Source organism: Podarcis raffonei, chromosome 9 (assembly GCF_027172205.1).
Source record: "Podarcis raffonei isolate rPodRaf1 chromosome 9, rPodRaf1.pri, whole genome shotgun sequence".
Lineage (NCBI taxonomy): Eukaryota > Metazoa > Chordata > Lepidosauria > Squamata > Lacertidae > Podarcis > Podarcis raffonei.
This window is the reverse complement of record NC_070610.1, coordinates 21,873,090-22,132,857: the sequence shown is the minus strand read 5'-3', so window position 1 is coordinate 22,132,857 and position 259,768 is coordinate 21,873,090. Positions and strand designations below refer to the sequence as shown.

At 41.9% G+C, this 259,768-nt stretch overlaps 4 protein-coding genes and 1 pseudogene across 16 annotated transcripts; 3 read left to right on the top strand and 2 right to left on the bottom strand.

Annotated features, from left to right (window-relative positions):
- The first annotated feature begins 23,520 nt into the window (after positions 1-23,520).
- MTUS1 (microtubule associated scaffold protein 1) lies at positions 23,521-126,786 on the top strand. 6 transcript variants are annotated; one of them, XM_053404465.1, is made up of 16 exons: positions 23,521-23,617; positions 48,502-50,660; positions 54,352-54,538; positions 64,159-64,344; positions 72,292-72,426; positions 74,694-74,798; positions 76,135-76,185; positions 100,876-101,096; positions 114,566-114,632; positions 117,281-117,495; positions 117,857-117,962; positions 118,209-118,282; positions 120,050-120,145; positions 121,547-121,663; positions 122,926-123,023; positions 124,244-126,786. In XM_053404465.1, exons 2-16 carry the CDS (start codon positions 48,651-48,653, stop codon positions 124,458-124,460), a joined length of 3,885 nt encoding a protein of 1,294 aa, XP_053260440.1. In that variant the 5' UTR covers positions 23,521-23,617; positions 48,502-48,650; the 3' UTR covers positions 124,461-126,786. The 6 variants fall into 6 exon arrangements, with proteins under 6 accessions (XP_053260440.1, XP_053260441.1, XP_053260442.1 ...); XM_053404466.1 differs by lacking the exon at positions 64,159-64,344; XM_053404467.1 differs by lacking the exons at positions 23,521-23,617; positions 48,502-50,660; positions 54,352-54,538; positions 64,159-64,344 and adding an exon at positions 65,162-65,629.
- A 739-nt stretch (positions 126,787-127,525) lies between these two features.
- On the bottom strand, positions 127,526-149,284 carry PDGFRL (platelet derived growth factor receptor like). Of its 2 annotated transcripts, none has more exons than XM_053404482.1 (6): positions 148,983-149,284; positions 145,654-145,933; positions 133,642-133,793; positions 131,576-131,869; positions 130,413-130,552; positions 127,526-128,482 (listed from the first exon to the last, which is right to left on the bottom strand). In XM_053404482.1, the coding sequence occupies exons 1-6, from the start codon at positions 149,038-149,040 to the stop codon at positions 128,294-128,296; spliced, it is 1,113 nt and encodes a 370-aa protein (XP_053260457.1). In that variant the 5' UTR covers positions 149,041-149,284; the 3' UTR covers positions 127,526-128,293. The 2 variants fall into 2 exon arrangements, with proteins under 2 accessions (XP_053260457.1, XP_053260458.1); XM_053404483.1 differs by lacking the exon at positions 148,983-149,284 and adding an exon at positions 148,674-148,783.
- Positions 149,285-151,619: 2,335 nt separating this feature from the next.
- On the bottom strand, positions 151,620-220,978 carry SLC7A2 (solute carrier family 7 member 2). 6 transcript variants are annotated; one of them, XM_053404476.1, is made up of 14 exons: positions 220,872-220,978; positions 219,967-220,018; positions 217,061-217,207; positions 173,114-173,504; positions 170,971-171,126; positions 169,582-169,747; positions 168,536-168,672; positions 166,618-166,840; positions 164,268-164,407; positions 161,923-162,025; positions 160,334-160,536; positions 159,822-159,988; positions 158,992-159,100; positions 151,620-157,895 (listed from the first exon to the last, which is right to left on the bottom strand). In XM_053404476.1, exons 4-14 carry the CDS (start codon positions 173,487-173,489, stop codon positions 157,696-157,698), a joined length of 1,980 nt encoding a protein of 659 aa, XP_053260451.1. In that variant the 5' UTR covers positions 173,490-173,504; positions 217,061-217,207; positions 219,967-220,018; positions 220,872-220,978; the 3' UTR covers positions 151,620-157,695. The 6 variants fall into 6 exon arrangements, with proteins under 6 accessions (XP_053260451.1, XP_053260450.1, XP_053260447.1 ...); XM_053404475.1 differs by lacking the exon at positions 220,872-220,978 and adding an exon at positions 220,763-220,866; XM_053404472.1 differs by lacking the exons at positions 217,061-217,207; positions 219,967-220,018; positions 220,872-220,978 and adding an exon at positions 202,095-202,230.
- Positions 205,673-207,055, top strand: LOC128421539 (claudin-4-like; annotated as a pseudogene).
- A 159-nt stretch (positions 220,979-221,137) lies between the features above and the next one.
- MTMR7 (myotubularin related protein 7) lies at positions 221,138-258,525 on the top strand. Of its 2 annotated transcripts, XM_053404478.1 has the most exons (14): positions 221,138-221,243; positions 230,378-230,500; positions 231,472-231,634; positions 235,876-236,033; positions 236,898-237,026; positions 237,926-238,060; positions 241,285-241,417; positions 244,993-245,102; positions 246,453-246,578; positions 247,080-247,129; positions 247,663-247,863; positions 250,307-250,438; positions 253,238-253,364; positions 255,959-258,525. In XM_053404478.1, exons 1-14 carry the CDS (start codon positions 221,220-221,222, stop codon positions 256,322-256,324), a joined length of 1,977 nt encoding a protein of 658 aa, XP_053260453.1. In that variant the 5' UTR covers positions 221,138-221,219; the 3' UTR covers positions 256,325-258,525. The 2 variants fall into 2 exon arrangements, with proteins under 2 accessions (XP_053260453.1, XP_053260454.1); XM_053404479.1 differs by lacking the exons at positions 221,138-221,243; positions 230,378-230,500 and having other exon boundaries at positions 231,551-231,634; positions 235,917-236,033.
- Positions 258,526-259,768: the final 1,243 nt, after the last annotated feature.

The window sequence follows — 259,768 nt, the reverse complement described above, 5'->3', positions numbered from 1 at the left end:
AACTGTATAGAAACTTATTCATGTATGTGACTACAGTGGCAGGAATGTTACTTGCCCAAAAATGGAACAATGAAGAAGTCCCAGCAAAGGAAGAATGGATACAAAAACTTTTGGAATATGCAGAAATGGCAAAACTTACTGGAAGAATAAGAAACCAAGATAACAAACTTTTTATAAAAGAATGGAAATGGTTTATTGCATATTTACAGATAAATTGTAAACAGATAAAAACATTGGCAGGATTATTGTAATAACCTGCAGCTTCATAAGAGTATATATTTAAAGAAGATGAATAAATAAATAAGCAAATTAAGTTAATTTGGATATGCAGAAGATATTAAAAATAAATTTAAGGAACTGCAGAAAGAGGAGGAAGTAAGTCAAGTTTTGAAATGTCAAAATGATTGTAAAATCAGTGAAATGTATAAACCTGAAAAGTATATATAAATAAAAAAATAATTCTGGGAAATGTAGTTTATACCCCAGAGCTGTAATTTCCCACTACATTTCCAACATTTCTTTGAAGGGTGCTCTAAATGTATGGGGTGTGTGCCAGTACATAACAGAATTATTTGCTAGTTCTCATGACATGGTTGGGGACAAAATTATACTCCCTTCAACCCTTATAGCTGCTCCAATTTTGAGAAACCAAACTGCTGCAAAGATATTGATGGCAAACTTTAGAAAGTGCAGGCTGCTTAGAATGGGGTTGTTTGTATGGTTCTAATACTGGGATTTCCCAATGGGGCTTTTTTTAGTCAGCTGACTGGCGCTGTCAGTGAGCCCCATTTGCAAAGGAACAACTGGGACCTTACCTTAAACACCTAATCGTGCCTTCGTAGGCATGACCTTCCCTGTCCAACACCTGGTGTAACATACGACGTAAAAGGACGTGGTTTGTGGGAAATGGCTGCTCTCCTACTGCAGTAAATGTGTTGTCCATGGCTGGCCCTAGCATTCGGCAAAGTGAGGTGACTGAGGGGTTGCTGAGAGGTGGCGGCAACCTCCTGGCTGTTCCTCCTAAGCCCCTGGCAATTCCGGTCTATTGAGGACAGAGCTGTATCTCTTCCACAGCCTGCACTCCTCACCCCTGAACTAGCCTGGTGCTTCACATGCAGCGGATAATGCTGTCATGTCATAAGTGCGGAAGTCAGATTCAGCTGCCAGCTGAGTTGGAAGGAGGAGAGGCACTGTCTTGTTCATGGCCTCAGGCAGCAGAATGTATTGGGCCAGCCCTGGTTTATCCTATTAACACGCTCACTGTTAATTGCTGTCAGATTTACTCTGCACACAGCCGAAGATAGATTTCATTCATTTATCTCTTTGTTTTTAGTGCAGTAAAAGCACTACAGGAAATACTGGGTCTTTTTTCTTTTTTTTTTTTTTTTTGCTGCACGGCTCACTGTTTGGTTTAAATGGTATCACCTCTCAACACTTCCTATACTTTGTTTACACTGTGATATTGAAAAGCAATCCGGTTCCTGTGCAGCTTTAGCCACTTTCTCTGGTTTGGCTGGAATGATCCCTGGACCCCAATAATGACTTGCTTGCCCAGATGGAAGATTGAGAGGAGTGTAGAAAAAAGTAAAATTTGCATTTGCTGCTCTGCATAGTTTTCCTCTAGCTTAGGGCGGTCCAACACATGGCCTGAGGGCTGCATGCAGGCCTTTAAGCCTTTTTTGGAAGGCCCTCAGCAACATTACACACACACACACACACACACACACACACCCTTGCACAGCCTTCCCAAAGCTGGGTAAGGAGGCTCTGGATGTTGGGATGCAGCTGAGGGTTCTGACTCCCCGAGTCCTCCCTCCTCCTTTCCAAAGTCTAGTTAGCACTTTCCCAGCTTTCGGAAGGAGATGGGAAGGCTCTGGGACCCGGCACCTCGCTTAGCCAACTTTGGGAAGGCAGCCTGAGGGCAGCAAGTGGGGGCGTCAGATTTTGGCCTGGCCCCTCACTCCCCCAAGTGACAAGGCTGCTCCGAACTTCTGGAATGAGGGTGGGAGCTACAGATGCAATGTATTGATGCACTTGAATCCCCACTTTACAAGCAAGCATGCTTATAAAGGATGGAAGCCTACCCTTTGACACTCCTGAGAATATGAGAGTAGCTGAAGCATATTAAATGATAACTTCTCCACATTTAGTGGCTGTAGTCCTCTTTGGGGGGGGGTGCAGCAGCTTCACAATCAGACCAAATTCAGATCTGTCTAATTCAGATCTGAATGTGTTATATCCACCAAGCTCAAGTATATACCACTCTTTGTACACGAGTGCGGGAAGAGAATGTTTTGGTGTTGCTTCCTGGTTTCTTTCCCATTCCTTCTGCAGGGTAAGGTGCTATTTATACTGCACACCATTGTGCTTTAGGAAATAAAAGGCGAGTGGTTTTGTGATTAAGGAGCTGGCGCAGGAAATCTGGATTCCGGACTCTCCAATATAGATTTGCCGTTTGAGGCTTTGTATCTTTACTTCAGTATGAATAAAACGGGACACAATGCTTCTTTTACATGGAATTGATTAAAATTTGGTTTGGGAATGGTTGTAAGAAGCTGTTTCAGATGTTAGCTTATGGTATGCATATGAACATATACAGTGCTCCCCCCCCCAGAAAAATAGGTGCCAGTACTCACCATGAAGTTGTTACAGTAAGTGTCACATTTTTTAACAAGAAGAAAAGAGGTACTGGTACTGCGTACTTTTGAGTACCCCCTGGAAAAATTGAACCTATAAATACTGAACGTTCAAGATTCATCTGAAAATTCTTCTGTTCATGAGTTCTTTCCCCAATGTTACAAACTCCATAGCAAAGGAATTTGTGGCTCCTTCAAATATAAGTTCCTTACAATGTACCACAGAAGAGTGCAGTAGGAAGAATGGATGGAAAACAACGTTGTTGTGATTATATAGCACCCTTCAATAGGTATTTTGGTTTATGACCAACAATAAAACACACATAAAAGTGTAATAAAACTATAACAATCAATATAGTGAAATAAAAGCAGCAATAAAAAAAATACTGAAATCTGGGCAGATGTTTAAAGGTGTGGGGAAAGAAAAAAGGTCTCTGCCTGTCGCTGAAAAGATAGCATCACAAGTGCCAGGTAAGCCTCCCCCATGGGAGAGAATTCCATAGGTGGAGTTTGGTCATCCAAAGGTCCTCTCTCGAGTCATCACCTGCTTCACCTGAGCTGGTGCTGCACCTGAAGACCCATGTAATACACCAGCTGGTTGATATTAAGAAAGACCCAAGCCATATTGAGGTTTAAAGCTGAGCACCAGCACTTTGAATTGGGCAGGCAGCCAGTGCTGCTCTTCAAGAATCAGTGAGATGTGCTCCCTTCACCTGATCCCAGTGTGTTTTGCAATAGCTGATGTTTCCAAACACTTTTCCATCTAACTTGGAGCTTAACAGAGCATGGATAACTGTGACCAGGAGAGTTCACAGCTTGCGTAAAGCTGCTTTAGCTAGTGAAACACACGCACTTGCAGCCAAGGTCACTTAAGTCTCTGGTGGTAAAATTTGGCTCTAGGAGGACCCCAGGCAATGAACCAGATCACAGCAAGAACAGGGGAGATTGCTTGATATTGAGGCAGATCCTCGCACAAGCTCTCCTGGATTTCAGGCAGGAATGCTTCAACAAATGTCAGAGAGTCTGTATCTGAGACCTTTTGCATGCAAAGCATGTGCTACCTTCCTGAGAGCTAGAAATTTGTCTCTCAAGTGTCCATTGCGCTTGCTTTCCCTGGCGGAGAGGGTTCTATGGCTGCTCAGTGATGCTAGTGCTCCAGTGACTTATAATGTGGCCCTCTTTGAGCTGGCAGCAAGAAAGATCAGCAAGAAGAACCGGGACAAAAATGGCAGTAAACTGTAAAGGAGATTCCGAAGTCTGAATAGGAAAATATTGTGCGCTGTGTGGAGTCCCCAATCTGCACACGATCTTGATGGTTCGGGCAGTGGCTCTGCTTTTTATATGCAGTTATATAGTTAGTTAGATGGATGTTTCTTTTCCTGACGGTGTTCGTATGGCTGTATCATGGCCTTTGGCTAGTTTAATAAAGCTTGTTTTGATTTGATTTGAAGTGTCCATTGCTTTATACCATTTTACTACATGAGATACTGCACTTTATGGGCATTTGTCTTTTAAAAAAAAATCAAGTATCTGAAGTACAACCACATGGTTGCGTTCATATAGCACTTTTGCAGTCTTCCAAGTGCTTTGCCTTAGCAATTCTTAAAATACCTGCCTAAAGTAGGTAAGTTTTCTTCCTACTGCCGATGAAATAATGCCACTGAGAATAGTCAGTCACTTGCCTAAGGCCTTGTACTGAGATTCGATTCAGAGGCTTGTCAGCCAGCCACTTTCACATTTTAGGGTATAATCCAAACCCCAACCTGTTGTGATGACAGAGGTGGGGGGCCAAATGGGGCAGAAGTCTCACTCTCACCAGCCCAGAACAGCCCCACTGGACTTTACCTGTGGAGTGACATGACCTCATCCTTCCACCCACAAAATATGCAAGTAGGTAGAACCAGAGGTGTTCTAGGAGGGAAAAGGACTGAATCGAGCTAAGTTTACTGCTGCCATTTGACAGCATGAGACCTGAACGGAGCCCCACTTGCTGTGCAAACTCCAAGCAAGAGCAAGCTTTGGCCTCCCCTCCCACTGATATCCTCCTTGGCTGGCAAGAGTAATGGTTAGTGACAGGGAAGAATCATAAAACTGTAGAGTGGGAAGGGACCAAGAAATTTGATTCAGTTTTCATTTAAAGCCAAATCTATTAAATCTGCTCTTTCTGAAAGGATATTGAGAACCAAAACAGAACTACCCTCCAAAATTTGCACTTATTCAAATTTTGCAATGCAGTTCTCCAATCAAACCATATTTGCAAAAATGCATATGTCAGGGGACAGTGTGCGTATAATTGAATATAACAGTGAACATAACATACAAAGGTGCACTATATTAGCAGAAACTACTTGGGGAAATGTGTACGTTGGTTTTAAAAACTTGCATACACAAATGTGTTTATTGGGAGAGGTTTGCACTAAAATGCTGGTGAATTTTGAGCAGGTTTGTTTGTTGTTGTTGTTTTAATGCAAATCGCAGGTGAAATGTGGAGAGCTGGGTGAGGAAATGAGAAACCCAGAGAACCAAAATTGAGAAATCTTTCCATCCATAGCGACAGGGCAGCGGCAGTGGTTATGCCACTCCATGACGGATTGGTCTGCCAGTCACTACACCAGAGGTGAGCAAACTTTTTCAGCAGGGGGCCGGTCCACTGTTCCTCAGACCTTGTGGGGGGCCAGACTATATTTTTTTTTGGGGGGGGAGAACAAATTCCTATGCCCCGCAAATAACCCAGAGATGCATTTTAAATAAAAGCACACATTCTACTCATGTAAAAACACGCTGATGTCCGGACTGTCCACGGGCCAGATTTAGAAGGCGATTGGGCCTGATCCGGCCCTAAGTTTGCCTACCCATGGACTACACCAACTCTACTCATTTGTTAAGTTATTAAGTGTTCCCCCCCAAAAAAGGTGATACAAGATCTAAATGAAAATGAGATCTAAGTAGACATTCCTTTCCTTGCTATTGCATGCTGCCTGATATTAATTTCCTTCCTCTAAAAATTGAATTCTTGCAGGGTTGCCAAAGAAAGATCAGCTTACACCTTCCAGTGCAGGAAGGGAGACACACAACACCTATAAAGTGCACAAGCGTGAATTTATCACTCAATACCAAGATCACATAACTGAAATGGGGAACAGTCAGAGAAATAACAAAATAGAAGGCCTGTCATTTGTGATTCAACAAAAGGCATTATATCTTAGCACATAGGGCACAAAGCCTGTTTCTAATCTTCGTCTGCAAAAATCCCTTTAAAATTTGGTTATGCAGCCGTTTTAAAAAGATCAAAACAAACAGACAAAAATGGTTAAGCTCCATAAAGAATGAAAGAGTAGTAATGACATGCTAATGGGTGAATTAACTCTAACATTCCATTCCACAAGCCAATTAAATTTGGGCTTTGGCAGATTTGTAGACAGGGTTGTAAACAGGGTGGGGAGGCATGCACTTACACATCTTTCCTTTATACATTCAGAAATATGGAAACATGAGCCAACTTTCCCCCGCATGCTCAGAGAAAGGATGTGTTCAAGAGGAGCACCACTCCATCATCAGTTATGCTTGATTTAAGGAAGACTTACATTTTGGGAAACGGCTTCTCTGCTTCTTCCCAAAAGGTTTGGCCGCTTCTTAAGATATCATTGGCAAAGTTGGCATAAAGGTTCCTGAGGTGGGAGTTTTCATTGACATTGGGACACTGGCCACCATTTTGAATCAAGATTTGGCATGACTTTTTGGTGTGTCAGTTTCAACCTGCACTGATTTCAAACTAGTTACAAGGGTTCCCAAGGTGGTGGCTGCTGTTTTCATCAATGTTGGAATGCTGACCACCATTTTGAACCCAGACGGCAGGTCAAAATGTGACATTGGCATGGCTTTGTCCAATTTTTGGTGTGGCAGTTCCAACCTGTGTCAACTTGAATGCCTTTGAAGATATTGTTGCCCAACTTGGCAGAAGGGTTCTCCACAATGGAGAAACAAGCCACAACATGGCTCAACAAAAATGTGGACACTGGCTTCATTTATATCCCACAATCCAGTGTGGTGTAGTGGTTAAGAGTGGTAGACTCGTAATCTGGTGAACCGGGTTCACGTCTCCGCTCCTCCACATGCAGTTGCTGGGTGATCTTGGGCTAGTCACACTTCTTTGAAGTCTCTCAGCCCCACTCACCTCACAGAGTGTTTGTTGTGGGGGAGGAAGGGAAAGGAGAATGTTAGCTGCTTTGAGTCTCCTTCGGGTAGTGATGAAGCGGGATATCAAATCCAAACTCTTCTTCTCTTCCACTTTGTCCAGGCAAGTCACCTTGGTTTTAATAGGACTATTACACAGTAAATGGGTTGTGGACTGCAGCCATGGTTATACTTACTGGTTTGCTAATTTTGAGGACACAGGCCTTAGTTTCCTTGAGAGCTGAGTGTGTGTCATAGATTCTTTTTTTTCTAGCAGTCTCCTAGATAGGACCTGGCAATCTTACTGGCCACATGTAGCTCATAGCCGGTGGTCAGGGATGATGGATGTCCAACAACCTCTGGAGGGTCACAGATTTCTCATTCCTGGCTTAAATCCACACCACAGATTCCAATGGATTCTAAAGGAGACAAGTGCTAGGAGCAGAATAGGCCAACGCTGAAGCATATTTTGTAGTATACTTAGTCTAATAATTAATCCAGTCCTGTCTCTGCTTCTACTAGCCCACATAAGTCTTAATGTACATTCATGTGGCTCCCTTATTAGTAAGGATTACTAAGGACTTTGATCCTATATTGTTCTGAACCTACTCAATCGAGGAGTGTCCTCAGATTTTTAAAGTGGTTTGGAAGTTTTACTTTTCATATAGTGCTGCTGGCAACAGAGCTCGCTCTGTCTGGGGATCTATTCCAGCTGTCGGTCCGTTACGAACAGCTTTCTCTCTCTGCTGGTCTGAGGTCAACGTTCCAGGTCATTTACTAACCCTCATTTCCTATGTGGTAACAAAATTGTATTCCTATGGCAGCTTCCCACTCATTTGGCCATTTTAACACACCAGGAGTGTAACTGCCCATGTATAAGTGGCATGTGAAAGATGACCAAGCATGACCAAAAGATATCAGTTGCACAACAGGGTGCTTTGCTCATGACCGCTCTTTTTAGAGAAACTATTCCCGTGGAAGCAGACCTAGCCAGTAGATCCAAAACGATGGTAGCCTATAGAAAGAGTTTAGCCTTCTATTACCCAAAGATATGTTTTATTAAAGGGCAATGTCCATAATGCAGGGAATGAACTGACTGGTTGTGGTGATGATGGGTAATAGTCATTTCCTGCTTAGTCTTTAGGAAGAATAAACCAAGGCTATGAAACCTGTAGAATCCACACTTGTCCAGGCTTGCATGCCTGCTATTGGCATCCTTCTTTTTTGTTCTGCTGAGTTCTCTCTCCATCTTTCATGTATATTCTTCTCGGGGCTTTCAGAAGGCCACACACTCTTGACCTGGGGGAATCTGTGCCCTCTATATGTTGCTGAAATACAGCTCCCATACTCTCTAACCATTGAATGGCTGGTCCCCAACAACTTCTGTAAGGCAACCAGTTCTCCAATTCTATTCGAGAATGACTTATGGGGTGGGGTGTGTCACTAGCCACAAATAAGGTTGGATGAATCACTGGAATATTTTATCTTCCTGCTGCATTTTCACTGGGTCAAATGATCTTCAGATTTCATGCTGCCTGTAAGTAAGCTCTGTGCAACCCACAACACAGAAACCGGTCTGGCAAAACTTCTCAAGAAAACTCTATTTCCTTTATTACTGAGACTAGCATGGTGGCAGCTACCAGGGCTCTTCACAATGGGCCTTTCAATTACCAAAGTAGGTAGTGGTAGCAACTAAGTAAGGAAAGGCATTATGACAACAGCTGAGGGTTTTTGCTGTCGTCGTTTTGATCTATATCGAAGTTCACGAAGTGAGCATTCACAAAGTACCTGTGAATTATTTATCAGAGTCTGGACTTTAATCTTTAAAGCAGAAGCTGAATTCAAGAGTGATCTACAGGTATCATTGAAATACTTAGTGGTAGGTTACAGTTGCCAGCTGCCTGACTGTTGCCTCTTTCATTCCACCTACAGTATCTCCTTTCACCTACGAGTATTTGGAACACCAGCCTCCAGAAATGTAAACTGAGACCCAAGAGGAGTCAGTTTCAATAAAGGTTGCTCTGTGCTCTGTTTTTTGCCCGCTCATTTCAATGCAAACCAATCTTCTGCTCTCTGCAAAAGGGAGGCCTTCATCGAGTTTCTTTCATCAATCATTCAAAGCAAAGGCGTTTTAGTTTATGGTGGTGCACCTTTTAAACTGATGTGACAGGTAAATGCTCAACTGCAATGGATCACCAGCTCAGCCTCTAAAATATCCTTTCCTTACAAACCCCACAATTACGGCTGGAAAGGACAAAGCACAGGCAGAACTATCTCTTTTAGCACAAAAGAAGCCGACCACTAATTTGCATTACCTTATCACCATGGTGGTGTGATGAGATAAGATGGCAGTGGTTCAGAGGCTGAATCCTGTTTTGTTAATTTCTCAAGCCAAAACAAAATGGATTTGCAGCAACTATAAGCTGCCAGCTTTCAGCTCTCCTAATTATTTGTGCTTTCTAGGATGCCCCACCCGCTATGGCCAATTTTGTTAAATGGCAGGGCTGAACCTGTCGCCCCAGCTTCTTCTGGGGAGGAAAAAACTTAAACACGTAGCAGAGTTTCCAAAAATAGACCACATACAATTGTACTTCATTCAGCAGAGCTTTACTTGCTACTGAAGGCAAACCAGCATAATGGGCACAAATCCACAACATTCAGGATTGGCACAGTCCATAAAAAATCCAGTTGCAGCACTTACAAAAACTTATAAACTTATAACAATACTAAACCTTAACACTAAGCATACTATGTACAGAATACCACACCAGAAGGGAGAGAGATAGAAAGGGAAAGTAAAACCCAGGCTCCTTAATTGGAAGAGATAAGGGAATCAGATCAAGCCAGCTGTATTCAGCTTCTCTGAAGGTATAACCCAAATAATCATGAAGCTTCTTTCATACAAAGAAGCTTCCAGAAACTTCCAGAACCCTCTTGAATTAAGTAGAATAGGAAAGATCTCTACACATCAGTTCAATACTTTCTGCACTAAGAAATGCAAACTGACAGGACCTTCCCCAGCCAAGCCGCTGAGGAGGCAGAGCCTGGCTGTGAGGTCACCCCTAGAAACAAGTTGTGCGTGACTTACCCTTCCAACTAGCCTCAACTGAGGCAGAAGCTGAGGCATTTCTACTGTTGAGCTCTCATTCTGTGCTCCAAGGCTAGTACGGCAACCAGTTACCTGACTGACAACAGGTTGTGTGGGCCCAAATTATATTTGACAGTCTATTTCCTGCAGTTACTTCCCAGAGGAACTCTCTGCCATGTGTTCCACAATGGAGGCACAGGGACATAATTCTCTTCCCTTTGTCAGAGCAAAGGTAGAATGTGAAAGGAGGAAAAGCCCTGGTGCCAACCAGTTAAGGTTTAAAATCACTCTTTTCAGCTAGGCCTTATCTCCATCCATATCAGGAGATGTGAGGTGAAGAAGACACCAAGCAGCCCTCTGAACAGCAACAACAACCACCTCACAGGGTTACAGGAGAGCATCTTGATGGTGCTAAAATAGCTGCGTTGGCTCTTAGTGCATCTCTGGGCACAATTCAAAATGCTGGTGGTTGCCTTTGAAGCCCTACATGGCTTGAGACTTGGGTACCCAAAAGGCATCACATTTTCCAGGAACAGGAAGCTGGTGGCCCTCCTGAAATTGTTGAATTATAACTCTTTCATCTCTGCCCATTGGCCCTGCTGGCTGGCGCTGTTGGGAATGATTCATGGTACAAGTGTACTTGCTTTTTTTGGGGGGGGGGAATACATTTGTAACCTCTCTCAAATGTCATATTGTCACGATATATTTAGTCGATTCCTCTTGATAGTCCTTATTTTTAGCCTTGATATTTAGTCATTTTAAGTCAACATTTCTATTCCACTGCTGTTTTGTTTAGGAACAGTGTATGTGACACACACAGTCCATTGTGCTCAGTGTAATAAGCCAAATTAAAAACATACGTTACAAATTCGTCTGTGCTGGATTGTATATGGGAACACATGTGAAAGAATGGGGGAGAAGGGGCATTTAAAAAGAAGCTTCAGAAGTTATTTCCAAAAAGAAACAGGAGGCAGAGAAAGGTTACACTTTTTCAAGGAGCTGAAGGTGGTCTAGATCGATGCTCCAGAGGGATCACTGCTTGTAGGCATGTACTGATCCCTCCAGCAAACCAGTTTAGCAGGATTTTGTATTGTTTTAAAACCCTGCAGAACTTGCTAGAGCAGAAGCAATGAGGGATAACTTGTATACTTGTTGTTGTTTAGTCATTTAGTCGTGTCCAACTCTTCGTGACCCCATGGACCAGAGCACGCCAGGCACTCCTGTCTTCCACTGCCTCCCACAGTTTGGTCAAACTCATGCTGGTAGCTTCGAGAACACTGTTCAACCATTTTGTCCTCTGTCGTCCCCTTCTCCTTGTGCCCTCAATCTTTCCCAACTTCAGGGGCTTTTCCAGGGAGCTTCTATTCTCATGAAGTGGCCAAAGTACTGGAGCCTCAGCTTCACGATCTGTCCTTCCAGTGAGCACTCAGGGTTGATTTCCTTAAGAATGGATAGGTTTGAACTTCTTGCAGTCCATGGGACTCTCAAGAGTCTCCTCCAGCACCATAATTCAAAAGCATCAATTATTTGGCGATCAGCCTTCTTTATGGTCCAGTTCTCACTTCCATACGTTGCTACTGGGAAAACCATAGCTTTAACTATACGGTTAAATGACTCCTAGTAAGCTAGCAAAAAAGTATAAAACAAGTACAAATACCTGCTGGAAATGTAAAGGAAAAAGAAGGTACCTTTCATCATATGTGGTGGTCATGCAAGGTAATAAAAGCTTTCTAGGAAATGATATATAATGTATTAAAAAAAGTTTAAAATAACTTTTGTAAAAAAACCCCAGAAGCCTTTTTATTACGTATTGTAGGCACTGATATCCCAAAGGAGCAGGAAAGGCTCTTTATGTATGCAACAACAGCTGCACGGATGTTGCTAGCACAGAGGTGGAAGGAAGACAAGGTCCCGGCCAGAGAGGAATGGCAAACCAAGCTGATGGACTATGTTGAAATGGCAAAACTGACGGGAAAGCTCAGAAATCTACAAGACAACATTTTTAAGAAAGAATGGGGAAAATTTACCATTTATTTAGCGGACCACTGCAAGCAGATGAAAACATTGGCAGGATTTTAATAACACTTGTAATGTAACAGTTAACGTAGACATTATGGACAGATATAAAATGTGGACTACGAAACAATATGCAGTTGAAAACGTTGACAATAAGACCCATGGAGAGGATGGGGGGGAAGTCCAGAGATTCGGAGGAATCTCTAAATGTGGATATTGATTTGGTGGTATTATAACTCTATGCCTGTAAAATCAAATAAAAGTCATCTTTTAAAAACCCACACACATGAAGGAGTTAATACCACAGAATAAGCTGTTCTGCCAGGCTTATCTATGTCTACTGCCCCTCACCTTGGGAGGAACTAGATAATCAAGGCTTTGTTCCACCCCAGTCTGGGGCATATCAGGGGTTGGTTAGGTTGGCCCCACCAAGGGCGTAGGCCCGGGGGGGGGGGAGCACGTGCCAAAATCACACATTTCTATTCTGGCTTGGAGTGGCTTGGAGCCCGCCCACCTGTGCGTCTGGTGCCCAGGCTGCTCCTCCGCTGCTCTGGGTGGTTGGGTGAGGCACACAGACTCCTCTTGGCACCTGGGCAGAGGAATCCAGTCCCTGGCATGGACCATCGCAGCAGCCTTGTCTATCAGCCGGCAGTGCTATTAGAAGTGTGAGCAGACCGCCCAGCGGGGCTCAGAGTGAAAGGTGACAAAAAGCAAACTTTTTGAGTTTTCTGCCCATTAGTCTCTCTCAGCAAACAGCAACAGAGTTTTCTGTGGATTGAGGTTTGCTTTGATTCAGCGTTAAAATGCGAGTTTTCCCAGGGAAAGTGCCGTGACCCCCCCCCAAAAAAAACACCCTGCTTGGACATCAAATTTATTGTAATGTATGATGTTGGTCTTTTGTTTTTGTTTTGCTTTGGTTCTTGTCTGTTTTTTGTAAGTTTTGGTGGTTTTAAATTTGGAGGTTTAAGTACATTATGTTGGTATGGGAAACTGTCGTGTGATGGGCCAATGGCCGTAATAAAGTTCAATACAATACCCTGCTTGGACATGGATCTTTAAAGGGCAGACCTGTGCCTGGAAAGTGCAGTGCAAAAGGAAGTCTGGGTGAACCTTTAGTAAGCAAAATCTTCAGACGTGTGATGAAATTACAAGCTTCAGAACAGACAGCATCCGAGGTTTTTTTCTGGATGACTGCTGTTCTAACAGAAACAGAAGCTGAAAGCAAGTTTGGAGCCACTAGATAAATGCCTGGAGGAATAAACTGTCGGAATCTTGAATTTGCTGAAAGCTATGGGACTGGAAGACACTTTGACAATTTTGGTCTTATTCCAGGATCTGCAAGAGTCACTGTTGTGAGATGGAGGAGGGGCTATCCTAGGTACTGCTGTGCTTTATTTTGTAGCTCTACCTTTCTTTCTTTCTTTCTTTCTTCAACCCCCATTTTACAGCATCCTCCCATCTCTGGCCATGTCTCATCTGTACAGAGGATTTAAGTGCTGAGAGACCTTACAGTCCGATCACACTGGGGGAAAGATACATTGAGTGCAACTGAGGTTGCTTCCAAGTACAGTATGTGTGCTTTGGATCAGAGCATTAGGTTTCTTCTCTCTGTCTGTATCTTCAGATTCTTAGGCTGTGTCACACACCATGAATTTAAAGAACACAGACACACAAAATCCTAGCAGCTGCAATTTACCCATTGTAGAGCTACACTTCCCAGCACCCTTAACAAACTGCAGTTCCCATGATTTTTTTGGGGGGGGGGCAAAACAACTTCCCAAAGGATGCCCACTTCACTTTTTGAAAACTATGAAAAGAAGAAGGATGCTCTTCAACCAAAATGAAGGGCATTGGGATTCACTTAAATATTGAAATTTACCCTGAAACTGATGGGACTTGAATATGCCAAGCTGAAGTTGGATCACATCTCTTTGCATTTTCACTGCAATAAATCTACTTTGCAACGATTCTGAAGAAAGCAGCATGACTTCGAGATGGACATTTTGAATGCATTTGAATGAATATTATAAATCATTAATATTTCATGATATGCAAGCAATGTACTTTCATGTAGCTTAATAGCCAGGGAGGTTTCAGAAAAGAGCTTCTGTTATACTAGAAGTTCGAGGGAGCTACAATTAGTCTAATGGCTAAAGATTTATAGTTTTTGTGGTTGTTGGTCTATTGATTGTAATACTTGCTGCTGTTGTTTTGAATATTAAGGGGTGGGGAATATCCTCTACATTCTCAGTGTCCAATCCATTCTCCAGTTGTCTAGGGCTGAAAGAGTTTTTGTTTCTTGCCATAGCTTGCTATGGGCACCCCCACTATATTAAAGGCCCTGCCTTAACTATAGCTATTAGGAAAAAAGTAAATTTCTTTTACGAAGTGGGATTCGCTGGGGCATTACATACAAAATCTAAAGAGAAAAGTATTATTTAAGACTATGTTCCCAAGTGCATTTAAGATGGTGTGCATCCTACTAAATTCAATGGGGCTTCTATTATTATAATGGTTGTAAGAGTTACCAGTGTGTATGGATTAACATGGAGTAACTGTAACGAAAAAAGTATCTGCCCCAAAGAATGTACAGTCTAAACATACTTAGCTACAGCATATAGAATATTTGTGCCTCTCTCAAGTTTTGATTTATTTTCCCCATGAGTAAAATCATGGGTAATTTGTCTGCACACCTTGAACACTTATTAAGTGTTGTGAAAAGGTAATAATACTTCTAATTGGCTGATATTTTTCCTACTCATTCTCTTCATTCTTTCCAAACCTCATATTTTTACTACTTTCTTTCTCTTGCAGATGTTCCTTTCAGGTCCCCCCCCCCTTTGTTTGGATTGCTTTGCCTGTTTTGAAATCTGTTCTGTTGTATCTCTGTGAACCTTCAAGATATTTCTTAAAAGCTTGCTTCAGCCAGCATTTTTCTAATTGCACCATTTTATTTGTTTCCTCAAAAATCGTCTCCTTTCTTCTTTATATTGTCTTTGCTAATTCCTCACGAAGCTCTTGGGCAGGTTATTGTTCTTTTAGAATTCCAAGTTATCATGCAGCATTACCCAATAAGCATCCTATTCAGAAATATATTCCACTGATGTCAACAGGGCTTGCTTCCAATTAAGTGCAGTTGCAGGTAAAGGTAAACCCCTGACGATTAAGTCCAGTCGCGGATGACTCTGGGGTTGCAGTGCTCATCTCGCTTTACTGGCCGAGGGAGCAGGCGTTTGTCCACAGACAGCTTCCAGGTCATGTGGCCAGCATGACTAAGCTGCTTCAGGCAAACCAGAGCTTGAAAATTATTTTTATGCATGGCAGGTGAGGGCTGGATAGATTAGCCTTGCATATAGTTTCTGGCCCATTTGCTTTCTTAACATAGATCCCCTTTAGACATCATTTTAACTGAACAAATCAGCACTCATGTTGTTACAAGGATGGCTATACACAATCATTCCCTCAATACTATTTGCTCCTGCTAAAGTTTTGGGCCAGTCAAACTTATTTCTTTGCATATTACATAGCTTTAAAAAAATCGGTTTTTATTGTGTTACAAAGCAAACAGATAAACAGGAAATAGTGCATCTATTGTCTCCACTTTCAATTCACATCCCATAGTTTGATGCTAAAATCCCGTAACTTTTCACACTGCAAATGTTAGCAAAAAGGTTTTGTCCTGCTTTCGTTGCACTATAGTTATAGTGCACATGTGCTCCTGCAGACAGAAATAATTGTTAGCATTGGGGAAGCACTGCAGAACAGCCAATAAAGTGGAATTATGTTTACCATAAATCCACCACTAATGCACTATTATTGTGTTACTGACATGTTGCAGAATATGCTCACATGCCCCCCCAAATGTCTGGAGGGGGCCCTACTTTTGTATCTTCGACGCTGTTATGAAAGCTTCTTTGCTTAAAATCATGAAAGGATACTTAGTGCAAGGAAATGGTCTGAAATCCTACCTTCTTTTCACAAGGAAGGCTGCCAGAATGCCCTCCCCTGTAGACAAAGCATTTTATATGCTCTTTCCAGACTTAGGTGAACTTTGGCAACCAACCCATGTGAGATAATATGTTCTTCCACACTTCTCTTTCCCCAAGTAGTAGGGTGTTCAAGGCAGCTTCAGTTGAGCCTCATTCCTTATCTGAGCTTCAGCAGGGCATTCAAAGCATTAGATTCAAAGAACACCCTAGTCACAAAAAGATTATTTTTCACCACTGTAAGTATAAACTTATTCCACAAATAGATCTGTGGGTTAAAGAGAACTAGATTTGGAGGGTGCATTCTTGTTTGTATGATTTATAATTTTATGTTAAGGTTTTTATGGTTATTGTAAGCCACCCAGAAGACCTGGTTATTGGATGGCAGATAAATACTAAAAAGAAATGAATAGCAAATTGGAGTATTGCCTGGAAACCATATGTGGTGAGTTTCTCAGAGGGAGAGCAGCATAAAATTGTAATTAATAAACATGTGCACATTTAGTTAAGATATATATGGCAATGCCAATCTCTAAAACAGAGGTAGATAACCTCTGGCCCTCAACATTATAAAACCAGCAAACAGCTGACAGATTGCACACCACTCATCAGTCCCCTGCAAAAGTCTGCGCAAACAGGTGCATTATCAAAAGGCATCAAAAGGTTTAACACTGCCAGCATCAGTTGTATAATGACAGCAGGGAGGGGTGGAGTTGCACAACTGAGGTGCTACTACAAAGAAGGCCCTATTCCAAATAACCACACAATGAGCTTGCCCAGTGGATGGGATCAAGACAATATACAAGTGCAGACAGCTCTGAGGGGGACTGAAGCCAAATTTGCTTTGAATAAAGAGATTGTGCACTCATTTTTTCCTGTTCTCTGATCTGAAAAGATGCTGTCAGACTGAAAGCTCTAACCCTATTTTGCCAAGGGGGTCTTTCAGGACACATGACTTCAAGTTCCCTTGTCAGTTTTATGTGCTTTAAAGTCTTTTTTTATAGAACAAATATTACTGTCCTTTCCCTATTAATATAAGTAATAGCGGGAAGACAATAAGAATGACTGTGCACTAAAACTGTCAGATGAGATGGCTGGGAGGAAGATTGTGTAAAATGAGATATTTAAGGGGGGAAATTGAATGTGACAAGCTTTCAAGCCCTGAAAAAATCAGGTAATATAAGGCTATCTTTGCGCTAACCAAGACAGAATCCTTACATTAACACATGCCACACAGGAAACCATGTTTCAAACAGTGCAGCCCTAATATTTATAATTATGGTTAATATGGACTTTGCAACCATGAAAACTCCCCATGTCAATAATGCGTAGATTGCTCTTGCTGTAAGACATAGGTGGCTAACTAATGGCCCTTCAGATGTGTTGGAATCCAGAGCTCATCACCCCTGATCAGGGGCCATGCTGACTAGAGCTGATAACAGAGCTCAATGACCTCTGGAGAGTCACAGCTTGGCAAACTTGTAAAGGCAATGATGTTTTATGGAAACAATTTGTATTGCTGCAGGTAGGAGAATGCAAATTCTGAGCTAAAACTGAATTCTTTATCAGGTAGACTAAAAGGGAATGCAGACGGCAAGGATGACTAAAAGTCATTCCGGAAAGTGCCATACACCAAACAGGGGAAAGGGAATAGAAAGATTAGCCAGCAATGCACCCTCAAAATGAATGCTCTACAACATTTTTACAAGATGCGCTTTATAGTTAGATACATAACTGTATTGTATGCAAATTACAACTTCTTCTGTGTTTCCTATTTTGTAGAAGAAATATAGAAACGTATACTGCAGGCTTACGTGTGCTTAAATACTAGCTTAAAGTCAATGAGGCTTTCGTCCAAGTAAAACACTGATCCTAAACACATCTACTGGGAAGCAGGTCTTGTGGCTTCAAATGGAATTTAGATTCAACTCAAGGCCTTCAAGATCTAAGTGTAGATGTGTTTAGAAGAGGTGTTATTTGGGTTCCCGCGTACTACCACTAAATACATTGCAATATGATGAGTAAAACATTTGCATTTCTAAACAAGTTTCCTCCATACCTGCAGCTTCTAATCTCTCCTTCTGCCTGATAAGGATCTTATACAAACTTGAACCCTGAATAATCTTACCCCAGCAGGCATTAGTCAAAAGTTATTGCCTTATCTGCTATGTACTTTTGTACAGTTTGTACTATGATCCAGAAAGTATGTGGTGTGGGTGGCGAATAACAGCATCAATGCAATTGCTTCAGCTCTTTGCAGCACTGTTTTGCCTTGACCCCAATCTCCTTCTACACATAAAGGGCTAAAATAATGATGCCCAAATGATGGCGTTTGTATCTCTAAGGATACTCAAGAACCCATAGATTTGAAAACACTCCTGTAATGGTTGTTTTACTCCCACATTTGCAGCATCTTATCCCCTCCACCTTGTTCTCCTTATGCTTGCCTACCAGTCTTTTTGTCCAGCTCTTTATTGTCTACAACAACAGGAGCGTTAAGCATTTGCAGAAAGAGATGCACACTCTGTATAATATATTGTAGATGCACTGGTTTTACCTACAAAGACAGTGATTTGGGGCTACGATATCTGGAAACTGAGTCAGTACTGCCTACATGAACTTGCAATGGCTCTCCAGGGTTTCAAACCAGGGACATTCCCGGTCTACCTGGAGATTGAACCTGGGAACTTCTGCCCACAAAGCCAGACCCTCCAAGTCTCTATTTTCAGGGACATCCTTGATTTAGAGAAGCTGTCCCGGTTTCTGATTTGATCCCGGAATGTCCCACTTTTCCTTAGGATGTCCCTATTTTCATTGGAGAAATGTTGGAGGGTATGGAGTTATCCAACCCCCGAGCCACCTGAAGGCAATCCTGTATAGGGTTTTTTTATGTTTAATGTTCTATTCAGTGCTTTTTTTCCTTAAAAAATGTTTAGGGTTACTCTTATTTTCCTACTCATATTGAAATACTGCCCCTCATATAACGAGTTAAAGAAAATGTTTCAACTAACATTTGTGAAAAAACCTGAAACTTTCTTGTTAGGGATTATGGGGAAAGACCTGCCAAAGAAATTTAAAAACATTTTAATGTATGTGACAACGGCGGCAAGAGTCTTAATAGCGCAAGGATGGAAGAATGAAGAAACCCTGATGAAAGAACTGTGGCAAGAAAAATTGATGGATTATGCGGAATTGGCAAAACTGACACACAAATTATGTGACAAAGATAAATGTGATTTTAAAGATGAATGGGAACCTTTCATGAAATATTTGAAGAAACAACAATATGAATTGGACTCCTTAGCAGGTTTTGAATAAACATTCACAAAATCTTTATTGGTAATATACAAATAGACAAATTGAGGATCATTACAATTTCATAACATGCAGATAAAAGCATATGTTGAGAAACCAGAGATAGGAGCTGAGAGAAGTCGCGGAGAGGGATTGGGAGGGTGGGCATATGTTCAGGGGGGGGAGGGGGAAACGGGGAAAAAATAATGTGGATGATGTATTTTTGTTAAAATTATTGTGTTGAAATTCTTAATAAAAATATTTTTAAAAAAGAAATACTGCCCCTCAATGAGCACTGGTTCTATTATGTTTTTATATATGTTGGAAGTTGCCCAGAGTGGCTGGGGCCACCCAGTAAGATGTGTGGGGTATAAATAGTAAAATTATCCTTGTGGGACGTCCCTATTTTTGTTGGAGGGTGTGCAAAGCAGATGTTCTACCACGGAGATATGGCCCATACAATCTGTCCACCCACTGCATTTATTCAATGCTGGAGGCTCTGGTGTGCATTCCACCACGCTCAGAAGTGGTTGGGATCTAAGAAACGGCGTTTTCTTTTGCAGCACCCATATTATGGAACTTACTTGCTAGAAAAGGGTGGCTGGCTGCCTCTCTTTTAAGCTTTGTCGCCATGATGGCTTTTTCTACCTCCACTGTTGGAGGCATTGTGCCTCTGAATATCAGTTGCTGGAGATCACAAGCAGGGAGAGTGCTGATGACCTGGTTGAGGGCTTCCCCATAGGCATTTTCCTGGCCACTGTAAGCCCAGGATGCTGTGCTTACAGCAGGGCTCCTGTTAAGTTCAAGTGTTCTGCTAAGCCCTTTTTATTCCACTGAACATTTAATGGCAGTTAATAATTCTTTCTCCCTGTTCTTTAACCTTTTTTAACCTACTTTTGTTACACGATACTGTATTTTTGTTAGTAATGTTTAGATAGTTATTATTTTGTTAATGCTACATTTTGGTGTATTTCAGTCATTTTGTGAGATGCTTTGAACTTATTTATAAAATTAAAGTAAGTGGGTAAAGGTAAAGGTAAAGGAACCCTGACAGTTAAGTCCAGTCATGAACAACTCTGGGGTTGCGGCACTCATTTTGCTTTACTGGCCGAGGGAGCCGACGTTTGTCCGCAGACAGTTTTTCCGGGTCATGTGGCCAGCATGAGTAAGCCGCTTCTGGCAAAACCAGAGCAGCTCACGGAAACGCCGTTCACCTTCCCACCGGAGCAATACCTATTGATCTACTTGCACTTTGATGTGCTTTCAAACTGCTAGATTGGCAGGAGCAGGGACTGAGCAACGGGAGCTCACTCCATCGTGGGGATTCGAACCGCCGACCTTCTGATCGGCAAGCCCTAGGCTCAGTGGTTTAGACCACAGCGCTACCCACAGTAAGTAGGTAGAAATGTCTAAATAAAACCCCCAGTCCACCTTTTGTGTCAGCATTTTTGGGCTATTGGGGGGGCACTTTTTTGTTTCAAAATATATTATGTTTGGCAACTAAAGAAACACGAGAAATTCCTTTTTGCCTTCCAGATTTGGTGGAATGGTCTTCACCAAGTTCAAGTTAGAAATGGAAGCTCAGTTACCACGTTCCTTGGGTGATGATGTCTCTGCCACCCTTCATGTGAACAGCAGTGAACTAGTGCTAAAAGATCTATGTGATGTATTTCCTCTCCTTATGAGTTTGCACACAGGTGATCAAACAGAGCTGACCTTTAAGGCAACAGATGCTATTCTAAATCTTCAGGTGCTAGCTTCACTGAATAGCCTGCATGAGCCACCTAGTTAATTTAATGCCCTGTAAGTACCATTTTCATCAATTGGATCTGAGTTATGCGTTTACTCACCAAACAAGTATGCATTCTCATGATTTGACAGCTTCTCTTATGGTGTTTTTTTGTGTGTGTGTGTACTTTCTCTCCAGAGCAAACCATAATGAAAGTAAACATAGTTTTCTTTCATGCGGCAATAACGTAAGACTGCATTTAGCACAGTCCATTCATCTTTTAAAATACTTGGGTCAAAGAACACAATGCCCTCCTGACGTGCTCAGTTACCAAATCATTTAAAGTAGTGCCAAGTCACCAATGTTCTCTAGTATTAAGTCTTCCATGGAATTTAGATCCCAGACTGATGCACATGGAGGTTACCTTGAGTAGGGGGGAAAACTTTCCTATGTCTATTTAGGTGTCCAGGTCTAACAGAGAACAAATCTCTTGTCCCTATAATAGTTGAGTAGAAGATGGAATTTTGGAAGAAGTGAATGAAATGGAATTTTGTCATGTCTTGGGTGGAGAAAAGTTACATCTGCTCAAATTGCCTCTTTTTTTACAACTATTAAATGTACAAGAGCCCCAATCCCCTTTTGTATCTTGTCAGTCAGCCTCACTGGTAACTTACCATTTAATGCCAATAGCATACTAAGTATAGCACAGCACCAAATACAAGTGGCATGATCCCAGCTTAGAAGATTAAGGCTGACAGCCTGGTCCACATTTTAGGCTGCAGTCCTAACCTTATTTACTTGGAGGCAAGTGCCACTGAGACCTTGGAAGCTATTGCCAAGAAAACATGGGTCGGGCCAGGCTATTCTTCTTCTTCTTCTGAACAATTCTGGGACGTATTCCCAATTTTAAATATTGTAAACTGGTGCTTGGAGATCATCATTTGCAAAAAGAAATCCCATGCATGCCTGCTCAAACGTTCCATGGAATCCTGTAGGGCTTGCTTCCAGGATTGCAGTCTGAATGACTAAGCAATCATGCATGCCCAAGCTCTTTATTGCCAGCAAAGCCCAAAGCAGATTTTGAATCTGTTTCCTTTTAGGAACTCGTGTACAGTTTGACACATTTAAACATTTCTTTTTATTGCACCTTCAAACCACTGTGGTTTTGTGTTTTACCACTTCTTGCTGTCTACTTTCATAATCAGCAGCAATCGGTTTTGTGAAGTTATGACCCCAGATTCTTGTGTGTCAGTAAATGCCAAACCTACTTATGTTCTAAGGGGATGAGTTAGCTGCATCATTGCAATTCCCCTGGGAGAGGCACCAACATTGTTTTCCTGAAGGGGCTCGGTTTAATGCATAAACTATGGAATTTGCTCCCACAAGACGTAGCTACAGGATGGCTGTGTTCTGCCTCCATCTTCTTCTTGGGAATCCCAGGTGTAGAGGGCACTGATGGCTCAGGTCAGGGGTGCCAACCTGAATAAAATATTTAGGGGGCAGGTAAGCCCTCCCCCCGCACAATCTATCACATGCTGTAGTACACGCACACTATTTGAATGGCAAATAGCCATGAATTTGGGGTGCCCTGGCCCCCTTGAAAACTTTCATTGGGGGAGCCAAAGGAACCTTGGGCCCTAGAAGTCGGTTCCTATGGCTCAGGTCTTGCTTGTGGGCTTCTCCCTGTGAGAACCTGAAGCCGGACTAGATGCATACCCTCCGACATTTCTCCGTTGAAAATAGGGACAGTCCCATTCCATAAGGACATTTTACTATTTATTATTAACATTTATTATTTAACATCTGACTGGGTTCCCACAGCCACTTTGGGTAGCTTCCAACATATATAAAATCATAAGAGAACATTAAACATTTTTATAAAAAACCTTCCCTATACAGGATTGCCTTCAGACGGCTCAGGGGGTTGGATAACTCCATACCCTCCAACTTTTCTCCAACGAAAATAGGGGCATCCTAAGGAGAAGCGGACATTCCGGGATCCAAGCGGAAACCGGGAGGGCAATCAGAAAAATCAGTGGCGTCCTTGGAAAATAGGGATACTTGCAGGGTCTGCCTTTGCCCTGCTCTAGCAAAGCTTTTCTTAGCCTTCAAGAGCAGGCAGAAATGCAGCCAGTAAGTCTCTCCCCCCTCCACCTTTCTGGTCATGTAGATGAAGCGATGGGGCATAAGCCTCACCTGGTCAAAGGCTGTCGGCTGTGTTAAAGTCACAGCAACCGAGGTGGGCGGGGGTGGGCTCTGCGGGATGCGACACCCAGGAGGATCGACCCCCAAAGCGACACAGAACAAAGTGTACGGGTTTTGTCCTGCGGCGTTTGCGCTCACGTGTGTCTTACTTGTTCGAGGGAGAAGGAAAGAGTCGCGATCTGGCCCCGCTCCGCTTCTGGGCCAGGTATTGAGGAATGCCGTGACGTCACCGGGGGGGGAGGAAAGGCAGGTGCTGCGGCTCCGTCGAAGAAAGGAGGCGAGGAAGGCGCTCCTCGGCTGGTCCCGGCTGGTGCTGAGCACGCGCACTGGGCGGCGAGCGGACCCAAAAAGGGGTGGGGGGAAGGGAAAAAAAAGAAAAGAAGAGCGCGAGAAACCCAGGAACGAGGAGTGCGCGCCCAGACACACTCGCATACCCAGCAGCTGCCCAAGGCGCGCGAGGCGAAGCGTCCCGCCGCCGCCTCTGCGGAAGGTAATAAAGCGCCACTGCAGGGCTGCTGCGCTTCGGCGGGAAGCTCGGCGAGGTGAGGGGGGCGAGGGGACGGAGGAAACTGAACGCCGCTCGTCCCTTTTGCCCTCAGGCTCCTCAAAGCTGGAAGAGTGGCGCAGCGGGTAACCGAGAGAGAGCGGACTCTGAGGCTGAGGGGAGTCGGTGGGCTTTTGTGGGGCGTGAGGCGCCGCGGGAAAAGGTCGTGAGGGAACTTTGGGGGCGCCGCAACTTCGGGTGGGTGTCCGCCTTTGAAAAGGGCTACGGCTGTGGGGTCTGAGGCGAGATTTATAGATATATGTGTGTGTGTGTGTGTGTGGAAGAGGGTCGCTGTCAAGTTGGCGCGAGGAGCTGTGGAGAGCTTCGCCTCGTCTCCCACTCCCCCCCCCCCCGCTTTCTCCGTGGCCTCCCCCATTCCGGCGGGACGCGCGGCTGGGCCAATGGGGTGCGCGGCCGCGGCGGCGGGGGTCTCCCCATTGGCCGGCGGCCTTGGCCTTCCTGCGAGTTGCTTGGACTCCGAGTTGCTCTTGCCCTTTCCTTCCCCCTGGCGTTTTGCTGCTGTTGGCGCCGGCTCTGGCTGGGCTCCGCCTCGGCCGCATTGGCCCGCCGCGATTCTGCGCCTTCTCTCCGCCCTGCGCCCGGGGGTGGGGGGAGAGAGAGAGACGGCTTCTCTCCTCTCCCTCTCTCCTTTCCCCCCACCCCGCGCCGCCACCCGCCAGCTTTAGCTTGTGCCAGGCACTTAAGGGGAAAGTTGGCAAGGATGTCGCAGCTCAGGCCAAAGGGTTCTCTCTCCTGGCTGATCCCTGTTGCGCCTGCTCTGTGCTGCGAGCCCTTCTGCGAACGGGACCTGGCGCAGGCTGCCGCTGATCAGATGGGGAGAAATCGCATTTGCGGACTCCGAAGAGTTTAGGCAACAGGCGTCCTCGTTTCATCGCTTGAGGGCCGGTGGAGGCGTTGCCGCAGCTGACAGTAGAAAAAGCCCATTAAGTTTTTTCTTCTCTCCGAGTTTTGTGCTTGATCTTACAGAACGTGGAAGGGATGCCTGATGCCCCTAGGTAACTGCTGAGAGGTTTATATTTCACATTTCAGACTGGTTTAAATCTCCAGTCTGAAAAGAAAAGTGTGTTTCTTACATTTGGCACATCTGTAAAACTGATATCTAGTAGAATGTATATCTGGCTTTTTTGGGGGGAAAGTATCATTTGCTTTCTGTTCCGCCTTAACAATATGATACACAGATAGGTAGGCTCAAAGTTGTTTCTATTCGTTTGAAAACGCCCCTGAAGTTGAACTTGATATGGCTTATTTCAAGACCTTATGGATTGTTTCACCTTCCTATCAGTAAAACAGGATTACTGGTTGGTTTGTAGAATGCTTTGAAAGGATGAATGGCACCCATTACTTTGAAACATTCTTTGTGACTCCCAGCAGCCTCAGGCAGCACAAGCCAATGGCCAGGAATGGTGAGAGTTGTCATCCAGCAACATCAAGAATTTGTTATTAAGTAAAACCTCCTCACAGCCTACCAAACAACATAGCAGGATGTTAATCCTAGCAGGCTTAGAATAGCATGCTATTTACGTGTGCACAACAACAACAACAACAACAACATTGAATGTTTGTGTTCTTAATATCATGGGTTCTGCTTTGGTTTATTTGCTTTTCTCTTTTGGTTCAGGAACTTGATTGGAACAGATTTGTGAATGTCTCTTAATGGGGCCCTAGCCATAGAAATTTCCTAAGGAAGGAATAACTGTTAAGGTCCTTTAAGGCACACTGCAGTCAGAAATCTCTTTTCCTCACTCAGCCCCTCCCCTTCCCCCACAGTATTCCTGGCATCAGATTGTTCCTATGCTGCTTCCTCTCTGCTAGGCTAACGTCTAGTGTCAGGTTTTCTCATCATGGGGAGAACCACTCTAGGGCTTGTATTGAATAACCCAGTGAAAACTACCAAGTTTATAGGCTAATCCTTATATGCTGTCTGGAGGGTGACCAACAACAATACCTAACTCTCTACTGTTTCTCTCCCGTGCCCCCGCTCACCTCACTTGCCTAGCAGTAGACTTCTCAAGGTCTGCTGGGGCAACCAGAACTGCTGAACCAAGAGTGAAATTACCATATGTGTGTGTACTCTTAAGGTAACCAGCTGATTCTGCAGTCCAGGTGAAGCCTTTCGTGGGAAAACCTGTGCTGCTCTATTTTAATGCTTCAAACTCTGAAACCATCATTGAAGCAAGAGGTTGGAATGTGCATGCTTTATTGTTACAAGAGAAGCACTCAGATGCTTGTCTCCGTCAGACAGGCCGAACAGTGTCAAGTAGCACTCCGGCTTTTTTTCACATCCAGTAGAAATGTCCTTTCTTTCTCCTGCGCAGACAGTTGCATTCTCAACACTGACCTCTCTTTGATTTGCTTAGCATTCTGCACTGCTGTGACAGTTAGTATGACAGGAATAATAATTGGACTGCAGTTCTAGAAGGACAGCTAGAGGCAGGGGATCCTTTAAACTTCTCCATTGAGGGGGAACAGCAGATGCCCCCCCTTAAGCGATAAGTGTGATGGAGCCTGCGCCTCCCTAGCTTTGCAGCCCCCATCCTGCTCCTGCTGGTGTGCAAGCAGGAGCCGGATCAGGGCTCTCTCAGCTGGGGAGGGGGAGCACCTTAACGGAGCCCTCTCACCGCCGGGGGCTCTTTAAAACTGCTTGGTTGATGTGAGGGTAACAGCACGCTCCTCAGCCAAGCAGTTGAAAGAGGCAGAGGGAGGAACAAGCTGTATCAGCACCTCACTGATGCAACTTGTTTCTCCTTCTGCCAATATGAGGGCAGACGATGGCAGTGTCATTCAGTGGTATATCGCTGGTGAAACCGCTGCCTCCAGCGCCTGGCTGCAGCTTGTTTCGCCCTTGGCGCTGGTAGCAGAGGGATTCAGAAGTCAGCAGTTTTACCAGCAATATACTGCTGAGTGAAACTGTCATCGTGGTCTGCCCCTCATACCGGTCCTGGGCGATATATTGATATATCGCCCAGGCGTCTGAACACTCCCCTCCCAACACCACTCTCTGGACACGGCCCAGGAGGAAGGAGCGGAACCGCTGTAGAACAATGTCCCTTCAGCTCCTAACTCCTCTAGATGGTCCAGAAGGATGTCATGGTCAATGGTGTCAGAGGCCACTGAGAGATCCAGCAGAACTAGGAAACAGTTTTCACCTCTGTCTCTAGCCCACTGGACATCATCGACCAGCGCATCCAAGGCAGTTTCAGTCCTGTGATGAGGCCTGAACCCTGATTGGAAGGGATCCAAATGGTCCACATCCTCCAGACATGCCTGGAATTGTTCAGTAACCGCCTGCTCACTTACCTTGCCCAAGAATGGAAGATTTGAGATTGGACTATAATTGGCCATGATGGCTGAGTCCAAAGATGGTATTTTTAAGAAGTGTGTCTGGGAAGACTCCCTCACAGAGGGAAGTATTCACCACCCCACAAGGCCAATTGCCCAACCCTCCCTGGCTTGCTTTTATGAGCCAGGATGGGCAGTATCACTCGTCTAAGCAGGCTGTCCAAATCCTCAGAGGTAACTGATTGAAATTGATCCCATACAACCTGACTAGTCAGAGTCTGGCACTCTCCCTCCCCAGTCCTGCCCCTACGGTGGGTCTGAGTAATTTTATCTGCAAAAAACTTTGCCAAGTCACCACAGGAGATATTGGGGTCCTCACTGGACCCCGATGGTAAAGGTGGATCCTTTAAACTCTGGACCACCTGGAGGAGTCTCCTGTAACTATTTTCCACAGATGCAATAGAGGCAGTGAAGAAGGTCCTCTTCACCATCAATATCACCACTTGGTAGGCTTGACATTGAGCTCTAACCTGTGTTTGGTCTGATTTAGAGTGGGTTTTCTGCCACTGGTGCTCTAGCTGTCTCAACAGTTGTTTCATCGCCCTTAGCTCCGGTGGAAACCATGGAGCCATCTGGACCCCATGCAATTGGAGAGGGTGCTTCGGAACCAGACAGTCGATAGCCCTGGTTATCTCTGCATTCCAGTGGACCACCAGGGCATCAGCCAAAAGGCCATCAGAGTTAATTTATCAAGCTAAAACTGACACACACAGTTGGTATAAACGTTTGTAATAAAGCTATCTAAAGATCAATAGTCGTCCAACCTGCTTAGACATGAGATGCACCTTTTCAGTTTTTAAAGGTCTTTTTCTCTTATCCTTTCTCGCCCCTATCTATCTTTTCCTTTGAAACTTTTTATTTGGTGCAGGAGAACTCAAACCAAAAACGGTTGGTGCCACCAACTGTGGCTGCAACCCACGAGTTGAATGCCAGTAGTCTGCTAAAATGTTCCCAAGTAATTGCTTTGGAAGGTTAGTAAAGTTTCTTACTTGGAAGAACAAGTTCGTTTTTTAAAATGTCCAATGGTCAGGGATGATGGGATTGGAAGTCCAATGACAATCTGGAGTGCAGCAGGCTCCTCATTCATGCTCAAGTGCTTCAGTGGGAAACATGCAAAAAAGAAGCCATTGCCATTATTTCAATTATTGAAATAATTCAAGAATTATTTTATAGTGTGTAATGTACTTAAATTAAATATATACCCTTTTCATGTCAAAATGGTTGAAGCTGGCATTGCACCGATAATTTTACCCTCAGTGATTGATGGGAAAAGTACAAAGGGGCATGGTGAAGAAGAGCTTGTAATTGGAGGAGGAGTCATTCCCAGTTAATTTTTTGTCCATCTTGTCATTGGCTGCCAGTCCAGGTACTTATTCTCAGAGTAATCTGTTACTGTGGCCTTTAGCTTATTATTCAGAACACCCAGGACAGGTGTTTTCTTGTGGGAAAACTTGGCCAGCAATGAAATGTTTTGTTTTGTTCGTGTTTATTCCGTGAACTAAACATCAAACCTTAGGTGTGTTGTGTTTTCTTCAACATAGTAGGCATCATTTGGGTTGCTTAGTTGCCTCTTTTCTAAAAGTGGATATAATTGGAGAAAATAATTATTGCATTGCAGAAAATAATTACTGCGTTGGACGAAATGTTGGTTAGGTGTAGGAATCCTTGTCTTTCTCAATCCTCCTCCCCCCTACCCTGCCCTCTTTTTATGGTATTTCTCTTCCTCTCAGTCAGGGACCGTAACCTTGACCTGAGAGAAACCTCCATCAAAGCATAACTGGATTAGCCACACAGTTTAAAGCCTGTCTCTCTTTTTTTAATGCAGAGAATTTAGCATGTTGTGACTTGCTAGTTACTATAATGTGTTTTGTGACTACCCAAGTTTCCAAAAAAGATGGGGAACAGTAGAGTGTTTAGTTCGTTTTAAGAGCATGAGTGTCATTTTGAGGCATGCAGAGATCTGCTGGAGTCTTGCATTAACTAAATCTCACAGTCGTGGATGATGTATCAAGACTGGAGTGGGGCTCCCAAGAGCATACTTGTAGGTGTCAAAGTTGTGAAGAAGTCTTGGCGATTTTTTCTTCTAATTTCCAATAGTGTGGTAATACTAGTCTGTGAAACAACAACAACAACAAGCCATAGGAAATGTTGGATGTTTGTTTGATGGATTCCTTTGTAATAAAGGAAGAAAATCAGTGGTATGAACATGGAAGTTTAAATACTGCAATTCAAAACACTCGTGTAATTAAGTATCACGCCTCAACTTGTGATGTGGTTAAGGTCATCTAGCTTTGTAAAGATGCTCAGTAGTTTCAAATGCTTATACTTTTGTTTCTATTTATACAAAACACTGCTGGCAAAAAGAGGGGGACTGGAAAGGGCATTCACGTTGAAATCTGATACCGTTGCACTGTGGTCAAGGAAAGGTGGTGTGTGAATGATTTCTTGAGGTTCACTGAAAAATGAAAGGATTTTTTAAAATGCTTTTTAGTACCAAGCATGCCTCAAGCAATCAATGGCCCACTAAAGAAATGTACAGGACAAACTCGACTGCTTGGAATGAGCTGATGAAATCCCTAAGTGCTTTGCTTCAGTATGCTGGCATATAAAGTGCCACTGGGTTAAACGTTTTCCAGGCATCACTTGTAAAGTTATTGGGGAAAAATCAGGTTACATTATAACAGATGTTTAATAAACCTTCATTGCAGAATGTATGTACCAATGAACAGATTGTGTTAAGGTAGGAAAAAATACGCATCTCTCTCTCTCTCTCTCTCTCTCTCTCTCTCTCTCACACACACACACACACACACACACACACACACTCAGATCTTAATTGTTTTATTTGCTATTTGTATGGGAGACCTATGTTCAAGTTTTAGTCCAACAGAACATTTCCTTTCCTTTCTTGCCTTAGAAAATGAAAGTTAATTGGTGAGCTGTCTGTGAGACTGCAAGCCTAAGCATGTGTGCTTGGAAATGAGCCCCATTGAAAGCACTGGGACTTGGTTCTGACTAAGCAAGTTTCTTCTGCATTTGACATAAAGAAACAACTGAAGTATTTGCATGAGCTATTTGCCTTTTTGATTGAACCTATGAATATGTAAAGTTAGTTGATGATGGTGGATGCATTCCAGGGGTTTGGAAGCTACATATCTACAATGAGTAGGTAAAAAAAACCACCTAAATTTTCTGCTTCAATTGTAGTGTGTGATCTGTTCAACCACAGTAATCAGTTGTAACTGGTTGAGTACAAGGTGTGGGTTTGGGAGATTTTTTTTTTTTAAGCTGAGGTATAGTGGAAAAGCTTTTGACTGTGTTGTGCTTTAATGACTGTGAAGCTTCTGGAATTGGAAATTTAACTGTACTTGTAATAACTTTTTTTAAAAAAACGTCTTTCAACAAATATCTCCAACATATTGTGCAGGGCAGTTCCAAACAGGAATACAGCATTTCAGCTTATTTGCTGCTGAACTTCAGGGTGGTATAGTAGTCACAAGCTGGGCACTTCCCCAATTCTTGGAGACTTCACAGTGAATACGTTTTAACAAGTTGAAACTCATACTGGTGTTTCCATTTGAAACTGAGGCAGCTCCAGAGTACTCTCATTTCCTTGGGTGCACAGGATTAGGTAGAATCACTTTGGTAAAGAAAGCTTGCTTACAACAACTCCATGGATTTATTTCACTTGCATGAAGCTGTTGATTAAGCACAATAACCTTCATTGTGGGTTGAGGCTTTTGCCTGAATGTGTGAACTACACGTCTTGGAAAGTATGATGAAAGATTTGTGTCGTTGGTTCGTTTACTTTAACGCATGCAATTTTCCATGATGAATATGCAGATGTGAACTCTCAGATTTTTACAGAAGAAGCTGATGTCGGTCATAAATTATGGTTAGCAGATTGCATCTTATAGATCAATGCTTGAGGAGAGCACTGTACTAAGAAAACATTCTGACATTGAAGCTGCATAATGGGTTATGCTGTAGGAAGCTGCTTCTCTGTGATGGGATGGAGTTATTGACTGCAAAACGATTGTTTGAAGTTAATGGGATAATGCCACAGAAATGATTACGTATTTACCACTGGTGAAATTTCATGTTGCTAGGGTAATCTTCAAGTCATGTGGGGCAAGGAGAGATGACATGATTGGTGTGGAGGTTAACTTTGGAACTCTAGAATTCCCTTAAGGGCACTTTCTTGAGTGATGGAAAGTGTTCTCCGGGATATGGAATGGTATGGAATGTCAATGAGGGGGGAATGGCTGACTTTTGCTTACTCAATCAATATAGGTTTGCCTTGCATTCTTGCATTGCAGACTGGGGGAATTCAAACATTGATTCGCACATTGCTTTTAAATGTAAGAAGAGCCTGCTGCACCAGCCTAGTGGCTCATCTAGTCCAGCATCTGGTTTTCACACTTGCCAACTTGATGCCTGTGGGAAACCCGCAAGCAGGATTGGGGACAAGAGCATTCTCGCCTCCTGCAGTTTCCAGCAACAGGTATTCAGAAGCATTACTGCTCCAACTGTGGAGGCAGAGCATAGCCATCATAGCTAGCAGTCATCAATGACTGTCTCTAACACGAATTTGTCAAATTCTCCATTAAAGCCATGTGTTCCCATTCATCCTTCATTTAAAGTCCAAGGGCTGAGAGCCAAATTGCATGACAGCTGAGAGGTACGTGTGACTGGGAGATGCAGCCATTTCTATGTACATGCTATATATTTAGGTAAGCATGTTAAATGTGCACAAGGTTCTTGTTATCCTTGTTAAGAACCTTAAGAGTCATGACTTAATATATACAGAAAATAAATTGTATAACGTGGTAACTATACAGTGGTACCTCGGGTTATAGACGCTTCAGTTTACAGAAGCTTCAGATTACAGACTCCACTAACCCAGAAATAGTACCTCATGTTAAGAACTTTGCTTCAGGATGAGAACAGAAATCGTGCTCTGGCGACGCGGCAGCAGCAGGAGGCCCCATTAGCTAAAGTGGTGCCTCAGGTTAAGAACAGTTTCAGGTTACGAACGGACCTGTGGAACGAATTAAGTTCTTAACCTGAGGTAGCAGTGTATCAACACCTCATTGCACTATGGCTTGGACTACACCTGCTAACTTCTTTTTAAAAAATCCGTCTTAGCTAATGGCAGTTGTGGGTTGCTTCCATTCATGTGATAACATAGTAGTGACTGCTATAAGAGAGCACTATGTTTTCCCATTTATTTTCTTGTTGGGGATCACTTTTAATATAAGCAGAGTGTTTGGTACTATTATTCCTGCTTCACCCAGGAATAATTTGCCTCCTAAACCCCACGGTTTGCTAAAGGAAATGAAAATGTTTTCATTTCCCAGTGCTTTTTCAGACGAGACTAGTTACTCAGAATGGTTGTAATTCTCACTTCAAGCATCCAAAGACCTCTCTTCATATCCCAGAAAAGTGCAAATTATGAGAAAGAGGGCTTTCCCTCATTACTTCTTTGGTGGTCAGCAGGAAGCATACCTAGCTGTAAGTAGGATATGTTGGCGATGATCAGTCCCACCATGGAGACATAGCATGAAGACATTGACATACTTTAATGGGGAACAACGTGTTGAAGGTTGCAGGGTCAACCCTTGGCATCTACTACTGAAGGAGTCAGACTATGGAAAGACCCCTGTATGAGATCCTCGGGAAGACTGAACGCCTTTGCAGAAGCGGGATTGTAATTTGATGATGGTGAAGGTATGAATGAGCCCGTCAAATTGCACGCGTGGCTTGCAGTACAGTGCAATTAGAGATGTAGTTCACACTTTCAGCTGACAGTGTTTAGCTGCTGAGAAATCCAGCAATATGTATACCAACCCAGAGGCCCTAACTACACTTTGCATATGCATGCATGTAACAAATGTCCAGTGGCTGCTTTCTCATCAGGTGGGAGATTTGGAGCAGTTAAAAATGACACTTATCCTTTCCCTGCACACTGCTTCTGAACCCAAGCCACTTGCCCCTGCTTAGTTTCCTTTTTTTAAAAAAAACGGTAGCTTACTTACACACTTACCATACTGTATTGAATAATAAACAAATCCACCCTAGAACAAAAACTTTAAACTCGGTGATAAATAGCTTTCTATTAAAAAAAAAAAGGGGCTAGGAGACAGATGCAGACAAAAAAAGCGTATTAGCAGGATTCCATTTGCTTCACACACAGAAGAGCCATTCACCAAGCTCTTTAGTCTTCCCAACTGAAGGAGCTGTGCATGTCCCTAACACATTCCTCTTGTCTCTACTCCTTTACCCTTAATTTCCTGACTGAAACCCCCATCGCATTAGGAGAAGGAACTAAGACCAGAGCCGTAGCAGTGGGGAGGGCTAGCCAGGTTTTTTGCCCCAGGTGAAGCCTCCAGAGGGGTGCCAATGAGGCTCCCAACCCATGTGTGTGTGTGTGTGTGTGTGTGTACACAAATGCATGTGGGGGGCCCAGCGATGTAGCTAGCCGCTTGGGTGCCTAGTGCGGGGTGTGTGTGTCCTGCAGCTGGGGGCGGGGCTAGCCTCTCCGCCACTTGGGGCCTCTCCACTGCCTCCCCCTCAGCTGTAGGGCAGCTGTGGGAGAAGCAGCGTAGGCAGAGGCAAGTCCCATGCTGCCATTTCAGGCAGCGCAGAACCTGCAGGTGCCTAAGTCACTGTGTCACTCCTAAAAAGTTCATTTTGTCACCTTCCCTCAGTGATGACACCTGGGGCGGACTGTACCCCCACACCCCCTCCCTCTGCCACTGGGGGGCCGGGTCATACTGGGTCTTTGACCCGGGTGAAAATAAGCCTAGTTTCGCCCCTAAGACTTCCAGCTTCTGAACTATATAGACCCTCTCCAACCTTGCATTCCAAGCTCAGTGCAAAATAGTTTCGTAAAATTATAAGGGAGGGGGCAACCTGCCCTCCATCCGTGTGCCACAACCTTTTAGCCATGTTTTATTCATGTTCTAAAATGAAAATAGTGAAATTCCTTGCCTGAATTTTTGTGACACTTGTTGAAAAATTGTAAAAGGGGGTAGTTGTTGTTGTTTAGTCGTTTAGTCATGTCCAACTCTTCATGACCCCATGGACCAGAGCATGCCAGGCACTCCTGTCTTCCACTGGTCAAACTCATGGTGGTAGCTAAAAGGGGGTAAGTAATAGCCAAATATAAACTGGATAACTTTTTGTTGATTTTTTTTAAAAAAATGTTTCTCCATGAGCCATATTTTTAGTTCCTGAATTTACAATTTTTCATGCTTGTTGGCTAGTTCCCTTCTTGCTCCAAGATGAATGGTGAAATTATTCTTAATTCATAGGGAAGGTATCCAAATTCTTGTCGTTAGCTATGCCCCAGTTTCACTGTTAATACAGCACTTTCCAGTACTACTGTTTCTCCCTCCTGCCCTCAAATCTTATTCTAATTTAGGTACCATTCTATTTTAGTCAGCTGTTGTGTTGGTGCTCCTGCTCACTTTTGAATGGCTACAAAGTCTCTAAAGTGATGCCAGCTTGCTATCAACAGAGGTGAAGTGTTGGTGCAAGATTCAAGTATTCTTCTCTGAAAAAGAATACTAGCTGCTTTGTGTTAATCCTGTGTGTCAACAGTTCAGTGTTTGTTGGACAGGTTGGGAATGAATAAGGGTGAACAAGCTGAGGCTTGAACTGGACAAGATGGAAGTACAGTGGACGCTTGGGTTGTGAACATAATCCGTGCGGGATGCATGTTTGCAACCTGCAGCGTTCACAACCTCAGCAGCGCGTCTGTGCATGTGCGGGTTGCGATTCGGTGCTTCTGCGCATGCGCAAAGAGTGATTTAGCGCCTCTGTGCATGCACGACTGCCAAAACCCGGAAGTAACCCGTTCTGGTACTTCCTGGTATCGGCGGTCCCGTAACCTGAAAAAATGCAATCTGAAGCGTCTGTAACCCGAGGTACGACTGTACTGTGTGTCAAGAAGACAACTGATGAGGATGGAGTTGCACTTCCTTAAGCTAAGGACCAAGTCCATAGCTTGGGGTCCTTATGAGCTGAACACAGGTGGTGTCTGTTGCTAGGTGTGCCTTGTACCTATCTACACCTGATCTCTCCCTATCTAGAGACATTGGACCTTGTCCTAGTCGTTGCCAGGTACTGTAATGTACTCAGGGGTGTCAATAGGACTTTCTGGGTCCAGACTGTATGTCATTTGGGTCCTATGCCCCACTCACAAACAAGACACAAATATGCATAGTTTTTATTCACTTTTGTGGTTGAGTTGGAGCAGGGTTTCCCCCCTCACTTCTCCCTGGCCAAATGGCTTAGGTGAGGCAACTCCCAGGAAATATGATGCTACTAATGTGAGCTTGTAGCATATGTTGTGTTGTTGCATTGCCCATTTTACTTTCCAACAGATGTATATTTAGAACATTAAAACAAGGGTGTCTCCCAGCAAAGCAGTTTCTACATTGCCTGGAGTAGCTCAGTTGGTAGAGCGCAAGACTCCTGATCTCAGAGTCGTGGGTTTGAGTCCTGCATTGGGCAAAAGGTTCCTGTATTGCACTAGATGACACTCCTGGTCCCTTCCAACTCTACAGTTCTGTGATTGTACTAGCACAAAGCTTTCCGCTTGCTCCTTTCCCTGTGTGCCTCTGCATCCTTCCCAAATGTGTTGTGGAGGGTCAGAGGAACCCCTGAAACAGATTTAGGTGAGTGGGTTAGAGGAGAATGAATGGGAGCTCTGTTGCACAACAAAAAGTCCTTGTGCTAGAGGAACTTCTTTGGATAGTGCTCAATGCTTTTTAAAAATATTCAGTTGTAGGCTTCCTTCATATTTAGAAGGTCTATATGAGGAGGAGAAATAGGAAACTTGGGAAATGTGCAGTGAGTGCATGTCTGCCGAGCATTTTCAGTATTATGAACAGGATCCTTTTAAATATGGCCAGGATCCAAAGTAATATGAAATTAGCTGAGTGAGCCAGAGATGGCTTTAGAATTATTGATGAATAGTAGCCCTCAATTCTTTTGTATGGTGAACAATTTCGAAATCGAGTGGAGTTCAAAAAAGGACAAAACATTACACAGGGCTAGTGCAATCTTATTGTAAACATTTTCCACTCATACATTTGTGTTTGGCATATTATCCTATGAAGTGTAAGTATACCCACTAGGAGTAGAAATTAACATCTGGTAGACTGCATTTCAGTACATGCCTGGTGGGTACAATTTTTTATTTAAAATATTTATAAGTCACTTTTTAGCCTCACAAGATAACTTCCATACTATATTCAAATGCAAAACAACAAATAACCAGAAAATAAAAGTAGTAAAACGATCCATAATAATATTTGCTAGTAGTATTGCAACATAAAGGTAGCTGATGGCATCAACAAGGCTTAGTTGCTAATTTTGGTGCTAGAGGATCAATGCAAATGGAAACTGGTAGCTCTGTGATATCACACTGGCATTTGCTTCATTTTGAATATTGCGAAGCTAACTAAACTAAAACCAGCAACAAGGCACTATTGCAGTCACATCGAGCTAATTTCTTAGGCTAGGTATATTGATGAGAGAACACTTCTGTAGAAGGTCATTCAATAACACTAGTGTAAGTTATATTTAGCACTTGTGTACAGTATAACAGACTCTGGTTAGAGTAAAGCTACTATTAATACTACCCAGTTATTTATGTACAACATGAGGGGACAACCGTTGTAGAGAGAGGAAGCTTGTAACATCACCAGTTCTCTCCCAATACAAATTGCAGGTATGTTTCTCTCCTTCACTCCCAAATCCAGACCTACCCCCCCATTCCAGGCTCCCGATCTGGACCCTTCTCTGCACCAACAATTTGGGAAAGAAAAGGTTTGCACTTGGCCCATGAACAATGACAGAGGTAATTTGGTCCTGATTTAAGAACCACTTAAGGAGTTCCTTTGTCAGCATGATTGTGTAGCTGTGGAACACCCCTATTAAATTGTAATAAACTAAACTGGTTGAGCAGGTTTGCTGCCATCTTCCATCTACAAAGTCGTGCTTCTAAACTTGTTGAAAGCAGTTCTTATCCACACAAATTGCTTTTATGAAGGATTTTTGTAAAAAAAAATATTACAAAATTGTTGCAGTGTGATATGCTCCCTGTTGAGGATTCCAGCTGCTCCTTTGAATTCTTCTCCTCCTCCTCCGATTTCGCAGCAGCTCTGTATCCTATCCCTATCCTTGCTTTTCATAACATGTATTTTGTGGCCATTGAACTTTGTTGGTCCTTATTTTACCTATTTGGGAGTGAGTCCCCCTTTTAGTTTTTTCTAAACTTTTTTCTTTTTCATGTGCAAAGCTTGGGATTCTCTTGAGGCTGCTGGTATTTCCGTCACTACCAATAGTAAAATGAATCCTGATAATTAGCTTTTTTTTTGCTGTAGGATGTTTGGGTAAGGTGTTCATGGGATACATTAGCAAAATATAAGTTTTAGGCCATATCTGTGCTATAAACCTAAATTTGCTGAATAGGCCCAGTACTTCTCCTACCTCACACTCAAGAGTTCTGTGAACCGTAATTAATTGGGAATGGTTAATGGCCTGCCACACACTTCCTGTGGTACCCTACTGCCTTCAGTTGCAGTAGAGAGGATGGTGTTGAGGATACTGTCCATTCACCAGTGATTCAGTTGCAGGTCCAATCAGCTTCTGAAGAAGAAACTGGGAGAGTGGGGAGGGAGAGGGACCATCTTGTCCTCTGCCAAAGGCAGCAAAATGTATTTATTCGCTCGCTCTCTGTGTATGCATGCTGCGAAGCAGTCCTTTGTCCCATTATTATTAATAACGATACAAATACGCAGCACAGAGACTAATGCATAATATTGTACTGTAAACATATTGCAATGTAATTTTGTGCCATTGTTCAGTTGAATGTTTATATTAAATACCCAAGCATCCCTAACCACTTTGAGAGGATAGTTGAAGTGTAGCTTCCTCTTAATATGTCTGTTTTCATTCAATTTGAGATTTGTATATATTGAACAGGTAGCAATTATGTAGAAATCTTTTCTGTTCGATGTGATTACAGGGGTAAGAGTATACTAGAGATAATTCCAAACCTGATGCTGAGATTTGTTGGTAGTTGGCAGGAGTCTTATTTTCTACAGTGAGAAAGCAATGCTGAAATTCTATTACTTTACACTCTTGTTCTTTAAGTTAAGGCATTTTTATAGCGAAGTCCAAGACTCTGTATCAAGAAAGAATTTATTTCAAAGCAAGTGTGTTTAAGGTCACAGCTCTGGTTGGTATGTCTACAAGATTATTATTTTTTAATGTTGCAAAGAGAAATTGGTGTAAAACAGCATTTTCCAATAATGTGTAGTTGTAGCTTAAAACCTTGCCGTTTAAAAAAGGACTGTCAACTCTTGAAAGCATTGCATCCTATCCGTAATAACATGCAAAAATGGGCATACTTCTGAAAGTGCTAGTGTTGTAACTCCCCTTGGATAAAACTTTATTGGTTTCCAAGGTCTGCTCTGTGCCACTAAACTACTGTGCATAGTTCCCTCCTCTCTCTATTCAAAGTTTTTTTTTTTTGCAAATCCCTGTCAGTTGCTAAGCAACATGGAATGCTAATAGCTTATAGCTCCTCCCACAGCCGAATGGCTAACCAGTTGCTCACTTTGACAAGCTGTGCTTTCCTTTTACTGTAAGTAAAGTTGTAGGGCTAGCAGGATATGTATGTGCCAGTGCCCTTCAAAAGCCACGAAAGTCTTGGCAAGAGCAGAGCAGTGCACTGCTAGCAAACAACTAGCTCTTGATGACTGGTTGGCAGCAAGTCCCAGGAAAATCCTTCAGCTGGGAAAAAGTTACTAAACTCTGCCCTGTCACTGTTGAACTGATCTTTGAATGCAGCACTCGCATGACAGGAGTCTTTGTGAAAAGTCTGCATTTTTCCTTTTGTCTTAATGGATGCTAGGAACTGAATCCGCATACCGAAGAACAAACATGGTGAGTGCCTTACTGCATTTATTTTAGTTCACGAGGAAACTGAAGTTTATTCCAAATGCAAAACATTGGTTTTTTTAAGCGCTAAAAGTTGGAATGATTTTCTTGCATCTGGTTCATCTTATGAGAACTTGTTTTGGGCAAGAGAATAAATGCATACTATTTTTTATTTTTTGTGCACACTCGTAAAGTATTTAGTAAGTTTTATGAAAGCCAGGGTAGATTGTGTATTTTTTTAAACAAACAAACAAACAAACAAACAAACAAACAAACAAACAAACTAGCAGGCTATGGACCTTATTGGGGTTTATGACATCAAGGCACTGGGAAAATATTGATAGTGGAACTATTTATTAGAGCCTTCCATTCTTGAGAGCAAAAACATTCTAATGCAATTAAGCAGCTGAATACATGCTTGCAATGAAATAGCTAGACAGAAGTCAAATGGGGAAATAGCAAGTTAGTAAACGGAGTAAAAGATCTCTTTTAAAAAATTGCCAGGTTGGATTGTAGGCATCTTGATCTGTGTTCTGCTTTCTAACCCCAAGTGAAACGATGAGGTTTTACATACCATATTTCAAAATTCTTGTGTGTCAGATGAATGTAAACACTACTGTCACAACTACTACTGGGAATTCAAGTGCTTAACTGTGTCAAGGATGCTTCTTGCTTGCCAAGGCAGAAGAGGGGGAGGGGTTTGTGTGTGTGCCTGTGACTTTTGCTTGACTGGAATGTAGCCTAGTATACAAAGATAAGAGGCACACCTACTGTTCTGCCATTTTTTGGATCTGGCCCCACCCACCCGTAACATGTGCCCCCCCCCGGAAGTTGCCTATGAGGGAATGTGTCCGTTGGACTAAAGAAGGTTCTCCACCCATGCTTCAAACTTCAGTTGAACTAAACTATGGTTTCAATGTGCATGTGTGACATACTAGTGCACCCTGCTGTAGTAATGTTAAATTCTTGAGAATAATCTTTTGGAGAAAATTCTCGATTAAGGAGAATAATAGAGAATTTTCATTTAAAATAGGAGAATATTCATTTTAATCCATTGAAAATGACATAGTTAGTTAATATACATGTTTATTCATGGGTAAACTTGTTCAGATGGCAACCAAAAACTAAATAAAAAAATAGAAACGTCAACTGTTTAAATCAAGGCCATGTTACATGCTGTTACACATAATTATATAGGCATAGGTACTTTAAGTGTATAAAGCATTAAAGCTACTTTCTGTAAAAAAAAAAAAATCACACTGTAGGGCCAAGGGTATAGAATTGGTAAGAATAAGGTTGTACCAAAATAGAAGAAAAGGCTATTGCATATAGTTGAAATACATATGAATTCAAATGTTCATAAAATTAAATGAATAGCATTTTTTTAAAAAATTGTTTTCTGTAGCTCAATGTAACTGCCAATGGTGAATGAAACAATGCCCAGTAATGTACTGTAACTGGATTTTTTTTAAAAAAAACATTATTAATTACTTACACTGGCAATATCACAGCTTGACTTATTATTTACTAGATTTTTAAAATGTGGGTTGTAAAACTGGTTCTTACATTAGAATTTACAGTTTGTGGAGAATATTCTCCGGAGAATTTTCTAGCAGAGAATATTCTCAAGAATACTCTCATTCTCGAGAATTTTCTCTGGAGAATATTCTCACCTCACATCACTACCATGCTGAAATCCTAGGTACAATATTTTGCTGCTCTCCAATTCCTGTGTTGTTAGGAAACAAGACATGGTCTCGTTTAGTTAGCACTTTGTGTGAACCCGCGCTCGTGATTTGTTTCTCTCCACTCTCAATAACGAATATGTGCATCCCAGGGCTTAGTTGCTCTGTAAAGTTGGGATGTGGGTGGCGCTGTGGTCTAAACCACTGAGCCTCTTGGGCTTGCCGATCAGAAAGTCGATGGTTCGAATCCCCGCGATGGGGTGAGCTCCCATTGCTCTGCCCCAGCTGCTGCCAACCTAGCAGTTCAAAAGCATGCCAGTGCAAGTAGATAAATAGCTACCGCAGCATTGGGAAGGTAAATGGCATTTCCGTGCGCTCTGGTATTCCATTGCGCCAGAAGTGGTTTAGTTATGCTGGCCACATGACCCAGAAAGCTGTCTGCGGACAAACGCCGGCTCTCTCAGCCAGTAAAGCGAGATGAGCGCCGCAACCCCAGAGTCATCCGCGACTGGACTTAATGGTCAGGGGTCCCTTTACCTTTACCTAGCATGGCACCCTTGTTAAAGTAAATATAGTATTGGAAGAGAAAAAAGATTAAGCTTTCTATTACAGGGAAATAATCATTATGTAAGTTATACGGCAGTCTCTTTTACTACCTAGGGGCCGTGCTCACCGACTCCCCTGCCGTTCCCTAAGCTCCCTTTTCACCATTCAAACCCCATTTCTGAAATCTTAAATTCTGCAGTCCCCCCTTGCACCCATTTTCACCTTCATCTCCGTATGTACAACTCCCCGCCTCCCTTAGTGCACACAAACAACCCCCATGGCTACTTCCTGCATCTTGCGTCTTCCAGACATTGCCACTTACTAAGCACCCTTTTTGCCTTCTGTCCAGTTATGAAACCACTCCTATTCTTCAGACCCTTCCATGTACCTTCTCCACTGCCAGTCCCATGCCTCCTATTCCCACCTTTTCATCTTCACTTGCTTTTTCTGACCAACTTTTCGATTCTCCCTTGCACGCAGACCACCTCATTTCCATACCTTGTTGTCTCTCATATTCTGTGATCCCCTTTGTGTGCATAACCTGTGGCATCTGTCACTGTATCTTTCAGATGAATAGAATATTAATAGCAAACGCCGGCTCCCTCAGCCTTAAAAGCGAGATGAGCGCCGCAACCCCATAGTCATCTTTGACTGGACTTAAACCGTCCAGAGATCTTTTACCTTTACCTTGCTCTGCAAACTGTCAAATAGTAATGGTGGGACACTCACCTCCCACCCCCCATCTGAATGAGATGAAATCAGAAACCCTGCTATTGGATTCTTCTTCTCCTTTTTGGGGTTTTGTTTCAGATGATAGCTACTCAAGTTACCTAGAAGTCCATGTGGTGAAAGCATGCCTCTCTGTGTGACTTCAGAGATCTCCTGGGTGCATTGTCAGTTGGTTTCTTTGAGGAACAAAGGGTTTGAGATTCAGATTATACATTGAACCCATTGTAGTCAACTGTTTCAACAAGTGTGCCACAAATTAACTTCCAAGTATGTGTGAATTGCACTATATCCAAACACACCCACATTGCAATCTACTCCTATGCATATTTTACTTTCTAATTTCTGATACACCCGGGAGCTCCTGATTCAGATCCTCAAAGTAATGTGACAGGGAAAGTGTCAAATTCAAGCCAGGACTTGGATTTGCTGCTGTTTGCAGACACTTCTTTACCTGTCCAGTGTCTGACATCATATGATGGCAGGTGGGTGTGGCTTGGCCAAAACTGCCTTATGGGCCAAATTGGGAAGCCTTGCAGCCTTATTACACCTGTGGGTCATAGGCTCCTAGTACATGGGCTTGATGTAATCTGGTTTTCCCAAGAGTGACCCATATATCAATTCCTAAAATGCTGTGTGCTTTTTAAAAACAAGTATTTGTTCTTGCACTCCCAAGAAAGGTGTCTCTGCCACTATCTCTGTGGCTTTGAAGCCCAAATCTCTTCAGATATATGGGGTTTCTCGTGAGTAGGAAAGTAGCACTCCAAGGCTGCCATTCCTCACTAGCTAGACATAACCTGTTTATTCCAATTCTTTCTCCTTGCAAATTTATAGTACAGACCCAAGCAGTGTATGTGTGTGGGTGAGAGGATATTGAGTATACAACATGTGCAAGCCACTTCCTGCATTCTGATTTTTAAGTATTTTATTAAGGAATCCAATTAAGGGGGAGAAATGGTGGACAGCTTATATTTCAATGCAATATTGCTTTGTGTCTAATCCTTACACTTTATAGGTTCTGATTGCCCAGGGGTTCAGTTCTGGCAGGGAATAGGCAGAACTGTTCTCTAAATATGTTTAAAAGCTTTATTATAAATATAGAGGGTGATGATGATGATGATGATAATGATGATAATGTATATGCCGCCCATATGACTGGGTTGCCCCAGCCACGCTGGGCAGCTTCCAACAAATTAAAACACAGCAAGACATCAAACATTAAAAGACTTTGCTATGCAGGGCTGCCTTCAGATGTCTTCTAAGAGTCCAATAGTTGTTTGTTTCCTTGACATCTGACAGGAGGGGATAGTTGTCAGGCAAATGAAAAGAAACATAATGGAACATTGTTTAGTAGGCTTATACATGATTACTACTTTCAAATGCTTTAATATTGCTGCCTGTTTTCAAATGAGGTAGTATTGTATTCTGGATAATTGTAAGCTGCTTCCTGCATGACAGTGGCAGTGAAGATGTAGTACAGGTGGCATGTACAGCTTGATATCTCTGAAGTTTTACAGGCCTCAACATACTGCTTCTGATAGTTATATTAAGCCAGAACTTAAAAATGTAACCTACTGTAATGTGAATGCCTGTCTGTCTGTGTCTTTTTGTGAGAGCGCTTAAAATTAGCATCTTGCTGTGTGGCCTAGATGGGTTCAGATTGTGTGCAATCTAAATTAAAATGCACCCTGCTTGATATTTTAAAGAAGAAAACGTTCCTCTCTCGTTCTGGCCTTCCCAAATAATTGGTGTGCATCTGCTTAAAGTGATAGTGTTAATATGAATCAGGTTTTGTTTTTTTAAAAGTATTCTTGTGCCTTAATACAACTATTGATCTAAGAACCCCAAACCCTAAATCTAAAACATGCTGTGTCTCTCAGACAGCACCTACGCAATCTATTTGCAACTGGAATGCAGACAGTGAAGTGTCCTGTGCTTCCAGCACAGTTATCCAATTTGCATGCTTCTCTAGCCTAGATATCTGGAGAAAAGTGCCCTCTTAACTAGAAATCCATTGTGGTTTGCAAGTGCTGAGTGTGGCAGGAAGTAATTGGATAGGGCAATGTTAACCCTTGGTTGCTGTGTCTAGAGATACCTATTACATTTCTGCTCGATAGGTAAAAGTAAGTTTGCTTCAAGATCCTGTTTTCTAAAGGTAAACAAAACAACTCCTAAGGTAATTCTACTCAGTTCATAATGGGATAACTGATTAGCAACTGTCTAGGATAAAACTAATGGAATAAATGCTGCAAAAATAGAACATGATCTGTACTTCGTCTGTTACAGCACTGCAACTCAAGAGATGCTACTTTCCTCAGATTTTTTTTTCATCTCCTTTATTGTTTTATTCTAATGACAATTTTTTTCGGCTTTGGTGACTACTGACGATGAAGTGAATGCATCAAAACAGTACAACCATCTAGCCTAAGCTTAGTGCGATAAAATGTTGCTATGTGCCTGCATAGAGGACTTAAAATTTGTGGAATATTAAAAAACTTGGAACATCTGAAGAAGTGTGCATGCATACGAAAGCTTATACCAAGAACACACTTAGTTGGTCTCTAAGGTGCTACTGGACAATTTATATATATATATATATATATATATATATATATATATATATATATCGACTGCGTCAGACCAACACGGCTACCTACCTGAATTTGGAACATCCTGGTAACGCATGTTGTGCTCTTGTAAATGCACACTGTCTCCTTGATTTATCAAAAAATATATATTGGCAAGATTTTGTCAAAGGAACACAAGGATCATTATGATTATAATCTTCCTTTTAGCATGTGGACAATAGTGAGATGCCAGTCGCTCTGGAAGGTTTTTATAATGTACATTTGATAACGTTTGTAGGTGTGCTAAGTTGAATGTGTTTGGCTTCAGTTTTTGGCCCAGGGAGAACAAATGTCATGTTTCAGACATTTCCAGCCTAGAAGGAAAAATGTAAAAGCCGGAGGAGAAAATACAGCCTCCCCCCCCCCCAGCACAGTAGAAACTTGAGTGCTGTTAGAAGCTCATATCTCTCTTTATTAAAAAATAAATTTGGGGCTGTATGATTGCAATGAAGCCCTGAAGGGAGTTCTCATGAGTTTCCTGGGGTCTAGTGGACTCTCGGCACTATTGTGCAAAAAGTTTACAGATTGGATGGATTTGTGTTTTATTAGATAAACATTAAATAGTTTCTGGCTGACTCACGGAGGCATTTGTGACTTTAGTGCAGCTTCTAAGTTATTGAATGTTTTTGCAGTTTCTCTCTCTAAAATGTAAAAAATACTACTGCCGCCAACATAAACCGAGACCTCTTGCACTGCTGGGGTATTGTCGTTCTTTTAATGCTCAATAGCTAGATGTGGCGTGTTCAGAATGGTTGTGTAACTTCATTCCAGGAAGCCATTTACAACTCTTATAAAACTGGGTGTTTTCTTGGGATTCCTGACTCAACACTGCTCCCATACAGATTTTTTAGGCATTGCTGTGGTATGCAAACCTCTTTATTTCTGTGTGTACTACACAGGCTCTAAAATATTTAGATTAATCCCATGTGTGTGTTCTCTGTTGTATATTGTTACAACGCTTGGATTCTTACCATTAAAAGATAAAGAATTGTGTATGAATTGTGAGGGTGATGCAGTATGTGTCAAATCTTAATAGGCCTTAATAGGCCTGACTGTGTTGTTTACCAGGATTTCTCTCTTAATGAAACATTCAAGCAATTCTCGGTGTGTTTCTCATCATAGCTGCATAGTTCTAGGCGGCCAGGGATCGCAGCCTATCCAGTCATAGCCAAGCCCCTGATCACCCAGAATTTCAGGATTAAACATATTTCTTACTGTGGTCACTGGCTTTGTTGTGTGAAGATAGAAAATGGTGCTCTGCAAATGAGCCACTGCCCTCCTGAGGCACAGGAGAACCTTTGCAGTGTGTCTTGTACAGAGATGGAAGAGCTTCTCATGCAATTTTCATTTACAGCCCGCTGAGTTGTCTTTAGACAACATTATCAATATCAACCTCTCCTCATCAGACTTTTGTAACATTCCAGTGATCTGTGCTATGTCTGATCGAGGTGTTTAATCGCCTGTGTGTCATCTGTTGGCTAAATGGAAGGGTTGCAGTAAAATAAACTTCGAACTCTTCAGGTGTTTCATTTTAAGTTACTGAAACACCCTAGCATACTGTAACATTTACATTGCCTCTGCCCTCTGCTTTCTTCCATGGGCATTGCAGAGTGATGCTTGCTAAGCATCAGGTATCAATAATGAGGGCCCACAAAAACAAACTGTTGTTGGGAGGTACTCCCAGCTTTTGAATTTCATTCTTCAAAAATTTCATAATCCTGAGCCAGAGTGTCTCCCAGAGGCAATAAAAGACTTTGGGCAGGTATATTATAGTTAAGGATGACTAAGCATACCATCAAGCCGTCCTGATTTTATTTGAATGTTTTGTTTTGCCTGCTGTAAGCCTTCAGGGAAAGGTGGATTAGAAGTTCAAATAAACAGAGTAAGCAAGTGGTAACGTTGCCGCCGTGCAAGGGTATTATTTCCAATAGTGTCTCAGGAAACGTTTGCCATAAGAGTGCCTTGGGCAAGTCAACAATGTATAGTAGATGTTAGGGATGGTACACTAGATGGACCTAAAGTCAACAGGGTGTAATGCAGTGTAAGCTTCATAAATAATACTAAGCAGTAAGTGTGAATTTGTGGGTAGTGCCATATACTCCCATCCCAAATAGGCTGCAGATTCAGGTCATCATCAGTCGCATCTGTGGCTTTTCTCCATCCAGTGATGTTTAGCATCATGAAGTTATAGTCCAGCTACCTCAGGGTTGCCACAGGTTCCACATCCCTAATATAATGGGAAAATAAAGGTAATTAGAAAGATGAATTAATTTCTGAACTTTTTGCGTGTACCTAAGCCTTTGGTTTTTTGGGGTGCGTGTATGTTGTACTGTATTAAGACTGACCTGAAGCATAATGGGACGATAAATGGAGACAGAAATGTTAGGTAAAAGTGTCTCGGATATTCACGATGAATGGATAATGATGGATTGTTTTGTTTTTTGCCTGCTTGCTCTGATTACTGCGCACAATACTAAGAGTCCCTAATGAGTGAAATTGTAAAAAGAACCTAGCTTTGCTTGGAATGGCTTAATGAGTGAGGGGATAGATGCTCTAGCATCTTTGGAACTCCTGTCAAATAGGGCTCTGACATCAAAGGGTGCTGGAGGAACTCCCTCTCCAGCATTTTGGATCTTGAGAACCACGAATGGAAGAAAGTTAGCAGAAGGAGAATCCCCCTTCCTCTCACCCTATACCTCTTGAAAAAAGGTCTCGGGGGGGGGGCCAAGGGAGCCTCTGAAGACTGTGGGATGAGGGTGGTGCTTGGGTGGGAGAAAAATTGGCTAAAATTGGAGCAGCTTTCAACTTTGACATGGATATGGCCCAAACTGGAGGCTATGTACTGATCCATTGAGTAAATGGAACTTGGAATTTATGATTAGAAGAAGAGCCTAGCAGGTATTAGAAAACTTACATTAGTTTCAAGTGGAATTAACTAGGTTGAGAGCAGTGCCTATAGTTTTATACTCTGTTCTCATTTGCATCAGTTCTAATTTGTACTTATACATTTGGCTTCTAATGCTGTTTTGGAAAGTGAAACCAATTCAGCTGATGAAGCTTTCTTCGAGTATTTGGTTTCAGGCTGCCAGTGAGAGACACATCAGGTATTGTGTAGACTGATGCATTGAGGACAAAACACATACCTGACTGCCTGTTTTATATGCATTTTAACAAATAAATAAAGAAAAGGTTGGAAACCAAACTGCTGGAGATATCAAAGCAATATTGTAGAGATGTAGAAGAAATGTGTAGGCCTAGCTCTCAAAAGCAAATGTTACGGGATACAGTGGTGGGATCCACACCATACCTTTAAAACACATTCCTTCACATCCTGGGAAGTGAAGTTTGTTAAGGGTGCTGGGAATTGTACCTCTGTGTGGGATAAACTACAGTTCCCAGGATTCTTTGTGGAAAGCAATGGGCTTTAAGTGTGTGGTGCAGATGTAGCCAAATGTGTAGTATTATTTGTCAATACATGCTGTTGAGAAAAGTGCTTTAAATTTTTTAGTAATCCCCACATAGGCTGTCACCCTCCAAGTGTGTGTTAATGATACGTTGTAGGGTTTTAACTATTTGGCATGAAGTTCTGGGTCTTTAGACCTCAAGCCTAAAACATGCTTGAACTTTTCGTATCAGCTGCATTTTATTTTGTTCTAATTTTGGTCTGGTACTAGGGCTGTTAAACGTTAGTTCTCTCCCTCCCCCCCCTTTCTCTTTTAAAAATGGGCCCTAGCACTTGTTTATTCCCCTTTCCCCAAAAGGCAGCTGTAGAGGCCCTGATCCAGCTTAGGACTTCATGGAAGGGAAGTTAACCATTTCCTATACATTCTCAAACAACCCAACACCCCAAGCTGCTATTTCCCTAAAGGGAAAAAGGAGGGGGGGAAGCAAGGAGTGTTCTCTAATTTTTCCATGTGTTCCATTTCAGGTCAGAATTGGGAATATACTTGAAAAGCCCTACAGTTCCAGAAAATGGACACAAAACTGAGAGAAGCTTTTTAAAAAGTGATGGAAAACGCCTTAAATCCTGAGCATTCTGCAGATTAGGATGAGGACAAGCTAGAAACACAGTCAAAAATGAACATTGAAAGCATAGAGAAACAGGGCTTGCAGCCTCCTATAATCATCAGGGATGAAAATGGCAATAAATATGTGTGTAACGCTACTTCGTCAACCTCTCTGAATGGCGGCACTGTTAGCCACTGCCGCCAAGAGCTGGGACATGAAGACTATATTGAATTTAAGGATACAAGTGAGGCAGATATTTATTCAAATCCTCAGAGCACTGAAGCAAAAGATCTGCATAAGACTGCCAGTGACTATATCTGCATGGGGACTTCAGATCTGGAGGCCATGCACATCCCTTGTGCAAAGGAACAGTTTTACATGCATGCCTTCAATCAGAATTTCCAGGAGCCAGAGAACCCTCTCCAAGAGGGCCTTCCAATAAAGAGTATCCAGAATTGCAGTACGGAGGAATCTGTGCCTTATTGCCAGGCAGACTTAATGCATCCAGTGCCCCTCGCTGCTGTGGAACTAAACACAACTACTGAAATCCAAGATGAATTAGATCATGCCCAAATGCAACAGGAAGGTGCTAGTTCAAGTGACTCTTTCATTACCATTATAAACCTGGGGGATACTGTGGGAAGCAAGTGTTATGAGGTGGGATGTGCCCCTCAGATGCCTGCATATTCTGGGGACACTTGTGAAACTGTTGCTTACACACACAATGCTGGTTCCCCTAAGCTAGATGCCTTTGGCAACCCAAATATGATAAGCATCATACAGCTAGATAGCAGCGTGTTACCTACTGCTCTTTCACTGACAGAAGATAAGGCCACCAATTATATAGATTTAGTATCGCAGAACAGTGAACAGCAGGGAAAGCAGGATGCTGAATGTGGTAATTCATGCTGTGGGAGCTCACCAGAAATGGAACCATTTAATCTGTTCAATGATGAGCACAAGAAATATATGCATAGCACACCTGAGCGTGGTGAAGCTGAACCTGGAGTTGATGGCACCATCAATGGCATGTGCCCTCTAGTAATTGAGAGCTTTGATGAGCATTCAGAACAGGAGTCTGACAAAGACAGGGAGATCTTGACCAAAGCACAAAATATTTCTAAAGAAGATCAGGTTTTGCTCGAAGGACACGATGATAAAATGTCTGAGACGCTACACTGTGATATACCGAAGTTAGAAAGGGCTGATCTGGCTGAGCCTAGTTGCCATGAGACTTTTGTGGTTTTTAGTGCCTCAGCTGATGAACACAACTTGGCTTCTCCACCTCCTGAAGCAGGGTCGACAAATACAACTTTTGCTGTGTTTGCTACCCCCGATGAAGTTGGTGATGGAATTTCTGAAGGTGGGAAGAATGGCCACTTGGCGAAAGGACACCCCAGGAGGACATCATTGAAAAGTAATGCTGAACGAGTTGCAGTTAAATCGCCAAACAGGTCTCCCTTTGCAGCTACCATAACCAAAGCTAGGAAAGCAGAGATAGTGAGCTTTCCAAAACCAAACTTTAAAAATGTCAAGCCAAAAGTAATGTCCAGGCCTGTGTCTCAGCCAAGAGAAAGCAGTGCATCAAAAGCAGCTCAAAGATCTCCTCAGCTGTCTACAGCCTCTTCATCCTCCCCGTCGTCTTCCCCAAGGCAACCATCCTCTTCAGCTGCGGCACTGAGAAAAAAAATAGACTTGGATAAAGGTACAAAAGCAGAAGCACCAATGAATAAAACTCTCAAGCAACATTTTAATAAACACCTTCCTAGCCAAGCTGTGCATGCTGCAACTCATTCCGAAAACACTTCCCACAAGGCTCTAAAAACAACAGTGTCGAAGCAGAGCATGGAACAGGTCGACAAGGCAAGATGCCCTAGTTTGACATGCTCCCTTGTGGCAGCTCCATGCTCCCAGGACTCTGGTGGGACAGCGAGTGACAAAATGGATAGTGCAGAGTCTTGGGCGCAGCCTTGTGCTTTGAGTCAGATACCTCAAGGGGAAGAGAAGCAGAAGCAGAATGGCTTTTGTGGGATTCCAGCAGAACAGTCTGCAAAAGATACTGCAAACAAAGTTGTCTCGGTAAGTTTCTTAAAACAACAACAACTTAAATGTATCTTCAGGTTGTTTCCAGAACATGAACTGCGTGTTTTTAAAACTCAGACCTCTAGCATTTTCAGCATATAAACACGTGGTGATAGCTACTTCTTTGACTTTACAGGCAGATTGGGTAAGCAGGTAGAGGATTTATTACAATATTGGGTATGGTGATTTGTTAAACCTGACAGATGCAAGTCAAATGTGATTTATGTGCTGCTGGTAAGATCATACTGCTCCTAGTAAGTGTTGTGTGTGGCAGTGCCCAAAGTGGCGCAGGATCGTTCTCGGTGGCTCTTCCTTTCCCTCCTCTGCTTTGCTTATTTAGCCTTGCAGTGAGAAGCTGCCACCCGGATGCAGCCTGTTGAAAATTTTATAATGCATGTTCACTCAAAACTAATGCAGGACAGCTTGTTTACAGTTTTCTTTTTTTTTAAAAAAGTAATATTTATTAAGGTTTTGGAAGATTACAAAATTGAAAAAAAGAAAAAAGAAGTGCAAAAACACAGAAAAATAAAAACAATTAAGAGGAAAAAAACCAAATCAATCCTTCCATAACTTATCTTTCATTTGCTTGTTTCCTTGACCTCCTCACACCTCCCTTTTTTGTATTCTAGTTCAATTAGCTATTTCAGCAAATCCTTTCCCTCTTAGTTTTTATCCTAATAATTTATCTTAATATAGTGTAACTCTACATTCTCACCAATTAACAATCTATTTTTTCTTAATCTTTTATAACATTTCTGCTAAAACCACGTAACTTCATTCCAACATCCTTCTAACATTCCTTAATTTTACAATGTTTCTGTAAATAAACTTTAAATTTCTTCCAATCTTCTTCCACCGACTCTTCTCCCTGGTCTCGGATTCTGCCAGTCATTTCCGCCAGTTCCATGTAGTCCATCACCTTCATCTGCCATTCTTCCCGAGTGGGTAGATCTTGTGTCTTCCAATACTTTGCAATAAGTATTCTTGCTGCTGTTGTAGCATACATAAAAAAAGTTCAGTCCTTCTTTAACACCGATTGGCCGACCATGCCCAGGAGAAAGACCTCTGGTTTCTTCAGAAAGGTATATTTAAATACCTTTTTCATTTCATTATAGATCATCTCCCAGAAGCTTGTTTACAGTTTTCATCCCAATACCCCACCCATCTTACTTGTAACCTTCTGTTTATAAGCTAGACATAGTCAGTTTGTTTGAAATTTGCAACTAGTAAAGCTTTGATATGCAACTATATTGCAACAAAATACAGCCTCTTTGCTTTCAGTTCCAACATTATTTAGTTTATACCAAAATGATCAAAACATCTTAACGTTCTAGAACTGGAAATCTTGTTGCAGGCAGCAATGTGTAGGTGTTCCTTTTTCAAGCTCTCAGCATGACAGTTGCTAGCGATAATATTTGCAGAAATGTTTTCTTTTCAGCACAGCAATTAAAGTATTGTGCAAGAGCTGACTTCAGTGAGAGACTTTTGAAAAGCTTATGACAAACTTCCTGCAACCAGTTATAAAGCATATAAGAGTGTTTTAATTTCTGACACTGTGGGTTTTTTAAATATAATTTTTAAGGGTTTATAGGCATACTGTTTCGTACAGATTCCCCAGACTTGAGTACATTGGTTTTAGTCTTGGTACTGGTATTTGATTAAAAATTAAAGTGCAAAGTAAGATCAGACCTTGCTTCTCCTACAAGTACTTTGCAGAAGACTCTGAGAATAAGTGAGACCTTCCATCACTTGGTGCAGGGGTTGGAGAAGGCTGTGTGAATCTCTCAAGGTCCTTCTCCAAAGCTCAGTGTATAGCATATGCACATGTCAGAGGACTGTGCATGTTTGTGTGTGCGTGCTGATAATAGCAAATCGTGGCTTGTTACAAAGCCAAACCAAAAGATTTGGATCCCTGCTTCTAATCAGGACCACTGAGCGAGAAAATCACCTTCCTCGACTCCACTAGTAGGTTTGCATAAAGCTGTCTTTTAATTCACAAATTCTTAAGCAAGATGATAATACTGAAATCATAGAATCATAGAGTTGGAAGAGACCACAAGGGCCATCGAGTCCAACCCCCTGCCAAGCAGGAAACACCATCAGAGCACTCCTGACATATGGTTGTCAAGCCTCTGCTTAAAGACATCCAAAGAAGGAGACTCCACCACACTTCTTGGCAGCAAATTCCACTGTCGAACAGCTCTTACTGTCAGGAAGTTCTTCCTAATGTTTAGGTGGAATCTTCTTTCTTGTAGTTTGGATCCATTGCTCCGTGTCCGCTTCTCTGGAGCAGCAGAAAACAACCTTTCTCCCTCCTCTATGTGACATCCTTTTATCTATTTGAACATGGCTATCATATCACCCCTTAACCTCCTCTTCTCCAGGCTAAACATGCCCAGCTCCCTTAGCCGTTCGTCATAAGGCATCGTTTCCAGGCCTTTGACCATTTTGGTTGCCCTCCTCTGGACACGTTCCAGTTTGTCAGTGTCCTTCTTGAACTGTGGTGCCCAGAACTGGACACAGTACTCCAGGTGAGGTCTGACCAGAGCAGAATACAGTGGCACTATTACTTCCCTTGATCTAGATGCTATACTCCTATTGATGCAGCCCAGAATTGCATTGGCTTTTTTAGCTGCCGCGTCACACTGTTGGCTCATGTCAAGTTTGTGGTCAACCAAGACTCCTAGATCCTTTTCACATGTACTGCTCTCAAGCCAGGTGTCACCCATCTTGTATTTGTGCCTCTCATTTTTTTTGCCCAAGTGCAATACTTTACATTTCTCCCTGTTAAAATTCATCTTGTTTGTTTTGGCCCAGTTCTCTAATCTGTCAAGGTCGTTTTGAAGTGTGATCCTGTCCTCTGGGGTGTTAGCCACCCCTCCCAGTTTGGTGTCATCTGCAAATTTGATCAGGATGCCCTTGAGTCCATCATCCAAGTCGTTGATAAATAATAATAATGTTATGAGTGAAGGACTACTCGTATAGGAAATCTGTCTCAACTCCTGCATTGGTTTCATGCTTTTACCTCTGGATTGGAGGTTTTGACTTGACTTGAGGCTTTTAGAGCAAAGCAAAGGTGAGGAGAGGAGTGGGGTGGGACAGGTGCACAGAGGGATGATGGGAATGTTGTGTGGTTGCATGACTACCTACGCACATTTTGTCCTTCACATGTTCAGGCTGTGCACCTGAAGAGGGCTAATGTCAAAACTATTATCTTAGCTCTTGTTCAATGGCATCTCTTAACATCCTTTTAACATCTCCCCCCAAAAATTCATTTGAGCAGTTCCCCTGCTCCTTGTAGAAGCAGGGGAGCTTACACTTTCATGCAATACATTTTTTTTTAAAAAAACTTCATATCATAATTAAATACCAGAAGTGATGTCCATAATCTTTTGACCACAGCTGTTCTATCTTTCTAAATTAGAGCATGTGGGTGGCTGTCAGCAGGACAAATGTTTGCCTGTTGATGTTGGGATACTCTTTAATTTGAGACAAGCCTTCAGTTCATGTTCAATCCAATGATTCTCCATTAGCCTCTCTCCATTATTACCTTAATGCTCAGCATTAAAGTGAGGCTAATAATATATCTATATATCTATATTGCTTATAGATTCACTTTGTAGTTTGATCATGACTGCTTGTTGTTGTTGTTTTTTACCCCCCCTCCACATGCTCCTGAATCATATAGGTTTCTTTGCCTAAAGCAGAGGCAACCCAAGGACAAAGTTTACCCAAGGACAGGCCTGTTGCCGTGAGGAATATGCCAGCCTCCAAGATTGCATTCCGCTCCAGGAGAGGAAGTGACAGCAAAAATGGCCATGCATCTAAAATTTTATCTCCTCCAAGAGCAAGAGCAGTCCTGTCGTCAAATTCTGGTGAGAAACACTTTTGTTAGTTACCTGTTTTGTGTGGAATCTCCCATGACAGTGCATTGCATGTAGCCCGATTTTGGAATCCTGTGCCTGTGCGAAATGCTTACTGCACGTCAACGTTGACGCCAAGTCACTGATGGTCATTTCCCCTCCCCTCCCCTCCCCTGCATCTCCTCAATTTTGACTTTTCAGCTGCAGAATGCACTAACTCCTAACCCTGTTCCACGAGGAAAGAAATGGGAGGTTTTATTCTGCTTAGATCTGTAGTTGTTGACTGTCCTTTACTTGGAACTCCCCCTCCCTGGGCATGGCAGTTCTTTGGAAGTAGCAAACCTGCTCTGAGGAGTGGATGGGTCATGTATCTGCTGCTGCCGTGTGCTGGGGTCTGTGCAAATGGACTTTGGTCATGAGACCACAAACTCCCAATTACAGCATACTCGCTTTTCAGCCATTTCCACAATCTCCACAGAGCTCAGATTATTCTAGTGGCAATTATGTGGTCTTCTTTCCCTTGTTCATATAAGCTTGTGTGACTACTGGTGCTGGAGTTGGGGAAATGCAGAGTATTTTATAGCAGTAGTGGCACACTAAGGAGGCTGTGTGGTTTGCCCCGGAGCCCGGTCATGTGTGCATGCTTTTAAAGTATCTTGTGTATTTAAGCCTTGTGCATTTATCTAGTTGTGAGCCCCCCATCGGTACCAGGATTGTGGCATGTGGGCTTTCCTACTATGCCATGGTCCCAATTAACTACTTTTCTTCCAAATATGGCATTTATGCAAAGTCGGAAGTTTATCGTTGCTGCCAATGTTAGCTTCTCTCATGGGGAGGATAATAGGCTCATTTGCTGGGACCACAATTTGAAGGGAAAGTGAATAAAGCTGCTCCCTGTATGCTGGAGTTCTGATTGTGGACCTGGGGTTTCATTTTATAGAATAAAAGCAAACACCTTAAATGTATACACGTGTACCCATCAATTGACTATCTTTAGCAAGTCTCCAGTCTCATTGGCTCCGCTTTCTCTTATCGGAATCCCAAGATCCACCAAACACGGCAGATGCAAAAGACATAGAATGAAAGCACAGCACATTCTGAGCCTAGGGATCTGTTTTCATCACCAGAACTGAGCCCTTTCACGCATGTTCACTCCTAGTTACCCCTAGCTCATTTCGGCAGCCTAATGTAGGCTGCAGTGGGGTGGAAATGTCATTCTGTTGCTGTTGCTATTGCTAAACAATTGGGAATTGGAAGCCCCTGCCAATTACTAGGGATGTACCAGTAGATCCTGAACTATCTTCTGCCCACACCTGTTCTAAGAATTGCAAACTAAAAAGTCAGTCTGGACATGTAAAGTTAATTTAGAAAACATACCATCATTTTAAAAGCATGCAAACGACTTGTTACCCAGAAAAACCAGTTTTAATTGTCCTGACTTTCCCACCCTCTTTAAAGTGAGAAACAACCCAAACTAACGTAAGTTTGTTATGTATAAACAAAGTGCTGGTGATCTGAAAAATGATTTCTCAGTTTTTATTTTTCATGTGAGCTCTTTTGTAAAGCTGGGTGTTGTTGCTTTTTTGGTTCTTCAATGCAACTTTTTTATGCTTCCATACATACAAAATCCTATTTAGTGGGAGGTAAACATGCTGAAAGAAAAAAAGGAAAGGTTTTTTTGCTCTTTCAAAACAGTAATTTATAACTTCACAAAATCCACCCAGTTTCAGTTAGCTTGTGTCTGGAGGAGAGAGTTTCTCAGGCAGTGCTTTTCAGAGAGGGGAAAATATGCAACATAGAAAAAGCAAGTTCTTGGTGTCCATTGAGTCTAGCTAGAATAAAATCTTACTTGTACGCAGCCAAGTCTTTCTGGAGACTTCCCAATTTTCTGTTCTTAAAGGCTTTTTATCTGAGTAATCATTATCGGGTTAGTGATAATGATGGGTGAGTGTCTTAGTTTCAGTTTCAGAGCTAGCTGCTACTGGCATAGCACACTTTTTCCTCACTTAATGTAAGTGGAATTCCAAGCTGCTAAAATGTTCTCCTCTTTCTTAATATCAAGAACTTTTCTTTGCATCACATTGGCGAGCCTTGAGGGATGGAAAAGCTTTAAGCATGTCTGGAACAGAGTCTTGTCACTGTACAGAATGCTTTATCCATGATTATATAAAAAAGAAACATGAAATAGGGCTTTGAACAAATACTCTGTCATTTAGCATAGGTGCCAAAGGTCATGCTTGGTTGCAAGCCAACTATAGATTATCTGAGTCATTCTTAAGAGCCTGAATTGTGGCTTGACAAGACCACAGCATATACATGACAAAATTGTCAGGGAATTCTTGAGTGCCATGAATTTCCTGTCTCTCCATACCAAGTCATGGTCACACTTACATATCTGGAAAAAATATATCCTCCATACCATCTTCCGTTGCTCCTGTTTTGGGGAGGACAGGAGGTTGGAGATGTGACAGAGCCAAAAGCAGAAGGCACTTATGGTTTCTGTTTCCCTGCAGTATTATTATTACATTATTATTATTATTACATAATACAGTTATACCTTGGCTCCCGAATGCCTTGGGAGTCGAACATTCTGGCTTCTGAACGAACAAAAACTGGAAGTGAGTGTTCCGGTTTTCAAACGTTCTTTTGGAAGGCTGTTATGTACTGAAGTTCTCACCCTGGGCCAGCAGGGGGATACTGTAGATAGTTCAGGTCCACATTTCCAAATAAGGGATCGAAAGTGACGTTCAGTGATTGGATAGTTACAGAAAGTTGTTACAGTTACGTTGTACTGGAGCTCTATATAAGCAGGCTGGCTGAACCCTTCAGTTCAGTACTGTTCTGACCTGTGAATAAACAAGAGCTGTTTGGAGAATTGCTGTGTCGTCTGATATGTTCACCCACAACTTAACAAAGGCAAATGTCCGACAGGGCTTCTTTGGCTTCCAATTGGCTGCAGGAGCTTCCTGCAGCCAATCAGAAGCCGCAGTTTGGAAATCAAACAGACTTCTGGAACGGATTCTGTTCTACGTCTGATGTACGACTGTAATACATTTATTGACGTAAGGCTTAAAACATACTTGATGCAGGGGAGAAAATATTTGCATTAGTATAATTTTAGCTGTTCTTTCCACTAAGGTGAGTCTGGCAGGAAGGATTTGAGTAAGCTCAAAGAAGTGAGGCTTGTACATTCAGGAACCAAAACCCCATCGTCTGTGAGGCTTTACAGTAGCCATGTGAATAATTAAGGGATCATCCCCTGCTCTGTTTGTCAAACTCCTCTTCCAGAAAGGATCCTGTGGCAGGGCAAAACTTCCATGAATTGGGAATGGAGTCAATTTTTATGGATTAATTAAAACAACTTTAATTGTTATTGTGTTCTTTTTGTTGTTCATATCCTTTCTGAAGGTGGAGTGCCTAGGAAGGCTCAAGCCCATTCCCAGTCTTTCTTTTAAAAATAGTCAGTTGTGGATGTTTAAGCACTTGGGGGAGGCGAGCCTCCAATTATAATCCCTCAGTTCCAAGGTGTGCTATTCTACTTCCCTTGCTAAAGGCTGAAGTGCTAGAACGTGACAGGCCAGACACACTTCTGGGTCTGCTTAGCACACAGCTCAGTTGTGGAATGGGAGTCCCTTTCATACTGGTGGAGATAAGAAAGGCCACTTCTCAATCTGCAGGCTTCATGTTTTGACTCGTTTGCTTTTTTCGTACTGTGGCTGAGCAAGTGTCCATCTTCCTTTACTTTCACCTAAGTATTAAAGGGCATCTAGTTCAGGGGTGCCCAAACTTTTTTCAAAGAGGGCCAGATTTGATGAAATGAACATGCGTGAGGGCCAACCAAAGTTGAAGTTGTTGAGCTTTTTTTAGGATTTTACCCCAGGAGATAGACTGGATTAAACCAACCAGCGGGCCGGATTAGGCCCCCAAAATGGACTTTGGACATGCCTGGCTTAATACCATCGTGTCTAAGCAGTGCACAACAAGGCTACAAACAAGATAAAATCTGTTTACATCATCATAAAATGTGGGGAATCAACACCTGTTGAATGTTGTTCAGCAGCAGAGAACTGGCTAAAGGACATGGATGAGGAGAGAAGATACCTCTAAATTTAATGGCAAATCATAAAAGGCAGAAGTCATTTAAAAACAGCAGTGGAACTTAGCATCATATTTGGTTGGATAGAATTGTTTTCTGCTTCTGTCTAAAACAAGCGGAGGTTTCCTGAATGCATGTAAAGTGGAGGTTTCCTGTGTAGAACGGCCGGCGCCGCTAGAAGGCAGACGTTCTCTGGCTTGTAGGCTGCCGCGCATGCGCTGAAGAGGCGGCTTTCTTGTGTCAAAAAATATATAAATGAGAATAAAAGGTGAAGGCTGGCGGCCAGCGGCGGCTACACGGGCCACATGACGAGGTCTGGCAGGCCGGATTCGGCCCGCGGCCCTTGTGTTTGACACCCGTGATCTAGTTCAACACTGGAAGGAAGAAAGGGCAGAGCGCAGTCTGTGTAGACATCATAGCTAGCTTCTGTGCTAGAGATGGAGGAGAAATATGATTTGATATGAATTTAAAGCCAAATCTATCAAATTCACACTTTCTGAAATGATATGTGAACTGAAACACAGCTATCCTTTGAAATTCACACTTGCTCAATGCAGTTCTCCAACCAATGTATTAAAAATGCATATCTTTTAGGGGGAGGGAAAGTGTGCATAAAAATGAAAATATTAGTAAAAATAGCTTACAAAATGCATCATATTGGAGGAAACTTGCTTGCAAAAGTGTGTACCGGTACTTCAGTAAAAACTGCATATAAAAATGTGTTAGGAAAATCCACTAACTTTTTAGTGCAGGTTTTTCTTGCAAGTCACTGCAGAATGATGAGAACTGAATTTAAGATTGGGGGCGGGGAATGAGAAACTGAGAGAACCAAAATGGACAGACCCTTCCTTACTGTGTGCTGAGCACTGAGCCACAGAATGGTGGCTGCGGATAATGCATATCCAGTGATAAAAGTGATGCAGGAGAGATGTATAGTCTGCCTTGGGCTAAGTACTCTCCTATGGTAGATGTGTGCACAGTTTGTTGCGGGGTTCTTTGAGAAGCAGTTGCTGCACATCCTACTTGAGTAGGCAAATAGTGTTCTCTGTTCAAAGTTGACTTAAAAAATAACACACACGCCCCCTGCTTATACTGCCATCAAGCTTTGCACTGCTAGCAACAAACCCTTTAAATGTGGTTTGGGTTTCAGTTGCCATCCTTTACAAAGTAAACTGAGAGGAATTAAATCCAAACATGTCATCTGGCTTTTGATAATGTTGCCTGTAATTCATTCTTTCATGATGGCCGAACAGTTTGGCTTAAACTGTGGCCAAAACTAGACATGTGGTGTTTATCTTTCCTTATCTTTTTTTTTTTAAAAAAAAGTGGCTTAGGGAGGCTGTGAATTGGATTTTTGTGTGTGTGGTGGGTTGTGTAGTCTTTCCCCCTGATTTTTCTGTTTGAAATGGTCCCTTCTAGCTACTTTTCTGCCTGTGGAGGGGAAAGATATAAGGACTTTATCTCTTTCCCTTGGATGGAAAATCAGCTGGGGGGAAATAAGTGGTCCTCCCGCCACATTCCTCTTCTGAAATTCAAAGCCTTCCAAGGTTGCTTTTGGCTTGGAAAAAAGTAGGAGGAGATGCATGCGATTGCATGTCTAGACTAGGTCTCAATTAGTATTTGTCTAGTCCAGTTGTATATTTACTGTCACCAAATACAGTGGTACCTCAGGTCAGTGGCGTAGCGTGGGGGGTGCAGGGGGGCCCGGTCGCACCAGGCGCAACATCTGGGGGTTAGGGTTAGGGGGCGCAAATCCACGGGTTAGGGGGCGCAAATTACTTGCCTTGCCCTGGGTGCTGACAACCCACTCTACGCCACTGCCTCAGGTTAAGTACTTTATTCATTCTGGAGGTCCGTACTTAACCTGAAGCACCACTTTAGCTAATGGGGTCTCCTGCTGCCGCCCCGCCGCCGGAGCATGATTTGTGTTCTCATCCTGAAGCAAAGTTCTTAACCTATTTCTGGGTCTGTAACCTGAAGTGTATGTAACCTGAGGTACCACTGTATATTAGTTATATTCAAAATGCTGACTTTAGTAGAAGCAAAAGAGCAAATTAAAAATCTTTGCAAAGCCCTTAGCAGATCACATCCTAGGATGCAACACTATAAGTCACCTAAGTGCATCTGCATATCATTTCTCATTATTGTCCAAAGGATGGCTCAGGTTCTCATCAGCATTTTTGAGAAAGTAAAGTTAGCTATCAGCATCATAAACACTGAAGTAAGCCTGATTGCGGTGGACTGTATTGCAGGAGGAAATAAATTATGATTGGCAGCTGCCTAAAAAGTTCTGCCCTGACTAAGGTGCTGAAATAGTGTAAGTATTGCATTTCTCAAACATCAATTTCATATCCTCCGTGCAAGATTTGGACAGAGAAAGCTTCGGTTGATCTATTGCACACCTTGGTGTTTCTTATCTGGAAACTGAATCTATTGCATTGCCACCAGCAAGAAAAAACTCTAAAATGGGATGAACACAGGGAAATTTCCCCCATCAAACCTAATGACTAATCCTCTTCATCCAGATGTCAAATGTTTAGAAGCATTTGATAAGCTCAGAAGTTAAGAAGGTTCATCAATCTTTCTCTATTCCTTGCCAAAGGATATTGTGATGCCTGTTTGCATGATGAGGGGCTGAAAGTCCAGTGGCTGCCAAGATTTTTGTAACAACAATCAAAATAGCCCATGTAAACCATTAGAGTGTAATCTAGGCGATTTGGGGGTTTTGTTTTGGGTTTTTTGGCACCCATAACTATTTTTTGCCAGGGCTTGAATCCAGAGAGAATAAGATCTCTGAACAAGGTTGCTCATACAGTGAGTTTCTACCCTATCCCCATGGTCTGATGCATCAATAGACTAGAAAGAGGACCCTTATTTTAATTAGTATTAGGATGAAGCTTGTCCAAAATAAATGCATTTAAAATTGGTCATGCACCTGTTTCTGATATACAATTCCTACCAGTCATGTTTGCTGATACTTGTATGGTTCCATTTTCCGTCAGCTTCCAGGACATCCATCATGTGTGTATGGTTTTTTGGTTTTTTTTAGATGCAGCATTGGTAAAACAAATCCATATAACCTTCTTATTATTTTTAAAAGTGCTATTGATCTTGTTATATGCACCCATAATAACTTTGTTCCTGAAGCACATAGCATATTAGAGTGGATTTTTGAGGAAACTGGTGGTAGGAGGGAGGGGATTAAAACCCACCCTCTCTTGGGGGCTTCTACACCAATGCTAGACAGTGGTAACTCGGGTTACATACGCTTCAGGTTACAGACTCCACTAACCCAGAAATATCACCTCGGGTTAAGAACTTTGTTTCAGGATGAGAACAGAAACCGTTCTTCGGTGGTGCGGCGGCAGCGGGAGGCCCCATTAGCTAAAGTGGTGCTTCAGGTTAAGAACAGTTTCAGGTTAAGAACAGACCTCCAGAATAAATTAAGTACTTAACTCGAAGTACCACTGTATTACAGTTGATGTAGTGTCCTTTTTTAGTCATGCATGCTACTTGTGCTTTCTATTTTTCCAACAGCAGGGTTCACTGTCCACTCATTTGATGATGGTTTACTTGGATAAAGTCAGTTTAGAATGTAGGGAGAAAAAACAATGAAATAGCTGTCTGGACTCCCCCCCCCCCCGCCCGGTGTTTTTTTCGTCTTATTTATTTTCTTTAGATTCACTAGTAACATATTTTATTCTTGACTTTTCCCCCTGCCAGACAAATCTCGTAATGTCTCTTTGCCACTCCTTGAAGCATTCTGTTCAGTGGATCTGTTCAAAATAAAAACAGCATTTTTGATAGCACACCCATCTTAATAACTGATATTCTTCCCAACAATGAGAGGTTCATACTCCCACAAACTTCCAAATTTCTCTTAATTCCTGTCCATATTTAAATATAATTGTCCTTAAATATATTTATATTTTTGGGTGTAAATTACGCTCCTAGGTATTTGACCTTTTTCTCAAGAGTCCTGTCGTGTCTAGTAACTACTTTTTTACTTGATCTTCAAGTTGTTTACGTTAAAACAGCTAGTTAACAAAATTCAAGTGGTAGAGGCTTTTCTTTGGGAATTATGGGACTAGAGTTACCTAAGCAATATCAAAATATATTTATGTATGTGACCGCTGCCACTCGAGTGACTTTTGCCCAAAGATGGAAAGAAGAAAATGTTCTAACCAAAGAAGAATGGCAACAGAAGCTATTTAGAATACTCAGAAATGGTGAAACTTACCGGAAGAATAAGAAACAAAGATGATAAACTTGTTAATATAGAATGGAAACCGTTTGTTGAATATTTACAAAAAAAATAAATAAATTCAGACATTAGCAGGATTAAAGTGAAAATGTGCAGTGACAGAAAACATATATTGATTATCTGGGATAAATAATAAATAGGGTTAACTTGGAAATGCAGTAAAAAGTATAGATATAGAAAACCACAGAAAGCGGGGGGAGGGAAGTCAAAATATGATGTGTGGAATAATTTGAATCTATGTTTGGTGTTGGTTGTAAAATGAAAAGTATAAAGAAAAACAAATTCAAGTGGTAAGTAAAACTGCAAAAGCTATTAGGGTTCCTATGCTATCTTACAGTGCCATCTGGTGTTGAGATTTGGCGGCATTGTGTTTTGTATTTGTGTGTGTGTGTGTGTGTTTTAGTTGCCTTTGCCAAATTTGTGCTTTTGAGATTCTGTCTCTCAAACAGACCTAATCTTTTAACCGGCTGACTTAAAAATGGAATTGGGCAGCTGATGATTTTGCAGGAGATTTTCAGGCCATGAAATGCCATCATTTCTAACAATTCCCCTCCGGTGAGCAGCAGTGCTTCTTGCTTCTAAACTCCCTGAAGTCTCATAGAGTTGGCACAGAGCTCTTGAATCTGCACACCTAACCCCCAGAACGGGTTAAAACCTACACTTTTGCAAATATCTCCAAGCCCACTTCTGGTCCTTAGGACTGTTTCTCAGAAATGATCAATAACTGGTGGTGCATTCAAGAAAGGTGTGTGCGGGTTGGGTTGTGGGTTCCAAACCCAGCCAGAATGGTGTGGAGGCTTGAGTTACAGGAGTTGTGCTGAAAATGTCCTTGCCACTGAAAATGCCTTTTAGAAAATACTGGCTGGGGAGACTACATTCAGACCCTCATACAGTCATTTAAGTTCGTTATCTTCTACCTTATCTTGCAGGGTATTTGTAAGATAAAATGAGACCGCCTAGGTATGCCTCTCCGAGCTTCTTGCGGAAAGAACAGGAAACAATGTGATAGATGCTGATATTTGCCTACATTGTACATCCTTATTTTGGGACATTTTAACACAAACAGCTCTCCAGAATCACCCCTGTTAGCTGTCATGATTTTTAGCTTCTGCCACATCATGATATGTATTCTTACGTATGTAGATCTCCCCAGCTTACTAATGACTTAATGAGACAAAAGCAATGCTTTTTATTTTATTTTTTAAAAACTGTTTTAGAGATTACTACTTTTGTAATCTTTGTTAGTGACTCACTCCCTTTTTATGCTGGCAGGAACAGAAACGTGTTCTCCCAAGGGGAGGCTTGCATCTGTGAAAGCCTTGCCAGGATCTTGGACCAATTCTGCTAAGCCGAGTCCCAAATCAAAAGTGCCTGTCAAAGGACAAGGAATACGGAGAACACCTAGCATTTCCTCTGTCAGTAGCACTCAGAGTGACCAAAGTACACGCAGCAATAATTGTAAGTCATTTTTTTGTTAATCCATCTCTTTAAAAAATTTTTTTTGAATAAAACCCTAAACGGCTTAAGTCTGTCCTTATGGCACTGATGGTGTTGTGGCTGTCCTCATCCTTGAGATGTTATCCTAAATAACAGGTAGAAAACAATAACTGGAAAATGCTCATGTTGTTGGACCCCCTGATGTTTGCAAATGTGTACCTATGTCACTGAGCAGGCAACACAATCCACCAATGGCGATGGAAATAACTTGTGGTTTAAGACTAGCTTTCATTGTAGTACGCGGTCTTTATGTACAACATTGTTCCTTTCTGATTTTACAGCAGGTGTCTTCGTTTTGTTAGGCTTTCAAATAAGTTGCTGCTTACGAGCTTAGACCAATTTTTACAAGCACGCCGTTTAAGTACCATTAAGGAATTAATACTAAACAGCCCCCTGACAAAGCTTAACTGTTGCCTGCTTTGATACTGCCTTAAACTGTAGGGATTTTTTTGGGGGGGGGATGTAGCAATGGTGCTACATATTGAAGCAGCTCAAATCTTCTATATGGCGAGGAGAGATTTTATGCTAAAACCTTGTTGAGCTGAGGAGGCAAACTGCAGAACAGATTTTTTTAAAAAGGTTTCTTGCATTTCCCTTTACTTCCTCTTTCCTTTAAAACAAACCTTCCCTGTGTACTATTTTCTTAAAAAGAAAACATTTAAATTTTGCATCATTCATCTCTCCTACAAACAGATTGGCTCTGAACAGACAGCCATGTTGGGGCTTTTTTTTTTTTGGCTGCACAGTTTACTATGGTGCCTGACTCACCTAAGGAGGTTGTAAATGCTGCTCTGTTCCGTTTTTTCTTATACTCTGCTCGTAACAAAGGGGAGGTCTTTTTGCTTCATAACAAAGAAATGTGGTGGTCTCCTTTTCAGATTAATTGACGACTCTTTCTTAGCTTGATGGCTAGTTGGCTTAATCTGTTTTGTCTCCTGCCTTGAAGCTTACAATTTTTTTCCACTCTAATTCACTAAGAGCAAGCGTGGGGAATACGAGAGAGGGTTGAACATGGCTGCAGTCTTTCGGGCTTTGAGCTTGCTTTGATCATTTTAAATGACTATACCAGGAGGACTTCGCAGTTGCACAGAAACTGACTTTTCTCCTCATATTTTCACGAATTCTACCCTAACGCCACCGGCAGATTCAATGAGCCACTGCGATGTTACCTTATTGACCTTGCTGGTAGTGGGATCTTACAGCTTTTGTATAATCCCTTTGTTAGCCACATTTACTGGGAGAAGAAGTAGGTGATCATCCTTTTTAAAAAATATGTATGTGTGTGTATATTCAGGGGCAGAATGTGTTGACTTATTGAATAAAATGAATGTGTTAATTCTGCATGTGTTAATTCTGCATTGCTTTTTAAAATTGTGATTTAGGGAGAGGGGGAGGAGGATGAATGTGTTCAGTTTCTGTCTAACAAATGTAAGCCTGACCTTCTGTCTAGAGCCGTAATCAAATCTGGGGGATATTTTAGCCGAATGCATTTCCAACTGTAGAGCTTTGTTGTTTGGATATTGCATCCTTTCTCCCCCCCTTTTTTTATTTCAGACTTAATTTCACACCCACTCCTTCCCAAATGTGTGTGTTTGTGTGTGTGTGAATGTATGACTTTACTGAGCGCAGTTTGGAATCAGACGCATCAACAGCCCATGGGAGACACCATACAATCTTACACTGATACATTTTTGGAGCATTCTAAGGTCAAAGCAAGATGCTTGTTCAGTAAAGCAGTTGGGATTTAAAAAAAGAACAGTGCATATCTGTAAAACGACCTTTTTCTTAAAGCAAGTGGAAAGTAACAATTCTGTTGCTTTGTGTGCCCAATGCTTTATGTCATTTTCTCTCTCTCTCTCTCTCTTTTTAAATGTAGTTTCTGCAGTGTGTGTGTGTTTTGAGATTAGGCTGTTTTTCTTTCTCTCTCCCCCCCCCCAACCCCTGCCCACCAGCCGCCACCACCGGTTTTAAGGAAACTGCCTTCCCTTCAGCAATGGTTGAAACTGAGTTTATGCAGAGTTTTCAATAGAACTGTTCTTGTGCTATAGTCAGGGATGGTGTTTCAGATATGCTGGAGAGGGCAATGAGATGAGGAAGGAAGAAAAAGGCTGCCTTATGAATAACTTGTACCAGAACAGCATTATTATTTTCATTATTAGCCGCTTTTGGGGGGGGGGGGTACTGTTGAAATGGCATGAACAAAATAAAATATAAATGAATAAAATCAATTAAAAACCAAATTTAAACTATTTACCATCCAAGAATACAGAAAGGACTAGTCCTCCCCCCTCTCCACATGCCCCCAAAGTGTGGGATAATAATAATAATAATAATAATAATAATAATAATAATAATAATAATATATTTATACCCCGCCCATCTGGCAACAGAATATTAAAAACACGATAAAACATCAAACATTAAAAACTTCCCTAAACAGGGCTGTCTTCAGATGTCTTCTAAAAGTCAGATAGTTGTTTATCTCCTTGACGTCTGATGGGAGGGTGTTCCACGGGGTGGGCACCACTACCAAGAAGGCCTTCTGCCTGGTTCTCTGTAACCTCGCAGTGAGGGAACTGCCAGAAGGCCCTCGGAGCTGGACCTAAGTGTCTCCTGGCTGAACAATGGGGGTGGAGACGCTCCTTCAGGTCTACTGGGCTTAGCCTGGTGCCTCAAAACGGACAGTGATGGTGCCAGACATGGAGAGCATTCCATAGACTGGGAACCACTACTGAAGAAGCTTGTTCTCATATCTCTACCCTCTGCACCTCTCTTGGATGTGGCACACAGAAAAGGGCCTTTGATGAAGGCTGTAGCGTCTGGGCTGGTTCATGTGGGGGAGAGGTAGTCTTTGAGGTCCTAAGATGTACTTTGAATTGAGCCTGGAAACTTAACCGTTAGCCAGTACAGAAGTGCCAGAAGTAGTGTCATAGGCTCAGATTTTCTGGTCCCGGTTAGTAACCTACTCTCTGAATTTGCCTTAGCTGTAGCTTCCAAATTGTCTTCAAAGGCAGCCCCACATATAATGCATTGCAGTAATCTAACCTAGATCTTACTAGCTGAAGCTAGATTACATTAACTATTGCCAAGCTTATAAAGTGTGTTTTCCTCCTTGCAGTAGAACAGTTGTATTCTCAAGAAATAGAGTAAACTATGTCTTCATTGGGACGCGGGTGGCGCTGTGGGTAAAAGCCTCAGCGCCTAGAGCTTGCCGATCGAAAGGTCGGCGGTTCGAATCCCCGCGGCGGGGTGCGCTCCTGCTGCTCGGTCCCAGCGCCTGCCAACCTAGCAGTTCGAAAGCACCCCCAGGTGCAAGTAGATAAATAGGGACCGCTTACTGGTGGGAAGGTAAACGGTGTTTCCGTGTGTGGCTCTGGCTCGCCAGAGCAGCGATGTCACGCTGGCCACGTGACCCGGAAGTGTCCCCGGACAGCGCTGGCCCCCGGCCTCTTGAATGAGATGGGCGCACAACCCTAGAGTCTGTCAAGACTGGCCCGTACGGGCAGGGGTACCTTTACCTTTTTATGTCTTCATTTAACAAGACTGAGAATGTCCACTGGGCATGGAATTCTTACAAAAATGAATATTGGCATTTGCACAGCAAATTTGTTACCTTGCTGGATTATGTTAAATTCTGATAAACCTGGCAAGTACAGGTTTTGCCTCCAAACAACTCAGCAAGTTTGGCCTTAGCTTAAGGTAGTCAATTTCTCACATAAGTATTGGAATAATTTTTTTTATTCTTTTAGTGATACAACAATATGGAAAGGTTAAGCCTGCAAATTAACAGGTTGTAGGGATCATTTAGCCAGTTTCTGTCTTGAACAGACTGATCTGTCCATCTCGGGTAGCAGGATACACGTGGAAGATGAAAATCTGGTCCATTTTTCTTGCTATATTTCCTGGCCACTGAGAAGGTACAGAAAATGACATACTCCTGAAAAATAAGCTAAGTCAGCAGCCTACATGCTATTAATTGGTTATTACCATCCTGGCATAGGCTAAATCACTACTGAGGACATTTGAAAATGATTTGATTGCACATTTCATTCAGGCATATTAGTTTATATTACACTGTGCTAATTCCCTTTGAACAGTATCTTTAAACACTGTTACGGTAACAAGATTCCTTGCAAAGACCCAGTGCATTGCTATCACTAAACTAGGTCAGTAGACCACTCTTTCATCATGATGAGTTCTGACATGCAGCAAGTCTTGCAGACTTGAAACATCAGATCTGCGTTGCCAGCAAACATGTATTCTAAATGTAATTAAATGGGCCTTCTAAAAAAAAATAAATTAAAAAATTGATGTGCATTGAAGGTTTTGTGAGTTAGGGCCATGAGAAGGAGAGTAAGTTGAGAAAGCCTGTTGCCTTATTTGACAGACTTGTGTTCTGCTTGACTAGACTGTTGTACTAATCTAATCTGAGTAAGCACGTTTGTAATATGGTTTTAAGTCAGCTGTGCAAGATGGTGTTTTTAAAAAGTGTTATATTTTGGGGTTGTTTTTTTTAAAAAAGGAACTGTGCCATCTTGAAGAAACCAAGTGCCATGCTGTCTTTCTCCATATGTATCTACCAATACCACGAGATCATTATCCAAGTCCCATCTCTATGTGCCCCCTCTGAAGGAGGTCAGGAGGGTAGAAATGAAAGAAAGTGCATTTTATGTGGCACTCTCTCCATTTATGAAATGCTCTCCTTAAGAGGTCTATTTGATGCCTTGTCATCATTTGGGTGCCAAGCAAAGGTGTTTTGTTTACCCAGGCATTTGGGCAGCACCAATTATATAGTTATACAGTTAAAGCTTTTTTAAAAACAAAACAAAACTAAGCTTCTGTGATTTTTATTTATTGTAGGGTTTTTATCTTGGCTGTAAATCACTTTAGGTGGGAAGCAATACATAAATTGAACAACCGAAGCTAACCTAACAAGGTGTAATGATAGAATAGCCTAAATGTTTTTGCAGCAACACAAGCATGGGTAGGCAAACTAAGGCCCGGGGGCCGGATCCAGCCCAATCGCCTTCTAAATCCGGCCCACGGACGGTCCGGGAATCAGCGTGTTTTTACATGAGTAGAATGTGTCCTTTTATGTAAAATGCATTTCTGGGTTATTTGTGGGGCCTGCCTGGTGTTTTTACATGAGTAGAATGTATGCATTTATGTAAAATGCATCTCTGGGTTATAGGAAGTCATTCATATATTATTTTCAAAATATAGTCCGGCCCCCCCACAAGGTCTGAGGGACAGTGGACAGGCCCCCTGCTGAAAAAGTTTGCTGACCCCTGTAATATATCACAAAGTGCCACAACAAAGAAAGAGTGTTTGGAGGATTGTAAATAATTTAACTAATAGAGGCACTTTCTGCTTCATTTAATAGATGTTTGTGTTATTGTCTAACCATATGTTTTCTGTAACATTCAAAGGGGTTTTACACATCACGGTAAACATGACCCTGGGGTCTGGACTAGTTGAGTGGTTGATATGCACTACTTGAAATGTGACTGTCTTTCAAAAATTATAGCACAGATATGCCTGGCCAGTTGTAGAAACTTGGGGACCAGTTCTATTCCGTAATTTGTGAAGTATCTCTTAGTTCGTTCAAAATGAACATAGTGGATGTCAAAATGTCAAAAAAGCAGTGCTTTTTTCTGGGGGGGGGACTCAGGGGGACGCATACCCCTAAACATTTTGTGAATCTAAGTTTGGCCTCATTGAGGGGCAGTATTTCAATATGAGTAGGAAAATGAGAGTACCCCTAAACATTTTTTTTAAAGAAAAAAGCACTGATTAGAAGTATGTGATTTTTTTAAAAAAAATCTTACCAGATTCTTTGGAAATGAGTGGCTCTTAGCTATGGAAAGTTGCATGCCAGCGTTTTCATGACTTCTTTAAGAATTATTGTCAAATGATTTTCACCCAAATCCCGTATGCTGCCCAAATGAGCAGTTTCCATTATTGTCCCACATTCTGTATGATGTCCATCCTTGTGTTAAAAAACACTGAAACGCTAAACAGACAACATTCACAGTGAACAATAGGAGCATCGTGCTAGGATCTTACTGTGACCATAGAGAAAAAGAAGTCCAGACAGTACACTGACACTTCCTTCTTTACAGGTGCTGTTTTTGTGTTTCAAGCATGTGGTGTCTGAGTATCCATATGGAGGCTTTCATGGCTGTCTGCTTGACGGTTGTTGTTTTTCCTTCCTAAATCCAGCAGAACAAAATTCCCTTTCCCTTTTCTTGGTGTTGCTTTCCCTTTCCACCAAGCTAAATTGCGTTGGTGCAAAATAAGGGCACGATCTTAAAATAAAGTGAGCAGGCTTTTAAACAGAGTTTCGGACTAAAGAATGAACAAGGTAGAAGTCCTCAACATAACTGGATTGCTGTAGTTGTCAAATACCTGCAGTAAGGGGACTGGGATTTGGCTGCTCCTGCAAATGTGGCTACACATCTCCTGCCAACCCCATCAAGTAGGGTTTCGATACTGGTGTAAATCATGATCCAGTTGGAAGGAATGTGAGCAGGCTGAAGTTATGCACAGGAGAAGGAAGGGGTTGTGATCTCCCATGATTTAAGAGATCAGGAATGTTGTATGTACACATGCCTTTATTGTGGCAGAAGCTTTTTGCAGGCTAGGACGCATTTTGTTAGATACATACGTGCTTTATTTCCTTGTGATCATGTACCGTATACAGCAGGTATGAGCTGCAAGCAGTATTGTTCTGGGATTTTTTTTTAATTCTTCATTTTTGGTTAATTGGCAGTATGCCCTTGGCTTTGCTATTTGCAAGCAGAGCCCCAGTAGGAGATACTTTTTTGCAGTATATTCGAGAGGAGTGAAGAAGCATCTTGGAAAGCGAGTGCTATTTTCATATGAAGCAAAAATCGAAAGTTTCCCTTCCTGAAATGACTAGTGGTAGACATCTGGAGTTGGTGTGTTTCCTCCAGCTTCCTCTTCTCCACTCCTTAGCGGTGCTCAGAGCACAGACAACAGTGGCTCACTTTGTTTAAAAATAGGAATTTCCCAACAGGAAAAACTTTGTAAAAACTCTGCCTTGTTGCATGAGGACGTTATATGGAGAGTGGTATGAATAAGGATGCAGAAGAGATACACTAAATATTGGGCAGTCTCTGAGATTAAGAAAGTGGCTATATAATCTAATAATAATAGTGGTAAGAATAATATAATGCTACAACTATAGTGCCAGATAAATGAACAGTCCAGGGAAGCAGACCCATTGTGTAGAGTTACACGGAAACTATAAAGGAACAACAATATAGAGGGAGGAAAATAGATCTGTAGGAAGAATAATTTTGGAACTCCTTTCGGGAATGTACTATAATGAAAACGTGGTAGCTTGTCTCAGTTCTCTTACAATAGCCACCTAAAGTTAGAAAATACACTATGGCATTGTTAAACCAGTGTTTGTGTGTTGGAGGCTGGTGGAGTGACTAAATCTATGTACACAAATGGAGCATATACATGTTACATTGCAATTATTTACACAACGGTTTTGTAGTTGTTTCCTTTGTGTCCGTAGGTATGTGCAGCCCATCAGCAATGATAGATGGGGTTCCACTTTCAAACTTTGTGGCACCTGATGCTAAGTCTCTCTTAACACTGTAAGGAATACCAGAGTTTAATGTGCCTGTTGACTCTCCATATACAGATATATTTCTAACAACAGAGGATAATACTTGATACATCTGAAAGTGTATTCCATAATAAATTTGTTAGTCTTCAAGCTGCCACAAGTCTTGTTGTGTTTGCTGCTGCACTATAACATCAAGACTTCTCTGATAGCAAGAAGAGTTTCAAGTGTTGAATATTTGGCATGTATTTTCTTGGTATGTGGTACTTAAACTTAACTTCTTTATGGCTTGCATTTTTCCTTTATAGCTACAAGTGCCACAATTATAATCAGAAATGGAGAGTGGCCTTCGAAATTGTCTTGTCAGAATGGCACAGCTGAATCCATCTTTCTAAAGCCCATTCCTAGGCCGAGAGTGCTTTCCCTGAAAAGCACCCCAAAAGGTATCTCATCTCTTAAGCTTCACTTTTATTCACTTTTATTCAAGCAGCTCCCATGTCCTTGCTACCACTTCATCCTTATGAACTCCAGCCTTTGTCCCCCCCAGACAGGAATAAATATGGCAGGGGTGATGGGGCTCAATTAAATCTTAGATCCCAGGCCCTTGGAATAATGCGCCCTGCATTGGCCGGCCTGTTCCCTTAAAATTTGCTCAGAGTGCAAATAGAGCCCACAGCCCCTTGCCTCTCCCAGAGAACATCTGATCTTTAACAACTCTGATCCTAAGCTGCAGTAGCATGGACCAAAATGATCTTGGCATGTGGGAATTTACAAGAATTACTGAGCTTGGTCACCATACACTTCAAACCCAGAAATCAAAATTACCCAGTTTTATATAAAATAGGAGGAAGGGAAGGACACAAAGGGTCAAAACAGAATACTGAAAAACAATCAGAGCTCTGTGGCTAAAAATTTGACTGATCCCAAGCTATTTGTTTGATGATAGCATAAGTGTTCTCAGTCTACTTAGGAGTGTGGTTGCAGGCTCTACAATGGTCAGTGATAGAGAAATGTAGAATTGTAGAGTTGTAAGGGACCACAAGGCTCATCTAGTCTTACCAATATATTTCCTGGACCCCTACATTAGGAAGGGGACGGACCCTGATGTGAGGGCAGGGACAAAGACTCGTCGTTGGTCAGGCAGTCTCCAGTGAAGCAGAACCCAGATATTTTGACAGGTAGAGGTTTGGCGTCACTCTGGGATCAGAGGAAGATAGATATCTCAGGTGTAAATTGTCACTGGGATCTCCCATCTCCCTGCCAGATAGTTTTAAATATATATATTATGGCTCTGAAGGCTTTAGTGGCAAATCCAATCTAGCCTTGCTCAGGAGGGGCAGGAGGAGACCAGTGCCTTACATGACAAGCCCTACGTATTAGTTCTGAGATTTATGACTCTTGCAAGCTTAAAAATAGAAAAGATGGGATATTTTAATTTTAAAAACCAGGCATATGTTTTCCTTCAGTAAGAGATATGAGATGAGGAAGCTACCAAATTGCCACCAGGGAAGCACATGCTGGAACGTTGATGGATGATTGTCTAACTGTAGCTGAGGAGTACGCCTGCTTGTTTAAATACCAGCAGCGTGCTAGTTTCTGTACAAACCATAGACGTGCATAGTCCCAGCCAAGAATTCTTACAGGTCACACTAGGCAGCTGAAATCAGTGGAAGGGAAAAGGTCAGGGGCTAATTAAATGACTGCCATGTGATCTCTTCCAGCACAAGATTAAAATAGGTGATAATATTTGTGGGTGGGGGAAGAGAACCCTGAAACTGTTGCAGCTGCATTTCTTAGCCTTAAATGACCGGGGGGCGGGGGGAGACAGCCTAATGTCTTCATAATGATTTTTCTAAGCTGGAAAGCAGTGTTCTTTCCAGTTCAGGCAAAGACCATTATGATAACCCGGACAAGGATTGACCACATCTACCAAAATCTCTGTAGGCAGAAGAAATAATCAGAATCCTGAATGTGGATCCCCCCCCCGCAATAAATCATATGGAATGTTCTTGATCTACCTGGAAAACACCTGATCAATTGCCGGCAGTATTGTCACAGAACCTTGATTAGTTCCAGGTGTGATCTGGAACCTAGCAGAATGTAGTCCCTTCTGCTGATAAATTAAAAGTACAATTAGTTGCAGTGTTGTGTGGGAGAGAGAAAAATCTTAGGGCTGTTTGGATGATACCCTCTCTTTATAGTGTGTGTATGGAGGGGGAGAATAAGCATGCAAACCCAACATGATCTCCTGAACTTGCTGCACGTAAAAGTTGGGTGGATAGAGAAGTACTATCCAGTCTTTCTAGGCATCGTGAGAAATAGAACTGGTGTTGCCGCTCCGTGTACTTCCCCCCATTACCCTTTGTAATTTCTAGTTGAATAGAAAGCATGATGAGACTGACACCATGCTGGGCATTGTCCCATCTCCCAACTCAGTGCAGCACAACATGCATTATGTCCTTCTAGGCCTAATGGGGGGGGAGGGGGTTGTCATGGTGTGGCAGCGGTTTATATATATATCATTAGGAGCACAGGTAGTTGCCTTATACTGAGTCAAATCATTGATCCATCGAGCTCGGCATTAACTACACTGATGAGTGGCTTTCTAAGGTGTCAGGTGGTTCGTATAAAGTTTACAGATGCACTGGATACTTTCATTATATCAACGTCTAATTTATTTGTGGGGGTGTCTTTTTCCTTTTTCTTAAAGGAGTGAAAAGCAAGTTGAGCTCAGTGAGCCAATGTCTGCCAAAATCTTCTGGGGCACTTCTTCCAGGAAGGAAAACCAGAGATGCAAGAGGAAATCAGCAGCTGGGTAAAGTATTAGTCCCATTTTTGTTTGCGTGGTGTTATTAGTTAAGGTTATAAGTTCATCTGTGTTATCTCCAACATCATTTCTATCCAATTAACTGGCATGGTGCTTATACAATATACAATCAGACCTGTGTTAGGAAACATGACTTGTCTTGGATTTTGCAGATTTTGCTCAACCCTGGGCATCTAAGCACTGGTGTTGACTAAGGCAAGTGTACCTGTGTGTTTTTCCCCATTTACTTTAAAACTTAAGTTTATGCTTATTCCACTGAGTGGAAATGCTTATTGGTGCATGTAAGAATTGTTGTATTCTGTGATGGCAGTATCCGTTTTGCTATTTGTTCCACCTAGGGAACTAAATTTGTAGATAAATGTTGTGGATAAAGTAATAGGTTTCCAAACAACTATTACAAACCTGCAAAAACAGTGCTGACTTTCATTCATTTAAGTTAATTGTGCAGAACAGGGAAGGATTTTTTAAAAGAAGTTCAGAATGATGCATAGCAGCATGAGGAACCATGCATATATTAACCTAATTTTGTTACCTAGTCTCAGAATACTGGCGGTGGTGGTTGGTTTTTTTAAGGAGCATTTCTTCTTATATATAGAGAAAAGAGAAAATGCGCAGAAATCAAGGCTTATGCCTTTAAACATGGAATAATACATGATGATGCTAACAGTGAAACAGTATGCAGTATTACAGTTTGGAAAAGCCTGTCCTCCTAGTGATAATTGCATATTCACATTTGCCGATAACATACCATGTCACTTCTCAGCAAGGCAAAACGTATAATTGGGAAGATTTAGCATATCCCTGCTTCTTAAATCCACTCACTGTATGACCAAGTACTTTAAAAAATAATCTAAAGAGCCTGAAGAGTTTAAAGATAATCCACTTAAGCCCAAATATATATGCTTCATACAAGTACATGTAACAGTTGCCTGGCAGCTCCTTCCTAGCTGGAGAAACTACTTTGAGTAGTGCTGGCAATAGTTAGCTGCCTGCAACTCCAACCGTTAGTTATTTGCCTCAACCCTACAAATTTCACATGCATGGGTTCCCTCCAAACATGCACATGAAATCCTGAGTTGCTTGGGCGAACGAAATAATTTGGAGTACAGTCCTGAGAGGGGCAAGTGTCCCTCCAACTTACCCACCTTCTGAAGTAGCATTTTCTGTGTTTTTTGTTTGGTATTGGTTTTATAGAATGAGCCATTGGGCTCCATTTGGGTATGTTGCCTTTGAGGAGTAGCTTGATCCATAAGGCTAGTGTGTGCATTTTATTTCCTTTTTAAAAAGAGTATGACAGTTCAAGTTACGTTTTTGTCTTTTGCAGGACCTTCAGGACAAAACGTACCTCGAAGTTTATTGTCTACATTCAGTTCTGGTGAGTTCAAACACTCCCTTTTGTTCCTAAAAGTATTGCGCTAGCAAGGAGGAGTTCCAGTCCTGATCCTAAGTATATTTTATGGTGGTGTTCTGGGTGAAGCAGTTGGCGAAAACTTTAGTGTTTTTTGTTTCCTGCACCTTTTTTGATATGAGACTTTTATACTGGTAGTATGACATCTCTGTTGCCCAAGCATGGAAAGCCTGTGACCCTCCAGGGGTTGTCTTTATCATTTGCTACAAACAGAAGTCATGGTTCCATTCCCCACTGAGAGTCTTCCAGTGTGGGTTGAGTGCTGAAATTAGGTTTAATTCTGTTTCCAGAGCTTGGTTGGGGGAAAAGCTCATGGGGAGAGGCAAGGCAGGGGGTGTATTCAGCACCCTTTCTGCTCATTAACTTTTGCCTCATATCCTCCTTGCTTCATACATGATTTGAGTGGGCCTGCTGCCAGAATTCCATCTAAATTGGCCCTGATTCTTAACTCTGTTTTTTTAATAAGGCTTAATTCTTCCCCTGCAAATGCCCCTTATGTTATTTTTAATCTTTTCCTCCCTCCAACTGTGCTCTGAAACCAGAGGCAACTTTAGATGAGGAAAATCAGGAGGGCTGCAGGTCATTCATAGGTAGCATACACATACGGTAAGAAATAAAACACTGCCTGCTGTTGGTCCTCTCTACCCTCTTTTGTGTTAGCTTTGCGCAAACACTCTTATCAACATGTTTGCCAATGTTGTAATCAATCTACAAAACACTAATTCCTTCTCCAATTGGAGTTCCCATCCTGTTCTAATTATAGCAGCTTCAGGGGGGCATATTGTGTTGGGACTGTGACATGGGAGGAAAGAGTTAACAGCTCCACTGCAACTCTGGCCCTGATTGGCCCATCCACATGCACCTGCTATTTAATATCTAAATCATGCAGGTGACAAGTTTACCATCACATTGAGGTTGACATAAAGCTTAGAGAACCAAACGTACTTAACCAACCAGACCAGCTAAACTGATGTTCTGAATCCTGTGTAGCATATAAGAAAGTATTTGAACTAAAATGTTGGAGTTGATAGCATCTGATGTAATAATTTTGTATGTAATGCCAAATACAATTTGTCATTGAGCAACACAGCCTTCATATATTTATCTTTGATTGTGGTCTGCAGTGTAGAGGTTAAGCCAGCAATCTGCATGTAGTAAGATGTTCACTTGCCATTTCCAAGTCTTGTACACCTGCCTTCAGTTTTAGAGCTCAGCAGTAAATAATGCATTTGGTGAAACCTTCATTTACCTTAATGGTTCCGTGTGTCAACAAAGAGTGATGAATGGCATGTGCTGAATTAGAAGTGCTACTTATAACATGAAATGTTAATTATAGATGCCTTAGTGATACTGGATTCCTCAATGCATAGGTCTAAAAAGGTTCCTAGCGTTGTCAATTGCTCTTGAAGGCTTCTTCCTGTTGACTCGGTAGTTCAATGTTAATCATGATTTACTCAAACTGATTGTCTCTTTATTGAATCAGGATTAATTGGTAGACCCAAAATATTAAGGGACGTGAGCAGACTAAGAGTTATTCTGTATATGCAGCATGAGACAAATATTTGCACAACAGTACCTCTGCAGATGTTAACCACATTCCTAACACCTAGTAAATGCCTCATGGAGCAGTGTTGCAATGATAATTGTATAGGACTCCACACAGTATTTAAGCATTATGTTTACATCTAGGAATTCCTGCATTGCAGGAGGTTGACTAGATGATCCTTGGGGTCCCTTCCAAATCTACAATTCTATGATTCTATTAAATCAAAGGCTCCTGTAAATGATGGGAACGTTTTTAGGTAAATTTCACATGAAAAGAGTTGCTGTGTCTTTAAATTCTGTGTCTTTCCGGTCATGTACTCAGATGTGATTGGATTATTTTTTTTCTGAGATTGGATTGGACGGTGAGATTCTGAGAGCAGTTGAGCCATTGGCGTGAAGGTGGAAGATTCAGTTAGGCAGTTGGCATCTGTGGGTTGATGGATGAAAAAGGGAGATCTCTTTGGAAAATGAGGATAGGAGCATTCTTGTACCTAGTATATATTGACTGTGAGGTCTGGGCCTTGTAATGTAAGGAAGTTAGCAATAAATTGGATTGTATTCTGTCTTGTTTTGTTTGAATTCCTTCCTTGGCTTGGTTGGCTTCCTATAGAATGATAGGAAGTTCTTATTGTTATTTGAAAGGAGAACTATGTACCTTGTTGCTTTTCCAGTGGGTTTGAACAAATTGTTTCTTCAAGGCAAAGGTAGAGAAATGCCAGAAAACCACAGTATGCCAATTACATTTTATTGGGCCTATCAAAAGTGCCTACTTTCCTGTGCCAAAGAATTGGGATACCCCAGTAAAGTCGTCTGGCTGGGAGTGCCACTATTAAAATACCCAGACAGGGGTGGGTGGGTCTCAGACCCCCTACAAAATGGTATCCTGGAGGGACGTCTCCATTTGATGTGCATCATGGAGTGGTCCTTAACCCAGGATCGGTCCTGTTAGAATGATGAGCCAGCAGATTGGGCTGGTTGATACAGGATACGCACCCAATGTCTACACCAAGACCATATTACATCAGTAAAGAATAAAGTTGTGACCTATTTAATCCAAAGAACTGGCTTGTTGTGTCTTTATTACTCTGCCCCTGGTTTTGCTCAGGCATTTGCAGGTTTACTGTGCCTGGGCCTGCAAATACCTCTGTGTAAAGAAAGATCTGTCTTTTGCTTGAAGCTGGATACAGACCGGGAGAACAAATTTTACATTGCTTTGTTGTTGTTCTTGAGGTCAGGAAGTTTCACACCAACCATTTGTGTGTTTGTTGCTTAAATTTGTATACTGCATCTGAAGGTCTCGGAGCAGTTCACAGCATAGAAATACAAAATGAAAACACAAAATACATAATAAAAATGAAACCAAACCCATACCCACCCTCCCAGAAACACATTTTAAAGGACGTAGAATGTTAATCAGCCAAAGGCCTGATTATAGAGAAACATTTTGTAGTGAAGGTGCCAGGCTAGCCTCCCTGGGGAGAGCATTCCACAAAAGGGGGAGCCCCTGCAGAAAAGGTTAGTTCTTGTGTTATCACCCTCTGGCCCTCACCAGGGTTGAGGCACACAAAGAAGGGCCTCAGATGATGAATGCAGAGTCTAGGTCGGTCCTTGATATATTGTGGTCTTGACCCATTAAGGCTTCATAGGACAAACCAGCACTTTTAATTGGGCCCAGAAACTAATTGGCAGCCAGTGCAGTTGGGTCAGGATCAGTTTAATATGCCAAGAGTGCTCCACAAAGCAGAAGAGGGCATTCAGGAGCGATCATGTCAATAGCTTGAGCCATTCGGACGTTCCAGAAGTTGGCCAGGGCTTTGACAAGAGCATCAGAGATATCAGCTGGAGAACTCCCCAGAGCCTTCTGTAAACCCACTGGCTCCATTAGCCTCAAAGGATAGAGCATGCTCATAGGTCCCCTGCCTCTGCAGAGGGGAAAAGGTGCTGAAAGCCTAAACACCAGCAGGAAGTGATCTGACCATGTCAAGGGGCTGATGTCAATATCCCCCCCCCCTTGTCAAGAAAAGAAGGTCCAGGATGAGGCTGCCACATGCATTGGGCCGGTAACATGTTGGGACAGCCACATGGTGGTCAAGGCAGCCATGAAGTCCTGAGCTACCCCAGAGACAGTTGCCTTGGCATGGCTGTCCCAACAGTCTGGGAGTCCTCAACACCAACTCCAAGACCAGCTCTGTCAGCTCAGGCAGGGAGATAGCTAGGCAGCAAGGCTGGTGGCAAAGCACAGAATCCCATATATGTCCTGACGGCTCAGTGCCAGGAAGGCACACTCTATTCCCCCCACATAACTGAACAGAGAGCCTGGAGAGAGAAAGAGAAATTCTGTAGACCACAGCAACTCCCCCTCCCCAAATCTCAGGTCTTCTCTGATGCTGCACCAAGTACCCAGGTGGCCATAGCTGGGTGAGACCAACTCCACCCTGTTCACCCACCCAGGTCTCAGTGATACAGACCTCCTCATCCATAATCGGATCATGGGTGAGGGTGGTCTTGCTCAGAGCCGACCTGGCATTTAGCAACAGCAGCCGCAGACCTGAGGACAACTGCAGTTCCCCAGGTCAGAGGAAGGGCTGGCACAGTCACTAACTGCCTGTGCTGTGTGCCCTTTCCCTGGCCTTTCCCATCTCCTACGCCATACCTCCCCCTACCCTGGATCACTGCGATTGGGGCCCCCTGGTCTCCCCAGCTCCTCTTTTCCCAGGTACATATTACGCCCCTTTATTAAAAAACCAGCAAAACTCCAAAATGGAAAAAACACACCCACAGATTAAAAGCTGTATAAAAACAATTTAAACCAAGTCAATCAGTTGGGGCCTCTGCTGTTGTTTTTTATTGCCCTAACAGAAATTCCTAGACAATACCCAAGGTTGCCTTTGTGTGTTGGGTAACTGAAGGAAAGCGAAGCACAGCCTTCTGTAAATCTGATGTTTTAGGTTTAGAGTCACACCTACATATAGATAGATAACTGTTGACTTGAGAGTCCCTGCATGATGTGACATATTGGCTCAGTAGCAGATTTTTCTTCTTCTTTTAAAACCCATCTGTTATCTCTTCCTGAATTGGCAGGTTTCCTTTGGATGCCGTCTAAAGCATGCAGCCTCTTATCTTAGGCTGTGTACACACAACATGTTTAAAGCACATCTGCTCCACCCCCCTCCAGTCCTGGGAATTGTAGTTTAGCCCTCAGCACTACAGTTTTATCAGCACCCTTAACAAACTACAGTTCCCATTATTCTTCTTGGGGGTGTGTGTGCGTGGAATGTGATTTAAATGTATGGTGTGTACACAGCCTTAATCATTATGGCCTGGTTTGCATGTCATGCTATGCGAAGATACGGGACTACGTAGGCTCCTGGAGATGAAACTGGCATGCACTTGGCTCCTCCCTGACCCTTTTTGCTGCAGAACTGCACAGAACTGCTAAGCAAACGTTTGTTCTTGGTTAGAGCTAGTGAATACTGAGCGGAGACCTTAATCACTGGGTCTGGATGGCACACTAAGCCAAACCTTGGCTTAGCTCAGCACCAAAATGTACTGCGAGGTGGAGAGAGAAAGGGCTGCAAGCCCTCTTCTGGAGCACACAGATTCATGTGGTTTTCCTAAGTACAGTGGTACCTCAGGTTAAGTACTTAATTCGTTCCAGAGGTCTGTCCTTAACTTGAAACTGTTCTTAGCCTGAAGCACCACTTTAGCTAATGGGCCTCCTGCTGCCGCCGTGCCGCCGGAACACAATTTCTGTTCTTATCCTGAAGCAAAGTTCTTAACCTGAGGTAATATTTCTGGGTTAGCGGAGTCTGTAACCTGAAGCATATGTAACCCGAGGTACCACTGTATTGGCTTAGCATGTTGCCCGTCACTAAACTGAGGCATTTTTAGTGCCATGAAACTGCACAACCAGCCTGACTTCCCTCTCTGGACATTTCTCTCTCAATCCCATTTAAGTGAAGAATTTCATCAAGAATTCACGGGCGCATAAACAACAGCAATACGTAATATCAGCGGAATCCCGGTGAAGGGTTGTTCTTGTTTTTTATGCGTCTGGTTAGAAAGTGCTAAAATGTGTAAGTGGCTATGATAGCTGGGAGTAAGCATATTTCAGAACTATGAAAACGGATAAAAGGCCCTTTGGTTATATGAGGAATAATCTTAATCCATCTTGTGGAACGTTAAATCTTCTCCTCTAGCGGTCTTGCAAGAGAATGAGATGTGTGACATTACTGGGTGATATATTCAGCTTGGGAGACCACCCACTTCCTCTTCCTCCTCCTCCTCCCCATCCCTCCTGGGTCCCTTCGTAGATTAAACATGAACAGTGTGATGTAATTCAGAGGCTGCTTGTCTTCTGAATCACAGAGCAGTTTTATTCTAAGGGTGAGCTTTGTTTTACAGCATCTGGTGGGGAAAGACGCTGCCAGCAGCGTTTACATTGTGGATATAGTGTCTGCCTTCTTGGATTCTCCTGGCTTTTCATCCGTTTGTGGAATCTCAGTGAAGAACCAAGGGGAGGTTGTTTTTTTTTTGATGTACTGTGAGCTTGTTTTTCTTTTTCCTCTGGCCAGCTACTGCATGGCCTCAATGCTGAGTTACAAATATAGTATGTGACAGTACATGGAGGCATTTTCCTGCTTGGTTTTCTTCCAATTGCTCTGAAGACATGTTATGGTCCCCGAAATTCTCCTTATCCAACATGCATGTTCGTCTAACTGCGAAAGGGTTGCTACAAAATCTTCGACTTCCTGCTGGATTTGGAAAAAACACAGTTATTTTTCATGCAGGTTGGTAATTTTTCTCTGTGCATGGGGGACATCTTGTCTTGTTTACTTCTGCTGCTGTAGCAGTTAGGATTTGTTCAGAGTGCTGTTTCCTTCTTGCAGCATTAAACCTTAAACTGCAGCATGTCAGACAAATTAATCATCATTTTCTTAGTGTGTGCGTGCGTGCATGTGAGAGAGGGGGGGAGGGGGAGAGAGAACAGAGGTCTGACAGATGTGTAATCTATTTATAAAGTAAAGAATGTGATTTTAGGATCAGGTTCTTAATTTCTGTTTAATTATATGGCGTATAGATTCAGATGTTCATATATTATTTTAAATAAAGCTGTGTATTTTAAATAAAGCTGTCTTCTATACAGTTCTGAAATGTATTCAGCATAATAAGCAGAATGTGTTCTAAGTGGAATTCTGAGAGATTATTGCTGAATTTGGACAAAAAATAATCATAGTTCTAGTGCACATAGATAGGCAGTAAAAATATAGTAAATACTGTTCCTGGAAAGAAACGGATAAGCATAATGTATTCTAAATGTGACCTAATTACATCTGCATCGATGTTTTTTTTGTACTACGTTGCATATCAAACAGAAAAATGTAGAAGCTTTCTTTTTATACATAGTATTTTTGGAAAGCATAATGTTTCAAATAGTGCATCCAGCAAATATGTAACTGAAAGTCCTTTTTGGAGTTTAATCATGTCTCTGTCACCAAGCAGTTTTAATGCGCTCTGTTTATAGTGTGTTTTTGTGTCTCCCCCTCCCTTCTCCTCCCCAGGGCATTTCCTTCTCAGCCTGGCAACTAATAATCTTTCCTAACATCTCAGTCCCTTGGGTATTTTTGACATGCAATTCAGGATGGCTATGCACATGCCTGCTCTCCCCTCCCTCCTTTCCCCCCTCCTCTTTGTGTGTGTGTGTGTGCGTGTGTGTGTGCTTAGCACAGCAGTCAGAATGATCTCATAATTCAAGGTAATTGTTACAGTTCAGATGTTTCATAGGCAAGTGAGCTATCCAAGCATTAACATGTGTGGCACAGCTGAAGGGAAACAACAAATATTTTTATCGGAATATAGGTAGATATGCTACTTAACATTGCTACTAACCAACTGATGTTCTTTGCACCAAGAACATGTGAAAGAGAGCTCATGAGATATGGGTCCAGAATTGTTGACCTGTACTGTATAATCCGAGCTGCAGAGCTCAACATTAAGTCTGTTATAAAATTTTTTGCATCAAGTAAAGCTCTCTCCCTGCCCCCAGCTTGATTGATCTCAGCATGGTAGCATAAATGTTCATGGAAATGCTTTAAGAGGAACTCCTTTTTGTGTGTGTCGTATCTGATACTCCTAGCCCTTTAACAAATAGGTAGCATCACCCAGTGGAAGAAATCATAGTTTAGGCATAGGCAAACTTGGCCCTCCAGATGTTTTGGGATTACAACTCCCATGATCCCTAGCTAACAGGACCAGTGGTCAGGCATAGTGGGAATTGTAGTCCGAAAACATCGGGGGGGGGCGAGTTTGCCTATGTCTGTCATAGTTGATTGCTTGAGTTTTAGTTGATTTAAAATTTCCTATAAACAAGAAAGAGAAAACCATTATTTCATTATTATTAGATGATGATGCCGCATTACAGACACACATCTTGGAAGAGGCACTCCCTTTTGCATGATGGAGGAGTGGAAAGCCTCTGCTACCTGTGGTTTTTTTGTAAGTACATGTATTAAAAACCCACAATTTCCAAGAATTAGATGCCCAATTATTTCGGGGTGCCTTTTAAATCTCTTAGCTGATTAATAACAAAACATTGCACACCTCCTAAGGCACACGGTCACTTGGTAACAGTGGATTTTTGGTGCCTCCAAGATGCATAAACAAGGCACTGTGCTTCTCCCAGGATCAGCCCAGTTCTGCTTTGTGTGTCAACACAGATGTAATTGAGGAGTTTCAGTGTCACCTTCTTGATGGAGGGTATTTGGTACAGCCTTGCAGCTGTGATATATGGACCACTGTGTGTCTTTTGGGAGCTAGGCGGTGCAGTAGAAAACACACACAGACGGCTTTCTTCCTTTTGCAGGAGCCTCATAAAACTATTGGCTATGCTTGCCACCGCAGCTAATGTTGTGCTTCTCCACTAAAATGGGACAAGACCTGTTTATCAGTCCTCTGTCAGGAAAGAAAAGAAAAAGAAAGGTCCATCATGTAGGGCAGAAGATGCTGAAAAAAGCTCATTATGCAAATAATATGGCCCAAGTTTGCAAGTATAAATTACTCAGGTTCTGCCTTAGCCTTGTTCCTTTAATTTCCCCTGTCTTCCTCTTCCTGAGTAAGCAATATGCTGATTTATTTATTTTTTGTATATTGAAGCATATTGTATGAGTATACTGCTGTGAAAGCTGTGTCCTATTTTTAGGGTTACATAACATATTCTCCCAAATGAGTTCCTTTAAAAAGGAAAGAAACCCCTCTTAAGGCAGCCTAGAATGTTGTTGAGGTTCTTGATTTTTTAAAACTTCTCTAAGACATGTAATGTATTGGTTAAATGTGAATTGTGTCTCTGATTATTATTATTATTACTATTACTATTATTATTATAGATAGGCATCGTTAGTTGCCACGAAAGTTAGGCGAACAGATTCTAATGTTTGTTTTGAACCATATGGGCTATTTTTTTTCTTGATATATGGTTTCCCTATGTGAAGACTTGCAATAATCAATAAGCTGATTGTGCATGTCTAAATAGCTTCTGTCTCAAAGCATACGGAAGCAGTGACTGGAAAGTGATTGGATGCTTACTTAACATGTAGTGATGACCATTTAAAAAAATATATTTGTGCCCTCGCCAACTTGAAGTAATGTTTATATTTTGTACTTGAGTATCATGAAATCTCACCCAAGAAAACAAGTGTACGGCAGCTTGCGTGCACCATGAAGAGCTTTGTTTAACTTTGAAGTGGCGCAGTCAACAAAAAGCTCTAGACCAGTTAGGCATAGGAGTATGAGTAGTTATGGCACATGCATTATGCAGCAACCACTTCTAGCAAACGTAGGCAAATATTGGTTGCAGCCATTAAACTGAGATGCTGTGACTGGTATAAAGTGACACCATGTCAGAAGCTGTGCTCCTTCGAAAAATTCTACAAGTAATGCAGTATCTGTCAAATTGGTCGGAGCTGGCATCACAAGAATATAACGTCAGTGGGACTCTTACTCTCAAATTAGGAGTTAGTCTCTAATCTGTGCAAAGGTAGGAGAAGAGAGATTTGTTTCTGAGGAGAGCTTATTTGCAAGTACTAACTATGTAGTAATATGCACACTAAAAACTCAAGAACAGCAGTCTTGAAGAGGCCATTTTGTGTGTGGAGGAGAGGACAAAATATAGCTTCTGTACCTTTTCTGGCTGGCAGACCAGATCCTAATTTTCCTGATGCCTGAGTGTTGATGCCGATGTAGTATTAGCAGTGTATTTGGTGAAAAGCCCTGCTTAGTGATGTAGCTTGCTGTGTCATTTTTTGCTTGGCACTTGGTCTCAAATGGATGACCAAGTTTGAGATAGTTTGCATAGTTTGGGATCCTCTGGGTGGACTCTACTCATTTAGAGGTTCCTGAGTTCCAGGTGTCTGGCTCAGGGTGGTTTAGTCTGTTTCAGTCCCTACCATTCACTGTGACAGATATCATTCGTGGACCTTGATCAAAGCTGTCTTTATGCGATTCTCAATGCGGGATAGTTTGGACCCAAAGGCACATTTTGTTTTTAGGGGCACTCCCTCTACCCAGTTGTTTGGGGAACATTATGAAACCAAGAGCACAATAGTTTTACTATATGTCCAGGTTTTAGATCAGAGCTTTCCAAACTTTAATGTTGATGACACACTTTTTAGACATGCATCATTTAGCAACACAGTAATTCAGTTTTTACTAGCTCTGGGAGTTTTTACTAGTGCCGGGAGCATTTGCATGACACACCTATACACTGCACACACTAATAGACTAACAGAGGTGTTCAATCTTTCTGAGGCCACGGCTCCCTTAACTAAGTACATTCTTTCTGCGGCACCCCTGTGGGGCTCAGAAGCCCTTGCCTGCAGAGCTGGCAGCCTCTTACCCTTTTTTGAACACCCTCCCTTGTGGAGGGTTCCCTCAGTTTCCTCTCCGCTCTCCTTGGGAGTCCGCTAGGCAGCTGCTGCTGCTACCCTGGTCTCTGAGCTACCGCCGTTGCCCCAAAGAGAGGTTTCTCCCAGAGGCACCATTTGCCTGTGGAGCTTGTAGCCAGGGATGCTGCAACAAACAGCTGCGCAAACCTTTGGGAGGCAGAGATGCAAAAGGGCATCAGAGGAGGGAGGGAAGAAAAGAGAGACAGGGGCCAGTGTTGCCTGCAGCACCCCTGACCAGCTTTCAAGGCACCCCAGGGAAATAAACAACTATCTGGCTTTTAGAAGGCACCTGAAGGCAGTCCTGTTTAGGGAAGTTTTCAATGTTTGATGTTTTATCGTGTTTTTAATATTCTGTTGGTAGCCGCCCAGAGTGGCTGGGAAAATCCAGCCAGTTGAGTGGGGTATAAAAAATAAGTTGTTGTTGTTGTTGTTGTTGTTGTTGTTGTATGGCACTGGTTGAAAACCAATGCACTAACATGCTGCGACACATAATTTGGAAAACTCTGTTCTAGATTGTTTCTATACAGATGTTTAGTCTAGAATTTGTCTCTGTCCACTCATGAAAAGAATACTGTTGTGCACCACCCTGATCTCTGAGTGGTGTGAGATTCCAGGGGTTCTAGGCATGCTTACCCAGGTCTGTGTTTCCTTTTGGGAATGAGGCACAGCAGAGACTGTGGTGTCTCTAGGGTATATGGTTTATTTACACACATATACAAGATCTGGCTTACGTGCGTGAAGAGGACACTTTTAGAACCTTGCTTTCTGTCATCTGGTTGCTGGGCTTCCTCACTAATTGATTCCTGGCTCCTGGGAGGGAGGGTGGGAGACAGTGCCCCAAATTTCACACTAATGGGAAAATGTCAGCTTTCGATCTGTTATGGAAGCTTCTTAAGATTCATTCACCATGGAGTTGAAGCTGCAAAGCAAGCTACTTGTGTGTCTTTTTTCTTTTTCTTTTGTGACCCCCACATGTTAGCCATGTGGTGGCCCACACTCCCCCCCCCACTAAATTTGGGTTTTCCTGATGGGTGGATAATCCAATACGGGAAGAAAATCCACTGTAAAAATTCATGTTAACCCCACTATGGACACACTTGAAGCACATAGTATGGTAGGGCTTTTTTTGTATTGTCTTACATACTCACTTGAATGATAAAATTATTCTCAGGTAAAGGCTATGTTCCCACTGTCTTTAACCATAGGGTCACCAGTGTTGAATGGCTGGGCAGGCTTTTGCCTAATTCTAAAGGTATCTGAGAGAGTGGAGGTTATTTGGTTTCCTTTCTGCCAAAGAAGTAAAACTGCTCTATTTATTTCTATTGTGGACAGTTACAAGTCCGGCTGCGGGGTAGGGGCTTTCTAGTCCTAAGCAATCCCTTGCTTTCTTTCTCTGTTGTGGTAGTGCCCTCAGCAGCTGTTGGGCATTCCTACCGATGGGTAAAGGGTGATTCAAGGCCGATTCAGGACAAGTGTCTCCTTGTATCCTTCCTGGCAGAAGCCAGAGTTGCTTCAGTGCTGCAGGTAGATTTTTCAATATGGCTGCCTATTCTGTGCACATCAGGTTGGGAATGTGAGCATCACCCTATGGATGAAAGCAAAGTACTGAGCTCAGTGCTTTTGGGCAGCCACTCCCTCTATTGGACTTTGTTCCAATTTGCCTTCTCTCTTGGCCCTTTCTTCTCATCTAGTTCTTGACCATGCAGAAGTGTGACTAGGACACCCTGGGTTTGTGTGTGGGAGAGAGTGAGAGATCTATTTTGAACCTGCTATCGTAGAAGCAAGTCGTTCTGTAACACAACACTTGATATCCTGTCTTCTCTCTTGCCACTGAGTTTCGTTGCTTCCCTAACCCACTAACAGTGCAGTTCTGTAGATGTCTACTCGGTTGAGTTCAATGGCACTTAACACCCAGGTAAGTGGGTATAAGATTGCAGCCTAAATTAAGTTCAATTGCCTTTTTAGGCTTGAAGCCTTGCTTTTGGCATGCCACCTGAGATATTTTAGTTTTATGATTTGAATGCTGTTCCTAGTTTAGAAGAGTTACATGCACAGGCATCCAAAAACCATTTGTAAATGTATTTCTGTCTTGGAAGAACGGACCAATGTGACTGAAGTGAAGAGAGCAAGCTTGTGAAATGAGTCATCCTTTAATTAAGCATTTAGCTTCTTTCTTTTCTGCACCTCTAATCTGTATTGGCCTTCACCAACATTTTGTGCTCCAGGCATTTTGGACTATGGCTCTCATCATCCCTGGGCTCTCATAATCTGGTGGGTTGCGATCTATAACATTTGTAACACAACAGGTTGGAGGAAAACTGATCTATACCAAAAGCCTATGGCATTTAAGGGGTCTTACAATTCCGTGAGGACATGGGAGTTGTAGCCCAATACATCTGGAAAGCAGCACCAGGGTTTGGAGGGAGCTTCACAGCGGAAGCAAAGGATTTGATTCATAGCGGATGGCGTGACCTAATACTGGCTGCCCACTGCAGGTTTCTGTTGGTATCCTTTGTCTATTGCATGAACAGTGTATTGCTACCCAGGGGCAGTGAGGATTTTAATCCTTCCAGGGCTTTAATTCTGCAAAGCAAGCACTTTTAGTGAGGCTTAGTAGACTAGATGCTTTTGATGTCTATTTTTGCACAGCTTCAACTTTAAATAGCCTCTAAATCCACTCTGCCCTCCCCTCTGCAAGGTTTATTTGTATGATTTGAGCATACTTGGCTTAATCTTGGACCTCAGAGATGAACAGCTAAATCCATACATCCTTTTTTTTTTACTATTTCTTACTACTTAAATGCTGTCTGTCTCAAGCACTGTGCTGCCACAGCACTCGTAATGCTGTTCCATGTTTACTTTAGGCAGTAAAAAGAAGAAGCATCAATATTTTTATAGCATTTCCATGCCACAGAAAGACATTGTGTTTTTAACTTTACATCTACCCTCTGTGCTGCTCCAATGGCATTTTCTGTAGCATGTTTAATTTTGTTTTGAAAAAAAGTTTGACAGTCCCGAAAATCTACACAGCTAAGAGATAGTATTTTGATCATCTTTCCTAGTATTCATCACTGGTTGCATAGAATTAAAAGGCTAAAAGTTTAAACATTAATGTATATGAAGGAGGCAATATCTTGAGCAGCGGCTTTTTATGTCAGGGGCTGGTGTTAAGGTTTCACCACCTGCAGCCAGGTAATAGACTACAGGTAAAAGGTATAAACACAATCCCTGGGATATAGTTCTTCCCAGATTCATGGCCCAGGTGTTCCATTAATACATATTTAATCAAATGTATGCATGTATTGGGAAAACATATGAGCTTTTAAACAAACAAACAAACAAATAATAAAACAAAACAAAACCTCGCCCATCTGGCTGGGTTTCCCCAGCCACTCTGGGCGGCTTCCAACAAAAGATGAAAAATACAAAAAGATTATAAAATTATGTAGTTGAAGAGGTGAAGTATTCTGTTTATATGGGGTTCTGTAGTATTTCACAGCAAATTTAGGCATTTGAGGGAGAATGAGATTCTGAAATATCAGTCTATCAATCTGAGCAAGAGGTTTGTTTCCTCAGCTCCTCTTTGGAGTAAAATACATTTAGTGTGGATTCAGCCCTTTAAGTTGCACTTAGGTCCCATCAGTATCTATGCAAAAAGTTAACTCCACTTGAAATCAGTGAGACTAACATCAATACCAGTTGCAACTAATTTATTCTGTATCCAAACCAAAATATGTATGTCATAAAGTGTAGGCAATTCACTGCATGTTAAGCTTCAAAATAAGACTCCAACCTTCTGGTTCTTATGCTGTAGTTTCAAAAACAGTCTGCAGAAAGCTGCAGAGAGAGATTGCTGTCCAACTGATAATCTGTTAGTCAGATTTAATAAACTGATTTTTTTTCATTTAAGCAAAAATCAGAAGTATTCTTTTTGCAGGGTTTTGTGTCACAGAAAGTATCTTCTAAGGACGGAATGTCATATGATACCTGCCATAGACAGGCTTTTTTAAGAGTACAGTGGTACCTCGGGTTAAGAACTTAATTCGTTCTGGAAGTCTGTTCTTAACCTGAAACTCTTCTTAGCCTGAGGTACTACTTTAGCTAATGGGGCCTCCCACTGCCGCCGCTGTGCAATTTTTGTTCTCATCCTGAAGCAAAGTTCTTAACCCAAGGTACTATTTCTGGGTTAGCGGATTCTGTAACCTGGAGCGTCTGTAACCCGAGGTACCACAGTATTTATGTTAAAGATAATAAGCTGCTGCTCAATTAATCAGGAATAACTTTTTAGTCAAGCATATTTTTAATAAATTCAGTCTGTTTTGGCTAAATATTGCAGTTTTAACAGACAGTATATTTGAAGACACAGATGGCTATTCATCAGGGGGCATGTATATCTAAGATTAATAGGATCAACGGAATAAAAACAATGTCATGGGGTGAACTCACTGCAAGACCGGTTTCTCCATTTGTTTAATTCCTAGCTACACCTGCTTCTGCAGCCCCATACTAATTAAAGTGGTGGTGAAGTTAACTAGATTAGAACCTGTGCTTGTCTTATTTCTATCTGGGAAAACTCTTCCCACTTGGAAGGCATACTTGGGTGCACACATGTCTGTAATAAACTCTTAAAATTATTACGTTTAATTAAAAATGATTCCAAAGTGCTGTAGGCATTGGGGGGAAGCTTGTGGTCATGGGCTGTCTGGTAAATAATGCTTTATGAGCTTTAATGTATGTTTGTTGCTGCGGCAACACTAGTCATGCTTCTAGGGCCTAGAGTTGATTTTCTTAGTGTTCATGGCTTGAAATGCTTGAGCCATGGTGAAACCAGCCTGGTAAACTAGGCATTTATGGCTCTAAAACGGGAGTGACTAACCTCTAACCACGTTGGACTCCCAACTCATCAGTCCCAGCCAGTAGTGAGAACTAAAGAGGAAGGATACCCTCCGCAGCTTCCCATACAATGTTGCCTTCAGTTCCCTGCAAAGCTATAATCTTTACGCAATATGGTAGAGGAGTGAGGATAGCAGAATCTTTACCTACCTTTTCCGTATATGAATTATGGAGGAGAATGCAACTTGCATTCAGCCACATGGCTTCTGAACATTGATGAATGTGGGGCTGTCACATTACTTGATCTGCCACTACCAATGCAACTCATATTGTCAAAGAATCGCTACTGTGCTGCAACTTAGATATCCCAAACAGTTATCCCGAAACAGTATTGCAATTTTCATTCTCAGTGCCCATTAGGTCTTAATCAGCTGATTTGTCACCAGAAGATGTGTACATTTTCATGCCCTAAAGTGCCTACAGCAAATAGACAAGATGCTGTACGTAGGAAACAGTATACCTGCAATCTAAAACTGTGTGTACAAAGGAGAAAGGAGGAACAATTGAGGAAGAAGATGGATTTTGGTATGCCAGGGTGAAGAATGAGGTTTTAATAAATAATTTGGCATGGTAGTGTTAGAAGTCAGATGATAGTTGAACATTGAAAAGTGGGCACCAATTAATAGAGGGAGATGGGCTTTAGTTGGAGAATGGGGGGGAAATGGAAGAAAAGTACCAGAAGAATGAAGATTAATAACTTGAGGAAGCCATATGACAGGCTGATTTATTGAGATGTAACACTTCTACAACAATCTATTTAAAAAGTGGTTCTAGGAGCATCCAATTCGGGTACCACTTTAATACACACAACATTTAGGCAAACAATATGGGTGTTCTAGCAGTATGAGGTACTTAAAAATCTCTGTCCCGGTACATTTTGGCATTTCTGAAAGCAAATGTAGTGTTGAACACTGGGACATGGTTGTCTTGCAAAATTAGAATTTGGGGGAAAGGGTCAGCATATAGTTGCTTATTTGAAAATGTGGGTTATAAATACAAATGATGTTAGCATATAAGTGCTGTAATTCTATCAGACACTAATTTTGTATGCCATTATGTCTACCTGAACATTACCCTGGGGTAATGTTGTGCTTAATGGTAGTTAGTGGTCCCCATGCGATTTATGCTTCATCTGAAGCACTTGTGCAACCAATTTTGGAATCGGTGCCTAAAACGCATTATATTGGTTGCATATGATTGCTTCCCAGTGTCTTCTAGTTCTCATTGTACTGGAACAGTCTCGCTACTCATGCCCCCAGCAGATCTACCTTATATTTAAATGAGTAATCATTTCCTAATAAAGACAATTTCCTGTTTGTTCTCTGCTACACCAACAAATTCCTGCGAAACCTGTTTGGAATTTGAGATCAACATTGCAAACATTTGTTCTCATCAGCTCAAAGTTTTAGTTTTAGTTTTAATTTTTAGTCCAGAGCACAAAGAGATCCTTAGGTTCAGTACTTGTTTTCGAAAGTTTTTGTTACGGCGTATTCTCTTTTCAAATTCTCAAACATATTTTGAATATATGGGATTAAATTAATTATTCCCACTTTTAAAATATTGAACAATGTTTTATGTAATACTGCAGGTCTGTGCTCACAATATTAACGATTACTTTAGAAACAGAATTCTCACGTCTTTAAATTGTTGTTCAAGTACTTTGGTCACATCCTGTTTGATGTAAATGCAGCCTTCCTGAATCAGCTGAGAGTTGGGTGTCTATGACTGTGCCACACGTGGAAAATAGCTTCCATAAGTAAAATGGGATTTAAAACTTATTAGTCATAGTTGAATTAGTTAATCTTTTTACAGGGCTTTAATTTTTACAGTGTTATTAAGATTTGATTTGAGATCTAAGCATCTTCCATTGCTGTTGCTAGCCCTCTCGCCAGCTGTCTGTTCTGTATCCATTATCTACTGTAGAAATGTTTCGCAAGTTGTTGTTTTTTATCCTAGTTTAATTAACTAGTCTCCTCGTGAGGTCTCCTCCTAAAGCTTTGTCTGAGGCTGTAGTTGGTGGTTGAGCAGCCATGCAGAGATGGAGGTGGAGAGCTATAAAATGCTTAGGTTTCAGTACTGTTTGCCCCAGGTTGTAATACACCTGACTGCCGGCATTCTTGTTGTGACATACAAAACCATAAGACCATTTTCATATGATTTGCCAAGCATGCTCCTAATGGGTCACATTTGAACTGAGATTCCTAAACTATCAGGGACAGGTGGTTTGGTGTGCTGAAGGAACTGCATTTGGCTGTGTGAATGACTACAAATGCATACAAGACTACAAATGCATGCAAAAACATGCCCATGTTTTTACATTTGCACGCATGCTCATGTGGAATTGAAACACTGCTTAATTTTAACTGATGTACATCCTGCGGCTCATTTCTTCATCATACCTTTTTTGTAGCTGTACACTTGGGAGAAAAATATTTAATAATAAACTGATGGTGTTCACAGAGCCTAAATCTATAATTCATGTGGAATTTTAAATGCTCTGTGTGCTAGCAACTTTAAAGTTTAATTATTCTATCTAAATGGTGCAGATGCACCTAAAAGGATGGCCTTTTCAGGTTAGGTGGGTTGCTCCTTTACCATTCTGATGGGTTTCAGTTGTTGCAAGGTGACTTAGATGGCAATCCTGTAGCCATTCACCTGAGCAGCTTACTTCTGAGTGGACATGTATTGTTAAAGATAAGTGAAATGCCAGCTCTGGTGGCCTCAGAGTCATCAACTTGAGCATCATGTTCAGATAATAAGGCAAATTGGAAAAGCAGAAGAAAAAGCACCTGTGGTTATTTACCTGTGATGGATTCTTCTTTACTCCGAAGCGCAAATTCCTATTAGATGCATCCTATACTGCCAAAAGAAGACAGACAAGTCATGCAAATAAGAGAACACCCACATGCATTCTTTTGACTGACACGTGGATAGAATGACTGAGAGTATCTTTTCAGTGGCCTCCTACATGAATGTAGCAAAGGATCTGATTGGTTTGGGTGTGACCATGTTGAGCATCCATTGCACAGGTACATTCTTGCGAAGACTTGCAGTTAAGCTGAACTTCAAGGACTAGGAAGATGTGCTCCATTCATTTCAGATGTCTTTATCCAGCCACACTGATGACAAAGAAGAGAGGGTCTGAAGAAGTTATTTTGTTGTCTTCTCAACAAAGAAGCTCTTTTTTGAAAGTTTTGGAAGGTGGGGACTAGTCAGCTTGTGCTTTTACAGTAATGGAGAGCTTAGCTGCCATCCCAGGAGAACCTAAGTTTGTCAACTATGAGGTGACAGAAGCTGAACAAAAGGAATCTAACAACATGGCAGAATCTGGAAAAGAAACTGGAACAACTTTAGATTTGCAGAAGATCCAGCAGACAATTAAAGATGACCTTGTGGCAGAGATCAAGTCCAGCCAGCTGGAAATAAAATGTGTGCTTGAGGATATCAAGAAAGCCTGGATGGAAATGGAAATGAGGCTGAACACTCAGGTTGACATGGTGACCCTGATGAAGGAAGTGAGCCACAATCTGACTAATATTACAGTGTTTCAGACAATGGTGAAGAGCCCGAAAATGTCTGCCAGCTTGACTTGCGTTGCCACCGATGAGAAAGAACAGGCATCCCAGTGCATGGGTGCAGAAGTTGGAAGTATAGACAAGTGGGGAGCAAACAGTCAGAGTGGGGGGAATGCAGAGAATCCTACTTTGGGTAAGAAATATACAATTGTAATAGTTTTGCCTGACTGATATCACTGCGGGCTTTTGAAATGAAAGCTCTTTCTCCCAGGAGAAAAATTCCTACATTTAATTATTTGAAAAACAATGTAGTAGCCTTGTAATTCAACTATAATTTTAAGCTAGGAAAGTAGGTTTGGGGTTTTTGGGTTTTGTTTTGCTTTAAAGAAATGTTTGGAAAGTAACATACTGAGACATTGTAAGGAGTTATCTGCAGGGGGAAGATTAACTTATTTCTACAACCTGTAGTGTGTTAGAGTAAAAGGTGCTGGAACATTTCATGGCGAGTTCTTATTTTAAGCAATACCTACTGAGCTCCTCAGCTGACTCAGACAAGTGCTTTTGGGGAAATGAGCAATAGATTAAGTATGCCCCCTTGTGTTGCCTACAGGGTGTGAAATTGTTTGCAAAACACCCTGCTAAGTAGAATAGCTCTCTGCTTGAAATATTGTCAGATGTGAAAAACTGTGTAAGTAAGCTGAGGAACCAGATATTCACATGTTTATTAAGAAGGAAAGACAAAACCGGAAACTGATGTCATGCCAGTTTGCATTAGATCTTGGCTTTATGCTGGCAGTCTTTGTTCAGTCTGCACAAATATATTGTTCTGGCCCAGAAGAAATCTCTCCAGAAGCTAAGGCAATGATCTTTAGCTGGTGACCAAACATCTTTGTTATTCAGTAAGCCATACTAAGATTTTCAAGACACTTGAAGGAGGTGGTGCTTGTTAAAACAATTTCCCACCTGCTTGAAATAAAAACTGTTAGTAAATACGACTGTGAATCGCCTTTAAAACTCGACATGAAGTAGGTTTTACATACAAGAGAAGTGCAGTAGGAGCCAAATTTTATAAATGGTTGCAGGTCTAAGTAGACTGTGTTGTGAATGCAAATGAGAATGTACAAGTAGTGGTGGCTTGAGAGTCAGAGAGAATTTTCAAGCCGGCTGTTTGCTTTGGGTGAAAGAAATATTTGGATTGATCATCAATATTTTTTTCTGCTGACTGCTTGATTCTGTGCTCCTATTCAAGATTGATTATTCAGCACCCTTTGACCATATACCTATCTACAGGATGAATTTCCCACTTGAAATAATTTACCAATACAATAGTGTGCCTTGTGATTGAAAAAAACATTTCTTGGTCCTGTTGGCACTTTCCTCTAGGGCAGTGGTGATTAATCAGGCCCTGTAGATGCAGCTGAACCACAGCCCCAGTCAGCATGCTTAGCGGTCAAGGATGATGGGAGTTGTGAGTCGTAATAAGATCTGGAGAGCAACCGTGCTGTAGGGTTAGTTCAGAATGCAGCGGAATGAGGGCTTTTCACAAGAACAAGAGACCAGTGTGCTTGCCTGCTTCCTAACAGGAGGAAAACTTAGCATCATTGAAGGACACCGGGAGACTGCAACACTAAATCCAGTAAGAGGCTGTGCATGCATTGCCATTTACTCTGGCTCCATTGCGCTCCCGCCACTGGTGTTTGAAGTTAACCACGACCCATAGCTATCATGTAGTTCCTTGAGAAATACGGCGTGGTGTCTCTTCCCTCAAATGAGCTTCTATCCAATTTGAAAAGACACTTTGCAGTTAAGCTGAGGCTTGCACATTCAAGACGGCCATTTCACATGAACAGGCAACAGCTCCATGAGCAGGAGTTGGGCAAGGGTGGGGGCGGTTGCAGGCACAGGGAAACCAGGTAATGTGCATTGCTTGAAGACATCCCTACCTGCTTTCTTGTGTGTACAGCAACATGCAAATGCAACTTGAAATGCGTGGGGGTGGGACAACAACCTCACTTTGTGTAAAGCCACGAATGTTAGACCTGCCACTAGTTAGACCTGCAGCGGTTCTCAGGATACCAGTCAGGTTTGTAGGCAACTCTTGGGCTGCAAGAGGTATTCTGACTGCTGTGTTTTTTTTAATGTGTTGTTGCAAAGGTTGCATGCCACCCCCAATCTCTGCCGAGCAGTATCAAGATTCCAGGGGGTTCCAGTGCCGTGTTTCTGTTGGGAATCGAGATGCAGCAGAGGCTGTCATGTCTTTAAGAAATACGGTTTATTCTACACGTATTTACACTGGAAGCTTTCGGTGGAGGGAGTGCAGAGTTTACAGCATTCGCATCTCCAGAGGGGTTTATTCCCCGCAGCAGTGCAGCCTTGGATGCCGAGACTTCTCCATGTCTCTGTCCCAGCCTGCCTTCAGCCAGCCCACCAAGATGGTTCTGACCTTCAGCTCCCTGCCTCTCCTTCCCAGCAAACACCTTGTCAAGCAACTCCTCCCTGCTATTCCAAGCCCAGTTTTAAAAGGTGAAAATATTCCTGTGTGACACCATGTCCACTTTGCCCTGGCAAACCCCCACCCCCATTACCTGTAGGGTCTTTTGTCTTGTAGATGGCTTAATGCAGTGGTGTCCAAACTTTTTCCAAAGAGAGCCAGATTTGATGAAGTGAAGGGCCGTGAGGGCCAACCAAAGGGCCAACCAAAGTTGTTAATCTTTTTTTTTTTTTAGGATTGAAGTGAAGTTCTTGAGCTTTTTGTAAAAAGTTGATGAGCTTTTTTTAGGATTGAAGTTGTTGTGGTTTTTTAGGATTTTGCCCCAGGAAATAAACTGCCACAGGGGCCAGATTAAACCAACCAGCGGGCCAGATTAGGCCACTGAAATGGACTTTGGACATGCCTGGCTTAATGGCAAGGGCATCATTCTCCCTCTGCCCCTCTGGGAGAAAAATAAGCTCAGCCTGTCAGCCCCGATTAAATTGCAACACTCAAAGAATCTAGAGAGGGAAATCTGTCACCCAGGGATCTAGGGGGGATCCCTGTTCCCACACTAACCCGTAATACTATGTATAAAATAAATTTACTGCTCTCGTAGACGGGTTATGTTGTTTTCCTGTTACCTTTGTTTCATTCATACTCATGAACATACGTAACTAATAAATTGTGGAAGAGGAAGAGGAAATGACTAGGTATTGTAAAGGTATTCTTACCAAATTAATTTTACAGTAAACCTAGTCCTGGGCAGTGTTTATATCAGTGGCCTTCTCAGTCTGTGCACTTAGCTAGCTAAGCTGTTTTTCCAGAAGGTCATTCCATAGTAAATGGGCTTAATTTATAAGGTTCCACATTGGTTGGGTGAATTTTTTGGGAGGGAGTCAGGGGCTTTCTGACACACAGGTACACAAAAGTTCTAGAATTAAAACTGAGTCATCTCTGGAACACAAAATAATGCAAACTTTTAACGAATTCAGCTCTTAACTAGCCACTTGGTGATTTGTATCCATTTGTCACATTTAATAAGATACCAATTTATGAAGCTAGACTGAACAATGGTTGTGTTTTTTTTCTGTGCATGTAAATTAGTTCAGTAGTAAAATGTTCCCAGATCAGTCCAAATGTAGTTTATACAGTTGAAATGAGCTGAAAACCCAAAATAATGTCTTCCTCTTAAGAATGAGCTGCTCAGATCTTACAAGTAGCTCAAAGGTACCTGCCATGAGCTACTTACCCAAGAGAGATGTTCATTTGTAGTGATGGGCTTATTGGGTATCAGCCAGGTTAATGCTGTCTAATCTTGAGCAATAAAGAACAGATTTGACTACTTTTAATCCAGCCAGAGAAGGCAACATAATGGTCGGAAGAGCCAATTCCCTCACTTTGCATCTTGTTCGACCTGAAGATTTCCTCTTCCCTTGTTTTTGAACCTAGATGGGCACCGTGTGGCAACGGACTTCAGGGGCAGGAGAATGTTGTGGTGGGCTTATTATGGCTTGAAATCTGTGTGCTTCTTACTCTGAGCATGTACTGTAACAGTACTTCACTAGGTCTAGAGTGTTCAAAGCCTTAAAACCCTTTCTATGTATTTCTTAAGATAGACAGTATTGCTTATCACAACCATCACAATAGTCTGCTACTCACCCACCTTCCCTCCTTCCAGGTCCGACCATCTCCTTTTTGTCACTAAGGATATTATCCAACAAAGTCGCCCCATTAGCACAAGGACTTTTGCCGTGCAACAAGACTTCTCCTCCTCATGTGCCCCTCAAATCTGTTCCAGAGAGTTGAAGAACCTCTAGAGCAGATTCTTTTATTGAAGGAGAAGAGGAAGAGCGCATTGTGTAGGCAGAAGTCATTGTGCTAACAGGACAACTTTGGATACAACCCCCGTTTAAAAAGTTTCAAATTATCTATTCAAACAAACAGATTAAGGGAAGCCAGTGCATCAAGTAACTTTGGAAAGAGAGTTCTTGTTTTGAATGTTGTCATAGAGCATGGGTAGGCAAACTAAGGCCTGGGGGCCGGATCCAGCCCAATCGCCTACTAAATCCGGCCTGCAAACTGTCTGGGCATCATCGTGTTTTTACATGAGTAGAATGTGTCCTTTTATTTAAAATGCATCTCTGGGTTATTTGTGGGGCATAGGAATTCGTTCATTCCACACACACCCCAAAAAATAGTCTGGCCCCCCTCAAAGTTTGATGGACACTAGACCGGCCCCCTGCTGAAAAAGTTTGCTGACCCCTGTATAGAGCCTCTAGGGCTGTGGGTATGTAACGGTGGCAAGAGTATAAAAATTGAAGGAATATTCCTACAAATGTGAAACAGTTGTATATTTATTAGTACAGTATACATTATGCTAAAAAACACAGTTTTTTTGTAAGGGCACCTGCCAGAAACATGAGAGAAGTTGCACTACTACATCTGGGGAATGTTGCTTGATAAAGCCATGTTGGAAATGAATCTTCGTCAAAACTGAGCAATACATGATTGCCAATTAATCAGCTGTGGTACTGAGAGCACCCAAATGTTTAATGTGGCTTGTTAGAATTGATTGTCAATGAGCAGAGCACAGTAGTGAAAATCCCAATAATGCTTAGCAATGCTGGAATTGTAGGAAGGGGCACAGTGTACATCTGGTTTTATCTTCCCACTATCTTTTTATATATTTCTCATGTTTGAATGATAATCCTTTTAATGGACTCGAGAGGTCCCTTAACTTCAGGGTTTGTGTTTTTCATTATAAAGCTGAGAAACTCCACAATTAAGAGGGAAAAGATTGCTAAACCTAGTTGGAAGTGTCTATGTTGGAAAGCAGAAATGGTAAAGCTGTAATTTGCAATGGAAATTTGTACATGGAAGTGCCTGTGGTGCAAATTTTATGTTAAATATGCCATTAAAACTGCTTTGAAAATGAAATTGAGCAAGCTGTTGCATTTGAGATTGCAGCATTGTGAGTATATGCTAGAAAGGCACTGCAATATTATGGTAAGCTTTTTAAAATAGAAATGTGTGGGAAAAGATGCTGCTAGATCAGGCTAATGGATAAGCTTCAGTATTTATTTAAAAATATAGCAATAGAACACTTGCTGACAACTTGGCAAACTGCATATAAGGAGTCTTCCTTATTTTGAAGTACTTTGCTTCCCGCAACTATCAAAGTAATGCCCAAAAGCACAAGTTTGACAAAGAATTACTTCATACGCCTAATTTACTTGTACTCCTGACGTTTACAACATTCAAAGTTGTTGCTTCTTGTTTCTGTGTTCTGCAGTTGACAGGGGCAAGCAGAAGAGTCCCAAGAACTCATTCATACAAACCCGCAGTTCATCTATCGAAGTGCATTCGCCAGAAACAAAACAACACGAGCTGACACAATACAAAAAAAAGTGTGAGAACCAAAGTGGACTTATCCAGCGATTGAAGAAATGCTTGGGCATCAGTCATCAGAAATTTGAAGCGTTGGCTATTGTGATCCAGCACTTGGAGTCTGAGGTAAAGTTAATTCAGAGTTTTGAATGCACATTTAATTATTTAGTATTGCTTGCGTTTTACATCTTTTCTACATTTCATTTGATTTGTGCTGAAAAAATATCTAAATATGAAGGAACTTGGATGTTTTTAGGCTTTTATTGTTGCACACCACCCCAATTTCCAAGCGGGGCGATATTTCTGGGGTTCCAGGTGCTTATTCAGGGTTCGTGTTTCCTTTGGAATGAGAGATATGTATATGCAACCTGAGCTTACGATGGAGGGGTTCTCAGCATCAGTACCCAAAAACGGCCATGCTTCTCCCATAGCCACAGCCTTTGATTCCAACAGAAATGAGGAATCTCTCTCTGTCTCTCTAGCCTTCTAACCTGCTTCCAGCTCACATAACTAAAAACTCCCAACTCTGGCTTTTGTTTGTCAGGTTGAGAGAAGAGGGCCCATCCATTTGTTATCTGGTACAGAGCCACTTCCTTTGTTACCTTAATGGCCCATACTTAGAGGGCCATTACCAGGAAACTTGTCTGGCTGTTTCAACAATTTGAACCCTTACTTAGATTTCAGCACTTGCTAGATCCAGGAATTTAAAGGGTTTCAAGCATACTGCCTACCTGCCACAATAATAGTACTATAATAACACAATAATGCATTCAGGGAATATTTGAGTATTGATTCTCCACTCCTCCCTCCTCATAGGTGTACTCAAATTGGGATGTTCTACCATAAATAGATGTTGGTGTATTGCCTAGCCCTGGATAGTAGGGAAGAGGCTGTCTTCAGATGATGGGTGTTCATTCCTATGTTCCATATCAGAATAAGAGAGAAGCAAGGAAAAGGCATCACTCCTGTTTCACACTGTGTGTATTGGATGGTGTGTGAAAACACGATGAAGGAGTAGCCGAATAGCCCCATATACAGATTAGCAGAAGTCAGGCAACTGCCCATTTACTGTAAGGGCTATTATCTGCTGAGAGCATGGAATATTTCAAAATACAAGGCAAACAGGGCAAACAAGTCTGCAATGTGTTAAATGTGTTAAATGCGTTGTTAAACAACAACGCATACTTTGAGATCTTTCATGGTATAGTATCAAATGATTAAACGCATAACTGCGCACTGCAATTAAGTGGCATGCTGTGTATATAAGTTGTAATTTGAATGCCTTTGTTTTTAAAGCATAAATTAGCTCTGCACCGCTCTTACCAGTTAAATCTGCTCAGACGATACAGAATCTGACATCTAATTCTTGTAAATGTTAAGTACGCTGAGAGGAAATGGTCACAGACTGCAATGCTATTTGCAAGTTTCTTTTTCTCTGTATTGACAGCACTTCATCCAAATTTACCTTTTTTATTTTTTATTTTTAAATTTCTAAATTTACCTTTTAGTTGGTTTGTCTAACTAACCCTGAAAAGTTGAAAGTTGTTATGTCCACAGTCATAAGCCAGTAAAGTTGAAGGTTTTAATTCTAAACAAATATCCCAGCTTTCAGAATTTTGGAATGCTAAAGTTACTCATTCCTACTCTGATAAAAAAGAAATTGGATTTTTTTTAAGTTCAGCATTAGAAGAAATAAGAATGGACGATGCAATGTTGTTTACTTTTCCAACTGATATATGCAAAGAAAAACCCATCTCTTAAAAAAAGCAATATAAAAGCAGTCAAGTCTTGTCTGAACTGGAAGAGCATACTAAGTGCACCAGCTATTTTGAAAGTTAATTATCCTTAATTATTCACTTTATCTGGCTAGGCTAGACACTTAGTTGTGTGAAATAAAATTAACAAACATCTTTAAAGGCCAAAACTGCGTAACTTTTTCAAAGGAAGCCAACCATTAACACATCTCAGCTAAACTAAATATGAAGAATTGTCCTTACAGCCTTCATTTCCCTTTGCCCATGTTTCTCCCAATGCTTCTTCTTTTCCTTCCTCTTTGCCCACTGCAGCCTCCTTTACATTGGCGGTGTCCTGCTTTTCCTCTTCCTTTCAATCCTGTTCATCTACATATACAATACATTTACAGATATGTTCGTTTCAAAATGCACCCAGCTGAAAGATGTATTTTTATATGGGGGGATATAATTACAGCATCTCCCTCTGCTCTAGATCAGTTTTGGATCTCTATTATTATTATTATTATTATTATTATTATTATTATTATTATAGCTCGGGTTACATATGCTTCAGGTTACAGATGCTTCAGGTTACAGACTCTGCTAACCCAGAAATAGTACCTCGGGTTAAGAACTTTGCTTCAGGATAAGAACAGAAATTGTGCTCCGGTGGCGCGGCGGTAGCGGGAGGCCCCATTAGCTAAAGTGGTGCTTCAGGTTAAGAACAATTTCAGGTTAAGAATAGACCTCCAGAACGAATTAAGTACTTAACCCGAGGTACCACTATAATATTATTATTATTATTATTATTATTATTATTATTATTATTATTATTTCTCACACACATGAATACCGACCAACACACACACACACACACGGCAAAACAGGCACAGGAAGCTTTGGGCAGCATCCTCATTCATACGTATAGTCATTCCAATGCCTTTCAAGCATGGATGTTTCCCAATGTTGTTTTTCCAACCCCGATGACTGAAATCCACATTTTAGTGATGGATCCATGTAGCTCCGGGAATAGCAATGTTCTCAAGGCTAGCTCTCTGAGCTTCAGTTCCGAAATGAAAATTGCCTTGTCTCTCAGAGTTGTCCTTAGGGTGTGACTTACGACAGACATGTAAACTACTTGGCAGAATAGATCAGCAGCATTGTATAGGCTGGGTGGTGACCTTTCCATGAGTTTAATTTAAAGATCATTCCTCTCATGGAATCTCCCATGCGAAGGTGCGAGTGCCACCTTATAGTCATGGGAAGGTCTTCAAGAATGCAGAACCATTTTCATCTTGTATTTTGCAAAGTTAATAGGATTTTTATTTTATTTTTAATCCTCCATGCTTTGTTGGTCAGGAGGACCCATTAATTTCATTGTGAGGCTAGATTCAGAAATGTTGTTTACAAAGGTGAAAATGAGTAGTACTCACCCTATGGTAAATGATGGGCCATTTTCCTTGTTCTGGGCATTTTGTGTTCTTTTATTGGCAACCTGGGTTTTAATAGAATTTCTCACCAATAATATTTCTCTTAAATGCATATCTTATGGATTGCTTCAAGCAGTATTTTAGAAGCATATGCAGTTGGCAAGTTTAAAAAATAAGATATATAGCACTGCAGTTCTGAACGCATTAAATGCTTGGCCAGATGCCAGTGACCTCTCAGTGAACTGTCTATCCTCACGTAGCACAGTTACTTCTAAGCATTACCGTATTTTTCGCTCTATAACACGCACCAGACCATAACACGCACGTAGTTTTTAGAGGAGGAAAACAAGAAAAAAAATATTCGAAACGAAATAGTGGATATATGATTTTTGTGGTTCATGCTGTGGCCACAGACATGTGATCTGACAGTGAGTATGGAGTAGCCCAGTGCAAAAATCCTGAGGATCCATGTGGATCCATGCTTTGTAACCACGGAGGAGGGAAGGAAGGGGAACCATGGATCCTCTGCTCACGACTGCAGCAGATCCCCCCGCCACCCGCAGGCATTCGCTCCATAACACGCACAGACATTTCCCCTTACTTTCTAGGAGGAAAAAAGTGAGTGTTATGGTGCAAAAAATACGGTAATTCATTACACTTGTCACTAGTCTCTGAATGGTTAACATGCATCAGGTTTGGCTGGTTAACTTTTCCAGGCAAAAGTTGATGGAATTTGACAGTATCTCATCTGTCACTTTGCTTTTTAAATTCTTTAGATTTTGGGATGTGTGGGTGATAGGACAGGCAATTCTAATGAGCAACACTCATACCAAATTTGAAAAGTCTGCTTATTCATAGAGTTAATTCATAGTGTTGTAGCTGTGTTCCCTTCCCAGTTCGTTTTTCAGATATTTGTTCATTGAGAGCATCAACAGATGGGGTGGGGCAGGGGAAAATAGATGGCAAATTGTAAGAAACCAAAGGAATGGTCCTGTTTGTGTCCAGGTCTTGCTTAATAGATCCTCCTTACCAGAAGCAAGAGTTTACACACACACACACACACACACACACACACACACACACCCTCTTTACACCCTGTTTACACTTGTCTGATCTTCCAAATATTTCACTTTACTGATGAGTTTTATATTATGCCCTTACATAGTCAAAGTAATCCATAATTCTCTTGCACACAAAAAATCCCAGCGTCCTTGTTTTGTGAAATTCCTCTCCTGTGCAGCATATATGAGTAGCTTTGCTCTAGCAGACTGTAGCATTGAATGTAGCCCAAAACATTATTCTTGTTTCATACCTGTTTTTTTAATCTAAATGCAAGTTTATGTAGAATTATATGCATCTAATTGATGACAATCATCTGATTCAACCACTTGGTTTTTATTACTTGGGTGATAGCCTCGCGGCTTAGACAAGAGGAAATCTTTTGCACTTATTATCGACTCATTTCATACATCCAAGGACACTATGTCACCTCATTTATGCTAAGTGACTGGAACTTTTTCAGAAGCAGGAGCTGGTAGCTCTCTTTATTAAATCCCAAAGAACATGGACATAGCCCTATTTCTTTTCGGCGTGGTTTCAGCTTTTCCTGAGCCAGGGTGATGCAGCCTTCCTTGAATAGAGGATTTTGAAGGGCAACAAGGATCAACTATTGCTACCACTATGGGAGGTGCATTTTGGATTTTCAACCCCTGAAGCAAGTGCTACACTATCACTTCAGCCTACAGGTGGTCTGAATGTTCCTCCAAACACACAGAAAACCCTTCATAGCAAACCAAAGAACCCTGACATAATAGGGAGAAGCGGGAACCCTGCTCTCAGCCACCCACTTCTCTACATGTGGGGGGGGGGGATTTGTCTATTTTGTATAGTCATGTGAGTTACTATATTCAGTAGTCAAGAAACAGGTTTAACTTCTCATCTGTTCTTTGTTTGAACTTGGCTTTAATGTGATGTCATCATTTAAATTGTCGATGAAACACAGACTTCAAACTGGTTCAGTTTTTTCCGTGGGAATATTTGCATTTGAAGTCTGTCAGGAGTGGGAGATAATATCAGTGAGTATCAAGATGGAAAACTTTAAGGAATAATTTTCTTAAGAATAATAATTGCTTGAAGTGTTCCGTTCAAAGGTGTGTTATGCATTTTTATGCTGACATGCACACTGGTTTTGAAATGGAACAATTGCTGGACCTTCTACTTGAAAAAGCAATGAGGTCACAATACTATATTAGTGATGCCTCTGTTGTTGTGGCAACTATTGATGTCATCACCTTTGTCTTTAATCCTTTAACCTTATACTGAGAGAAAGATTGAGGTGGGCTCATTGTTTCCTAAACATGGGCTTTTAATTAAAACATGGCTGGAAAAACGTTCAAACATAAATGCAACTTCCTTGAAATAGCGTTTTAAGAATGTATAACAACTTTACCCCCAGAGAACATGGGTTTGCCTGTTCTCTTGAAAATACACTCGTCAGATCTGTAAAATACAACATTAATTGTCCATGAATTTATTGGGCCATTCAGAGTTCTTCTTGCCTATTACGTTAATACTTTTTGCACAACTCATGGGTTGCAAACTGGTAAAATTCTTTAAGGCCTACGTTGGATTAGATCGATCTGTGCCTCTGAACTTAATATCCGGCCACAAGAAAGAGGTGGTAAGTTTGTTGCAATAACTGCATTTTGGTTTAAATACAAATCTTTTAAATAGTAATTCTAAACCTGGCAACTTTTACAAGGCAAATATTATTCCTCCACATGTTCGTACCTAGGTTTCGTTACCATGGAAAATAACAAACAACAATCTTTGACTTTCATGCATGGAAAGATTTTTTTTCCCCATCCTGCAAACCCCACAAAGATCATTGGTTAATACAGGGGTATCTTGCTCTTTTGGAGACACACAGGGCTATAACCTCCCTCCACAGTGAGGTGGAGAAAACTTTAAAAAAAGCCTCTCCATCACTGGAGTCAAAATCTGTATCTTCTTGCATCATGTCTTGCTCTCCTATAATGCAGATATAAACCACTTTGAGGTTTCTTGAAATGTAAAGCGGTGTACAAGGTAAATTTATAAATAAATGCTGTCTTGCTACTCAAGAATAATGGCTCCTAGCCACTTATCTGTGGAACCATAAGAGGTAAATAATGCTAGAATGTCTTCAGTTCTATCCAGAGGACTTCCTGCTTGCTAGTTTCACATGGTTTACTTCTTCTTGACAGGATTTGGGGAGAGCTAGCTGTCAGGCTCCGGGGATTCGGCTCCCCCAACTTTGGTTATAGATAATCAGGACAAAGCAAAAAGAGTTCCTTACCATTTAAAGAGTCAATAATAAAAATAAATAAAATTTTATTTGTACCCCTCCCTCCCCGGCCAGAGCCGGGCTCAGAGCAGCTAACATCATATAAATAATACAATGTGCATAAAAACAAGCAATCAATCGATTAAAATGCATCCCAAAATTAATTCAAATAAATTAAAGTTAAAGTTAGAACTGGACAAATGACAATCCTCAGGCTAAAATTGAAAGCGGTTACCGTAATACTCGCCAGGACCAACTGTTTCCACTGATATTTTAAGGACCTGTGAGCGGGCTCCTTTGTGCTTGTTCTTATACAAAGAGAAAATGAGTCAGACTGAACCCTGACCAAAGGCCTGACGGAACAGCTCTGTCTTGCAGGCCCTGCGGAAGGATGTCAAATTTCACAGGGCCCTGGTTTCTTGTGAGAGAATGTTCCACCAGGCCGGGGCCATGGCCAAAAAGGCCCTGGCTCTGGTTGAGGCCAGTCTAATGATCACAGCAAAAGAACAAAGCACCCATTCTCAGAATAAAGGTGTTCCCAATTAAGGATTCCACCCACTTCCCCCCTAGTCACTTCTGTCTTGCAACCTGATCTCACAACCACCGTGCTTTTTGTGTAGCCACCTTATCTGCTCTACGTGACCTTGGACTGATATGCTGAATACTTTCCACTGGGAGAGAGTCTGTTAACTCTCTCTCTCTCTTCTCTCTCTCTCTCCCAGTTCTTCTTCTCCTAGCTGTTCACCACCCAGTTCTTCCCAACTTTTGTCTTCTGACCTATGTCCCTCTGTGAACCACTGTTCCAAATCTATACTATCCCACTGCTCCTGGGCAGCTTTAGGATCCTGCTCAGGAGCAGGGAGAGGGGGAGGCTCCCACCATTCCTCATCAGATCAGTACTCCTCAGCCTGGTCTGACATCGGCTATTTCTTGTCCATGATTACACAGGGAACTCCAAAGAGCTAGGCTGCTTGCAGGAGATGAGGGGGTGTTGTGTTCCCAGGGATGTGGGAGGACTGAGAAAGAAGAAGAAGAGGAGTTTGGATTTGATATCCCGCCTTCACTCCCCTTCAGGAGTCTCAAAGCGGCTAACATTCTCCTTTCCCTTCCTCCCCCACAACAAACACTCTGTGAGGTGAGTGGGGCTGAGAGACTTCAGAGAAGTGTGACTAGCCCAAGGTCACCCAGCAGCTGCATGTGGAGGAGCGGAGACGCAAACCCGGTTCCCCAGATTACGTGACTACCGCTCTTAACCACTACACCACGCTGGCTCTCCAGAGGAAGAGAAGACATGTGGGGTTTGGGATTACAGGCATAGAGGGTGTGGAATGCATGTAAGTGGAAAGTTGAATAGTACTATGATATTTTTACAAAACATCCTGTTACAGTGGAAGCTCGGGTTGCAGACATAATGTGTGATGGAGGCATGTCCGCAACCCGCAGCATTCGTAACCTGCAGTGCCACATCTGCGCATGTGGGTGATGCGATTTGGCACTTCTGTGCATGCGCAAAGCGCGATTTGCAAAACCCTTTCTGGTACTTCCAGGTTTCCTGCAGTCCATAACCTGAAAACGCGCAACCCGAAGTGTCTGTCACTAGAGGTACCACTGTATAAGTACATTTCAGACGCAGTAACCTTTTGTAGTTGTTGCACAGACATACAGCTATTTTATGGCAGGGATCTGAAGCAGCAGCAGCAGCAGCGATGAACTAAGTCTGAACCATAATGAGATGTGTGTATTTTCGGAACACCCTTTTACAAAATGCAAAACCATTGGCATGGGAAGAAGGGTTGGGAAACAAGGCAACCCATCAGATGGCTCTCTTGCACAGGATATATTTCGTTTTGGATGCCAGTGGTGGTCCTTCCTAGTGTATTACTTTGACAGGGGTGCTTATGCAAGGGAGTGATGGTCTGGTTGCTGTAGAAACAGGAGCCATTTCCCCCTCGTCAGTAGCTCCCCAGTTGGGGTAACACAAACAGAGTTGAAACAAATCCACAAAATAGAGGAAGGTAGATTTTGTCTACTGATTTTTGGTACCATCCTCAATTGTCGCTTTTACAGCTAAAATAGTACCTCACAAGGTCTGTGCAGCACTTGGGTAAACTGCTGGTCATTCTCTCTCTCTCCCCCCCCCCCCATGACAGCCAAGGAAATAGTAATGTCTTCCCATGATTAGCAGTGTGCATGACCTATTTTATTGATTGGAAATGTTTGCACATCTTTCAGTTTTCTGGAACTTGCTGGAACTTGCTGCCTTCTTGATAATTAATTCTTGTCTTCACAGATGAGCAGGCCCTCTGCTTTCATCGTATGGTTACACCGTTACTGTCAAATGAGTAGTTTTAAAAAGTGGGAGAAGGAAATGAAGTAAAAATGCACTGTGGGGGAACATGATCTAGTTGGGGGATCCCTGGAGAATATTATGAAACCTACTCCTGTTTTAAATCCACATTTAAATTTCCTCTTCTATATTATCCTTTGGAACTTTGGCGAATCACTAATGTTTAGCCACAGTTCTGCCAAATGCAAACTTGTGATCTGCAGAATTTTGAGGCCAGATCTGAAGTATTATAGAATACTGAAATTCATGGAGCACTGAATAATGGAAATATGAAATAGAATTCCCTTCGCTCCCTAAATAGCCTTCAGTTTGAATTTAGTGCAATAACCTTTGATGCGCTTCATGAAAAAGAAATACGGCATAGCAGCAACTCAAAAACAACTGAACAATTTATGCATTCAGCTTGTTTTCAGTAGCAATACTGTGTGCTCATTTTTCATCAATCCATGTTTTGCACAGTAATATAAATGTGTGTACTGTACTGGAAAAAAATTGAGAATAAGCCTAAACAGGTTTTCAAGACAGTTAGTTCTATGAGCTTGAGGTGGCTTTAGGGCTACCTTTGTTTTTGTTTGGTTTTCCAAATAATGGCCACCTCCTTTTAAAAACAACTCATAATACAGTCGTACCTTGGTTCTCAAACAAAATGCATTCCAGGAGTCCGTTTGACTCCCGAAACCATTTGAAAACCAAGGCGCGGCTTTTGGTTGGCTGCAGGAGCGTCCTGCAGCCAATCGGAAGCCGCGCCGGATGTTCAGCTTCCAAAAATCGTTTGAAAACTGGAACACACACTTTTAGGTTTCGATTGTTCGGGAGCCAATTGGTTCGGAAGCCAAGGCATTTGAGATCCAAGGTACGACTGTACAGTGTGTGTGTGTGTGTGTGTGTCAGTGTCAGCTCTCAAAGAGAATTGTTTGCCTGTGTGGATTGGAGGACATTTAATTGACAGGATGACTCCTTCCACTGGACTGGATGGGCAAGATCTCCCCAAGCTTTTCAGAACCTCCTTCAGCCATCCCACCCTTCAGATCAGCCCTGCCTTTGGTCAGGGTAGGATGGTGCTTTTTTCTCTGTGAAGAAATAATTTAGTGCTTTCTTCCATTTTGTCAGCTTTCAGAGAATTTTGTTGTTTTTTGGAGGGGGCTGGGCTTAGCAAAACTGCTTGCATGAGTTTAAGCTAATCTTTGGGTCCTAGTCTTTAGCATCACTTGAAGCTTCCACAAGTCTTTCTGTGGACCATGCCCCCTTTTTAGCCCAGTAAAAGTTTGTGTTGTGTGTGTGTCTGTCCTGATTGTGGCCGCTTACCTGAACATCTTCCCTTTGCTGCTGATCTATTTTATTAAAGTATTTTAGCCAGATTTGTTTTCTGTAGCTCATACTGGCAAAAATAATTGGTTCCGTGCAAGAGAACCATCTTAAATTTTGTATATCCAAGTTATTGACCTTCTAGATACTGGGCTGTTCGTGTGATTCGCTTAACAGTAATGCTTTCTTTCCACCTAATGGGTGGATCCATAGAGTTATTGCCCTCAGATTTCTAAGAACAATGTCCTAATTGTTGGTCTTACGGATGGCTAGTAGGAGTGGCTGGTCACTAATCGGGTTATCAGATAAGTGGATTTTTCTCATTTGTGAGTTTTAAACCAATTTGCAGTTGGAATGAATGTCCTGAATGTAACAAATGTATTCTCAAGGTGGGGCTTTCTCTTGTCTGTCTGCAACAGGGCAGTTCTTGCTCTTTGAATTAAAACTACCATAGTCCTTTGTATACGTGCAACATGAAGAACTTAATTCTACTCAGTAATAAAAAATATTTTACATGCATCCCTGTTTTATATACAGTATAGAATTTAGAGTATGCAAAATGCTAAAGAGGCCTTTCCTTCTACAACCAAAACATACCTGTGAATTTGACACTGATATTCCTGGTTTAAGACTGGTCATGCACTTGGGGAATGGAGGAAGAGAGATGCACTTAGGGAAGGTTACCCAAAGAACTCACGGCCAAATTTTTGAGCCTAGCGCAGACTTGACTAAATGGCATTACAAGTTTTGCAATATAAATGATAATCTGTAGTTTCTAAGGTAGCAGAGAGCCATGCTGGTATGTTAGGGAAACGACTGAAAACTAACATTAGGGCAATACAGTGGTACCTTGGGTTAAGAACTTAATTCATTCTGGAGGTCCGTTCTTAACCTGCAACTGTTCTTAACCTGAGGTACCACTTTAGCTAATGGGGCCTCCTGCTGCCGCCGCATGATTTCTGTTCTCATCCTGAAGCAAAGTTCTTAACCCGAGGTACTATTTCTGGGTTAGCAGAGTCTGTAACATGAAGCGTCTGTAACCCGAGGTACCACTGTACCTTTGTGAGGTTGGCCATCTGTCATGGATGCTTTAGTCAAGATTCCTGCACTGCAGAGGGTTGGACTAGATGACCCTCAGGAGTCCCTTCCAATTCCTTGATTCTATGAAAAGCATCACGTTGGTGTTGTGGTTAGAGTGTTGGCTCTGGAAGACCAGGGTTTAAATCCCCACTTACCTGTGAACTTCGCTTGTCAACTTTGAGCTGTTTAACATGTCTCCGCCTAACATACCCCAAAGGGTTGTTGCGAGAATAAAATAGGGGAGAACGATGTTTGCCACCTTGAGTGTTTTGGAGGAAATATGAGACTTGGAAGTTCGAAAACATTATGTTTTAGGTGGTTTTTATAAAGTAATACGCAGGTGTATGAGTTCCCCATAACTTTTCAGGCTGGATGTCAACTCCACCCTACAAAAGGTCGGTGGGCTGGTGTGTTATTCATCAGTGATGTGATTTTTTAAAAAAATAGTGTTTTATTTTTGAATGTCTATTTTGGTGAAAGCTAAAAAGGAGTGAATGAGTGCCGTTTCCCCCCAGCAAATATAAAGATAGATTTGGTTCTAGGCTTTAGCCTTTGGGTATGGACTCGACAGGGTTGACTCAGGCCAGTTACTAAGTAATCTGCAAAATGGGAATAATAGCAAGTGGTCTAAATCATAAAAGAGTGCTTGTGAGGGCAATCACGAAAGCGATGCTGAAATATTAATGAATATATAGCTTCATCAAATGTAACAGGAAAAAGATGGAAGCAATCCCCTTGCCCCCACTGTTTAAAACTGTATTGTAAGCTCCTTGGGAGCAGAGATTTGACTATCTTGTAGAAGCACCAGGTTCACCGAAGAAGCTACATAACAAATGATAGCATAGTCGTACTGGCAAGGTCTGTACCTTCTCTCGGCTCCTTACAATTCATGCCATGTTTTCTTCTTCTTCTATAAATTAAGAGTGAAAGCCTAGAATAACTAATTCAGAAAAGCTAAAAATAAGATCCATTATCCATGGAGGTAGTCGGGATTTCGGTGCTCTTTCCTTCCCTCCACCCTTCACTGTACCAGCTGATATTTGAGTAAGTGGCAATCGATCTTTGTAATGTCTGGTTCTCATTTTTCAAAAAACGAAAGGGCTGTGGCTTTAAGTAATCACTGGCTGCTTGTGCCAAGTGCAGAAGCTGCAGTGTCTGCTTCTGTGTTGGGGGGAGAGACCAGTAGAAGAAGTACGGTAACTGCAAAGCACAATGAAGCCGAGCTGAGGCAGTGTCCAAAGGAGCGCTACCTAGCTGTGAGTTAAGCGTGGGCCGACCAGTTTGGTTTGCAGTAGTTCCTGCCACCTGTACATGCCTGCTACGTGGATGTGGTTGGGCAGAGAAACTGAACGATGGGCTGCTCCAGCAGCAGAATGTGCCTGTATTCTCAGTGTGCTGCAAAAGAGGTAATTGGTATTTGCGCTGTAGGGGCTCTCCTGGAATAACAAGGATTTTAAAAGCAGCGGCTTGCTGCAAGCAAGGTGAAAAATGGTTCTAGTAGCTGGAGGGAAGGAAGGCAGGCTGGATCTGGCGACCTCTGCAATGTTCTGCTCTCCACAGCAGTTGCTGCATCTTGGAAGCAGATAGCATACTGAAATGCTTGCACAGCATAGATTTGTTACGTAGGTGCTGTTTGGTTCTTTAGTCCGAACTCTTTACTGGGGTGTCCAGAAACTTCTTTTAATACAGGGTTTGGCAAGTGGGAGTGGAAAGAAAAGTAGTGAAGTATAGATTGCAGGCTAACTTTGCGCTAACAGCAGAAGCACTTTGAACTCTTAAAGATGACTGTAATTTTGGTGTTTTGTGCAAAACCTTGACAGGCACAGCAGCTTGCAGCTGCCTTTTAAATTTTGCAATGAGGCTTTATCAGTTTGTGCTAGCAGGCTAAGAGTATTCTGTGCCGAAGCTTATGTTTACCTTTGTTACAAAGTACATTACACGTATTGTTTATCCCTAACGATGTTCTCGCAGTTATGGGTTGGAGGCAAACATCGTGCATCCTGGAAGGTTACTTGAATGCTACTTAATACACGCTGTTTATTTAATCCCTAGCACCCCCACCCTTCTTAACTTGCAAACTAAGGTTTTGTTAACTTTAAAGTAAATTGTGTACTTAACTAAAACCCCACTGAAGATTACTTTAGCCATTGGCAGAGTTCTTATTGCAAGTTACGTACTTCCTTAACTCGGGGGGCCATCTGTGTTTTTCTAACATTATGAAGCTGTTGTCCTGGATGATTCATATCTTGGCTTCACTTTCCTGTTTCTTGTCATTCTACAGATAGCAGGCAAGTTAAGCATTGGCAAATGTTGTATTTTCTGCTTGGAGTGTTCACTAACATTCCATGTGCCTCTGTGTTGTTTTTTTTCCTCAGAGGGAGGAAGTGGTAAAACAACGTAAAGAGCTGTCGATAGAACTTGTCAATCTTCGTGGAGAGTTAGGTAAGTACAGGCTTGTGTGCTGTCCTTTGCATTTAAAAAATAATAATTAAACAAATGCAGCGGCAAAACTGATTTTAAGACACGTAGTATTGAACCAGAACAATCTAATTCCCTGACTGTATTCATATGTTTGTGCTCTGCATTTCTCTGGAGTGTTGTCTGCCTGACCCTTGGGGTCATCGAATTCCTGGCACCAACTTGACTAAGCCTACCAGAGCAGCCTCCTGGAAACATGTGTCTAATGGTCAAAACATTTACTGGGGGTGTCTTTTCAGCATGGATTTTGTTGTTTGCCTAAATGGTTTTGCAGACATTTATCCCATATTTTGCCAGTAAGCAAACCAACTCTAAAAGTGTGCTATATCTTACTCATTGCCATGTGTCATGCCGGGCTCTGGTAGACAACAGGTCTGAACTGAACTTGGGTGCAGGTTAATTGTCACTTACAGTAATCAGATTAAATGCCGCAAGGCAGCACAGCAGATGACCGTAATGCTAAAATGGTGAGAGATGGGGTATGGCTTAAATTGGCCAAATGAGAGTTGCCTCTTAAAAGCTTTAGAATGCTTGACTTTTTGATAGAGAGATTGCTGTGATAGGAAGAGATGTTTGCTATTTGTCCATTTTGCTTCTGGCAGTAATAATAATAATTAATAATAATAATAATAATAATATAATATATGCGCTGCCCATCTGACTTGGCTGCCCCAGCTACTCTGGGTGCCTTCCAGAAAATTAAAGCCTATTGGACGGCCCTAGGCAAAATGCTATCACTTGGCCTCCATTTCTCTTGTAATGTGGAGGCAAGTCTGGCCTACCTTACAGATTTGTTGTAAAAAAAAAAAATCAATCAGATGATGAATGTGGAGCACTTAATGAAAGTGCTATCTATATAAATAGTGTATTTGATGGATTGAATCTGTGCCTGTGAAATGTGGTTGAAGTATATACCCTTCGTTTAATTCAGAGATACTTAAGCCTTTTTTATTATGAGAATAATTACTTGTCACATTCTTAAAGCAGGGTGAATGTTTTAAGTGGTGGTTTTCAGAAGAAATCTTTGTGTATCACACATTAGTTAGAAATGCCCACTTAGCGTTCAGTTTGCATTTGTAAAATGCTTCAATCATAACAGGCCTTAAAATATTTGGGCCTATTCTTAAGGGCTTTGTGGCCTACTGCGATTTCATCTGCTGGAAGCTTACAATACGTTAGGCGAAGAGCCCTTTTTTGTTTGGCACCGTGGATGTCTTTGAAAGGTTTTTGTGTAAAACCATGTGCATAAGCTTAATTTCTTAAACGGGTTGCTTTCCAAATGGGAGCTCTGCTGCTCTGCAATGATGCACTAGGGAGAGTGAAATGCTCCTTGCGCTGAGTATTTCACACACATGAAGTAACTTCATATTGGGTAAGCAGAATGATAATGTGTGCAAATGCTATTGATCTTCTCAGTCCTAGAGATCTTTCTCTTCCCCCCTCCCAATTTTTAATATGAAGTCTTTACAGAAGTCAGAATAGCTATAAACACTTAACAACTTGGGCAAGGCTAGATTATGACATAGAGTGGGGGTTTTTGTGAGCAAACTCTGTTCCACTTTTGAAAGAACTGGTGCTAGGAAACTAGGTAATACATGGGAAGCAGGAATAGGGGGAGAACATGTTTGGGGATTTTAAAATATAAAACTGTAGGGGAACCAAGTTGTCACTGATTCACCTACTTCTAGCATTATTGAAAGGAGAGGTACAGTAACAATGCTCTTAAGATATTATGGCCTTAGGTGAAACTGAGCTCTTTGAATGATGACCACATAGAGTACTTGTGTAAATCTGATTAGTTAGGCTGCTTTCAGATTATCAGTGTACTAGCTTTGGTTTGGATAAATTTAGGAAGCAAGAGGGTATTTTTCAAAGAAAGAAATAATATTCCAAAATAGCTTATACAGCATAAACACAGTTAAATACTATAGCACGCTCACTCTCTCGAGCGAGAGAGCTATATATATCAAAAATAACCATGTGTGGTAAGTCAGAAGTCCGGTTTCAAACATGGGTGCAATTAAATGGCCATTAAAAGATGTGTGTGTGTGCGTATGTGAAGCATCAGTTAAAATACCAAGAAAAAAGTAGCTGTGGACAAATAAAAAGACACAACAATAGGCATCAACGAAGATGCCAAGCAAACTTCCTGTGCAACTTTTATAAAAAGTCTTCTGTACAGTTTAATTTTATATAAAATTTCTGGAAATTTAGATGAGCATTTGCAGAAGGCAGACCTCCTGAAAGCTCTGGGAGAAAAAACCCTTTAGCTTTTTAAAAGCATTTTAAGATGTGGGACTTGAATCAAATGTTATGGTCTAGAATTTACCTAGAAACAAGAAGCGGTCTTAAACTAACAGGCAGGGACTCTCCAGGATTCCAGTGAGGAAGACTGAAGCTGAAACGTCTGCCTGCAAAACCTGTGTTTTCTCACAGAATTAGGGTCCTATCCCTGAATACTATAGGGCTGGTGGAAAGGAAGAAACTCCCCATGTGTCATCAGAGATGGTATTCTGTTGAAGAGGGCTATGCTTCCCTAAAAGAAGTCCTGTGAGCATGTGCTTGCAAAACCATTTTATTTACATAGAGCGTCACTGCATTTCTGTCTTCAGTAACCGCTTCTGCAGCCTATGAGAAATTGGAGAAAGGTAGACATGAACTACAAGCCGCTTACGAAGGATTTGTGCAGCAGCTGAACCAGCAACACCAAAGAGATTTGTCTGAACTGGAAGAAAGGCTGAAGCAGTTCTATACAACAGAATGCCAAAAACTACAGAGCATCTGTATCGAAGAAGCTGAAAAATACAAAGCACAGCTCCAAGAACAGGTAGGCAGGATGGAAGTTGGGCTGAGATTCATCTGCTGAATTTCTTAAGTACACCCTCTTTATTTAGACATAAAAATTGGCAAAGGAAATAACCCTTGATCATGATGAATTAAGCAAAGGTCTGTTTCATTAGATGTATGGAGTGTCATCCTGAACTGGCAGCTCTGTGTATAGGCAGATATGTGGTTAGAGGGGGAGGAGGAAGGAATTGAGAGGTGTAAGGTTGAAGGGAAACAAAATGCAAAAAGAACGAACAGTAGTAATTACATAAAATAGCCACAGTGGCAATTAACAAGGCTGTGGTGGTTGATATCGCAAACATCCTGGCACGCGGTAAGCGAAATATGTTGTTGTTCCTCAGGTCGACAACTTGAATATTACACATGAAAACTTTAAGCTAGAGCTTGAAACCAGTCATACGGAAAGGATAGATGAGCTGAAGAAGAACCACGAATTGTCCTTTACAGGTAAATTGCATAGCTTGTCTGCTTTGATGATACCAAACACATTGCATTACTGCTGTGAGGGAGGAAGAGTTTCTTTGCTGTGCTGCTAAATACATTTATTGTTTATAATCCTGGCAGTGTGACAAGAGGTCAGTACCTTATTAAAACTTCCCTGCCAAAATAACCACGAAAGCCACACTATGCAGGTATTGTAAAGAAGTTAGGCGAGTACACTTGTGCAATGTTAAGACTCTAAACATTTTTCAGAGCTCAAGAATGCCCAGGAATTAGAAAGAAGGACACTTGAAGAATCTCTCCAAGAAAAACAACAACTACTAGAGGTCTGGAATTTCTCTTTTGCTTACTAAGCTAGAGGCAACTGTAACATTGCTAGATTTAGATGCCACCACAGTGTCAAAGTCAACATGTACCTTGTATTTGTAGAACATCCTGGAACATAGCTGTCAAGCGTCCCTTATTTGGCGGGACAGTCCCTTATCCCAGCGCCATGTCCCGCTGCTGTCCCTTATTGATGATGTCCCTTAAATTTCCTGGGTTTCAAAGGAAGCAGCTCCTCTCCCTCCCTCCCTGCCGGCCAGGGAGGAGGGAGGCTCCAACTGTGTTGCTTGGCTGCGTTGTTCACCCAGTAAGGAGTCTAAGAACGACTGGGGGGTGGAGTTTGCATGCCTTGTGCTGATCAAATCTGCCGTGTTGCCTGGGGACTCGCCTTTGCTCAGCGCTTCCCAGTGGAGAGGTGACAGTGGTTTTCTTTGAGGCTTCAGGCTTCGTTTGGCTGCTGGCTGGGCTTTCTGCCTTTGGCTCGGAGGGGCTCAGAAGCTGAACACCCCTGTGGCCGGAAAATCCCTTATTTTGGCTGCTGATCCCTTATTTTTGAGGCTGCTGGCCCCTTATTTTCAAATCTGTAAGTTGACAGCTATGTCCTGGAACTGTTGCCATAGGGCCGGCCCACCCCACCCCACCCATGAGGCCTCGGGCAGCAGGAGCTACAGGGGCAGCAGATTCCAGTATAAAGGAGATCTTTATTCCCCTTGTTCCTGATGTAGATCTTCACTCACTCCTTCTTCCCTCGTCGGGAGGGGAGTGCCAGGTATCAAAATGTCTTGGGCCAGCCCAGAGTAGCCACAGGTACCTTCAACTTGATCTAAAACTACATACTATTATGAGTTTGTGGGTGCTGGACATTTCTAAATTCTTTGATTCAGTAAGAGTTAGAATTTAATTAAGATCTGGAGTGTTAACACTTGGGTGCCAGGCCTGTGTGTGTATTACGCTGTGTGCTAGACACTTCTAAATCCCCTGGAATCAGCAAATTTCAAAAGCCAATTAAGACCCATGTATATCGAACTGTGTGCTAGTCACCAATGATCCTTTGGAATCAACAAGTGTTAAAAGCTAAACAAGCCAGGCTAGCTTCCTGGGTGAGGTGATAGCCTAAGGGATGAGCCATTTAGACAATGAGCAGAACCTTTCCCTCAACTGATAATGCCAGGGTTTAGAGTAAGAAGTTAGGAGTTGTGACCGAGACACAAAACAGCAGGCAGAGCATGATGGCTGTTTGGACCCAAAGCTATGTCTATGGAAGAGGCAAGACCCTTTTGGGTTATTGATGCTGTGCACTCCATTATAGGCTCAGGTTGCATATATTTGTACATAAACCATATAGCATAAAAACACCACAATCTCCGCTGTGTCTCGTTTTCTAAAAGGATACACAGACCACCTGGAACCAAACCCCTGGGAATCTCACACTGCTCGGAGTTTGGGGGTGGTGTGCGACAGTACATATTTCTGGTTATCCCTCAGAAACCATGGGATAAGCAATGCAACTCCCAATTCTTTATAAAACATGCATTTTATTTTTATTTTTTTGCTTAGACAAATTCCTTGGCAGGACAGCTATGCTTTGGAGCATTACTTCTCTAAACTCTGACCTACTGTTTGTGTTAAGGATCTCTGCAACTTCTAATTTCCCACACTGGGTTTTTCTATTTAGTGTACTTGATAGCAATTTCCTAAAATGTTACCTGGCTTTATAGCAGAGGCTCAGGTCTTAAGTTTGGGTGGTTGTTTTTTTTTGTTTGTTTTAGAAAAAGATTAGTGAATTACAGAGTGAAAATGATTCCCTGAATGAAAAGCTTAAGTTGGAAGAGCAAAAACGTACAGCCAAAGAAAAAACAAATATTGTAAGTACTGACTTGCTTTTATAATCCTCTAGAAATAGACTTTTTTTGTGGGGAGGAGGGGAAGGCTGGGATCTACTGGGTGAAGGGGAGCTTGGAAAAATAATGTCTCCTCTCCTTCCATGAGTGAAAGATGCCTCCCTGCTGGATCAAAAACCTTTGTGCTCGTGCAAAGGGACCAATTAGGCATCGCATTGTCTTATCTCAATTCCCGCGCTGTGGCTTCACTGTTAATGTTCCAGCCATGAATAGCAGTTACAAATGTTGTGGCTTAAGCTGATGAATGACTGCTTGACCAGGTGTGTTGCACTAGGAGCAGTGCACTCTTGGTTTTAAGAGAACGAGGGCGGTTCAAGTGGATCCCTGGTGTAAAAAGGTTGACAGATCCTAGTGTCATGTACGCCTAATTGCCATCACACTGCATATGTGGGGTATGTGTGTAATTAAAATACACATACTTGCTGTGTTTTTGTATGTGTGTATACAGTACATCCACATAGCTTAGTTGGTTTTCTATTTTTAGCTGTATTTTTTAAAAACGGCAACCTGCCCTATGATTTCTGGATAGGAAGATACTATGAGCCTTTGAACCAGGTGCATTACATCATTTTTTCTGGGTCTACAATTCAGAGTAGTGGCCCATTTTCTGCAGATTGAGTTACTGCAGTTTTAAGTTGGAAGATCTGGTGTGCGTCTGTGCAGAAGACTTTCTCCTTAAACCCCAAAGTTGACAGATGTTTATAGTCTTGCCTGCACCTGGACCTATGTTATCTGTTCCTATGTTTTTGGCTGTTGCTTTGCTTTTTTTGAGCTTCATTAGATTATCATATTATCTTAGCTATTGGGTTTAAATTTAATTATCAGCTGCTTTTTTTTAGATCGGATCTCCATAATTTTCAAATATAAAACAATTCTGGATAGATTTCAACAGACAGATGTGTGTGTGTACATTTTCATTACAAGATGACTTTCTGTGGTTTCAAGGGTGAAGCCCATTTGACGTTTTTATCATTATAGGTATATTTTACCTTGGGATAGATAACCTTACGCGTGGTTTAAAAATACAGCAATATACCAGAAAGTGACCACCTTTATCACTTTTTATGTCAATAAAATAATTTCACAAGAGCTGTAAATACATTTAGAGCATTTGTGAAAGTTTTTTTTAAAGAGACTTTGTCTGTTATTCCTCCATACAAACAGCTTGCGAGTTTGAAGTTTTTTAGATGTACCTTGGTGTGTGTGTGTGTGTGTGTGTGTGTGTGTGTGTGTGATATAAATGGTTTCCCCTGCTTGGCTAAGGAAATCTGTAGCAAGTCAATATTTACAGTCATAACTTAAAATATGTTTGCTATGCATGGCAACCTTGAGGGGCCTCCATTAACTTTGCATGTCATTTTGCAGAAAAACCCTCAGCTTATGTATCTGGAACAAGAACTGGAAAGTTTGAAAGCAGTGCTGGAGATCAAAAATGAGAAGCTACATCAACAAGATATCAAATTGTTGAAGATGGAAAAACTGGTGAGCTTTTTCTTGGAGTGCTAGGCTTCCAAAAGCTGGATTTGTGCTGATAATGCAAAAGTAGACACTGTAGCAATAAATTCAAGTTACAGAGGAGTTAATGAGGAGTAAAACTGGAAAGAGGAATCATAATACTCCTCTGGAGCTAACGTAAATTAATTAGCTTTAGCTAAATAAGTTTCCACCTATGAACTTTTGCAGTCCATCATTCTCTCCGTCTCAGGCCTTCCCATCTGTCATATATAGACAGTATATCACGAACTTTTGTAAGGGTTACTGAAATAATATGTGTGCAATAATAATATATTGCACACTTAAAATACTGAACATTTAAAACATTCTGTATAAATCCAGGTACATGGTATAACAATTCTGCTCTGTTGATGTGGAAAGAGAATGTAAATTGAGGGTGTTTATGCAAACTTCTGTTTCTCTGCTTAATATCTGCTGGAGTAATGCAGATGCAGAGCAGAATAAGCAATATTCTGAGCAGTGACCCCATACAGGAAACTCTGAGAATGGTGGTTTCAGAGACAGAGAGATGCGTGCCTCCCTCTTTTACATGCTTTTTAAAGTGTGACAAATTCTGGAAACCTTTCGCTGTGCCAGAGGCAGGAGCAGCCAGCAGGGTGTGTCATCTAAATGGCAGCAGTAAGGCTGGGCAAACACCATAATAATCGGGGACATTGAGATCCCAGGACAGTGGGTGCCATTGTTTCTGAGATGATATACTGGTCTCAGAGCACATGTAAATAAGTAAGTTAGGCCTCTCGTCTCCAGAGCGCACAGAGGAACAGATTATAAATCCAAGGGACAGGGAGCAGGGCTAAATAGTATTTATAGTTTTAGAGATTTTTATACTGCCCTTGATCATTAATTCCACAGCATTTAATTCTTAAACCTAAACACAATACGCTGGCCATAAATCCAGATTGTGCATCTAGAAACATAAGGATGCTGAACAAAAGAAACTGGAAGACTCTCCCCTTTTTCTTTCAATTATAAGGTGCTTCTTACTAGTTTTAACAAGACAGACTAGATTAGTGCAGGGTGAAGGAGGCATTTTGCAAGTTTGTAGTAGAGAATTTATGCTTCAGCTCTGGAGCTGTAATAGCAAGGTTTTTAAAGAATAATAATAATGTTTGTGGTAGATTTTGAGATGTTATTTTATAAATTGGCACAATAGGACAACCTGGCTTCATCTAAAATAAATTGGCCGCTCCCCCTCCCCACCACACATTAAATTTGCACATTTGTTCAAGGTGGAGAACAATGCAGCCTTAGTGGAGAAAATGAGAAAACTTCAGCAGGAGAATGAAGAATTAAAAGCCCGGATGGACAAACACATGGAGCTTTCCAGGTAACTCTAAAATACTTGTTTGAGTTGCTCTTGTAGTTTAACAGCTGCCATAATTCTCTGTTTGGGGGGGGGCGGGATTTAGAAAGTAGAGAGAACTCAAGTGAAATAGTATATACTGCAAGCTACCTTGAGCCTATTGCAGGTGGAGCATGCCTGCAGTAAAAGGAACAAAAGCACAGTCCAACACAGCATTTGAATGCGGACTTACCTAGTTAGCACAATTTCTTAATAGTTTCAGAGGGGCTTGCCTAAGAACAGTTAATGTACAAGCAGCTTTGGAGAGCCACTGCATAGAGAATTAGTACTACTTGGTCAATGGCTGAGGTTCTGTGTCCCTGCAGTAGAGAAAGCAGCCTCCTTAAGCTCTTTATATTTAAACTATGCTGGATTTGTGAAAGTACTTGCTCAGACTGCTTATGTTCGGGGTTAGACTATTAGTCCTTGGTGGTAACTTTTTCTGAATCGTGGAAGAGTTTAGCTTTTAAAAAGGAGGATCAAATAACTACTCTTTCTCCTTTTGCTGTTTCTTGTGCCTTCAAGAAGTTTGTTCTCCACTCCTTGCAGCAGGAAGCTCAGTCCCTACTGTTAAATCCTATGCGAGGAAAGTGCTTGGCTTTGCCCTTTTGTAGGATTACGGGGCTACCATCTCTTAAGGGCAAGGATGTAGAGCAGGCAAGCTCTGAAGTTTGTTACTCCGGTCCCTGTCCACAGAGTTTCCTTGCACCACAAGCAGCTGACTGGCAAACCACAATATGGTCATGTGATCATTCCCCCTCTAGCTCGAGGTTGAGTGCTGACAGGACTGAAGCCACAACAAAACCACTAAGGAGGAAGCAAGTTACCTGCACACACAAGTGAACTCTCAGGTGTGCAGAAATACAAAACGTAAACCAAAGAGAGCAAAAAGCAACCTCCAAACAGCCCAGGGAAACTGCCCTTAAGAACCACAGAATTCTAACTGTTGGATGGGAGAAAAAACAACATCAGAGATTAGGAGAGCTGTGCTGCAATCCTCATCACCACCTCATTGGCTATGTTGGCTGGGACTGGTGGGAGATTAAATTCAGCAACCATGTCTGTTAACTCTGGGGAAGGCTGTAGCTACCTGAAATCCTGAACAGAAACACCTTTGGGGAAAGAGGGTACACTTGCAGCGTATTGTTGCTAGTCCAACCTAGACAGTAACTGTCTGCTTTCTCTCTCTCTCTCTCTCATAATAGGCAACTTTCCACCGAACAGGCAGTTTTGCAAGAGTCTCTGGAGAAAGAATCAAAGGTAAATAAGCGCTTGTCAATGGAAAATGAAGAACTTCTGTGGAAGCTACACAATGGAGACCTGTGCAGCCCGAGAAAACTGTCCCCCAGTACTCCACCCATGCCTTTTCAATCGCCAAGGAATTCAGGCTCCTTCTCCAGCCCGACGGTGTCGCCTAGATGACACCACCGAACGAAGAGACACTCTCCATACAGGCATTTCATTTTTGGTCTGCAGAACTAAAAAACATGGATCGAGGGAGCAAAGAGCTATATTAGCTGCGCGTGATTGAAATATAACTGGAAATGACTGTCATGAGAAATGGCTGTAACATAATGGGAGTTCATGGCTAGAACTCGAAACAGTGCATCTCCTTATTAAAAGAATACAAAAAGACTTCAGTGATAACTTCTCTGAACATTGTTGCACAAAGCACTTAAAAGAGCAAGGAAAGTCTTGTTCGGTTTTTTGCCTTTTTTCACCTAACTCTAGGGAGAAAAAAATATGCTCAGGGGCTTATAAATAAAGATAACAACCTTTAATACGTTCCTTATTATAGACACCTTGAGACGCCGAGTGTGGCATGAGTGAATTGGATGTATCACACGGCGAGTGTGTTATGTGTGTGTGATGCAGCCACCTTTGCTATGTATATTATAAAGGACGAAAGCTGAAGAATAAAGTGACATGTACTTCATAAATAAAATATTGCCATTATGCATGTTTCATCATAGATTTTTCCCTTCTCTGGGACTAAGGAAAAGTTGCCGCTTGTGCTCTACGTTTTTCCTTATCTCTCTGCTTCAGTTGAGATTTTTATTTGATTTTTGTCATTGTCTGCCTACTTGGATAGTGGAATTTACGACAAGACCGATAACCTCTCATACCACAAAATATGATTCAAAATATTTTTAAGCTTCCCCTAGGTAACTATATAAGAATGGGGTTTCTTTTCTCACCTAGTTAATGTTCTTCCCCCTCCTTTTTTTAGATATCTGGTGGTAGATAGTTCAGACATGCAGCCCTTTCCAGGGTGACGACAGCTGTGGAGAATAATGGTCTGATTTGACTTGAGATCACAGGATTTCACACTAAAGGAAATATATATATATATTCAGATGCTATTATTAGGATAGAACAGTAGGATTGGTTGTGTTCCCATAATGCACTAAGCCAAACAGCGAATGTGCAGGCTCCCAGAGAGGAGCTGAATAGCTAGAAGCTCCTCCCTAAGAGCCTACATGGTTATTCAGTTTTGCCTAGCCAAGGGTTCGGCTTAGCATGTTGTATGAACACAGCCATTGTGTACAGCTGCCAATAGCACTTCCTTGCATTGCGAAGAACAAACATCCCAAACTGATAACTTGTCGATGTGCACTTTAACCAACTGGCTGCAAGACTCTGCATTCCCCCATTTCATTTAGCATGAGATTTTCAGGAATCAGAAAAAACAAAAACTGATTATTTTGCTGACATGATAGGTTGAAGATGTCTGTGTCATAGGCAACATTCAGTGCTGCATTACAAATCTGAAGATGACTCACTGCATGTCCGCTCCTGTTAATGACCTGTTCAACATGTATTCTTGTATGTACAAATGCATTTTTTATTATGGTTAAACACTATCTCTGCTATCAGATCTAGATGGGACTGTTAAGTGCTATGGCTTGGTTATGTAGTCATCACTCACACATCCAAGACGCACTGGTACCGTCATTGCTGTTGAATAATCAACTTGTTAATCAAAGCCTGATGAAATCATAGGGTTGTAGCTGATATGACAGTTGTACAAGTGAGAGACTCCCACTTTTGCAACTGGGCTTGCCCATCCTCTCCTTTCCACTGCTGCCCCCCCCAGTACCCTCAATCTGCTTGAGGGTTGGAGGCACTCTGGAGCAGATTTTCTGGGGGCACAGAGGGAAGCAGGGTACAGGAGTGGAAAGGGAAGGCATGTTGCACAAGTGAAGACTGACCCACGCATGCAATGACAGCATTGGATTCAACCCATAGTGGTTTGTAGCAAAGATGTTGACAATTTGAGAGCTAGGTCTTGAGATATCCTTGTCCCCTTCCATAAAACCGAAGGAGCACTGGGAAAAACGTTAATAAACTTGGAAAACAAAGTATCAAACCAAATGTTTTGTTTAGGGTGCAGAAACATTGGCTTCAACAGCAGAAGGTTTTAGTTATTACTGACTGAAATATTACTCTGTAATATGAAAAATTCAAGGATGAATTATTTTAATTTTACATTGTGTAAAGTGTGCCTCCCCTGTGAAGCATTTTGCCTGCCCAAACCCATTTATGGCACTGTTATGTAGCTAGAGATATCAGCACTTCTAAATTAACTGTTGTTCAGAGATTGATTTATATAACTATGAAAATCCACTTTAGGCTGAAACTTGGCTTAAAAGTATGACTTGGAGCAATTTATTTCTTTGGCAAGGTCATATTTGATTATATGTACTTGAGTGTTGAAAATTAAAATAATTTTTTTTTACTGGTTCAAGACTCTTGCCTGTTTAGACATAAAAGCAAAAATACTGAGGCTAAAGAGATAATTTTACAGTTATAAGCATAACATCCTCATTCTGAGCCATTTATACAGAAGAGGCTTCTGTTTTAGATGACCTTGCACACAGTAATAATAAGATTGAATAAGCTGCCACAGAAAGTGGTGTTTTGTCGAATCATCCAGCATTATGTATTGCTCAAAACTTACAGCTGCATTAGAGGATGAAACTTAATTTATTAAAAGATGTTGTTTTTGTTTCCCTTCTACAGAGGCTGGATGAGTGCTTAATTCTAAATGCAGTTACCAATAGAAATGATTTGAATTCAAATTGAATTCTACACTTGCTTAGAATTATTTTAGTGCTTGGTGTGATCAGCAAAAGACCTTCACACTGAACACTAAAACTGGATCCTTCTACTATGTAAACAGCTGAGTAACATGCAGTAAGTCATGTCCCCTATACAGTGGTACCTCGGGTTACATACGCTTCAGGTTACAGACTCCACTAACCCAGAAATAGTACTTCGGGTTAAGAACTTTGCTTCAGGATGAGAACAGAAATCGTGCTCCAGCGGCGCGGCAGCAGCAGGAGGCCCCATTAGCTAATGTGGTGCTTCAGGTTAACAGTTTCAGGTTAAGAACAGACCTCCGGAACTCCGAAATTAAGTACTTAACCTGAGGTACTACTGTATAAATATAAGAAAACTACTTTTAATATTAAATCTACAAATGCTTAAAACTTGCAGAGTATTTTATTTGTTTGATACGTATTTTACAAATGAAAACAACAACAACCATTCAGGCTGCAGCTGTCTATGATACCTAAAGATGGCATATTAAAACACATATATTGTACTGCAATTTCTACAAAACTTACAATGACTAATTCTGCAGGGGGAATAAATTTTACAGAGCAAACTAAGCATTACATTCCAAGCTACCAGGAGACATGTGCATCTATGTTACAAGTGATATTTATTTACTTTTCATGTGTGCAAATTAAAGCGCAAGGCTAATTTTAACGTTAACTTAGCTAGCTTTTATCTCCTAATGACAAAAGAATATTGTGAGATTATGGCTTTGAAATGTATATTTCCTAAAAAGTGACTTGAGTTATATTTAATGCTTAGCGTTTATATAGTGCTTTAGTGTTCGGAATGTGATGGAGACTTATTTTAGCACCCTTTTGCAACCAACCCTGTGTGGTAATTCGGTGTTTCCATAATGAAGATAGGATGGTCATTTCTCTAAGGCCACTTTGAGTGGGAAAGGCAACACTGGGTGATGGATATTCTAGTTCCTGGTTCGGTTTCTAAGCCCTTGTGCTACACTTGCACAATAACCCTCATTTACAACCACATGCTTGCATTTGTGTTGCTCTAAAGTAAGAATGAATTATATTAAGATTTGTTTCCACTTATCTCAAGTTCTGAAGGCAAAGCTTGCCAGAAGCAGTCCAGCAATACATTTCCTGTTCCGTCTTGTCCGAGAGCTTAATATGTCAGATGAGTTCAACATAGGCAGCTACTGTGGTCTGTCCTCGAAGGTTCTGAGCTATACAAATATAGTTTCCACCATCAATGGTCTCAAAATCTTCAACGGTAATAAGGCTCTCGGAAATTCTCGTGGTGTGACCAATTCCTCTGTCGATCAGCCTCCAAGAGTCTTGGATAACCACAGGCCTTTCATACTAATGATTGGAAAACACTTAACATGAGATAGTCATTGGAAGCCGTTCTGTAAACACAGTACTTAATTTTATTAACAGTAGTTTACTTGCTAGCGTAGGAGTTTTAATCTGAATGGCAGAGCTATTGCGGAAGATGCCGAGGCTGCTGGTTTTGCAATAAGAATCCCAGCTGTTCCCATACAATGAAAGATGTGTTTGCTGTTTCTAGGGCTGTCTTGTTTGTTTCTGCCCTTTTAATCTTAAGGGGAAACATGACCATTTAAGGCTGGCCTCTCTTTGTATTCATGCCAGATGAAGATTATTTACTGGGGAATTTTAGCACCTATATGTGACATGCAGCCAGATCCTAGCTAGGCACGTTTAACTGGAAGTAAGGCCAGCAAAGTGTGGCAGCAGATTACAGCCTTAATACAACATCTTCCATACTTCCTTAATGGTATTTTGTCTAGTTTAAACACCTTTGGGAAAACTGGTCCTATGATTTCTTTTGGGTCCAGATTATTTGGTACAGCTGAGTCTGGGACTCACCAGTGTAAGGTGATCAAGGATGTAAAGGTGTAAGTCTTTTAAATACCACCTTTGAAAAGTTAATTGAATCCATGCAGTGGGTGGAACTTCAGACATTTGGTATGTAGTCCTACCATCTGTTTTGTCAAGAGTTAAAGTGGTTTTAGTGGGATTTATGCATGAGAGATCATGGGCAAGAACTGTGCCACTTCAGACACAGTTGTGGTAAAAATATTCAAAATATCCGAGCACCATATTGCAAAGGCACAACTGACTCTACCACCTCTCAGAACCAGAAAGAGGCTTTGGAACAAATTGCATTTTATCCTAATGCCCACTATCACCACACAAAATAAAGGAAATGTCCACAAATCAATGTTATTGTGTTACTAATCAATTTTAGTAGCCACATATTGCTAAACTGATGGCATGGGTTGTGCTTTGAGACAGGATGAGAGTTTGTGTTGCTGTAATAACTGCGTACACCAGCAGCTTCACAATCATATTAATCTGTGAATTTACAATAATATATTGAAAAATAAAAGGAAACTCGAAAGGGTCAATTACTGTTCTACAGAACAGTAGGTGAATATAACTTGATTTTCTAAAATCTAGTGGTGAAGAATCAAAGTGCAGAAGGGAAATAACCCTCAAAATTTTATCAGGATGTCCTAGTAGAAAAATGTTGTGATAGATTATAATGATAAGCGCGCTCTGTAAAGCATATTCCTTATCTACTCATGTAAAAGGTAAAGGGACCCCTGACCGTTAGGTCCAGTCGCAGACAACTCGGGGGTTGCGGTGCTCATCTTGCTTTATTGGCCGAGGAAGCCAACGTTTGTCCGCAGACAGTTTTTCTGGTTCATGTGGCCAGCATGACTAAGCCGCTTCTGGCGAACCAGAGCAGCAAATAGAAACACAATTTACCTTCCCGTCGGAGCGGTACCTATTTATCTACTTGCACTTGGATGTGCTTTCAAACTGCTCGGTTGGCAGGAGCTGGGACCAAGCAACAGGAGCTCACCCCATCACGGGGATTTGAACTGCCAACCTTCCAATCAGCAAGCCCTAGGCTCTGTGGTTTAGACCACAGCGCCACCCACGTCTCCTTGTGTCTACTCATGTAGATAACTTTATAGTAGTCCTTTTGTTAGGCTTTTGGGGCATAGACTTATCCAAAATATGGATGGCCAATTTGGGGCCAAATCAGGCCTTTGTGTATAATCTTTCCAAGCTAAAAGTGGCAGGGGAAAAAAAACAGATTACCAGTCAACATTACCCTCTGCCCGCATCGTTCTCAAGACTTCAGCAACTTTGTAGCGAATAAGATTTGTTTTCATGCCTTCCAAAAATTTCATGCTATTCATGTCATTTTCTATTTTGGTTTTTTTAAAGAGAAATAAGAAAACAAGCAGCAGTTTACCTTTTGCCCTGGATATATCCAATTAAACTCCACTTCTACATCTGGCTCCCCCAAAACTGTGCACAGAACACTGATATCATCACCACCTTCTGCTGTACTGGATGATGCTTTGATTGTAGTTGAAGGCGGGCCACTAGGGACTGGTTCAAAGAGATGGGTGAGAGACAATAAAAAGTGATTCCACATTTTTAATAGCCTACCGGGTTGCAGATGGACCAGCTTGACTTGTAGAAATCAGCAAGTGAAAATTCCACAACATGGAAACCAAGATCACCAGCTGCTAATAGTTGCATTCAAGTTACTGTCAACAACATTTACGCAGGGAGTAGAAAAAAATATTGACAATTTAAAATTCTACTCAAAATCAATTTTTAATTCATTATTGCTCAACCCCACCCAACAGACACACAACTCTCTTGTAATTTGCTCACAAATTAGCTGCAACTGCTGTTTGGGGGCAAAATTATTTGTTGGTGCAGATATATTACTGTAGTATTCTAAGGCTTCCCTTGGTTTTAAGTTTTCTTTAACATAGCTTGTGGAAGATGTAGGTATTGCGTAAAGATAACAGAGAACTGCTATCTTCCGCCTCAGTTTCAAAACAGATATACACTCGAGGTTTGGAAAGTTTCACTATGCTGATAATTTTACGTGGCTGACTTCAGAAAACATTTGAATGTGTTTTGCTTGTGGTGAAGTAGCCTGAGTAGTTCAGTATAAACTTGAGTACCTAGGTAGTTCACCATAAGGTAAAGCAAAGGTAAAGGACCCCTGGATGGTTAAAAGTCCAGTCAAAGGTGACTATGGCATTATGGTGCTCATCTCGCTTTCAGGCCAAGCGAACCGGCATTTGTCCACAGACAGCTTTCTGGGTCATGTGGCCAGCATTGATGAAACTGCTTCTGGTGCAACAGAACACCATGATGGAAACCAGCGCCATTTACCTTCCCGCCGCAGTGGTATCTATTTATCTACTTGCACTGGCATGCTTTCGAACTGCTAGGTTGGCAGAAGACCACAGCGCCACCCACATTACCATAAACACAGATCACCACTGTGTTAACTTGTGTGGGAAATTACTCAGGGCCAGTTTAAAGCACTGCGAGAGTGTACAGTAGAACTTGCTTTGATGTTAGCCTGAGCCATTCGGTTAGTTTTTTTACCTTCCACATAAAGCAACTGGTACTTGATGGAAATCTGAGGTGCTCCCCACGATTCTGCTCTGCAGTAAACCACTCCCTTGTGATCGGATGTTGGATGCTTATAGATAAAACCCTTCTTCACGTCATAAATAATGTTGGTTCCATCCACTTGGATTTCTTCGGCTGGGAACTCCTGGTGCAATGAGACTTTCACTGATGGGCTGGTCACTCGGCAAGGAACTACCGCTGGCTTATCTGGGTTGAGGTAGACAACTTCAAAATAACTGGCAGAAGGAACGAAGAGCTCCCCTTTATCTGTAGGAAGAAGCAAGGCAATGGATATTAATCACGCACCAGTCATTACCATTTTAACCAGCACCATAGCAAAAACATCAATAATGGGAGAACTGGTTTATTAGCAGAAATCTGATTTTTACCAACAATAACATTACCTTTAAGAGTGGTTTTCTAAAAGAAAATGAATGAACTAATTTAAATATATAATGGCTTCAATGCATCTCTAATTTGCATGTCCCCTGTAAACAAATGCCCAATCTATCTCAGGGATAAACAAACCACTCTTGGGAGACTAGTGAGCCTTGTGAAACACACACCCCAAAGCCACATGAAGGCTGGCATACATGAAAAGTGGATAACAAGTTGTCCAAGCCTGACCTAGTGAGAGAGGCAACCATAGTACCTCTGCAAGAATTAGATTTTCAGTTGTGATTTCAAATACTTAGCAACTGAATTTAAACACTAAGCCCCAAATCACTAAGCCTTTATTGAATGTGGCCATGTGCTCAGCAGGGCCTCTCAGACTGCGAATGCAGCTTCCATAACACATTGCATGCAGTTTTAAAAGAATCCTAACAGCATATTTGGATCTTCCAGCATAAGTCTCAGAATGGTGACTGCATTTCTGAATTTTTAAAATAACCAGATCTTTCCAAATTGAGCTATTGTACTAACTTCACCACCTAGAATCCTCTACTTCTGATCAGAATCTGTACTGGTAAAAGGTAAAGGACCCCTGGACGGTTAAGTCCAGTCGAATTCTACTATGGGGTGCAGCACTCGTTTCCGCTTTCAAGCCAAGGGAGCTGGCGTTTGTCCGCAGACTGCTTTTCCAGGTCATATGGCCAACATGAATAAACCTCTTCTGGTGCAGCAGGACACTATGATGAGTGCCAGAGTGCATGCTGTTTACCTTCCCGCTGTTGTGGTGCCTATTTATCTACCTGCACTGGCATGCTTTTAAACTGCTAGGTTGACAGGAGCTGGGACAGAGCAACGGGAGCTCACTCCGTCCTGCGGATTTGAATTTCCATTCTTGTGGTCATCACTCCGTCCTGCGGATTTGAATTTCCATTCTTGTGATCAGCAAGCCCAAGAGGCTTGGTGCTTTAGATCGCAGTGCCACCCACGACCCCAAATCCATACCAATCATGATTTGTAGACTTTGTATCCTAGTTCAATCACTGCTCTTTACACAGTGCATTTTCACCTCACATTATTGCTCCTTATCTAGCTTATTCATTAGGGACACCTACCCCTCAACCTGGTACCTGCCAGATGTCTCATGCGCTCCAAGCAGCACATCCAGTGGTGAGGAAATTAGTCAAAAACTTGCAGTGTGAGGAAGGCTGCATTAAGGGATGATGTGCATAGAGTGACTTTTTAACTTCATCCACCACTGCACACCTTAAATAACCATAATGCGGCTGACTGTAAATTTTCTCTACAAAACAGACAGCAGGCACTAATTAACCATTCTTCTTTTTTAACTTGCTTTGATCTCCAATAAAATATTTTCACTGTGTAAACAAGCAGCTTAAATAAGATAAGGTATCACCAAAAGACGATGACTGATTGCATAAAAAAACCGAAATACAGCAGTGCTAAAAAATAAACTGCTTTGAAAAATGAGCATGTAACTAATGAGCACAAAAGAGGGTATAATCTGCACTATCAGAAACACTTGCTGCCCACTCGATACAGGGATACCGTGAAGTGCAAAGATGAAAAAAAAGATAGCATTAAGGAAGGACCTTTCTACCTCTGGAAGCAATGAGCCATTCCATTACCTGCAAAAAAGATGTACGTTGAGCCCGTTTTGGTCTCATCCTTCTTGCAATTGTAGCCACTGCATTGCAGGAGCCAGCAGCTGTATTGACCAGTGTCTGCTGCAGTGGCATTTGCCAGAATCAGCTGCCCATATCTGTCATGTTGCCTGATGCTAGCAAGGACAAAGAGAAAACACAAAATCAAAGGTTATGGAGGACCATTTCAGTCCAAGAACTGCATTAGTTCATGGCAAAGTTTATTGGGGCAACATGCTAGTGGCGGGTTCACATGACACACCAAGTGAAGGTTTATAAATCAAGGTCTGGTTAACCATAGTTCAGAATGATGGTCTGAACTCGGCCCTAATGGCCTAATAGCGCCAGTGTCAGGGATCTTCTACCCGCTGTGCAAAAGGTGCACCAGGAGCAAGAGCCACCACCAAGGCTGCAGCAGGGGGAAGTGGAGATGGGGACTTGGAGCCCATGTTCCTTCTCTTCAAGATATCAGCAACCAGTGTTAGAAACTGAGATATGAAAGCCAGGAGCAAAATGGCACCTTAAACCTAGGTTACGGGCGCAACAACAGAATGTCTAGGCATACTTTTTTTTATAACAAGAAGCTGAAAATGAATGAACTGCAGCTAAAATTTTATACAGGTAGGTAGCTGTGTTGATCTGCTGTAGTCAAAACAAAATAAAAAAATTCCTTCCAGTTGCACCTTAAAGACCAACTAAGTTGGTCAGATACAAACTTCAGATACAAACTTAGTTGGTCTCTAAGGTGCTACTGGAAGGAAATTTTTTTATTTTGTTTCGACTAAAATCTTACGTTCAATTTTCACATGGTCTAGTCCTCATTTGAAGACTGCAAAAGCCACACTTCCCCTGCCCACCCCCTTAATATTCTTATGAGGGTCCCTTCTCCAGTCCTCAGAAAGTAGCTAGAAGTCGGGAGGCAGAAAAACGTCTTCCTTTCGTTCCAGCAGTGGCAGTTTTAATCTGAAATCTTAGGCGCAGTACTGCTCTCAGGGCTCAGAAACTGCTCGCATTAATGAAATTCCCTGTCGCAAAATGCGCCGAGAACAATGGGAGTTTTGAATGCTGGCAGCAACAGAGGGAAGTGGACACAGGCCAGCCTCTGTTGCTGGACTTCAATATACCGTACAAAACACCCAGGCAAGGATTTTGGAGAATTCCAACAGAAACAGAAATGGCAGCAGAAACTGCCATTGTTCATTTATTCATCCCATGTCCAGAACTGAAATCAACCCAGCAAATACAATCAATACAGTGGTACCTCAGGTTACAGATGCTTCAGGTTACACACTCCGCTAACCCAGAAATAGTACCTCGGGTTAAGAACTTTGCTTCAGGATGAGAACAGAAATCACACAATGGTGGCGCGGTGGCAGCGGGAGGCCCCATTAGCTAAAGTGGTACCTCAGGTTAAGAACAGCTTCAGGTTAAGAAAGGACCTCCAGAACAAATTAAGTTCTTAACCCAAGGTATCACTGTATTCACTGTTGGTATTGCTTTTGGCCCATACATGAAATAATTACTACCCGCCTCCCCTGTCATATGTAATGCATTTTCTTTGCACTGAAATGAATGGGATGGAATAACATAATGACAAAGTAATGACATAATTTAAGGACCAAGCACACTTACTCATCATGTGTGGAAAAGAGAATGAGACACAGCACCGCAGATGCTCCTAATTAAATGTCACTGGTTAATACTGTTGATGATATTGATTTATGGGATCAAAACCAGTTAGAAACTCAGATATATAAACTAGATGCCAAGTGCACCTTAAATCTTGGTTACGGCCACCACAATGGAATGGCTATTTTCCAGGGAGTTGGACCAATTTTACAATTCTACGATTCTACATTGTTTGACTGTAGCTTGCTCTTACAACAATTCACTTGTACCAGGATGCAAGAAGGAGAAACACACACACAGTGGTAATGGTACAAACTATGGACTAAGCCAGAGTTTTTAAACTGTGACCCAAAAATCTCCACATAGTTGTAACTGGACCCACGCCAGTAGCAAAATGTGTCTGGTGCCTGGCTAATTTCTAACACTGATCAAAACATAAATACTCTGCAAGTGTTTGCATGACCAAAGCAACGAATACCACCAGACAATTTATTTCTGTTTCTTGGCACTCGATATAAGAAAGCAAAGGCGATGTCAGTAAGATTGCACAGGGCAGCATTCAGCTTTTCATGTCCTCTTTTTCCAGGACACGTCCTCTTTTTCATGGGTAGAGTCATCACAGAGATCCATTGTTAAAAGTAGAAGTTGGCAAATGTGTCCTCTCTTTTTTTCTCTTCAAAATATGGCAGCCCTATGACATATGCCCTGGGCACTATTAAAAAACCTATTATTATTATTATTATTATTATTATTATTATTATTACTGCTGCTATTTATCAAATTTCTATACTGCACTTTAACTGAGGATCACAGGGCAGTTTACAGTATAAAAACACAACCATGCACAACACAGTAACAAACAAAACCAACAATCTGCCCCTCAACACACACACACAATTTCAAAGGGTATATAGATCGTTTTATTAGCCAAAGGCTAATTGAGAGGGTGTGGTGCTTAGGGTGGCAGAGGGGTTAGATATGGTCATTTGAAGAGAAGAGGATCTCTTTCCCAGTTGTGACTCTATATATTGAGCACATAGGAAGAATAAAATGGGTAGGAATCCCTCAGCTGTTTACTTGTGAATCCTGCTTGGCTTCTTGCTTATCTTTGGACCTCATAGGAAGGGGCTTGGCTGGTAGCAGCCATGGGACAAATACTTTGCATGAGCCCCTTTTGGGGAGCTAACCAAAAAGTGAATAATGTGATTGTAGCTTAGGAATATATGCCTGCAGAGAAAATGGTAAGATATTCCATACTGTACTGAGTATCTCTAATACAGAGAAGCGGTTGTGCCTGAACAATTTTGACTCCCCCAGTTATCACAGTCTGCTAAATATCGTTAGAGCACCACTGAATGAGACAAATTAAGGTCAGAATTAATTAGCAAACCATACAGTTTGATTGGCTCAACTCTTTACACAATAAGCCATCCATCAAACCCTCTACATATAAGCCATCCAGCAATCAAAATAACCAAATAACTTTCCAAGGAAATCCATATTGTATCCCTAAGGAAGCTAAATAATTAGGACTTTGAAAGAAATCAATCTCTTCCAGAGTTTCCTTCCCACCCACATATGCACTGATTCAGTTCATGCAAAGCAAAGCTAGTTCTATTGCGGAAATGCCAACATTCTATTGTCCAAATCCCTACACAACCTGGGATATCTTTTTGAAATGTGAGTTCCCAGTAAGAACCCATTAAGTAGCACAAGATAAACGCGTATGTAGATGTATCAGTGCTGTAGAAAAAGCCTAGGTGTGTTTTTTAATTTTAGGCAAGCACTGCGCTAACACAGAGTTTGATGTTGGGTGAAACTTTAAAAAATCATAGAAATTTCAGCCCCACCCCTTTTTAAAGGCAAGTTTCAAGATGCTAGAAAGGCATGCTTGACGAAAGCAAAGAAGCCAAATGTACATGAAAAGTTTCGACCACTTCAAACCAGAGTTTCAGAGCCCCTCTGCATAGTTTGTTGTCTCTCCCACTGATTAGAAGAAGCATTAAGATATTATGCAAAACAAACAAGGAAATATACTTAATATGCACAATTTAGACACCTTGCAGAATTCAGTTTTCTCACCCCAAAATTTAGATTACTGTGGTATAAAATTTCTATTTAAAAGCAAAGTATAAAAAACCCTCTGCCCTGGCTATAAGCACTCTATCAGCAGCTACCAGCTTCTTATATCTAAATTCTGTGCAGCCTAATCCTATGCTCATTTACTTAGAAGTAGGGTCTCAGCAAGTTGATCGTTCTGAAACCAGTTTATTGGACTTCAGTGTTAATCTGAAAATGGTTCGAATTTCTGGTGCAAAGGGTTTGAACTGTAACAGTCCGAGAAGAAGAAACAGAATGGTATCTGAGTTGTTTGTTTGTATCCATCAACACAAACAGCCAGCGTCAATAGAGATCTTAGTTCCTTAGGTCATTAAAACAGCCTGCAACCCCCTGCTGATTAATCTGTTGTATCGGCAACTGTCTAGGATGCTAACTGTTTTCTGATTAGCCCGCTCTCCCCTTTAAATGACAGTAGCTCAGTTCAGAACTTCTTGCGAGGCCAGCACAGGACCAGATGGTCCCGCTGTGCTGGAATTATGGATATACTGTCTGCTTGGGACTTACTACCCTTTGCCCCTCCTTGAGAAGGCATAAGGTTGGGCGCAAGTCTCCCCTTCTGCAGTTCAGCAGCATGTATCCAGAGACACATTTGTTCTTTTGCATGAGTAAGTGAGGAGTAGGCATACACAATGGAGAATTAACCACCTATGAGTTCTTTCTCAAACATTTACATTTCTGTCATTGGCTAAAACCATTGACTAAAGCTTGCTTCCTGGTAATGAATGCTTTGTAAGTCAAAAGCTTGCATGTTTACCAAGAAAGTCGGAATAATAAGAGATATCCCTTAACCTGTTTCCTATGCCCATGAAAATTGCCTTAATTGGTGATGCACTTAATTTATCAAAGCATCATATGTACAGTAGATCCTGAAAAACAAGTTCACAAATTTCAGACGCATCCCTTTCTTTCTCAATGCAAGTATGTCGCTAGAGAAATGCAAAATGTGGCAACTGGCAGAAACTGCTCCAGTTGCAGTCCGTGATACCTAATCTTCTAAAGACTGACTGAATGAACAGAACATTAATAAGAAAAGAAGTAGCACTTCTATGGAGAATAAAGATGGAGGAAACAAAATTGATCCTCAATATCGATAAAATATGCCATAAAGCAAATTCATATTACACCCTTGTATATTCATTTCACTAATGTCACTATTTACAGGAAATGGGCACCAAATGACTACAGAAGCTGGCAAGTACAGCATCTGAATACCACTTTAGCAGTGGTTAGAAGTAGCACACATTGAAGCCGACCATTGGAATAACAGCTCTGCAGTTTAGACAGACAGATGTGGAAGAGGACATCCCAGAATAAAGACCACATCCGCACCACACATGAAAAGCACTCTTATACCACTTTAGCAGTCACGGCTTCCCTCCTAAGAATCCTGGGAACTGTAGTTTAAAGTGCTGTGAACTGTAACTCTGTGAGGAGTAAACTACAATTCCTGGGATTATTTAAGAAAGGCATGACTGTTAAAAGTGATAAAAATGTGTTTTTAATGGATTTGTGGATGTGACCAAAGACTCATAGTCACCACTTCAAACAAGTTGACAAATACCAACTTGAAAGGAGGGTAGCTGCAGTAACTTGGAGTTTGTAGGTTAACAGATCATATGCTTAAGGGTTTAACCTTGATGAATATATATTAACCACCCTATAGTTGAGTATCATCATGCATTTATGATTCTGAGGGCTACTCAGTTCTGCAAAGGCCAAGGGTAGATTCTAATGATTGGTTTGCAGGTTGAATATCACATGCTGCCAATCTATATTATCACACAAATTGTATGTGCAAGTGGTTATTGAAGTAAGAACACAAGGATAACTAAGGAAATAGAAGCTGACGAGTCAAGGGCAGTTTCCCATGACGGTCTATCTTGATTGAGATGAAGCCAAAACTACAAGGAGACGAAGGGTTTTACCCTCACAGACTCTGGGAGAAAAGGTACTATTACAAACAAGAGTGATGAAATTCTTGATACGGGAGCTTGGAGATTTCTTAGTGCTGAAAGAAGCAAACAGATCAGATATATTATTCATGTCATCAGTTCTTGCAGAAGAACTAGTAGTGATGTCAAATCAGCTTAATACCTCTTTGCAACAGCAAAATGCTGCCCAACACCACAGCAAGCTCTGAATGACTTGGGAAACAGTGGCAAAGGCTTGCTTGCTTGGTTGGTTGGTTGGTTGGTTGGTTGGTTGGTTGGTTGGTTGGTTGCTTGCTTGCTTGCTTGCTTTATTTATTTATTTATTTATTTTCTATACCACTTTATATTTTTAAGAAAAATCTCAGCAGTTTACAGCATATTAAATCAGGGGTTGGCAAGGTTTACCTCGCCTGGGCCAGTTCACTCCCGCGGAGATCACTCCGTGGGCTGTATTGCGTCTGTGCAGACGCAACTTCCAGTGCCTACGTCGACACGACTTCCGGCGCCAGGGAAGCGAGTCCCTGCTCTGAGCAGGTTTAGCGCAGCGCGCAGGGACTCACCAAGCAGGTGGCTCGGTTTGGGGGTGTCTTGTGGGCCGTTTAAACGACCCCCATGGGCCGCTTTATTATATCAATAAATCAATAAAACAATCTGAAAAAGTCAAATATACAGTCAAAGCAAAATAACAGAAAACTAAAATATTATCTTAAAATATTTCAAAATAAAACACTACAAAGAAGGTCAACTACAGAATGCATATAACATAGTATAGGGCTGGGTAAGTCTGCCCCCTAGGCCAGGTGGAAAAAGCCTTGCAGGGAGCGGCCTTCAGCACTCACAGATGGGCGATGTTCCTCCAGCCCCATGATGAGTCTCTCTTGTAGGGCTGGATGAGTATGGGCCCTGCTCCCTAGGTCAGGTGGAAAGGGCCTTGTAATGTGCGGCCTTCACGCCTCACAGCCAGGAAATACGTACACCATATGTACACCATCAGCATGGTAAGAGATGGTCATCCTAAGTGTTGCTTCTGGGTTTTTTGGGGGGAGACTGCCTTTTGTTCAGAGCACTTTTGTGGGAAAGATGAAATTGAAGGTGGAATCATTCATGATGAATGTAATGGTGATCTTGATGAGCGCCAATTAAAATCAAGTGTGGCATGCCAGCTTTGGTAAACCTGTTCAGGATCACAATAATATCTTTCTACCAGGTTCTTTGCCTAGTATAGATGGAACCAATTATTGTTATATTAATCACAATCAAGAACATTCTAAAGGCTGAAATATGAAAAGCCCAAAGTATCTGAAACTGTAGTCTCTCATGGTTCCAAATCATCCAAGTGAGACTTTCCCTAAAGTATCTGCAAGGGCTGCAGCACCACCTGAATACTCTGTGCCCAGAGATCTGCATCTCATGAAGAAAATGACAGGAAGATTTAGCTGAAAAAAGCCAGTACAAGAGTAATTCATCACCTGTGCACCATGGTATAGCTAGCTATTGATGGAAGCTTGAAGATACTCTTTCATTGTCTTTCCGTTCTTTGCTTTCAAAAAACAACGCACCTTGGGTTTCCCCCCAGTCCTTCTGTATCCTGTCACAGACTGTTTGCCATACTTATGGACCTTCAGAATGTGCTGAGCCAGCTGAAGCAAAGGTAGCGGCATATTACCAGCCTCCTCATGAGGTAGTATTTGGGGACTAGTTTTAACAAGTGGCTATGGGCCTTCATGAGTACCATGTGAGTCATCCTCAAGAATACATCCGGCCAGCCAACCAGAGCCTCTGAAGTGTACTTCCTGGAGGCAGTCAGCATCCAAAATCAGGTCCAGTCCTAGGATTGGGCAAACAGCAATCCATGTGGTCAGATGGTCCAGGGGTCAGGGAATCTGATGATAATGGGGTCAAGAGCAGGAATCAGCAAGATAGGGCCAGGAGTTACAAGCATTATTACCCGCAATTGACTGCTGCTGGAAGCTCTGCTTAAGGCTGAAGCCAGATGGTTCTCATCAGCACCTTCTCTCTATCCTTGAAGGTTGGGTCACTCTGCCTTCTCGCCCTTCAGGCTGTTCAGCAGGTGAAGCTGACTCCTGGCCCACAACAGACCTGAGTGCAACAGCACTCTTCCTGCTCTTGATTCCCAGAAACTACTGTACAGAGGCATACTGCCTCCAATAGTGAAGGCAAAAACTGAATTATCCTCCATAAATTTGTCTAATCCTTTTTTAAAGACATCCAAGTTTGTGGCCATCACCACCTCATGTGGGAGCAGATTCCATCTTGTATGAGAAAATTCACTCACCTGGTTGGATTGCAAAGCTATTCCTTCAGAACTTCAATATGTACTGCTACTTGCAACCATAACTGAGAAAGTGGTACTCATACTTGGTAGTGTCTTCAGTTTTTTGGTGAATATGTCCTGTTATATAATAGCAACATGAATTACATGCTTACAGTCCTATTAAATGTTTACGGGCTTGCAATGGTCAGCTTATACGTTTGTTGGGCCCAGTTTCCTCTCCTCCATCTTTATTTTTCACTTACTATGTTGCTGTAGGCATATCAGTGGAGGAGCAGGGAAGTGCTATAAGCATTACTCATTTTGCCTCAGTCATCGCCTTTTCATTTATGGCACTTGAAATCAAAGGATATACATTAATATGTGATTCATAGCTATGAAACTACATGCTCCCTTCTACAATAAAAATTCACTGTCTTACACAGATTTAATTTTGCATAAAATTGTGAAGGTATTGAAGAGACATTGGTGATGCAACTTTCCTCATGCTAGAAATGTATTATTGCATGCCACCCCAATCTCTGAGCAATGCAAGATTTCAGGGGTTCTAGCTGCTTACCCAGAGTTTAGTTTCCTTGGAATGAGGGAGAGCAGACACTGTATATGCAACTTGAGCTTATGATGGAGGGGCTCCCTCACAGCTGGGGTGGAGAGGGGTGGGCTTTCTCTTAGGGGAAGCAGGAAAACCTGGGAAATGATCCTCCTTCCCCTTTCTCTGTTTTTGGAACTGTGTGCGACAGAGAAATCCTGGTGAAATCCTCTCCAAGCAAGTTGAAAAGGGGAAGTGTTGTTGCTTGCTTCTTCTTTGGCTTCCTTCAATGTCTCAGAGATCAATTAAAAGTGGTGAAGAGATCAGAACACCACTTCCTTCCCTTTTTGGGAACAGATGCACTTTGGCGTATTGCTTGCTTATGTATTCGTGTTCTCTCTCTCTCTCTCTCAGTGTGTGTGTGTTTGGATCTAAAGGAAAACATACATGTTTACATCATATGAATACATAAAAAGGGCACTGCTGCATACAATCAGCTACAAAAACTGAGTCCTCTTTATACCGAAAATGAAATACCTGCAATGAAAGAAATGTGATGCTGACATACGAAGCACTTTGTATTTATCCCTTCCTGTAATTTGGAAGGAAAATGTAGCCAATCCACTTTAAATTACTTAACTGCAATGGTTCAGCCATCAACAATTTTTTAAGGAAACTTGTGGATTATTTATTATTTTATTTTATTATTTAGAGCCTTAAACTGCAAGCATTTACTACTCAGAAGTAAGTCCCATTGAGTTCGATAGGACTTACTCTTTATTATGTGCCTGATCATTATCAGTTTCTTCTACTACCACTACTACTACTATTAATTAATAATAATAATAATAATAATAATAATAATAATAATAATAATATATCATGCAGTCATAATACTTCTTAGAATTCCTCAAATGACCTATTACTCTCTGAGAAGATCTACTTAAGGTTGAATGAAAGCCAAATACATACACAGACAATTTTACTATTTTGGAAATATTATTTCTTCTCCAGCCTCTTTCAAACTATGTTCTATGTCCTTTATGAACAAATGTGTTAAGTTGTGTGTGTACGCAAACACATGTGGGGTGTGTGTGACAAACTGGGTCTTTGCCCTGGGTGACAGAAAGCCTACTTATAATAACAACCCACACCTTGTTGTTGTTTAGTCGTGTCTGGCTCTTCGTGACCCCATGGACCAGAACACGCCAGGCACTCCTGTCTTCAACCCATACCTAGGGCTATTATAGCCCTTGAACAGTGGGATATTCTGTTAAGATTCCACCCCACCCCCAAACTCACAATAGTATTATGGTGTAAGTTTGGCAGGCCAGATTCTACTTCATCATGTACATGGAATGTCCTCTTGAGTTGGAAGGTACACAAGGGTGCAGAGAGAGAAAAGGAGCAGCGGCGTCAGAGGGAAGTACCAGAAATAAACACGGAGATAATTACAATGAAGCTTAGATGTATGCAAAGTAATTAGTGACCATTCACAATGCAACGTAGATAAAGATCCTGGCATTTATAAGTTAATAAAAACATACAGGATATCTAGTTCACAATTATAACTTTGTTAGCATTTATGATGCCACAAAACGTTTTGCTGCAGCAGACTAACAGGGTTACTAACATGGGGAAACCCAGCAAGATGGGAGGTGTATAAATAAATAATACTAATTATTATTATTATTATTAGTCCTCCTCCTCCTCTAATAGTTCCCTGAGGAGAGGGATTGATTGTTAAACCACTCTGGGAACTGCAGCTCTGGGAGGGGAATAGGGGTTTCCTTACAACTCTCAGCACCCTTAGAAAACTACATTTAAAAGTTCAGTATTTTAAATGGGTAACCAGATGCTGAGACTACTGAAGTACTAAAAAATACTACAGAGTCCTCATTTCAAATTTACCATATCCTTTCAGGACATCACGCCTTGGAAAAAAAGGTCTTCGTTTGTCAAAGTACCTCGCTTACTTTTACAGTCAGGCATTTTGGTCTAATGCTACACAAACACATTAAAAGTACAGTCAGTTCTGCCTTTACATAATTATTTATTAACTCCCTCTGGTCAAGGCTATGTGACAGTATTATTTCTGGTGAAATCTGCCATCTAGTGGTCAGATATGCTGCGGCTCAGTTAACTGCATAATAAAAACAAGACCATTTGGAATAATTGCAATAGTGTACTGGATCTGGCCAACTAATGTATTTTCTAACTTGAGTGTGATGGAAGTTCATCAGAGATAGAGGGATGCCGTATCTTGGAAAGCGTTCGCATTTTCTGGCTACCAAGGTCTGTAAAACCTCAAACACTTCTTCCATAACATTATTTAAACTACATTTCAGAGTAATTGGTACTTGTAGCAAAAGCCACAACATCCTATGGCAATGAATTACCGGTATATGAGCTTTTTAAAATCATTATTATCCCAATGTAAGATACCAGTCACTATAAACACAAATAATGCTAAGCATATATATCAGAGTTTGACTTACACATCTTGTTATTCAGCAATGTATTCATTTATTTCTAATAGTAATTAAAATTTGGTGACTCTCCTAGGGAATCACCCCCCCAAAAAAATGTTCACAGTGAGGAACAAAACTTAGATAGGGGCCCTTGTCATGCAGCTAAAATTCATCTACACTTCTATCTTAAGAATGCTATTCTTGTTAGAAAACCCTATCTTGAAACAGCAGGTGCAGGATGTATCTAGAAAAAAGCTTACTTCACACAGTTTGCAATATGGCAAGCTAAAAGTAATTACAAATAAAGACTACTTTCCTAATCTAGTCTAGAATGTTGACAAAACATTCTCCTCTTGTGATAACATCTACCTTTTATTGCTATGTATTTCTTGGGCAGATGGGAATACAGTTACGAACTTAATTCATTCCGGAGGTCCGTTCTTAACCTGAAACCGTTCTTAACCTGAGGTGCCACTTTAGCTAATGGGGCCTCCCGCTGCCACACAATTTCTGTTCTCATCCTGAGGTAAAGTTCTTAACCCGAGGTACTACTTCTGGGTTAGCAGAGTCTTTAACCAAAGTGGTTGTAACCCGAGGTACCACTGCACACCCAATAAGAAACTTACATCTGAGTTAGAAAACTAATTTCTGTAAACCACACGTGTGAAACAAGACTACCGCTGCACTCCTAAATCCATTCAGAAGTCCTAATGAATTATTTGGACTTACTTCCAGATAAATATGCACATGATAACACTACAGCTACAATTCTTTCAACAAAGAAGTTTCCAGATATTTCATCTGAGCAAAAGCCCCTGTCCCCTCTATTTAGCTTGAGTTCTGTTTTAGGTTAAATTCTATGGAAACAACATTGGCAATGGTCTGTTATAAATGCCTCTGGTCTGAAATCTTTTCCCCTTCTCTATACATTCCAAAGGAACATCAACATTTGCATTGATTTAAAAAACAACAACAGTAAAGTTTGGGCATAACTTTATTCATTTCCACCTTTCAAAGTCTTACCTGACCCTGTTGTGATCTGAAGGATGGCTCCATTCAATTTTATTTCCTTTGCACCGCAGTTCTAAATTCTGTCCTGCAGAGAGGCTCAGAGTAGCAGCAGGTTTCTGAAAACGCCCCTTATCCATCACCTGTGTCATTATGGAATGGATTTTTGGAGAAGCATCTGTGGATTCTCTCTCCTTTAGTTTGGGAGTTTTGGGTTTTACTTTTTTGTTAGCGGGTTTAATCCTGTTCTCTCCCGGTTCCTTCGGACGCTTGTTCTTTGCAGGCTGACCAATAGCTAACATGAGAGAGAAGAAGAAAATATCATGCTCTATTTTGGATACAAAAAAAATTTCCTGAAAGGGGTTTTTCACCTCACATATGGAAAGGAACCCAGAATATTGACATAGGATTAGCATTTGTAACCAATTTATTTTAAATAGGGCAAGACAGCAGGGAGGGCTTTTGTGTGTATATACATCCTGTTCATTTTTTGTTAGTTCAGGATGCTCACCAACAGGCAATTTTAAATCTGCATGGATTTAAATTAACACATGCAAATAAGCAATTACTAGGTCTTCCCACGGGATAAGATGACACTTCTGTGTAAAATCAATTATCTTTGCCAGAAGCTACTACTCTTAGTTAGCATTCAGATGAACACGCAGTTGTAGAAAGAACAGCTGAGATTATAGGTTTGGAAGTTGGCTTAGAATTCTAGAAAACTAAACTTGGCTTGTTCATGTAAAACTACTTGTAATCCTTAATTCTAATGTTTTTCCAAGAGATATATTCCCCTTTTAATTAGTACTGTATTATCCTTGTGCTAGCGCCTTTAAACGGATTCCATGGGGAAATACTGTGTTTTGGAACAGAAACACAAATTACACCTGCAGTGACTGATCTAAGCAAGCTCATTCATGTACTGCTGGTCACTTGATACTGTACTGGGATAAATATGCCTATTTGACAATCTACTTAAGAACAAGGGCCACAGAGCAGGGTGGGAGTGCACATCTGTACAGTGGTACCTCAGGTTAAGTACTTAATTTGTTCTGGAGGTCCGTTCTTAACCTGAAACTGTTCTTAACCTGAAGCACCACTTTAGCTAATGGGGCCTCCCGCTGCCGCCGCGCCGCCGGAGCACGATTTCTGTTCTCATCCTGAAACAAAGTTCTTAACCTGAAGCACTATTTCTGGGTTAGTGGAGTCTGTAACCTGAAGCGTATGTAACCCAAGGTACCACTGTACTCGGCCTCAAGCTACCAGGTGACCCAGACCCTGAGGTTTCATTTCTTAAAAAGACAACGAGAAGGAATTTCCTGGTTCATTTTGAAGAAGGTATTCGGTCTTCCTCAGGGTAGATATGTCACCCTAATTCTAGTCTCTAGAGTCAAACAATTGAGAAGGACTGCCTGGTTCATTATGAAGTTTCCCCCGCATGTTCCCTAGTAGGAGATAAACAGGACAGTAATTCAGTATTTTAGGGCAGCTGTGACGGGACAGTAGCATGCCCACCCAACAGCAAAAGCAGCATGCTCTTTCCAACCAAGGTTTAATTTCATGCAAAAAATGTTTTTTCTTCCTGAGTATGCAAGCATTAAGAAAATCATATCTATCGTTAGTATATACATCTTTCAGGGTAGTGGGCATTGCAGTTGCCCAGTTGATGTAATCCGGTGGTTTTTTTTCTAAAAAAAATGCTTAGGGGTACTCTCATTTTCCTATTCATATTGAAATACTGACGCCAAACTTAGATTCACAAAATGTTTAGGGGTATGCGTACCCCTGCGCCCCCCCCAAAAAAGCACTGATGTAATCCATACTTTCTCATAGCAAGCCGGTTGCTATGCGTTTGTGGCTACTAGACATTTCTAAATCTCAGGGTTTAGTAGGTGTTAGAATTTAATCAAGGCTTGGGGTGTTAAAAGCTAACTAAGACCTGTATGTACTGAGCTGTGTGCTAGGCATGTGTAGTGCCATGGAATTAGCAAGTGTCCAAAGCTGTCAGGGCTGGAGTCAGACATAGGTCAGGAACAAAACCGTGAATCACCTGAGGCCAGTGAAGTTAACTTTTTATTCAAGGAAACTCTTCTCTGAATTAGTTATGAGTTACTGACATTACTTAAATGTTTAGTTGGGGTTGGCGGTTATTTTAATTTGGGTATAACTGCAAACTGTTTATTGTTGTTATTGGTTTCTATTGATTTATTGGACTGTTTGTTTGTTGCTCGTATTGGATATTTTGTTTTTTAATGTTTGATTGTGTTTTTATATATGTTGTAAGCTGCCCAGCAAGATGGGCGGGATATAAATTTTAAAAATATTATTTTTTATTGGGGGGGGGCAAAAAGACTTCAGCCCCTAGGAGTGGTGCAATGGTTATAACACCAGACTGAGCCCAGACACCCATCTTCAATACACACATGTACCCAGAACCAAACTGATTTAATCTTTCTCTCTCTCAATGCACATCAGATATGGAGCATGACCACAGCAAAACAGTTTAATGTCCTGCAACTCAATCTCAAAATTAATCCCAAAAAATAGTTTTGGTAGACATTTCTTGCAATATTACAATATTTTCTGCACCAAGTATCACAGACAGGCAAATAATCTTCCTCAAGTTACCTGGATTGGACATTGGGGCATCCTAACCAAGTACTAAAACTCGTATGAAATTATCAGATACGAGACCCTTTGATGCTCACAGGGAGCTTTAAATGCACGACTGTGCCAGGCTTTGCAAACGATCAATTGTGTCTTCCACTGGTGAAAATCACAAATTTTACCAGAATGCTTTATGCCGTTACCCTATTTTACATCTAACTTGAATAGAAGTTTCGTTCAAACCTTAATACATTATTATATTACAGTAACACCATACGATATCCCATAACATGATATTAAATCCTTAATTAAAAAAACAAGTTTTGGGGTTTGTTGGTTTGCTTTCAAAGCTATGCATGTGAGCCATGCTGAGCAGCACAGTCCTGTGGTAACTAAATGGGGTGTGGAGAAAAATAAAAAAAACCCACGTCCAAATTCTCAGCATTCTTTCCCGGGGCGAGGAGGGGTGGCAGCAGCTAACGGACTCCATTAATCTGAGGCACACTTGCTTAGCCAGGAGGAGAAGGAGGCGCTCTGCCAAGTGGCGGGAAAGGCGGCAGAAACTGGGAGGCGGCAGTTCTCCCTCGCCCCCAAAAAGTTTTATAAGTGCGGCGTGGCACGGGATACACGCCATGGGGTGGGGTGGGGGGTTTAAAGGGTGTTTTTTGAAAGGGATGCTGAGCGTTGGAAGGCGGTGGGGCGCGCAAGACGCACAGCGGCCACCCGGGCGGACTCACCATTTTGCAGCGTTTGGTGGAACAGCAGGAGCCCGAGGAGCAGCAGCCACGGCTTCATAGCGGGAAGGAGAGGAGAAGTTGGCCGGGAAAAGGGCCCGTCGTCAACTCGGGAGGGCGGGAAAGCGTCGGCGGGAGGAGGCCGAGGCAGGCGGCCCGGCTCGACTGAGGCGGTTGTGAGGGAAAGCGGCCTTTTCCTTTCCCGCCCTCAGGCCCCCCGCGGTGCTGTCAGTCATTAATAGCGCTCGTGGCAGCGGCGACGCCTCAGGAGCGAGTTCTGGAGTTAAGTGGGGTGGAGGACGCCCCATTTTTTGTTAGTGAAAGACTCTCGCCCACCTCTCCACATGCGCGAGGCTTGCCCTCCAGCTGTCTCTCCGCAGGCGCATGAAAACAGGGGGGTGGTTGTTCTCAATATCTTTATTCCCACCAAGCCTGCGTTAATCCCATCCACATTGGCCCCAGCTGAGCTGCACTAGGAGAGGCGCCATCAGTGTCCGCATGGCACCGGCTCCTGGACAACACCTGTTTTTTAAGTAGTCGTTGAATTTCTGGTGCTGGCAGGTGCTTTTTATGAACTACATTAATGAAGGGTGTTTTAGTGCTCCCGCAGGAATGGTTATTGCACAGTTTGGCGGGTAAACCAGTGTTTCCCAAACTTGGGTCTCCAGCTGTTTTGGAGACTACAACTCCCATCATCCTTCGCTAGCTAGGGATGGGAGTTGTAGTCTGAAAACAGCTGGAGACCCAATTCCCATCATCCCTCACTAGCTAGGGATGGTGGGAGTTGTATCAAAACAGCTGGGGACTAAATTCCCATCACCCCTCCCTAACTAGGGATGATGGGATGAATGAATAAGAACTTTATTTGCCTTAGCCATTGGCCATAGCAACAAAAGATAACAAAATAAAAGTTGAGTATAATAAAACACAGTTTAGGATCCTGAATCAGCTGTCAAACAGTGGACCTTATTCTGATTGTCCCAACTAAAAACCTTTCAACCTTTGCTGTCACCTGCTCCTCTTGATATGCCAGGAGAAAAGACACTGTGGCAGTGGTTGGATGACCCGGAATGGACAATAAAAGAGGGGTGATAATCTCGTTCCTGAGGTCTTTGTAAAGAGTGCATGCCAGGAGGGCGTGCGCCACTGATTCAATGCTGCCATCTCCACAGGGACATAAGCGTTTTTCGTGTGGAATCTGTTGGAATCGTACCTCAAGTACAGCTGAGGGCAGTACAGTCAGTCTTGCGAGGTTAAAAGTGCGTCTATATTTTGGAATTGCTAGGTTGTGCAGATAGGTTGCCAGAGAATCAAAGTGGGAGGGTGGAAAATGGTCATACCATGGGCAAATTTTCCTTATTGGTGCCAAGTTATTCTGACGCTCAATATCATTTAGGCATTGACAAATTAGACTGTTTTACTATAACCCACGGTGAGTAACTGTTGTGGGGATAAACCACAAGAGTGATGTTTTTGATTGACAATTTTAGACCAGGCACTCTTGTGACAGTCTTATACCATTAGGAATATTAGACCGGGGGGGATTTGAGTTTTGGCACCAGCAGTTAAATGTCCTGCGCCAGATCCGTAATTCTACTGAGGGGATATTGGCCTCTAAGCGCAATGATGTGTTTGGGACACGGTGGTATAGGAAAAATTTGCCTTAAGAACTTTGATGATGGGAGTTGTAGTCTGAAAACGGCTGGACCCAATTCCCATCATCCCTCACTACCTAGGGGAGTTGTAGCCCGAAAACAGCTGTAGAGTAAATTCCCATCATCCCTTGCTAGCTGGGGATGATGGGAGTTGTAGTCTGAAAACAACTGGAGACCCAAGTTTGGGAAATACTGATGTCAGCGGCACGTTAATGAATATACTAGAATACGATTTGTTGCCCAAACGGTCATAGGATAATAGATGCTTTGGAGAACATGGAAATGGTAGGCTGGGTTTGAAAGTATAGGAAGCCACCACACAAATTGGTAGGTTCATTTGTTTCGGCAAAGCATGCCTCCGTGACAGGTGAACTGCACTGCAGTATTCCTAGGAACTGTAGCGTGAATAAACTGCACCAAACTTGTTAAACAGGTCACTTTATATATAGATAACATCCAAACAGTGGAGTGGGAATATAATCTGCACCTCTCATAGGGTTGTCATATTTTAGAAAGTATAACTCCTGATACCCGCAAAGTTGTTGAGAATTTTTTAGGAAGACCCCAAATTTACTAGAGCTGTTTCCAGGAATTTTTCTGATGTATGGCAATCCTAACTCGTTATCAAGGTCCAAGTTGCATTGGTGGGCATACGTGGTGTGAAAGAGTCAAATGGGTGCTAAACTATCAAATTGGCTAAATGGGTTGGCACCCATGTTTCTATTGTCTCAAAATAGGAATTACAGTGCTAATGTCATTTCTGAAATTGATATTTTTATCTGAAGTATACAGCTGAAAAGATGTTACAGGATTATTTATCACCTCATGAAATATATGTAAATACAAACCTTTATGGAAGGAAACAAGGTGGCAAAGAGTATAAATGGCTATCAGTATATTTTTTGAATATGATATTCCTATAGATTTTTAAAACTATGTTATATCATGGTTGTCTCCAGCACTTTGGAAAATGAAAAAAGAAACCTGTAGAACATGTACAACTTTATTTTAAAAAATGTAGAACAAATGCACAATTACTGTCAAAAGTAGCTTTTTTTTTACAGTGAACAGCAGCAGTATAAATTTCTTAGTCTACAGTAACTGCAACTTATGAACATCAAAAAACAAAAGCACCAAAAAGTATTTTATCCATCACACATTCTGAACACATTTTTACATTAATTTAAAAAAATCTAGCAGATTATTAAACATTATCTTGACTGAAGCTAAAATGATCTATCCCCATTTATGTGCACAGGCAGCAGCCAACATAATACATGGTAATAATGACTAAAATATACAAATATATACAAAGCACTGTTTTTATAAAATCTTAAAACACCCAAAATGTGTTTTTACACGTAGAGACTTTCTGTGGGAGTTCTACAGACCTGACCTAAGTTTCCCATTGAGCTCCCTGGGAATTTGCCAGAGAGAGAAATAAAAAGGGAGGGATCTTTAGAAAGAAATTGATCTACTGTCCAATCTTATGCATCATTTATCAGAAATTAGTCCCACTGCATCGAGTGGAACTTACTTCCAAGTGAATGGCTGTGGGATTTCAGCCTTTGTCACACAGTTAAAAGAACTTTGTATTTCTAGAATGATCTTTTTTATGAAAATATTTTTGAACCATAAAAAATGTTTGGGTCTACCAAAAGTGTGGGAGACCTACATAAATGGCCACTGAAGTTAGGGACAAACTAAGAAAAGCATCAGCAGAACAAAAAACTAGAAAATTGAAGGGACAGCAATGTGCTGTGCAATATAGCTGCAAAATTTATCTGTGCTTTTGTTTCAGTCAGTACTTTCTCCTTGCAATTGCTTGTTTGAGAGGAGGGTTTGCAGGGAGAACATTCTGCCCAAAGAGGAAGGTATGAACTAATCCACAGACTTGCAACCAAAAAGTTATATTCCGTAAATTTATTTAGACCCAGTATTTGGTTGTAATTTGTATTTTCAAATCCCTCTTGCATTCATAGCTCTTTGGACCTGAAAAGGGCATAGTCTGTGAAACCAGGTACAATTAAAGTAAGCAGTAATAGAAGCTACTAACTAGAACTTTTGGGGATGTGAGGAAGAATGGGGGAAACAACTATTTATTTTGCTTATCTTTGGACATAGGTTAGTAATAGAACTGTTACAACTGCAAAGCTTCAGGGTTTGGGGAAAATAAAAAATTGCCTTTGGTTATATAGTGGAGCAAAACTATTTCAGTGCTCAGTCCTAGAGCTCAGTGGGTGGGCTTGGCCCAGCCTACATTACAGGGCTTTTGAGGTTGAATAATAAAAAAAAACCCTTGCTCTGAAATCTTTGGAGGAAAGACAGAACAGAAAAAGCATCACCAATTAGAAGTGCGAGAGAAAGAAGTAGAACTGTAGAGAATGAACCCAATCTAGAACTTCACATGTGTTCAGATGCATATACAAATCTCTTCTGCACACTGACTGCCCATCATTCCCATGGAAAAAGCAGATCTATAGGACCATGACACAGGAGTTGGTGATGGTCTTTCTGTATATCTCCAGTTGCAAACACAGACATATAGGTAGTATCTAGCTTAATAATTTTAATAGCTCTAAACGTATCTGAACATGTGTGTTTAAATTTTGTTCTGTCCCCCACCAGCCCAAGTATCCTTAGACCACCCATGACTTGTCTGCATTGAAGGCATGTGAAGTTGCTCCCTCCATTGGAATAAATGAGAAAGCCACTGTATTGTCAAGCACTCAACTCAATGAAATCCACACAGACATCCTGAGCCCATTTAAAAAAAAAAAAACCTGCTGTAAGAGGGTTTGAGAAAATAAATGTCCTTAAAGCCTTAAATTTAATTCTATTTATCAAAAAGAACGAAAACACTTATCTGCTACACAACATACACAATACGACATACAGCAGGGGTGGGGGATTTTTTCAGGCCAAGGGATAAATTCTGTTCCAGCTAACAGTCCAGAGGCCATATACCAGTTGTATTGATAATCAGAGACATAAGTGGGTGGACCAATAAACGTGAATATTAGCTTTGTACAGTAGGCTAGTTATCAGAGTTCAGAGACACATTCCAGCCAAGGCAAATGCCCTCAAGTAGAGTTCAAAGCAGACCAAGTAAGCGTTGTACCCTGGAGAGTTCTGAGGGCCAGATAAAAAGGTCTGGAGGGCCACAATTAGACCCCAGGCCTGATATTCCCCACCCCATTTTACAGAGTTAAGCGATAATCCAATGCTTCTGTACACACTAACAACTGCTATAATTCTTGCAATGTTTATGCACCACCTGTATTTCCACCAGATGTTTATATATACGCATAGGGTTGGGTACAAATATTCCCTTTCTCCCGTGGAAGTTCTTTTGATAGAAGGAGTCTTTTCCCTTCATGGAATGGAACCTTTGGGCCCAACCTACAGTATACATAAATCCTGAACCCTCTTTTTGAAAATCTAACATTCTGTTCTGTCTCGTGGAAGGCTTGGATAAGTAACCTGAGCCTCCAACATTTTTATTAAAATTAAATAAGATACGACAAAAACTGACAAAACGTAGAAAACCTTAAAACAGTTACAGAAACAGTATTGATTGTCTCTTCTGAGTTTCTGTTTTGTTTTTTAGTACACACAGTAGTAAAGTTTTTCAAGTCGTAACAAAGGTGATTGCTATTCATCACTTAACAACTTTTAAGGACATCCATAATATAATGATGCCTAAAGAGATATTGATTAGCTACAAACCTGACCTGTGGAAGTTTGTTGTCTGCTAAAATGATCTGCATTTTCCCCATTGTGATTTTTGTTTTCCTTGAACTTTGTGATCTCAGTTATTTACTAAAATGTGACTTTTTTCAATAATACATTTGTTTTAGGAAATTATCATAATCATATATATATCTCTTTTGATTTTGGGACATTGCAAACAGATCAGTCAATCAGAGCAATATGCTAAAAACTGTTGCAATACTATCTACATTCAATAATGGCGGCAATCAGGGCACCCTCTCTCATCTTAACACAATTTCTCACATTCCATATAGTTCATAATTTTTTTTATAAAAGTGTTCTTTCCACTATTAATATAAGATTATACAAAAAAGCAAGATAAAATATACCTCCTTTACATTTTTAAGTTAAAGAACAGTGCTGCCATAACTACAGTTCCTATCAAACTCAGAATTGTTAGGCTGACATCAAAAAATTACACGTAAGCCAAGTCAGATAGGGGCGAGCAATGTAACTGATTTGTGTTTCCTCCTTATATACTTACTCTGCAAGAATCATAACTAAGAACCTAAACAGCTCTCTCTTTCACTGTGTGTGTGAATTTGTATCTGCATCTAGATCTTCCACCTCTCCCTGTAGACTTTGGACATCACACACAAATACACACGCACAGCATTCCCACCTGGTCACCCTTCCGTAACATCGAAAGCCGACCTTACTTTCCTTATCAAACTTTAAAAAACCCCACCCAGTGTGCTTAAGATGTACTTATTTGCAAATAATCATCTCATTAGTATTTTAATACTTGTGCAGGACAGCTTTCTAACTAAACCGTTTTTGATGCAACGGCATGGAAGCCGGAGCGCACGGAAACACTGTTTACCTTCCTGCTGCAGCAGTACCTATTTATCTACTCGCGCTGGTATGCTTTTGAACTGCTAGGTTGGCAGAAGCTGGGGCAGCAACGGGAGCTCACCCCATTGTGTGAATTTGAACCACCAAACAGCAGCTCCCTCGGCCTGAAAGCAAGATGTGCGCTGCAACCCCATAGTCGCCTTTGACTGGACTTAACTGTCCAGGGGTCCTTTACCTTTTACCTTTACTTGTGTAGGGATAAGAAAACTGTTGGCAGAAAAAGCATTAAATCCACAGTCTTGGATTGAGTGCTTTTCTAAAGCACTTTTAAAAACAATTTTTGTTCCCAAGCCCCTCTGAATCCTGAAATTTTCAGCTTTTTAAAACATGGGTTTCTAACCCAACAGTTGCGATGAGATGTTTGACACATTGTTGTAACATGGTCCCAACATTAATAAACTAAAAGGCATCAGGTATATTGTCAGGTTATCCTTCCTCTGTCTCCAGGAGAAGAAACAGCCACAGCTGCTCACAGCACCTATTCCTTTTCTTGAGAAAATAAGTAAATTAATGCTGCAGGACAGTTTTGCTTTGTTTTTCTCTTTGGTTTGTTCTCTCACACATACATACATATGTTGCTTTATACAAAAAAATAATGTGTGGAGCAGACACACATGTGCCAGAAATACAACTTGCCCATCAGCCACAATGCCTAGTTATGACTGTATACATGAGTGATAATAATGTAACCAAGAGTGATCCTTTGGTGCCTATGCCTGCCTCAAATTTTATTTATAAAATGTTACTTCAAAACTAAAAAGACCTGTCACCTGTTAAACATAACTCTGTATTCTTAAATGTTATTTGAATTATATTTCTTTCTTTTCTTTTTTTACTCCTCTTTCCCCTCCAAATACCCATCTCTTTTAAGGAGATGGAACATATTCCCTGAAAAATCTAAATTTCTGTTCATGATTTATACAAAAATGTTAGGTAAGTTATGACTACAGCAGAATCCACTGAAAGACATAATACCTCCTGCAAGGGCAAAAAAATACATAGTGGCTGAATTCAATCCTCATCATAATCCATGTTAGATTTATTAAGTGCAGCCTTGCGGGCTGGAAGCTTTCACGGCTAAGTTTATTATTATTAATTGTTGTTTAGAGCTGCAGCGGAACCCTAAACCGTGGTTAATCTTAATTATGGTTTGTTAAAACAAGCCAGCTTAACAGCTCACGATTTAAATTTAGTCTATTTCAAACAAGCCACAATTAAGATTACTGAGAATTCATTGGTTTGGGGCAAAAATGCCCTGCTGCAGTTACTCAAAAGTTCAAACTTCCAAATCCCATCTTGTAGCCATGCCAGAGGAGAGGATGAAAGGGGAGAAGCATGCAAGCCTGAGGTTCACTACAGCTTGTTCGCATCATAAGCAGGCCATGGTTTACTGTGACATCTGAATGCAGCCAATTTATGGCTGACAGTTTCATTTTCCTTAGTTACAGAAATTAATGAATATACTTGGTGGGCCAGAGACTCGGAAGGCACACAGCTCATCAGTCATTGGACCTAGGGCAGCTACTTACAACCTCAGAGGGTTTACACATTCAGCACTAACAGGGCAATTCCATAGGTGCACCTGGACTTGAAAAATTCCCAGTTCTGTAGGCACATGCTGTTTGCCACTGTTCTGAAGTTTCTTACATCTTAGGAACCATGTAGCGTGACTTTTTGATTGTCACCATCGAGAAGGAGAATTTGGAACACGACTGGTAAAAGGTAATTTCAAAACATTCTATACGGAGCCCATCCATATGTTAGGCATTGCAAACACTGCTTTTGAAAAGGATGTTCGCGGCATACATTATTTGCATATACAGTGGTAGCAAAAATTTAACACTTTTTAAAACAGAGAAGCACTACATCGCAATGCAAAAGCCTGCCAAGTTTCTGATCTATGTACTCATCTGGGTAACTGGCTTTTTTAAATAGGTTTTTTTCCTCTTCCCTTTTTTAAAGTTTGAGAGGCTAAACAGTTTAGCTACCTAGTTACTGACCAATGCTACACACATTTTTAAAAGACAGAAACAAGAAAATGTGTCCCCAATAACATAACCTAAAATGGTTCAGCTTCCCACTTTTAAAAATTCCTAATTATATAACATTACGCCAGTTCAAGTTGTAGGACGGTGTGCTAAGGAAATTCCCAACATTTTTAGCACAACAGGCAAAATCAGCCGATGGGAGTTTGTTCCCCTCCACTTCCTTGGCAGTTTTTACTTCAGGCAACCACAATTTGAGGTAAATCTCCACTGGATGAAATATCTAGCAGTCGGTTTAGACCATTATTGATGTTTTCACAAAGCACAAGTAGGTTACTGCTAATCTTTCGGGAGCAAGTGTTTTGGCATTGCACCCCCCCAAAAAAACCCCAACTACATTCCATTACACTACTCAAAAGACGTACACAGCATGGTAGTTAGCAACCATTAACATTCACTTGTCCTTTCATGTGTAATAAACTGGGCACTTTCACTTGCATTTTCAATCTCGTTTGCTTCTTTTACATAGATCTTTTCTGGAGCTGCGCTTTTTTCGGAGCAGCTGTCGTCCTCGTCATCTTCATCTTCCACCCTAGGACGGCCTTCCACACTATGTCGGATGCCATAAGCAAAGTAAATGAAGAAGCCTTCCAGAGGAAAAAAAGAAAGGAATGTAAGTTCTCTCAGTTTTGTCATATTTCTGTAGCTCTACCCAATATTACAAAAACAGAACACTTGTTCAGATCTTGGTATCACTTGTGGTCATAGGTTTCTTTAATCCACACTAAGCTTCCATTCTAGTACAGTGGTACCTTGGTTCTCAAACGCCTTGGTACTCAAACGCCTTGGTTCCCAAATGCCAAAAACCCAAAAGTAAATGTTCCGGTTTTTGAGCATTTTTCGGAAGCCGAACGTCCAATGCATTTGTCAGCTATTGTTTCCGGGGTGCCTGCACCAATCAGAAGCTGCGCTTGGTTTTCGAACATTTTGGAAGTCAGACTTCCAGAACGGATTAAGTTTAGTGCTTTTGTTTCTGCTATTTATTTTGCATTTTTGTTTTTGAGGCTTTTTTGGTTAATTTGTTTTTGTGGCTGTGTGGAACCTGGTTCAGCTACTGATTGATTGATTGTGTGACTGCGGAAATGGATAAAAGCCCCCCCATCCAAACAATGACAATCATCAGTGCAGGTAAGAAAAAAAAAATATTATTTTTTTTATCATCTACAATACGGTCTTATTTTATAGTACAGTACATTGATTATTGCTTTCATTTAATGGATCAATGGTCTTGTTAGATAGTAAAAATCATGTTAAATTGCTGTTTTAGGGGTTGTTTTTAAAAGTCTGGAACGGATTAATCCGTTTTGCCTTACCATCTATGAGAAAGCACACCTTGGTTTTGGAACGGACTTCTGGAATGGATTAAGTTTGAGAACCAAGGTACCACTGTACTACTCTCAAAAATTATATACAGAAATCCCTCATCTTATGTGGGGTTTCAGTTCCAAGACGTATGTGGATGTGAAAAAATTGTGTCTGGTCAAACCTTTGGAGCTGCATCTAGAACCTGCATGCTGAGCAGGCTTTGCCAGCAAGCAAGGTTAAGAGCCTAAATGCTCTTTTTGCACCATGTCTGCTTGGGTCACCCAGTATGAAAATGGCTTTTAAGCTTTTGCCCTTGCTTAGGGGGGAAGCAAGAAAAAGTTCACAACAACATTCAGCTACTCATCCAGTAATACCTACCAATTGCCATCCAGATGCTAAACCGGATCCAAGTCTCTCCACTTAGTTGTACCATTAAGTAAATATTCACCAAGATACTCAAAGATGGCAAAAATGGCAGGAGTGGAACCTAAGGACAAATTTTTACAATTCAGTGTTTTTGACAAATATCTTGTGTGTTATACTTTTAATTAAATTTGTAAAGGGGCTCTACTGAACTGACACAACCATATTTCGAAAATAAAATAAAAGTTATAGGGCAAAGTGTCTTAGTCCAGTTGCAATGAACACATTACCTACTTATACTGCATTTTAAATGCAGAAGTAATGAATTAAATTTTGGTAGGCCTGCAACGGGAAGGCGAGGACTACAATTTAGTGGTAGTACACACATGGGCTACACAAGATTTTATATATGCACAAGGGAAAATAGGGAAAGATAAAATAAGGAAAACGGATCCTGTGGCCCACAGCTTTTGCATTAAAAACAAACAAACTTTTTAAAGATCTTTTGCCCAATTAATCTTCAATCAATCAAAAGATTGTTTTAAAAAAATCATCTAATCTTACATGTTTCAGTTGTAGTAAAAATGAATTCTCAACTCTTTCTACAGTCAAGGCCAAATTTGCACAAGAACCACTATTTTGGCTTACCACAAAAAGCAAATTTAGCACCATATCAGTCAAGCTCTTTTTAAGGCAACAGCTAACTTATTAATTCAACTGAAAGGTAGCCACTAAAGCGACAGGGTCGTAATCTCCAGAAGGGCAGCTAGTCACAAAGCCCCCCCCCCCAAAAAAAGTGTTTGTGAGGTTTTGCACTTGATGCCACTACCATCACCACTGCTTACCATAAATGCTACTTTCTGCTGACTCTGAGGTTGCCTCCAGATGACAAGTACAATGATGATAAACAGCACTGAAAGTACTGCAAGGAGACAAATACTCCAAGGCTCCAGATTGGCAAGAAGATGAATCCCGTTGGTGGCCAGAATGCTTAATCCACAAATCAGGAAAGCTAAACAGAGGCAATCAAAATGGGGGGAGGGGGGACAACAAAGAGAGCATTTCAAAATCTCAAATGTTTAAGTGACATAAAGCTTCAGCAATATTGACAGGTAAAAACCAATACTGTACATTCCTTTGTTTTGAATTAGGCCGTCAGAACAAAATTAGACTTGCAGTCATGTCTACTCCAATTAATCGGGGATACAAAGGCTCCTCTCCCTCTTTTTCCATACTTGAAATTTTGGACAAGTTCAAAAGAATAAGTGAATCTGATCCGTCGTTTTGTTTAAATGCATTTTGCTTATCAGTTGACACTTCCGAGATAGTCCAAGTATTTAGATAGCTTTTGACTTACCCAACAGACATACAAGAAAGCTAACCATGGTGGCAGACTGTTCCGTGGGCAAACTTGATGGATTAATCAGTGTTTGTAAGCTGAAACTGTGTCCTGGTACCATACTCATTTGAGATTCATTCGTACTTTCTCTCTCTGATCCTGCAAGGGCCTCTTTTTCTGCTGAATATTTTGGCTGTTCATAGTTTAAACTGGGTTGGTACCTGTTTGTGCACATACACACACAAATACATTTGTGTAAGGTGAGGTTCACAGAAAATAAAAATTAAAGGCACAATGTATTATAATCTACAAGGCCTACAGCAAGCAAAAGACATGACTCTATATTTTGGGTGGCATTATTGCACCATTTGTTATTGATATTTAATTCGGGCAATAGAGCCAGAGTTGCCACCAATATGCAGTCCTACAGTCACTGAAATCTGCATATTACAGGAAGGACATTCAGGTCCAGATTCTCTTAATGTTTCAAAGATGCACAGCAAGTAGGGAAAGAAGCCAGCATCAGTCACATCTGGGGAAGTGTTGGGCATCGCTGCCTGAAGCAGCCCTGCATGTCTTTGGGCAGTGGCACCCAACAATGCTGGCTATTACACTGCCTAGCCTCCCTCCCCACCCCCCAGGAAAGACCAGATGAGCACTGGGCACCACTGACTGAAGGCAGCCCATGTGTCCAAAGGCAGCATTGGCCAGCAGCACACCCCTACATAAACACTCAAGTGTTTTCCTTGGGAAATTGCAGGAGGGTTGCCTGACATGTATGGGGACTGATAATGACCATTTCTGGCCTAAGCAGAAAGGCCAATATATGGTGAATCCCTTCATATGCATTATAAGTGATCTAACTCTCAATAACTGCACCACTGGCCCCAGAAATCCCTCAATATGGTAAACCCATCAGCAGAGCACAACCAAAGGGGCGAACTCCTAGTCCACAGGATATTTATAAAGAATCAGAGCTGGGATTAGACCACAAGAGACAGGTCTGCTTTACCAAACTGAAGATGCATGGAAGACAGAATTTGCATGCAAGATTTATTGGGCTATTTTAAGAAAGCATCTCTTTCTAGCTTAGAGGTGCCTTAGTGTTGAGCATTTCTCTGTCTTTAGCTCTGAAAAGGGAACTCTTACGCTCTGTGGGTCACTTATTTCATACACAGTACCAAAAAGGTACACATAATAAAACAGAGATATCCAATGTGGTTGCTGAATGACAACTGCCACCATCCCCAGCCAGTGAGGGAGGATGGGATTTGGAGTCTAACATCATATGGAAAGCATTAAAGAAGCACTTAAAGGTGAGAAGCACTATGCAACAGAGCTTTATTTGATACAAGTTGCCCTAGATGCCAAACAACTTTTATTCTCCCATTCCTCTGTTTACAGCAGTACCTAAACTTGTACAGCAGCGGAATGTGCACTTCTACGAATTACTAAGGTAGTTGCTCTCATGCACAATCTGCATATGAAGGTTATCCTGTCTGTTTGTGTAACTTCATGTTTACATAACTATGGCAGAAACAAAAACATTTAAGGATTTAGACAACATTGCCTAACAAATTAGTTAATAACCCAAAATTGGAACTCACCTAAGAATGAGGACACACGCTGCTACTAGCGAGTACGCAAGAAGCGTACCAATGGACATCATATCTACTAAAGCTTTTAGGTCAAAGAGAAAAGCCATCAGAGCTAGAAAAACAAGACAAAGCAGAGCTAGTATTAAAAACATGTCTGTATTAAGCTGAAAATGAATATTTGCTACCATCTCCATTAAGGTTTAACGCTATCCCTTAAGGGTCTTTAAAACATTCATACAATTTGAAGCAAACCATTGTTTTCTAAACGTTTTAGGCCAAAATTAAGATTTTAGTAATGCAGTAGCATTTTATAACCTTCAGGGGAACTGAGTTAATTCCCCTCCGAAATTTGGTGCCATCAGGGCTTTACACAGTAGTTTCAATACTTGGCTTTCACATGAGAAAACAGTATAAACTCATTTTGCATGACAGACACCATTAATTTAAATACATGCATAGACATAATAGGCAAAATACACTGTGAGCATCTCCCATGCTATAAAATGGGAGTTAGGCAAGCTGTTTCTGGCTCATTTTAATAGGGCACAAATAGGAAATGTTCCTGGTACGCTGTGCCCATATCAAATCTTGCTTCTTTTCTTTTACTACACAAAACTCATGCAATGAATTAAAAGTGTTGAGCTTTCAAGCACTCATGAAAGATAATCCCTCTTTAAAACAGTGTTAAAACTAAGCAAAAATATTTGAGGGCTTATGCAAGGCACAGATGAAAAAAGTTTTTGAAAAACAAAACAAAACCCAGTACTGTTGTATTCTGCAGAGGTAATGCTAGCTGCCTGCAACCAAGGGTTTAAAATCAGTAGCCAGTCTCTAGCATAACTATTTCCCCTTCCCAGGCTTAAAACTGTTTAACCTTCATACAATTACATGAATAAATAAAGTCTAGCTTCAACATCTTGAAAAGTTAGAAGCTAGCAAAGAGGTATCATTGCATTTTCATTTGAAGTCACAGAAAACTGCAACCAAGATTTGGAAGATTGCACTAAGTCCACAATTTAAGAAAATGGTTATTCTCTAAATTACCTATCCTGACACCTCTGTTTATCTGCTTTCTTTTTTGCAAACTTTAGCCATCAAGAAGAAGAAGAAGAGTTTGGATTTGCTATCCCGCTTTATCACTACCCAAAGGAGTCTCAAAGCGACTAACAATCTCCTTTCCCTTCCTCCCCCACAACAAACACTCTGTGAGGTGAGTGGGGCTGACAGACTTCAGAGAAGTGTGACTAGCCCAGGGTCACCCAGCAGCTGCATATGGAGGAGCGGGGACCCGAACCCGGTTCCCCAGATTACAAGTCTACCGCTTTTAACCACTACACCACACAGGCTCCCCAGTTATTGTATAAGCAAAATATAATTAGCACTTATATGTTGGTATTGACATGTATTAAATATTTAATCTTTTTAAAAAACCAGACATTTACTCTTAACACCGTTTAAAATGGAGGGACTATCTCTGCTGAGCTTTAGATATTAATGTCATATTGGCAGGGGAGGGGAATACTTTTAATGCTACATTTGCAGTTATTAAATTGTCAAATATACTTTAAACAACATATTAACTACAGAGGAAGTATATGAAGGGCTGGGATGAAAATAGCCCAAATGGCAAAATTCAGTGAGAAAGCCAGGACGCTTTATAGCTATTCACTCACACTTCCTTCTTTGCATATGCATAAAAAGGTACCATTGGTCACAGCAGAGGAAAGGTTTGGAGAAGTCCTCCAATGTGCTTGCTCCTCCACAACCAGCACCAGCACCGCCACCACAATTCAGAATTGTTGCTTCTTCTGATTAGTCAGCAGTTTTGTCCCCAATTTGCATGCACAGAAAGTTAGCAAGCAGGCCCATCTTATTAACATAAATTTTGCACGTGAAAATGGGGTTGAGGTCCCAGTTAGGCAAGACCTGCTTTAAGAGCTTACCGGAGATGAGCCCTGCTGTCATTGTGGCAGCAACTGGAGACTGCCTCTTGCTCACTTTGGCAAGAAATCTAAAGAGTAAACCATCTCGTGCCATGGCAAACAGAATGCGGGGCAAAGGGAACATAGAGCCCAGAAGACTAGAACAAAAAAATTTAATTGTTCAAATGCCACAGTAAGAATATTATGCACTAACAGACAATCCGAAACGCAGACAATGGAGAAAGGGAAACTGTATGTGTAAAATGCACTTCTAATAACCAAAAACGAGGCTTGAGACAAACACCAAAGGTTTAATAGTTGAACTCTTGAGATTCACATTTTATCATTTGAGCTGCGACTGCTTCAGAATCTACATTTGATCACGGGTGAAGATGTCCCTTTTCCTGATAATAAATTCGCTTAGAGCCTCACCTGCTACAGCACCTGATGACAAAGTAGCAACAAGAGGAGTCTTCGTTTTGGGATTGATACGAGCTAGACATTTGAAAAGCAACCCATCCTCCGCCATAGCATAGATTACACGCGGCATTGGGAAAATGGATCCAAGGAGACTGGATAAAAAGCAAAAGAACATGCAACATGGCCAACACAAAGTCATGCAATGCATTAGAGGAAAAAAACAACCAAGGCCAATTAACAGCATACGATACCAGAAACGTGGGATGGGATGCAGATAAATTGTACATGAGACACACTGCAGTTAAGACACAAGTTTCTTCAACCATTCAGTTAATTTTTATATATTGTGCGCAGGCTTTTTTTTTAATGCACAGAGTACTTTGCAGCCTTTATGGTCTATTTCAAACACTTTCAGGGATCACAGAATGTATTTCTCTGTATGGAGCAACACCTTCACCTTCTTCACCACAGAGATCACATTGCGTCTGTCACAGGCACGAAGATTTCCTCACAATATTTGGAGGGGTGGAACCTCAACTACACTTTTCTACTTGGGCGTTGCAAGGTCCTCACAGTAAAATTCTTGTGTCGTTATTTCCTATATCCTCTGAAGAGAGGTTTGTTTCAAACCTAATTAAGTGATCTGTCCTATGCCAATGATTAAGGCAGAATTACGGTAATATTCCTACCCATATTTCAAGGATAAGCTGCTGACACAAAACCTCCAGGTTTGCAGAGGAAGGCCCCAAAATGTTAGATTAACCTGGTGAATTGTAATGATAACTCTTGTGGTTTACTTTTTTTTATTATTGACTGAAAAAATCTATCAATTTAATTATTACTATCTTAATGCTATCTATTACACCATTAGTCACTTGTGATCACGTGATTTATTTATGATTTTTAGAATGCCTGTAACAGTTGAAGTAAAATACTCAAAACTGAAGAAACTTGAGCCTTCACTGCAGTTTCCCCCCAAAATGGTATACCAGTAGAAAACATGTAGTAATACTTGCAATGCAATTAAGCGTCACCAGCACCTTGAATGATTGCACCAGGCAGCAGGATTGAAACAGGCAATATCAGAAAACACTTTTTTAAAATGCCAAAAACCCATTATATCATGTATTAAGTCATTTAAGCCTAAAACTTCATTCTTGTTAAGTACCTCTTTGCCCAATCTGTGCTCTAACGGAATCCTCATGTCAAATAGGATCCGGGAAACAATCTGACAGACCCAGTGATCCAATACTCGTGGACTTGGACTGGATTGGGGTCTGCTCCAGAATCTGTACATTGCCAGATTCCCAGATATCTTACGGGTCTTTTACAGGGTGGCCCAAGGTCTGTGGTCCTGCCTGCTCTCTTGTAAACATTAATCCCAGTCAGCTTGTATGCAGTGCCCCTGCTGCAACAAGCCGTCTGGAAGCACTGTGACATGATCAAGCGACTAGGAGTGATATGTCTGCATTTGACAAAAGTGAAGTAAACGTGACATCTTACTTAATTCGCTGCAGGATGCTAAACAGGTCACAGTGTATGCTAAACTGTATGATTTTAAATGCCATATCAGCTAAGCAGCCTCGGCACTGTTAATGAAATAAGCATATGCAAATGTTAGGAAGCTTGTACAGCCCTGATAAGTTTTAAAAACACCGAATCCCTGCACTAAATGCTTACTTGAGCAATTTGCAATTAAGCCACATTTATTTCGAAATGAGTAGGACAGGAAGGGTGTTCCTAATAATCGTGGGGGTCTTTTCCAACCTATGGTAAAGCCACTTCAAGTGGAAACGCAGCCAGTGTAAGTGATTTATGAAGCCCAAATTAGATGCAGCTTCTTTAGTACATGCTTATATTTAGAAATGCAGACACTTTCATGATGGATTTTGGATAGTTCAGACAAATTTGAGCATAAGGTTTCTGCAAAATTATACTTCCCCTGATTTTACACCAAAATTATGTTAAAACATGCATTTTCAATATACGCTTTTTAAAAACAACAACAACAAAACCAAGAACCTGAGCCTGGAAAAAGTACTTAAATATACATTCATTACCTACACTACTACATGTATTTTAATATCACTCCAGTGCATTCTTAACAATATTCAACAAATATGATGGTCAATAAATTAGCAAAGGCAGAAAGAAATGAACTTATGAACGTAACTTTTCCTTTCACAAGGAAAAAGTCCACAAAATAAGAACTTAAACAGTTGACTTACACAGCTGAGCTACATTTGAACTGTAACAAACTACATAATTATTCTAAATATCTCTGTTTAGCAAACCTAATGAATCAAAACTTTTTAAAATAGCTCCATTTTCCTGGCAATGACTTAGTTTTCCTTATTTTTACCTTGTCGATAAAGCACACAGAGATCCCACTGCTACAACATATTTCGCTGGGCCCCATCCGACATACTCAAAGGCTACAGGGAGAGGACTTTTCTCATCGATTAAATAGTACGGCATCATCAGAGTTAAAGCAGCTGAAACACCAAAGTAGGCCAAGAAGCAGACAAGCAAGGAAGTTACAATCCCAATAGGTATGGCTTTCTGGGGATTCTTGACTTCTTCCCCTATGGAGAAAAACAACATTTTATTCTTAGTGTGACTAAGAGTACGAAAGATGGGAAACAGCAAGATTGTGTGTCCTGTTGGGCAAAGTGCATCCATGAGATTTATTTTTTATACAAAAGACTTTTTATCTAGCAGGAGTACTGAAAAATACAGAGACCCCAGATGGGATCAAGTTATTGGTCTAAATTGAATTCTGTGTGATTTGTGAAGATAAAAACAAGTATTATTGGCCCGGGGGGGGGGAGATTTTAAAATACACCAATTTATATAACACAGCAGCACAGTACTACACATGCTGGTTCAGAAATAACTGCTATTGTGCTGAGAGAGAGGGGGGAGAGAGAGAGAGAGAGAGAGAGAAATGGGTGGTGTCGTCAAACAGGTGGTGAAAATGGGATAGTGGGCAGGTAAGCAAAGCACAGAGGCACTACTATAAGGTCACCAATAACACCTTCAAACCAGGTAAGATAAAAGTGCTTTGGTCTGTGATTGCAATGAAAGTTCAAAAAATTGCTACTGCCAAAAACAAACAAACAAACCTGGATGATACAGGGAATGAGGAAGAGGAAATGAAAACATAGCTCTTTGATAGAAACTTGTGAATTCTCTAAGCCAAGTGAGGGAGCAAATGGTGTAATGTAGGAGTGAAAAAAAGCTACCGTAGAAACACTGTATGCTACCTCTGGCTGAGAAAGCAGGTTTTAGAGGTTCTCAGTGTACTGAGCCTACGCATATTTCCAATTATTAGGGGTGACTGAGCATGAAGTCACAAAGTAGAACTTAATATATATGCCTTGGAGAGACAGATAACATGGTTCTTAAAACCAATTTAATGCCTTTTTAGAACATGCAACAAATTAGAAAGGAGGACAAGATGTCTCTCCTTTGGCCTATGTAATTTATGTCAATTACACATTATCATGCTGAATGGATTTTAAAGTGTGACAAGAAACAGATCTTGCCATTCTGTTTGTGATACAGAATGAATTGGGCAGAGTTGGTAAGATTTTCAGGCCAAGAGAGAAATGAACAAAGATCGCATCAGAGTGTTTGGTGGCTTCTGCTCTGCAAATCCTATGCATGCTTACCTGGAGTAATAACAGAGGTTGCCAACATAGTGCCTGTGGGCACACATGCACCCACAGAGACCCTCCACAATGGTCACAGGGTTACATCCACCTTCCCCCTACTGAAAATTAGGCTTGAAAGAAGCATTCTGTTGTAGCCAGTAGAATAGGCTGCAGTGTGACTGCGCACCTCTGTGTGTACAGTTTGCAAAAGTGCCCACAGGTCCAAAAAGCTTAGCGAACTGCCTACAGACTCAAGCAAAGGTCTCTTTGGAAATCCTTTTAACTGGAAACACCATCAAGTGAAGAACCAATAGGGTTGCCATAGTCCAGAATTCCCCAGACATATCTGGAATGCTGCATTCAGAAGCAGTGTCTGGGTGGAAATTGTCAAAATGTCCTGGGAAATCTGGATGTATGGCAACACATGTCACTTTTTGAAATATGGCAAACCTGAGAACCAAGATCCTTTTGAATGCAAAGCATGCACTCTAGCATTGCGTCTGCAGGTCTTTCTCTAAAATGTATAGGATCATGCTATAGGAACACAGTGGTTTTACACTACAGCTCCAGCACATGTAAATCACAACTTCAACTGCATGACCCTTTTTTTAAAAGGCAGCTTACCAGTTGTTGCGATGCAATCAAATCCTATAAAAGCATAAAAGCAGGTTGCAGCACCAGCCAGTGTTCCTGTAAAGCCATATGGCATGAAGCCACCAACTCCAAATGCACTTGTCACATTTTCAGAAGATGACAGGTTTCTTAAAAAAACAAACAAATAATAATTACGTCGTATCCTGTGTAGGCATGGGACTTACAAACCCCACATCATAACTTGAGTGGTTGGGTACACAACTCTCAACATTCACACACATAAATCAAAGGTTAATTGTGCACAGGTGCTTTTTATTCTTTGCTTTTTTACCCTTTGTCCTGAAGTGTCAGAACCGCCCCCCAAGTACATTTAAAGTCTCGATGCCATGATGTTCCCATACGTAGCACAGAAAGATATGAGCTGAGCATGGAAACAGTGCAGGGTTCAAAGCCCAATGCACACTGAAATTGCAGGTTTGGACTTAAGCACTGAAAATGTCAGGACATTTAAACTCACTTTTAGCTACTTATTCCTATCAGAGGGATTTTGCAGCTCTGTGACAAGTTTCCCCACGTACGGATGTGGTATTTAGCAGTATTCACTGCATGAAAAATGAACTGCCTATGAGGACCATAATGAACTAGCTTGGACGATGATGTTGGCCTAATAAGATGAGAAATGCACAAACCCTTTGCCTGTATAAGCAGCTGTTTTGCTTTTCCGTTTTCCCTTTTGAGGTGATTAAATCAGGAAGCCTGTAATTTACAGCTTTCCTTTTTCACCCAAAGCTGGAAATTATGGTTTCCAGCTTTGGATCAAGCCAGGATATTACAACCAAAACGTGTCATTGAAAATGTCTCACCTCTGGCCAAAAATAAAATAAAATAAAATAAAACGCTTTCCTCACTCTCGGTTGACGATGCAACTGTTAGTTGGGCATTAAATCTAAAATGTTACATTTATTTTTATTAAAACATGGATAAATCCCATCACATAGCTTATAGATTATTATGTTCCAAAGTCTCCATTCTAAGCAAACAAAGCAGTAAAGCAAACAAAAAAAACCCTGTATTACTCTATGTATACTGTGTAGTTTATAAGAAATTCTTCTGTTTTCTTCCAGTTATGAAGATCGCCTTTCACAAAACCAGAAGTCATCACGAAGAGGAGGACCAAGATGTTAACAGCAGTGAAGATTTTATTCACCCATGCAGATTCTTTGACTCCAAATGATAATAGGCCTATAAAACAATATTTTTAAAATTAAGTTACATAATTAAGGTCTACATGTTACATTATTACAATTTGACAATGTTTTGTTTACATGAGCTATCTCATAAGGCTGGTTCACAGACTCACCAAGCTGGAAATTCTGTACACACAGAAAGCATTCAAGTCCATATTTTTCTCTGGGGATGTAAACATGACTTCAGAATAGGAGATAAGCTCCACCTAGAAATCCCTTTCACAGGTCAGAAGCAAATGGCCTTATATCCACCAGCACACACACAACACAACTCTACCTGATGGTGATTATTTTTAAATTCCACATGGCCTTTGAGTTAGGGAGATTGTTGGAATTGTACATATGCATCTACCCGTGAAGGGCATTGCATTGTACATGCAACAGGCAACATGGGCATAAGCTTCTTACTCATTATGCATATGACATTCCTAGACTAGTGAATGTGTGGACCAGCCCTGGCTTGAGAAGAAGAGGCAATAGTCGAGAGCTCAAACTTATATCTCTAACATTAAGTCTATTTTTCTGACCAAAAGCAATACAATTAATATTATTTTTTAGAAGACATTTGAAGGCAGCCCTGTTTGGGAGGTTTTTAACACTTGATGTTTTTATTATGCTTTTAGATATGCTGTAAATTGCTCAGAGTGGCTGGGGAAACCCAGCCAGATGGGTGGGGTATAAATAAAACAACAACAACAAACAACAACAACAATTATTATTATATTATTATTACAAATATAAATGATATGAAGAACAAAGTTATCTAACTACTCTTGCTAACTTTTACTGGAGCAGATTAATCCAGTAATAAATATGTTTAAAATAAACATTTCTCCAAAAATGGGCTGCACTGGATTAGAATTTTAATTTTAATTTCCTAAAGTTTGTACCCTTGTATGATACATATATCCAGTATACACACAAACATTTCCACAAGTAGTTAAAGAAATTATAATCTAGAATTGCAATGATATGCATGTGTGATCTCCACTTGAAATTAGGATATCCTAAACTGAGGTATGAAGATATTGTTCAAAAGGAAACAAAAGTGACAGAATAAAAACTAGAACCAAATTTTTGGGCCCACAGGTTGATAGGATTCCTAAACTTGCAGATATGTCATGCTTGAGGCTAAACATACCCTGCCCTCTGGGCAGAATTTTCCCCTTAGCAAAATTACGATATGAAAAATGAATATTAAGTATATATATTTTTTACCTGCTAGGAGCAATATAAGGCAGACAGCAAAAAAATCTGGGTACTCTGCTAGACCTGAATAATTCATTCTGAAGTAGGTCCTGAAAAAGTAACCAATTTGTTTCCCAAGGAGTTCATCAAAGGTACCACTCCACGCTCTTGCTACACTTGATGTACCTTAATGAAATGGAACAAAAACAATGGACATCACAATGCAATTATCAGAATTGTAAAAGACAAAACCTACATGTATTTACTAGGCATTATTATATATAAAATGTTGTGGAATCTTTCGCTGTTATTGAGACATATTGGGCTATTGAGGCCCATATCTGTGCTCTTCTCTATTCTGGATGTGGTTTTGTGTTATGTTGCAGCCTTGTACCCCTTCCTAATGTTGGAAATAAATCTCTATTTTGGAAACAATAAATCCCCATTTGGGAAACTGCAGATGACTCACATCAGATAATATGGTTTTTTGGAAGAGACCCGATACAGGCCAGAAGGTTATTTTCAGCTGCTACCATGAGAAATCCCTCAATTCTAAGTTGGTTTTGATGAAGCAATGAAATGAGATAGTAAGTTGTACCCAGTGCTAATTCTACTCAAAGTTGACACACTGAAATTAATGAACTTAAGTCAGCCATTTCCAGTAAGTTCAGTGGATCTACTTTGAGTGGGAATAGCATTGGCCTCACCCCATTTTCTGGAAATCTTGTCAAAAACTCTACATTCTTCTTAGAATACATGCTTCATGAGGAAATGTGCATTTTCAGTCTATTTAGTGCTGCTTCTTTTTTTGCTACAGCGTGAGTTCATTTTTCTACATGCTATGACTTTATTTCACGGGTGCCCTGTTGTTGCAATGCATTGTATTGTTATTTCTAGCAACAACATTGTACCAACTGACAGCACAAACAGTTAATTTATTTAATATTTACAGCAACCAACTGGGTGGAACTGTGAAGCGTTTTCCATGCAGAGCATCCCAAGGGATACAGCCATGTGGAGGAAGCAATGCCTAACCAATCATGTCTCCCAGTCTCAGCTATTGCTTCCTGGCAGTGACTGAGAAATGGGTCTCTGCATTTGCCTAGTCCTGGCTGAAAATTCCCAGCAGTTATTCACATTAACACAGAGTCAGAAACTGCTTCTTCCATGCGTGCACATTCCCAGGACAACACTGGTTGCTCTGCGCGGTGAGAATTTCAGGAATAAGCACGGGGGCCTCATGTTCGATGACAATCTGAGAAACTCTTGCTGCTCTGTCTTCAAAAGGAAGATGAATGTTGCACCACACGCCCAACATTATTTACACAACGGTTGAAGACAAGAGAAACCAAGTAGTTGTTCTAAGAATTATATTAGCAAAAATTATTTCCAAAAATAAATAAATAATTATCTCTACCACAATTTAGAAAATAGGCTGGATGTTTGCAGTGACATCAAAGGCTTTGTCCTCTTTGTCAAGAGAGGCATGTCATCAAAAGCAATTTGGGGATTGTCTGATGTTGCTCTCAGAGAGCATAATTTTATCTCTGGAATCTACACGTGGCTTGGGCACAAGTGTGGCATAGTAGAAAAAGTGTTGGAATGGGACATGGGAGGCCAGAGGTCAATTCTCCACTAGCCATTTAGTTTACAGGTTGACAATGGGCAAGTCACATCAGCCCAACCAACTTTATAGGGTAATTTTGAAAATAAAATGCTGAAGGTGAGAACCTGAGTTCATTAATGCCTGAAAAGTCAGATCATCATGTAATGTAGTGGTATATTTAATTTAGTCACATAACCAAGAGAATAATATGACTATTGTTCATTTCCTTTGGTTTCCATAACCACTACAGGGATCCACACCCTATTCTTGTGCTTGAAGAACCTTTTTCCTAGCCCATATGCCATTCACCTCTCATCATTTCAATGCATTGCAATTCTATCCCCTTCTCATATTGCTGGCTGCTGGATATTGTCCCATTCACACTGCTGCCAAAAGCCACCAAAAGGTCAGGAACATTGAGAGCATGTCCCCCCAAAAGTGTTCTCTCTCCCTCTGTGCACATTTATGCATGAAAGCAAAAGATTACTCCAGTTATGAACAGCAGCCAGGAGAGAAAAGCCAAGTAGGCTGTGGTTGGCGTTTTCTTACGAGGTCTTCCAAACTCACCTATGACATAAGACAAAATGAGATTCCAGCCTGTGATAAAAGCCCAGAGTTCGCCAACAGTGACGTAAGTATACAGATAGGCAGAGCCAGTCTTTGGAACGCGAGCACCAAATTCTGCATAACAAAGCCCTGCCATCACGGAAGCCAAGGCTGCTATGAGGAAAGAAACTACAATGCTAGGTCCGGAATTGGCTTTTGCAACTTCTCCAGCGAGGACGTAAACGCCAGCACCGAGAGTGCTTCCTACTCCCAGGGCAATAAGGTCCATGGTGGATAAACAGCGGCATAATTTGCTATCTTCAAGGCTGTCCAGAGTGACGATTTTTCTCCGCAAGAGGCACCGGGCGAACGAGAAGGCTGGTCCACAGGTTATCATTCTGGACGAAGGAGCCTGAAAAACAAGAGAGATTAAAGGGAAAGAGACGGTGGAAGAAGATTGGAAGAAGTTTAAAATTTATCTTAAGAACTGTTGTAAAATTAATGAATGCTAAAATGTTTTGGGTAACGTAAAATAGAATTGCAGCGATTAGCAATTGGATACGAGAAATAAGACCTAAAGAAAGTGTTATATTGAAATCAGGGGATGCTGAAAAAATTGACAACAGGGATGCAGAAAGGGGAGGTATGGGGAAGTCGCTGAAAGAAGGCTTAAGAAATGAAAGGTTAAGAAATTATACGTGTTTATATGTTTGTATGTCTTGTATTGTGTTGTATTGTCTTGTATTATGTGTGGAAAAAACCAATAAAAATTTATTAAAAAAAAAGAAGAAAAACAAGAGAGATTACTGCATTTTGCGATCCTCCAAATTTGCCATAGAGTGGCATCTGACTAAGTCAAGAGTAGATCCCATGAGATCAACGATGGTAGAAGTCCCATTTCCAATAGGTCTAGTCAACGCATGACTTGTTTAGATGCCACTCACCATTTATGTGTAATGAAAATTATACTGTTTCATCCACCAGATAAAAAGCTGCATAGCACAGCAATGCTCACTGATGTGACCTTGCAGCAGAGAGTCACTGACTACAGAGTCCTATTCATTTTGCACAAATTGCTGCTAAAATATGCTCCTGTCCCAAGGTATAGAATAAACTTTATTTCATTTTAGGCACCAGGTACAGACTTAAAAAAACCCAAACCAATTCAAACTTTTAAATTGTGAAATCATGAATCCTCTGAATTTTATATCAGTAATACTGTCTAGATCACTATGCTATTTAACTTTCAGGTGATTTTTTATATATAAAAAATCAACATTCAATTTTTAATCCATTATTTGTTTACTCTTTTTATTCTGTTATCATTATTGTATTTTAACATTCTATGTTACAGGTAGGTAGCCGTGTTGGTCTGCCGTAGTCGAAACAAAATAACAAATTTAGTTGGTCTCTAAGGTGCTACTGGAAGGAATTTTTTTATTTTGTTTTAACATTCTATGGTTGGAAAGCCAATAATATGTAAGTGCTATCAGTAAATTTATATATATTAGCAAACCACATCTGTTGCAAAGCATTATGAACTGAAAATATGTCTGTGGTATACTCTGAAAATGTTGTTCAACACATTCTTGTACTACTACTAAATACCAACAACTTAAAATCCAAGTTGTTACCTCTTTTCCAAAGTATACTATATTGCACAAAAATTAGGATGTCAGTAGTTACTCATTCATTTAAATACATAATTATTCCTGCTTTCTGTGGACAGGTTTTATTGCACCATTTACTTTGCTGTTCCAAAGGCACCCAATCTAAATTACACAAAGCTCGCAACACCCACTAGCCTCTGCCACATGAGAGCTCCCTCTGCTCTTGCAATAAATTTAATCTCACTCGTCTATGCATTCCCACCCCTGCTAATGTATCTTGATAGGAGTTTCTACTCTAACCTTCACAATCTAAACTAAAAAAACCAAACCAGCTCTACCCTCTAACGTCCTTCAATTTATGTTCCACGATCAAGGTGTCTCCCCTGCCAGGTAAGTATAAGCTACAGGACATATAAGCTACGGGATAAGGATAACTGTGACTTTAAAGATGAATGGGAACACTTTACAAAGTATTTGAAGACGCAACAAAGCGAACTGGACTCCTTGGCTGGCTTTGAATAAGCATTCACAAACTTTTTAATGATAATAATCAGCTAAATAGTTTGAGGATCTATACAACTGTGTAACATGCAGAAAACAGCATTCTTAGAGAAATCAAAGACTGGAACTGAGGGATGTCGGGGGGTGGGGGTGGGGTTTGTGGGGGGGGGGAATAAGGATGGTATGTTTCTGGATAATATGTTTCGTTTTAATTTTGAATAAAAAAGTTTTTTAAAAAATTATGTTACATAATCCACAGAGCCCTCGCAAACATAGAATCATAGACTTGTTTGAAGGAAGCCTGAGGATCATCAAGTCCAACCCCTTGCATTGCAGGAATATGCAGCTATCCCAAATGGCAGTGGTTTTCAACCAGTGTGTTGTGGCACCCTGGGGCACCCTGAATGATGGTCAGGGGTGCTGTGGGCAACACTGGCCTCTGTCCCTTTTTCCTCCCCCTCTTGCATCTCTGCCTCCCAAAGGATTGCAAAGCTGTTGCAGCAGCCCTGGCTACAGGCTCCCCAGGCCAATGGTGACTCTGGGCTGGCCATGGGATGCTGGTTGCCAGGAGCTAAGGTGGCCTTGGAGTAAGTAAGCAAGTGGGCGAGGGAGCCCAGCCAGCCACTTCACCAGCCCTTGCTGTTGGGAATGGGCAGACAAGTCCCAGGCCCCTGTGGGGCAGTGTGAGGAGGCACCTCTCTGTGGGGCAGGAGGGCAGCTCAGAGACCAGGGGCAGCGGCAGCGGCTGCCCAGAGGACTCCCAAGGAGAGGGGAGAGGAGGCTGAGGGAACCCTCCGCAAGGGAGGGTGTTCAAGAAAGGGTGAGGGGCTGCCAGCTCTGCAGGAAAGGGTCAACCAAACTGGGCTCCTGAGCCCCACAGTCGTGCTGCAAAAAGAATGTGGTTGGTCAAGGGAGCTGTGGACTCAAAAGGTTGAAAACCTTGTGGGGATTGAACCTGCAAACTTGGTGTTATCAACACCATGCTCTAGCTAATTCTGCTATCCAGAGTAGGATAGTCCTAGCCCATAGCTCTTATAGGGCTGCAGCTGCATTTCTCTCTTGTCCTATGAAAGTACGACAATAGTCACAATAAATATTCAGTTATTTCTGATGCCTGGTATTCGAACATCTGTTTTGAACACAGCAGGTTCAGAAGGGTATCACATATTGCAGCTTTTGAAAGGCAACACTTTTGCAGGTAAATACAATTGCTATTGCAAGCTTCTGCTTATAATACGATTGCCATTTCTGATATACCAACTGGTAAAAAACTTGCCACCAGGGCTTGTCCTCTAACTTTAAAAAAAGAAAAAGAAGGAAAGATAGCAACGGCACGCATGTTGCAGCTTGTAAAAAAGTTTTTAGAAACTTAAGCCTGGAGATCCCAGCCTTTTGGGCTCTGGAGACACATTAGGAAATCTAAGAAACTGTCATTGGTACCCATTTCACAGAAGAAAAACTGATGATTGTCAGAATCCTGCCAGACAAAACACACACTGAAAACAAACGGAACACAGGCAAAAAAGCAGGCCGCCCCCCCCCCAAATAAAAGCCCAACCCTCAATTTTTAAAATGCAAAATTGAGAGAAGTAGCAGGCCTTGGCAGGTACAAGGGGAGTTGGGTGCGTGTCAGAGGCTGTTCTGGTGTCCTCTGGTGCCACACTGGGAATCCCAGAGCAAAGCGTTCTCCTCCCTGCACCTTCCAGCCTTATCACTCTAAAACAGCTGCCCATTCAGCTACAGCAGAAGGAGAAAAGACAGCCCCAGATGCTCAATTATGCTAAAACATTTTCAAGATTATTTGCCAGTTTTCATTTATGCTGCACATAAGTATCTTTGCAAAATTCCAGCAGTGGAATCCTTAAGCTGTTAACTGAGAAAAGCAGAGCAGCATCAGAGTTTCAGACATTCCCCTGAGGAATAAAATACTCCTCCCCACACCCCATTTCTATCTTTCTTTTATGCATTCAATATAGTTTCCAATATAGTTTGTACGCTTAACTGCTAATTCCTCCCAACAAACCATTCCAGCGAATGTTTTCCAAGCTGCAAAGCTTCTACTTCGACACAGGTTTACTTTCAGCCCAAGTTTTACTCACCCAACAATAATGTTCAGATTATATGGATTTCTGTATCTGTAAGTGTAGGCAGCAAACGGTTCAGACGGATTTTACTTAAACATCTGCCTTAAAAGTAGAAACGGGGAGGTGGTGTGGAGCTGCTTGCTCATAGGGGGTGGAGGAAAAGCAGCCACAGGTGATTGGATGACACTGAGCGTGCCCACCTATTTGCCAAACAAGGGGGGGGGGGGAGCTTTGCTATTCGTATAAGTCTTTCCCATTATACACGAAAGGCGAAGTCACTTTGGCTTCTTTCCCTGTGGAAACTGGGCATATGTTATATACATACCCACAAAGTCAGTTTGGTGACTTGGCATATCTAACAAGGAAGTTTTGACAAAAATTTTTTTTCCTTCCAGTAGCACCTTAAAGACCAACTAAGTTAGTTCTTGGTATGAGCTTTCGTGTGCATGCACACTTCTTCAGATACACTTGAAACAGAAGTTGCCAGATCCCTCTATATAGTGAGAAGGTGGGGAGGGGTATTACTCAGAAGGGTGGTGGGAATGGGTGATTGGCAGATAGCTGTGATGGCAGATAGCTGTGATGAGGAAGTTTTGATTAGTTTAATCAGTTCAATCAACTAGAGCTATGCATTTCAAGCTCATAGATACACGGGAAAATGTTGTTTATTCTTGTCTTTGGGCCAGGTGTAATGAATCCACTGGAAACAAAAGCTGTTCTGACAGACAGCGTTCACATCCCGATGAACAACGCAGTTCCTGCTCCAGGAAGCATTACACAGAAGCCTACCGCCGTTTACAGATCTCCGTATCTGGATTAGGGCATTTTATTGACATTCTTCTGGCTCCTCCACTTGGTTACAGCATGGTTGCAGGTTCGATCCCCGTATGGGACAGCTGCATATTCCTGCACTGCAGGGGGCTGGACTAGATGATCCTTAGGGTCCCTTCCAACTCTACAATTTTATGATTCTATGAACTGAGAGTGTCACGTTTTAACCAGCAAGTGCTACATAATAAAAGCTGGATCTAGTTTTCAGCTATGTGTGCCCTGAATGTCTGCAGCAAGTATGTACATGACTGTCTTTGGATAGTATCCACAGCGAAAAGCAGTGATGAATAGCAAAGCATATTCAAATATTATGCTTCAGAAATGAGGCTCCAAGTCACAAACACACCAAGGTAGAACAATGGGAGACATTGGAAGCAGGAATGTGATGTGGGGAGTGGGTTAAAAAGAAAGAGCACATTTCTCCCACATCCCTGCCTTACTTTTCCTCAGCCCAGTGATCCAGACACTTTAATTTACATCCCATCTTTCTTCCATCATGAACCTCAAGACATGAGCTGAGGAGTTTCCAGGTGGCTTCTTGTGTAGGCACATCACCTGCTCAACTTCCAGAGAGTTGCTTAGAGGGGAAAGTAGGTCTAGAATAGGTTGATACTTCCATCCGTTCGTATAGCCCGTGAAGTCCTGCACCAGCTAATACCGTCAACTGAATTGTTAAAGAGAGCTATAAAGGAACACTCCCTGTCTCTCTCAAATGCATCAGTTGCATATCGTTCAAGGATACTGCTGCGATCAGTTGTATTGATGACCTGTATTTGTGTTACTAGTAGGCTGGCCTTAATAAAGAAGTAATTCTACAGCAATCAAGGAATAAGTTGGGAGGGGAGAGAAATCCTATCCTCAGTTGGTAGAGCTTGAGACTCTTAATCTCAGGTTCATGAGTTTGAGCCCCAAACTTTCCTGCATTGAAGCAGGTTGAATGAGACAGCCCTCAAGGTCCCTTCCAACTCTATGATTCTATGGTCTAATGGACACTCTCCTAACCTACACAATGCTATACATGCCTTCTTGGAAGTAACTGCCATTGAGTTCAATGCAGCAAGCGGGTACAGGATGCAGCCACAGGAAGCCAAACTTTAGACATTATTTCCCCACAAGCTGCTGCGATAACTGAAGTTTACCCAAGCAAATGATCTCTTAACTATGTGTTTGCTTTTACGCAGTACAAGGCAAACAGCCGGTGTAGTGCTTAAAGTTGCTGCATGGCACCACAGCTCGCAAAACAATCCAGCCGCCGCACAAAAACCCTGAGTGTGTGGTATTGCAAAGACCTTGTGAGGAGCAAAAGAGGCACGTTTATCAATATCACATTACTGTATAATAACTTGCAAATGCAACAGTTTTATTCCAACGTGCTTTTTAAAAAATTAAATACTACCTCTTCCATAATGTCTTTAATTCAGGTAATTTTAATATATTTAACAATGTTTTATTTGCATTTTTTGGTACATATTTTAAAATTGAGACCTGCCTTGAGTAGTTTTCTGTGGGATATAAATTACTGTTGGGAAAGATGGAGGGCACAAGGAGAAGGGGACAACAGAGGACGAGATGGCTGGATAGTGTTCTCGAAGCTACCAGCATGAGTTTGACCAAACTGCGGGAGGCAGTGGAAGACAGGAGTGCCTGGTGTTCTCTGGTCCATGGGATCACGAAGAGTAGGACACGACTAAACAACAACAACAACAATAAATATAGAAGAAAAACTGTTGCAAAGCCACTGTAGCACCACTATGATTGATATGCACAGGTATGACCAAGGTGGCCTCCGGAGGCACTTACCTGGAATTAAACATCATTGATTTCAATAGAACAAATGTCCTTTTGATGGCAGTCGTAGGCTGCAATCCAGACATTCACAAGCAGCCACTGACTTTAACGGACCTGGAATTAGGCAGCACACACCACAACTTTCCTAACATGCCACACATGGCCAAGTGAGCGACTCAGCTTTGTCCCTCGCCGTGCCTGAATTCAGCAAACAGTCCCAGATCAAAGCTCCTACTTCTGAGCAGATGTTTGCAATAATACCAACAATGCTATGGACCGTGAGAAGGCTGGATGGAAATTCCTCCGAGCAATTTCTACATATTAAAAGTGATAAAGGGTGACAGGCACTTGCAGGAGAGCCCCTCAGTGTAGGCAATCTCATTTCAAAAATATCCTTCAAAACGTGTAAGGGAAGATGAAAAGGAGAAAGAAACAGAGGGCCTGCTTTCCATAAATGATTAAAAAGGTTAGCCACAGCAAGACTGAATTGCTCGAACAGCAACTGCCATGAGGCATTATAGAAAGAATGATACCAAGGCCTGGGAAGTAACGTATTTTTCGCTCTATAAGACGCACCTAGTTTTTTGGAGAAGGAAAACAAACAAAAAAATATTCTGAATCCCAGAAGCCAGAACAGCAAGAGGGATCGCTGCGCAGTGAATGCAATGATCCCTCTTGCTGTTCTGGCTTCTGGGATAGCTATGCAGCCTGCATTCGCTCCATAAGACACACACACATTTCCCCTTACTTTTTAGGAGAGAAAAAGTGCATCTTATAGAGCAAAAAATACGGTAATTAATTCCCCCTCCCCATTTATATCCCACCCTGCTTCCAAGGAGCTCAATGCAACTTATATATGAGAGTTGCTCCCCATTTTATCACAACTCCCATGTGAGGTAGGCTAGGCTGAGAGAAGCAACTGGGGGAAACTAACTGTGCAGCAAACATGGTGCAAATAGGCGCCTGCACCTACTTTCCCCTGGTTTAAGCTCAGCATTTTAATCACCATATGATAGTGGTTATCAGAATTGGTACACAAGGCTAGACTGCTCGGTCCCTGTGTTATGCTGAAGCCTGTTACAATACTGGATAGTTATGTAACTGCAGCTGTAAGCATGCCAGAGTCTCTTGGAAGCTCTTAAAGACAATTATTTCCATATTGGTTCAAAGGAGAAAGGGCCTTCTCCTATGTTCAGTGAATTGCAGCAGTGCCCACACAAACCACAGTGGTTTAAAACCACTAAATGGCACACGCTTCAAAGAGCTAACTTCCTGTACTTGTGGCATTTTTTATCAGAATGTGTATCTGGCACATTCGTGGACACCATCAGATCATGTATTCTCAAGTGGCGTGGATACTGCAAGCTTGAAATGCAGCTAGGTCATTCATTTCCTCAATTCAGATTGAAGCTAGTTGGGAAGGGGGACACATCAAAATGCAGTATTTCATAAGAAGTGATAGGACAGAGATCAATATGGATTCTGGCTAATAGCGGTTGGAGACTCTGGATTCAGAGTAAAATGTTCACAGCCCACGTTTCATGTTCAGATGTCTTTTTTATGAACTATAATAGCTTAGAGGCTTAGAATGGAAGAAGCAGGATCTGGAATATGTGCCAGGAGTCAAGATGATCAGAAGGTAAGAATTGCAGAACACTAAAAGAATCAGGACCAAAGAGAAAGAACAGAAACATTACAGCTCAGGTAAACCATGTAGCTCAAGGCAGGGTCAACTGGAAAAGGAAGCCTGCCCAGAAAGATCCAATGGTACGATTGGGTGTGTGTAATCAGCCCAAAAGGCATTTGACGAAAAAGGTTGCAGTGGTTCACCACCTAGGGCAGAGTGCAGCAGCTCCTGACAGTGCTGGAGTTTGTGGTTTCTGGATGAACTTTCAGTTGTGTATCTCCTTTTCGAAATCAGTATTCCTGATTCCTTACAAATTAGTTCACTGAAGCCAGAAAGTACCAATATCTACCGTATTGGCCCAAATATAAGCCGCACCTGAATATGAGCTGCACCTTTAGAATTCAAGGGGGGGGGGAGAGGAAAAACGACAATATCTGAATATAAGCCGCTACCTTAAAATTCTGCAGGCACTCACACCTGTTCTGTTTTACCATATGTCTGTTTCAGCAGCGATATCGTAAAAGCCAATTTTTGTAAGGTCGCAAATTTAAGCCGCACTTTAACTTTTTACAGTCAGAATTTGGGGAAAAAGTGAGGCTTATATTCAGGCCAATACAGTAATTTTAACCTGTGAACTAATTCCAGCGTACCAAATTGGCAGCGCTTTGGATATTACTCGACAGTATTTTTCTTGGTCCAGATGCTATGTAGAAAGACTCAATTTGTGTAGCAATTTCTACTGCTTCTCAAAAGTTCTCTAGGCATATTTCCACGAAGATCACAGGAAGCTTCCAAACCCTCTCTCAGTGAACAGGTTCCTAGGGTCTCCTGTCTTTCACTGCAATCATCTCTATATATGCCAAACCTACAAAACTCCTCACATCTACAGTCAATTCTGCAGGGAACTCTTCTTTATTCCTCCAATTGCCCCTGAACCCACGCCAATATAATGTGCCCTATGCAAAACTATAGACCTAAACTTTAAACCTTGAATAAGTCACTTAACTGAGGTATATTATGCCACACCAGCAGGACTGATCTGCTAGACAAACTGTCAGTAATCCCTCTTTCTTCACGGCATCTTTGTAACTTAAACTTTCAAGTTGACTTTGACCCCATAACTCATGGGGTTTTGACATTAATCCTTCTTAGAAGTATACCAATAATAAGAACCTGATCCCAGACACTGAAAACTTATTGGGGTAAACTATCCAATCTCAAAAAATCATCTGCCTCATAAACCTCTTTGGCTAGTTCCAGCTAGTCCTCCAGCAAGCCTTCTTTACACCAAGTCTCTAAATTCTGCACCTGCTGCATCTGGGAGAGCTGAAGGCTGCTTAGGCTTCCTTTAAGAAACAACTCCATGCTGTATAGGTTTACTTACAGGTCCTTCTTTTGGTGTTGGGATGTTCTGATTTCTTCCAACGATATCCTTCAGGAAGCCCCATCTTGTCTCACTCACCAGTTCAGAGTTTATCTCCAAGAAAACAACTACCTCACTTCTAAAACCAGTTAGATATCCCCCCCTCTCTTTTCTATGGGGTGAGAAGTCCAGGGACAAAAGCTGAAGTGGTTAGCTTGGGCCTCCTCCACACTGCAAATTCATGGTGTCCTTTTGCAATACTTGTCTTATTCATATTTATACAAACGTGGGTGGTGGCCCCCAGATGCTGTTGGACCACAACTCCCACCATCTCATCCCCAGACACAGTGGCTGAGGCTTATAGGAACATAAGAGTTGATATAAAACATCTTCCTAAGTCAGACTATTGAGTCCTTCTAGCTTAGCACTGGCTCTACAGTGACTGGCAGTAGCTCTCCAGGTTTCAGACAACAGTCTTTCCCTGCTCTATCTAGAGGTGCCATGGATTGGATATGGGACTTTCTGTATACATACTGGTTGCTGAACTATGGTCCTACCCCCCATGAGAGTGTACCAACATCTGTAAGGTACCCAGGTTTTCCACATTTGCTTTAAGACATGGTGATAAGCTCAAGATTACCCAGATTCAGAACACCATGGATCTAAATCCTATTCTCACGTTGAGCAGACACTTCAAAGTTCAGAAGTACTCTTTTGTGCTCCATGCGACAATATAATGAAACAGATTGATGTAGTTACCATGTCAAACATGAAGGCATTTTTTCTGCACAAAATCTTACTTTCACCAAAATGTCCTTGGAAGCTTAAAATACCAATTCATAATACAATTCAGTTTTTCTGATAGATACATGGAAACACACAGTTTATAAAGCTCTTTCTCAGAGAAAATACCCAAATGCAAAATGCCTTAAATGTGTACAAGATTAAGAATATTAAAATAAGCAGAGGTTCTGAAATTAGTGATGGCTAGCTATGAATTTCAAGAGGAGGTAGATTATAATCCTAATGTTATACAGAACTGTTTCATTTGATAGGACTTCAGAAAAGATTTAACACCTGCAAAGAGATAGCTATGCTTTCATGACAGGATATAAACAGCATTGCCATATGAATTATCATAGAATGAATAAAACAGTATCATTACCTTACTTTTAAATTGTTTTATCCAAATCATGGGTTGATATTCTACCTCAATTGAAGTACGCAATTTGAGATACACATGATATAAAATCCCAAGCACTCACCAATTTTCTCAAGTCGTCTTTAAGAATTCCAATTCTCTGTGGTTTTATGCGGGAAAAGATATCTTGCAAGTTGTGCCTAGTGCTATGCTAGATTTCAAAAAATAGTCACAACCGCTTACTTATCTCTGGTGATAAGTAGAGATTCACCAAATTACAGACAAGCTCACAAAAATATTTCACTGGGTGGCAGCGTCAAGTCTGCAGAAAGGAAGGATTAATCCTTTTCCATAGACATAAGATCCTAGGAGCTATATAACTGCTAAGACCAGTAACTCAATCTGGCTTTCAACGTCTCTAAAATTGCTACAGAGACCTACTACTATATATCATCCTCCAAACTCCAGATGTTCCCAAGCAAGCTGAAGCAACTAGTTATAATTTTGTTGGCAGTGCGGTCCTCAGCTCCACCTCACAACAGTGATTTTCCTTTTTAAAGGCAGCCTGTGGGTGGAACTACCATTTTAAAGGCATAGGCCTTAAATAAACTCTTGAAGTCAAAGTTCAATGAATCCGCCTGCAAGCAAACAAAACAAAACAAAACAAAACAAAAAACACCCTATTTGTAGTGAGGATTGTGTCAAAGGCAGCAGGGAGTGAGAAAAGCTTAAAGTTAAAGCAAACTCATCCTTATTCAGACAGTAAGAGAGAGCTGGCAGATTTAAGCAACATAAAATGGTAGCAAGCAAATACATCAAAATATCCTAGCCAGAGGCTTGGGGGCCAACACACACACACACACACACACACACACACACACACACACACACACACCTTCCTAGTCAGCTATGTTCTTACCTTTGTATATAGCTTTGATTTAGTCAAGTAAGGATTATTTTTGCAACTACTTTCCCATTCCATGAAACTGGATCCAGATTGCCCCAACAAGAGGGTTCATGAAGACAAACTTCACAACTGGTAAACATAGTAACATGGTGCAAAAAGGCAACTGGGTAGTTAAGTCTATGAACTTGCCACTACTGCACATGATGAAGCTACCATTGGGACCTCAATGTGGGAACAGCCATAGGATGCCAATATTTTTTGCACAAAAGGGCTCAGACCAGAGACATCTTCTCTCAAGCGCTGTTGTTTATTGCCTCATTTAAACAAAACTAGAAAGTAAATGCTAAAATTTGCAGTAACATTGCGAACATCCTTGCATTGTTTGCGCCTCTCTAGAAATATACATATTTCCATTTACAATGAATTGGGAACCAGGGTGTGTGTTTCAGGGCAGAACAAACCAGAATTCTATGCCAGGGGTCTTCCGTCACAGAGATAACCAGTATCCAGAACATTCAAGTCTCCTCTTGTGAAACGCCACTTCCCTTCCACACAGCAACTGCAAGTTGTTTCCTTCTAAACCCAAGGGAACATGATTTGGCAGAAAGTCTTCTTTCTGCAGCCTTACACTCTCAACATGTCCACAGGAACATGCTAGGGTGGGGAAGGGATTCAGTTACTGCAAATGTGCCCACATAATTGCCTGTGCTTTCATGAAGAGGACAAGTTTGCACTTGGTGCCCTAGCTCCATGGAGAGCAATAGTTATAGATGGATTTAGATCACTACTTTCCTGCATTTCCTTCCATTTTCACCCTTTGGAAATCTATGGCTTAGGAACAAGAAGCGCTACAGTCCTGCCCCAGCAACAAAACCTACCGATGTCAAATGCAACTCAGTGCAGGATTGCATCCCAAGCAAGAGCCATTCAAGCTTCTTGAAGTTAGACAAAAAAGAACAAGAAAACCAAGCACATGCAATGCTATGAACTATGTATCTGAAGTAAGGTAAAGGTAAAGGGACCCCTGACCATTAGGTCCAGTCATGGCTGACTCTGGGGTTGCGGCGCTCATCTCGCTTTATTGGCCAAGGGAGCCGGCGTACAGCTTCCGGGTAATGTGGCCAGCATGACTAACCCGCTTCTGGCGAACCAGAGCAGTGCATGGAAACGCCGTTTACCTTCCCGCCAGAACGGTACCTATTTATCTACTTGCACTTTGATGTGCTTTCGAACTGCTAGGTTGGCAGGAGCAGGGACGGAGCAACAGGAGCTCACTCCGTCGCGGGGATTCGAACCACTGACCTTCTGATCAGCAAGTCCTAGGCTCTGTGGTTTAACCCACAGTGCCACCCGCATCCGTATGTGAAGTAAGTGCATTTAAAATAGTTGTAGCTCCCCGTTCTCAACTAATGACTGGGGACCAAACTGACAGTTCTGAATTTATTGCAGAGAAAGCCAGCCACATATGTCATTACCAAACGGCATATGTCATTGCCAAACAACAGGGCCACACTTGTATTAAGCCACCTAAACCTTAGTGCTCTTTGTATCCCAATTTAAAAACTAAAATTACAAATTGGCTCTATAAGCAATTGTGACCCCAAAAAAAGGGCATTCACAGATACACATTCACCTGTTGTACCCACTGCCTCCAACCTCGCAAGAATGTATTCACCTAGGGCTAATGCAATGTTTTTAGTCTTTCTTCTTCCTGAAATTTCTGTTATATTATGTCTCCATCAACTGAAGCTGCAGACAGACAGATGCCTGAGGGACCTTGCTACATATCCTGACTGGTGATATTAAGACCAGGGAGAAGGCCATTCAGCCTCATTCTAACTTTCAGGTTGATGTTAAAAATACAAATATTTCATGTGCAAGGCAAATATGTGCAAATATTTCTTGTTATGTTGGAAATATACTGCTTTAGAGATTGTTACTACTAATAGCATCAAAACGTAGATGAGTTGTTAACAAATGCTACAGACAACCCCCCCCAACAAAAAAATCTGGATCCCTGAGTAGTCCCACATTAATATGTGTTAGAAAGCAAGTGACATGGATGGCCCAATACATTTTGTTGCCTGAGGTGAAAAAGAAAATGGCGCCCTTCTTCTCAAGTCATGATGTATTCTACCCAAGCCCGGCCAGGCTATTCTGGCACCTCAGACAGGAGACCACATAAGTGCCTTTCAGTTGAAGGGAAAAAAATGTATTACTAATTTATCAATTTATTTAAAAAATATATATAATGCTTGATGGTAGGGGAAAAAAACCCAAAGCGGCAGAAGTTACTAAAAGTTTGCTGTCCTAAAATCAGCTGTTTGGCACCCACCTCATTCTACAACTGAAAAGGAAGCCCTTCTACTTCCTTACTGTGTCTTAAATTGCTTTTAATAAATAACAGTGTTTTACCTCTCCCCTAGAGGTTACCAAGTTTCCACTGCAATCCCTTGGGCAAGAGTCTACCAAACTTTCTATTTCTAGTTTGGTGCCACTTTGTAACCTCTGTGAAGAAATCGCTGACAGGTTAGAAGGGTGTGATTAATTCTTATGAACCCTTTACACAGAGTTTTCCTAATCACGAGGCAGCCATCCACCTGACCGGCAAGTCTATTTTTATGTTCCTTTGATTGCTAAAGGTGAGAGGGACCCGGGGACTTCGCCACTTTGCACTACTTCCTAATTTTCCTCTACACCCTTCACTGCCACTTGAGACCGATGCAGTACCCTCTGTCAAACTCTCTAGCAAGCACACATACAACCACATCTTAAATGACAACAGATTTATTATGGCCCAAGCCTCGGTCCAGTATACCTGGAGCATCTCCACCCCCATCGTTCTGCCCGGATACTGAGGTCCAGCACCGAGGGCCTTCTGGCGGTTCCCTTGCTGCGAGAAGCCAAGTTACAGGGAACCAGGTAGAGGGTCTTCTCGGTAGTGGCACCTGCCCTGTGGAACGCCCTCCCATCAGATGTCAAAGAGAAAAACAACCACCAGACTTTTAGAAGACATTCTGAAGGCAGCCCTGTTTGGGAAGCTTTTAATGTTTAATAGATTATTGTATTTTAATACTGTATTCTGTTGAAAGCTGCCCAGAGTGGCTGGGGAAACCCAGCCAGATGGGCGGGGTATAAATAATAATAATAATAATAATAATAATAATAATAATAATAATAATAATAATAATTATTATTATTATTATTAATGGGCAAGAGGCCACTCTGAACTCCAAAGACTGCAATGGCATCTGACAAAATATGTCGCAAGAACCTTATTAGCTGTGCTGAATTCAGCAGACTTAGGTTTTTTTTAAAGTGAGTGTGCTTAGGAGTGTGCACAGCCCGTGTTGCAACTAAGTTTAAGCTGCTTCCGTTTCATCAGGCGTTTAGCCACGATTAGTTAGGTTGTGCGCCTTGTGAAGGTTTGCAGTTTGTATTGTGTGGGACACCTCGCCCCCCTATAAAAGAACAAGGATGCATTTTAGGAGCGCTCTAGGATTCAGTACCGACTGGGAAAGTCCAGGTAGCATCAGCTGCCAAGAATGCCTTTTTAACAGCTTGGGCTGGTATGTCAGATGCGATTCCATCCAAGGAGGTCTGACCTAACCACATTGATCCTTGCCCTGGCCACATCCATATTAGATTAAGGTTACCAAGTGTCCCTGTTTCCCAGAGACAGTCCCCGGATTTACAAATCAGTCCCCATACAAAATCCATTGAAGTTGAAAAGTGTCCCCGGATTCATTGAAAAAAAATCTGGTAACCTTATATTAGATGACTGTATTACACTTTATGGGGGCTGCCTTTGATGAGGGTTCAGAAACTTCAAGGGGCTAGAAAATGGAATCCCAAGGGAGACACAGTGACACCGTTCTTATGCTAGTTTCCTGTCCAGGTCCAATGTAAAATGCTGCTAACTGGGTCCATTTTAAAGCACTGCATTTAACCTTCAAAGTCTTAAAACAGTTTGGGCCCAAGTTATCTGTTAGATTGCCTGTGCCTGCATAATCCTGCCCCATGAATTGGTACCAGCTTCAGAGACCATCCTCAAGGAGCCATCCTCCTAGGTAAGTGAAGGAGGTGCCCATGAGAGAATGGGCTTTCTCAGTGGTGGCCCCACAGTTTAGGCACTCTCTCTCTTCAGATCTGAGTCATATTGATCGGCTACAAGGATCTCAGAAGGCTCTGAAAATGTCATCTCTTTATATTAACCGTCCAGTTAAAATAGTTGGTACTGTTATTTTATAGTTGGTAATGTTTTATTTCATCTTTATGGGATTTTTTAATTTTATTAAAATTAGTCTATTATTCACTCAATGTGCTTTAAATGTTGTAAGCCACTTTGGATGGGCTTGCCTAGCAAAACCGCTTAAAAATACAATTAAGTAAAAACAAAGAAGCAAACACCGTATTTTTCGTCCTATAGGGCGCACCGGCCCATAGGATGCACCTCGTTTTTTGGGGGGGGGAAATGGAAAAAAAATCCCCCCCCAGCTGCGGCTGCCACCCCAAGCCTTGCAGACACCCATCGGAAACACGGGGAGCCCTCTGGAGGGCTCCCCGTGTTTCGGGCGGCACCCTGCCGCCCCAAGCCTCACACGCCCGGCGGGACCTCCCGCCGCGTGCGCAAGGCTTGCGGACACCTGCCGAGCTGCAGGCTGCTGCCCGCAAGCCTTGTGAGCCCACGGGAACTCCTGCTGGGCTTGCAAGGCTTGTGGATAGCTTCCTGAAGCCTGGAGAGTGAGAGGGGTCGGTGCGCACCAATGCCTCTCACTCTCCAGGCTTCAGCGAAAGCCTGCATTCGCCCCATAGGACGCACACACGTTTCCCCTTCATTTTTGGAGGGGAAAAAGTGCATCCTATGGGGCGAAAAATACGGTAAATAAAGTGTATATTTTCTCTTTAAAGCATTTATGTGCCTCATAGCTACTGCAGGTATAAATTCTATTCAAATCAGACTCCCACAGCCCCTAGTAAGAGGGAGAACTGCTAAACAAAGACATTTTCCGGGATTTGTTCTACTTGCTGCATTTAGCGTGAGATTGCGATTAATTCTAAGCCTATAATATACAGGGTGATTCAATTCTCCATGAGAATGATAACCTTTAACATTAAGAATTAGACACCTGACCCATTTGCGCACTAGCAGACATCTAATCCATTTCTGCACATTTAATACATAAGATGCCTTGTCAAAATAATATAAAATATCTATTCTGAAGTCGAAGAAACACTTATTTATAACTGAGGCAACTAAAGCCAGAGAGTTCCATTTTCAAGACGCATTCTTTACTTTAAATAGCACTTAATGTATCAGTAACAGGGTTTGAAATACTCTCTCCCCTACCTTCCCCTTTTACTCCCCTCCCCATCATGAAAGCAATGTTACTTGAACAATGTTACTTCTGGACAAGGCTGAGAAAGGATGGGAATGAAGGTGGATGAAACTCATTCATTTTAACTGCTGCAAGCAATTGGTGCATTTGTGACTATGCTTTGCCTGCCACAACTGTTACCCCCTTGTGAAACACACTGGGAACTTGATCAGAGATTTTGGAACTGACCATGCAATGGCTGCGTCAAATGACCTTCTGTTAACCCAAGCATATGTTGCAATTTTCTCCACCACTTGAAATATTTGCTGTGCAGAGTACAGCCAGGACAGTGACATGTGCTTTGCATTCGACACAACAGTCGAGCACGGTAGTTTTCTTCTTCTCTCCTTTTCTGAGGTGAGGTTGGGAAACATTCTGTAAACTATATGCAGCTTTTTTGGAAAAATAATGAAGGCTGAAGCTTCCGTTCCCTAGCACTACATCTCAGCCAAGTTAGCTGCCAAACAGTGGTTTTTTCTGTCAAAAGGTTTATTTTAAGAAGAATATCAAGTACAAATGTAATTGAATCAAATGTGAATGCAAAGTTGGGCTTTGGGTAAGAGCAAGCAGAGATTGTGCCCGTTTTACATCAGGACCCTCCTACCAGTTTAGGGAAGTCCTCTCGAACTCACATTCTTGGCATTCATTTGAAGCACTTTGTACCACTTTTAACAGCCATGGCTTCTCTCAAAGAATGCTGGGGGCTGTAGTTTGCGAAGGGTGCTGGCCTCACAGAGCTGCCAAGTTCCTCTTGGTGTAACCCCCTTCACCATATATGATGGGACAGAACATTCCCGTTGCCTACAAAGAAATGCTCTTGTTCCTCTTGGCTGCTGCTGCTGCTGGACAGATCATAGCAAGAAACTTCAGCTGGACCAAAATGCAGCAGGAGATATACTGGCTGGGGTTCCACTTAGAATTCATATTAAAATAAAAGCTGCACTGGTTGCTGGTTCATTTCTGGGCCCAGTTTAAGATGGTCACATTGACGTTTGAAGTTCTCAGCAACTTGGTCCCGAATATCTGAAAAACTGCCTCTTTCCATACAGACCCTCTTGGATGTTAAGCTCAACAGAGAAGCCCTCCTGGCAGTTCCAGTGCCTCAGAAGGTTGGGTGGTGGCGACAGTGGAGAAGGCATTCTCTGTAGCAATCTCTTAAGTTGTGGTTTACACACCCCAGAAATGCATTTGGCACCTTCAATAGTTTCCAGTGTCTTTAAAAGCATATATATATATGTGTGTGTGTGTGTGTGTGTGTGTGTACACACCCACACACCCACACACACCATCTTATTTTCCTGATCATAATTTGTTTTCAACTTATTTTAATATTGTATGTAACCCACCCAGGGACCTTGTACTGAAGGAGGAGAGGAGGTTCTAACTGAGATGTACTAATTGAGATGATGGTTAGCTGTCACTGTTGTCCTATCATACAAGGAACAAGAGCAAAGCTGGGGAAAAATATTTAAACTATAATTTTATAAGTAAGTGGAGCGGATGATACTGGAGTGTGGTAAAATCATGAGTGACCGCTGGGATAGCTCAGTCAGTAGAGCATGAGACTCTTAACCTCAGGATCATGGATTTGAGCCCCATGCTGGCAAAAAGACTCCTAGATGGTCCCTTCCAATTCTGCAATTCTATGATTCTATGAATGACTGAAGTAAAACAAAGCTACCATGTTTTTTGCTCTATAAGACCCACCAGACCACAAGACGCACCTGGTTTTTGGAGGAAGAAAACAAGAAAAAAAAATTCTGAATCTCAGAAGCCAGAACAGCAAGAGAGATCGCTGCACAGTGAAAACAGCAATCCCCCTTGCTGTTCTGGCTTCTGGGATAGCTGCGCAGCCTGCATTCGCTCCATAAGACGCACACACATTTCCCCTTACTTTTTAGGAGGGAAAAAGTGAGTCTTATAGAGCAAAAAATACGGTACTTATCTCAATCTCACCCAACCTAGCAATGTTAAGGCCTTCCAAAGAGGCTATGGTTTGGACATGTTTAAAAAACTGAAAATTGCTGTGTAAGAATGGGAAATGCAACAGTGAACCTAACAGCATCCAGAACAGCATGCTTTTTTTTATCTACTTTACTAAAAAGAACAGTTGCAGTTAAGAATCATAACAGCAGAGTGATTGTACACTTGCCTTCTCACACACATTGGTGCTATTCAGACTTAACACTCAACTATGATTTATCATTACGTGGAGAAGCCTTGGGCTCAAGCACTTCCCTTTCCTCCTCCAGCATGGCCACAAGGAGAGCATAAGGCAGGGGTGCAAAACCTATTTCAACCCAAGAGTCACATTCCTTTTTGGACAACCTACCGAATACCACATTCCAATGGTGAATAGAGCAACCAATGTATATTTTACCTTTGTACAGCAAGCTAGTTTCCACATGAACTCACACACCCCCCTCTACCCTCCATCCGGACATCCATCTGGCCCCCCACCAACAGTATGTGGCCCCTGGAAGGATGCCCAGAAGGGAATCCAGCCTTCAGGCTGAAACAGCTCCCCACCTGGACCATACTAAATGTTAAAGCCACAACCACCCTTTGCTTTCAAGCACTGCAGTAACTGACCGCTGTATTTTAATTCAAGTTTTAAATAACTTGATCGAAAGGAACTCCCTTGGGTGGGGGAAGTGGCCCATTGTGGTATCAGTGAACAATGCGAGAGGTCTGACAATATCTGAAATGCAATATCAGCAGGGTCACTATAGTGATTAGGATAATATTTTCTTTCAGATTCTTTGCAACACTTGGCCAACATCTTGGTTGACATAAGAAGCTGAGCAAGTCTTCATCTGCAAATACTTTCAGATGTGTTACTGAACATAACAGTAAGACTCTTTGTTCCTTGAAACTGAAGCAACCTGAATTTTCCCCTTTTACAAAATTTGAGTCCAAATACCTGTTCCTAGGTTGGTTGCTTTTTAATAAAGTAACAAGATCTTTACTGAGTTCACACATAACACTAAGCCAAACAATAATTTAGCAAGCCTGATAGGCCACATTTAGAAAATTGTGACCACTTTGCTCCTTCCTTGGTCCTGCTGGTGCAGCACTACTAAAAACATTTTACATGTGAACCTGGACTTTTGGTTTGTATCTCCCAACAAACCAAGAGAAGGAAACAAAACTTGGCTACTGTTTGGAACAAGACAAACCAGAAGCCTGGGTTTGCACATTTAATGGTAAGTCAAACCATGACTTCACTTCTCAAAACAGCAGGAGCAGTGCAAAAATCTGGCTGCAGGTTGGCTTAATATAAACCCCGACATATGTCCTACAAATAAACACAAAATAGATCACATTTTACTGATACAACAAAACTTTATATTGCAGGGCAAAATTGTAAAAATTCCAATCTCAAGAACGGGAAGGGAAGAAATTTTGTTCCTTAATTGTCCTGAATTGGAAAAGTTTTCATAAAATAAATACTGAAAACATCTTAAATAAGTTAGTAACACCATGCCCCATGTTTAAATTGTACTCTTTGTCAAAACAAAAAGTACACAAATTTGATACACTAGAACCCAGATTAAAACCTTGATTTTTCAGCATTTCATCTTAAGCCTTGCTTTACCTGAAATAATTAATGTTTAATATAAAAATGGTTTTATACCATTTTAAACATGAACAAGATACTAATTAGAATGAATGTTTTTTATTCTACTGTACAGCAGGAAAACTGGTGAACAGTCTCAGAAACCAATATGGTAAGAACTTTATATCACAAGTGCAAAGTCCAATGTGCCACAAACTTTTGGTACTAGGTGACCCAGGCAAAATCCTGATAAAATCCAGCAGAGGATGATTTTGGACATCTGTCAAGAGATTCTGAAAAATATCTCCTATACCCAAAACTCAGAGAGGACCAAAATAATTGTACAGACTTACACTCCTGTTACTCCAGGAAGTTTAAAGGTTGTCTGGTGCAATTTGACTATCAAGCCTTCTAGGTTTTCATTACTCTGGTCTTTTGTTATTTAACCATCCTTGATATTTTACACTCCATATACAAACAATGCCCACATCTGCACGCAACCCTAAGCCATAGTCAAAGTCAAAGCAGACAACAAACTATGACTTATTTTTGTTAACAAACCATACTTAAGCACTGCACTGTATTCAGACACAACACTAGGTAAAGGGACCCCTGACCATTAGGTCCAGTCGTGACCGACTCTGGGGTTGCGGCGTTCATCTCCCTTTATTGGCCAAGGGAGCCGGCGTACAGCTTCTGGGTCATATGGCCAGCATGACAAAGCTGCTTCTGGCGAACCAGAGCAGCGCACGGAAACGCCATTTACCTTCCCGCTGGAGCGGTACCTATTTATCTACTTGCACTTTGACGTGCTTTCGAACTGCTAGGTTGGCAGGAGCAGGGACCGAGCAACGGGAGCTCACCCCGTCATGGGGATTTGAACCGCCGACCTTCCGATCGGCAAGTCCTAGGCTCTGTGGTTTAACCCACAGCGCCACCCGCATCCCGCACATGCCACTAAGCCATGGCTTATTAACTACAGTAATGTTCATTTAAACCATTGTTCAAACTAGGTCTATAAAGTTCAAACTAGGTCAAAAAAGAGTGCATAAAATTGCTGTTTGATTCAGTCACACCTTCTTGTTGGCATCCGTCTGTCTCAGGAGACTATGGAAGAGTGCACCCTCAGAGTTAAAGTCAAACTGCTAGAGAGTTACAGTGCCTGTTGTGGCTGTAGAAAATGATATGGGAGAGACATGTTTTTATTGCAGGTAGAGCAGATGAAGGCATCCACATTGGCTACCCCCTAGGTTAGTACTAGCACTTCACCATGATTGAAGTAGGCTCTTTGGGTCCCAGCCATTATTCCTAAGTCCTGTTAAAGTTCTAAATATATAGAAGGGAACAGCAGCATGGTTGGAACTGTCCAGCTTAACTGGAGAGACTGCTGTTGTGGCAATCAAAGCTAAAAGCAATAGTGACACACTAGAAAAGTGCCTTTCTTGCTCACACAGATGAAACTTTAATCAATTGTGGTTGAAAAAAATCAAATATAATACTGGAGACTACCAAAGCAACTCAAAATACCTTCTATGCCCGTTGCATTGAAATTACACTAAAACAATGCACTAAGAGCAGCGAGAACCCCCAATTTTCATGCCATGCTTTCTACACCAGTCCACAATACTCCAGAAAGGTTTTCCCACTAGCTACAAGGGATAATGGGAAATTATCAGATATGATTTTCAAATCTAATTTAATTAGGTGGGAGACACATAACAAAAGGAAGCAAGAATGAAGCCTTGGTTTCCAGCAGGTTAGTTCTGCATCACTCATCCGTGGACAAGAAAGTGCATCGTCAACAGTAATTTAATGCAAGTTTTGTTCTTCTTTAGTATGGTTCACTGAACTAAGTGCAACCCCATCTGTCACTACATAGGGTAAGAAAAACAGGCAAACTGATAGAAATCTCACTTCAACATTGCTGAAATCATGTTCTTTAGCACCTAAATAAACAACCATGCACCATAGTTCTAAAGCCAGTTCTATATCTGGATTTCAGATGTTCATCAAGAAAAATAAAACTATATAAAACTAACATTTATTCAAATTATATTTACACTTAGAATTGTTTTTGTGAGAAATAAAAATATCTAATTACTGTATATATGGTGGTACCTTGGTTTAAGAACAGCTCTGTTTATGAACTATTTGGTTTATGAACTCCACAAAACCGGAAGTAGTGTCCCAGTTTGCTTTACCTCGGTCTAAGAACGGAAGCCGAACAGTGGAAGGGCACCAGCAGCGGGAGGCCTCATTTGGGAAAGTGTGCCTCGGTTTAAGAACAGTTTCAGTTTAAGAATGGACTTCCGGAACGGATTAAGTTCGTAAACAGAGGTACCATTGTACTGAACAATATGGTTTCAAAAGTTTCAGAGTTCCAACAACTTCACCAGTCCCAGACCAGTTGTGAAATCAAGCGAACAAAATGACAGATCTCTGCTTTACATTCTAAACCAAGAAACCTCACTTCGTGTCTTGATTTTGAGATATTGAATCACAATCAGTAAAAACACCCTTCACACTTTCTTGCTACTTGCTTCTACAGAATTGCTCAGGGGTCATACGACAGAACACACCATAGGAGTGTTCTTGGGATACATTTTACAAAAGGATTCCTCTTTGCAGGAATATACAAAACAATCCCTATCCCAAGTTGTGCAGTGTTTCGCTCTGTTCATATGTGTTAACTATGGCTTGATGCTATCTTTTAATGAAGCTCCATTCTTTCCAGGTGCAAAACAATAGCAAAAGAACAGGGGGTAATATTTTGTGAAGTGTTATTATCCGTTGGAAGCATCCATGTCACATGTGAAATCTCTACAAGTTAACCACAGCTAACTTCTATTGAAATCAATGTGACTTAAGCTTACCATTATTCAAGTCCCCTTCCATTGCTTTCAAATTCAACTTAGCTGCAGCCGATCTTCGTGCAGTATCCATTATTAGGCTGCCTACAAAATACACTCCTCCGCCATTCTGAAAGAAGAGCCTTGAAGCCAGCAACCATTAAACCTGCAATGTCTGTAGACATGGTACATTCCATGTTAGGTATTCCTTTTGCTACAGGCAAAAGCAACAGTGCTCCAGCAGAATTCAGTGCATCAATTGCATTATGGTGTTCCCACTGAAATACAGGAATATGATTTGAACTAAAAAAATAAATCCCTTTACCTTTTCTCCTTAATAAAATGTTCCCTGTGATTAACATTTCTTTAACAAAAAGAGATGGATGGGCCTTCTCTATTCCGTACCCATAGTTGCCATGGCCAAACTAGGAAGAAGGTGGCAACAAGCAAAGCAAGAAAAAAGGCTTCAGATCAGCACAAAGTGGTTGATGGAAGAGACCAACTTGTTAGAATGTCCCTGCTGCTGCACCACCTTTTTTGAAAAGTTTTACCTGCCTCTAGCATGGTTTGAAGATTCTGAATTACAATACATCAGGATTTTCAAAGCTATCATTTGTTGACTGAACCAAGTCAAAGCGTGCTTTGGCACATGTGTTAAACGGTCTCCCAATGCCTGGATATCTATGTTATCAAAAAATGTATAGAGGCGATGCATGCACTTCTGTAACCCAAGAAAATCTTTAATAAAAACTATTTTTTTAAAAAAACTATTTTGTGAATTAACACCGTCTGAACTTTTTCTGCATTTTATTTTCCTGATTTCACTTTTTACAATCCCCCACCTAATCATGTATACGTGTGCTGATATAAAGCACAGTAGTCCATTAAAGCTTATGCCATAATAAATTTGTTATTTAAGGTACCACAAGACTCTTTGTTGTATCAGGTACTTTCATGTTATTGCAGTTGCTCTTATTAGATGTTTTGCACATCTGCCACGCATCTTCAGAAGAACACCTTGATACAGAGGTGGGCAAAAGATAGATCAGAATCTGCTGGCAGAACTCTGTGGTAGATCACTGGGTGATTTCCAGTAGATCAACAAAGATGGATGACTCAAAACTGGGTAACAACAGGAATAAAATTAATCTCCTTCCCTCCCTCAAAAAATTAAGAAAACATAGTGGTGAGGAACTGGACTGGATTGGAAGACTTGCAAGTTAAGTTTGGGTATTCAAAATAAATTTATGGACTATGAACTATGAATTTACCTATATGTCTTTTGCACAAAGCTCTGCTTGGTGGATCTCTAATAATTTACATCTGAAGTCTGCCTATCTCTATCTTAACATACCAAAAAAGAAATAACTTTGCCAAGTGTAAGAAGATAAGAAGAGATAATATTTGACAAACACAGTTGCCAACTTTTTCCTTACAAGGTTCATATGTGTTAACAGCTATGTGAAAAACTGAAATGTAGGCAATGAAGCATTTTCTCCAACATGCATATGCAGTCAAGGGAAAGCTTCACCTGTTGAATTTCTGCTTCTGATGCAGCTGTTTAAGCACCACAACACTGCCCGAAATAAAGTTGGCAACCTTTCTCAAAAGCAAGTAGCACCAGTTTTAAACAGAATTTGCTTCCAAGTGCTCATTAATTATAACCAAAGCAACAGGGTATACAACTCAGTAAAATCAATGACATGACTCCCTTATACTCTTAACAGATCTGGAATATATCCACTGTAAGCATCTTGCATAACATGGTTAAGGAACTTTTAACTACTGCAACATTTTCAAGTATTTTGGTTTTTTCATCACAATGGGGTGATAAGACAAAAGCCCAATTCCATTATCAGTTTGTTTAACTAGACAGAAACACTATTGTTGCCAGTTCTGAAAGATGCAAAGCACTTTCTCCTGGCCTGTAAACAGATACTTACCTAAAAAACAAAATGTGCAAAGAGGCCCTGCTAAGAGTGAATGCTTGCCTTTTTCAGCCCACGGTTTCCACTGAATACAAGCTGTTCAAGAAAGCTGCACCAGCTGCTTGCTTTGTTGAAGCACAGCCAATTTAGCACAGCTTTCAGATTCTGCTCAAAATTTCTTGTCAACTGACCAAAAAGTGCAAACGTAGGAAAGAAGGGCCCCAGCAGGGGTATACGACACTGATTGTGGCCTGAAGAAATGTTCTTTGGGTACACAAGTGGTCATTATTCAACACCCTACTGCTTGCTGCAAAAATAAAGCAAAACGCAAGCACGTGTAAACAAACACACACATGCACAAAGTGGGCGTTAGTTATGCGCATGCTAATTACACTACTCTGTTCACTTCATGTGAGCGTTAAAATGCATGTTTGCAGTATACCTAATAGAATATGATGGCCCAAGGTTTGATGCAAGGGCTACATTATGCTGCAGAACTGATCCATTTGTTTGCCCTCCCCCAGAAGAAGAAAAGACTGAGCACTGAAAACATAGTGAAGATCTTATATCTGAGAATCTTTCAATACAGTACAGCCATTTCTCTGTAGACACTGCGTAGTAGCTCCACAACAAGGGCCGGTAATGAAGCACTGTCAGGGGCTGTTACCGTCCTATCTGAATTGTTTTCCTTAATATTATTCTTCCTTTCAGCAACCTAGCAGTGCAGACATGGCCTCAGCTTTCTCCCATCTAAGGTCGCATCTACATAGCACAAGATGAAGTTGTGCCAAACCGAGAGCAGCTCTATGCCAATTGCGCAATGTCAGAAGGCATTTCTAAGTTTGGGAAGATGGACAACCAAGAGACCGCCGTCATATATTCCATGAAGTCAAAGAGCACCCTTGTATAGTCCTAAGTTGTTGTGGATCTCTAATGATCTAGAGCAGACCATGCACAGCTCATCATTGCCTGTCAAGGAATAAACTATACTAGAGCATTACTAGAAATTGTGAATAACACAGGACTGCCGCAGTAAATGGCAGCCCTGTATCAAATTCTCCTTGCAGTGTGTAACAATGGACACATGTGACATATCAGATCTCATTGTTAGTTTTCCCTTACATACACACCACAGCAGAAACAAAGGATGTGTTTGCAACCAAGGGTGGCAAACACACACATGGTACAATGTCTAGTGTTTTCATATTATGGGGTTTTCGTTTTTAGCACAGTCCCTTTTTCTTCATCCAATTTCACCGTCAGACATTTACAAAACTGGCCTAGGTCAGCTTACTTGAGCTTCATGCTTGAAGCCTGGAAGGATTTCCACTCATTTTCACAAGCCATGCAGCTTATCTGGTCTGGGGATAAATCAGGGCTCCATAAGTTTTTGGTGGCCAAATTTATGCTTGCCAAAGACCCACCACCACACTGAGCTTCGGAGGCATAACAGCAGGCATGGGCAAACTCGGCCCTCCAGATGTTTTGAGACTACAATTCCCATCATCCCTGACCACTGGTCCTGTTAGCTAGGGATGATGGGAGTTGTAGTCCCAAAACATCTGGAGGGCCGAGTTTGCCTATGCCTGCATAACAGAGTACCTCCAAGGACCAGTGCAATCTGGAGATCCTGTAGATTTCCTCAGCTGAAAGTAGCACAGCGGGTTTTGACAATGGCATATATGAGTTCTTCCCCCTTCCCAAATGCACAAAGCTTGGTCTAGAGGTAGAAAGGAGAAGGGCTAGACAGAGAGCAGAAAACCCGCCAATTCCACACTTTCTTTACAACAATCCTGGCAAGAAAAAAAAAACAAAGCTACAACCTCCTTTAAATCACACTTTCAGTTAAAACTGGATGTTTTGGTGCTTTACCTTGCCCAGCTGAGGCAAAGCCTGAGAGGTTTAATTTTGCAGTGTGTACGGCAGTGCATTCCTGTCACGGTCTTTGCATGAATGGCACATACTGTCATGAGGTAAAACTATAAATATACATTGCTACCAGCCTGAACCAGCTCAACCCAGAAAATGTGACAGAATCAGCCCCCACCCCCAGTCCCAAGCTGTCCTTTACAACATCAATAACACTAACCAGGGATAGCAAACATAAACAACCAGGGAAAGGAGAAAGAGACAGAACGAGGGAGCTTGCTAGCTTATTTTTAGTTTGCATCCTACTAACATACATCTTCCTTTTTGGGCTCCCAGAAGCCCCGATTCAGGTTTCAAGCCACTTTGTGTAGAGTACTCTAGGGGCTCCACTGCAGCTTCTTCCGAGACAAGTGGCTTAGGGACACGCACCCAGGTAGTAAGTGCTTCAAAATCGGTAGAAAGTGTAATTGATACGAACGTTTGAAAAAGGAGAAGGTACTACTACTAAGGTCACCACCTTTCCTCCTGGCAAGATTCCTGAATCTTCTGCGAGCGTCAGGGCGGGCAGAGACTCAATAAGCACAGGCGCAAAATTTCACTGGCGGGAGAAGAGGCCTTCGCTGAAGTTCTGCCTGTCCTGCGGCTATTAATGGCACAGGGGTTGTTCTGAACTGGGGGGGGGGGGAGAAGAGCATGTGTTATCCTTGCAGGCATCTCTCTCCCACACACAACAGTCCAGCATGGACAGCTCAGCTGGTTAGAGCATGGTGCTGACAACGGCCAGGTTGCAGGTTCGATCCCCATATGGGACAGTTGCAAATTCATCCCTGCATGGCAGGGGGTTGGACTAGATGGTCCTCAGGGGTCCCTTCCGACTTGACAATCCTAGGATTCTAACGGACCAACAGTGGGATAGAGCATAGTGCTGACAATGCCCACGTCGCAGGTTCGGTCCCCTTATGGGGCAACTGCAAATTCATCCATGCAAATGTTGTTGAACTACAACTCCCATCACCCCTAGCTAGCAAGGCCTGAGCTCAGGGATGTAGAGAACCTCTGGGCTAGTTGGTCCTTGGGGTCCCTTCCAACTCTTACCATTCTGTTACGGCAGAATGCGATAATTAAGGAAACTTAGCAAGCTGCCCGCGTGCCCAAAGTGGCAGATAATGCACACACGCCCAACACGGCGTCGACACCACCCACCCTTCCATATCGCGACTTCTACAGGGGCAGCGATGTGTCGAGGAAGCACCACGCGCCTAAAAGGAGATCCTCCCGGCCCGGCCCCTCGCGAGGAAAAGGAACCCGTTCCCACGTGCAATGGCCAAACAGACACGTGGCTTTGCAAAAAGGTACCCCACACATACACACACACACCCTTGACGGGAACCCGCCCCCCCCCGCAAAAAACCCCAACAATAATTCGCTTCACAATCTGCTGGCCGTGTGAAGCGCACCTCACAACAGCTCCAGCTTCCCGCCAGTTCCAGAAAAGACGCCCATAGAAGGAGGCGGTGGCGGGGGAAGGAAGAGGACCGGGAGGGCGGGGAAGGGGACTTCCACTCACTGGAGCCGGGCGGCAAAGGAAGAAGAGGGCGAGCGGGAGGGCGAAGTCTCCGGAGAGGAGCCTGTTGCTCGCTTGCTGCTCCCCGACAAGCCGCCTCGCGCGCGGGAGTTTCCCACAGAAATAGCGCCCCCCCCCGTACCCCTCGCCCAGCCCCCTCCCCACTTAGAACGGCCGAAGCCCCTCCCCTCCCTCGCGTTCCCCCCGGGGAGCTCGGTCTGCGCGCGGGCCCGCCCAGCTCTCCCAGCCAATGGGTAGAGGAGGCGGCGGCTGTGGGCAGCCCTTCGCCGCTGCTTGCAGACCTCTGGAGCCTGGGGAATGGGCGGCAGGCAGCCAAGGTGCCGTCGGAGGGATGCGCCGTGCATTTCTTCCCCCGTGCATTTCTTTGGAGAGGGGCGCATTGGAGTCCGCACGCGTCATGCGCGCACATCGGGAGGAAAAAAGCAGGGGGACAGACGGACACACAATTAAAATGAATTGTTTTGCTGAAGGCCTGGAGATTAATAGCGTTGGATCAGTCCTATGGACATCTTGCTTGAAGCTAGTTGCAAAGGCTGGGTCTGCGCGGTTGCGACCCAGATGCGCGATTAGATGCTTTAGATCTCACCGTATCTCCTCAGAAGAAAGTCCTATCAGTGCCGGATTTACGTATAATCTAAACAAGCTATAGCTTAGGGCCTCACTCTCTTGGGGATCTCCCCAAAAAATGTAAAGGGGAAAAAACTGGATGTAAAATTTCAAAATATAAGATAAAAAAACAAGTTAGAGCTTAATAATTATTTCACTATTAATATACTTCTTCTTAATTGTATTTTGAACCCTGGGCTCCCAGGTCATAGTCTGACATTCTAACCACTATACCACACATCCCTCCGGAATGGCTGAATTTTTGCTTATCTGATTATTTTACTGTAAGGTAAATCAGAGACTGACCCTATTTAAAAATGAAAACTAGATTACAAACAACAGTATTTCTTTTCACCCTTATATATGATACAGTGTTATTTGGAGGGGGAAGCCTTAAGGAGAGAAGAAGGGCTAAGTATTAGAAGGTTTGCAAGATATAGTCTTGATCGAGCAACCTTGCAAAGGTGCATCCAGTCTTGTAGGGAAACCAGCTTAATTATGCAGCTGCTTGGAGAGCTTTAACTCAAGCATTTGTCAGGCTTCATTCACTACGAACCCCAAAATCTGGGATCCCTTCGAAACGGGTGCCAAAGAAGTTGCTTTGCAGTGTAAACACGTTTTGCAGTGCCCCACAAATGGAGTAATTGATACAGCAAACCTGGGTTCATATTTAATGCCCCCAAACGCAACATTGTCTGATTCACTCTAAAATGGCAAAAAACTTTGGCAAAGGTTTTGCAGTGTTTTGGTTACCCTTTGACCCCAGGTTTGAGTGGCTATTGCTCCATTTGTGGGACATTGCAAAATTTGAGGGTTTCGTTGCAAAATGTGGCAAAATCTTTGCCAAAGTTTGATGCCACTTTGGAGTGAATTGGACAACGCTGGATTTTTGGTTCCCCTTTGACTCCCAAGATGAGTGGCTATTGCTCCGTTTGTGGGGCACTGCAAAACATGGGGTTTTTTGCTGCAAAACGCTACAAAACAACTGCACATTTTGGAACAAGCTTTGAGAGGATCCCAGATTTTGGGGTTCATAGTTAATGAAGCCCATTTGTCCCCCAGCCTGCCACATACTCTGTATCTGTGCATAGAAGGGTTAGCTAAAAACACACTGTCAGATCTAATTGGTCTAAAAAGCATTGCTCTAACATACTTCAAAGAGTCCTTTTGACTGTGCACAGCAACTTAGAAGGATTACAGTGCTTACCCTTTCACTTAAAATTCTTATTGTCATGAAAGATCAGACACTAGAAGCTCTCAGGTTTAGCCTAGACTGACTATCCATACTATTATAATCCCTCTGATAAATGTTATACTGCATAGTGAAATCCTTTGATGTACTTCAGAGTTAACATGAGGTTTCTTTCTCATGCATTCTATGCAGCACCCAACTGTTAAAACAAAATATGCCGTGTTACTCTGCCTAAATATTTTTATTCCCTTAAATGACTTATAATCCTGTCACTAAACTCTGCCCACATTTCCCCTTGATTTTTGTCTGTAATGATAAACATACAGTTGCCAGCAGACAGGCTGATTGGTTTACCCATCCAAACAAGAATGAGGGAAAACCATTTTGCTGGTAATAAATTATATGATTTACCTTTCACTAGTCAGCTTGCAAACCCTCTCTTACACCCCACTGCTGCAGTACCCTATTTCTCCATCCCATTTGAATCTCCCTGCTAAATTGGTCATCAGTACTTTTTGACCGCGAGAGAATATGTGCAGTTTCTAACATCACTATACTATTTGAACTCTGGCCTTTGTCCTTCATGCTAACAGCCAGGGAGAGGGAGGGGGGTTCCACTCATTTGCTCTCTAGCACAGAACCACTTCCTTTGATACCTTAATGGTCCATATGTAGGGGCCATTACCAAGAAACCTACATGGCTGTTTCAGCAATTGGATCCTTGTTGGATCTAGGAATTGTAAGGGACTCTGGCATACAGCTTACTCCCCCCCTGCTAAACTCAAAACACTATGAATCATGCCAGTGCACCGCAGGTGAGGGTAACTGAGGTTGAGAATTGGTGGCTTGCTTAAGGCCATCCAGTGAGTTCATGGTACTTTCTCTGTCTCCTAGACATTGCACAACGTAAGCTAATTTGTGGCACTTATCCACATCCCTAAGTAGAGGGTGATATGTTGAACCGGAATGACGCAGCGGATAACCAGGGGAAACATCCCTCTGCAGGGTAAAGTGTGTCTAACGCCAGCAGGCTGCATCTGTTTAGCTGGGCCTCCTCCACCCACTTCTCCACCCCTTGAGGGAAATGTTATTCAGAATCAATAATGTCTGCAAGGAGAAAATAATGTCAACCAGTACATCTCTTTTGGATAAGAAGGCAATGCCCTTTGGGGCATGCTACAAATTTATTTGGCAGGACAACAAGAGCAATTTTAAACTGGCCTGACTGAATCATAGCTACCCACTAGATAAATACAAGATTTTATTATCCAGGACAGTGTGTCCTTTAACCTTTACTGAATATACACACATACTGTGGCAAAAAAACAACTGAACAGAGACAAAAACCAAATAGTGTGAAATAAATTATTTGTGAAAAGATCTGCTTATGGCTTGTATGTTGTCGGTTCGAGAAACCAAATAAGCACATAAAATAAATGGTTGTAGCTGCAACCTATCTCCATGCACTTTGAAGAAGTTCTGCTGTTTCTACTAGGATTACTCCTGAGTAAGCAGGTTTCAGATTGCAAGCTGTGGAAGGAGAAATCAGTTTGCACTAGATTTTATAAATAGTCACCTATGACTGCTACCTCCGGTCCACACAGACTTGGGCATGCAACAGGAGTTATTTCTATGTAAACATGCATAGACCTAGACTGTAAATATCACAAGCCATTGAAACTAATTATAAGAAATTAACAAATGTGTATATTTGCCATTAATAATCAAGGGTAGTAGTCAACTGAGTTTTACTTAGAACTTGCCTCCTGAGGATTTGAAGCCTTTTCGCTCCTTGGGTCCCGTCAACAGGCTTGTCGTCCTCACCTTGAGTCATGGCCTCTGCTGGATTCCAGATCATGGGCATGGCCCTGACAGTGGTGGGCTGGATCGCGACCATCATAACCTGTGCCCTGCCCATGTGGAAAGTCTCGGCTTTCATTGGCAACAACATTGTCGTGGCGCAGATCACTTGGGAAGGGCTGTGGATGAACTGCGTGGTGCAGAGCACCGGGCAGATGCAGTGCAAGGTCTACGACTCCATGCTGGCCCTTTCTCAGGATGTGCAGGCAGCCCGTGCCCTGATGGTCATCTCTGTGCTCCTGGCTGCTCTGGCTCTGATGGTTGCCATCGTGGGGGCCAAGTGCACCAACTGCGTGGAAGACGAGGACACCAAGGCCCGCATAATGATTGTCTCTGGCGCAGTCTTCATAGTGGCAGGGATCCTTTGCCTCATCCCCGTGTGCTGGTCAGCCAACACCATCATCCGCGAGTTCTACAACCCGATGGTGATCGATGCCCAGAAGAGGGAGCTGGGAGCTGCCCTTACATCGGCTGGGCATCTTCTGCCTTGTTGATCCTCGGAGGAGCTCTGCTCTGCTGCAATTGCCCCCAGAAGGAGAGCAACAACTACAGCGCCCGGTACACAGCTGCTGCCTCTCAGCCCCACAGTGATTACCCCAGCAAGAACTACGTCTAGGAAGCCCACCTCAGGAAAACAAAGCTGTCATCATTGCTGACCTGAAGCTCACCACTGCTTGGGTCCCCTTTGGAGGAGCAGAGATGCATCCCTACTGGGGCTCTGCACAGAAAATATCCATCCATCCAAAGAACAGAACATCTGATAGTCCCATGACTTTCCAATGTGCTTGTCCCATCAGTATTTTCCCCCACCCGCAAATGTTACCACTACATTATTGTACAGACCTGCCCTACGGAAGTCAGAGCTCTGCTTCTAGAGAACATTCTCTACTCTTAACTGGTTCTCCTCGATGTATGTAGAAGAGATGCTGGACCTTGGGGAAAAAAGAAAAGTCACTTCCAAGTAGTTCTTAATGATCAATGTGGGTTTTGTTCTTAGGTTTCCTGGATGCTCATCAGGGGACTAAAACTACTAATATTGTCCTGGAGGTCACCGTTCAATATGGTCTCCGTTTGGGGGCAGAAGTGGGTGGTGGAAACGGGTACTCCAGAAATGAGTTTATAAAGCTGTGATGCGTTGTACAATGTTGTTTGTAAACAAAAGCGATGTGGTCTCTTTTTCTCCTTTTTGCTAACTCACTGCAATTCACCATGCATGCATTTAATATTGAATGCCATTTTATTTCTGTTTTTTATTAGTATGACCTGAATAAAAATACAGGCTTTTTTTTATATATATAAAAAAAAACCCCCTGAGTTTTACTTAGAGTAGACCCACTGAAATTAATGAGTGTAACTTAGTTATGTTTATTAATTCCAATGGGCTTGCTGTCAATAAAACTTAGTTGTAAAAGGTAAAGGTAAAGGTACCCCTGCCCATACGGGCCAGTCTTGACAGACTCTAGGGTTGTGCACTCATCTCACTCTAGAGGCCGGGAGCCGGCGCTGTCCGCAGACACTTCCGGGTCACGTGGCCAGCGTGATGAAGCTGCTCTGGCGAACCGGCACCAGAGCAGCACACGGAAACGCCGTTTACCTTCCCGCCAGTAAGCGGTCCCTATTTTATCTACTTGCACCCGGGGGTGCTTTCGAACTGCTAGGTTGGCAGGCGCTGGGACCGAGCGACGGGAACACACCCCGCCGCGGGGATTCGAACCGCCGACCTTTCGATCGGCAAGTCCTAGGCGCTGAGGCTTTTACCCACAGCGCCACCCGCGTCCCTAAAAAACCACCCATTAATTTTCCCACAGTTGTAGACCACCCTAATAATTTTCCCACAGTATCAAGTGTTGGTGTATCTGAAATTTGGATCCCTCCCCAGAGCCCACCCTGATGTAGGTGTTTATTTTTTTCCTATTCAAAATGTACAAGTCACTCCTTCCCAGAGAAAGAGAACAAGAAATGCATGGTTTATTGCAGATAGACTTGCAATAGACCATGTGGTTTCCAATTTAAAGTACCATACCCTTGGGAATGAAAAAAGGAGGTTTATGAGGGGGTAGGGTAACAGGAAAGGGGCAATCATCTCGCCAGAGACAGAGCAAACAGTAGCAACACATATGTAGCACATTGAGCAATTAGGTATTTTTAAACATAGCTCAATGCAATGTCATTGCCAGTGAAGCTGCATAGACCCATCTAGGTAGAAGGTATAATTTTGTGTATTTGTGGGTTTCAATCAATGGCTTTGTTGCTGCATCTGCTTCCTGCAATCAAACTCTGCTAGCTTTCTGCTGGTTTAGAACAGTGTTTAAGAAGGAGCTTTTCATTTGATCCAAATAGCAATGCTGTCTGAATGAATGCTTCTGTGTAGAGGGCAAATGTGGGCTGAGATGATGAAGCAAGAAGTGATGATAGGTCAAAAACAGATGATGATGTACTCATATTTGCCATCTCTCCCGCAATAGTTTATAGTTCAGCCTCCCTCAATCTTGTGCCCATCAGATATTTTAGCTGTGCTGGCTAGGGCTGATGGTAGCTGCAGTCTGGAGCAAATGAAGGACTTCAGATTGGAGATGGCTGGTCTAAAACATGAGGTTAGATATCAATAGATGCATGCTTTCACCTGAGTGTTTCTCTTGTCTAAATGAGTCATTGGAATCCATCTCTTCTGCAACTTCCCTCTCTTTGTGACACTATATGGCCTGGATTGCCTTGGTCAGAGATGGGACCTAAGTTGGTTGGATGGTACCTTTGTATGCCTCCTTTCAGCAAGTCATGCAACCAAGCTGGTGCCAGATGTATTATTCTGCTTTCCTTTGGACCACATCAGTGAGGCTGGGGCTGGCGGGTCTTGTCGTTTGGGCAGCCCAGGACCTCCGTACATACTGCCCAGGCTAGCACCCCAGGGAGGTCACTTTGTCACTGCTAACACAGCAGTTTGACTTCACCCGCAGAGGTGCGCTCCATTGTCTCTCAAGACAGATAGATGCCAATAACAACTGTTATCCTTGCCAAAAAGATTGGCCACCATAGTTCTATTCAACTTACTGTTTCTTTACATTCAACCACATTGTTATCGTTTACTTTTGTTGTTACTGTTGTTGTTTTGTTATTAGTATTCTATTAGATAGGCTTCCTTAAAAAAAAAAAGATGGAGGAGCACATAGATACAGAGGCCATCTTTGCAGAATCTTCCCATTTCTCCCATCTTGTACCTCTTCACCTTTGGTGGGAAATTAATATGACAGTCATTGTCCATGTCAAACATTTATCCCAGCTGACAATTGAGCACATCTGTGTTGGAGAAGTTATGAGGCATTAGCAAGATCAGATCGTGACAGTTTTGTTGTTGTTGGGCTTTTTTGGTTTTTTACTATTGCAAAGAAAAGCTGAGATTTGAAGGAGCGATTCCCACAGGAAAAGATACCCATATCAGCCAAGCAGCCTTGGTGCCCTTAGAGAAGAGTGTATAAATATATAGTTTAATGCTCTTTTCAAACAAAGTTTGACATTTGTTAAGAATATCAGGAAGCGAGTTGGCCAAGTCCCGAAGGAAGGTCTATCCCAGCCAACAGAAGGTCAGAGTGAGAAACTCACTGCACTAAAAATGAAGAACATGTTCTTTAAGAATTATCCCTGAGGCAAGTCATCTGAATGCTGAAGGTTTCTAATGGCAGTGGGAAAATGGCAACATCAGTTATCAAGATACAGTATATAATCAATCTGGCCAGCCTGGCCAGGACACCATTCCTTTTATACATTGCATGTTCATTGCAGCATCTGGGCTTGATGAGGCATGTGACCCATCCTGAGCCTACTTCAACTGAGGAATCACATACCTCCTTCCCAAGCTAATGAGCCCCACCTGGGATGTGGGTCCTTGCCTTCCTTAGCCTCCTAGAGTGTACCTCCTGCAATCCTGCAGTCAGAATAATTCAACCAAAATAAACAAAACCAATGAGGTCCATGCCGTGAAGTGAATTGCTAGGGGATTTCAACTTTCCCATCTTCTGTGCCAGCTGCCAGCCACATGCTGTGATCATACCTCAAGGTAAAATTGCCATATTTTGAAGAGCAAAAGAACAGACACATTTGCTATTTTTCCAATCTTAAACTGAGTGTGCTCTTCCTCCTCCCCTCCCCTCCCCGCCTCATTCTGTTATTCTTTATTCCTCCCAAAAGAAGTATTTCCCTCCTCTTTTCTTTAAAACCATTGTTTAAGTTATTGGCTTTCCCAGAGTTTTTGTGGTGATGCGGCAGCTGTACCATCCCAGAGATGGTAAATTCAGCAACAATGATGTCCATATTGGGGGAGAAGTTACTTAGGAAGAGTAATGTGCATATTTCATGCAAGGTTTAGCCTTGGTCTTTCACTGATGCTTCTGCTGTTGTTTTGAGTTTGTTTTAATTTATTGTTTTAAATGTAGATCATAAAAACACAGGTAAGATACAATATATAATTATTTTTCATGTTGCAAGTAAAATTAACATCTAAGGGCTAACTTTTACAGGGCAAGTAACAGAAATAGAATACAGAGAATATAAATTGTGTCCAAACACTGTCTTTTTCTTTTTTACAGGTAAGTGGATTGCATTCAGTTCCCTTAGAACAACGTCCCGAAAAGTCAAGAAAGTTAACAAAGTAGAGTTCAAACAAAGTAGGCTTTGCCGGAATTAAGATCCAAAGGAATAAAGACCCTGTATGTGTGCCTGTTACCCCTCACGCTCTTGCCACTGCTTGGCAGAGAGAGGGGCAGGCACTGAGTTTTGTAACCGTATTATGAACAGGACATTTAAAAATGAAATAAAATCACTTCAGTGGCAGGAATCCTAAGTAAATGGAATTATTTTAGAAACCCCTGGGGGAAAGAGGTAAAATCAGGCCCCACATGTCACATTTTTGGAATTAAAATTGACTGTCATTGTAAGAGGGTTAGAATAATTCTTGGCTGACCCCAGCAAGCCTTGTGATTCTCCTAGACGGTTTGGGACTGCTTATCTTGGCATCACCCACTGGTGTTAAGAGCGCCATGCTAACTTCTTAAAAGTTCTGTCAGCCACATCTACTCAAATGGGCTGATGAAGGAGTGTTAATCTTCTAAATACAGAGAAGCACTTGCGATTTCCAAGAATACAGCTGATTAATCAAAGATCATAGGCAAAAGAAAGAGAGAACCTTACACAGAACAAGTGAGAAAATTTCAATCTTTACTCCCAAAAGTACTCCACTTCTTCAGCCAAGAAGAAAAGGAAGTTGAAGATGGATGGGGGGAAAATCACATAACTAATCATTCCATACATGTTTGAATGCAGAGAAACAATTAATTTTCCTTTAATGTTAACCAAAATTTTAGAGATATAGTGGGAAGGAGACAGCTACTGAAATTAAAATAGTTTGATCTAGGTTCAAAGCTCACTCCCAACATAGATTTGCTGAGCAGCAATGCCTCACAGCATCATGGCTTTGCTATGAAGGAAAATGAACTGCTGAAAATTACATGTCAAACCAAAGGTGTTAGCAAATACTATTTCTAATTTAGAGCACTGGTATGCAGCTTAGACAATTCACATCCCTTCAGAAATGCAGAGCCCTTTATGTCCTATAGTTTGACTAATTAGATGTTTCAAACTTCTGTTTTATCTCCTTCCGTACCAGTCTTGATGTGCAATTTCATCAGTGAAAAGTGGTATCAAGAGTACCTGGCAGAATAAACTTTAAAATGGTGGATTGTAACTCATCTGCACTATACTCAGGGGCGTATGGCAGGGCGGCAGAGGGGGGTCTGCCCCGGGCACCACTCTGCGGGGGGGGGGGTGACAAGATGGCCCGCTGCCCCCCCAGCTGTAGAACGGCTGAGGGCGCGCACACAGCTAGTATGGACTGCTGCTCTCGCGTGCCGTCTGTACGGGCATCCGTACGGGCTGCCTCTCACATGGCGACCGTACAGGCTGCCACGCGTGCGCAGTCCATACGGATGTCATGCATACGCCGCTGGGCGGTTCGCTCCGCCCCTTGGCATCCCACCCTGGGTGCCGGAGAGGGTTCCTCCGCCACTTTCCAAACAGTATCTTACCACTTTAAACAGCCATGGCTTCCACCAAGGAATCCTGGGAAATGTAGTTTGTCAAGGATGCTGAGAGTTGTTAGGGGATCCCCTATTCCAGTCACAGAATTACAATTCCCAGAGTGTTTTTCTAATCAATCCTTCTTCCCAGGAACTCTGGGAATTGTAGCTTTTTGAGGGAAATAGGAGTCTCCCAGCAATTCTAAGCACCTTTAACAAACTACAGTTCCCATGATTCTTAGAGGGAAGCCATGGCTGCGTAAAGTGGTATGATACTGCTTAAAACCTTTTAGTACAGATGTGGTCTTGATCTCCCTGTCCCTGTCACACAACCTGAACAATGATGGAACCTGTATCAAGGAAGGAAAACATAGCATGCACATATGATTCCTCCCTTTTTCTGAGCACAGCCATGTTTCTGGCAATTTACTACTGGAGACATCAGTGTTTGTTTATTGCATTTATCAATCAGCCTTCCTACAAATGGAGCCCAGGGCAATATATAACAAAAGATAAAATATCAAAATACATCAGTAGATAAAATGAATGAAATGAATCTAACTTAGTGAGTTAGAGGTAATAATCCTGGGATTTTGGGGGATGTGACAGGTTATGTGGAGTAGCCCGCAGCTCAGAACCATACTCTCCCCTGCTTTGTTGGACTCAGCTGCTAAAGCAGGTTGGGCCCCTTTAATAGACGAGGTTGCTCCCATGGAAGGCAGAGCTAGACCTGTACCAACTATTTAAGGCTCAGTCTGCCGTTGACCTCTCCCAAAACAACATTCAAGCTCTACTCTTCTTGAGTTGCTAAACTGATCACTGCCTGGAGCTGTCCAGGGTGCCAAGCCTCAACTCAGACCTTTATCTCATCTTGCTGTTTGTCCAAACCTGAAGTTTCACCTTGGGTCAGAAACTGTACTGCCGAGGCCATTGCTTGAGACAGATCCCTGCTTGAGCAGTCGGGTATCAGAGCATACACAGAGTTCCTTGCAGAAGAAAGGTTCTGAGAGAAACCATATTGGGGCTCGTAACTGGATGTTTCCAAGAAGACAACACTGAAAGTGAAGTTTCACATATTTGTGGGAAACTAAGACATTTACGTGTGTGTGTATGTGTGTGTTTGTGTATTGCCCAAGAGATGTATGTATTCAACATACGTAGGCATGTGGAAGTATCACATGTATGCAACACTCCCAAGAGTTATTTTCCCCAGTATCACTCAGAAGTAAAGAGGGCAACACAAAGCAAGAATTAGTTATGAGTTAAAATTATACAAGCATGCACTCCAACTCAAAGGCTTCCTATTTTTATCCTGACTCTGTATGAAGGGTTTTCCCATGTACTTTTAATGAAACATTGTGACATGACACATTTCTTCCCCTGTGATGTGCTGTTTGGCCTGCCAACTTCCATGACAGAAAAGATTAGCGAGAATGCTGTGGAATTTATTTATTTTTAACTTTGCCTGAACATTCTTGCTGGTTTATAATTGGAAGGGGGAAAAACCCTTTCTTCTAAGAGTTGAAACTCAGGAAGTATGTGCAATTGAACAATGATAATACTTCCTCCATAAGCAGGACCTGAGCACAATAGGAAGCTATCTTATTCTGAGACAGACCATTGGGTCCCTCTTGCTCAGCATTGTCTACACCAGGTTTCCCAAACCTGGGTCTCCAGCTGTTTTTGGACTACAACGCACATCATCCTTAGCTAGCAGGACAAGTGGTCAAGGATGATGGGAACTGTAGTCCAAAAATAGCTGGAGACTCAAGTCTGGGAGAAATCCTGGTCTACACTAACTGGCAAAAGTTCTTCAGGGTTTCAGGCAAAAGTCTGTCTCAGCCCTATCTGGAGATGTCAGGGACTCAACCTAGGACCTTCTGTGTGAAAACCAGGTGCTAGTGCCAATGAGCTACAGTCCTTCTAGATAGCAATGGCAGTATCCTGCTCATGTTTCTTTGCAACTGGAAACCAGAAGCATAACACTTCCACTATTGACATCAGGACACAGACTTCAGGACTAAAAGTAGCCTTCTTTTCCACATGTGTTAGCTCACCACAGGCAGGAAGTCACATACATGACTTTGATCAACAGCCCTGAAAAACTATGCTTAGTGTCTTGAGATGGTTGTATGAGGGTCTTCATCCTAAGCAGTTGTTACAGTTCTTGAATTTTTGTTGTTCTTTGAAGCTTTGCCTTCCAAACCCCGCAAAGAAGTTCCTGTGAATCATTCCCCACCATATGTAATATTGCTGAGACCAGGTTTTCAGGATTTATCTAAAATAACATATATTTGTTATTGAAAAGTTGGCTTCCTTGACATTTGCCTTTTAATGAGGGTGAAAGAGGAGATCGCAAAATATGGTCTGAAGCTCAACATCAAAAAAAACGAAGATCATGGCCACTGGTCCCATCACCTCCTGGCAAATAGAAGGGGAAGAAATGGAGGCAGTGAGAGATTTTACTTTCTTGGGCTCCATGATTACTGCAGATGGTGACAGCAGTCATGAAATTAAAAGACGCCTGCTCCTTGGGAGAAAGGCGATGGCAAACCTAGACAGCATCTTAAAAAGCAGAGACATCACCTTGCCAACAAAGGTCCGTATAGTTAAAGCCATGGTTTTCCCAGTAGTGATGTATGGAAGTGAGAGCTGGACCATAAAGAAGGCTGATCGCCGAAGAATTGATGCTTTTGAATTATGGTGCTGGAGGAGACTCTTGAGAGTCCCATGGACTGCAAGAAGATCAAACGCATCCATTCTTAAGGAAATTAGCCCTGAGTGCTCACTGGAAGGACAGATCGTGAAGCTGAGGCTCCAATACTTTGGCCACCTCATGAGAAGAGAAGACTCCCTGGAAAAGACCCTGATGTTGGGAAAGATTGAGGGCACAAGGAGAAGGGGACGACAGAGGACAAGATGGTTGGACAGTGTTCTCGAAGCTACAAACATGAGTCTGACCAAACTGCGGGAGACAGCGGAAGACAGAAGTGCCTGGCGTGCTCTGGTCCATGGGGTCACGAAGAGTTGAACACGACTAAACGACTAAACAACAACAACATTCCTTTGGATAATAGAAGACATGGCAGAGACTGTCATGCTTTAAGAAATATGGTTTCTTCACCTATTTAAACCTTCAGTCTGCACGGAGGGAGTCCAGATCTTACAGCATGGCCTACAGCATTGCAGACAACCTTTTCTCCTTCCCTGCCAAGATGGATCTCAACCTTACTTCCTCCTCCTTTTGCCCAGAAGCCCCTGCTTCAACACTCCCCTTTTCCTGTCCCCTCAAAAATAGTTACCCCAGCAACCTTTGTGACATCTGACTCCCCAGGCCAAAGGATCCTTCTGTGGCACATCAAGACCTTTTTGTAATGCTAACAGGCCTGCTGTTAACAGGCCTGTTCTTGAAGTAACTACGGTAACATGAGTTTGACCAAACTGCAGGAGGCAGTGGAAGACAGGAATGCCTGATGTAGTCGGACACGACTAAACAACAACATCAACAACAAACAGGCCTGCTCTTCCCCCAGCCAGCCAGGCTGGTTGGCATAAGCCAGTCCAGGAATTCCTTTGCAGCTTGCATTCTCCCTTCATACTACAAATAACCAAAATCCTAGCATTCATTAATTTCTATAACCCTACTATTAACAATGGGTTGCCATACATCCTGAATACAGTGGTACCTTGGGTTACATACGCTTTAGGTTACATACGCTTCAGGTTACAGACTCCGCTACCCCAGAAATTATACCTCGGGTTAAGAACTTTGCTTCAGGATGAGAATAGAAATCGCGCGGCGGCAGTCGGAGGCCCCATTAGCTAAAGTGGTGCTTCAGGTTAAGAACAGTTTCAGGTTAAGAATGGACCTCTGGAACAAATTAAGTATGTAACCAGAGGTATCACTGTACAGAATTTGGCAGCAGCGTCTGAGTGGAAATCGGTCAAATGTCTGGAAAAATTTGGCAGCCCATGTTGGCAGTGCCGTTTCATTAAAACAGTTCAAAAACAGTAAGTTTTTGAGCTAAAAAAAGCTCAAAAACTTTGCCCAAAAAACTTTTCTGTCCCGATTTTCACTGTTTGAAACATGGCAACCCTAAACAACATGTTTTTTTAATGTAGCATTTCAATCTGCTTACATCTGGTGCCTGAAGATATCAAACAATGGTGCCAGGTAAGCCTCCCCAGGGAAAGCATTCCACAAATGGGGAGCTACCACTGAAAAGGCCTGTTTTTGTGTTGCCACTCACTGGGATTCCTGGGGATGAGGCACATGAAGAAAGGCTTGATTGCAGGGTCTGCTTCAATTCATATGTGGAGAAGCTGTCCCTGAGGTACTGGGGTCAAGAGATGCCTAAGTCTTTATTGGTCAAAAATAGCACTCTGAATTGGGCTAGAAAACTAACTGGTAGTCAATTAACTTCTTTAATACCAGTGTGGCATAGTGGTTAGAGTTTCGGACTAGGACTTGGAAGCCTGGGCTTCAAATCACGCAGTCATGAAGCTCATTGGGTGACCCTGGACCAGTCACTGCCTCTAATGGGCAGGGTATAAATATTTATTATCATCATCATCATCATCATCATCATCGACCTCACAGTGCTGTTGTGGGAATTAAATGAGGAGGGCAAGAACAATGTACACCACCTTGAGCTCCTTGCAGAAATGCAATAAGAAAGTAGATAAATACTGAGAAATAGCTCTCATTCTCTAGCACTTTGCCAATCATATTTAAAGTTGGGAAGGCTCTTTTTCTTTTTTACCCCATCCTTTCTTCTAGAGCACAGGGTGGCAATCAATCATTAAAACAATAATCTAAAATACGTCAGAAATAAATATTATTCCAGTATAATAAAATACTGCAGAATACGACTACAGAGTAATTTGCTAAAGGGCCACGTACACCTAGCACAAACAATTAAGAATCAATTATTGCCATAAAATTCCCATTTACTCTGGAATCTTGTCGAATGCAACAATATTATTAATTTAGCCAAACATAATGACAGTTTTCTGTCGCAGAGATAGGAACAGTTTTCCATTTTGGTGTCAACTGGTTTCCTTCATTTCACTTTCTTTTTCTTTTAACCATGGTGAAAACAGCAATGAATAATTCTGAAAGTGCATGTTAAATGTTAAACTAAACACCGTGTAGCAGAGTTAAAGGTTGCACGTTTTGCGAAAAACTGACCTACATGAAATGAGAAAAAAACAAAACACCTTACCTCCAGATCAATGTATCATGTGCCACTTTTAGATAGACCCAACTAGGGGAAAAGTTTTTGTACTCAAGTCAAGTGCACCATGACGAAGAAACATCAAAGAAACGTGATCTACAAAGTCACATTTCTTGGAAGCTGCTGAGCTTGAGCCTGGAAACAGATCCAATAAAGCAAGCATATCAGTCATTTGACTTAGGCTGGTCGCTACCTTTCAGCCACATTCAGGCTGTTGTGGACAAAATGTGTGTGTGAGAGGAAACCATCTATGATGCCTTGAAGAAAGGGCAGGATAAACATATAAATAAATCTTAGATCCACTTATGGCCTTCATCTGAAAGAATGCCTACACTAAAAATCTATGGTTAGTATTCAACTAAGTTTTACTCAGCAAAGATCTACTGAAATTAATGAACATGACTAAGTTAGGCCCGTTAATTTCAATGGATCTACTTTGAGTAAAACTTAATTGACTACTGCTCCATATTATTTTTGCATTGGTGGAACTGCCATAGCTTCCCAAGAAGTATCTTGAAAAAGTTCAGTTTGGAATTTTGTCAGAAATCCTTAGACCTCCTCATAGAACCAATCCCCAGGGCTCCCTCAAAGGACAGATCAAGTCTCAGTTGTGTAATTATCTATCCATTATTTATTAAAATAGTTCAAGTTTGCCTTTCAGTCAAAGAGGAATCCCAGACTGTCACTATTTTTGAGTGGGAGTCAATTCCATATTGGCAAATTAAGGCTGCACAATTAAAGCTGATTTGTAACTCTTTAAAGCTGATTTGTAACTGCTTCCCCCAAAACTCCTTCCAATAAGGAAAGTGATGCGAAAATGCACTGGAAAGTGTGGGACAATGCTTGCTAGATACATCTGTGTTTATTCAGAAGTGAGTCCTGCTGTGTACAGTTGGGCTCATTATTCCTTACTAAATGTGTTTAGGACCGCAGCCTCAGTCTGCAACAACAGCAAAATCAATTTTCATTAAATGCTAGAGAGAGTTTAAAAGGTCACCTAAAAGTAGTGAGGATGTGGGCCTGCTTAACCGAAAAGCGAAGAGAGTTCTAAAGCTGAAACTTCACAACGAAGATGCTGCTGCTCAGTATTGTCACTTATTTATTTTGATCGACTGACTGACTGTATTTCTAGACCACTCTTCATCCCTTAGGATCCAAGGGTCTCTTTCATAGAATTACAGAACTGGAATGCAGGAATCTTTTGCATTCTAGGGCTTGAACCCGCAACCCTGAGATTAAGAGTCTCACGCTGTACTGACTGAGCCACTAACTAGCAAACAACAACCAGATTTTTAAAAAGACATAAACACTAGAACCAATTTAAATCCAAAGTATTACAGGTTGACAGTGGCACATTATCTGTGGGCACACTGAGCAGGGTTTCTAAAGAAGATCTGAATTGCTGGGCAGGCAAATATGAGAGGTCTCAAGTACCATGGGTTCCAGATGTTTAGGTCTTAAAATATGGGTTAGGAAACCTGTGGCCTTCCACAGATGCTGTTGGTTTCCAGCTACCATCAGCTCCCCTCAACATAGCCAATGGTACATGATTATAGGAGTTACTCCAACAACATCTGGGAAGCCGCAATTTCTGGTAGCAGAGTAGTCAGGATGAATGCTTTGTACCTAGACAAGTGTCCTGTACTTATCCTCTTGCACACTTCCCCTGCAGAGCTCTGGCATGTTGCCTTTTAGTCCTCTGGAACACTTGGCAGCTCTGAGGGATATTGAAAAAAAAAGAAGAAAAAAGCCAGGCCAGTAGTCATGTTGAACTGAAAGCCAGTTAACTCCTTTTACTATTAAACAAGTGTCATGCGTTCAGCGTTGTCACGTTGCAATTTGTGCAACAGTTGTTCAGCAGTTATAAGGTTTGGAAATAATTAAAAGGGCAACTTTTCATTAGCTTGCTTTTTATGAAGTCAAACGTTTTCCAGGAGAATCAGGGTGAAATACTAAAGGATTAAATTGTTGTTGTTAATATTTATTCACTGCCAGCAGTGTGACTTAAAGTTCCATATGCAAGCTTCCTGTCTCCAAGGAGTTTACCATTACAATCTAAGGACAACAACAGGAAAGCGGCAGAGGGAGGAGAAGGAGACAAGAGTGTAAATATAATTCATAATATAGAAAAATCTCATTTGGAGCACTATTGAACAATTTATTAAAAGTTAGTAATTCTGGGGAATGTCTTAAAACATTAAGTAGTCTCAGACACCTTTTTGAACTGTTGATTGACTCTGCAGATTAAAGTTATGTTTTATGGAAGAGTGAAAGCAAATTCAGCTCCATGTGCTTATAGTTTGGTTACACTTGTAGATTAGGGTTTAAAGGGATAAACCATAAAAAAAATAGAATCTTTGGGTTTTGAGGGGGGATTAGCTACAGTATGTAGTTTCATACTAATACCACCAAAGTATAAGATCTAGTGTTAGAATAAACCACTTTGTGGTTGCAAGAAATCCTTGCTTCATAGCCAGAAACTGCTATGTCAACTATCCTATGTTAGCTGCAGTTCTTAGAATTGCCAAGGCTTTTTATAAAAATTGCAGCTGGATTAATTGTGCTTCCATTTAAATCAAAGGGGATTCTGCTGAAAAGTTTTTTATTTGAAGTAATTGAAAAACATAAAGAAAATGTGTTGAACTGCGGAACTATGAAAACTGAAAATGTCAGATTATCAACCAGCATCGGTTATGGTTAACTGTAGTGAAAACGCAAACGAAAGAACACCATTTCCAATGACAGAGGAAATGTTTTCTGCATTGTTTTTGTGCCTTTAGATTACCCTACCCCCTGCAGAAAACTCTCCCTGACTAGTTCATTACATAAAAACAACATGAGATACTGAGACATATTGAAACTGCTGCATGTAGCGAACTTTAACACATACACACCATTCTTTTCCCTTTGTACATTTCAGACACCTGCAGTTGCGCTTTGAGAGATCTGAAATAACACACAGACAGCAATCTTAGGAATTTACTTGTAACGACTATCAGTAACACAGAAGAGGAGGTGGTTTTCACAGGGGCAGCTTGTTAACATGCAGGCAAGAGAAAAGCTGCCCCCTTTGCATCTGGTCACTCTAAAAGCGGCAGGATTCTTAACTTTTGCTCCAGCCTGGGTTATGGGGGGCAGTAAAAATCAATAAAAATCAATAAAAACCTGAGGTTCTGCCCTCCCTCCAAACAAAAATCCTGGTTACGCTTATGGCCTGGGTTTTGGTGCCGTGTTTTCACAACTTAACAGGTGAAGCTCTTCCTTTGAGAGAGAGCAGATTTAAGATGTAGTCGCAAAACATAAAATGGAAGACTGGTACAAAGAGGTGTGGGATATAGCTACTGATTATAAACTGACATGCTATTAAGATGGGGAATATGCGGGAGAAGTGATTTTAAGGAAACATGGAAAGTATTTGTAGAATACTTTAAAAAAATTATTTAGTTTTTCAGATTTTGAAATTGACAATTGTCAAACGACCAAATGTATTTGCAGGCTTTTTACATTTGGTTTTACCGAAGGGGGTAAAACCATCGCAAAAAAGGCGTTGGAGTTTTTGGCAGGTTGGATAGTTACGAAGGAAGGATTTCGTGGAGGGGGTTGAGGTGTGCATTATTTATTTATTTATCATTATTACTTTGTCATAATAATAATAATAATAATAATAATAATAATAATAATAATAGATACAGCCGCTTGCGTTTCTGAAGAAGAAACAGGCCACAATGAGTTGTGGGAAAACGTTTCACCAAACGGAGGCCTTTCCTTCGCGGCCTTCCGAGAACCACGAGGGCAGCACCTGACGGGAGGCGCTTGTGCTTTGGCTGGAGATGGGGGCCAACGGGAACCCGGCAGCCTTTAGGGCCTGGTGGCCTCCCTCCAGCCGGGAAGCCTCGGGCTCCTGTGCGCCTCGGAAGCCGAAACGAGCGGCATGGCAGCCGCTGTAGGAGGCGGAGCCAAGAGCTGACCTGGCGGCATCGGAAACAGAGGCACCTTCTCTGGGAACCGCTTTCCAGCCATCCCTTCCCCCCTCCCAGTTTTCCTCTGTGTTGAGGTAACGGCGCTTAAGTCTTCATAGGGCCCCGTGACCCCCTCGGCTGTTGCGAGGCGTGTTGTGTGAGAGAGAAACCCCAGGGATCCTGTCGCCATGGAGCACATCCGAATGCCCAAGGTGAGTACCGGGAAGAGAGAGATGGATGCTCGCCTTTTGCATCATTGAAAGCGCCCTTTATTTCTCCCTTGGGTGGGCGAGGCTGTGGTGCATTTACACACACACACACACACACACACACACACCTCCCATAAATAGATAAAAAGTGATTTATTTATTTATTTAAAACTATTTCACCATTTCCTGGGTTTTCATAATTTTTAATGCCATGGCTGTTTAAAGCAGACCTTGTATTAGGCTCAGAATATTCAGCAGACTGTCTAGAATATAACTGCTTTTTTTAACTCGTCCATAATGCAGCAACCATCCCTGAAAGCAGGGGGGAATGTGTCTTCCCCCTTCAACCCCCCTCCCTTTTCAGTCTGCTTTTTCACTTTTTTGAAATTAAATTGGAGGCCTCTGCCTGGCCGTGTCTGCTGACGGGTCGGGTCGTGGTGGTGGTGGAAGAGACCCTACCGTATTGATCTTCTCCAGGCAGGTGAAAAATAGGATTGCAGCACACACAAAAAGGGCTCAGAATATGATGTAGTTTCTCTACAGGAATGAGATCAAGGTAGCGTTGAATCGTAGGAGAATGCTGAAGTTAAATGAATTCCTTTTGACTGAATGGATGTGGAATGATGTATGGCGCTGAAGGGTTGTTTTGCAAATGCTGATGGCATATTATTAGCCATCGACTCAAAATAATGGCTTCTTGTTCTTTGGTCTTACATCACTAGGCCTCTGACTCCCAGACAGGAAATGGGATATTTGATCCTGCTTAAAAAACCCCTGAAACACTGATCCTGTATTTTTACTTCTTTTTGTATCTTAAACAAAAAAGGTTTCATTTATCGCATTTATTCCAATATTTCTGAGAAAAAAGAATTATGTGCCTATAGCTAGTCAACACAGTCTTGAGAGCACTCAGAAAATGGAGGATTTTGTTCTTTTTTCAAAGTGATTATGAATGGGAAACAGCTTTGATATAGTCATTTTAGACAGGGTTGTGTGTGCTGGCTGGTTGGGCAAGCACACAATTTTCTGTTTTCTGTTTATTTTGTCAAGCAAAGTGCCTCGACTTTCATTTAAGAAATCAAGTTTCTAGCTCCTGAGGTTTGTTTAGAAAAGCTTGGCAATAGTCCCACTCATGTCATCTTCCACTTTATTCTTCTTTTCTTGCCAAAAATTCCAGTGACTACTATGAATCCAGGAACACCCTCAGGCTATGTAACTGCTCCTTCAGAGGGAGGACCTAATTCCTGGACCTGAGAGTCACTAACCCACAAGGCCTTTATCGTGCCAGGATTCAATTTCAGTTTATTAATCCTCATCCAGCCGCCACTGCATGCAAACACCACTCCAGGTGCACCACACCTGTCCCAGTTGTTACAGAGAAATAGAGTTCTGTGTCATCTGCATATTTATGAAACATTGCAGCAATGCATCCAAGTAACAGGCCCCATTCCTTATTTTTTGAATCACGTCACTTACTGCTTTTACTGGTTGGCTGACAGGCATGATTTCTGAAGCATTTTCCCCTTTGGTGCCCAAGGAAGCAGTGCTGCAACAGGATGTTTGCAACAGGGAGAAGAAGTCTAAAACACATTTTGCCCAGATGTCTGCGTTGCCAGTGGCAACCATGAAAGACTACTGACCTGGATCAGGACCATTGTGGACCAAAGGGTTAACGCTTCACACCGTGCTATAGATCAAATCTAGATCAGGTTTCCCCACAGTTGTTATTTACTGTGTGTGTGTGTGTGTGTGAGTGAGAGAGAGAGAGAGAGAGAGAGAGAGAGAGAAATAATAATGCCTCAGCCTCCTTTTCTACTGCTTCATGTTGTTGATGTTGTAGATCAGCTCTCCAAAAAACATAGGACATTGGAAAATAGGGAGTAGTCATATATGGAATGGGTCCATTAAGCACGATATTGTCTTTTATGACTAGCAGCAGTTCTCCAAAGTTTAATAAAGAGGTCCTTCTCAGCCCTATCTAGAGATGCTGAGACTTGAACCCGCGACCCTCTGCATTCAAAGCGTGTGTTCTACCACTGAGCTACAGCCTTTCCCTGGTCCAGCAACTTTACTTATAAGAAACAAGTATTGATTGTAAATGATTATGAGCCATTAGTGTGGTTTAGAAAGAACATCCTCTGGGAAGCTGCTAAAAACTGAAATATCTAATGAGTGAAATAGGCTTCACCATAAATGGCAGCAAAAGGGGATGGGGGATGAAACCAGATCCCCAACTGATTTGAAAATGCTTTGTGCTAACTTAAAGGGCGGGGAACCAATGGTGCTAAAGATCAGATTGATACCAAAGATATGAAGAAGACACTGCACTTAGATCACTTTTTTTTTCCAGGCACATAAAGTGTGTTGTTCCTTCCATTTATATCATTGTAGCTATATATTGGCAGCAGAGCAATTTAAGTTAATTTCCACTGAACATGCCAAATAAGTCCCTAGCGTCTGCGTTGTAATAATAGCACCAGGCATTCATTTGATGTTGTATCTGTTTGTTTAATGCAGCATTCTGGGTGGTCCAAGTTGTCCTCAAGTTCTAGTTTTTCCATGTTACTGAGTCCTTTTTCTGTTTTTTTGAAAGTATTTAGGTTATTTCTGGGGGAAACAACATTTGTATCACAAATATTCAGGCCTTCAATGTTCTTTTCTCTTTTCTTTTCGTCTCCCACTTGAATGGGCTGAGATTAGCTCAACCTGTGGGTCTTCATGGGCTACTTAGTGCAATATGAATTCAGGACTGACTCTAAAGTTCCCTTCAAAGCTCATCAGGCTACTATGAAGCATGTAACGTGTAGAGCTGACATGGGCATGTTTATAGCATAACTTTGCGGGGAATAATATTACATGAAGAATGTTAGATCTTAGATTTATGTACACAGTAAAGCATCCTGTGAGAGATGCTTCACACATCACATTTTTTGTAGACACGCTTTACAATATGTTGCTTAAGCAACAACATTCATTCATTGGGTGTCTAGCACACCCTTCATCAATTAATGATCCCAGGTCAGGATTGAACACCCCCCCACACTAAAAATGTAATAATAAAATTTACATGCAGCTCATAAAACAGCAGATAATAATATATAATAGCACAATATGGGACACATACAACAGACTGATTTATGACTCTCCACATGAGGTCAACTCCCTACAAAACGCTAACATCTATTTAACTAGTGCCTAAAAGTGAATGGTGTAGCACCAGTCATTTATTAAAGGGGAGTGCCAGAAGTGAGATGCCATCACAGAGAAAGCCCTATCTAATGTCACCACACAGTGAGTTTCCTTTAACACCAGTACAGTGAGAAGGGCCAGTTAGTACATGGGCAGTATAGGAAGATTTCGGATTACTGAGCTGCTCTGAATTCTGACAGCTTCATTCTGCATTAATTGCAACTGCCTTCAAGGGTAGCCTCACGTACCATGCATTATAGCTGTCAAGGGTGAGGAAGGTTTGTAGTTGCCACTTCAGTTTAAAAAAATAAAAATAAATAAACTTTGTCCTCTGACTATCAAACCAACAAGTTATTCTTCACTATATTGTTGATTCATGTTGGGAAACTGAATCAATATGCTCTTCTGTTGTGCCAGTTCCAGGCTGGTTTTGTGATGTGAAAATACAGTAAACTAATCCATGGCTATATTAAAATGTTGATATAATTCTGGTGTCAGTTTCCTTGTGTAAAAGTTAGACATGACACAAATATTTTATTTTCTTTCCAAAGGGATGTCCGAGTGTCATGTCTTGACAAGTTCATTAATCGGTATAACATTCTCATGTATTTATTTTAAAATAAACAGCTGGCTACTTATGTCTCTCTGTGTGTGAGCATTGTTGCGTCCTTGCACAAGGATTGTAGCTCAGTGGTACAGTACATGCTTTGCATTATAAAGGTCCCAGGACGAATCCCTGACATTTAGGTAGGGTTGCTGGGAATTTCATTGAAACTCTGGAGATGTGCTGGCAGTGTGTCTGTAGATGAAACTAGGATCCCATACATTTAAAGAAGGGATAGTCCAGTTGGTAGAGCATGAGACTCTTAATCTTAGGGTTGTGGGTTTGAGCCCAATGTTGGGCAAAAAAAGTTCCTGCATCATAGGGGATTGGACTAGATGACCCTTGTGGTCCCTTTGAACTCTACAATTCTTTGATTCTGTGATTTTAGGCATTTTGCCACTTTAAATAGTAATGGTTTCCCCAAAGGATTCATGGCAAATTGTAGTTTGTTAAGGGTGTAGAACTGTGGGAATTGTAGCTCTGTGATGAGAATAGGGATATCCTAAAAGCTCGGGGGACCCTTAATGAAATACAGGTGCCAGGATTGTTTGAGGGAAGCCATGGCTCTTTAAAGTGGTGTAATACTGCTTTCAGTGTATGGTACAGATGACGTTTAATAAACTAGAAAGATACATGGTTTGACTTGATAGGAGGCAGTTTCCTGAGTGTGTTCCTAAACTGTTCATTAAAAGCACAAGGATTTCAATCAATTGTTATCGCACACTTTCCAGTGCATATCCCCATCACTTTCCTTATTGCAAAAAGACTGATTTGGAGGGGGGAGGTGTCAGGTGAAGCACGTTTGTTGCATAAGAGTGCTGAATCGTCTTTAATTGCATATCCTGAACTTGCTGATAGGTGATAGAATCCCTCCTGAAAACAGTGACAGTGTGGAAGCAACCCCTTGTCTGTACCTCAGAGCTCAGAAACCTTTCTAAATGGCAGATTCTGGTTTCCTGTGCTTTAGTTCTACAAGTCGAGAGAAAGATAATTTGTGGTGCGATCTGTCTGACCTTGTTTATAGAGTGCTCTTTGTCCTACTTATTAGCACTTGGGGCTAGAGGATTCTCATCATCCATCTATTCAGTCTCATAACTTCCTGCTGTTAGTCTAGTGATGCGAGCTTGGGGTCATCTAAGGAAAAAGACAGGATGACTATTCCTCTTGGACACCCAACTGTCTCTCAGCTATGCTTCTCCCCACGCCCCCTCTGGCTCGGCACTAATGTTTTTTCTTCCTGGAGTAGAATTTAATCAGGAATCTGCATTGTTCTCACTTGGAGAAGACACAAGTCTAAGTCGCTAGTTTTGTGCTTGTTTTAATCAGATGTGTGAATCCTCAATTGTATAATCCTATTTTCCAAACAAGGTTGGCTGGCTGTAAGCAATGTTATCCAGATTGCTGTTGTACTGCCTTGCAACCGCTGTATGACTGGCAGTCTCCTGTCACAGTAACACAACAAGTTACTGCCTTTTTAAAACTACAGCCACAATCAAGGTTCATTCAACAAGTATAAAATATACTTAGGGACACATGATGTCTTGGAACACCCAACACCATTTGACTGTAGCCATAAAACCTTCAGAGGCATTTAACGTGCATTCAGCATATCTAGAAAGAGCTTTGCAGCTAGTCTAACTTGACGTCTTGCCTATCCCTTTCCCAAATACAACATCCCTTTTCTTGAATGACCTCCCAACAGCCTTGTTCAGAAGGTCAGATTTTAAATTTATCCTCTGAAAATGCCTTACATCTGTTTGCAATTTTGCATTCCCTTTAACTTCTATATTTTGCCTTCTTTCCCTTTTCTCTAAAAAGTGTTGTGTTGAATTTGGATCCACTTTATATATATATCATGTAAGGGGTTGCCATAGACACCATAAATCCCTTGACTGTGTTCTGCTTAATGCCCTCTTTGCTCCTTTTAGCCTCCAGCAACCAAGGTCATGGAGGAAAATATATCATGATGGACAGACATGGCTTTTAATAAATACTTCAGTCAGTTGCGATTTGTGTCCGTAGGCGATCGCTCAAGGGACTTGGCACTCATCACCATGATCTTTGATACCTCTGCAATAGGGATGGGCAACCTCTGGCCTGCGAGCCTCTCCATTGGGACCCCCAAGACATGCTGACCTGTCCCACACCTCAAATTCTGAGCACACAATCATGTGGTAACAAGATGGCTTACAAATAATATAGAAGTTGGATCCAAGGCAAACGACACAATCCAAGCATTGGCATATCATGTGGTACAAAGTCTTGCTTAAAATGAAAACAATTTAAAAATGTGCAGCTTTGCTGGTATTTTACCCCATTTTAGTAAGAGTGGTTTGCCTCACATATCCTTACGAATCATTTAATGAAAGACCTTTTCTTCCATTTTTGCCCACTTGTTTGGTGCCCTGATCCCACAGAAAGTCACCACTTCCTTGTATTGCACATTTCTAAAACCAGAAATTAAAGCCAATTGCAGTTCACAGATTATTACTCCAAAATTTCACTACATTCTTCGAAGATGGGCTTCCAGAATCTGTGACATGTCCATATTTCTTCTCTGATAATTGGAGAGAATACTTTGAAGGTTTGACGTTTAAGTCACATTAATCCTACAGTAAATAAATGTGACTTAAACCTCAAACCTTCAAAGTATTCTCTCTGATTGCTGCTGATACCAATTTCAGTAGGTGTTTCTGCACAGTTCCTAACCATTGAGCACCATCTATAACGAAATATTTACAGTACTTAATTAATCAGTAAGATACATGTAAAATGTCAATGGCTTCAGGACAGGAGGGGCAGCATTGAATACTGGGGAAAGTGGCAGCGAGATTGTTACTGTGGGAGCACTGGATTGGCTATGCTGGTGTGCCTGCCCCGCCTTTTCCCACCAAATTGTTCTGCCCTACCCAGTATGTGGAAGCAGTGGTGCTGTAGAGAGGCAAGGTCCATGGCACCTCCCCTAGCTGTTGGCAACTCCTGAAAAGCATTCTCTCTTGAACGTTTTGTGACTATTTTGATTCTAATGTGCTCTTGGATTAGGGACTTCCATTCTGAAAATGATTGGTTGGATTTCTTTTTTGAACTGAAAATTGTCTCTCCTTAGTTTATCAAAAATGTATATTTAGTAAAAATTATGGGGATATGCAAATATATAACTGACTTTTTTTCCATTTAACACTAGACTCCTAGTTTGGGGGCGCGGGTGGTGCTGTGGGTTGAACCACAGAGCCTAGGGCTTGCCAGTCAGAAGGTCTGTGGTTCGAATCCCCGTGACGGGGTGAGCTCTTGTTGCTCAGTCCCTGCTCCTGCCAACTTAGCAATTTGAAAGCATGAAGTGCAAGTAGATAAATAGGTACCGCTCCAGCGGGAAGGTAAGCGGTGTTTCCGTGTGCTGCTCTGGTTCGCCAGAAACGGCTTAGTCATGCTGGCCACATGACCCGGAAGCTGTACGCTGGCTCCCTCGGCCAGTAAAGCAAGATGAGCACCACAACTACAGAGTCGTCCGCGACTGGACCTAATGGTCAGGGGTCCCTTTACTTTTACCTTTAGACTCCTAGTTAGTGCACTTTTTTGTTTCCAGCTAAGTCACTATTGAATGTACATTGCAGAGCAAACTTTGTTCTTTTCAGTGCTCCTATTAGCCTAAAGTACTTTGATGATCTGGCACTAAGCTGCCTTAAGGGTGAATTTTGAGCTGACATCGCACAGTTTGTTTCTCCACTGGGAATGATGTGAGATGCACAAAAATAGTTCCCAGAGGCCAGAGCTTGCTAGAAAATCTGTGTCTTCAAAGTGGTTTAGCTTTCTGCTTTCTGCAGCCAGCTCTTGACATAGGTCACCGAAGAACTAGCCAAGACGTGGGTCTCATAAGAACTAGCCAAGAAGTCAGTGAATCATTATACTATAAAAAAACCCAAAAACTGGGTCACGTCCTGGAGTTCCACTCTTAACTCATTTGTTACCAAAGTAGATTCTCAGTAGAGAAAAGGGCAAGGATGAGCTGTCATAAAGTCATGAGAATTTAGCTCAAATGAAACCACAGAGCATACAGAAACACTCCATAGATCTATTTGGTTAGCTTGGCAGAAGTTAATTTTAGCTTTTTCAAATCCCCACCTACCTTGAGCTCTGAATAGGCTCTTAAAAACATGATAATCCTTTAGGTGTCTTTGTAGCTAGGTTATGAATAATTGTTAAATTTCTTATCTGCTTTGTCTCATGTGATATGGTTGAGGTGGAATTTGTGTGTAAGTATTTTACCCCTTTTCTGTTTCAGAAATCCTGATATGTGTATGGGGCAAATATGACTTTAACTCATCTTTAGTATACTTATTTAAAAAGGAAACCAAAAGAAAAGTTCATTAGAAAATATGGGTGTATCTGCTGTAAGGCGCTGCACAGAATTATGTCACATCCAGTCAGAGGCAAGCAGAACCAAGGCTCTACCAATCAGATTGCATCTTGCCATTTTTACAAAAGTTGTTATTGATAGTTTTATTGAGATTTTCACAAATTTTATTTTGCAAAGTACAAAAGGTTGCAGCCACTCATTCCTGTTAGTCAAAAATTAAGTATGACCAGTGCTTTTTTTTCTGGGGGTACACAGGGGTACGCATACCCCTAAACATTTTGTGAATCTAAGTTTGGCCTCATTGAGAGGCAGTATTTCAATATGAGTAGGAAAATGAGTGTACCCCTAAACATTTTTTTTAAAGAAAAAAGCACGGAGTATGACTAAATGATTATGAACAATGGGTGGTATTTTACTTGGAGTAAACCCCCTGGAAATCATGAACATGACTAAATCAGGTACATTAATTTCAGTGGATCTACTTTGAGTAAAACATAGTAGAATGCCATTCATTGTATACAGACATGTAATTTTATCACCCAATTTTCGCTTGTAATTATATTACTTATATTTGTTTGAAAGCTACTGACTTCACTTTATGTTTTTTCTAGTTTGTGTCTTTGACTCTGTATTAATAAATAAATCTTGCCACAGTTGGTTTTATATATAGTTTGATACATTTTATGTCAGTTTGTTTTTAATGTTGTATGGTATTTTTAATTTGCATATTGTTTAATGTAAACAACATAAGCAAATAACAAATAAAATACATAAACGAAAAGTAAATTTGGGATGTAAAATTAATATTCTGTTCTATGTCTTCTAGTCTCTTTCATCTTGCAACTTTTAAACAGTGGAAAAAGATTGGCATGTTTAACATAAATGGTTTCTTTCAACATAAAACCAGTTTCATAGAATTTTATGAATGTTTTATTTTTTAATTTTATTGGAAGTATTGAACTGCTTGGTTATGCTCTCTCTCTCTTTTAGGTGGAAAATGTCCGCTTGATTGATGGAATATCTTCCAAAAGGGCTGCATTAGGGACACTGTATCTAACAGCCACTCATGTGATCTTTGTAGAAAATGAGTCAGACACCCGTAAAGAGACGTGGGTATGGCAATTTCTATATTACAGCTCTGTGAATCCTATGAAAGTAATTTCTACAACTCTGGTTTTATTTTTATAACTGCAAAATGCCCTACAAACGTATGCCAAACAAATGAAAAGGAACTGGATATACAGTATCTGTGAATGCATCCCGTAAAGTTCGCTAATTTGTCCTCTCCAATGATTTTTAAAAGTCTGTGTGCAATGTACACAGACTTTTAAGTAAAGACTGGATTATATGTATGCATGGAACATAATGGGTATGCATAAGGAACCGCCAGGCCATTGAGTTTGACGCAATGGCAGCAAGTGTACCAGAGAAAGCTCAAACGTTATGCCCACTTAGATGTTGCTGAACCATGACTCCCATCATCCCTGACCATTCGCCATCCTGGCTGGGCCTTGTGGAAGTTATAGTCCAGTAGCATTTGGGGGCACCATGTTGGCTGCCTCTACTCTACAGACTGACAGCAACTGTGCAGGGTTTCAGACGGGACTTTTCCAGCCCTACCTGTAGATGTCATGGATTTGGAACCATTTGCATGTAATGCAGATGTTCTACATTTAAGCCATAGCCCTTCTGTTTGAGCAGTGGTCAACAGGGAGCTTCAGACTGGAAATGGAACGCACTGTGTAAGTTTCAGCTCTTTGTTATGGGGAGATGGCCACAACGCTGATGTAGAGCTCATCCGTACTGGTTCAAGACTCTGTCTTTCTTCTGCTTTGCAACAGCATATTGTCCAATTTCTTGCTCCCTCTTTCACATTGGAACGTTGCATGCATTAATGCACATGGTTGAAGTGGGATGGATTGTATTCTTTTAAAGTTGCATGTGTTTTGTTGCTGTTTGATTATTTATTTATTTAAAACATTTGCACCCCACTTTTCTTTGGCAGAGTTCAGTTCAAGGTGTCTTAACACACACACACACACACACACACCCCCCCAGTAAAAAAAGTTGTTTCTCCTTTTCAGGTTCTTCACAGTCAAATCTCTTCTATCGAAAAGCAGGCTACAGCGGCAACTGGTTGTCCTTTGCTGATTCGCTGCAAGAATTTTCAGAACATCCAGTTCATCATGCCTCAAGAAAGAGATTGCCATGATGTTTACATATCTTTAATTCGTCTGGCACGCCCAGGTATGGAATGGAAATTCAGAAGGATACAATCTGGAAATTAGCCTGAACAAATGATCTCTCTTATTTATCTTGTGGTGGACTGCTGTCATGCAGTTTGTAAAAAAAAACACACAAAAAACCACACCCTGATGCTGAGGAGGCTGTTATGATTCTCTTTCACCCAGTGTACAAACAATGCAATATCTGTTTGCTGTCTTTCAAAAAAGCTCTGTGCCATCTGATAGCACAGTTGTAGAAAAGGCATCTCCTTTCAGCATTTGATGATCATTTCATTCATCTCTCTTCTCTTTAGCCATTCATGGTCATGCTCATCTCTGGTTTTGTCCATAACTCTCTGGCCATTATTTCACTATTTCTCTTTCTTTTTGCAGGGAAGGTTCCATGGGACAGGGACCCTTCATTTTATTATTTTTAGTTTTTTCCTACTTAGCTCCATTAATCTTTTAATATCAATCAGCACATTTACACAGCTGATTTAGAACTTTATTTCTCATCCTCTTGCTCTGTAAACCTGCAGACTGGGCCTGAATTTAGTTTTAGCACAGCACTAAGGTGTTTCCTTTTTACAGATATTCAGAGGTGTAGCTGTGCTGCAGCAAAAACAACAAAGGATTTTGTAGACTGGAAAAGGTGTAGAAAGGGGAAACCAACATGATCAAGGGACTGGAGAAAGTCCTCTTTGAGGAAATAATAATGTGAGCAAGGAAATATGTAAGGGTTTAGTGGGTGGTACCCTGAGGCTGTGAACTTCTGGAAAGGTATTAGCAAGGAAGATTTGAGAACTCTTTCTGCTTAGGTTGTGACAGGTGGTTCTGGCGACATCCCACCATGTCCCTCATTCCTGCCAACTGTGTCAAGCACTTCCAATAACCTGCAAATATGAATAAGCTTTGCACCTCACGCTTTGTGACTGAACTGTTGATAAAGCCTTAAATTGAAAATAGGACGTTGTTTGTTCTAACTTGATCTAGCTGTGAGAGCTGCTAGCCAGTGATGTGAGCTGGTGTAATGGATGACTTTAATGCACGTTTTGGACGCTGGTGAACAAATACACGTCAAAATTCCAGCCAGATCTTTCTACTTGAGATATTTTCCCCCAGGTTAAATATAACAATGTACATAAACAGATGGAACAGTGTACATAAACCCATGCCATGACAATAAACAGATGGAGGCAGAAAAGTCTGAGTTCCAGAAACTGTTCAAACCCTGCCCTCATCTATTTTTTGAATTATGGTTTAATGTTCTGAAAGTTTATGGATTAATTTCCTCTCCATTTCTTGTATACAGCACTCCTTTTGTACAACATAGATTACTAGTTGTATCCATCTACATACTCTTATCCTGCTCTAGTCACACTTAAAATGGGCATTTATGTGTGACCAGATGCACTTGACTATTGATTTAAATGTGCATCCCATTGAAAGCAATGCAGTGAAGTAAGTTTTTTCAATAGTTCTACATAGGCATGTTGGTCTCCACAGGAAAAATAACAAACAGACTTAGGGCACCTTTTTTTTTGCTTGGGCCGTATCCAATTTAAGTTGTACTCACAATAGAACCATTGAAATATAGTGGACCTGAATTAGTCATGGCCATTAACTTTAATGGATCTACTTTGAATGGGACATAGGTTGGCTACAACTCTTTGTGTTTAAGGTGCTGCAGGATTTTTCTGTTTTGCTTTTGAGAAGTAAGGTGGCATCAGCGCTTGGATACACTTCCAGTGCCAAATCCAGTTTGTGCTGGCTGTTCCTGATATGGCAGGTAATTCACACAGATGGATTCACTTTACTTCTTTATGGATGACACTGGAGAAGCTTTCGTAGGGCGCAGAGACTTCACACCATACATGTAAAGCACATTTGTTCCACTTTAACTGTTGTGGCTTCCCCCAAAGAATCCTGGGAACTAGAGCTACCATTCATTTATTGCACTGACATGCATTGCTTTACACTTGTTTACATAGGACTTCATTTGCCATTTTACCACCCATTAACTCAGTTTGGAGAGGCCCTTTTGGAGCACAATCTCTTTTTGTTTTCACAACCCCGAACAATTTAGTATCATCAGCAAACTTGACAACTTCACAGCTTACTCCTAACTAGAGATTGTTTATGAACAAATTAAAAAGCACATGGCCCATTGCTGATCCTTGAGGGACTCCATTTTCTACATCCCTCCATTCGGAAAACTGTCCCTTTATTCCTCCCTTCTGCTTCCTGCTACTTAATTCCTGATCCACAAGAAGACCTCTCCTCCCATTCTGAGCATGTTGCAAGCATCTGCATATAAGGGACTTAGCTGTTGCAAGAGCCCTTTATTTGCTTTGGGTTTATCCCACATGGCAATCTTGTTAGTTGTGTTCTGGCCATTTTATGGGACATCAATTCATAAAATTGTAGGGAAGGAAGGAACCTGAAGGTCACCTGTGACTGGTACCTTGCCTTGCCGCAAGCCTCCCTACCCTGCCCCCAATGACAACATTTGAAAGAGATTAACCCATACCATCCAGTTAATTGTTTCCTACTGTTATAGAACAGGATGGATCCAAAGCTGAATTCTCTCTGTTTGCTTCTGGATCTGCCTTCACTGTGGTAGGGTTCACAGGTGACCAATGGTAGTCTGATATCAGGTTTCTGCTGGAAGATCCTGCTGTAATCTACTAAGCCATTTCCTGTAGATAACAGTCTAACTGCGTCAGTCCTCCTGAGCATAAAACAGTTGGCTAAGGTGCTCTCTCCCCCTTATTTCATCGTAACGGAGTGTGCGATACACACTTTCTTTTCCTCTTAAGGTCAAAGGAAAGAGAAGAGGCAGTAGCTTAGCCAATTCCCACCTTGCCAAAGTGGCTGTGCACTTTGTAGTACAGAAATTAAGTTCTATTTAAACATGAATTTAAGCGAGGGAATAAAACTTGGGGGAAAGTTAGCAATAATAAAGTAAGGATAATAGAATTATAGTGCCTTACGCCATCAACTTAGCTGGGTTGGGATCTTCATCAGCTGATGGTCATAATGCTGTCAGTTGACTTGTCGGAACAATTTTACTCAAAATAGTTGGTTATGACTATTTTAAAAAATTGTATTACAGTTTTGTTGTTATTGTGTTGATGTGCAGTCGCTCTCTAAATCTGTTTCATCCTATTGTACGTCTTCTGTTGTTGAATACAAAGGTGGCTCATAAATGTCGTAGGTTAAAATTATAGTTGACCAGGTCTGTTTTTTTGCTTGACTTGTGTTCAAATAATAAACGCCATCTAAGAACCAAAGTGAACATTTTAATGACATTTGCAGGGCTCATCGGCCAATTTTATTTATTTATTTATTTGCTGCCCAAGTCATGGGTGGGCAGAGCAATTCTATAGAAGTGTCTTTCCATGAGAATCCATGCCAGAGCTCATGTCCTCTTCATGTTGCCCTGCTGGCTCAATGTGAGCTGCGTGGGAAGTGAAGATGGCTTTTTCTTATTTCCCTGACACAGTGTGTTTTGGTTTCCCTCTCTAGGGCTGGTTTAGTTCTTTAGTCCTGCAGTGTGTTGAGGTACAAGGAGACTTTGGATCCTGCCTCAACATGCATTCGCTGTAGGAGGCTGTATGAATACCATTTGCTTGGAATCACAAGTGGGGAGAGCACTGTTCCATTCAGGACCTCCTTGAGAGCTTCCCATAGGCATCTGGTTGGCCACTGTGAGAACAATATGCTGGACTAGATGGGCCATTGGCCTGTTCCATCAGTAGAGTGGTACTAATGGGCATTCCAGAGCCACTCAACTGGCCTCTGGCCACCTGTATGCTTGCAGCCCAAGTTACATAGTACCAGTAGGAGGAAAATGGAGCAAGCACGGCACATCAAACCGGTGGTCTCCAGAGCAAATGAATCAAATGACACGCTGCTAACGTAACAAGCAAACTGGATAAAACACAAGAGCAAGAAATGCAGCTCTTAACATCAGACACCCTGCCTGCCTCCCCTCCCAATCAGGGAAAAGGTTAGCTGTCTGCAAAGTTTGGCTGTAAAGTGTCTGGACAGACAGCATACAGAGCTTGTTTGAAATCCCATCTGGATTATTCATATACACAAGTGCAGTCCTCCCTAACGAATTGCAAGCTTCATTGGTTATCATCTTTGAAAAATGTGACAGCTGGCATAACTAAGCGAATAAAAGTTGGTATTTGTGATGCAATAATAATAAATCAAATGGATAAATAGTGTGTGTGTCTCTTTTTCCCTCTCCTTCAGTTAAATATGAAGAGTTGTACTGTTTTTCCTTCAACCCCAAGCTAAACAAAGAAGAGCGAGAGCAAGGTTGGAATCTGACAAACATGAAGGAAGAATATAATCGGATGGGGGTCCCAAATAATTACTGGCAGCTCAGTGATGTCAATAGAGATTACAGGGTGAGTTGCTGCAACCAAAGGTGCGGTACTTGATAATGTGGAACACAAAGGACAGCAGTGACCACTTACCATCCCTGCATTAGCCTGGTAACTAACTGACCCAATTCAGGCATGATGGTTTATGGAGTTGTGTGCTCATGTGCTCTTCTCTCATGCCCTCAGCTTTGGGTCTTACACCTTGGCTTGTTAAACCACAGTTTCCTGTGACATCCAAACTGTGGTTTAAACACTGCCAGAATAAACCATTTCCCCTCTTTGGACATTATGGGAAAGTGGTTTTAAAAACCAGGATATAAACGTCAAGGCTGGGTACAGGAGGATAGTGGTTGAGCAGTGTGGGAGTGCATGGGCACATGGTTTGTTATTTGGCTGATAAACCATAATTTATTAGAGCAACATTGTGATGTCTGAACTGGGCCAGAGTACAAAGAAGTTGTGTGACACAATCTCATCATGCTTTGCTTTGCTCCCCCCATCGTTCAATTGAGTGCTGCTTCTGGAAGTAAAGGAAATTTTTGAGTTCACTTAACAGAATGTTTGAGTTCTTTAACAGAAAGCTTTCAGGAGGATGCAGAAAGGGTTTTGGGTGGTGCACCAGAGCATGGGAAAACATCTAGGTCTAACATATAAAGCACTCTTATTCAGGAAATATGGAATTTGTGTTTTATGTGAGATAGTGCAAGCTTTCAAACTTCGTTCAGTTATTTTTTGCTTGGCTTTTTCTTAAGCATACTGAGCACAGATATAGTTTGACTATTTGTGAGGCCCTTTGAAATTATCCTTAGGTGAGTCTTCCAGAAGATCATGCTATGTTCTGCTTCAAGAAACTCATCTTGATTTCCTTCTGCTTCTGCTTTTGGACAGGTCTGTGACTCTTACCCCACCGAAGTGTATGTGCCGAAATCAGCCACTGCCCACATCATTATGGGAAGCTCTAAATTCCGCAGCAGGAGGCGTTTCCCAGCACTTTCATATTACTACAAGCAAAATAACGTAAGTGTAGAACTAAAGCTTTTCAATTTTTTATTTCACTTGGACCGACTCTTCATTTTCTGTTAGCTAAAAACCATGAGGGACAAATGATAATTGCATCAAATAAACAAAGAAAATGCATTTGAAATTTGGTTAAAATATATTGTTCATTAGAGTGTTTTTGAGGTATGGGTTTTTTGTGTGTGCTATGGTTCCTTTTGTTAACACTGTCAATTCTTTTTTGTTTCTTTTGTCCGCACATAGAATAATAAATAAATAAATAAATAAATAAATAAATAAGATAATTGCATCAAGCAGGGAGTTGGATTTGATCACCTGCAATGCCCCTTCCATCTCTATGCACCTTAATAAGCTCCATAGCTTCTCACTTGGGGACACAAGCAAAAGTGCTGTCAGTCTCTTTTCCCCATTGGAGGGAGAAGCACTGGAGGCACTGGAGGGGAGGCATCACTTACGCACTTCTACAACCTCATATATTTGTAGTAACTGCAACGTAAGGGTCGGGAGATGCACAAGGAGAGAGTTCTTACAGAGCCTCTGGGGATATTAATGCTGAATCCTTTGCCTGGGTCTTGAATCATGGGTGGGAATGCAGCTGAGGTGCATAATAGGTGCTTCTTTGAAACCGGCAGATATGCTGGGGGAAGGGGAGAAGAAGAGAGCCTAGCTGAGGTTCATTTTTAGTTATTTCATAAAACTTATATACCACTTGAGTGTAGAAAACCTCAAAGGGCTTTACAAAGCAGTTCTGTGCTTAACCCTGATATAGGCTACATTTTTACTTCTCAAGTGGCAAGCGTCTGGGGGGTTTGTTTTCCATTTCTAGATGGTAAATTCCCTTTGGCCATGCTAAATGTGTTAACTTGAATATTTCTGTCTCTGTTTTTGTTTCCTCGCAGGCTTCCATATGCAGGAGTAGCCAGCCTCTCTCGGGCTTCAGTGCCCGATGCCTTGAAGACGAACAGATGCTTCAGTCGATCAGGAAGGCAAATCCAGGAAGTGATTTCATCTATGTTGTTGATACACGGCCAAAAGTGAGAAAAATTGTACTCTGTGGTGTATGTGCTTATTTTGTGGTGGCTAATGCTGATTACAGCCTGGCGCGTCTCAGAAGATCTACAATAGCATGCCTGTAGAAGTATGTCAGAGGTCATCTGAATGAGTTGGATAGCACTGGGTGGCCTTGAAGTGCCTTGTGAGCTTGCCGCTACAAATCTCAGAAGATGGAAATATGGTTTTACTTAGCTCTTTCGTTGTGAATTCTGGAGTTAGAGGAACAGCAAACAAATAGTCCTAAGGCTATGCTTTATAAATTATGTGTAACTGAAGCCTGGGTGGGCGGGCACTGGTAACTTGTGCAGCAACTCCCCAACTCCAGTTAATGCCAGGTAGAAAGTATCAGGTAGTACAATCAGACTCCCTCCCTCTCCTTTGCCAACTACTTGTCTCAAACCTCATCACTACAGGTCAAGACAGACAGACTTGCAGCAGAATAATTTTACAGCTGCCTGAGGCTATGAGCTCTCTACATTGTGCCATTACTTGACTGGTGGCCATTCTGGGCTGTCACGGAATGCTAGCAAACATTGTAACTTGGTTATGGGCAATTGCTATAACACCAATGCTATAAATACAATAAGGGCCCTTGAACTTAACTATCATCAGGAAAGCCTTCCAGACCTGCAGTAGAATGCATTGGATTCTGGTGTGAGTTTTGTCCCAATTTACTTGCACTGCGGTCAGAACTGCAAATCTGCCACTGATTTCTCTTTTTGAATGCATCTGAGATGCATTCTTATCTCTGATAGATTTGACAAAGTTAACATTGGAAGCAGAAGGGCCCAGGATGGAAGGGTCTCTTCTCTCTTCAACTTGTGATAAAGTTTGTCATTTTGTCAGCAAGTTGAAAATTTTCTTCTGTGCTGTGCCTACAAAATCATAAAACTTCCTGAGTTACCTCATGTTAAAAAAGTGTATATTACTAATAAACTCACCCTAGCAAATCAACGCAGGCCATCAAAAATTCAACATCTGAGAGCCAATCAGCATATTTATGTAAATCCACTGCGGTACTGTAGAGATAGTGCCATCTTCTGGATATATTGTGATGTTAAAAGCAGAATTTGCTTCAACAGCACAAAAATAAATGTTAATGCAACTGGATAGGAAATAGCCATTGTATTTTATTTTCATGCTCTCCCCTTTTAAAGTGGCAACCATAATGTATGGAGTTGGCATTACGCCACGAGGACTGGGTGGGTGCTAACCACGATCATAGGTGCTGAGAGAAAAGTGTAAATGTTTTGTTGGTTGGAAAGGCCGTCGTGATTATTTTGCTGCCAAAGAAGCAGCTGCTGTTTTAGTTTTCCGACGCCACTTGCATTGAAATAAACCTCCATCAATATACGTTACAGCCAGTTCTCAGCATGCTATCACATTCTAGCATGGGGGGCGGCAGATTGCAGCAGGCTTGATTTTCGCAATGGATGTGGCCACCAGGAAAAATGAGCGGGTGCAAATCTAGACACATATGTACTTAGAAGTAAGCCCGTTGAGTTCAATGGGGCTTACTTTCCAATTTGCATCCCAGTTGGGTCTCTCGATCACAGCCCAGATAAGTTTGGGATGGTAGTCCATATTGGAGCATAGGAATTTCCCTTCTAGTGAGTCAGGCTATTGGTCTTTCTAGCACAGTATTGTTGATGCTGTTTGCAGTGGCTCTTCAGGGTATCAAGGAGGGGGTCTTAACCAGCCCTGTCTGGATATCTCATGGATTGGAGCTGGAACCTTTTGTATGCAGATCATGTGCTCTGCCACTGAAAAGTTACGCTTAGGGACCATGAGAAGTGGGTACTTCTCCAGGTGGTTTGGCCCTAACTGACAGGGATCATGTGTGTGTGTTTGAGATTCAGTTGTGTGCCTGTGTCAGGCTTCGGGGAAGCAGATCCCTCCCCCGGTGGCAGCAAAGAAGCAGATAAAAAATGGAAGAGTTCTTACCAATTAGTTTATTCAATAATCACAGCGAGAGACAAAGGAATGTGGTCTCTCTCTATAAATGGTGTTGCTAGTAAAGTCCCACCCTCGCTTCGTCTCCCCTATTCTACGTCAGTCCTGCGTCCGCTAATCTGAGCCTTCTGCTGCCGAGCTCTCTGTTCTACTACTTTCAATGCCTGTCTGGTTCTGGGAGAAAGGGGGGGGGTCAGGATTACTTTCCAAGGACACTGAGTCTGTCAGCTATCTCTCCCCTGGTTGTGCTTCTTCTTCCTGCTGTTCCTCTTCCAATATTTCCCAGCTTCTGTCCTATGCAGCCTCTGAATTATGCCCTTCTGCAAACCACTGATCTAAATCTATACTGTCCTCCTGTTCTCGGGAAGGTTCAGGAGAAGGGGGGGCGGCCCCCACCATTCCTCCTCAGTCTAGCCCAGGGGTCAGCAAACCTTTTCAGCAGGGGGCCGGTCCACTGTCCCTCAGACCTTGTGGGGGGCCGGACTATATTTTTTTTTGGGGGGGGAATGAATGAATTCCTATACCCCACAAATAACTCAGAGATGCATTTTAAATAAAAGGGCACATTCTACTCATGTAAAAACACGCTGAATCCTGGACTATCCACGGGCCAGATTGAGAAGGCGATTGGCCCGGATCCGGCCCCTGGGCCTTAGTTTGCCTACTCATGGTCTAGCCCCTGACAGCCTGTAGGCAAAGGACCCCAGGTATCCTTGCAAAATTTGATTGCTTCAAAGTGTTGCCACCCCAAATTGCACTGCGGGTTGTAATGACAATTGAGAACCATTTCTGGCACAGTAGTTAGGGTGTATGATTTAGTCCGCAGAGCACTGAGCTCACATCCCCGCTCTGCCACCAAGCTCACTGGGGAACCATGGGCAAGTCACTAGCTCTCAGCCTAACCCACCTTCCAGGGTCATTGTGCGGATAAAACAGAGAGTGTGTGTCTTGATTAGCACTCGGAGTAAGGTTGGAATAAAGACCTGAGGGCTGAAAAATATAACAGCCTCTTAGTTCTTGCAGCTCAAATGTCAAAGAAAGCTCCAATTTTACTCTGATCCCTCCTCCTGCCTGTGCAAATAGGTTTAAAAGGTGGCCTTTTGTAATTAGATATGCAGTGGAGTGAAATACTCCTGTAAGTGTTTTTGCTTTTGTATATACTGCATGCCGTTCCTTTGTCATGTAGCAGAATGAGCACCATCTCCTCTGCAACTTGATGTTTTTTCTTTCTTCTCTTATGCCCCCTCTGCAGCTCAATGCAATGGCAAACAGAGCAGCTGGGAAAGGATATGAGAATGAAGACAACTACTCCAACATCAAGTTTCAGTTCATAGGTATTGAGAACATCCATGTCATGAGGAGCAGTCTCCAAAAAATGCTGGAAGGTATACTTTGTGGTTTTTCCCTTATCTGTGCTTTTGCCTTGTGCCCTTTCACGCATGCTTTTCGGTGCAGCGAGATCCTGAGGGGAGAGGGTTAAAAATGATCAATCATCTGTTGTGTGTACTTCTGTGTTTCAGCAACAAATATTGAAAATGTGGACTTTGCCCTGTCCCCAGTGTGGTCCCAGTAGACATGGTGGTACCCTCAGAGAGCCCCCTTGGCATCTGCTGAGAGCCCCTGCCACTGCTCCTTTATATTATTATTATTATTTGTTATTTGGACGAAGCCTGTTTTTATTGGAGGGCGTTGCCGCCTTTTTTGTTTATTTGCTTGAAGGGTTTGGGTGTTTTTTTGTGGAGAGCATCACCAGTTTTTCTTCTGTGAAACGGGCATTTTGTAATGCCCGTGACAGTTCTGTAGATTTCAAAATGTTCTCCTGGGCCCAAAGTGGTTGGGGACTTCTGCTCTATCTGAGCACATCTGCCCTGTGCTCCAAAACAACAAAATTTCCGGGGTGCATAGCTGCATACTTGTGCTTTATACGATATCAGAAAGGGTAGTGTGAAGAGAGCTGTTCGCAGAATACTAAAAATTGGGTGTGGGAATTTCCATTAAACAAGTCACTCTGTTGCACATCAAAACCGTACATTTAAAGCACATGGCTTCCCCCCCCCCAAGAATCATGGGAACTGTAGTTTACCCCTCACAGAGTTACAGCCCCTGCACCTCTAATAAACTACAGTTCCCAGAATTCTTTGGGGGGAAGCAATGTGACATATTTCTCAGGCTCACCTATCTCGCAGGCTTATTGTGAGGGTGAAATCAGATTAATCCACATATGCTATTCTCAGCCTTTTGGAGTAAGGGCAGGATACAAATATGAGAACCGTAGACTTGTAGAGTTGGAAGGGACCACGAGGGTCATCTAGTCCAACCCCCTGCAATGCAGGAACCTTTTGCCCAATGTGGGTTTCGAACCCACAACCCTACAATTAAGGGTCTCATGCTCTACTGGCTGAGTCATCTCGGTTCTGTTATGCTTCCTGATTAAGTAAATTAAAAAATCGGACCAGTCATTACCTCTTTCTCTAGTATTCATAGTTAGCAGGGTTGCATTCCTCACCAGCCACCAGCTTTCCCTGTTCGAAAGAGAAATAAGGTCATCTTGTGAGTTGCTGAGCTTGCCAGATATTTGAGTCACACACAAACACACCCACCCACTGAGGGTTGTCTCCTGTGCTTAGGGCCAGATCTGTCCCAGATTCTCCTCTTTGCAGACCCTTTTTATAGATTAATGCTTTTTGGTGCGCATATGAAGGTGCCAGTGCAATCTAATGGAGCTTTTGCTTAGTTATTTAATTCCTCACAGTTGAACTCCACATCAGCGGGAGTTCTCTTGATGTCTGTATGGTTGCAGGCCTATAATTTAGGACTTTATGGACTTTGCTCAGTAAAGTGGAGAGCAAATATTGATTCTGATATGGGAGGAAGGCTCTATTTTGACTTTATCCTGCACTTTGCAAACAAGAGGCAGCCATCTCGGTTTGAATCCAGCCGCTAATTGCTTGTGCTCCCATCTGCATGGATACATAAATCATTGGACAGGTTTCTTGCTGTCAGCAGTGGGCCATCAGGAGTTCTGTGAGATGCATTTTTAAAAATGGCCTTATGTGATAGATCACTGGATGGAAGGTTAGCTGAAAGGACTCTGGGTTAAGTAAGGGCATATGTGTCCAAGCATCAAATTTACAGGTACCTGCAGAATATTTGCTTATTTGGCCAGGATTTTCTACTCTAGGAATAGCCAACATGGCATCCTCCAGATGTTGATGGACTCCAACCCTCAGCCAACATAGGTAATGGTCAGGGATGATGGGAGTCGGAGTCCAACAGAATCTTCAGAGGACCACATTGGCTCTTGGCCTATTCCAACCAGGTGTGGCTCTTCAGGACCTTGGGCCCTTTCACATCAAACGACATCACTCCTGATCCTTTAGTTGCAGATAGCTGGGATTAAATTTGGGAGCTTAATCCTATGAGACAGATCTGGCCTTAAACTTGGGTGCTCTGCAACTTGGTTATCGTCTCTTCAGTCCTTCAAGCTACCATTCTCCTGGCATTCTCTTTGGCTTTAGCTGAATTGCTTTAGGGCCTCTAAAGGTAACGGGATCCCTGACCGTTAGGTCCAATTGCGGACGACTCTGGGCTTGCGGCGCTCATCTCACTTTACTGGCCGTGGGAGCCAGCGTACAGCTTCCAGGTCATGTGGCCAGCATGACTAAACCGCTTCTGGCGAACCAGAGCAGCGCACGGAAACGCCGCTTACCTTCCCGCTGGAGTGGTACCTATTTATCTACTTGCACTTTGACGTGCTTTCGAACTGCTAGGTTGGCAGGAGCAGGGCCTGAGCAACGGGAGCTCACCCCGTTGCGGGGATTCGAACTGCCGACCTTCTGATCAGCAAGCCCTAGGCTCTGTGGTTTAACCCACAGCGCCACCCGCGTCCCAGGGTCTCTAGCTTCTAGCTTATGACATGTATGATACTACTCATTACAAAGGCTTTCTATTTGGGTCCCAGCTTCTACAAATTAAATCTGATCAATACAAGTTAAAATGCTTCCCCTTTGTTGTTGTTTTTTAAACTTTTATCTGTGAGGGTCAATTTGCAGTTTGTCCGCTTGGCTGAATACCACCCATGGTGGGTAAAAAGCAACCCTCCCCCGTGTTGCCTCCCTTCACTGCTTTTCATTTAAATAAAATTTGGGCTTTGTTATACACAAGATGTGTAAGCAAGCATTCTGCAGCTTTGTGAGATTGTATACACATGACCTCTTATTTCAGAATCAAAGGAAACTGAGTACTTGGGTTTGTTTTTATTATTAGTCCTCACAGTCTAAATCTATTGCATATTTTCTGCCCCTGAAAATCACTTCTGGAGAAACTGGTTTGGTTCCAAAAATAAAAGCTCATTGCAGATTGATATAGTGTGTGCATTTGAAGAAAGATGAAAACCTATTTAGGCAGTCCTGGCAACAAAAAGGTGTATCCACACCTTTCCCAAGTCAACCTTGTGACTCTGAAGGCTGTGCTCCTTTATGTGGCAGTATACCCCTGTTAAATTTATTTTGGGTATACCTGTATATAATTGCACTAAAAGCTACAATTATGCATGTGGGAACCAGCTCCCAGTCCTTTTTTGAATCCCCCTTTTTCATGTGCTATGTATTGGAAAAGACAGTGTTCTTATTGTTGTTCTTACTTTTACTGTGCCCTCTCCAATAGCTCAGTCGTTCCAGCATGAGACTCTTAATCTCAGGGTTGTGGGTTTGAGTCCTACATTGGGCAACAGATTTTTACATTGCAGGGATGGGACTAGATAACCCTTGTGGTCCCTTCCAACTCTACAACTCTAGGATTTTATGTATTTTGTGGTTTTATGTTGCAATTTTATGTTGCGAACCACCGTGGGATCTGCGGATGAAGGGAGGCATACAAATTTAAAAAAATTAATAATAATGACAATAATGTAAAACTGGCTATAAACAGAGTTCTTTACTGAAGCTGGTGTATTTTGCAGTTTGCGAGCTGAGATCTCCTTCGATGAGTGACTTCCTCTGGGGTTTAGAGAACTCAGGCTGGCTAAAGCATATCAAAGCCATCATGGATGCTGGCATCTTTATTGCTAAGGTGCAGTATGTACTTTTTAGAAAGAAATTGGGATAATGCTGATTCAGAAGACCTGATTTTATGCTGTTGACTTGCTGCTGCCTTCAGGGATTTATTATATAAGAAATGTATGTGGCCCAAATGAGGCTAGGGAAGTAGACGGTGTCGCTCTGTAACAAACAGGTACCATGTTACTGAAACAAATTGTGTCATGGGCCCCTGTAGCCCACTCTGTCCTGCCCAAGTTACCATTACCTGTCCTGTGTACCTGTGGCTGTTGACACCACATTCCCAACAACCAGGGAACATAGAGCAGGGGTTGCCAACCTTTTTGGACCGGTGGCCATATCTCACATTTTGAGAGCGTTCTGGAGGCATCAGTCACAGAATGACTTCCACGAGCAATGTGGTACAACACAAAATTAAGAGAGATGGTTGCCTGCAACAACTTTATGCTTTCCATGGGAAGTCAGCTATGTCCTGCTGGTCCTGATTGCGGAGATCACACTATATTGACAGACACACTGATGCTCTTGCTGTTTAATATCAACAGGGAGCATTTTTCAGTACTAGAAAAAATATGTAAGGTAGCCATACCACCCTCACTCTCATTTCATAGAAATTGCTTAGAAGATACCTGCACATTTTGTTCTATAACTTTCTTTCTAGATGAGCTAGAGACCTTTTTTAAAAAAAATGAAATCTTCTAGTCTGGGACACCTGCCCAAAGGCACCAGTGAAAGCCTTTGTGGACAGCATGTCAACCCCTGACACAGGATCAATAAGCTGATTTGAATATTTTGACAAGCGGGGCGTGACCCCTAAAGCTGACAGAAGCAAAATATGACAAGATATATAATTGCTGTCCACCGTCTGCCAAGATCTGCCCAGTGCATTATGTTGACTTGTAGAGTTCTTTGTTTGGTAACACTGGAACATAAGAAGCTGCCTGAGATGGAGTCAGATGACTGGTCCATCTAGCTAAGTTTTGCTTACACCAGGGATGGGAAACTCGTGCCCCTCCAAATTCTGCTAGACTACAACTTTCATTGTCTCTGATCAGTGGACATGCCAACAAGGACTCGTGGGAGTTGGAGTCCAACAACGTATGGAAGGTCACAGATTCCCCACCTCTGGTCTCTGCTGGTCTGCACCCCTGGTCTATGCTGTACAGGCACATGTTTCAGACAAGGGTCTTTCCAGGCAATACCTAGAGATGCTGGGAAACTGTAGCTGGAAACTTTGGAAATCCAAGCAAGTCATTCTTTGTGTTGGCTGCACCAGTTTGATGTACTTCACACAAAGGATGGAAATGTTACTGCTCTGCATTTTATTGGCTATATATCTCTTCAATGTTCCTCTGTATTTTAGGCTGTTGCTGAAGAAGGAGTGAGCGTTCTTGTTCACTGTTCTGACGGATGGGACCGGACAGCTCAGGTTTGCTCTGTAGCAAGCCTTCTTTTAGATCCATATTACAGAACTATGAAAGGGTTTATGGTAAGCATGCTTGCTTTTGCAGAAAAAGCGGGACATGTAAGAAGCAATGTGCTCTGTAGTTACTTGGCTTAGTATAGCAGAGGCTTCCTCAACGCTAAAAGTATTTTTAAGCTACTTTTAAGTATCTAGTGGTTTGGTTCTATGCGCTTCTGTGAGAACAAGTGTAGCATAGGAGCAATGAAAGCTCCCTTATGCTGTGTCAACCATTTGCCCATTCGCTCAGGATTGTCTATGCTGAAAGCTCATCCACACTTCCACTTGACTCTTGCCTAAAAAGCACAGGTCTCACCTCTTTTCTACTTTCCCCATTGGATGTTGCTGAACTACAACTCCCATCATCCTTGGCCACTGGGCATGCTGGCTGGGGCTGATGATAGTTGGAGTCTGAAAACAGGTATCCCCACCCCTGCCTTAGACTGACAGTGAAGATAATGTTCTGCTTTCTTAAAAATGCATGTGAGCTTCTTTGCATGCTACTTATACATACCTCTCTCATTCTAGGTATTAATTGACAAAGATTGGGTTTCATTTGGCCATAAATTTAATCACAGGTAAGTGTGGTTTGCTGTGTGTAGATTTCATGAGGCTACAGCCAATTAAATGTGTTGCTACCATCGGATAGCAAATGAACAACACTTTCTAAATAATACCTATAGCTGCGCTATAGCTGCTCATAGCTATGAGCTATGAGCTAAATCTTCCATAACTATCATGTTGTATGAGGCAGCCAATCTTTGACTGAGGGACAGCAGTGGTTGTGCAATGTTTCAAACTATGGTGTTGTAGTAGTAATTCAAGATAACCAGGTAACTGCCTTGTGTATGACTATGTAAGCAAACTATTTTTGATTGTATGCAAATAAATTGAGATGTTAGCTATTCAGGCTTGGGCTGACTCTCATGCCTCAGCCAAGGCAAATTTCAGACTTGGTTCTGAAGTGCTAAGAATGGCACCAAAGTAATCTTTTTCTTTTAAAAAAAAATTAAATTGAAGTTTAGGACTGGGCTTGCAATGGTGCAAGGTGTCATTCATTTAAAAGGATCATTTGCTATGAATTAACTTTTCATTTTGGGATTGTTTTTAGGTATGGCAATTTAGATGGAGACCCAAAGGAGATCTCTCCAGTTATTGATCAGTTCATCGAGTGTGTTTGGCAGCTTATGGAACAATTTCCTTGTGCCTTTGAATTCAACGAAAGGTTCCTAATCCACATACAGCATCACATCTGTTCGTGCCAGTTTGGGAACTTCCTGTGCAACTGTCAGAAGGAAAGGCGAGAGCTGAAGTAAGGCATGCTTGCCACTTAAATGATACGTATGCACAGTAGGCCATTCACTCCTTGAGAGCTGTATTTCATTTAGATGAATGGGGGACTGGAAAGGGCTGACCTGGCCATGAAAATCTTTTGCCCTCCACTTCCTGGTTCCACAAGTTATATCAGGTTTCCCAGCCTAGTTAACTCCATAACTTTTGGACTACAACTCCTATCAGCCCCAGTTAGCACAGCCAGTGGTCAAGGAGTTCCAGATGGAAGTCTAATAACATGGCTTTTTTGAGAACAGAAAGGACCTGTGTTTTGCCATGGCTTGGACTTCAAATGTCTCAGGCTTGCTACAACCCTAGGCCTGTTGGACTGCTGTGGCTTACCTCCAGTGATGTTGGAGTCCTTCTCCCATCCACCCCTGCCAGCCTGGCTAATAGGAATTGAAGGGACACAGGTTTCCCACCCCGCTATATCACTTTTATTCATTGGCTTTGATTTGGAGTTGAATGTACCGTCTAGCCTAGGGGTGAGCAACATTTTTCAATTCAAGGGCTGCATTCCCTTGGGTCAGGGACTGACCGGACACTGACGAGTGGGCACCGTCAGAAGGGGGTTGGAGACTGACTTGGAAGAAAGGAACCTGTAACAGCTAGGAGGCAAGAGTCAGAGGCAGGAGAAGCTGCAGGTTTGGAGAGTGAAGACCAGGTGCAGGGGAGGAAGAGAGAGGTCAGGCTGGTGTAGAGTCAAGGGCTTCAACACCCACTCCTCCTGTCCCCTTCAGTCCTGCTCCACTGATTCCCAGGACCAGAAGAGGATTGAAGAGGGAGGAGCAGAAGGTTACACACAGGCAGAGACTTCGCCTACTTGTGTGTAGCTCGGATACGGGAGATACTGTGATGGCTTGTGTATGCTCTTCGCAATAAGCACCTCTGCTCACTCAGAGATATTTACAGTGTGGGTTAAACCACAGAACCTAGGACTTGCCGATCAGAAGGTCGGTGGTTCGAATCTCCATGACGGGGTGAGCTCCCGTTGCTCGGTCCCTGCTCCTGCCCACCTAGCAGTTCGAAAGCACGTCAAAGTGCAAGTAGATAAATAGGTACCACTCCGGTGGGAAGCTAAACGGCGTTTCCATGCGCAGCTCTGGTTCGCCAGAAGCAGCTTAGTCATGCTGGCCACATGACCCGGAAGCTGTACGCCGGCTCCCTTGGCCAATAAAGCGAGATGAGCACCGTAACCCCAGAGTTAGCCACCACTGGACCTAATGGTCAGGGGTCCCTTTACCTTTATTTTACATATGTTCAAGCAACACATTACAATCATGCATCTGAATCATCCGGTTCAGATTTGGGGAGTGGCCTTCGCCTGCTTCTCCTCCAACAGAAAAGGCGGGGAAGTTTCATGTGATGTCTCTCCCCCCTCTTTAACTCTCCCCTCTCCTGGGCAGATGGAACAGGCACAGCCTCACTGTCTGTGCCTGAACTTCCCATGCAGTGCTGGGGCTCTGCTTCAGCATCGGAGAGCCTTTCCGCCTCCTGGCTCTCCCCCTCTTCCTCATCCGACACTTCCTGTCTATCTCCCTCTGACTGTTCCCGCTCCTCAGTGGCATTCTCTGGCAGTCCCATGACAGATACGTAAGCCAGGTTCAAGGGAGGGGCCTCTCCGTTGCGGCAACTGCCTCATCGGGTGCACACCTAGGTGTAGCTGAGAGACGTAGGACTGATGGCCCCGCCTTTTCCTAACTTGTAAGTGCACTTTTGGCAACATCATTGTTTCCCAAGCTTGGGTGTCCAGCTGTTTTTGGGCTACAAATCCCACCATCCCTAGCTAGCAAGACCGGTGGTCAGGGATGATGGGAATTGTAGTCCAAAAGCAGCTGTTGACCCACCTTTGGGAAACACTTGAGTTAATTCCTAACTGTGGACATTCCTTGCCTGACAGTGCCTTGACGTGTGGGAAAGCTTGCTCTGTATTCAAGTACTGAGCAGGCCCCAGGACAAAAAGTGGACTGAAGAACAGGTGCAACTTTGTGCGGTAGGCTGCATGTCAGCCATGCAAAAGGTAGCAGCTTCTATGTGCAAAATGTGTGCACATGCGTCCCCCCTGCCCCACCCTTTCCACTCAAGTAAGCAAGAAGCACAATCATAGGCCAAGACACATTCAAGCCAGACAGAAGCACTCGAGGGCCATTGAAGCCTGCAGCCTGGGAAAGGGATGTGCTTTGGAGAGGGTTCAAAGGGCGGGGAAGTGAGGCTTAGTGGGCCACTTTTGGCCTCAAGGATTGAGGTTCTTCACCCCTCCTCTAATCCCTCTCCATTCGGAATAGGGGAGCTTGAATCAAAGAGTACCCAGTCCAGAGCGTTTGAATTCTAGCCTTCTTAACCTGCTCTCTTAACCTACTTCCACCAGCGTATTTTGGCTTGGGCTTGTAGTAATGGGACTTGTCTTTCAAATCCACTCACAGGATTCAAGAGCGGACTTACTCACTTTGGGCTCACTTGTGGAAGAATCGGGCAGATTATGTGAATCCGCTCTACAGGGAAGACCATAATCGGACCCTGCACCCACAGTCCGCACCCTGCCATATTATCTACAAGTAAGTGACAATCTTGCCACTGGGTGTTCTCTTAACAGAAAACGTTAGGACAAAATGCTGCTGTTCATTTCCCAGGTTTCATTCCGGTGTATGAATAATGTGATAATGTTCCGTTTAGGAGACATAAAGCCATGTGGAGTTTTTTGCTAAATAGACGCTTCGCTTGTATCGCTGGATTATTCCCACAAATAATGTCAATGCCCAGTCCTGAAATAAATTTGTATTCGGATATCTGTTCTAAAAGCACCTGTTCCCATCAGCACCAATGTTGGGCTTGGTAGCAAGGCTATAGGCATGCACCTTGTTTATGTGACAGATATCCTGTGGTTTGATTTCTAACATCTTCCAGCAAATGTCATCCTTAAGTTATATTGAATATATATATCATCATCATCTTCTCTCTTTCTCTCTCTTTCGCCTGTATAGACAACCCTGTATACGGAAGCTTTTTAAGGTATAATGTTTTACTATGTTTTTATACATTCTGGAAGCTGCCCAGAGTGGCTAGTCCAGCCCAGTCAGATAGCCGGGGCACAAACAAACAAACAAACAAACACATTAATTAATTAATTAATTAATTAATTAATTAATAATTGAAGTTCTCACTTTTAAAGTCAAATGTGCCTGTGTAGGACTTCCTTCCCAAATGGCCACTTACATATATTCCTAGATTTCTTGCTCATTTTCATTTTTCTAGCCCCCCCCCACTCCCAAAGCTAGAGTTTTTATATATTTTCTATGATCCTGTGGAATAATAACAACAACAACATATTTCTTGTACCCTGCCTGACCTGGTTGCCCCAGCCACTCTGGGCAGCTTCCAATAAAGTATAAAGTAACACACCGAAACATCAAACATTAAAAGCTTCCTGAAACAGGGCTGCCTTCAGAGCTGCCAGAAGTCTTATGATTTTTTATCTCTTTGACATCTGATGGGAGGGCACTCCACAGGGCAGGCGCAACTACCAAGAAGGCCTTCTGCAGCATAGACGGGCCCTGCTGAGCCATTTGGTACCCATGAACACCAACCACATGAAGGGGTCAGCTGAAAGGCACAAGACTTGTTACTGCATGTGGTGGGCACACCTACAAGCTGATGAGTCATTACCAGCAGTCTGACGAGGGGCCCTCCTCAGCACATAGGATTTCCTCCACAGGGATGGGAAAGCTTGGTTAATCAGAGGTCCTGTCCTCATGTTGGAAACTGACATGCCCAGAAGCAGTGCCCTTCAAACTGATGCAAATCATGCAGCAGGTGGGGGCTGGCATGCATGGCAGAGTCAGTGGTAGGGGGGCTAGCCCCACATGTACTCTATGTTCCCTTCGCACATTTGGTAGCTATGGATACCAATTGCCTTACGGGGCTGCAGTCTTAACCCTGATGTGCTGTGAGGATCGCTGACACTGGAACGAGCACATCCAGTCCCCTAAAATTATATTTATGGAAATTTACAAATAATGTTTATTATTGCTACAATTCAAAAGCTGAAAATCTGTTATGTACAAATGCAAATGGTAAAAATCAAGATCTCTCATTGGTTTCCTTTACGGGGTGTGCTGTTTTATTGTTCTGATTGCTTTGTTCCCCAAGGAAATTGTTTTTTAAAAGTGGATCTTAAGCTAACATTGCCTCTTGAGAATTAGACTGAACTACTATAGATTTGGGAAAGGGGTGGTTGTGTTGATGGGAATCCACTTAGCGCTATCATTAGAACTTATAGCATTACAGAGCTTCTTAAAATAGCTTCACAAGCCCTTTCTGAACAGCTCTATTCTGAATCCACCTCTGACTGTTACTTAACCCTGCACTGATCTGCTTATGCGCACGCAACCGACCTTTGGTTGCATGTAACCAGAGGAACTGGACAACAGGGCAGATAAGTCTAACCCAAGTAGTCCACAACATGTCTTTACGGTGTACCCCACCTTCTCTGAGACTACTGTTTTTAGGCTAACCAGGGAACTGTCACCAGCTGTCAGCCAGCGTCTCAAGGGTTATGTGAAGACACATCTGCCTATACATCAGGTGTTCCTTCCCACTGCAGCACGCTCATTGTTTCAGGGATCTTGTGCTTGCGGCAATTTGTGAAATATTGATTGCTCGACAGCTGCTTCATGCTGAAATGTGTCACTTTCCCAAACAGAAACGTCTCAGAAATCCAGGAATATATATTTGAGCTGCGTGGCTTTGCAGACTTCCATGTTAAAATTAGCCGCTAGATAGAAGAAGGCAGGCAAGGATTTTCACATGCCAACTTGAAATTTGAGGAACTTCCCCCCTTATTAAACTTGTACCTAGTATAGCATAGAACAGGGGTGGGCAAGGTTTACTGGCCATGGGCTGGATCACTCCCACGGAGATCGTCCGTGGGCCGGACTAGCGCAGCGTGACGCCAGAAATCGTGTCTGCGCATGTCTGCGGTGCCAGAAGTTGCTTCTGTTCATGCCCAGACACCAAAAATTGCACCTGCGCAGAAGCGATTTTCAGCGTTTGGACATGCGCAGACGTGATTTCTGGTGCCGCTCGGCGAGTTTCCACGCTGCGCTGGTTTAGCGCAGAGTGTGGGGGACTTGCTGAGTGGGCAGCTCAGTTCAGGGGCAGCTCGTGGGCCAGTAAAACAGTCTTCGTGGGCCACAGGTTGCCGACCGCTGGCATAGAGGTCTGCGCTGGGCCTTAAAAGCGATATTGTACTCATTTAGGTAGAAATTACCTCCATTGAACTCTGTGGGACATACTCCTGAATAGGCATGTACTGGATTTCCTTGTGAGTCCTGCAACTTCATTCTTTCGTTTTCCAGATTCTGGAGTGGAATGTACAACCGCTTTGAAAAAGGGCTGCATCCTCGGCAGTCTGTTACTGAGTACTTATTGGCAGTGAAGGAAGAAACACAACAATTGGAAGAAGAGCTACTGGTCTTGGAAGAGGTATATCTTTATTTATTTATTACACTTCTATCCCACCTTTGGGGTGTTAGGGCAGGGGTAGTCCCTCTGGTGGGGGACGTTATATCTGGGGTAGTTTGTCCACCTTTGGTCCCCATCCTGCTTTCAGCTCCCACCTGTAGCTCCTAGAAGCTGTCAGTATGCGACTGGTTGGCTAAACCAGGTGAGGGTAGCTGATGGGTCTCAAACCTTCCATGAGATAGGGACTTCCTCTGCATGCAAAGACAGGTTCTGGAGGACGAAACCAATAGTGGGTCCAAGGTCAATAAGGTGGTTTCTGCATGTGCTATAGAGGGGGCAGATGGGACTCGTCAACCTGGGATGGTAACCCATTGAGAAGGAAAACTCTGATCTTAAACCTCCTCTGCTTTGTGGGATATCATCAGCAAGGCCCAGAGTGGGGTCTTGTCGTCTGGGCAGCCCAGGACCTCCATCCACACTGCCCAGGTTTGCACTTCGGTGCAGCCAACACAGTGGTTTGACTTCATCCCCAGTGGCACATGCCATTCTCTCTCTCTCTCTCTCTCTCTCTCTCTCTCTCTCTCTCTCTCTCTCTCTCATGATGGATGCCAACAATCCCACCTTTCCTCCAAGGAACAAAGGTGGTCTATGCGGTTCTCCTTCTCCCTGTTTTATTCTTGTAACCAAGAATAGGTTAGGCTTAGAAACTGGGACTCGTCCAGTGAAGGAGCTTTCAGAGTTGAACAGGGCATTGAACCTGAACTCCCAGGTCCTAGTCAATAGTCTATAACCACTACATTTTACTATGCTTCTTGAAGTCAGTGTGGTGGGCCAGCTTTATCCAGTTCAACGTGTGTGCGTTGCATGCAGCTGGTGTTCCAGATTGGGATGCATCCATCAAGCTAAACTGAGTCCATCACTATGAAGATACAGAGATGCACCTCCAGCATGCAGATCTCCCTGAGAGCCAGTGTGGTGTAGTGGTTAAAAGTGGTAGTCTTGTAATCTGGGCAACCGGGTTTGCGTCTCCGCTCCTCCACATGCAGCTGCTGGGCCAGTCACACTTCTCTGAAGTCTCTCAGCCCCACTCACCTCACAGAGTGTTTGTTGTGGGGGAGGAAGGGAAAGGAGAATGTTAGCCGCTTTGAGACTCCTTAAAGGGAGTGAAAGGCGGGATATCAAATCCAAACTCTTCTTCTTCTTCTTCCCTTTCTTGACTGGAACACTTGCATTCCTCCCCCCCTCCAACCGCTAAAACTAATTTTATGACTTTGGATGGATTGTTCCCAACGTCTGTCAGTGTTTATTGTACCAGCGAAATAGTACCAAATACTTCACAATCCCTAATCCTGAAAGTGATGAAACAGAAGACATTTTTTGTGTGTCTTGCTTTTATTATGATTTCTCATCCTCTCTCTCCTGTCCCCCCATAAAATTGTAGTTATTAGCTGCCATTTAAAATGAAACATTTCCCCCGTGGTGACTTATAACATGTAAAACAATTACAAACTGTATAAAATATAAACAGCATAATCAGAGGTGTAATAGCAGCAGTAAAAGCATTTCAGATCAATATATTGCAGCCAGCAGTAAGACTACTGCCTGTTAAACTCTCTCATTAAAAATTGTTTTTAGAGCCCACCTAAACACTACTAAGGAGAGAGCTGATCTTGAGGGAGAGTGTTCCATAGATATGGGGCCATTGCAGAAAAGGCACTGTCTTTTGTATACACCAGCCTTCGCTTATTTTATGGAGACTGCACAAATGGGACCTCTGTAGCTGATCTCAAATCCCTGGCAAGTTCAGTTGGGCTTAGACAGTTCTCTAAGTAGCTTGGTACCAAACATTTATGTCAAAATAAAAAATGAAGACTTGGGTCAGGAATGACCTTCCAAAGATGAAAGAGACCCCTCCAAAAATTGGACCTTATCAAAACACATTTTCTCAGGCTAAGAAAATACCTTTTGCCTGGGGGTGGGGCGGGAATGGTGCGAGTCAGTATCCCAAGTCTCCAGAGGGGAATCTTGCTCCACTGCTATTCACTTGGCCATTCTCTCTCAATCCAATCCATTATATTTCATGTTGGTCTCCATATTTCGTTTTTTTGTTCAAAGCATTTATACTCACCCCTACCCACAAAGGCTCCTAGAGTGACTTAGATCAAGAAAAGCAACAGATGTGACACAAAAGGATAAAGGGATGGGGAGAGAAGAGGAAAATAATCAACCTCAGGCACCAATTTTTTGATGTTTATAATAGCCTCGTAACACCAATAATTTCATGCCTGAGTTTGCTTGCTTTACTCTTCCCCTCCCCATCCTTTTTGACCAGTTAAGATATAAACAGACTGGTTGCTGTTTTGTTTCCTTTATTTTAAGGCCTTGATGGCCCTTGAGAAATAGTAAGCATAATAGGAAATAATAATAATGTTCATATGGGATGTATATTTCCTCTTCCCTTGCTGTCCCCTTTTCCTTTTGTGAGGTGCCAGGGCAACAACTGTGTCATTTTTATCGATATGTGAGTAATTCTGGGAGCTTTTCTTGCTGAAGAGCGGGATATATATGCTTTGAAAGATAGAAAAACGAGGAATGAACTGTTTCTTGTCTTGCAGAGATTGGCCAAACTTACAAGCGGGCCGTTGAATAATGGTGAGATAAAGCAAAAACAACGAAATGGAAGCAACGACTTTGGACATTCTACTTCCAATGACAGCATCGCCAACACTCCCCAGGATTACACAGGCAATCTGAAATCCTTCTCCTCCCGGAGTCCATCACAGGGAGATGAAGAAGACTCGGCCCTGATTCTTACGCAAGATAACCTGAAAAGCTCTGATCCAGATCTCTCTGCCAACAGTGATCAGGAGTCAGGTGTGGAGGACATGAGCTGCCGGTCTCCAAGTGGAGGGGGATGTTTGCCCAGCGAGGATAGCACCAAAGACCGCGATTCGGACGAAGCTGTTTGTCTTACTGTCTGAAACGACAGCCAGCCAGGTGACAAATGACTGCATGTTGAGAGAAAAGTCCAAAGAAATAGAGTTGTGCACTTAAGGTCCAGATGTAACATAGTTGTAAGCTAGAATCTTAACTGGAAAAATAACCTCTTATATTTAGCTTCTCCTATTTAAGAACAGTCATGTATTTATGGGATTGCTTCATCTTCCTTTAATAACTGACAGAGCCATACAGAACGGACAATTTCTATTTAACTTAGATTTCTAGGTTAGTGTTTAGTTGGTCGACAGCAGTACCGTTCCAAAGAAGCTTCGAGAAAACATGTTGATGGAAGCCATGCCAAAACAAAACAAAGACCTGCCCTCACCATTCCTGCAAAATAACAGCTTGCACTTTATGGATACAGCTGAAACAAAACTTCTTGAAGAGCATTACTCCATCCGTTCAGAAAGTTATAGTTAAAATAGTAAAAAAATTCATTCCCAGGTTGCTGGATTTATTCCAGCCTTCCTCAAACTGGTGCCCTCCAGATAATTTGGATTACAACTGCCACCAGCCCCAGCCTGTGCCGGTGATGAGAAGACGAGTCTAGGCACAGACAGCATACCAGTCACTTGTTGCAGATTCTTAAAAGGACCAAGTATTTAGAAAGCATTTCCCCGTGTTACAGATGGGGAGTACTGAGGCAAGGCTGTACTGCTGAGGACCACAAACCCTGAGGACCACAAGCTTCTGCCAAGCAGGCCCAGAAGCCCCAATCTTTCCTGCCCCTTCGTTTTGCAGAAGAGGAAGAAAACAAAGATGAAGTTGTATCTCAAATCAACAAAGGGCCTTCTCTTTGCTTTCCTCTAAGGGAGACGTTTCCTTAAATACCGTGACCCTGATCCAGTTTTAGTTCCAGGTATAGCCATGTGTAACAACAGCTTCACGATCAAGGATGCAAAGTCACATGCCCATGCATAATAAAAGATGCCCTGTCCATTCTGGTTGGGTTTGTAGCACTGAGACAGCAAGGGATGTGAATCCAGGTAAATGCAGAGAGGCTGTTTATGGGGATTGATGTCTTTTGCTAGACTTCTGTCTCTGAGAGCTCTGCTTTTATATCATTTTGGGGGTGGGGGGATTTGAAGATGATTGCTGCTTAATGGGACCCCTGTTTTTAAGGCCTATCTTTGACTTCTAGTTTGGAAGATACTGGGCTGTATTCAATGCCCCGCAAGTTGAACTCTGCCTGTGCAACAAGACCCCCTGTGCATGTCCCGCAAACCACATTTTGTTCCTGATTAAGAGTTTATATTGGATTAGCTATCATGTGTACGTACAACAGTCAAACCCTGGTTTTAGTCTAGCGACAAAACAGGAAAAGAACTCAGGGTGTGGTCATTCAGGCAGAGAGGGTGTGACAATGCAAAATAGTTCCTGTTAAAGTATATGGAGCTGCAATAAGGTAAATGGACTGCAATAATCCAGATTAGTTGGGTTTGGTTAAACTAAGTGATTTTGGTTACTAGTAGCAGAAAACCCAGCAGAGTCATGGACTCAGATTCCTGTCACTTCTTATGTAAATGTAATGGCTGTAGCTCACTCCTGGAGTGGGTGGGGAGTGGGTAGGACAAGGGACATAATTTTGGGAGCAAACACTGTCCCCAAAACTCATAGCGCCAGCCTTCAGTGATAAAAACCTGGTAGGGATGTAACACATCTAGCAATATTCAGAAACTTGCAAGATGACTCACATTGGTTTTAAACATTCCATGTTTTGAAATCAGCTCCACACTTTAGAATCGTACATCTTTCTAAAACATATGCGTAAGAATACCTGATGTACATTCTTAACAATTTTTCTGGATAGGAATGAAGAATGGTTTCTTTCAAAACTTGGAAAGCATGGAAGCGCCATGTTTGTGGAATCACATATGAAATACGGATGGTGGGAAGGTGAAATCTGGGAATTGAACTCAAAACAAGTGTAACACTGTATACTATATCATCTTGTCTGTATTTCTAGAAATATAGGAGTTTGAAATATGAAAAACACTTAGTAAAATTTGTGCAGCATATTTTAATGTCCAGTTTTGCCGCTCAACTCCTGATGGTTTTGCTTGGGATTCCTGAACTCTTGATTTAAGACCTTATGGCTTGTTTTGTTTTTGTATCGTCTTAATGCTGCATTATACTACCTGAATGAAGGTTATTTAAATAATAAATACATAAGGACGCACAATTATTATACTCTATTGTTTATATTTAGGTTTATTATAATTTTGGAAAATTCAAGATATTATTTTAGAATAAATGTTTGTGCTCTCATCAATTTCTTTGAATCTGCAATCCAGAGGCGTGCACTGCTCAACTCTTTCAAGACACTTAACCCTGCCACCAGCTGCTTAAGTAAGGGGGAATCTAGCCCCACTCCTCCGCACTTGTTCAGTGGACTTCAAACCTTTTTGAACTAAACTCCTCCCAATGGGTGGATCAAAGCGTTGAATATTCCACTGTCATGTGCTCAAGTGACTCACTGTTGGGGTGCAGATATATAATTTTAAAACCCTAATGCATCCTGAGAAATGTAAAATTTGAGGTGGGTCTATAATCTGTTTTTGCACCCTGGACAAACTGCTAAGAAATTTTGGACTATTAATAGGCAGCATGCAAATTTTGTCTTACCTGCATGCTTTATGTCCAAACTCTCTACTCTTAGCTGTAAAGCTATTTAAGTGCCAATTCAAGCTCTATCTCTACATGCTGTTAAGTTTAAAGGAGAACCAAAGCTTAGGTATGGCATGGCATGGTTCTGCTCAATAATATTAGAGACTGATTTTAATTGATATGTCCACCATTGACCAGGAGGAAACCAAAAACGACTGATATATTCCAAGATAAATATAATTTCAGATTTAAAGAAGTGTACAACTGATGGGACACACAGGATGTTACAGCATACCTTTCCTCCTAACAAAAATGCTCCTATTCTGGCTTTCAGAGAGCCATTCCTTCCATATAGTGCTTTCCTCTCAATTTCACTTCTACCATAAACAGCATTTCATGGCTACTCAGTCCTCATTGACCTACTTTGCAGATAAAGTTGCTTTCTGTCTTCCTGCTCTCCCTGCAAACCTCAGTGCTCCCTTCAGCAAGCTGATACACCCATCGTTTCGCAATAGCCCCAATGGTATATGTATATACCACCCTAAATAAAAGGTAATAAAACTTAATCTGTTAATTTCAATAATAATAATTATTTATTATTTATACCCCACCCATCTGGTTGGGTTTCCCCAGCCACTCTGGGCAGTTCCCAACAGAATATTTCAAACATCAAAAACGTCCCTAAACAGGGCTGCCTTCAGATGTCTTCTAAAAGTCAGGTAGTTGTTTATCTCCTTGACATCTGATGGGAGGCGTTCCACAGGGCGGGTGCCACTACCGAGAAGGCCCTCTGCCTGATTCCCTGTAACCTCACTTCT

Coding starts and splice junctions, on each gene's coding strand:
- MTUS1 (XM_053404465.1), top strand. CDS start 48,651: ATGAACATTGAAAGCATAGAGAAACAGGGCTTGCAGCCTCCTATAATC. Junction 64,345..72,291: donor AAGTACACGCAGCAATAATT/GTAAGTCATTTT, acceptor TTTCCTTTATAG/CTACAAGTGCCACAATTATA. Junction 117,496..117,856: donor AAGCACAGCTCCAAGAACAG/GTAGGCAGGATG, acceptor GTTGTTCCTCAG/GTCGACAACTTGAATATTAC.
- PDGFRL (XM_053404482.1), bottom strand. CDS start 149,040: ATGAAGCCGTGGCTGCTGCTCCTCGGGCTCCTGCTGTTCCACCAAACG. Junction 133,794..145,653: donor TCAGATCACAACAGGGTCAG/GTAAGACTTTGA, acceptor TGTCCTTGCTAG/CATCAGGCAACATGACAGAT. Junction 130,553..131,575: donor CCAGTTGCTTTATGTGGAAG/GTAAAAAAACTA, acceptor TCTTTGAACCAG/TCCCTAGTGGCCCGCCTTCA.
- SLC7A2 (XM_053404476.1), bottom strand. CDS start 173,489: ATGATAACCTGTGGACCAGCCTTCTCGTTCGCCCGGTGCCTCTTGCGG. Junction 171,127..173,113: donor CATTTTGTCTTATGTCATAG/GTGAGTTTGGAA, acceptor CATTTCATTAAG/GTACATCAAGTGTAGCAAGA. Junction 166,841..168,535: donor TGATTGCATCGCAACAACTG/GTAAGCTGCCTT, acceptor TTTTCTCCATAG/GGGAAGAAGTCAAGAATCCC.
- MTMR7 (XM_053404478.1), top strand. CDS start 221,220: ATGGAGCACATCCGAATGCCCAAG. Junction 246,579..247,079: donor GAACTATGAAAGGGTTTATG/GTAAGCATGCTT, acceptor CTCTCATTCTAG/GTATTAATTGACAAAGATTG. Junction 247,130..247,662: donor GGCCATAAATTTAATCACAG/GTAAGTGTGGTT, acceptor GATTGTTTTTAG/GTATGGCAATTTAGATGGAG.